Source organism: Tachypleus tridentatus, chromosome 9 (assembly GCF_004210375.1).
Source record: "Tachypleus tridentatus isolate NWPU-2018 chromosome 9, ASM421037v1, whole genome shotgun sequence".
Lineage (NCBI taxonomy): Eukaryota > Metazoa > Arthropoda > Merostomata > Xiphosura > Limulidae > Tachypleus > Tachypleus tridentatus.
In genome coordinates, this window is record NC_134833.1 from 83386435 (window position 1) to 83670068 (window position 283634).

Here is a 283634-nt window from a genome sequence, read left to right on the forward strand (position 1 = left end):
ACACACATTCGTAGGATATTTACTTTAAAAACACTAAGGTTTATTTAAAAGTTATGTTCTAGACGAATATGTTTTATTTGAAAAGAGTGCTTTTCTACTGCTAAAATGTTATATGCGCTTTGTGGATTTTATACCTTAGTCTAAGCATGAATTTGCCCAGTGCTGTGCATTACATATAGATAATTTAGAAAGTATAAAAGCTCAATATATTCTCAAACAAATCTTCATGACAATCTACAGCTTCAGTTTAATATTTTGCGTCTCGAACTAAAGCGATCAAGTAGTCAATAGTTACAGTAAATCATCATGAACTGTATCAGCTAATTATTAGCTATTGTTGTAATGATTTTTAAACGATACCCAAAATTAGAGTGCTTTCAAATAGTTCTCCATTATTCTTCGTGAGAATAAGCTATTGTTAGTATCATTACAATGTATAAAGTTAGCTATTATATCAAGCAAATTTTTTTACCAAAGTTGAGCATCAGAAAAAGTCAGCAAACCAGATAAATAAAAAACTTGAAATTTAAAAATATGCAAATAGGGATATTAAAAAAAATAAGAAAGCAACGCTGGGAATACTGTAGCCCTTATTTATTGAAATTGAAAAATCTGTAGTTTGACACCACCAAAAGTAATTCTAGGTAACAACACGGAGCCAAAAGAAAGATTTATAGTTTAAATAAATAATGTATACAGTATCTCCAGCCCTATTTTTAAATTTTTTTTTTACCATCCTTATTTTACATTCTTAAACTTCCAATTTTATAATTATCTTGTATGTACTGAGATATGTTTCTCTCTTTATTTTTCTATCCTATCTCCTAAATTTATCTCTCAATCACTCAACAGATAAAGTTCCATTTATCCGTCCAAAAAGAAACATTTTTGTTCCTAATAAGTTTGTTTTTCTTCAGATTGATCTTTCAACACATATAGTGTTAATGTCGATATAAAATTTTGGGAATTGCTTGAAATGAATAACTTTTCTGCAATGTACTGTTGAAAAGAAGCATTTTGATATGCGTAAATATATAAAGATTAATCGTTCAGGAGTTACAAAGTGCGACGGGCAGACATTTGGCTGCTATATAAGAGGATAGATATCACGTTGCAAATTTACAGAAAACCGTATTAGTCGAATTTATATGAACGGTGACATCAATTAAAAGCGTGTACTTTGTAGAAAGTGAGTTTCACCTTCTCGTGTAATTTATTATATATAATCTTAAGAAGTGGTAAACGTACTCGGTTCGAAATTAATCGTCACGTGTTGTTGATAGTCTTAACGTAAAAATAATAGTTCGTTTTCTCATTATACGTCGAATTGATTTAACAACACTAAATAATTTGTTTGTTTGTTTTGAATTTCGCGAAAGCTGCTCGAGGGCTGTCTGCGCCAGCCGTCCCTAATTTAGCAGTGTAAGGCTAGAGGGAAGGCAGCTAGTCGTCATCATCTACCACCAAATTTTTGGAAAGATAGTGGGATTGATCGTAACATTATAACACGCCCACCGCGAGCATGTTTGGTGTTACGGGGATTCGAACCCGCGAACCTCAGATTACGAGTCGAGCTTCTTAACCCACCTGGCCATGACGGGCCCCACACTAAATAAACATGAGTTTAAAATGTCCAGTAACTCTAACTCAAGTTACCTATGCAGAAAAAAATCTTAATCGATAGTACAATTTGTTTTTAATTTATAAAAAACATTAAATTTTAAAATCGATTCATCAACGTAAAAGTACTTTCTCTGATCTGGGATATACATCGTATCATATCGTCTTTAACTTTTTTTTTTTTTTTTATAATAATTTCAATACTCTTGAAAAGCTTTTTTTTTTTCTTGTTTTGTTGGACCGAGCGTGAACTAGAGACGTGACGTTGTAGAACAAGCTCTGGTATTTCATGTTGTAGGCCTGTTACAAAAAGTGACAGTCAATCCAATTATCCGGTTCGAAGAAATAGACAGTCTTCAATCCTATGGATCTCTGGTCTGGTTATTTAGGCCACGTACACACAAAGTACCATTCAGGTTGAAGTTTCCAATCCTATTGTTTTGTTAAACAATGCTTAGATGCTCATATATAACTTCATTTAGGCTTTGGCACAGATTTAAACTTCACAGCAGCTCGTTTAAACTTTAAAACGACATTATATGACAGCATAATAGTGGCGACAAAACTGAGTCGTTTTATGACTTGTGGGAAAACAAACCACATCGCTGTCTAACGTTTATGATATCAGGTAAATACAATACCTTTTTTTATATAAATAAATTTGGTATTCCTAATTCCAAAAGTAAAATCTGTAATGAACAAGGTATTATAGATTAGTTATGAAACGATTCTCACAGAGTTTATGATGTCACAGAGAAAGAAAAGAAGAAACCAACTAAATAAACGGTACCGGGTTACGGTAAGTTCATTTTGAACTTAATAAAATTGACTCGCACTAAATTTTTTTTGTTTAATTCTTACTCCCTCGTAAATATAAATTTACCAAATTATGATAAACTCGCATAGCAATTTTCTAATATATTTTCCTGCCGTCTTTCTATTAAACTTTAAAAATATGTTCAAAACTTATTTGCATTTAAATCTAAAAGTTGCACCCAGGAAGGTTAACAGTACGTCTGAGGACTTAAAACTCTAAAAATCGAGTTTCGATACTTGTGATGGTCAGAGCATGTATAATACATTGTGTAGTTTTGTGCTTATTAACAAACAAAGCACCTAGAAGTCTAAATGTTTTAAATCATAATTCAGCTTTCTATACCAAAGCGTTCCCTGGCGGGAGTCTACGATAAGTTTACAGACTTACACTATTAAAATTCGAAGTTTGATTATCCGCAGCAGACAGATTGCATACAGCCTACTGTGCACTAAAACAACAACAACAAACATATAAAACAATATAATATGTTCTTAGTGGTGAATGTCGTTTGTCATGGACTCCGATAAATTTATTACTTTTCGTCATCATGAGATATTTCGAATGAAGGATTTCTGTAGTGGTTGCCGACATTCGAAATACTGAAAAAAAAACAACAACAAAAGTTAATATTTACTCTAAATATATCGAAATCCACGTGATAATTTGCGACAGAACAAAATGATAAATTGGAATCAGTTTCAATGTAACAATAAAAATATTGCAATTCTATATTTTAAATTTTCTTTTTCATTCAAAACTCCCAAAAGTTGTTTGTTATTTTATTTTTTACATTTTCAACCGAATTGAGATTTACTTTTTATTACAGTTTAACTCGTAATTTTATTATACTAATTTAAACAACATTCCATTTAATCCAGTTGTTAAAGTAAAAACAAATTAATTTGAACAACGTTCCATTTAATCCAGTTGTTGAAGTAAAAACAAATTAATTTGAACAACGTTCCATTTAATCCAGTTGTTGAAGTAAAAACAAATTAATTTGAACAACGTTCCATTTAATCCAGTTGTTGAAGTAAAACAAATGAATTTGAACAACGTTCCATTTAATCCAGTTGTTGAAGTAAAACAAATTAATTTGAACAACGTTCCATTTAATCCAGTTGTTGAAGTAAAACAAATTAATTTGAACAACGTTCCATTTAATCCAGTTGTTGAAGTAAAACAAATTAATTTGAACAACGTTCCATTTAATCCAGTTGTTGAAGTAAAAACAAATTAATTTGAACAACGTTCCATTTAATCCAGTTGTTGAAGTAAAACAAATTAATTTGAACAACGTTCCATTTAATCCAGTTGTTGAAGTAAAACAAATTAATTTGAACAACGTTCCATTTAATCCAGTTGTTGAAGTAAAACAAATTAATTTAACAACGTTTCATTTAATCCAGTTGTTGAAGTAAAACAAATTAATTTGAACAACGTTCCATTTAATCCAGTTGTTGAAGTAAAAACAAATTAATTTGAACAACGTTCCATTTAATCCAGTTGTTGAAGTAAAAACAAATTAATTTGAACAACGTTCCATTTAATCCAGTTGTTGAAGTAAAAACAAATTAATTTGAACAACGTTCCATTTAATCCAGTTGTTGAAGTAAAAACAAATTAATTTGAACAACGTTCCATTTAATCCAGTTGTTGAAGTAAAAACAAATTAATTTGAACAACGTTCCATTTAATCCAGTTGTTGAAGTAAAACAAATTAATTTGAACAACGTTCCATTTAATCCAGTTGTTAAAGTAAAACAAATTAATTTGAACAACGTTCCATTTAATCCAGTTGTTGAAGTAAAACAAATTAATTTGAACAACGTTCCATTTAATCCAGTTGTTGAAGTAAAAACAAATTAATTTGAACAACGTTCCATTTAATCCAGTTGTTGAAGTAAAACAAATTAATTTGAACAACGTTCCATTTAATCCAGTTGTTGAAGTAAAAACAAATTAATTTGAACAACGTTCCATTTAATCCAGTTGTTGAAGTAAAAACAAATTAATTTGAACAACGTTCCATTTAATCCAGTTGTTGAAGTAAAAACAAATTAATTTGAACAACGTTCCATTTAATCCAGTTGTTGAAGTAAAACAAATTAATTTGAACAACGTTCCATTTAATCCAGTTGTTGAAGTAAAACAAATTAATTTGAACAACGTTCCATTTAATCCAGTTGTTGAAGTAAAACAAATTAATTTGAACAACGTTCCATTTAATCCAGTTGTTGAAGTAAAAACAAATGAATTTGAACAACGTTCCATTTAATCCAGTTGTTGAAGTAAAAACAAATTAATTTGAACAACGTTCCATTTAATCCAGTTGTTGAAGTAAAAACAAATTAATTTGAACAACGTTCCATTTAATCCAGTTGTTGAAGTCATAAAATAAATGGAGTGTAAATATGTTGTACTGACTCTTTTTCTGAGGTCGCTAATTCGGGCAAAATACATATAATTTCAAAATAATTTATTCAGTGGTTATCTTCTGAATATAATGTGGCCAAACAGTTGATTTAACATAATGATAAAGTTATTAACATTGTGAATATGTTTTGTTTCCTGTTTAACAATAAAGTTTTGTTATGCTAGAAAATATATACTTTATCGGTTTAGTGGATATATTTGTTGTTGTTTTACAGCTTTGCTCTTTTTGGATCATGCAGAAAACGTGAGAGTCATACCGTTTGAAGATAAGATCACATGATATGCCAGATGCTAATCTAACAAATATCGTAATTGGTTATTTTCTCTTTATATTACTTTAGTTCCCTGTTAGCGTTAATCTGATTGGTTAACTGGAAACCTTATTGAATATTCAACAGAGCACCGCCATATTTGGCAGAAGCTGATAAGACCGGCGCGGCTGTCAGTTGTAAGGGGTAGGCCTAGTTCGAAAAGTGTTAGTTGGCTTTTAGAGTGGAATGTGGAATGGAAGATTATGGACAGACGTTGGTGTTATCAAGTTCGCAGTTCGTTTTGTATGGCATGGGCGTAAGCGGACGATGATAATAAACTGGTGAAGTTTTATATGTACATGATCCCTGTAACAATGTTGAGACTATATTTGAAATGTATACTTGATGGAACTATGGCTCTTTTCCACAGAAAGCAACGAAGTACACGGTCGGAGACCCTCGTAAGAGGCGTAATCGTTGCTGCGCTTTCCGCTGTCATTCTCGGTAAGTTTGTCTTGCCTCGGCCTTCTACGTGAGAGGTATGAAGGCCAACGAGCCTGTTTTCTGAGTGTGAGAACACATCTGACAATTTAATGCATAAATATTATTTCAACTCGTGTTCACTTTAACTTTAATAAAAGATATAATTCAAAGCCAAAGTTATATAACTATTATTATCATAATAAGTTATTAAAACCTACTTTGTTATTAATTTAAAATTTTAAAAAGAACAACTGAGTTTAAAGAGTCTCAGAAGAATACACCCTTTAAAATTTGCAAACAATATCATGAATAAACTTAAACGGTATCACAAAAAAACCACCTTATTGCTTTTTGCTGTCGAAGGATTTTTTGCATTTATGAAACTCGATTCAAAAACTACAATATATTTTGTAGACAGTAGAAGGCTAATTGTGGCTCATTGATTTAAAGTCTAAACCAGTTTCAGTGTGAGAACCAGTTATGAAGCTTTGGGTTATAAAAGTTCAGATTAGCTATTCTATATATTTTAGGATAGGAAAGAACGTGGGCAGAAATATAACTGTATAAACATGATAAGAAAAGAACAACGTAAACCTTCAGTGTCTGTTGATTAACCAATGATTTAACCTTAGGCTCTGTAGTAAGTGTAAATTATTCGTGCTGTAAATTTTTGTCGAATAACGTATTATTGATTGTGTATGTATATATATATATATTGTATATTATTTTATATTAATAATGAAATACATTTATTATTTTTTAAATGAGGTGCACTTTTTAATGTCTTTTATGATTATAAAATATTGGAATAAACTCGTGCTGTCGAATTGTAGACAAAAATTGAAATATATTGCGAATACAATACAGATACGCGAGTGAACAGAAGTAACGTTCTTACAACTTTATCAGCCCCCTTATTCATGAGATCATGGAATATTAAGAAAGTAATTGAGTAACAAGAAAGTATTTGATTTCAGAGCCATTAAGGTGTCAAGATTGTACTTGACCTCATTATTAATAATGAAAAATAGAAGAGTTTATTTATTTTCTTCTGAAAGCTGTTGCGTGGTTATAAAACAGTTACGTTAGTGTGTTTTTTGCGACAGCGCTACTGTATTCGACGTTGCATTATTTTACGATTCAGTTGTTTTTCGAGTATTCCTTGAAAATATTAGTTAAAATTTTGGCCAATAAGGGTCATTGTAAATTTTTTGATTGAAGAGACCACTAGTATTTTCCCGAATTGTTCGCAATTATTCGAAAATTTGTAAAAAACAAATTGAGCAAGTACATTTTGTTGAGAAGCAGGTATTCATAAAGCCGAAAAGAAAAATAAAGTTTGAAATGAGGTTTTGATAAATTGATGCTATCTTAACACAACTTTTTGCAGAAGTGGTCATTGCTTCACGTGTATTATCTGCGATTTGCGGCAGAAAACGGTTTGGTGTTAGTTTTCGTAACTGTATTAGGTCTAGGATAGGATCAGGCTACTGTAAGAGATGTTTTTAAATGCTCGTAAAGGAGTTCGTGAAACATTACTGAAGCAATATGTTGGATCAAATTACGTTACTGACCTCGACTGCACATTGTTTGAAATAAATAACGTGTATTTGTTAAAACACGTGAACCATTTTATTTTTACACAAACATTTTTGAGAAAGTATCAAGAAATAAAATGATAGAATCAATAATGAACTGTATCATGGAATCACATAGAAACGTATATCTCAGGGATATCATGCGATCAGGAAATTAACTTGATCTTGAATCTTCGATACCACAGTGTATTTAATTTTGATCATATTAGGGTATTGGGAAGGTTTTTCATTTGAACGTTAAGAAGTTCCTGACTGCGAAAAAATTAGTTTTTAACTTTGAGAAATTTGACGAGAGTACCACGTGGGAGATTTGGAAGTACACTAGGTACAAAGAGCATTATAAACTTGAAGATCAAACAAGCTATATTTTTATCCTTTCATTAAAGCAGATATTGTATTATATGTATTAAACATATTTTTTAAATTATCTGAAATGTTTGTCTAAATACTTTCAAAAAGAATTATTTCTGTGATAGCGTATACAACTTTCACATTTATGTACAATCTGTACTTGTTTGTGTGCATATCTAAGGCTTTCCTGGTTTCTTTTTCATTTCTAAACTCGTTTTCATCTCCATCGTTTGTTATTCCTTACCTCGAACTTTGCTAGGCCTAGTTGAGTTCATTTGCTTCAAAAATGTTAATGACAGTGTGGACTTAATTACGTAGGTCCGGCATGGCCAGGTGGATTGCGTTTGACTCCTAATCTGAGGGTCGCTGGTTCGCATCTCCGTCGCACCAAACATTCTCGCTTTTCAGCCGTGGGAGCGTTATAATGTGAAAGTCAATCTCACTATTCGTTGGCAAAAGAGTAGCCCGAGAGTTGGCGGTGGGTGGTGATGACTAGTTGCCTTCCCTGTAGTCTTACATTGCTAAATTAGGGACGGCTGGCGCAGATAGCCTTCGTGTAGCTTTGCGCGAAATTGAGAAAAAACAAACTTTATCACGTAATGCAAGTTTAATGTGTCATATCACACTAATGGCTTAGTAAACATTGACAATGCCGTTTGAGGTTGGGCATCGGGTTTTAGGTCGCTGAGGACCTGGGAAGGTCAGATATATTTTTGACCTCTTTCTTCCTACTGAACTATTGACTTAATAACTGACAAATGCTACAGATGGTGCACTTTTGAAACTTTAGGTGTGTATTTTAAGTTAAAATTCAGAGACGAACGAGAAAATCGCCTCTGTATCGAATAGTTTATTATATATAAAGATTGGTGACAAATCTGAAAGTCCGACAATAAAGGGACGTAATGTATCCTTATTTAAGAATAATTAAACAACCTCTCTCAGTAACCTGTACGTTGTTACTTGTAATTTAGATCCTTGTATCCTTAATTAAGAATAATTAAACAACCTCTCAGTTACTTGTACGTTGTTACTTGTAATTTAGATCCTTGTATCCTTAATTAAGAATAATTAAACAACCTCTCAGTTACTTGTACGTTGTTATAATTAAACAACCTTTCTCAGTTACTTGTACGTTGTTACTTGTAATTTAGATCCTTGTATCCTTAATTAAGAATAATTAAACAACCTCTCAGTTACTTGTACGTTGTTACTTGTAATTTAGATCCTTGTATCCTTAATTAAGAATAATTAAACAACCTCTCAATTACTTGTACGTTGTTACTTGTAATTTAGATCCTTGTATCCTTAATTAAGGATAATTAAACAACCTTTCTCAGTTACTTGTACGTTGTTACTTGTAATTTAGATCCTTGTATCCTTAATTAAGAATAATTAAACAACCTCTCAGTTACTTGTACGTTGTTACTTGTAATTTAGATCCTTGTATCCTTAATTAAGAATAATTAAACAACCTTTCTCAGTTACTTGTACGTTGTTACTTGTAATTTAGATCCTTGTATCCTTAATTAAGAATAATTAAACAACCTCTCAGTTACTTGTACGTTGTTACTTGTAATTTAGATCCTTGTATCCTTAATTAAGAATAATTAAACAACCTTTCTCAGTTACTTGTACGTTGTTACTTGTAATTTAGATCCTTGTATCCTTAATTAAGAATAATTAAACAACCTCTCAGTTACTTGTACGTTGTTACTTGTAATTTAGATCCTTGTATCTCTAATTAAGAATAATTAAACAACCTTTCTCAGTTACTTATAATTTGGATCCTTGTGAAATGGAAGTATTGAGCGTAGAGAACGCGTGAAGGAATAATTTGTCACAAAAGATCACGTGAGCATTACACCCATGTAGATTATGTTGCCACAATTAGCGTTTTGTTTTCACACGGATGATAAGCAGTTGGTAATTAAAGAGATTAGGCGTTGCTTTGGTTCAACCATCTGAATCTACCTTTTTCTAAGATGGTAATGTTCATTAAATATATTTATCTGCTTATGAATTATTCGCAAAAATACCTCCATTAATCGGAAACGTGTATTTCCATCCCTGTGTTTTAACTTCCTTAAAAATATATGCAACAATAAGGTATCTTACGTTTAATCCGCCCACTGAGTTATCGTGATGGCACACGAGAAGGACGATGTATTATCGTTTTATTTTATTATTTTTAATACCCAAAGAACGTCTAATTACTTCTGTTTTCGTTTGTGGACGACACTTGAAATTTTCATTAACAGTGCAACGCTAAAATCAGGGGCTCGATTCCACTCGGTGGACTCAGCAGATAGTCCGATGTGGCTTTGCTATAACAAAACACAAACAAAAAACAAACTATTAACACTGTTATCATTTGTTGTGTTTTTTCACTAAGTTTCTTACACATATTGCGTTGTAAGGAAGGAATATTTATCGGGTGGTATATCTGAAAAATACGTAGGAGAATATTAATGGTCTAAACCTTGGGTTAGTATGTGGATGATGGAAATAAGGATTTGACTGGTAAAAATATTTAAGATACGTCTGTTTTCCATTCAGCTGGTTATGGTAAATGGCTGATTAAATGTTTGTCGTCCTGTTATAAAATTTATAAATTTTGAAGTAAGTTAAGCGAGTGTTTTATGTGTTATGTACATATTTCTACGTAAAGGTTAGAGAAAGGAATACACTTTTGCTTATAAAATGCCACATAATGGCCTATGTTGTGATATTTAGCGTGTACGTAGTTGAAAACGGTGGCATACAATCCGTTTGGTGGCAGCACTACTTTGCATGGTTAACATTACTTAAAGAGCATGTATGTGTATGTAGTAACTTGAAAATAACACTTGTTCCTAGATTTCTGGAACTTTCAACTTCTGTATTCCATTTTGTTGGAATGTATTTATTTCTGCGTTGTTTGCCGACTGTTGAATGGATATATATTTTATCCATATTGGTTTACGTTTATTATATATTTAAATTTGTTTTAACTTGAAAACACTGCGTTTGCTCGCATTACCAATTCTGCAGATCTGATTAACTAATCCAGTGTTACTACTTTAAACTTGATTAACGTGTTAATCGTGTGTTTACTGAAATACAACACTCGGGATTTTTTTTTTAACAAACAGCCTTTTCCTTGACATTTGCAGATGTGATAGTTGTTAGTAAATATTTACTTTTTTATTCTTTAACTGAAATAAATTATGAATGAAAGAAAAAAAACATTACTGGAGAAAATAATGTTAATCAGTGAAATTATTTTAAGAATTCGCAATGTTTGGAAAGTACGCTTCTTTCACCAGGATTGCCTAGAGGTTTTCATTCTCTTTGTTTTTACGACTAAAAAACATGGAGTAACTCAGTTTTTGAATGAGAGTAAGCTCTACCCACACATGCATTCATTATGATGTACCCACGCTGTGATACGGTTGTTTATTGACCCGAGCTGCTCTTGAGGGAATAGGCAGAGAGGATAACTGGTTGTTCTCCGAATTTCCTTATGGGCATGGTATTATTATAGGATTTGACGAACAACATCCATACTCACATTGAAGGGTCCTAGGCGCTATAGGGTTGAGTATAAACTTTATTTGGTGTGTATATAATATGCGACTATAAAGATGTATTACTATAAATCAGTTGACCATGAGAATTATTGTGGTCAGCGTAAACATGACCACCATGACGTAATAATGAAGTGTTTATCTACAAGACTTGTGTATTTGTTATATGACACAGAGGAAATATTTAATTTATATACTTATAAGAAATAATTGTATTTAAGAAGCAAGATGGTAAAAAACAACAACAGTTTTCTCTAATCGTTAAGCCATCGTTTTTATCAAATGTATGGAGGCAGTATTCTCATGTTTACAAAGTATTTGCCACTTTGATTTGGTTTGTTTGTTTTGAATTTCGTGCAAAGCTACACGAGGACTACCTGCGCTAGCCGTACCTAATTTAGCAACGTAAGACAAGAGGGAAGGCAGCTAGTCATCACCACCCACCGCCAACTTTTGGACTACTCTTTTACCAACAAATAGTGGGATTGACCGTAACGTTATAACGCCCCCAAGGCTGATAGGACGAACATGTTTGGTGTGACGAGGATGATTCGAACGTGCAACCCTCGGATTACAAGTCGAGTGTCTTATCCACCTGGCCATGCTGGACCTTGTCACTTTGAATAGCCTCTCAGTGGCACAGCGGTATGTCTGCGCACTCACACCGCTAAACACCGGGTTCCGATACCCGTGGTGGGTAGAGCAAAGATAGTCAGCTTATCGTGTAGCTTTGTGCTTATACAAACAAGCACTTTGAATAAACTTAATTAAACCTTTTAGCGTATTAATCGCATATCTGAAAATAATGATACATAATAATAATCATATATGAAAATAATGATCCATAATAATAATCATATCTGAAAATAATAATCTATAATAATAGTCATATCTGAAAATAATAATCTGGAATAAATTCTGGATAATAAATAAGTAGTTTTATTTGAATATGAAATTGCAATTTTGGCGTAGGCGATTTATTTTCTATTCGAGTTAAAAAATCCGTTACGCGTGTCCCCTAGTGATTGATCAGAACGATTCGTGTCTTGCATAGTTGGCTGCTTAGTTATCTTAACTCAAAGATCATGTGTGGGGTCCAACGATTTTTTAAGCATGTTTTTTCTAAACAGTTTGTATTCTAGGTTAATCGTGGGTCCAAAAAACTGGTGGTTACATGATTCTAATAACGTACGAGTCACGTGAAAAAGGTAAGGAAATATATCGTCGGTATATTTTATTAATTACACTAACCACAGCTAGAATATCTTGTGCATTTGACGTACAAAATGAGGTTTTTACCCATATTTATATGGTCATTTATCTACATTGAGTGTTGTAACGAACAAAAATCGAAAGTTCTTCGGGATGAAACAATATTTGGGCCGTTTTGGTTGTGAATGCTACAAAAACAAGTCGAAAGTTTGAAGTTTTAATTCAGTATTTCCTATTTACGTGTCTTAAAAACACCTGAATAAAAAGCAAATAATCCGAGAGAAGTCTCTGGGATTGAGGTGAGGATATGTAGAGAGAAAACCAACAATGTTTTTGTATTGAGTATATCCAAAAACACCATCAGTATTGGAGCATATTATGTTTATATGAGACTGATACGTCATGGACTTACAATAAATAGTGTACCTTCCCCCTTGTTATTTTTGCTATGTTTGTATTAAGGACTAGAGAGCTCGAAAACCTTTTCCGTGAGGACAAACGAAAACATTAGTGTCCGACAGGGTAGTTTTTAACTTAAAATTAAAAAAAAATGAACATTTCAAATCTATGTTGTTAAAGAAAACAACTCGAAGAAATCGAAACATGTTAAAATCATTAGGGTTAACATGTCGCGGTTTTTTGTAAATGTTTTGTTATTAGAAAAAAACACGTTCTTTGAGAGAACGCGCGTATTTTTTATGATGTCTCTATGTGTTGCCGTAGTACTAGTAAACCGACTACATCTGTCTTTTATTATTATTTTTCCCTATGTGGTTTATTTGCTTTTAGTTTTACACAAGCCGTATTGTGACACGACATCTTTAGTTTACAAATGAAGTTCGGTTCTTGTGAAAGTAAACCTTTTCGAGCTGCTGGTGGGAGGTATGGGAAAGAGGGGAAAAACATGCACTTGAGTAGGAGAAGGGAGTGATTCAGTCCGAGAAAACGTTCGTTGTTACCGCCTCTCCAGGCCTTTTTGTGGCTCGGTGAAATGAATGACCAGCTGACCAGATAAGTAAGGTCAAAATGGAACGGGGGGTGGGTTAGTTTAAGCATACTCGCGTGCTTTAGGGGCTGCTGGTGAGGCCAGGGGGAAGGATGTGCAAACTGTGTCGAGGGTACCACTATATAATCAGGGGAGGGACGGAGAAGAAATGTGAGAGATGTACAGAAATACAAGAGTTTCTCTGAAACTTGAACAAATTGGGGTAGTAATATACAGAGTGGCCCGTAAGTCCCTACCCATCCATATGTTATCATGTTATATTCAATTACGCATGTATTACAAATTTTTTTTTTTTTTTTCAGAGAAATATGGCCTATTTAAGCCCATTTACACTTGAAAATGTCCCACAGAACATGGCGTCGCATAATATTATGCAGCGAGAATGAGGAACAGCACACAGATACACTGGATACATAAGATATATCGATGGGTAAGGACTTACGGGCCACCCTGTAGATGTTAGAGAAACGGTAGTTTTTTGTTATGTCGTTTCTGTCGTTTCGCTCTTCTTCCGATATTTACAAAGGTACAACTGATGATGAGCAATGAGACGAAGTGTTTGTAATAATATAAAATTTGTGATAAGCTACTGGTAATTGAGGAAGCTTGAATAAATAGTGAAAATATTCAGCCGGCACCATATAAAATGACACACAAAGCCGTATTCTTAAACACAATACAAACACACCTGAGAATAAAGTAAATGGAAAAAAAAATTGGAGTGTTTGTTAACTGACCGTGAAAAGCAAGGAAACTTCAGCTTGTGTTGGAATCAATTTGAAAACTTTCCAAGTGATACACGTACCACTGAATAGTCAGAAAAAACATATCTATATATATATTGTTCATTCGACAATTGTCGAATCAAATATCGGTTAAACATTATTGGTTAAGCTGAGTCACGTGATTACCTGATCAAGCGCTGCTTGTCGATGTATAAGCTAATTCGCTGTGTTTGAGAATACAAGTGCTGTTATCATTAGCGCTTTCTGTGCATTTGATAGGTTTTAATGAAACACGGAAATTATCATAGATGTTTTCTTGATTCGAAAGTATTTCAAATATTTGAATGCAAAATTTCCTATTTCTATAAAACAGCATTCGAATATAAATATAAATACATGTGTATTCGATATGCGTTGTTTAACCTACATGTGATATTTCTGAAAGGAACAACACCGAAGACGACCACAGTAAAAAAAAAACACACACACACCAAAAACCACAAAATTTTGAGACGTCTGTGTTATATGTTTGTCAACATATCCACAACACTTGTGTCCATGGCTTTTTTAGAAATATTATTTAAATATAAGCCTTACAATTTATGTAGCATCGCTTTTGTGTGAGTATTAAAACCGTATTTTCTTGAACAACGCTTATAAAGTTATGACTTTGAAAGTTGAAACGAGTCTTCCTCATTTGCAACAGCAGGCACTTTAATGAAGGTTGCACGCGGCTGGTCCTTGTCTTTATTGTCATATGCTTAGCCAGCTGTACATATATCTTTACGCCTACAGCTGGTACAGCTGTAAGTCTACGGATTTACAACGCTAAAATCAGGGGTTCGATTCCCCTCGGTGGACTTAACAGATAGTTCGATGTGGCTTTGCTATAAGAAAACACACACGCACATATATCTTTAAAACACAAATCTTCCTATAACATATTCAGTGTAACCAACCGCTCGCCGAGAGTCGAACTACTTTTAGGTTGGTTGCAGTTTTCGTTTAGGGACTACTCGAGTGTTTAAAATCTTATTGGATTTAAATAAAGACGAATAGTGTCACAATTAACGGTTTTATAATGACGTCAGCTTATGTTCATACCATACAACATGTTTAAAATTAATTAAAACTGTCCTTGGCACTCGTCTGTCTAGAAGTGATACTATAAAGTACAGTCAGCCACGTCCTTGAACGACTGTTAAAAGAGAAGGTTCGTTTGATGAAACCTAAGCAGGTTTCATATTTCGATACTTTTCCTTTATTATTTATAAATCTTACTCAACCTTAGACTTACTAAACTACGTATATTATGTTATGTAAGAATACGACGCTCCTTTTAAACTAATTATTTCTTTGTGTTTAGTTCCCTAGTACTAAAATCTTCTTTGAATTCAAATGTGTGTATCGGACAGTTTTTTTCTTAATGGATGTGCGTGTATTTCAGGTTAATGAATAAGAAAAAAGTAAGATTAATCTCGTAATTACTTTTCTTTAAGCTACATCATGTCTTTTGTTGTTTTAGCATAAAAATAAACAAATGGTTATCTGCGCTATGCCCACTGCGGTAATCGAACCACGGATCTTAGCACTGTAAGTTCGTAAACTTATCTCTGACCCACCAGGGCTTCCTTGAGCTTTATGCAGCTACAATGTGTTACTTGTTCGAAATGCTGCGATGTCAGAAATCGTCAGTAAGTATACATAAGCCACTATAATGGACAAAAGTGGACAATAAATATATATGCGACGATATAATAGTCCGTAGAATATATGTTTTGTAACTGATTTAGTATTATACGTCTATATTAGTATCTACGGTTATTTTATTATAGTTTTCTTTTTTGCCTGTGACACATATTGTTGGCTCCGTATTGAGCAAATCTCGCCTGTTCTCGAAATTTGTAGAAGGTTCTTGAGTACAAGAATCAACAGTATTTGTTTTACAAAAACGCTGGTATGCTCGATTATTGTTGAAAATTATAGAAACTCGCGTGATTGCTGTATAAAACCAACGCGCCGGAAGAAGAAGAATACTATTGGTCAACTGCAGTCAGTGTGTTTAAGGCCTCGGAAGCTAAAATTGTGATTCACGCTTATTAATCGAAAAACTACAGAACTTAACCAGGAACTTTTGTATATTTCAGTTCGAACATTACGAACTGTTTAACTTTAGTGAATTACTTCAGAGGTTGGAATTTTTACGAAGATATTAAATATCATAATCGGTAAAAGTAAGCTGTGTGAGGCCAGTCAAGTTAGCTAGCTTAAACGAGTTGTTAAAATATCAACTCAAAATTAATATGCTCGTGGTGGACCTAAATCGTCGATAATATATTCAGTTTTAGACCGGATATAAGACTCAATAATGTCTGTAAGTTTATAAAATTATTATATATAAATCATCATTTGTAATAACTATTAGTAATAACCGTTATTGTATCATTTTTTTTGTTTGTATATTAAAATATATTTGTGTTAAAAGAGGAAACTGTGTGTATCAAACCAAACTTGTTGGCAGATACCATAAATATTGACTGATACATATTGACAGATAACTGACTTCTAAAATCAAATTCAAATTTCCGGTTATTTGAAATAGTAATACGTTTGGTTTGAATTTTCGCGCAAAGCTACTCGAGGGCTGTCTGCGCTAGCCGTCCCTAATTTAACAGTTTAAGACTAGAGGGAAAACAGCTAGTCATCACCACCCGCCGCCAACTCTTGGGCTACTCTTTTTACCAACAAATAGTGGGATTGACCGTACATTATAACGCCCCCACGGCTGAAAGGGCGAGCATGTTTGGTGTGAGGGGGATTCGAACACGTGATCCTCGAATTATGAGTCGAGTGCCTTAACCACCTAGCCATGCCGAGCTGGTAGGTAATACGTAAAATACGTAATATAATAAATCAGAGACTCGTTCAAAATAAATTATAATGCTTAATAGTTTTCTAAAGTATTTAGTAGACTTTATGATAAAAACAAGACAGCTTAATACAGTAATGTAGACTGCACAGGCTGTAAAAAGACAAGATAATGTATTAACGAAACTGTTTCGAAATTTCTGTATTCTAGAAATTCTGTACGCTATAGCGACGTTCTTACTACCCAATCATATTGAAGTAGTTTACTTGTTTGTTTGCGTTTCGTTTCACAGTATAATCGTGTATAGGGACAGCCACATATATAAAATTAAAAAGGTTATTTCGTGAGTTTTAGTGTAACTATGCAGCTTGAATGTGATTTTCGTTCGTTTGTTTAATTTTTGCGCAAAGCTACTCGAGAGGTATCTGCGGTAACCCTCCCTAATTTTGACGTCGTAGACTAGAGGGAAGGCAGCTAGTCAACACCACCTACCACTACTTCTTGGGCTACTTTTTAATCATGAAAAGTTAGATTTACCGTTACATTATAACGAACCAACGGCTGAAAGAGCTAGCATGTTTGGCGACAGGTTTTGATGCAACGACCCAGGTTATTGCATTGTGCTAATAGCAGGTAAATCATTTTCGTCATATTTGGTGTTAGTACTAGTCAATCATCCAATCAGTGATTAGTTTACTTTCTGCTACCGGTGTGGTCAAAATATTAAACAGTATCGAGTGACGTCATGTATATTACAGGTATTACAGCACTTATTTTATTTTTAAAAAATGACGAAAGAAAAAAAGAGAAAATTAAATTAATTTTTTTATGTAAACCTGTACGGGAAGTTTCAGAATTAATTAGCAAAATTAATTTGCAGTATTATTCATATTTTATTAGGAATTCTGTAAAATTAACAATATTATGAATTCACAAGCGATTCACAAGCATAAATCCTTTACAAATCCGATTTAGACCACGAGCTCGAACAGTAATTCCAGGGTTAACGTACTTAAGTTTTGTTATTTTCCAGTTAAACAGATTTACTGAATGTTCCACTATCACGAAAACAAGTTCCCAGTTTATCTACTACAGATAACAGTTGTAGATGTAACGAACACAATGTGGAACATTGTTTATCGAAATGACTCGTAGTTAAAAACAACGGAAGGCGTTCGACTCGTAATCTGAGGGTCGCGGGTTCGAATCCCCGTGGAAGGGTTATTATGTTACGGTCAATCTCACTATTCGTTGGTAAAAGAGTATCCCAATAGTTGGCGGTGGGTGGTGATGACTAGTTGCCTTTCCTCTAGTCTTAACACTGCTAAATTAGGGACGGCTAGCGCAGATAGCCCTCGAGTAGCTTTGCGCGAAAATTCAAACCAAACGTATTACTATTTCAAATAACCGGAAATTTGAATTTTATTTTAAAGTCAGTTATCTGTCAATATGTATCAAATTTATGGTATCTGCCAACAAGTTTCATACACAGATAGCCCTTGAGTAGCTTTGCACGAAATTCAAACCAAACAAACAAACAAAAACAACGGATCCCTGAAGTTCGAAACGGAGACTTTGCATTGTGTAATATGATTGATACTGTTGATGAATTAAGATATTCTAAGAGCAATAACATGGTTATTTAAAGCCAACAAGGAGAGAGGGTCACGTGTAATTAGTAATATTCCGCCACGTCTCTTCTGTTTCCTTATTGTATTACTAATTCTCATGCAGAATGCGATAATTATGTTGCTTTTCAAATTTATTTTTAACGAGTAATTAATACAATCTAATTAAAGCAAGAAAGTATGGAAGTTTCTTCTCAAAACTTACATTAGGTGGAATCAGAGACTTGCATATTCGTTTCATGTGCATTTTTATCTTTCAGATCTTCAGCGTGGCTGTGATTGTTTTGTAAATATCAGGATTCGCTTAAAAATATCTAATGTTCGTATCTCACTCTAATCTAACTGAACGAACGAAATTTTACACGAGTTTCGCACGCTATGCACCAGTGATAATAGAGTTATTTTTATAGCAACTCAAAAGATTTGTTTTGGTTTGTTTCGAATTTCGCGCAAAGCTACACGAAGTCTGTCTGCGCTATCAGTCCCTAATTTGCGGTGTAAGACGAGAGAGAAGGCAGCTAGCTAGTCATCACCACCCACCGCCAACGTTGGAGCTACTATTTTACCAACGAATAATGGGATTGACCTAACATTATAACGCCCCCACGGCTGGGAGGGCGAGCAGGTTTGGTGTGACGGGGATTCGAACCTGCGACCCTCGGATTACGAGTGGAGTGCCTTAATCACTTGGCCATGCCGGACCGCCGTTAAAGAAAGATCACAACTAGAGAACGAAGACACTGTTATAGAAATAATAAATATTAGATACATTTCTGGATAAGTATAATTTATTCGTATTTTACATCTCTCGAAAATGAAACCGTTTATTATTTATATCACTTACGAGTGAAATATCTCAACTTTCCTTTAAACGAGACCTGGAAATTATACCGTTTTACCCGTAATAATCATCATAATATAAAGATAAATTCTATTTGTGGCAATGAAAATGGAACTCGCTTTCGTCCTTCGCACATATCTGTATATTAATATCGGATTAATCAAGTTGCTCGAGTTTATAGAAGTCTACGATTGGATCCCTGGTGTTTAGATGTATCGTAACACTGTCGTTCAGCTGTGAGCTACAGCAGTAGTTTTAGTAAGCCTTACCAGCAAGGAAAGTAAAAATTGCTTCACGGGTGGTGGAATTCCGGTTTTCTAAAAATACCAAAACTTTATTTTCTGTATACTTGGTATAGGAAATCGAAGGCAAATAGAAAGAAAGTTACGAGAGCAGGCTACGTTTATGAAACAATTGAAGACCAGACAGGGGGAGGAAGAACAATGTGAGGAAAGATATTAAGAAGAGAGAATAAGAAAGAAAGAAAGAGAGAGAGAGAAAGAAAAATAAATTCTACAACTCAATCTATTTGAGGCATCTTTCTTGTTGGTTAAATGTCCTCAGATGGCTTTAGGCTGTACTAACCGTAAAGCCCTCTAAGTTATACGAACTTCCGTATCTTGAAACCAAGTTCTTGGAATTTCGCACTCAGAACATGCCATATATGAAGATTACATGCTGTATACACCATGTTTTCTAATTCTACAAAGTGGTCCTCAGCAATAAACAGGTCTTGGCATGGCCTTATGTTTAGAACAGTCTGTGGGTCGCGGGATACATTCCTATCATTGAATACACCCGCCATTACACCATTATTATAATGCAACGTTGTATTCCACTATTCGATCTGTGTATCAGGGGTTCGATTCCCCTCGGTGGGCTTACCAGATAGCCCGATGTGGCTTTGCTATAAGAAAAACACAAACACACTCGATCTGTGTAATCCAAAATGGTGTTGACAGTTTGCTTTTATTTTAGACTATTACTTCTTCATTAGGAACAGCTAGTGCAGGTAGCCCTTGAGTAGCTTTACTTTAAACAACAACAACAAAGAAACAGTTGATAGAAATATTTCTACAAACTGCTTCGTTAGAATTCCAAAAAACTAGTTTTTGTGATGACGTTTCAGAAATAAACTTGTTTTGTTGTGGAAAACTTGCATTTACAGAAAGTATGTCTTTAGATGGTTAAATTTAAAAGCATAAATGGGTTATGAATAATTAGTATTACTTCGATGATCCGAGACACAAAATCTGTATCTGTAAGCTGAAGTGTACACGTAAGAGTTGTGTGAGGCTTGTTATCTTAGCTATACGTATTTGAGTGAATTAGTTTCGCTGAAAATCGCGAAGCTGTTTTCTTAGTTAAATAGTACAGTCTGTAAACTTGTCCTCTGTTTTTGTTTCTCCGAGTGCATATGATACTTGTTTCTATATTTTTCCTTGTATAAAAGTGTTTGTTTCAAAGACAAAATCGTTGTATATGTCAGACAAACATGTTTTAATATTCGAAGTTTATTTTTTCTAACCAGTTTATTCATAGTGTCTTGGTATAAGCTTGAAAGTATCACGCTAGAATTCGGGTTTTGAGTCTTTTTTTTTTATGGACACAGTGCAATTGCTTTTTTTTTTTTGTTTAGCTCTTAGATGACTCGGTAATAATCCTGAGAGTTTAATTCTAAAAATCGGGTTTTGGTACTCGAGAAGGGCAGAACACAGATAGCCCATTATGTAACTTTGCACTTAGGAACAGAGTTTCACTGTGAAACAAATAATTAAGTTTTATTGTGATACACCTCTTTCATTAATTATTTCTAAAACTAATTATACTCTCATTAATAATAGTTTTTAAGATACCGTCGCTGTTAGCAATATCCACGTATGGAGTTCGTTCTCTACACAAAACACTGTGTATTGACTGGGTTATGAAATCAATGTTTTAGTGCCCCATAATCGTTTATCAAGACTTCAGTGATACATTACTGTTTTTGTTTTTTTTTTTTGAAACAGTAAAATTTGATTTTAAAACGATTTCGTTATTTTAAAAATAAATATGCAACGTATCAAAATATTCTGCTTTTGACTCACCCTGGTTCATCAAAAAAAACATTCGGTCAAAAAGACAGCAAAAATACACAAACAGTAAATGAAACATTTTTCAGTAAATTTTATCTGTTACATGCGATACTGTGTTCTTTATTATTATTTGCTTAATACTTTAGGATCGTGAATATATTACTAAGTTGATCCAATGTAGATATTAACAGCTTTAGAAATAGGCCTCTAGTGCCATATTCCTTCAAACTGTGAGTATGATAGAGAGCTATTACGAACTAAACCCCTATATTCAGAATAATTTTCAAAATGTTGGTACAAGTAACTATACTTAGTCAAGGTTGTAGTTGAACTTGTTTACCTAGCCTTTGTCTGCGTTGAGCACGGCTCTAGGGCCTTTCACATGAACTGTAACACCTAATTCAAGGACATGTCGTCTACTTGTGCACATTGTCTTTATGAGGTGTGATCTTTTAAGTTTTTCTGAGTGGGTTGCTGGTCTATTAGTCACTTTAGAATATGGATAGTGGGAATACATTCTAAAAGCTAATGGAGAGCGTAAGAGATTTTTAATGCAGTATCCAGCCAAGCCAGATGTTTCTCCTTTGACATGGTTCTCGTCCAGCGAACTCATCCACCTTGGGCTCTTACTTCTGCCATTACAAATAGCCGACTTTTCACGAGAAAGAATTATTTTATAACTTATATTTGTTGTACGATCACTTCCCGTGTTATTTCAGTATTTCATTTGCTCCACTAAGTGTTTTATTTTTGAAAACGTTATGCTGATTCTGTTTTGACAGTAGAGGAATCCTTAATAAGCCCTCATTTGAAAAATGCTCAAAAATTCTGTTGCTGTATTGAAATATCATAAGCTAACTTGTTTAGAGTAAACAGGATTTATGCAGCATGTGTTTGGCGTATTGGTTTGTTCCTTTGTACTGTTCTCAAGTTAGAATTTAGGTTTTTTAAAAGAAATTTAGGTGAAGGGTGAATTCTGTCACTAGCCGGAGCCAGCTAATCGTTGAGTGAAGCAGTTTTTGTAGTTAAGCACAAAGCTACACAATGGGCTTTCTGTGCTGTGCCCCCGCGGGTATCGAATCCATGATTTTAGCGTTGTAAATCCGTAGACTTACCGCTGTACCGGCGAGGTACACGTGAGAGCCAGAGGTCATCTGGAAGTTCCAAGTCCAGTGGAGATGACTTATAATGTGTTTCTTATTGCATCAGTTGCTGTCTCGATCACGTTATTTGTTTCTTTTCTGGGACACTTATTTACTTTGTTTTTTTAATTGACACATTTTAAATAAAAAGTCTGTTTAAAACATTTTCGGATCTTGTGTAATTGCTGTTTAGATATTATCTGAGAGTGTAAAAAAATGTATTGGCTATATATATTTTTTATATTGGTAAGCCGTTTAGTTATAATCAGTTACCGCAACATATTAATATATTGTCCTGAGTTACGTCTCCGCAGAGAGATATACTGTTTTTTATTGTTTATTTTTTCTTTTCTTTTTATTTCAAACACTTTTCTAATGACCTCCATTTTTTTCATGTTTCAGCGGATTGACTTGAAAATAGGTTGGATTATATCTTGGTCCAATAGGCCAAGATGCCTTTTTCCTACATTTTTGTTATAAATTTGTCCCTTTTAGAGATTTTATGGGGTTATATGTCAAACAATCCAAACGTATATTTTGGACACCCGTGATGTCGTATTAACAGCAGTCATAATGAAAATAAGCACAAATACAAATCTTCATGGTTCTAACATATTGACGCAAAATTTTGCCCACTTTGAGTATTTTTAGAGGGTTCATAGCTCAGAAAAACATAATTATAGATTTTTGTGGTCAATTAATTGGGCGTATTTTGACCATCTTATACGATATTTGTTACAAAGATGGTTTTTATATGTCCCACATATTGATAATCGCAAGTATTGGACTTGCCCATTTTTAGTAATATAAGGGATAATGGACTTGCCCATGTTTAGTAATTATAAGGGAATCAGAATTGGACTTGCCCATGTTTAGTAATTATAAGGGAATCAGAATGCCACATAAAACGCATTTTTATAGTTTCTTGACAGTTGCTTCACTGTCATATTTCTACCAATTTACATGAGTTTTGGTACAAATACCTTTTCATCTATCTGAAACAGAGACGTAGAAAATTTTGATATTTTTGTCTTCTGTTCAAGATTTCGGTGAGGAAAGCATAGTTTGGGGTTTTCGTGAACTATTCACGTGTATGTCAACCAACTTGCGTGGGATTTCGTAAAACATAGTCTTGCAGGTTACAAGCAGTTATATGCACAGTTTTCGATTTCTGTGTGTTTTTCACGATCATCATGGTTTTGACCATGTTGAGATTGCGTGGCGGAGACAGTTTACATGCGCTTGCGAATGTCGACCTATTTAATTAGAAATAATTTTTCCCTTTGTGGCATTATTATTATTCTCTTATCATAAAATACATTTCAGGGAATACTTCAATTTAAAAGACAACATATTTCAAGAGTGGCTCAATATGTTGGGTTCTAGATAAAAAGACAAAGAGATTATCGAATGACAGATAACTGATACTTAAAATCGCTAAATGTGTTTATGGAAGACGAATGAACGTGTGTCTGAAGGGAGGCATTTGTGACGTCAATAAAATAATTAATTAAACACCAAACTGCATGACTTCCACTGCAGTATTCTGTTATTCCTGTGGTTGGCGCCTATCGTTTAGTTGGTCCGTATGGTATAGAGGTCTTATTTCTTGTATTAGAAAAAAGGCTTAACTGTAGTATGCTAACTGTGTAAGCTTTGTTCTTCTAATTCGATAGTTATTCGGATATTCGTTCGATGATCGTAGTAAAACATTCGTTATTATTTCTCTTACTTCCTGAACATATTAATCATTTTGAACATTTAATTTTGTTATTACTCTGAAAACGTCGAACACATTTTAACAGGTAACTCTGTAGAATGTGTCAAAATACATGCAAGTAAGCTAAAGCTAGGCAGGAGAGACGGCAGGATTGCACGTGACAATTACGTCACAACTTAACAATTTGGAGCTTATGGTATAACATGTCAGTTCTTTCACAATGGTTATCTTTTCTTTATAAACTTTAGCCTGGACTTGTCACAACCAATTTTCTATACCATTGTTCATTTTGTTTCTTTGATTAGCCGTGTCTCCTGTTAATGTGTTCTGGGTTGTAGTTTTGTAGGAGAATCTGGGAAATGCCACTGTGCACGCGAGAACTGATAGACACTGACGGATGTCTGCTTTCATTAGTTTCTCTAAGTATATCCTCGCGAGTCGCGTTAGATTCCGTTTGAAATACTTTGTTTGTCAGTAAGATGCTCTTAGGTGTATGAAGATATCACTTGTACATATCAGAAACACCGCCTTCCTTGGTGTGATTCTACGAACTCAGTCAAGGAACTGTCGAAAATTTTTTTCAAAGTCAGACTCAAGAACCGATTTGTTGTGAACTACATTAATGTCGTGTGACAGCTTAGACAAAAATCGGTTTATTCTGCTGCTTGTGGATGTTTGCTTCACGTGCTGTTGAGTCCTTTATTTCAGCTGTACCGAACTTCTTGGAACAAATGATTTATTTATGTTTTACCAGGCAACGTTCCTTGGTCGATTAACATTAAATGTGCAGTGTTTTATTCATTTATAATTAATGTCGTCACACGTAATTTATTTATCTTTTAACTTTGAAGCCTTAAAAAGTTCAACACAGTTTTAAATCACAAATACCACTGGCAAACTGTTGATTTCGTTTGTTAAAATCGCTCGCTCATAGCGATCGTCGTTGCCATAGTGTTATACAACCGCTGCCTGCCTGCCACGGCTGTTGCATGACAGTTTATTTAAAGTTTACCCAGCATGCCACACGGTTTAACTTAGCTGCTGTCAAAATGATTTAATTCATTCTTCCACCGAGTTTCTGAAGTTGGTTATAATAAATATCCCAAACAATTGCACTGGAATTATTAACCCTCAGTATTTGTCTTAGCCAAATAAATATTGTTAGCAGGCGTCATTAACTTGAGAACTGCTAACAGACAATTTCAGTCACATTATTAAGCGATTTAATTGTTCGGTTGTCACTATAATGTTTTGATTAGATATTGTTATTCTGTCATGGCTTTCATTGCCTGGAATTTCACTTGATAAACCAAGATTTCCCGAGCGGTTGTTATTAACCTGATATTATTGGCTATTTATTACGCAGTCTGTATTGAAACCCGATAACATAGCGCTTTCCGAAACGAAACCCGTTTCTTATCCAGCATTTTACGGCTTCGGTGAAAAAGCAATTAACTTTTCAGTCTATAGAGGGCGATATTATATGTAATATTACTTGGGCTTTTCCGTCGTATTCAGTAAAAGTACCTTCAAATGTAATAGAAGGAACACACATTGATTTGATAGGCTTTGGTAATTCGCCTACGGCAAAGAACATGTATTATCAAAGGAGAAAAATAAACCCAGTAAATTTTGTCAATCCTTCATGTTCACTCTTTTCAATAAATTGTAGTCGCAGTTCGCCTATTATATTATCGTTTTTTTCATGTAAACAAGATACAACCGCCGGTTTTAAATTCTTTACGAAAGCACTCTTCGCTCCCAAAACAAAGTTCGCACTGAGAGGCCATGGATGTGATCGAAGAGTTCGTTTGTTTTTGAATTTTCGCGCGAAGCTACACGAGGGCTATCTGCGCTAGCCGTCCCTAATTTAGCAGTGTAAGACTAGAGAAAAGGTAGCTAGACATCACCACACACCGCCAACCCTTGGGCTACTCTTTTACCAACGAATAGTGGGATTGACCGCACATTATAACGCCCCAACGGCTGAAAGGGCGAGCATGTTTGGTGTGACGGGGATTCGAACCCGCGACCCTCAGATTACAATCTGGCCATGCCAGGCCGTGATCAAAGCGTGAGAATAAAATCCCACTATGCACTTAGCTAAGAATACCCCAAGCGTTGTCAGCCGGTACTGTTGATTATTAGTAACCTTCTCTCTATCAGTTCTAAACTATGAACGAGCATGCGCAGGTGCTTTTGAGTGATTTGAAGAGAAAATTTGACATAAACAAATAATTTAATGACTAAAGCCTGATCCACTCTCTTCCGAAGTGAGCTCAACAAGTCACATACACAAACACCCCCACACTTGTAATTAAGCAGTTTTATGGATATATGTCTATAACAATATTTATTTACTTTTTTAGTTTAACTCGTTTATACGTTAATAACTTTATTAAAAACTTATCTTATTACGAGTAGTCGTTGTTGCTCTACTGTTGAAGTCTTGAAACTTTTTAGAAAAAAAACTGTTGTGATAATAGTCTTACCCGCACTGATAGGCTTAACCAAGTGTGTATAAAGAGGGTTGACTCTAAGCGTCGTTCGGAAGGTGTTTTTTTTTGCTTTTTTTTACACACACTTTTTTCTCTCTCTTCAAAATTAATCCAAGTAAATGGCTAATAGTCTTTGAAAACTGCGGTACAGAGGCTTCGCTAGGCTCTTAAAAGACTCGGGCCCATATAAGGCGTGGGGATTTTCGGTATTTTAGTATGATATCTATCTATCATAGTTTTTCTATTCTGATTTTTCAAAACATGAACTAAGGATTCTGGGAATTGTCAAATACAATCGGGGCACGGGCCACGTGTGACAGCAAATATAAAACGTCTTTGGTGTGGAAGGTTTTTCATGTAATGCTTTATCAGGAGGTAATTTGATTTGCTTGTTTTGTTTGTTTTGGAATTTCGCACAAAGCTACTCGAGGGCTATCTGTGCTAGCCGTCCCTAATTTAGCAGTGTAAGACTAGAGGGAAGGCAGCTAGTCATCACCATCCACCGCCAACTCTTGAGCTACTCTTTTACCAACGAATAGTGGGATTGACCGTCACATTATAACGCCCCCACGGCTGGGAGGGCGAGAATGTTTGGCGCGACGGAGATGCGAACCAGCGACCCTCAGATTACGAGTCGCACATCTTAACACGCTTGGCCATGCCGGGCCAATTTGTTTTGCAACACGAAAGTAGCTCTTATGTATAGAGATGGAAAGATGACTAAAACCGGTGGCTATCGTGCCAGTCTGTGGTCCTAAGTTAGAGTAATTCACATCTAGTTAATAAAAATCGCACTCTGCATTTTGGGACTGTACGTACGTTATAAGAGTGACGGTCAAATCCAAGTGTTCGGTGTGGCAAGCGTTGCCCATGAACTTAAAAGTGAGTGACATTGACCGGCTGTGTTATCTGTATGCTGCTAGTTGAAATGTTAAGGACGGCTAGCGCAGATAGCCCTCGTGTAGTTTTTCGTAAAATCTAATAGACAGACAGTCAATAATTACTTGTAATATTTTATCCTCTATAGATATTGGCTTCAAAGAAGTTGTCGTTAAGTACTTAATGTAATAATAACAAAATATGTTTTTAAATATTATAATCCATATATTAATTCATAAACATTTACGAAAACTACAGCATTGGGCAAGTTTTGGAAACTCAGTAATTACTTAATTTTGTTTGGAAGTGTGTGGAACGTTTTTTGAAAACAATTCATGTTTGAGTCCTAGTTTTGTTTGGGGTTCTGCAAACAGACGACCTGTCGAGTTGGTAATGTGTAATAAAACTGAGTATTTGTGAACAAACAAATACTCACAAGCATCTCCGAAGAGAGAATAAGTTATAAAACAACCAGACTGAAGCTGTCCAAGCTTCGATTGGTTATTTCATATTTTCCCCAACCAATCATGTCGCCATGCTGCTCTTACCAAAACAAAAAAAGTGAACTCATCACAACACGTAAGAAACGGTAATGAGCATCATTTAGCTTTACTTTTCTAGCTGGAAAATGGTTTTCCAATAAAGCGTACCAGAAGGACTAACAACACACACACGTGAATATAAAACAAACAGAAATTATTCGCGTGTTGTGGGATATATACGTAGAAGTAGGATTCTTCATATATTTTCCAGAATAGGTACTTTGAGTGTTACCTATATACAGTTATATATGTTTTGTGTTAGACCCAAATCTATAGTCAAGCAACCTAGTAACGATTTTCTTTTGTACTGGTGTTTCTTCAGTGCTAGTAAAACGGCAGAAAAGTTAAGTTGAGGGAAGTTTCTTTGTGAGCCAATTAAAATTCAGATCATTCGTGAAATTGTGACGTATTCATGGGTCGTGCGGTGGGACAGCAGTAAGTCTTCGGACTTAAAATGGCTCGATTCCCCTTGGTGAATGCAGCTGATAGCCAGATGTACCTTTGCTATTAGAAAACAGGCGGGTACTCTTAGAATAATTATTGGTACAAATCAGTTAGATCAACAACTTATAACATATAGAAAAGCCAGTGCGTTTTGCTAACACTTTATTCAGACAATGGCTTTTGTATTATGTTGCTAAGCAACAAAAGTATAACCTAATTTTGTCGTTAGTTTTGTATTGAAAGTATAAAATGAAATCTGTAGACAACAAAACTTGGATAATATTTGTTAATTTCTTAACTTAGAGTTTCCGTTGATTGAAGAGGTTTTTTTCAATATTAAAAACGCATAACAGAAAATATCTTAATTCAGAAACGATTTAAGTTTAAACTTTTATCGATATTTTTACTTTCATGATGAATTTTATGCACATGACTCTAGGCTAGGTGATCCCACACTACGTGTTTATTTTAGGTTTATTATACTAACATTCACTACACTTATAAGGTTTCACGACATCCCAACTCCTCATGATATCCTTTCACCCTCATTACTAAAATTGTAATGGGGCGACAGAGATCGAACTATTCTATTTGGATAAATGGGTTTTGGCTTTCACGAGTCCTCCTATTTCAAGAAATCAAGCGTGACGTGGCACACACTGGCTTTTCAATATGTTAGATATCAATGTTTATAGTGTTCAAGATGTATTCACGAAAGTGAGGAAGAAAAGTGATTACCAAAAAATTGTGAAACCCATAAAAGGTAGCAAAAAAATGTGGTCGTTCATTTGGAAAACTTACGATATATATATCGACAAAACAAGCTGTTTTATATCAAAAGTTATAACACATACAAAGAGAAATAGTGTTAATGTCTATTGCAATTTGAATTATATTGATTATAAGATGTTTTATTTATTATAATTGTAAATCTATCCTTTTTCACTAGTTTATTTTCTACATAATTTATTCTAAATATATGATTACCACTTTTCACTGTTTTGACAAACGTGTTAGGATATTTGCGTTCTTTTGTGTGGTTAGCCAATTATAGTAAAGGCTGAAATGTAGTAAGTTCATTCGTGTAAAGGGGTCAAGAAAAGTTATTGGTTTTATCCTTAAGGGGGTTCAGCGGTAAGTTCATAGATTTAATACTGCTAAAATCCGGGGTTGTAGTCCTTGCAATGGACAGAGCGCAAGTCGCCCACTGTGTAGCTTTTCGCTTAAAAACAATAACTTTTATTCACTGTTCTTTTTTTAGAGTTTCGAAATTATTGTAGTGTTTGTACGGCATTATAGACTGTTAGCATTACCATTTAATTAATTGGAAATGGAAATAATATTATCCTGACAGCTACGACACTAACATTAAAATCTTGAAATAGGCAACGGTTAGGAAACCCACGTGGTAAAACTGGCAGTTGAAAATTTAAGGGACTGAATATTGATTGCACGCAAACGCACAAACATACATACTTTTGTGCGTGAATATAAGATACACACAAGCGGATTAAATACGTATTTACTTTGGACTAAAAGAGGTTCTAAAAGCGGCGTCTCGAATTTCTTTTTCACTTGTACAATCTTAGACTGGTTCGTAAGACTGGCTAAAGAACTTTAAAAAACTGGTTTAAACTTCGGGATGCACCAGACATTTCTATTGGTAGTTTTATTTGCTGTCACATTCGTTCGTGTATGTGTGGCTTTTGCGTGATAATTGCGTGCTTTCTTTTATTTACGTTGAAAAACATGGGCAACGTGTACTATCACAGAATAGCTTGTGGGCAACGTGTACTATCACAGAATAGCTTGTGGGCAACGTGTACTATCACAGAGTAGCTTGTGGGCAACGTGTACTATCACAGAGTAGCTTGTGGGCAACGTGTACTATCACAGAGTAGCTTGTGGGCAACGTGTACTATCACAGAATAGCTTGTGGGCAACGTGTACTATCACAGAGTAGCTTGTGGGCAACGTGTACTATCACAGAGTAGCTTATGGGCAACGTGTACTATCACAGAATAGCTTATGGGCAACGTGTACTATCACAGAATAGCTTATGACTGTGGATTTTATCTCGTTAGTTTAATTTTCTCGATACATTGATTTTGCTTAAAACTGAATAAAGTAATTCACCAAATTTAGAATTATATCAACAAGCATGCCATATGTTTTGAAGACTGTAGATTTCAGTTCTGTTATGTCTCTATTAGAAATGCTTTTATAAAGCACACGTCAAAACTCTGGATTATAAGCATGAGGGATATGAGTAGCAATGGTCTCAACCTCTTTCATCTGCGGGTCATTTTGGTAAAAGATTTCGTGGACCGACTACTTACTTGTTCTTTCTCACCCGCTTTCGCTTGCTAAATAACAAAGATAACTCCCAAAAATATGAGAATTATTAGAAACAATGTCGCTGTTTTTAAGGAGACAAGCCCAGTGACTACTCTTTAAGAATCACTATATATGAAGACTCCATCACGATATTTATCTTATATCTTGATCTTTGGCAGAAGGTCTAAAATGTAATGTAACGTTTCTGTTTGGTACCAGTATTGGACTTCATTAGTGACATTTTTGAACGCTAACTTAATGTGGTTTATACATTTGCCAACATTGATTCAGTGGCTTAAATGTCTTTCTCATCTTGTGAATTGTTAATGGAATCGTAATGGTTAAACATTGAGGTTTAATGGGAGACGTACGTTTTGATGCTTTTATTTTATTATTATCACCCTTTCCTTGTCTATCTCTTATCGCTGAAGCCTAACACTTGGAGATATTGTTATTGGTGAAGTATTTTAAGGTTACTTTGGAAAATGTTTGATTATATTTGATAAGCCTGTCATTCTTACCAGGACAAAGGGCCTAATAATTACCATGTCGAGTTGAGGATTGAAAAGTCCAAAGTCTGAAACGTCACACTGTTCAAAATCCTTCACACTTTCATTTATAGACACGTTTTAAAAATGGCAGTTGGTCCCGTTATTCGGTTCAGAGAGCTGGATAGCACCGTGGCGGTAAGGGATGTCATTCATTGTCTGGCTTCCCTTTCGAGCGATAAGTAACTCTGGCCAGTAGTTAACAATTAGTAGCGGTTATTTCTGGATTTAAGAGAGTTTCTAACCTCGTCGTTAAACCCAAATGTGCACAACATGAGGTTAATGTTAAATATTCCACTCTCTCTTTCTGACCAGCTTCAAAATTTTGGCGAAACGTAAATCCGTACAAGAATAAAATATTCAAAAAGTACAATGCAAAAACAAAACGGTTTTTATTAAAATATATTACCGCTATTACCTTCAACAAACATATCGAACAATGGGTTGTTGAATTAGATATTAGGATAATGGCTCCTAGTCTTATACGTGACGTTATCAGCTACGAAGATAATTGCTTTCAAATTTCTGTTATCATGTGTTAGCTTAAAACGTTTGTTGAAGCTATGTGGGGTAACCATAAAGAGAGGTTTTGATTTGTTTGTTTGTTTTGGAATTTCGTACAAAGCTACTCGAGGGCGATCTGTGCTAGCCGTCCCTAATTTAGCAGTGTAAGACGAGAGGGAAAACAGCTAGTCATCACCACCCACCGCCAACTCTTGGGCTACTCTTTTACCAACGAATAGTGGGATTGATCGTCACATTATAACGCCTCCACGGCTGAAAGAGAGAGAATGTTTAGCGCGACGGGGATGCGAACCCGCGACCCTCAGATTACGAGTCGCACGCCTTAACACGCTTGGCCATGCCGGGCGCTAATTTGGATAAGTATACATGATTTACAGTTTATAATACAAGTGACTTAAATTCTAGCATTTAATAATAAATGCTCTAGTAGTTTAAAATAATTCAGTATAATTTTATGCTCGGTGACAAATAATGATATGTGATCAAAAATGTAAGTTACACGTTAGATTCTCTTGTCTCATAGTAATATCGTTTTCTTTTTTAACTCTAGGAAGGATAATGATATTTATCTGTGTTTCTTTGGTCGCTTCTTTTTATTTAAGCACAAAGTTACACAAGAACTGTATGCACTGTTCCAATTTCAGGAATCATATCCTGATTTTAGCGTATAAACCTCCAAGATTTGCCGCTGAACCATCGGTAGTCATTCTTAATGATAAACAGTTTCATTTCAGTGTTCATTCTGGACTTTCGTGAGGGTTAATAATTTGATTACATGCGTGAAAAGAAACTCAGTTTCTCGAAAATTATTATATATACAATTGTTTGGTTTTTTTGTTAATCCTATGGCTTCAACCTCGTAGACTTACCGCTGAGCTACTGGTGGCAGGGTATATACAGTTAAAACATCTTTAAGTGTACTGGATTTCTTCATTGTTCAGTTTTCTAAAAAAATAGAAAAAGTTTAAGAAACTTAAACCACGTGATAGAAATGACTTCCACAATTAGTTCGGTAACACACTGTATGAAGTCTTATGTCTTTGTATTGATGGTTAGCGTGCCGAACTGTAGATCAGAAGATCCATGGTTCGAGTCGCGATGCTGTTGAAGGCGCTCCATATTTCCAGTGGTTAGTAGTTCAAAATGAGGGCGGATATATTGTGAGAATTATAATACAGTTTATTGTTTTATTTGTTAAATATGTTTGTTATTATTAAAGATGAACCCAGATGACTACAAATCGTTTACAGTCACGCGTTTTTGTTGTTGTTTGTTTTGTTTTTTTGAATCGATAGCTGTAATCGAATATTGGTTTGTTGCAGTAGTGGGCACGAGAGTACAGACTTCTCAGTCACACACGTATCATGATTTTTTTTGTTATTAAATTATCAATGATCTAAACTTTCCACAGTTTATCTTATTTCTAATAAGATAATATAATTTGTAAGAAGGAAGAGTGCAGATTTATCCTCTGAGGTTGACAGTATAGCCGTAATGTTTTAAGTATAATATAATTTATCTGATTAATTTATGTACTACACCAAAACTCTTACAGTAAAAGCCAACATACGTCGCATTTTGCGTTTTAAAGTGGATTTTCTACACAACCTAGCTCTTGCTCGCTTTAAACGCGAGTAAATCCGTTTAGTTTAACTTTTTCGTGTGTTTTTTCTTTCTATCTTGTCACGCAAAGAATTATTCTATTTAAAACTTATTTTCATTGTTTTAAACAATATTTTTTTCTCTTTTTACTGATTATTGACAAACGTATGGCGTTTTTAAGAGTTGCCAAACTTCTACAGAAATATCGAATTTAATAAGATTAATGAGATGGAGCTGGAAAACTCTAGTAGTCGCGTGTTATTGGAGATACTCTTTTCTGATGCGTTTTTCACGCGTTAGCTGCGTTACAGCTACAAGATTACCAAAGATATTACACTTTTTTTTTTTTTTTTTTTGCTGTTAGTAGCTCCGTTCTGCTTTTATATCGAAACTTACCAGACCATTGACTTTACTTAGAAATGCTGCTTTTTGTCCTCTTGATTGATTGACCGCAGAACCTATGAGAAGGGTGCTTGAACGTTGCCATGGTGACCTGGTAGAATTCCCCTTAAGGATTCTTCTTTGATATCGGTGTGCGAGAGAGGAGTGTTTACTTACTTATTTCAAACACCTGACAAACCTGAAAGATTGAAAACTGACAGACGAACAAAACAAGCAACAATAGACTGGTCTTAACGACGTTTAGTGAAGGTTAGTAAAGGCTTTTTTTTTTTTTTTTACGACGCGTATCTAAGGTTGGTTTTTAACAGCATTCGTTACATAAACGTGTATTAGTTTTCACTTATTATTTTTCCGTTGAACCATCAGGATGTTGGGGTATAAACTCACGGTATAAAACATTATTTGATGTTAGAAGTGGGGAGGGAAAGCTTTTATTTTTAAATGTTTTTTGCTAGTTACGTTAGAAAGTCCATTAAACAAAATGAAACCTCCACCTGGTTGTCCGGTTTGTAATCTGGCGAATCTCCATTTTTCGATGGGTGATTAGTCTTAATAGTTGACAGCGTAGAATACAAATAAAACAAGAAGTATATATCCTTAAGTATTTATTATGTTTGAAAAAAAAAAGAGAAAATTACCCCACATCATACATTTTTTTGTGTGTAATCACCTCCCGTCTCCCGCCGCAGTAGGTATACTTTTGAAACAAAGGTGCCTAGCCAATGTGTCTGGAGCCTTTCACCGTCCATCAATACACTCAAATAGGCATGTGTTCCAGGACTTGGCTAATACAGTAATTAAACGAATATTACATAAACGAACATAACAACATGGAACACTACGGTCACTGGTTCAGTAAAAATGATTCAGTGAGTTCCTTTGGTGGTGAAACTGCAGAATATATCTGTTCAGAATATATCTGTTCGACACCATAATTTGATATCGAAAACTTTTTACATAAAGAGGAAGAAATATTATAGGTGACCACTAATAAGTTGGTTCCCGCTGTATAATATCGCTACTCGTATCTCAACGTTGTAGTCGAGCAAGTTTGTATGAAGTTAAGCACAAAGCTACATAATGGACAATTTGTGCTTTGCCCACCACGGGTGTTGAAGCCAGATTTTGAATATTATCGTGATAGCATCACAGGAGTATGCTGTCTTACAGAAGCTAACCTGCTAGGAACTAATGTGTAGACAAAGACAATCATGTACACAGACAAATGTTATGAAATTATTTAAGCTGTAGTTGGAAGTATATAGTAATAGATATTTTCTAAATTAAATAAAAAAAATTTCAGTTTATAGTGGTTGAATTTAAATAAAAGAATAAATTTCTAGTGAAGTCATCACATTGTTTACAAACCACGGTTTCTTTGCTTCTTGTAGTGCAATTTTGTATATAAACAACTATTGTACCTCAGGACCGCTGGTATGGATATTAACACTTTTAGTTCAAGTGGGTTTCTCGTCATCACGAATCATGGATAAACAACCATTATTCTAGTATTCTGTTGTCTTATAGCATCTATATTCGGTTAGTTTATATGGGTAATATAACTGTTGAACTAAGTAAAACAATCTTACATATGAATCACATCATGCGATTATTCATACAAAATTAATTAATAATAGGAAAATATCGATCTAGGAGCAAACGTTTTGAACAGTACTGTGAACATGTAAATATTTTAATTAATATCACGAAAATACAGATATAGCGGTAAGAATTTCAATCAAACAACATTACGAAAGTGATCATCGAACTGTAAGTAAATGTAAAAAACTGTTAATTAAGGATCTTTTTTTGGGAAAGGAAAATTGCAACTACATATTTTCTGTTACTTTCAGAATATTTTAATTAAAATGTTCTGATACAAATGAGAAAGATGTGCCAATAATCAATAAAAAAATTAAATTAATCTTAGACGGATATGGTCTATTTAAGTTTGATGTATTGATTTACTGAATAGTATACGTGGCTAGAGGGATATGAGAAAACAAAACACAGTAGCCGGGAGTGATCTAATGGATAATTTATCGGACTGTGAACCAGAAGGTTCACGATTTGTGTCTCATTGTCGGAAATGAGTTCCGCACTTGGGGTCATGAGTGTACTGTAAGAGTGACGACAGAAAAACAAACCATTATTCGTTCTGACAGTTATTGATTAATACTGTTGACTAGTTAGCTGTAATCTCTATAGTCTACCAGTTCAAAAGTAGGGACTTCTATGCTCAGGTGTAGCTTTGCGCGAAAATATGGAAAAAAACAACAACAACGGAAAACAAAAGTAAAAATGACGATTGTTGTTAGTCCAAATGAAATTTTAAAATTAAAGTCATAAACATGCGCCTTTCGTTTATCAACACAGTAAGTCATTACGATCCTTTTTGTGCCATTTAACGTACGTGTTTCCCATTAAGTAAAACATTTCTGGTGGCTTCGATCTTTTTTATGGTACCGAGTTACCCCGAGGAATCCCGAGTAACTCATCAGCTGCAATCTCAGACAGCTTGACGTTTTCGGTGGGACTTCCCAGTCTGATAAGCACATCAACGTTTGGAAGAAAGCCAAGGTACCGCAAGATTTGTCTTTTTATCAAAAGGTGGCCGTCGTCGGTGGCTTTGAAGTAATTAGTGCTTGATTTACAGTAGTTGTTAAGTAACAAAAGTGATATTTAATAATAAAAAAAAAACGTTCACGTATTTAACCAAGAAGGCCTGGCAGATTCGAGAGTCTGCTATCAACATGTCTAAGCCGTTTTTGTTTTTCGTGTATGTGAGTAATAAAAGTGAGGGGAGAAGTGTCATTAAAAATAATCATAATTTATTAATTTATTCAGAAGTTGTATATAACACTGGTAATGTTTTGTTTTTGACTTGTAAAATTGTCAAACTTTTTTTTGTTTAATATTTCGTTCGTTTTACTATATGATTTGGCATGTACAACGAACACATTGAAGATCTAAAACAGTGAAAATAATAAAACTCATCAAACCCGTTTATTACATGTATTTTAACAGTTGTCTCTTGTATTTGCAAAAACCACTTGTTTGCATATTAAAATTTTGCAAACCTGAGGATGTTTCAGCTCATTCTAAACAGCAAGAGGCCTGGCATGGCCAAGCGCGTAATGCGTGCGACTCGTAATCCGAGGGTCGCGGGTTCGCGCCCGCGTCGCGGTAAACATGCTCGCCCTCCCAGCCGTGGGGGCGTATAATGTGACGGTCAATCCCACTATTCGTTGGTAAAAGAGTAGCCCAAGAGTTGGCGGTGGGTGGTGATGACTAGCTGCCTTCCCTCTAGTCTTACACTGCTAAATTAGGGACGGCTAGCACAGATAGCCCTCGAGTAGCTTTGTGCGAAATTCCAAAACAAAAAAACAAAACTAAACAGCAAGTATCAATGTTGTTACTCTCTTCGCAGTACTAACATTGTATATTCACAACGTGGCGCAAATAAAGTAGGTTAATGTATATAGTCCAAGAACTAATAACTATTAAGATTACATGACAAAGTTTGTTAAAAATATTCGTAGTAGCTAATAAATGGTGATAAAAAGTATTGGCCTGGCGTGGCCAGGTGGTTAGGCGCTCGACTCGTAATCTGAGAAGCGCGGGTATGAATCGCCGTCTCACCCTACATGCTCGCTCTTTCAGCCGTGGGGTGCTATAAAGTGACGGTCAATCCCACTACTTGTTGGTAAAAGAGTAGCGAAAGAGTTGGCAGTGGGTGGTGATATTAGCTGATTTCCCTCTTGTCTTACGCTGCTAAATTAAGGACTGCTAGCGCTGATAGCCCTCGTGTAGCAGCTTTTCGCGATATTCAAAACAAACACAAATCTATATTGTCCATGTAGTTCCATTGCTCTTTTCGATTTCGCAAAAATCATATAAACATTGTTATACCTTTTAGTTAGAAAATAACCAGTTGTATATGGTCTGTGCATGTTGATATTACACAGCTCGTTTGTATCCTGTCTGCGTTGAATTATATGTGAGACATAAACGTCTTAGACTTTAAACAACGTATGGTTTTGCACGTGTTTGCTATATTATTGCTCATAAGTTAAGATATGCCCTCACCCCAGCTGTCGCAAGCAGATCGCAGAACATTAAAAAAACAAAAAAAAAAAACGATAAGCATTTTCTTTCTAATTTTCTTAGACGTTCATTGGTTTATTTATTAAATCTTTTTGCAGCTTTTTGCAGTGCACTTTAAGTGGAGGCTTTGTTTGCGTAAACCACACAGAAATGAGTGTCTGTTGAAACATTTGCTCCAATAAAAAAGAAAAAAAGGTCTTGAGAGATCATGCATATGGTAAAAGTCACATTACAGAAGTCAGTCATTATTGCTTTGTTTACAAGCTGTTTCATAAACAGTCATTCTGATTTCAAGTTGGTTTCACCCTTTAACAACATCCGTTTGGAATACTAGTTATGTATCCAGATTCATGTGTTGGTGTACAAGCAAAAAAGAAACACATTTATAAACCAGTGTGTATGGAATACGAAAATAGCGTGGTGAATGATTGCATTAACTCTGTTTTTCTTTATGCTATCCACTGTCGGTAAATATCAACACACAGAAAAGAAAAATCTGTAACATAATTGTATCACTTGTTTTTTTTGCAAAGAAATCTGCCAACCGCCTTTCGTCAGATCTTCAGCTCTACCTAGAACCATGGCGAAGGACAGTTACTTGATTTGATCTGCTTGTTTTAGATGTTCTTGAAATTCTACACAGCAGTCAAAGGGACCAGCGTTAAATGTCCCTAACATTCACTAATTGGTTCAGAGGGAAGACAAGTCAACAATACCACCGTCGTCACTTAGGATGCTCTAATCGACTGTTACTCTTATAACGCGTCTATAGCCCCGAAGTGCAGAGCAAAATTCCTTGTGAATCCGTAGCGCTTCACGTTAATCACTAGGCCACACAATTTACCGACGTTATAACAAAAACAAAAACTGTACGATTAACTGCTTTTATTACGTAATTTTTGCTTGTGTGTGTTTCTGTGGCATTTTTTTTTGGTAAGTATTCTGATTCAGTTTTACTAGTGTGTGTTCTGTGAAAAGTATACTTGTCAGTATGTGTTTCAGGTGAGCGATGCACCAGAAACATTTATTATAAACTAAGTAAACAAGGAATTAAAGAAAGTTGACATTTACATGAACATGTGGTCACCTCCAACTGTGTCCAAAATGAAAATAAATAGAATAAACTACAATAAGAAACTAGAGAGAAAAATAAATTATCGGTTTGAAGCAATAATGCGTTAGAATGTAACACGCGTAATGACGTATGTTGTTATGGTAAGTACTGACCAGTTAAGTAAAGGGTAACTGAGGACAAAATTAATAAAAAATAACATAGGAACGAACATACAACTTTGATAATGTTTTAAATGTTTTATCTTCATATTGTACCTGTACTGATATAAGTATCAGTGTTAATATAGAAATAGACCGTTATTTTGATACTGTAACTGTACTGATATAAGCATCAGTGTTAATATAGAAATAGACCTTTATTTTGATGCTGTAACTGTACTGATAAATGTTTCAAAGTGTTAATATAGAAATAGACCGTTATTTTGATACTGTAACCGTACTGGTATACGTTTTAAAGTGTTAATATAGAAATAGACCGTTATCTTGATATTGTACCTGTACTGATATAAGTATCAGTGTTAATATAGAAATAGACCGTTATCTTCATATTGTACCTGTACTGATATAAGTATCAGTGTTAATATAGAAATAGACCGTTATCTTCATATTGTACCTGTACTGATATAAGTATCAGTGTTAATATAGAAATAGACTGTTATCTTGATATTGTACCTGTACTGATATAAGTATCAGTGTTAATACAGAAATAGACTGTTATCTTCATATTGTACCTGTACTGATATAAGTATCAGTGTTAATATAGAAATAGACTGTTATCTTCATATTGTACCTGTACTGATATAAGTATCAGTGTTAATATAGAAATAGACCGTTATCTTGATATTGTACCTGTACTGATATAAGTATCAGTGTTAATATAGAAATAGACTGTTATCTTGATATTGTACCTGTACTGATATAAGTATCAGTGTTAATATAGAAATAGACTGTTATCTTGATATTGTACCTGTACTGATATAAGTATCAGTGTTAATATAGAAATAGACTGTTATCTTGATATTGTACCTGTACTGATATAAGTATCAGTGTTAATATAGAAATAGACTGTTATCTTCATATTGTACCGTATCAAACGTTTTGACTTTTCTTTGCTTATCTTTAAAATTGTTGAACAAATTAAATATATCGTATTTCTGATATTTTCCCTTTCTAGTTGATCTAGAAGTAATAAAACAAAGTAATGTAGAGTTTTTTTAGCAAGAGAACTTGTTTGCTTTGTGTTTTTACCAGATAAATCCAAGCCACACTGGGTGTTTGTTTTTTTATTTCTTTGCTTTACATGTTATTTTATGTGAATCTTTATTTATGTATACGTTCGAACCCAGTGAAAGAAGTTTGTAAGGTGACACTGCCTACGATAAAATCTTACATCCGAGGTAAGGAGAGTGGGTGGTAACGTAAAAGGAAAAAAAAAAGAAAATATTCCTCGTTTAAATTACACCTGATGTGCACGTGTTCAGGAGATCGGCAGGCCTTAGACTCTGTTTTACTGGCTTGTCAGCAGCTGCAGGGGTTGGGAAATGACACGTAACGAAAGATGTTGTACGCCCTCTGGTTTAGAAGCTTCTCTCTAATATACTGCTGAGGTCAAAATCTGTGTGTGAGCTTTTAGGACCCTTGATAATTTAGAAGAGGGCGCAACGTCTGTGAAAACACGGTGTCTTTTTCCCTTATACTGCTCTTAAAACATTCGAAAAGGTAAAATTCTAATTATAAACCTGTCTGTTTCTGTATGGTTGGTGAAATAAAATATTTTGTTTCTGCATTATATTATGTTTATAATGTTTCAGTCTTTAAAAAATAAACAAACACAAACAAAGGGAATATTTATTTATATACGAAAATGAATTTTATATGGTTACATTATTGCGGTGTTCGGTGTACAAAAAAAAAAAAAAATTCAGTAAAAGTATGGATGTTTTTTGCCAGGAAACACGAGCCATGTTTGTCACTACCTTCCACTTTCATCTGCCGTAATGAGTTTCCTGCTCTATCTTTGGAAGTTTTTCTGTCGTGGTCTTCTTTTGGTCTTTCTCCTTGTAAATCATCAGTGTTATCTTATGTTGGAAGCTTTAGCTAAAAGGAAGTTGTGGAGATTATGCCTTATTTTCACGTTGGGGTTTCGGTTTACTGCATAAGGTTATTTCCTCTGATCAGTTAGACAGTGGAACGTATTTTTCTTTCAAGTGTCAAGATACGAATAATTAAAGAAAATTATAACTTATGCCAAAAAGTACCATGTCTCTCTCTCTATATATATATACACACATATAATATAGATAATTCGGTCCTCAGTGCTCACATTATGTTTAAGCTCTGCGTACGGAAGATATACCTCAAATAAAATATTCATGTGGTCGATTACTATTTAATACTCCTGCGGATTCGGTTTGGCTAATTTGGCGGATTCGTGGTTAAGGCACTTGACTCCTAACCTGAGGGTCGTGGGCGGGCTCAAATTCCCGTCACACCAAACATACTCGCCCTTTCAATCGTGGGGGCGTTATAGTGTGACAGTCAATCCCACTATTTGTTGGTAAAAGAGTAGCCCAAGAGTTGGCGGTGGCTGGTGATGACTGGCTGCCTTTCCTGTAGTTGTACGCTGCTCAATTATGAACGGCTAGCGCAGATAACCCTCGTATAGCTTTGCGCGAAATTCAAAACAAATAAACAAAACCCGGATTTTAGCACTGTACGCCGAAAACGCGCTTTTATTGTGAAAATTTGCATTTACAATTACACCAATTTGTTTTTTAAGTTACTGCTTGGGAAGAAAATGTTTTGCAGTTTGTTAGACATTCTAAAGTCACAACTAAAAAGCCTGTTCAAAACCAGTAAATTTTGATTAGATTTTAATCACTGGTTTTGTGTTTTGTTTTTGCACCTGGATTTGGATTTATGGCAAAGCTACTGAAGTTATATGTCTACGTTTCGAACTTTGAACTAATGGCTGGAGAGAAGGAAAGTAGTCTACCATAAGGAATTGACAACAATTCTTATAACGCATCCACAGCTTTAAGTGCGGGGAATAATTTTGTAAAACTTAGATTTTTCTGTGTTCAATGGCATGTGTTTTTGAAATCTATGTAAAATACAGCTGGAACCACGAGACATGTTGCCAGTGGATAATAAAATTGAAACAAAAGTCACGCAGTTAGCATTGCGAACTGAAAAAACGATTGTGAAATAACCAATCGCCCAGGCGGAATTTCGACTTGTTTTGGTGTTTTGCTGCAGAAGAAAACGGTCTAGTTTATTCAACATATCACCAGCTCATGAGCAATTAAACCGAACTTTAAAAACGCAACGAAAACAGTTATCGATCTCTCAACACGAACAGCACAGAATGTTTGAGGTCTTGTGCAAGGTATTACCAGGAGTACATATTTTAATTAATTTAAATGGATCTTGTTGTGATTTTATATCACGAACCAGCGAAGACAATGTTTAATTTTATAAAATTTTTATAATTTTATTAACGTTTAATATGCTTAAACATATTAAGAATGAGTAATATGTCTGTGTCCTATTTTATAATGTTTTATTGCTATTGTAGCTATTAAAAACATATTAATAAAGACTTACAAGGAAACTTTATTGAAGTTAAAAAAGAAGACGTGTGATTTAAAATCTGAACCACTGGTTCTTTCCAAAATGCTCGCCAATGGCAGAACAATGTGTTTGAGGAATTATAACGCTAGAAACTTGCTTTCGATACTCGTGATGAGCAGAGTACCTATATCCCATTGTGTAGCTGTGTGTTTAACTTCACACACATACACACACACACACACGTCAAACTTTTCAAAGCGACCTCGCACAGTTTAACACGAAACTTCGAATCAGAATCTCGCTACTTATAAACCGTAATAAACTGCGTTGAACCTGCGATGGCGAGAGGAAACCCACTTGAAGTAAAAATGTATCTCAAGACGGCTGGTATGGGTATTAGAACGTTAATTATAATAAAGTAGAAAACAACGTGTCGACCTTTTTAGGTCATCTTCAGGTCAACAAAGAGAGTTTGCAACTGACTTTTGTAGACTTCTTAGGGATGAGAGTATAAACAAGTACTGGATTGTAGGGGGCGTTGCAGTTAGATGTTAGGTTATTAATCAGTATAGGTATAAAGGTGTTCCTTTATATTGGCTTAATTTTTGTTTCAGTTCTTGTATAAGTAGGATTTCTTTGATTTTGCGTTTATTTATGTTTGTTTATCTACTTAGCATCTGGGTGTTTTCTATGGTTATGTTGTGTTTATTAAAAGCTTGTAGCAAAACACAACATTTCAGTAAACGCCAAATTTATTCAAAAACCAGGTACAAAACTGAAGTCCATACTATGTAAAAACTACACTAACAAACACAACACCAACATTATATATAAAATACAATGCAACAACTGCTACGGCTTCTATATTGGAGAAACAAGCAGAAAAATGGAAACCAGATTCAAATAACAAAAAAAAAAAAAACACCTTCACACGTTTTTTGAATACTGCAAGTCCAATAAACAGAACATAACCATAGAAAACACCCAGATACTAAGTAGGAAAACAAATATAAACAAACGTCTTGAGAAAACGTGTTGAACTTCTCAGTGAAACGTTAGTACAAACCAGTATATAATTTTTACAAGTATTACGTATTGATCATTGAACATTCTAGTGTTACAGATCTTTTCACTGCCTTTGTGACGTAACCTCTTGATTTTAATATTACACATTTTTTTTTCTGAAGAATCTGACTTTTTTTACACGATTTTATCTGTTATAACGTGTTTTGTCACTTACTCTCGGTGTACATTCTGCTAGGCACGTAAGTGTGTGTAGGATGGAAGATCTTGTTAACATATTGCTAGCTAAATTGGATGTGTAGTGGGTGTTTTCTGGGTGGTTGTTTCAGACAAACCAGACAGCTCCGCTTGGTGATGCCGCAGTAAACTCTGTCATGTTTGTTGGGATTGACCAACGATTCGAGCCACCCCCCCCCTTCTCTCTTTTTTTTCACGGATGTTGCTTTTGGGGGCGGGGCGTGTCTGAGTCTGGTGACACACGAGGAGATGTCGTTTTTTAAAGTATATGTGTTTGAAAGTTTTGAAGTTCAAAAATTTATAATGATGAATGTGTAGTTGGGATGAAGAGCGGGAATATATCAAAACATAGAAAGTTAACGAATAAGTAAAGCAATAAATGAATTTAAGTGAAAACCTTGTTTGTCCATAGGAAAGTGTGAAGAAGTGAAGGCAAAGTTTTACCTAACTCAAACAATGAATTTAAGTGAAAACCTTGTTTGTCCATAGGAAAGTGTGAAGAAGCGAAGGCAAAGTTTTACCTAACTCAAACAATGAGTTTAAATGAAAACCTTGTTTGTCCATAGGAAACTGTGAAGAAGCGAAGGCAAAGTTTTACCTAACCCAAACAATGAACTTAAGTGAAAACCTTGTTTGTCCATAGGAAACTGTGAAGAAGCGAAGGCAAAGTTTTACCTAACCCAAAAAATGAACTTAATTGAAAACCTTGTTTATCCATAGGAAACTGTGAAGAAGCGAAGGTTAAGTTTTACCTAACCCAAACAATGAACTTAAGTGAAAACCTTGTTTGTCCATAGGAAACTGTGAAGAAGCGAAGGCAAAGTTTTACCTAACCCAAACAATGAACTTAAGTGAAAACCTTGTTTGTCCATAGGAAAGTGTGAAGAAGCGAAGGTAAAGTTTTACCTAACCCAAACAATGAACTTAAGTGAAAACCTTGTTTGTCCATAGGAAACTGTGAAGAAGCGAAGGCAAAGTTTTACCTAACCCAAACAATGAACTTAAGTGAAAACCTTGTTTGTCCATAGGAAAGTGTGAAGAAGCGAAGGTAAAGTTTTCCCTAACTCAAACAATGAATTTAAATGAAAACCTTGTTTGTCCATAGGAAACTGTGAAGAAGCGAAGGTAAAGTTTTACCTAACCCAAACAATGAACTTAAGTGAAAACCTTGTTTGTCCATAGGAAAGTGTGAAGAAGCAAAGGCAAAGTTTTACCTAACCCAAACAATGAATTTAATTGAAAACTTTGTTTGTCCATAGGAAAGTGTGAAGAAGCAAAGGCAAAGTTTTACCTAACTCAAACAATGAATTTAAATGAAAACCTTGTTTGTCCACAGGAAACTGTGAAGAAGCGAAGGCAAAGTTTTACCTAACCCAAACAATGAACTTAAGTGAAAACCTTGTTTGTCCATAGGAAACTGTGAAGAAGCGAAGGTAAAGTTTTACCTAACTCAAACAAAAAGAAGTGTTTAAAAGAGTATTTTTGAAAGTAGAAAAAAAAAAAAGAATTGTTATTGAAACACTACAGACCCAACTAAACTTATTTTTCCGGGTGAACGAATCTGTTTCAAGTGTTTGCATAAATCATCAAAATATTCCCGTAAGATGTATGTTTGTGATACTATTTCCATTTTTTTTTATCAATAGACTTTGAAGGTGCAAACGAAACACAACAAGAAATAGGTGAAAATAAAGTTTCGTTAAGAAACGTTGTCCACATAGGTATTAAAAACTTAATTTTGTGACAAACATTTATTCATGTAAAGAGTAAGTTTTCTTTAATCGACTTATTTTTTTATTTAAGGTGATTTATAAACATGAATAACTATTATAGGTTTATAATCGGTAAACTTCATTACCAAGAATAGGCAACAGTAACGATTCCTCTAACACTCCTCTGTGGTAACATCTTACTTTAAGTACAATCTATCACAATAAGGATTCCTCAAACACACTCCCCTGTGGTAACATCTTACTGTAAGTACAATTTATCACAATAAGGATTCCTCAAACACACTCCCCTGTGGTAACATCTTACTGTAAGTACAATCTATCACAATAAGGATTCCTCAAACACACTCCCCTGTGGTAACATCTTACTGTAAGTACAATCTATCACAATAAGGATTCCTCAAACACACTCCCCTGTGGTAACATCTTACTGTAAGTACAATCTATCACAATAAGGATTCCTCAAACACACTCCCCTGTGATAACATCTTACTGTAAGTCTAATCTATCACAATAAGGATTCCTCAAACACACTCCCTGTGGTAACATCTTACTGTAAGTACAATTTATCACAATAAGGATTCCTCAAACACACTCCCCTGTGGTAACATCTTACTGTAAGTACAATCTATCACAATAAGGATTCCTCAAACACACTCCCCTGTGGTAACATCTTACTGTAAGTACAATCTATCACAATAAGGATTCCTCAAACACACTCCCCTGTGATAACATCTTACTGTAAGTTTAATCTATCACAATAAGGATTCCTCAAACACACTCCTCTGTGGTAACATCTTACTGTAAGTCTAATCTATCACAATAAGGATTCCTCAAACACACTCCTCTGTGGTAACATCTTACCGTAAGTCTAATCTATCACAATAAGGATTCCTCAAACACACTCACCTGTGGTAACATCTTACTGTAAGTACAATCTATCACAATAAGGATTCCTCAAACACACTCACCTGTGGTAACATCTTACTGTAAGTACAATCTATCACAACAAGGATTCCTCAAACAGATTTCCCTATGGTAACATATTACTATAATGTAATCCATCACAGTAAGGATTTCTCTAACAGACTGCACTGTGGTAACATTTGACTATAATGTAATCCACCACAGTAAGGATTCCTCTAACAGACTGCACTGTGGTAACATTTGACTATAATGTAATCCACCACAGTAAGGATTCCTCTAACAGACTGCACTGTGGTAACATTTGACTATAATGTAATCCACCACAGTAAGGATTTCTCTAACAGACTGCACTGTGGTAACATTTGACTATAATGTAATCCACCACAGTAAGGATTCCTCTAACAGACTACACTGTGGTAACATTTGACTATAATGTAATCCACCAAGGTAAGGATTCCTCTAACAGACTGCACTGTGGTAACATCTGACTGTAAGTCTAATACGAGCACACTTGTATTATGGAGTAATTGATACCGGTCATCAATCATTCTGTTTTAAAGTACTGTTAATGGAGTAATTATGGGTCTAACCTCTTAAATCCTAGTTTCTCTGAAAGGAAGCCAACGCCGCATAGAGTTTTCACCTGTTACATCTTCTTGAACCACTATACAGTAGCTTGTTGTCTGTCAGTCAGTCAACAGACACTAAAATGACGATTTATAAGGGGCGCTTAATGCTGCATTTGTGCTGTGATGACGTTAGCAGAACATGCGCATGCCATGGTACTGAGAAGAATCATACATTCTGTAGGTTGCAACACGACATGGCATAAAAACTTCAAAAGTAAGAAATAAAAAATATTTGTTACTTTTAATTTTGGTTTCGTTTACTCTTGAAAGAGAACATTTCTGGGGTTCCTACTTAAGTACATCTAGTCATAAGTTCAATAATAGAAACCTAATGTCTACAGTTGAATAGCGTGTTTACGCTCTGTAATTTATGTAGTCTAATATAATTAGTGCTTCATATATTCTTTGATTTAAAATGAAAATTATGTTCTGAACATATAATCTTTAATCTGATGGGTGACACCACTCATCTGACAAATTTTAGCAGGACTCCGACATTATAAACTTTAACACTACACTGAAAATTAACCAAATTTTGTTTTGTCGAGTTTGAAAATAATCAAATGTAAGTTTTCCAGTTTGTAGTTAGTCCGTGTTGCGTAATGATATAAAGACTTTGAGGGAATTTTCCCCTTGTTTATCTACTCTTGACTACACACACACACACACACACACACACACACATATATATATATATATATTGTATGCGGATAGATACAATCCGTCTGTGTGGTTGCGTGGCCAGGTGGTTAGGGCGCTTGACTCGTAATGAGAGAGTCCCGGGTTTGAATACCCGTCACATCAAACATGTTCGCTCTTTCAGTCGGAGGAGGAGCGATATAATGTGATGGTCAATCCCACTATTCGTTGCTAAAAGAGTAGCCCAAGATTCGGTGGCGGGTGGTGATGACTAGCTGTTTTCTCTCTGGTCTTACACTGCTATATTAGGGACGGCTAACGGAGATAGTTCTCGTGTAGCTTTGCGCGAAATTAAAAACAAACAAATCCTCGTCTGTCGCGTTGACTGTGTGAGCTGTACAACTGTACTGCTCTATCGCTTAATCAATATGATCTTCAGATAGAGCTGTGTAGCGAAGTTTAAAAGTGAGTATTTTCTTGGTTTTTATTTGGCCCGACAACTAACATTTCTATCGGCTGTCCTGGTTTCATTTCACCGATTGTCAAGAGGTGTTACGAACTTTTTTTCACCCATTGGATTACGGATTCTAATCCGTTGCACCACCATGTTGAATGATAAATTACTACGTCACTACTTCGTATCGTTAGCAAGTACGTACTCAAGTAGCGGAGGGAAAGAAGAAGAAAAAAAAACGTTATTGCTTGAGGACGTCAGCTATCAGCTGCAAGTATTCATCAAGCGGCAGCTAACCTCTGAACTTCCAGAAAGTGGACTGTTAACAATCATTCCTTAAAAGTGGGCGCTTTTTGTACATGGTATTTAACTACTGCAATACCGTTGACCACCATGTGTGGTACTTTAGTGTTAGTGTACTGCTATACGAATATAATGAACCTAAGTGTGCGCATGCGTCTAGATTTATTTAGGTAATGCATTATATTCTCACAGTTGCCTTAGCACGAGAGTCGGCGCCCGAATTTCCAGACTTCGTCTCACACAAACTTGACTTTTCAGCACCAACAGAAACAGCCTGCGTACTTTTATTATTAGTATTATGTTTTGTACTATTGTAAAAATAGTAATATTAGTAACATTTTGGCAGGCGTGATTTATGCACAGGTAATTGTTTAATTTCTGAATACAAGAAGCCGATAATACAGATGTGTGTTTTTTTATAGCAAAACCACATCGGACAATCTGCTGAGTCCACCGAGGGGAATCGAACCCCTGATTTTAGTGTCGTAACACAGATGAAAATCATGCCAAAATTAATTTGTCAAAATCTTCACAAGTTTGTGATTTTCACTTAAAAAATTTTGTCGTTTGTATCGAAACTGACGTTGATTTTTGTTTTCTGCGAGAAATAACATAAAAAAAATACCTACACGTAAACCAATCTGTATACCTTTTCTGAATGTACATTATTTGTATCACTCAGCTGTCATTGTTGACCTGGAAGTAAATATTGCTAACGGTTGAAACAAAATCTGTAAATATGATTAGAGTGTTTTTTTTTAAATAACTGTGGAATGACAAAAATTTGGGAGGCCTAGTATGGTAGCGTAGCTAGAATGCTCATAATTTGAGGGTCGCGGGTTCGCATCCCCATCACACCAAACATGCTCGCCTTTTCAGCCGTGGGGTCATTATAATGTGACGGTCAATCCCACTATTCGTTAGCGGTGGGTGGTGATGACTAGTTGCCTTCCCTGTAGTCTTACACTGCTAAATTATGGACGGCTAGCGCAGATAGCCCTCATGTAGCTTTGCGCGAAATTCTAGAACAAAGAAACAAAAGTTTTGGGAAAGCTGTGTTGTGTGTATATATGTATGTGACTTATATGTATGAGCTGCAAATTTAATGGACGTAATGGATGTTTTTTTTTATAAATATTTAATGAAAATATTTCACTTTGATTATATGTCAGCATGAAGACATTGGACGAAGGTTCACTGGCATTTCAGTGTTTGTTTTAAAACGAAGCCACATTTGGCTATTCGTTATATCCACCGTGGGGAATTGAACCCAGGTTATTGCATTATAACTGTGTAAACTTACCGTTGACCATCTGGGGAACCGAATTTTAGAGGGTAGGATAGGATGGAATAATGATTTTTCTGAAAGTGTGTTATGAATTTGGCATAAATTTGAAGTCAACAATTTTTTTTATCTCACTCTATACTCCTGTCTACCTGTCTAGATAGTACAATTCAAATAGTCGTTTGTGAAATTTGTGAGCGTATAAAAATGAATTTCGAAGCACAGCAGATGGGAAATGGGAAATAAACAGTACGTTTTACGTGTTGTAAAAAGACTATAGTTATAAACAAAAAGCTAAAAAGAAACAACAGAGGAAATAATATGTTTATTTAAAAAAAGGTTACTTATCTTTGTTTAATATCCTAATAATATGTCGTACTCTAAACGTTAGATTTTGAGTACAGATACGGTGAAATAATAGGATCTTAATAGAACATTAGTACAAGTCATTCGGATTTATCAGAACGTGCTACACAACATTTGCAACCATCTGATCAACCATCGCGTTACCAATATGAGCCACACTTTTATTATTGAAAATTGGAACTGATCGTCACAGTATAACATCTCCAGGGCTGAAAAGGCAATCATATTCGGAGACGGTGTTCGAACCTGGAACTCTCAGATTATGAGTTGAGTGCCCTGAACACAGGCCATGACATTAAACAGAAGAGAAAATACACAGCTACGTACAAACAACTTTTTGAATATGACGGGCTAACTAACATTTGTTTTTATGTAGCACGATAGAAAAAAAATAACATTCGAGAAATATGTAATAAATACACTCTAAAAAATTAAAATACCGTAATCCATTTTTTTCTCTCTCTCTCTTTTATTTAAATCAAGTTTACGTTATTTTTTCTCATTTTAAGACCACCATCACGAGTTTGAGCGTGTAACAGATGAGCAGCTAATATAATCTGGCCTGGGCTGAGTAATTTTCCCTGTACTTCAGATAGATTTTTTTCATGGAAATGATTATAACGTGAAACTTACGAAGATTATTATATTTTTCTTTAAAGAAACGCTATCTTTTCCATCTGCTACTGTCACACAGTTGCATGTCCGCGCACATAATGTTGGCAGATGTTAAAAGTTGCTGTTAAAGACAAAAATGCACAGATTGTTATTTTTATTTTATTTCATTTTTCTGTCAACTTAAGGATGTTCCGGAAAACTACACATGTAACACCTACTATATTTTGAAAATCGGAGACGGCTTAAATAATTAATAAATAAAGGCTTCTCGGCTTCCGTACTTTTCATACAAATTCCTTTTCTTCCTAGGACCGAGCGCAGCCCAATATTTAGGATGTCGGACTGATGAATTGAGATTCTACGGTTCGCGTCCTATTGCCTCAAACATAAGAAAATAAAGAAATCGCGCTTCGCATTTTGGGACGTCTCCGGTGACACAGCGATATGGGTTTAGGTATTTATGGTGAGCAGAGCTTTTTACTGAATTACAAATAAACGTTTTATGGCCGTTAGTACATTATAAAAGTGATGGTTAAATTTTCTTACTACTACTAACACTCGGTCTAGCAACATTAGCCCATACGTTGGCGGGGAGTGGTGTTGACTAATTTTCTGTAGTTTATCAAATCAAAATTTGGGACAGCTAACGCAAATAACTGTTTTATAGCTTTGCGCGAAATTTAAATAGGCAAACCTGTTTTTGTATGCATTTCATTACGTTTTTCATATACAAATATGGGAAAAAATGAATACCTGACTCTTACACTTTTAGCCTCAGCCTCGCTAGAAAAAATCTGGCCGTTATCTGTTTTTGCAATCCTCCTGGCTAGGTGGGTTATGGCGTGCGGCTCGTAATCTGAGGGTCGCGGGCTCGCATTCCCGTCGCACCAAACATGCTCGCCCTTTCAGCCGTGGGGACGTTACAATGGGACAGTCAATCCCACTATTCGTTGGTAAAAGAGTAGCCTAAGAGTTGGCAGTGGGTGGTGATGATTTACTGCTTTCCCTCTAGTCTTACAATGCTAAATTAGGGATGGCTAGCGCAGATAGTCCTCGAGTAATTTTGCACGAAATTCAAAAACAAACAAATAAACAAGCAAGCAATCCCCCTGACGAGATTTCTCTTTGTTTCATTGTGCTTATATATGGCTAATTCTGTTAGTGTCATGTCAGTGATACATAAATAACTTGTAAATAGAGGTCATCTGTGCTGGTGAAGACCCTTCCCCGTGGGTCAGCAATGGTTGTAAGGGCTTATAATACTAAATTTCAATGGCAAGGCACAGAATGCCCGTTCTGTGGCTTTGTGTGTGAACTTTAAATAACACAGGTCTCTCTGATATTTAATTCATACCAGTTTTTGATCGGTTGTACATAGAAAACGTTTTGTTTATATTTTTTTCAAAATGTTTCACTAGGGTTAAATGACACCAAGCGAGATACAAGGACCATGAAGAAAGTAAAAGAAATAAAAAGAAATCGTTCGTTCAACCAATAAAACTAATTAAATTTTAAATAACCGTTCTAATATCTAATTCTTATACAAGTTTTAAGTTTCACCATTTCGCATACACAAAATTAGAATAGTTTATGAAGTTATCTATATCAATTATTGGGTTATTTTTTAGTTCTGGTTAACACTAGTAGTTTGATGTGATCAGAAATTGATTGTTAATCACATTCTATCGTATTTCATTAGGACCAGCTGCTTTTCCTCGTTAATTAATCGGCTAAAAAAGTTCAGTTGGATGGGTGCCCGCAGAAATTTGTCCAGGGAGGGGCAAAGTTTTCCATGGGGAGGGGGCAAAGTTGTGTGAAATTGTGAATTGAATTTAAAAAAAAATCATAAACATATGCTGAATGAATAGAAAAAGACTTGTGTTTCTTATTTTCCAAAGGGCTAAGTTTTCTCTTGCTACCTTCTCCTGCAGACGCCCATAGCTTGTTGTGAGCTGGAGTGTTCACATCTGCTCCAAAATTTAAATGAAATTCCTGACTGGGTTCCACACGCACCACTCATGAATAGTTGGTAAATCTAATACAGGGAGTATTCCCACCGCTTTGTCCATCGTACTACGTCTGTTACACATGTGCGACGTTAGGCTCATTTTTTTTATTTGTGTTTTTTAAGTCCGTTGGTTGAACGATATATTTATGGGTCAAGTAATTTCTCGTCTCCCTGCTTAAAAGCGACCCTGTGTCAACTTTACATCCCACGATGGTGCGTTGTTATAGGAGACACACACGCGCGCGAAAATTCTTAAGACATTTCCTACTCGTTTTATCTTCGCGTGTAATGATAAAGGAATTTTGGCGAAATCGTAACTAGAAACCTATGTTTATGAGAAGTTATGTAGTAGAGCAAATGAACCCGAACAAAGTCTGTTAACAAATAGTCCTTACGCACTTTGCTTTCAAGTTAAAGAAACGATTGTTTGTTTTTGAACTTCGCGCAAAGCTACTCGAGAGCTATCTGCACTAGCCGTCTCTAATTTAGCAGTGTAAAACTAAAGGGAAGTCAGCTAGTCATCACCACATACCGCCAATTTTTGGGCTACTCTTTTACCAACGAATAGTGGGATTGAACGCCACATTATAACGCCCCCATGGCTGAAAGGGCGAGCATGTTTGATGTGACGGGGATTCGAACCCGCGACCCTTAGATTACGAGTTGAGTGCCTTAACCACCTGGCCATGCCGGGCCATTCCAACTTCTGATCACCGTAGAATTCTAAGGGGCTCTTCAATATGTTCTAAAGGTATTCTAAAGCCCCTTGCCTTATGTTTTTCTTTTCACAAGGTACCTCTAACGCAAAGCACGTTAACATAATTCTAAACATTTTACAGTTAGTATTGAAGTATTACTACAATTTAAGTAAAAGATAAGTGAGTTCGTAACCGTCTCCTGCTGGTACGGTGGTAAAGTCTAAAGTCAGGGGCTTGGTTCCTCTCCGTGGACTCAGCAGATAGTCCGAGGCTTTGCTCTTAGAAAACACGCACATACACGAGGTCGTTGTCAAATAATAAAATAAAAATTATTTAGCACATTATTCTAGGGCTTTGCGTGGCCAAGTTACTAGCGTGGCAGATTACTAATCTACAATATTTCCGATCGTTTGCGCATCACTAAAGTAACTATCATTTTTCACTATTTGAGAAGAAAGTAGTCTAGAATTTCGTGGAGGTTCTTCGACAAGCTTCCTTCTCTGTGAGACGTCTGGCGCAAGCGTACTTTGTTTTTTAACTTTGTGTGAATTTTCTAAATGAAAGAAGGCGTTAAAGTATATTCACATTATAATTTAAGGTTGCATTGCGAAATAAAAGATTGGATTTCATCTATTTTCTCGCTCATTAGTTGTGAAATTAAATTTGAGTTCGAAGAAACAAAACCTCCGGGAACAAATTTGTGTAAATAGTTGATGGATTTTTCGCAAAGCTACATGAAGGCTTTTGGCGCTAGTCTTCTCTGATTTTGAAGTAATAGATCAGATTGAAAAGTTGTCTTATTTGGTTGCACTTTTACCTGCGAATAGTTTGATTGTACCGTCATTTTTGTAAGGCATCTACACACGAGGACCCAGCATGTCAGAGTACTTGACTCGCAATCTGAGTGTGGCGGGTTTAAATCCTTGTCCCACCAACCATGCTCGTTTCTTTCAGCCGTAGGGGCGTTATAATGTGACGGTTAATCACAATATTCATTGGTAAAAGAGTACTCCAATAGTCGGCGATGGATGGTGTTGACCACCTGATATCTCTCTAGTTTTTCACTGCTAAATTAGGGAAGGCTGGCGCAGATAGCTTTGCGCGAAATTCAGAACAAACAAACAGTGCATGCACGAAACTGTAGCGCGTTATTTACTGTTTGTAGTTATAGGAATCGAACCAGGGAGCTTCAGCTCCGTGCACAGACCGACACGTTAATCACTGGCCTAGATCTCAGGATATTATTGGCCTTATGTATTTGTTTATCATTCAGGTCATGCTATGTTTGAGTCATGACGTAAAAATATGACGGTGTCTATCCATCTTAATTATTTTATATCAAGAATGGCCCAACGCTTGGGCTTGATATTGGCTGGTTGTTAGTCGTGAGCGTTATTATGTTTCGATAAATCTCATTATTCGTTCATAAAAGAGTGGCCCAGGAGTTGATGGCGGATAGTATTGACTAACTGCCTTCTTTCTAGTCTATCACTGCTTGATTAGATAAGGCTAGCGCAAGTAGCCCTCGTGTAGCTTTTCGCAAATTTCGAAACAAAACCAAATAGCGCTACTTACGAATACCAATCGTTCATTTTATTTTTTCAACCAAGACATTACAAATATAGTGATTTAGAAAATACAGTTAACCCAAAACTGTAACCTCGAGCATGATGAAAAAGTTTAAAAGAAGAATACTAAGGGAGTCATATTGCTATTTTAAAACTATTTTACATTTTGTTTTAGATGTATTGGAGCAGATATAATCTGAATATCATAGACAACCTGGTATACTTGGTCCCGTGAAAACTGTTGGTGTAACAATATTGTTTAAAAATCATTTTACCACCAAGATGTACAGTAATTTGCTCAAAGTTTGGGCAGTATTGTGTCAAATCGTCTTACACCTATTTGTTTAGTGAACAAATCTGTGCAGTTCGCCCGTTTTTGTGTGATAACGGATTTATCACTGATACCCTCACGGGTGTGATGATTTTGGGTGAATTAAGCTGGGCATGCAAGGTGAACTCACTGTAGACCAAAATATGGGTCTGTTTTTTCTGTGGGTTTGCTTGTGGAATATTTTCGAATTTTAAATGTATGTCCCTGATGGGTCAGCGATAACTTTATGTATTTAAACGCTAAAATTCGAGGCTCAATCCCCTGCTATGGACAGAGTGTAGATAGCCAGGTGTGTGGTTTTACATCAAGAACAGCAATACACACTGGTGGGTAAACTGTAAGTTTATGGACTTAAAATGCTAAAATCAGGGGTATTAGTCCCAACTGTGGACGTAATGCATATAACTCACTGTGTATTTTTGCGCTTAAATAGTTACTTTAAAAGTATGCGTTTGTATACCTAGATATATACAGATGCTTACTTTTAAAAACAAAACAGATATACTGTTATCATATTTTGACTTAATAGATAAGTTTACACAACTTACAGTTCATTTGAAATCAAGCACAAAGCTACACTGGGTCATCTGTGCTCTGCCCACCACGAGTATCGAAACTCGCTTTGTAGCGTCATAAATCCGCAGACGTATCGCTTTGCCACTGAGGAGCACACAATTTACAGGTATATATAATGTTTGTAAAATTGTAATTTGAAATAGTTCGAAGTTTAAAGTAATAAGCGTTGGTGAAAACTCCAAACATGTTAAATTGTGTTAAAACAAATCACGTTTATTGCGATGTTTCGAATAAGCGAATTTCGCTCGTAAAGAATCAGGCTTCAAATTTATTTCAAAATAAAATCGTACGGAGAAAGATTGTCGTTCCCTTTGTGTTTATTTTATTTGTTTCTTTAAAGTTTGTGACATTTCAGTTAATGTGTGTGTTTTCTTATAGCAAAGCCACATTGCACTATCTACTGAGTCCAGCGAGGGGATCGAACCCCCTGGTTTTAGCGTTATAAATCCGTAGTAAATTCAGTTAATAAATTTGTATAAAATTTGACTTAAAATCAAAGAAATACTTTAACTTTTACTGGTTCTCATTTAATTTTTTCCACTTATATTTGGTATTAATCTTGATTGTGCATTTAGAAACTACACAAATATGCCCTCATTTAAAAGTTTTGAACAGGTATTCGAATATTATTCGCATTCCGGGTTCGGTCCGTTACATGTCTTTTTAGTAAAGATTATTTATTGTTGTGGACAGTAAGTTTCACATGACTATAAATCAATAGACCGTTTCTCTAATCTTGTTCTGATAATGTAACAGATGTGTAACATTGCTCACGTCACAAGAAGTAAAATTTCTTTTTCATGTTTTATTTAAGCTAATATATTTTTAATTATATATATTTCCTGCATCGAGAAACAGACTGGTGGTAGTTTCCCGGTGCATGGGTTTAACGAGTACAACCACGCTGCACCTGGAGACAGCCTTGGTACAACTCTGTCAGTTGAACCTTCGATAAATATCGACCCCTTCACGGCGCTTTACCCGCATAACAGTGTCGTTCGAAACGAAAGCTTTAATTCCTAGGTTTTTAGAATTTTCGCGCAAAGATGCACAATGTTTGAATAGGGCATAACTATCTCAACTTTTGAGCTGTTAGACTAGTATTTAGGCTTTCACACTGTGTTCCGTGGAACTCCAAGGTTCCGCAAAGAGTCATCAGGAGTTATTCCACCACAAAGATAACAAGTGATGTTTTTTTTGTTGGTGATGACTAGCTGCCTTCATTTTAGTTTTTCACTGCGAAATTCGGATCAGCTAACGCAGGTAGCCCTCGTGCAGCTTTGTGCGAAATTCAAAATCAAACCATATGGAGAACTGTAAATTGTATTTAGGAAAGGTTACACATGGTGTATGAAAGGTGATTCATAATCTGTCGTAGAAGGTGTTCATTATAATCTGCTGTTTCACATCAGTTGCTCCAAACAGTGATCGGTGAGCGAGTTAAGAGAAGTAAAAGAGATGTTAGCTTGCATGAGAAACTATTTGAGTATGTAGTGTAATACGATTTGGAAATGCCCTGTAGATACCAGTCCTCAATATTCTTAACAAGCACAAAACATTTGCAGTGAAATTAGTATCTTTATTGCGGCAGTATTTCTTCAACTAGAGGATTTCTATGATAGTATAAAACAATCGCAGACCCTGACATCTGTAAGCCCACTTGTCTTAAGCCTAACACCAATTAAGCCTTTATTTAGTTGGGGCTGTATTCGGTAGAGAAATAAATTTATACAATACATTGTGTATGTTTTCTGCTTTAGTTTAGTTAGGGCTAAACTTTACCGTACTTAATACTAGGACCTGGCATGGCCAGGTGGGTTAAGGCGTTCGACTCGTAATCTGAGGGTCGCGGGTTCGAATCTTGGCTGCACCAAACATGCTCGCCCTTTCAGCCGTTGGGGTGTTATAATGTGACGGCCAATCCCACTATTCGTTGGTAAAAGAGTAGCTCAAAAGTTGGCGGTGGGTGGTGATGACTAGCTGCATTCTCTCTAGTCTTACACTGCCAAATTAGGGACGGCTGGCACAGATAGCCCTTGAGTAGCTTTGCCCCAAATTTAAAATGCAAAACACAAATACTTAATACTATTAATAAATAAACATATAATGGTATTCTACGACCTAAGGTTAAGCCTTTTTAAACACTTTGAAAGGCTTTTAATATGTTGTAAAGTTTTACTAAAATATATATAACATCCGTTGAAATAAAGTGTGTGCATGCGCATTTATATAGTAAGGTGCGCGCGCATTTTCAGGGCAGACGAAAACTGAGCATTGTTATAACAGATACATCGTATAATTTAATATATGTTGTGCATATTAGTTGAATAAAGACATTATGATACAAGAAATAAACTGTTACGGTTTGTGTTTTAGTGAAACTCCTAAATAAGCTGCTGAACATAATGTTAATTGTTTATTTAAAGAAAAATAAATTTTGGTGTTATAAGGTCGTTTATTACTTGTATTATATAACAGATAAAACTCCTTGATTATCGGTGTGACTCTAATTAATTTTGAATTTTTATTCCCTTAGGGCAAGTAGTTTAAGATAATAGCTTTGAATAGATTTTAAGTATTTTGTATTTCTAATGTTAGAATACCTTGTACGTGTGTGCAATTTCTCTGAGAAAATGAAATATTACAATAAATTTAGACTGATTTTAAGAACGAAACTTTCTCGCTGTTCCCAATAAGAATGGTACTACTGAAAAATAAATCGTCTCGTAAAGTTTTGACAGATGATATTGGATGTCATTTCCTGATAATCCCAAAGGCATCAGAGATTTCACTTGTCTGGAGAAGACGAGAGGGCCTGAGTCGAAACGATGCAGCAAAGTCGTTGAAGAGGACCATGAATGAAAAATTAAAGTCAAATAATGTGATTATACTTTACTATAGAATTTGGTAAAATTGAGGTTGTATTCATTTGCACAATTCATGTTGTTCCGTTATATTTAGTTAATTAATATTATAAGGTTTATTTATAGTGGTATGAGAACATTTAACTTTTATAGTAAAGTTGTTACAGTTATCTCTCACTGTCCCTAATATTTAACTACCGATAAGAGAAAAGACAGCCAGTCAGCAGCTCTCTATCACTCACCATCCAGTTGTTGTCCCCCAGTTCTATTTTATTGACCCTAAATATTTGAAAGTTTTTCATAGATTTTTTTGTTGTTCCCCCTTTTTTTGTCTTTGTAGGGAAGGCAGAAAGACAAGTAATTACAAAACCATTGTTTATTTGTTTTGAATTTCGCGCAAAGTTGCACGAGGGCTATCTGCACTAGCCGCCCTTAATTTAGCAATGTAGGACTAGAGCTCAGGCAGCTAGTCTTCACTACCCACCGCCAACTCTTGGGCTGCTCTTTTATCAACGAATAATGGGATTGACCTTCATATTATGACGCCTCCACGGCTGAAAGGATAAGCGTGTGTGGTTGAACGGGAATTCGAACCCGCGACTTTCAAATTACGAGTCGAGTGCATTAACCACCTGGCCATGCTGGGCTCATGTAATTACAGAACCATTGTGACAATAAAAAAATTCAAAATCAGTAATCCCTCAGTGGGTCAGCAGTAAGTTTATGGATGATTGTACAGGGTTTGGTCCTCGTGGTGGACAGAACGCATAAAGTTCGTTGTATAGCTTAGCGTAGAGCCACAAAATTTGACAAATCCTTATTTGTTTATATATATATTTGGTTATATATGTGACAAAAATGCATTTACCAGACTTTGTTATTTAATTCTTTGGCTTTTTCATACCTTTTTTGTAATTTCAAAATAGATGTCATTATTCAAATGTGGCCTTTTAATATAGACGTTTTATTCAGATTACGAAGGTAATTGAATCTACACATGGTTGTGATATAATATCCGAAGAGAAAGAAAGCATGTCTGCGTGTGAGAGTATGGTTAATCAACCACCAGGTGTAGTAGTTCTCATAAAAAATAACTTCTTTCTCTTTTTTTCATTTTAATTTTATGAGAGTAGTTTCAAAGTCAGGACGATTTTAAGTACAATTATTGGACTTGAATCCTTTATATTTTAACTACAGAATGATTGATTGAGAAAATTTGCTTTCTTGTTTCTTTGAAGTGTGGCCCGGCGTGACCAGGTGGTTAAGGCGCTCGACTCGTAATCTGAGAGTCACGGGTTCAAATCCCTGTCACACCAAACATGCTCGCTCTTTCAGCCTTGGGGACGTTATAATGCTGGCGCGATGAATCCCATTAGTAGTTGGTGAAAAAGTAGCCCCAGAGTTGGCGGTAGGTGGTGATGACTAGCTGCCTTCTCTTCAGTCTTACATTGCTGAATTAGGGACGGCTAATGCAGATAGCCTTCGTGTAGCTTTGCGCGAAACTAAAAACAAACAAACATTAGTTGTTAAATTGTGAGATAAATTGTTTAAGGTCCACTTCCAGTTACACATTTAAAAAAAAAACGCGAAAATTTTTGTTTTTCGTATTCATGTTGCCCGATAGAGTATCAGCTGTAGGTCGTGTATGTTTGTATGAAGATAATACACCCGTATGGAACATTAAACTCACTGAAGTAACTTATGCATCATTGCATCCTCCATCGCGAGAACGTGCTGTTCTGGGGATGAAGCAGCTGGTCAACGGGTCTGTTATTAGTCAGACAAAGACCGACAAAGATCAGCTGTCTGTGCTGAATAATCGATGACAATTGGAACCCCGCTGGCAGTAGGATGAATCACCAGATTTTGAAGTAATTCTTTCAACGGCCTTACAGAACCTGATCCTTTTGTGTGAAATGCAAGGATTAAAACTGTCTCGAAGGCTTGTATGTGACTACAGTGTCATGCTGCGTTTATAAGATGCGGTTTTTTTCTCTGACAATTAAAGTGATTACCATTAAAAAAAATTTTTTTTGAATATCGCGCAAAGCTACTCGAGGGCTATCTGTGCTAGCCGTCCCTAATTTAGCAATGTAAGACTAGAGGGAAGGCAGCCAGTCATCACCACCCACCGCCAACTTTTGGGCTACTCTTTTACCAACGAATAGTTGGATTGACCGTCACATTATAACGCCCCCACGGCTGAAATGGCAAGCATGTTTAGTGCGACCGGGATTCGAACCCGCGATCTTCAGATTACGAGTCGAACGCCTTAATCCAGACTCTTTCGAAAATTCTGATTATAACTGTATACATGTGTATAGTGATGTGTTCTGAACAATTACAAATTAACGTGAATCTTAGGTAGGTGTATATTTTTCATTTAATCCTAAGCTTGCCAGTGAGATCCCTGTCGATCCCAACGGGTTTCTAAGCACATTGTTCCAAACTCTTTATTTATAAAACTGTTTGAACCTTCTGGTTACTGAGTCACTAATAACGTACGTATGAAACTAACACGTGGGAGTGCTCGTACGCAGGCATGCGTAAACAACTCTCCAAAGTTATCACCAGTATTATATAATTTATTTCGCTGTTTATTTATTGGATCTGTTATGCATTTTACTTCTTTATTTTAGTCAGTCTGTACTGAGTCTTGCAACAAATGAAAATATAACATTACCCAATGTTGTGCAATTTCCGGAACATGCCACAAGCAAACGGTATGAAAAAAACAGGTCTCATACAAGAAACTATAGTAAATGCGGAGTAAAAACAAAAGTTAGTTACTCACTAGACTATAAAACTAACAAACCAACAATTGCTTAGAATGTTCGTTTACAAGAACTCACAAACTTCGTTTCATGTGTAACACTATGTAACACAAATGTTGTTCCTGGATAGTATGTGTTATTTCTTAATTCTTTATGTTCTGAAAGTACAGAAAATGGCCATTATTCCTGTCAAACTTTGCTTTTGTGACCTGGATAATGAAATTTAGAAACCTATTTTCTATGTAAAAACGGGCAAATTGTCACATTTTCATTTACATAAGGTCTGAATAAAACAACATATGAATCAAGATTTACATTATTAACACTAAAGTTATACAAAAATGAAGAAAAATGTTCAGAAGTGAGTAGTTTTTCGAGATTTGCGACTGTAATGTAAATCACTTTTAGGGATCAGCCTCCAAATATTCTCCCATTATGTTTTCGTTATGCGTTCCTTGGTAGCGGAGCTCAAAGTCCAGTATATCTTGATGGAAGCACTCGCCTTGCTCCTCTGAGTATGCTCCCATATTCTCCTTGAATTTATCAAGATGAGCGTTAAGTATATGGACTTTCAGGGACATCCTGCAGCCCATTTTACCGTAGTTCTTCACCAGAGCCTCAACCAGTTCCACATAATTTTCGGCCTTGTGATTTCCCAAGAAACCTCGAACCACTGCGACAAAACTGCCCCAAGCTTTTTTTTCCTTCTTACTGAGCTTTTTGAGAAGTTCTGTGCACTCCAGGATCTTCTTTATTTGTGGTCCAACGAAGACACCAGCTTTGATCTTTGCCCCAGACAACTTAGGGAAGAAGTCTCGAAGGTACTTGAAGGCTACAGACTCCTTATCAACAGCTGTGACAAATATTTTCATCAGACCCAATTTTATGTGCAATTGTGGGAACAACACCTTCTGGAGGTCCACTAGTGGCTCACACTTGACATTGTGCCTCCCCACAGAGAACTCAATTCATTGTCGCTAGTGCATCCTGTTGTAGTGCACTGCGGTGTCCCTACTGTCCCAAAGGCAAAGATAATAGGAAACTTGGTAAAGCCTCCTTGGAGACCCATCAGGAATGCCACCATTTTGAAATCTCCAATAACCTCCCAGCCATACTCATCATGCTTCAAGGCTTCTAGTTAGGTCTTGATGCTGTTGTATTCCTCTTTGAGGTGCACTGAAAGATATCTAAATTTTAAAAGGTCTAAAATTTGTATAATATAAAATCTTACTATTCAAGCAAGCAAAAATTGTGTCTTACCTTCTAGACTTTTTTTTTTTTTTTTTACAGTTCTCGCAGGTAAAATCAGTTGCCCAGAGTTTTCTTTGTCTTGATCCCCGACAGGCATGCCGAAATATGTCTTGTAGGCTTCACACATTTTAGCAGATGTTGTTACAGAGTTCTTTTTCGCTCTTCTCTTGATAAATTGGCCACATATATAGCAGAATGCGTCTGAAGAATGCTTGCAGCTTCTTGATGCTATCTCTGATGAAATCAGATAGGTCTATGTGTTCACTTACGCAGCTAGAACTAAACTGAAGTGGTGATCCCTGTATATATGTTACTATGGAAAGTTTTAGAAAATTCTTGTAAATTCGAGAACATTCTCTATCAGCTACTCAGTTCTGAATCTACCTGGAATGTTCTGAAAAATGGGTAATTTTGAAAATTTCATTACCCGGATCACAAAAGCAAAGTTTGAAGAGAAAAAGAGGTCTTTTCCATTTACTTTAGGCATAATCAATTGGGAAATAACACTTTCTGCCCAGGAACAAGAAAAATTAAAAATGTTGTTACATAGTGTAATTGTTGAAACTAGACGTGTACAAACTCATATAAAAAGACTCGTTATGATTAGAACATACTGATTCGCCAGTTAGAAACTCTTATCTTATATTCTAATGTATTTTTCTTTTTAAGATTACCAACACTTAGTAGCTTATCTATATTTTTAAATTTCTTTTAGACAACTTGTTTTTGAATATATTTTAAGCAGGCGTTATTCAGGCAACTAGGTTGCGTATAGTGTTTAAGTGCGGGACTATTGAAAATTCACCATAATTATATTTGATATATAAAAAAATGTAGGTGGTGCTTTTCACTAAATTTTTATTTTTTAGTTATAGTTAAATGATTCATAGAAAAACTATCTACATAAAGTTAAAAATAAAAATTAGTTTAGTAATCAATACAGCTGAATTAATATAATGTTTTTACTAGATTTATATAAAATCATAAAACAAATAATTTTAACGATTATAATGCACTAATTCATCAGTTGTGTACTTTCACTGTTAACTATGTTTTTGGCTTCAATTCCAGTAATCTCTCGAGGTTTGGCAGCGTAGGAGATTTGGGTCAATCCATAATCCGTATGTTTGGCTAATTGTTAGGGTAGTATCACCAGGTTCGAAATTCATTGTTTGTTTGTCTTTCTAAACACGTTTTTTTTTTTTTGTACAGAGCTATTATGTTTGTAAAGTCGATACCACAATGTATTAATGCGTTTTTTACCAACGTTAGCTGGTGTTGTTTGGCAAAGGAACGTATCTGGTTACAAATACATGAAATAGTTGTAACAGGTTCCTAGACGAAAGCATACAGTGTAGACAAACGTGTTTGAACGTTTAAAAACCAACTGTGGTTAGGATTTTTTTTTTTCACAAATCATGTACGTGTAAATCAAAATTGTTTATATTTTTCTCTTTTTTTTTTGAACTTGTAACTCTGTTATTTCGAGTCTTGAAATTTAATCTCGATAGAGGTATCTGTATCACGCATTTTAGTAACGTAACAAAAATAAATTTTATGTTAAGTCACTCATCTCAGTTTTTTTTTTATTTAAGTAAAGATTTAAAAAATTCCTTCAACTAAGAAAGTAATGAAATCCAGGGGGTTTGTGGCAGTATAAGATTAATATGAGTATAATATAGTTTTCAGGTAATACTAAAAGTTCTAGTACGTTAGGATGTAACTACTTCGCTTTATCAGCGTTTCATGTCCGTCCCTTTCTCTAAGACCAGCATGCCCAGGTGTTTAAAGCGCTCGGCTCTCAATCTGAGGATCGCGGGTTCGAATCCCCGTCGCACCAAACATACTCGCCTTTTCAGTCGTGGATGCATTCTAATGTAAGGGTCAGTCCCACTGTTCGTCGGTAAAATAGTAGCTCAAGAGTTGGCGGTAGGTAGTTATGATTAGCTGCCTTTCCTCTAGTCTTACACAGTCTAAATTAGGGACGGCCAGTGAAGATAGCCCTCGTGTAGCTTTCGTGAAATTCCTAACAAACCAAACTTTTTCTTTAACTGTTATCCATCTTAACAGCCGGTTTCCCACGGAGTAAGCTAGTGCTGTTTTCCCCTGCTTCTGTAGGCTACGTTAATACCTGGGGCAAATCTCGAGGGCTTCACACGACTTCAGCATCATTCATCATTCAAAGAATTCCCCTGACAATTTTAGGTTTTACTGCCACAAAGTAAAAGCTATGTTTCAAGCAACCTAATGTACGTCTTTCTACAATGTACTGTTTTGTCAAGTTTATCTATTGTTTTGTTTTCTTCTCCTCTCTTCCTTTTCTCCTCTCATCTTTCATAATAGGACGAACCTATTTCCGGTTCGAAACAAAAGAAGACATCTCAACTGTGACGAAGTATCATGTTCTGTTTCAGTGTGAATGTTTTCTTTCTTTACAGAGAACGGAAAGGAATAGCATTTATTTTTAAGAATAGTGATGAACTCTTTAAAAGAAAATAACCTTATAATAAGTATTTTATAAAAAAATTACTGATTTCTTAGCTTACGCAGACAAAAACATGAATTATAATGAATGTTTGAACGTGGATAAGTGATCGAAGAATTACACTATTCGTGTTATAATGTCACTCGTTTACATTGTGTATACTTTCTTATGTCGTGTTATATTAACGCTTTTTTATTATCCAAGAGAATATTAAATGTCTATATTTCTTCAACTGACTATTTATACAGTCAAATCACGGTGTTCACTTCTGTATACGGAGTTCTAATTGAAAAATATATGTCCTTTCATATACTATATGTATAACTGTTTCTCAGACATTATTACAAAATGCAAACTGTCCTGACGCTGTGGCCCGGCATGGCCAAGCGTGTTAAGGCGTGCGACTCGTAATCTGAGAGTCGCGGGTTCACATCCCCGTCGCGTCAAACATGCTCGCCCTCCCAGCCGTGGGGGCGTTATAATGTGACGGTCAATCCCACTATTCGTTGGTAAAAGAGTAGCCAAAGAGTTGGCGGTGGGTGGTGATGACTAGCTGCCTTCCCTCTAGTCTTACACTGCTAAATTAGGGACGGTTAGCACAGATAGCCCTCGTGTAGCTTTGTATGAAATTCAAAAACAACAACAACAACCTGACGCTGTATTTAGTGTAAGCTTAATTTAAAAATTACTTTGAATTTGAAAGGACAAACGTTTTATTTTCTAACATACTAAATGTATTGCTGAGGTTCTCCTGAGATTAATTTTGCATATTTGAGGTTAGAAATTAGTTTTTTTTTGGTGTGTGTTTTTATTCAGCTATGGAACATTATGGTTTTTTTTTTTGTCTGATTCGGTGTAAAACATGCTTGTATAATAACCGGCAGTGTTAGAGATGCTCTTTTGGATGCATGTTTGTCAGCTTGGGGTAAACAGGCTAGAGAATTAGGTTTATGAATTTAGTGAGCCACAGGTTACCTTCTGTATGTGGTCACAGTGATGTTATTGGCTTGAATTGGATCGTATACATAGCAAAGCCACATTGGGCTATGTCCACCGTAGAAATCAAACCCCGGATTTTAGCGTTTACATGTGTAAACCTAGCGATGTCCCTTCGAGAGACCTTAATAAAGGTGGCTCATGTTTAATAATGTCATGTATCTATTTATTTCTTTGCCCCTTAGTAGTACAGCAGTATGTTTGCGGATTTATACTACTAGAAACCGGGTTTCGATAGCCGTGATGGCAAAGAACAGATAGTCCTTTGTATAGCTGTGTGCTTAATAATAAATACCATTTATTTTATTTATTAATGTAACCCATGCAACTCAGAACTAATTTCTTTGTATATATATTTTTTTAAATCTGTTTGATTATGCTGTATCTGGGTGGAGTTAAAAAACAACTAAAAATCCGTGGATGAGATCTTGTAGAAACCACTGTCCAGGAACCATTAACAATAAAAAAAATGCATGCATTTGGTTGATATTGCTCTCGTTTTGGATTTTGGTCACCTGAAGACGGAAGTTGGCTGCGAGATGTAGCTGGAGGATTCTGATCTTTTGGTCTTGCAAGTCTTTATCAGCTTCCAGTCCTTACTTCTTAACTTGTTAATAGTACCGAGAAACATGCCTAGTTTTATCTCAATGTCTTCTTACATTGAAGAGTCACCTAATCTTGGCCTTTAGTTTCATCGTAATGTCTTCTCACATTGAAGAGTTATCTAATCTTGGCCTTTAGTTTCTTCGCAATGGCTTTTCACGTAGAAAAGTTACCTAATCCTGGCCTTCAGTTTGTATGCGAGGATTTTGTTTTGGAATATCGTTAGGAAGTAGTTCTTATCCTGTTGATATAGGAAACGCTGTGCTATATGAGTTTCTGTGTTACCACAGATAAGATTAAACACTGTGGATTTTATGGATATAAAGTTTGGTTGTATGGATATTTTTCTTTGGAAAGTTTTATATATATTAGTCTACCCGTAAATACTTAATGGTTAAAAATCATTTGAATGAAATTTGTCACCCCTGTTCGGTATCTAACATCCACGTCGAAATGTAATTGTATTAATACATATACAAATAGTTCATATATTGTACGATTAACCATCTATAAAGACATGTCTCCAATAGTGGTGTGTGTGTGTGTCTTTTTCATTTAGCAGAATCATCTCGTATATCTGGTGAGTCCACCGATGGGAATCGAACCCCTCATTTTCGTCTCCAAGAGTTAAAAAACGTTTGTGACATCATCTGTTGCAAAATATTTTATTAAAATTATAACTTACGAAATAAGAAAGTCATATGATAGAATACCTGACAAAATGTTGGCATAACAAAAATATTTTTTCTTCAATTATAAAAGAATTCGTTTGAATTCAAAGAGTGCAGTTAATTTATTATTTATGCGCAAAAAATAAATGCCATGTTTTGTCCCGCGAGGCTATTTTCACACTTCTTTTCTCTCTCTCTTTTTACGCTCTCGGTTGGCTCAGCAGATGGCTCGATGTGGCTTTGCTATAAAAAACACAAACACACAAACTCTCTTTTTATGTAATAGTCATTTTAACTTCTCAAACAGTGAATCACATAATCAATAGTAATTTGTTTTAAGTATACTGTTAACTGGGTTTAGACAAGTTTCTTCTGGGGCTGTTAAAGGACCATTCAAAATAATGAGGAAATAATAATCTTAATAAGTAGGAACACATTTGTAATACCTCTGTATTTACAATAAAAATAAAAACATAAAAAGAGATAAAATAAATACTCCTAGATATGCAAGTAGCAAGTTTGTAGTCTCCAAGGTTCATCTACTAACTTTCTTGTAATGTCTGATAAACAGAATGTTGTCCATAGGTAAATTACAACAGCAACATCATGAAGAAGGAAGGACGGTAGTTTCAATGTAGGAACCAACACACGTTTGTAGATAAACTTTAGGAATCGAAGTTTGAACCTACAAGGAAGAGGACGAATTGTACAAAACAATTCAAATAATCTTGAAATGAGAACATTATTTAGCCTAATTTTGGGCCTGAAGGACTTTCACTCAACAGAACTGAACTATACAAAGACTAGGACAAAATACAAAGATTTAAATAAAACAGAGAACATCAGTTTTTCAACTTTAACCAATCAAAGTGTAACAAAATGGTCACTCTCTTCTTCCTTACGAAAATCGAGCTAACAACATGTGGAAGTCGAATGTGCAGTCAAATGAATAATTTTGTATCCGCTAGAGAAACGTTTCAGTTTCAAGGTACAAATTTAGTGGTCAAGAATGACTGCTAGAGACAGTTGAATTAATATTAATTGAATATTACAAATATAAAGTTGTAGGTATGACAACTGGAACTGTCACAGAGATATATGTAAGGCCTGGTATAATGTAGTGATTAGGTTAGGACAATCGATTTGTAATTTGCGGATCATGATTTCGAAATCTAACTCTGAACATGTTTGCCATTTCAACCATGGCAGTTGAATTTATAATGTGCAGTTGATCCAACTTTTCGTTAGTAAAAAGGATTTCAACAATTGACGGTGAGTGGTATTGACTGACTGCCTTTCCTTTATCATTTCTAAATTAGGAACGGCTATCACAGTTTCACGCAGCTTTGCGTGAAATTCAAGAAGCAACCAAACATATTGTGTTTTCACGAGGTGAACTGAAAATATTTACTTTGTTAAGCAACATTTCACGCTTTGTAATTAATGTTTTTTTCAATTATACTTAGGCCTCGCATGGCCAAGTGGTTAAGGCTCTCGACTCGTAATCTGAGGGTTTTGGATTCGAATCTCTGTCACACCAAACACGCTCGCCATTTCAGCCGTGGGGGTGTTATAATTTACAGTCAATCCCACTGTTCGTTGGTTAAAAAAGTAGCCCAAAAGTTGGCGGTGGGCGGTGATGACTAGCTGCCTTCCCTCCAGCCTTACACTGCTAAATTATGGACGGCTAGCGCTAATAGTGTTCGTGTTGCTTTGCGCGAATTTCAAAAGACAAAACAAACAAAACAATTATACTTGGTGTTTACGTTTAATGTTGCACTTCCAGGTGTTAATCTGCTTGGTGTTTACGTTTAATGTTGCACTTCCAGGTGTTAATCTGCTTGGTATTTACGTTTAATGTTGCACTTCCAGGTGTTAATCTGCTTGGTGTTTAACACAGATCCTTTACACCTTGTTTCAGTATAGCCTTTATTATGAAAAATATGGCGTCCAAAACGTGCAACAATTCGTTTTAATGAAAGTTGTATGAAACCAGAGCTCTCCCTCCCCCCATCGGAAAAGGTTAGTGGATGTTTTACTCCCATAAGTATTTGCTGAATCTAATAAAGCACAGACTTTCACGCCATGAGTCATAGAATGTATTGTTCTGGAAGCTGCCAAGTGTTTTAATGCGGTACTGATGACGTCGCTATGATGAAACGAAAATGAATTTCGTACTGAGGGCTTTCCTTCCTCCACATATCTTTACGTCATTCCTTGTTTTTCTTTTCATAGAAAGAATTCTATGTTGGTAACAATGAAAATATTTAACTGTCAGGTAGTCCAGCGTTAACTAATTAAAATATACGTAATTATACAGCTGCTTGCGCTTTATTTTTTTTCACTTACGTTTCAATTGCTTCTTTCAATTAGTCCTTTTGCTAAGGTTTGGTTTGTCTTTATTTTGTGCAAAGCTACATGAGGGTCATCTGCTCTAGCCGTCTTTAATTTACCAGTATAAAACTATAGGGAAGACGTTTAGTCATCACCACCCACCACCAACTCTTGGGCTACTCTTTTACCAACATATAGTGGGATTGACCGTCACATTATAACGCCTCCACGGCTAAAAGAGCGAGAATTTTTAGTGGAACAGGGATTCAAACTCACGACCCTCAAATTTCGATTGGAGTGTCCTAATCTCCTGGAGATGTCGATCCTCTCTCCTTTTTTGGATCAACGTCAAGCCATCTTAATATAATTTCTTTCAAATGCAAGACCATTAATTTGTATCCAGTTTCAGGATAAAATGCTATTAAACAATGCTTTAAGTTTGGTGAAAAGTTCATTGTGAAGGTGCACACCTAAAACACTAGGTGATCGTTCTAACGTTTTATTAATTACATTTGGTTTCTCTGTTACAGAACCGAATGACGTTAAGAGAAGTCAAAGCGTATCAACGTCTATGTATAATACAAAACGGAGAGATTTGTGAAGTAATTTTTTTATTATAAAACTACTATGGTGAGTGTGCATAAAGCACATACAAATATATAATTTTCAAGTGTATTCTATCAAATATTCAATAAAATATAAATAAGAAATTTAGATTGTAAATATTACATATAAAACAGTGAAGTAAAAAAAAACGCTTTAGTTTCAAACACGAGGTGATGAAACGTGTATATGTAATATATTTCACAATTATTTGTATTACGTCGAAGGCTTACAGGCGTTTTCTGAGTCAATTGTGAAACGATGCAACTATTTCCTTTTGTACTGGTGTTCGTGTCAACGAATAAATAATCGTGCCTGTATGAACGGTATGATTTTAAAGCGCAAAATATCTGCGTCTATAATACCCAAGACCATTGGGGATGATCCATCCATAAGATATCAAAACAATAAAAACTAAAAAATATGTAGATTCAATAAAGGGTTAGGATTTAGTTGCTGTAATCTACAATGCCCAAAGATTACACTACCATTCACCATCTCTAGCCAGTTATGGGTATAATAGTTAACCCTAAATATTTTAAAATAAAAATCTTAGTACTGTCGACCACTCTCGTTTTCTATCGAAGATTATATCGTCCAACTTGTAATAGTATAAGGAGTATATATACAGGTAGACATAAATTGTGTGTAGGGCATACATTGCATGTAAATCTCTCAATCTTGAACCGCAGTAATGGTAAATAATAGGAATCACCAATTTGTTCGTCTTTATTATTATTTGATATTGTTCCGCAAGACTACCTGCAAAAATGGCTGTGGGTTTGAATAAAGTCTAGTACATATTACTAAAGGCATCATTGTGCAATGTGTAGGATAATTTTAAAGCTTATTTGACAACCTAGCAAACAACAGTGGCTGTATAAACATTGACACTCAGTCGTTTTAGTGTAGTTTATGGTTTATGTGTAGCCTCATAATATACTACATGGTTACGTATATAGCTGCATGCAGAATGTAAATGTATTTTAATGTTTATGTGGTAGGCATGTCTCACGTATCATAGGGATTATTAACTTATAGTTTCAACTGTATTGATGTCGCGTATCATTTGTTTACGTATAAGGTTCCTACCGTTTCGGACACGACGTTGCTGACAGGATCGCATTTTTACGACAGCATGATCGATTTCGGTCAGGTTAAACAAACGTCTAAAGCTTTATTCAAACTTCTAGACTGTCTCCCACGACAGAAGTATTTAAGTCGTAGTTTAAAAGACAGCATCAAGCTCAGTTTCGATTATTGGATCAGCATTCACGGTGATGGCAAGTTTCAAGTTATGGCCAATACTGCGTGATTGCGTATGTTACAGATACCGTAGATAAAGTATCCATCCTTGAAGCTCACTGATTATAAGGCAAAACTCATGTCGACAGATGGCGAAAATGATGGTGATTCTATGAGAAAGTTAGGCAACAATTTTGTAGTTATATATTTTATTTATAATATATTTAGTTTAAGATAACGTATGCAGCAATGATGGCCCACCAGAATTTAGGGTCCTCACAGTGGAAGAGGGTCGTGACACTGTTACGACCCAAAGTCCATCAGGAATAGGGGGAAAGGAAAAGGCACTTAATTAATTAATATTTGTTAATTAAGACGTTTTCGACCTTGTAAAGTATGTAGAATGTTACTCTAACATGATATCTGGTCAGTTGTGGCAAAACCCTGACCGGCCTTACTATGGTCATCGGAGAGGGAAAAGGAATGGGAGACATAGAACACCTATTATAAAAATGTTTATCTGTATACATATATTATTATATTATGAAACATTGTCTTACATTTGCACTGAATATACATAGGTCCATCAATACGACTTGAAAAATTCACACGTCTCCCTATCTATATAAATCTTTACAACTTAAGAAAAACTACAAAGTCTGCATGTGTATATATACTACCCAACATACACTACATGCGAATGTGTGCATAAACTTATGCAGTTACAAAGTCCAGTCCATGCGACATTCCAGTATAGTTCATATGTCTCTCCAGTCCAGTGTTTACAGACTCCCCGTATAGCTACAGGGTGTAAATATACCAGCTATATATATTTTAAAAACTCAGGCACAATATGTGGTATGTTGATCACCATGCACCACAGTGATCATACATAAAGTATCACCATCAATGATAACACTGTGGCAATGACATCAGGAGCAATAGCCATCCAATCTACATGAAACCAATCCAACGATTGTCATGGTTTCCCGAGGGAACATCATATATCAAATATGTATTTGATTAATCTAAACTGTTTCAAATAGAACAGTATTGCTGTTCTGTAGAATTATGTCCATACTAGACATAACAACTAAAGAAACGAAATTATAAAAAAAAATGTTAATTTAAAAAGGGCGAATAGGGATCTTCAAAACATTACAGAACCAATTGAGACAACTTAACGTGAAAATGTAACTACAAAAATAAAGTAAAAAATCAGACTTAAGATATGAGATACAGTGTTGTCATTATTTCGTCAAACAATAAATCCTTTTTATGATTCCATATCTAAAACTGAAATATTAAAGAAAATCAAAACAGGTATTTGTAGTTTGAGGAAATAATGTTTAAAACTATGTCTCAAATCTTAGGCTTGTTTGTTTACTTTTTTGTGATTGCATTTTTATTTTAAGCTATCTATCTTGTATTTTTGGATGACCCCCTTTTAAATGAACAACTTTTAATAATTTTGTACGTTGGAAAATGATTAACTTATTTCTAATGTCTCGGTTTCGGAAATTCCTAAAATATGTTCCAGTTTAAATTACTAAGTTCCAAAATTGTTTTAAACGTATGAGAGCTGGAGAGAAAATCACATTCTCTCATTGTTAGCATATTTTTTACTGATCCAAACCATAATGCAACTCTACCAAAAATATTATTTGTAAAGAAAATGATTAGTCGTCAACAAATTAATTCGAACGTTACAGGTGGTTAGGGCGCTTGTCTCGTAATGTGAGGATCAAGGGTTTGAACCCTTGTTACACCAAAGATGCTCTCCCATTCAGCCATGAGGGCTTTATAATGTTACGCTCAATCACACTATTCAATGATAAAAGAAAAGCCCAAGAGATGGCGGTTGGTGGTGATGACTAGCTGCTTTCCTTCTAGTCTTAAACTGATAAGTTAAGAATGGTTAGCGGAGACAGCCCTCGTGTAGCTTTACGCGAAAATAAAAAAAACAACAAAAACGAACGCATTACTTAGAACAAATTCTAAGTCTGTATAGATTACCAGTGTAGTAACTGAATCCGGACTGTCATATCCAGCACTCCCCATCCGAATGTCTTATAACCGGGCAAATAAAAAAGAAAAAGGAAAACAGTGATTAAAACGTGGATACGTAATTAATTTAATCTGAAAGACTCTGGTAGGACATCTATTACAGTTAGCAGTTCGGATTTATTAAAAATAAAGAGCGTATAGATTTTGTGTACAAAAACGTGTTAAGCGCGCACAACTCAATTATCTCGATTTTACGGAGTCTCGAATTTCTAGCTCGAACGAACAGCACGTGAGAAATATTTTCTGTTTAGGCACAAGAACGTTTTCTGTAAAAAAAATAAGAGAAAAGGAATTGATGTTTTTTCTTCGATGCCATTAACTGTATAGTAGTCCTAATAATTTTATTTTCTCTTGTTCTAAGGACCAATTGTATGTATTCTAATTACTGTGAGTGCTCTAAGAGTCGAACTTGGAATAACATTACTGTCATGTTATTTCACGATCTCACCCTGACAGTGCTATGCTTTTACTACAGTTACCAATAATACAGTTTTTTTTTTGTTCGATGTCGAAAGTTTACCCGACTTCTTCTTGTTTTTATAACAGAAACGAGAACAAACGTAATCTTAAAATTAACTGAATAAAACAGTAGAAAAGACTCAGTTACACGAGGTTTTTGTCCTTAATTTAGTGTCTGTTTATCTAAGGACAACAGAACTGCACGTAAAGTTATTTCTTCATATATATATATATATATGTATTTTCTGTAACAAATAATACTGCGTTAGTATATTATGAAATATTGTTCAAGTCAAAATGGTACATTATTTTCAATTTCTTATTTTATGAGAGTAGAATTTGTTGGGTTTGTTTTTGAATTTCGCGCAAAGCTACACAAGGGCTATCTGCGCTAGCCGTCCCTAATTTAGCAGTGTAACATTAGAGGGAAGACAGTTAGTCATCACCACTCACCGCCAACTCTTTTACCAATGAATAGTGGGAGTGACCGTTACTTTATAACGCCCCCACGTTTGGTGGGATGGGGACTCGAACTCGCGCCACTAGGATTGCGAGTCGAGTGTTTTAACCACCTGGCCATGCCGGGCGAATTTAGTTAAAGTCAAACACAAAACTACAAAGTGAGCTAGCTGTGCTTTGCTCATGACGGGTATCGAAATCCGGTTTCTAGCATTGTAAGTCCGCGCTTATACCGCTGTGGTACTTTGGGGCTTGTGAGTGTAAGGAAGCGAACACTTAACTGAAGATGTGTATATTTTTAGCCATCATGTTGCTTGTTTGATTTCATGGAAACTAATCGAGGACTGTCTGCTTTAGCCGCTTCTAATTTAGAAGTGATAAACTAGAAGGAATGCAGCAAATTAGCGATATTCACCGCCAACTTTTAGGCAACTCTAATCCAATAGTAGGTTTGATCGTCACTTTATAACAGCCACACGATTGAAAGGGCGAGCGTGTTTGATGATCGGCTTTGAACTCCCGACTCACAGGTCATAATTCTGTGTTACTCCAGATATCACACCCATAATGAGCACAGCACAGATAGCCCGTTATGTAACTTTGTGGTTAATAACAGAGAAATATTAAATATTCTCCGTCATTGTTCTGCGCGTGATATGCAGAACAATTTCAGAGTTACTTTAACGGTATTTCTTTCAATAAACAACTAGTTGTTATTTCTATCTTGAGCATTTCGTTTTGTTTGCAATTTTGTTGATATATCCCCTGGGTCGCGAAGCAAATGCAAATACTCCCCCTTGCGTGTGTTTTATAAAATATTGCGTTACCCTTTTACTGCACGCACGTTGCAAATTAAGTTTAAAATGTGTGTGTGTGTGTATACTATTTTCAGTATATTGATTTTCGCAAACGAGAATATATTTTTTGGGTTGGGATATTACTTTTTTTAGACATTCAGTTTTAATTTCGTTTCACCTCTTGAGTAAAGCGAGGAAATGCGCGCTGTGATACATATATATGTATTTGTATATATATATGTATGTATTTGATATTCAGACAAACCTTGCTTTTTATTAGCTCGTCAATATGATGAACGATTTAGTTGCAGTGACAGTTTTAATTAAATTATCATACGTTAACGAATTGATATAAAGGGGAAAAAGGAGGATGAGGCCCCCTTTGAGCAGATTTGAGATTGAGCTGAAGTTTATTTTAGCACTTAAGTTAAAACGTATCAGAGAAGTTCACTATATTTTACAGATGTTCTGTTATAACTTCCAGACATTTAACAGCTTCGATACAAAAACACACGAGGGCCCGGCATGGCGAAGGGTGTTAAGACGTTCGACTCGTAATCCGAGGGTCGCGGGTTCGAATCTCGGTCGCACCAAACATGCTCGCCCTTTCAGCCGAGGGGACGTTATAATGTTACGGCCAATCCCACTATTCGTTGGTAGAAGAGTAGTCTACGAGTTGGGGGTGGTGAGTGATGACTAACTGCCTTCTCTCTAGTCTTACACTGCTAAATTAGGGACGGCTAGCGCAGTTAGCCCTGAAGTAGCTTTGCGCGAAATTCAAAACAAACACACGAAACACAAGATCCTATGTATACAATTTTCTCGTAGTATTTAACTGTATAAATAATCTTAACATGTAATCCTATCGCAGAACGACAAACTTAGTGAATGCGTGTGTTTTTCTTAAAACAAAACCACATAGGGCTATGTCCACCGAAGGGAACCAAACACCCTGAATTTAGCGTTGCAAATCCGTAGACTTACTGCCGCACCAGTGGAAGACTATTGAAAGCGATGGTTAGTGAAAATCTGTACCAGTTATTACAGGAATGTTATATTGTGTATTGCAGTACTTCGAACAAAAAAGGAAAAAAAATAATTAATTAAATTAATTACAATTAATATTTGTTCGAAAATTGTAAAGATTTCATATCTTTTTTCTCGTTACTTTCGGTTTAATATGTATGAACATACATTTCATTCGAGGTTTTATAACGTTCTTGCGATAGTCTTAGTACAGATTAAGAAAAGCTTGTGCAATTTGTGTACTTACCAGTGACCAATTATTATCAAATCACACAGACATTTTCTGGTCACATTGTTATTGAAATATTATGTCATTGATTCTACTTGACAGTAATAAACAGTGTTCAGTTCACAATATTTCTTTTATTTTTTCATATTCCATCTCATTTACTTTGTATAAGATTAAATGCCAGTGAATGTTATGACTGTCACAGTCTGATTCAAATTGCCTGACTACCATTCCTTCCTTCTCACAAACACGACCTGCTCTTGGGGCTAACCTTGGAATTATTCGCTTCTCTAACGTTTGAATTGCCCGTAGGTAGATCCAAACATGCTTCCCCCTTCAGTTGTGAGGGCGTTATTATGTAACAGTTACTCCCTCTATTCGTTGGTAAAAGAGTATCCCGAGAGTTGACGGTGAGTAGTGATGACCAGCTACCTTCTCTCTAGTCTTACACTGCTACATTAAGGACAGCTAGTCCAGATAGGCCTCGTGTAGCTTTGCTCGAAATTCAAAACAAACTAACGTAATGTTGTTGTTTTGGTTTTTTTTTAAAGAAGAACGTTTGACTTATTATTGCTGTTGTTTGAAATGCTAAAGGACAAAATTAAAAGGCTTAACCCCTTCCTCCCCTTCAGAATAAGCAAAGCCAGTGGAGATCGTCTATGTAGAAACACCTGGTTCGTCTGAGTAGCCTCAGCGAACTATGAAAGAATCAGTATGTGGTTTGTATGTGTGGTTTACAAGAGACGTCGTGAACTTTGTATACTTATTTACAGATCGTAAAAAAAAACATCTTCTTTGATTCGATTCTTGATTGGTCTTTTTCAAGCGTTGTCCAGTCAACACATATATCAACAAATAAATTCTGTGAAATATTCTTGAGTGACACGATGGAGGTTGGTCAAGTTAAGTTTCTTCTTCCCAACAAAGTAAGTAAACGTTCGTTGGATGTCTAGATTATTCATCGAATGGTAGGCCCGGCATGGCCAAGCGTGTTAAGGCGTACGACTCGTAATCTGAGGGTCGCAGGTTCAAATCCCCATCACACCAAACATAGCTCACCCTTTCAGCGATGGGGCGTTATAATGTGACGGTCAATTCCACTATTCGTTGGTAAAAGAGTAGCCCAAGAGTTGGCGGTGGGTGGTGATGACTAGCTGCCTTCCCTCTAGTCTTACACTGCTAAATTAGGGACGGCTAATACAGATAGCCCTCGAGTAGCTTTGTGCGAATTTCAAAAACAAACAAACAAACAAAACAAACCCATCGAATGGAGTCTGTTTATATTAAACGTTCTTTTAAACCAACGTTTCTACCAAGTATTTTTGTTACAGCTAATCGGAAGCTATGTCTGCAGTAATATTATAGCTGTAGATTGTTTGTTTCTTCTTAGTGCATTTTTTGTTCTGAGAGTTCAGAAAGCAATGAGGCTATATATAATTTAGTATAATTATCTTGTTAAATATTTAATGATGTGATATATTATCCAGTATATTTGTGTTGTGAAATATTTAATGATGTGATATATAATCCAGTATATCTGTGTTGTGAAATACGTGTTTTTCGTCTGAAAAATGGATTGACAGCTATATCTCTAAAGTATAAACAAAGTATAACTCACTCGTGGGAAAACAGTCGGACATGAGAGAAATGGCAAAAGTATATCTACTTCTTAAAGGAGACAAAATTGAGATTTATAGTACAAATATGTCCTTTTAAATACGAGATTGGATAAGTGAATAATGAACTTACAGCGATTTTTTTAAAACCTGAAAACGATAAAAAAATTATGTAGAGTAACACAAGTTGTTGACATTAGGAAAATCCAACGGTATATATTAAGAAAAAAACTTTGTAACAATTTTGTGGTACTTTTTGTTTCTTGAAAGCACTTTTATAATATGTGGAAACATTTTTTAAGCTCTGCTTTTGTAAATATAAATCTACAAATTATGATGTAAATTGATATAGTACACGTATTGTCCGGCAGGTAGCTCATTGGAGAGTTTTGCACAAAAAGAAACAATCAAAAATAAAGAATTGCGCATTATTTTTTTTTATAGTTGAAAACATGCAAATCGCAATAAGGGCAATTTTGTTTTGAGGTTTTATTTATAAAACAAATAAGAAATAATGAACATTCTATGGTGCTTTGAAAATCATCTGGTCGGACAGCGGTAACTCTTCAGATTTATAATGCTAAATCATGAAACACAGTAGAATACCCGATGTGCCTTTCCTATAAGTAAACACACGTGCACTGTTTAAGAGAGTTATTTGTTTTATTATTCACTGGATGAAAGTGTACACGTTTTGTATTCTGATCAAACATTATCTATCGATTCATTACGATTCCCCATACTTCCGTTTGAAGTGCATGAAAGCTACAAAAAACTGGGTGCTATATTTCAAATTTGAAAATATACGCTTATTAATTTTGTAGAGAGGCATGGTTATGCTAATACAATAGTAGATTGAAAAACAACGATTTATAAACATATTGAATTTTCGTTTTTGTGTAGAAGACGTACTTTCAACAGGACATTTGTCTGTGGATCCGACACGGTCAGGTGGTTAAGGCACTCGACTCGTAATCTGAGGGTCATGGATTCAAATTCTCGTCACACCAAACATGCTCTCCCTTTATGCCGTGAGGGCGTTATAATGTTACAGTCAATCCCACTCACTGTTCGTTGATAAAAGACTAGCCTAAGAGTTGGCAGTGGGTAGTGATGACTAGCTGCTTTCCCTCTGGTTTTACGCTACAAAATTAGGGACTGCTAGCGCAGATAGCCCTCGCGTAGCTTTACGTGAATTTCTAAACAAAACAAACAATTTCTCTGTACGTCTTCAGAACTGAAGAAGACAGACCAGTGTTCTGTTGAAACATGTGGCACACACACTCACAAATCATTGTGTTTATTAATCTTTGCTGATCAAAATACTACAATATATGCACAGAATTTCCCGTAAATCTATTTAGTGCTTGTGTTTTTAATCATGACTATTTTAAATGTTTTATTCCACACATAAGTGGAGGGATAAAATGTTGTTCATCTGTTTGTAGAGGATGGATACGTGCCACTTAACATTCTAAAAGACGCTTGAATGTGACGCAAAAAGGTATGACAGACTTTGTTTTGCCTATCCTAACTGCCTTGTCACGGCAATTTAAAACCAGCCTCGTCAACAAGTAGACTTTCCAGTGATGCTATTTGACTCAAAACTCTACAAACGGCTAACGGAATACAAACCATTTTAATTCAATAGGTTTACAAATTGTTGAAAAACTGCTAACTGAAGATGTTTTGGTTTCCCAATATTCACTGGTTTTCCAATATTTCGCCAAACTTTCAGCGTTTAGCTAATAACTCATAAGTATTGATGTTACATATCTCTGACTTTCAGGAATGAACTGTATGTTGTAACAGCTATAATGCGGATTGTTTGTTTCTTTAACTGTATGTTTATTTCCTTATAAAGTTTGAAGTATTTAAGGGTAACTTGCCCAAGAATCGCACTCTCCGTTCTAACTTTATTGACCAAATTTGGAGTTTGTGTTCGTAAGAAAATATATCATTAACAATTTGTTGGAATTATGTACTTTATTGTTAATATATATATATATATATATATGATGTGTACATGTACAACATGAACCAGTCTGTGGCCTCACATTATGAACCACACATCAATATGCGAGGAAAACAATGCTAGAGGAACATAGGTGGTGCTGTATGCAGCCATGTGTATGTTTTAGTTTGCACTCACTGTACGTTTCTTTTTTTTTTTCTTTATTGCACATGGACAGACCATGAGATCTATAATTAACGCCGGTTGTATGTAGCGTTATTGAATGTACCCCTGTTTGTGTGATGTAGCCGATTTAGAACAGGCGGACGCCATGTTGTAAGTAATATCTCTTCCTTGACTGGTTGAAGATCATTCACAACCGCCAATTAGTTACCTGAAAATATTTCAAAAACCAGAAGGCATGAGAGCATGCAACCAGTAGTTTCGTGTTGTATATAACCATTCCTCCTGTCCTTGACTTACCGACGAAAGGGAATTGACCTTGACCTTTTATATATAGTTTAGTCAAAAAAATTTGGCGCAGGTGTTTGTTTTCAGGGCATGTGCGTCAGTTTAATGGATTATCTCCAGCAGGATTCTACCTCCAGAGTCAAAACCTGTTTTCCTTCTAAACTGTTTTTTTCTCTCTCTCTCTGTTTTTTTTTTATCCGAAAATAACCATTTATCTCGATGGGTTTGTGTCAAACTCATTTCGGAGCTGTACAACCCCTTAAAACTTTATGGTGTCTTTGAAGAATATGATGTTCCATTTAGTATGCTCCTTTCCGGAGGGCACATTCTGATATTTACATTTAAATTGAAAGGAATATGCCGATAACTGTATCAGATAAACATCAAGTTTAAACTGAGTGCCCGGTGAAGGTTATGCTTTACTTCTGGTACTATGTGGAACGTGTATATAACAACGTATTAATACGGATTTAAAAACTATTAGTCATAGAGTAAATTATTTTCAGTGTTGAGTCATCCTGCACTTATCTTGATATGTATTTTGTATACAAAATTTATCGTAGTGATAGCACGGAAGACTTCTAATAGTTGTTTTCCTTATATATTTGTTTCCGCAGAGGGCATGGTGCGTTATATTAAAACCATTTGGGTGTCTCACCACGTCATTACGGTTTATGTCGTCGTGCACAGACGTAACACTGAGTGTACGTGTGGACATACAGACAATAACTTAGCAGCGTAGATCCCATTGGGAAGATTTCCATCGTAAGGTTGTCATGTTCAAAGTACATTACATAATCCATCTACTTAGCTCACCTGGACTTTTGTATCCACTCTCCCGTCCCCTTACTTGACCCGGGTGCAGTATACAGCGAGAAGCATGAATATGTTCGTAAATGTCTCACGAAATACAATGGAATTGCTCGAACCAATTGACCTGTGTGTTTGTGGATTCTCACCTGCTACAAGATGCTGCACTTTGCTTACACAGCTGGGACACGACTTCTTGCAATTTTCTTTCTGGATGGTTCTGGCACACTGAGCTGATCCATATTTCTTCTTTCTCTTTACGATGACACTAAGTACAAGGGATATTCCTGTCTTGGAAGCCCTAAATCTGTAATATGAACACATGTTTATGATCTGAGTGTTTGAATATTTTGTGTCAGAAAGGTTTGTTGCATACTTTTCCCAAAACTGATCAAATTTCGATGGCGTCTTACTACCTACTTAAAGTAAAGGTCAAAATGTACTTTTGATACATTCCGTTTTACCTCAAATTTGGTATCGTTTGTAGTTGTCACAGGACAACAGTTTTGAATATTTGCAAATCCGTTTTAATAAAACATGCTCGACCCCTGTAATTTTTTTTTTATTTGCCTACGGAGAGTGTTTTTTCTAAGGGTGTTGTGTGAATGGTGGCTTGACTGTTGACAATTATCAATCGTTATGGTGAAGAAACGTGTCTTCCTGACAAGATATATATATGAATAAAATTATTCTATAAATGCGTCCTAGCAATTGTTAAACAGTTGTTCCGCCGTATGATATCGAATAAAGAGATTCGAACGAAGTGTCATAACATTATTCACATTCCTAAGTTAGCCTAGGTGAAGTAAAACGAACTCAAAACGTCGTTAATGTTATTTGGTCTACCTGACCGTTGCTTCTGTTTCTTTCGTATATGGGTTGAATTGTAGTTTGTTTCTGTAATGGGAGTGTTTATTGCGGGAAAAGGTGAAATATGGGGTTAGGGGAAACATTCCCCTCCCAAACAAAGAAGAACAGAATCCCAAAGAATGAGATGAAAACCGTTTACAAGAAGTCGATTAAATTAGTCTTTTTTGTTTATACCGATTTTAACAGCTTTTGAATTTTTTAAATTTATTTTTAAGTGTTGCTGACTGTATTACATATTTGCGACGACTGAACGTGTTTGAAAATATGATCCTTCGTTCGTCAATTAGAGTTAGTATGAGGAGTAAACATTGACCCTTAGACGATTGTCCAAGATTTTATGTTAATTACACTACCGATTTTCACCAATAACTTTATTTTGTTTTGTTTTGTAGAATTGTTTGTTTTTTGTTTTTTTTTTTCGCACAAAGCTACTCGAGGGCTATCTGTGCTAGCCGTCCCTAATTTAGCAGTGTAAAACTAGAGGGAAGGCAGCTAGTCATCACCACCCACCGCTAACTCTTGGGCTACTCTTTTACCATTGACCGTCACATTATAACGCCCCCACGGCTGAAAGGGCGAGCATGTTTGGCGCGACAGGGATGCGAACCCGCGACCCTCAGATTACGAGTCGCACGCCTTAACACGCTGTTTTGTAGAATTTCGCGCAAAGTAGCGCGAGGGCTATCCTCTCCTAATTTGGACTTTTAATTCACATTCCAGCACTCTAACCACGAGGCAACGATTTTTCCTTGTGAACTAAAACAAATTAATAAATGACAAAATAATAAGAACTTTGTGAGAAATCCAACTATTTCATTTCTCCCAGTTTTTTAGGCTGATATAAAAGGTATGAATAGTGTAATAAGAACTGTATCGTCGTGTTTATTCTATATGAATAAACATACGTTATAAATACTATATTCATTTTATTTGATACGCTACTTACTAAAGAAACTCGATATTCAACGCCTGTATTAATCGTGTATCCAGTACACGTACAAAAGGTGTTGTGGTTTGTTTGTTTGTTTGTTTCTTTGTTTGAATTTCGCGCAAAGCTACTCGAGGGCTATCTGCTAACCGTCCATAGTTTAGCAGTGTAAGACTAAAGGGAAGGCAACTAGTCATCATCACCCACCGCCCCAACTCTTGGGCTACCCTTTTACCAGCCAATAGTGGGATTGACTGTCACATTATAATGCCTAATGGTGCCACAATTAACCTAATCTCTGTATTAAAAAACTTTTAACGTCAGTGCCTTTCTCAATCCAGTTTATCACATAAGTTGTCCTCTTAAGTTCGAGAAACCGTATATACAAATTACGATAATTAATTTTATATCAAATACAAGTGCGACGTAACATGATATAGAAAATTCTGATTACAGTTTGCAAGTTTTCAATTTTCTTCAGTCTCTTCTGTAGTGAAGGTTCATATAGAATGTTACAAATATTGTGATTCATTTTGTACTAATGATACGGTGCTTACTTGCATCTAGAATTCGTACAAGCAAATGTTTGGAAAAAAATGTACGGAAAACATTGAAAGTTCAAATGTATTATCAGGAAAGACTTAAATTTTCCAAAGTAGTTTTTAACTTAATGGTGACCTAAGTAGATCGAATCGTTGTAACTGAGCCCCCCGCTAGTACAGCGGTAAGTCTACGGATTTACAACGCTAAAATCAGGGGTTCGATTTCCCTCGGTGGGCTCAGCAGATAGCCCGATGTGGCTTTGCTGTAAGAAAACGTTGTAACTGTTCTATGTTTTAAATAAAAGGTTTTAATGCCCATATTAGTTATCTCTACCACGTATCCGCCTCAAGCAGGTTTCTCAACATTGTGAATGTTCAGAAAGCTTACAGAAAACGTGGTAATAAACGTTAAAATGGGAAGTGGAAACAGACATAAATGTTCGAGAAAGCTAAATAAACATGAAAATCAATTAACAGAAAACTGGTGTATAAGTTCAGGCAAAAAAATGTAGAAACGTAATTTGCAGTAAGAGTAAGGGGAAACGCGTAAATAAATAAAAACTGGAAAAGTTGTTTGTTTTGAATTTCGCGCAAAGCTACACGTGGACTATCTGTGTTAGCCGTTTCTAATTTAGCAGCGTATGACTAGAGATAAGGCAGCTAGTCATCACCATTCACCGCCAACTCTTGGGCTACTCTTTCACCAACGAAAAGTGGGATTGACCGAATATTGCAACGCCCCCACGGCTGATTGGGCGAGCATGTTTGGTGTCACGGGAATTTTGAACCCGTGATTCTCAGATTACGAGTCGAGTGCCTTAACCACGTGGACATGCAGGGCCGGAAAAATTAATATGACGTTCGTAATAAACAAATACATTTTTTTTCATCTTGGATTATTTTATTTTTATTTTTACAAACAGAATACATAAAATCTGTAATTTTTACATAAATCTATGAGGTTACATGCTGTTTTAGCATAAAGACTGTTTTTCCTTTTATATCCAAGCGAATGATACTCGTAACGCGAAAAAAATGACAATACTTGTACAAGAAGCAAAAAGATAATAATAAAGTCACTTGATCACACATCGCAGGCCTACATCTAAAATCGATTTCACATTTTTCAAAGAAATAAACAAGTTCAGAAATTTGGTATAAAATTGGCAGAAAATATATGTAACCTTTTAAGATTAGCTGATCCATTTATCAGATTCAAAAGAAAAATGTCCAAAGGGCAGTTTGCTCCATTAGATCCACAATGTTAGGCGTTATTATCGCCAGCTTCAACTTTTAAACAGATCCAAATTAGTGGCACCGTCGCGTGCTCTTCGAATGTATAAAAATAAAACAAAAAAAACAACATAAAAATAGACGCCATTTTGTTGCTGTTTTGAGGTACATCTTGAAAGGAATTTCCCGATAGCGTTAAAACGTTTTCACACATCGCAAAATAAATAAATAGACGATCTCTTTTAAGGTGAGGGAATTTCAAAAACCGAAATTACATAAACAACAATGACTGTGCCATTCATTGTTAGACACAGAATATAAGTCATGACGCATTGTCAAACAACCTCAAAGAATATCAAAGGCTAGCCGCTCTCATTACAATCGATTCAATCGAGTATATGACATTTTTAAAAAAATACTGAAATAATTTCAGAGATCAAAATGATATCTTATGAGCCGGAGAGGTTGGGGGGGGGATAAGATGAAAAATACAGTCTTCAGGAGAGCATAACTTTCAAAGACGGTTGAAAACAAAACCAAAAACTTCCTATGCCCAATGCGTTGAACCGGAACGAACTTAACTGGCAATTTATCAACGATTGTTTGCGACTAAGAAAACGAAGAAACGTGCTAACAGCACAAAGCAAAACAAATGCTATACAATTATACATATTAAATGAGAACAACAAGCACCATCGAAGCTATGTATTACAATTTGTTTTTCATTTACCTAGCTTTGATTTTTTTTGGAAAAAAATCTGTAATGAATAAACAGTAACTTATTTAATACAACGATATTTATTCAACAAATAATGTCACTAGTTAGATAACTGATCTGTTAGATATATATGTGTGTGTGTATGTTTTTATAGCAAAGGCACATCCGGCTATCTGCTGAGTCTACCGAGAGGAGTCGAACCCGTGATTGTACCATTGTAAATTCGTAGACTTACCGGTGTACTAGCGGGAGACATTTTGTATTTGATGACAACTATTTTGAATTTTTGTTTATATATGTTTGTTATCAACGAGATAAGAAAGGTTTTAAAATAAATGCTATGTTGTTTTTCTATAAAATAGTTTGTTTGAGGTTAAGCACAAAGGTACAGAACAAGATATCTGCACTCTCTCCGCCACGAATATCGAAACTCGGTTTCTAGTGTTGTAAGTCCGCAGAAGTGTCAATGCAACGCTGAGGGAGCATCATGAAATAAAGATAAGATGAAGATGGAGAAAAAACCTGATTCTTTTAGCTTACAAAAATGTAGATCTTTTGTCAAAATAAAGAACCTTAAATGTGATTATTGTAAGCGACGTAATTATAAACACGTAATATATATATATATATACTCAATCACACACCACAATATAGGCCAGCATGGGCAGGTGGATAAGGCGTTCGACTCATAATCGGAGAGTCGCGGGTTCAAATTCCCCGTCGTATAACACAGCAACCTTTCCACATTCATGTAACGTACCTACATCCTCAGAGGGGAGGAACATAATTTTGCAGCGAGGATAAATAACCTGTGGACCCTTGGATTTATAGTCTGGCACACTTATCTCTAGACCACGCCCTGTTGTCTTTTTCTAATTTCGCGCAAAGTTACACGAGGGTTATCTGCGCTAGTCGTCCCTAATTTAGTAGTGTAAGACTAAAAAGAAGGCAGCTGGTCATCACCACCCACCGCCAATTCTTGATATACTCTTTTACCAACGAATAATGGGGTTGACCGTCACATTATAACACACCCACTGCTGAAAAGGCAAACATGTTTGGTGTGATGGGGATTCGAATCTGAGACCCTTAGATTACGAGTGAAGCGCCTTATCCACCTGGCTATTCTGGGTACCCTACTGAGGGCACATCAACTTGTACAGTTATTTGGAGTATCTGTGTCAAGACTCATCTGTAGCACGTGAATTTAGAAATTTGGAGAATTCAGTTGTAGAATAATCGCAGATCTTTCTGTAAGTTGTTTTTTGTCGAATCAGTGTGAATGTTAGCAATACACCTTATTCGGATTTTACAACATAAACAATATTCGACAATGATATACAAAATAAAGCTTTTCTACTTAGAGGTGCCGTCGTGTGATACTGAAGTAAATCCAGTGACGCCAATTTCTCCTGATCCCCACGCAAAGATGACGTCAAAAAATAAGCACTCAGCCAAACCAATCTGGAAAATGCGACATTCGATATTTTAAGTTTTAAATAATTATTATTTTTTCCTTTATATTTTAGTGATTTCTTATCTTGTCCCTATTTTTATCTTACGTTTTAGGCGTTTCTTTTTTTGTTCCGAATTTGTTTTTATTTTCGTTCAAACGTTCTGTCAATCGCGCGGAATGGAACCCCTGATCTCAGCGTTGTAAGCCTATAGGCTTACCACTGAGTACAAATTAAAAGTATTTATGATGCCTCAATATAGTGGCCCGGCATGGCCACGCGTTGAGGCGTGCGACTCGTAATCTGAGGGTCGCGGGTTCGCATCCTCATCGTGCCAAACATGCTCGACCTTTCAGCCGTAGGGGCGTTACGGTCAATCTCACTATTCGTTGGTAAGATAGTAGCCCAAGAGTTGGCGGTGGGTGGTGATGACTAGCTGCCTTCCCTCTAGTCTTACACTGCTAAATTAGGGACGGCTAGCACAGATAGCCCTCGAGTAGCTTTGTGTGAAATTCAAAAAAAAACAAACAAACAAACAAACCTCAGTATATGTTATACTATACAATAACGGAGATACAACTTGAACGTTTTATCTGATACCAGATGAAATCGGTATTTTTTACTCTTTGAAAAATTTCATATATAATATAATATAATATAATATAATATATGTTTCGTTTGATAGCGCAATAAATATGTCAGATAAAAAATATTTTTCCCTCCCTCTTCTTCGGTAGTTCCGTGTAACAAAGCCGTCGACTTTCTACTTTCTTGGGCTGGGTGTGGCCAGAGTAGTGTTCTGGACTGTGGATCTACGGATCAATGGTTAGTGTCCCGAAGTTTGGGACTGTGGATGCATTATAAGAGTGGCTGTTAAATTCAGCTATTAGGTTAGAGAAGCCTAAGTGTTGGCGATTGGTGCTTTTAACTGGCGTCCTTTCATCTAGCCTTTTAGTACAAAATTAGCGATGGCTTGCGCAAATAGTCCTCGTGTAACTTTGCCGAATATCCGAAATAAACCAAATTCTTATTTCTACCTAAGAAAATCGTTTATTTTGAGCAAATCAAAAATATCTACAAACAGCAAAATGCTCGAAGTTATGTGTGAAAAATATGCTTTAGTAAGTAGTGATTTTGCTATTCACAAACAGACAGCCATTCAGCATTTAGAATTATGATAGCATTGGAGAACATTAAAAAATGAACAATAGCATTTGAGTGTATTTTACGAGAGTAATAATATCTCGCTGTGCGTACATATATGCACTACTTGCATTTATACTCCACGTGAGTTTTTAAATATCAAAATTTGTTTCTTTTGTGAATTTCGCGCAAAGCTACTCGAGGGCTGTTTGTGCTAGCCGTCCCTAATTTCCTAATTTAGCGGTATAAGACTAGAGTGAAGGCAACTTGTCATTACCACCCACCGCCAACTCTTGGGCTACTCCTTTACCAACGAATAGTAGGATTGATCGAACATTATAACGCCCCCATGGCTGAAAGGACGAGCATGTTTGGTGTGACGGGGATAAATTTTAAAGGTACAATATTATTCCGTACTATGTTTTGGTTATTGTTAAACACAGGTATCGAAACCCGTTTTGTAGCGTTATAATCCTTCAGACTTACCGCTGAAACATTTCAGTAGTGTAAAATGTATTGTTTTTTTTTTTGTGGTTTTAGATTGTTTGTGGGTTTTGGTAAACGTTGCTTTAATTTTGTCATGAAGTATGTGGAGTATAAATAATTGCACAGTTGGTTACTTTTGAAATTATTTCTTCCGGTTCTTTCTGGTATGCAATGTGCAATGATTTGCAATATAACATCCTTTATATATCCAAATTCACGTATATGATAGAGCCAGTATTCAGCCTAGTTTGTTTTCATTTTGAAGAACTGTGAGACGGTTTGGTACGAAATATAATACAACGTTATTTTAACCTGTCCATGGAGTCGCCGCTACATGTATTGCCAACTTTACACGTAGTGTATGTATGATATTCAAGTTTGAGCTAATTAGTGGTGTTGGGTAAAGCACGTCCTTGTATATAAACAAAGCTCTGGTATATACCACCGCTGCAGTGTTGAGATCCGGAAGTCGTTTGCGATCTATGAGAATCCTTTGCGGTCTTCAGACATTCCAACGCGCCCCTTTATCTTGGCCATTTATCAAAACTTGGCTTGACTGTAACGTTGTCTGTTGTAGGTACTTGAACGGAAGTGTATGCGAGGCCGAAAGCGAAGTTCCTGGGAGACGTGAACAAACATCACAGAAATGTCTGTATTCAGTTATAAAAGTTATATAAATTTTTAATATATTTTGTTACACATCGCGCGCGCGCATTTCTTCGTAATCTATAAAAGGACACTAGGATGCATCTGCTGCGCAGGAAAAGTTTATTGCTAGTAGGTTTTGTCGAAGCTCTTTCTCTGAAATTGGTGGCTTTACTTGATAATTATCAAGTCTTACTCATGAAAGGGGAGAGTTTGGTTGGTTTGTAGTAATTTATGATATAAGGGTCAGAAAGTCCACAGTATAATTACCGTTTCAATTTATTTTGCTTTCTAGACAGTACAGCACGTATTAGAGAAAGAAAGTTTGTGAATTATTGTTTTTGTTAAGGGAGAGAAATTGTATTTATACTTTTTGATCTTCATAAAAATAATTCAAAAGAAAACAAATAAATATGCTTGTTAAAAAAATACTGAGACAAGTAACCGTTCATACAAAACAAAGAACTGTTTTCCTTTCTTTTATTGAGATATATGTTGTGTTGTGGTATTTTGAAGAGAATACAGCTTTAGTTTATCCAAATTTTGGCATTTGTGTGTGTGTTTTTTTCTAATAGCGAAGCTATATCGAGCCATCTACTGAGTCGAATCTGTGATTTTAGCATTGTAAATCCGAAGACTTACCACTGTTCCAGCGGGGAGCTTTATGGTGTATCTGTTTGGTATTTGACCTAGGCTCTCGTTTAAAACAGCTTTTAAATCCAAATACGCGAAACAACAATTCTAAAAAAAACCAACAAACAAAAAGCAACTTCACAGACAACTCATTTTTTGGTTAAGGCTCTGTGTTCTGATTGCGATAGTAATCTAAATAAGAAATATTGATACTTTTGTGTAATATAAATCAACACATAACTGTAGTTGTTTCTCAGCTTTTGTTTTTGTGAAGTAGTTAAGATATATGATGCAGTGAAGGATCAATATTTGATCACATGTTTCTTAGTTCCATCCTCAGAAATTTATGGTACGAAAAGCTAGCAAAATTCTCAATCTTCCTCTGGGTTAAGTTTCATCCGTATTATCTGTCAGTTTGTAGGTTTGAAATTCATTATAGCCACTGCTTAAAGATGTATGCTTTAGTTATATTTCTGTATTTGAAAGCCCCATCATAGATGTTGGTAACATTTCTGGCAAATAAAAAATAAAAGAACTTGTGCTCTTCTGTGTAACATATTTTTTCATTCCTTGCCCTCGTTAGTGGACTGGTTTCGCCAATTCATAGCTCATCAACAAAGCTTGGGTCAGCAAAACAAAGAAATACTGTTAGACCTCTCTTATGTGAATATAAGATTTCTACGCCATATATTATTATATTTTCAGTTTTACTTTTGGTGAAAATAAAATAAACCTGTAACATCGTCATTGAACATTTGTTCCATTGTGTGTTACCCAATAACACATTTTGGAGTTAGATCACTACCTGGTGACTTATAAGGATTTTAAATAAGGTATAAATGTTATACACACACTACCATTATGAGAGACTTACCTGTATTTTTGTAGTTTGATAACTTAGGCTGTGCTGATGAGCCTTGTGTAGGCGAGTCTGCTGTCCACAGCAAAGTGTACAGCGAATCAAAGAACATATTAGGGTAATGTAATATCATCAGTAACTACATATATCTAATTATAATCAGGCTTAGGTATAATACATAGGTTGTTGTAACTTTTAAAGCTGAAAATACTATATTTCAGAGTAAAAGAAAGAGGTCTGAAAAGATATCACTTTTCGAAAGTGAATCTGTACTTCTTCGAGTATTTTGAAAGAGTCTAAACATTTTCATTTCAAGAATAATTACCTGAGTATAATGTCTCGACAGATGGATTTAGATTACAGTTTTACCACCATATATTTTTCTAGGCTTGTTATTTGATGGGGATTTCTCTGTATATGTTACCCGTGTAGTAGGCTTAATGTTAGCTAGTAATTTATCAGTAAAGATTTCGAACATTTTGGTAAGTCAGAAAATAAATTACTCTTCTGTTGCTTGAAGGAAAATTATTTCTCTTATTATATTCCTTTTTTTTGCAAATAATGTAATAACAGATACATATATTTAAATACAGTATGTGTGTGTGTGGTTTTATAGCAAAGCCACATCGGGCTATCTGCTGAGTCCACCGAGAGGAATCAAACCTCTGAGTTTAGCCTTGTAAATTTGTAGACTTACCGTTGTACCAGCGGAGAACAATAGAGTATCGAATGATACAAAATAAATTGAAGTAAAATAGTTCTGTGTGTGTGTGTGCAGTCGTTATCTGAATTATGTGTTGTTTTTGTATTATTGCAGTCTTTTTGGTTGTTTGTTTGTAGTTAAGCACACAGCTACACATAGGGCTATCTATGCTCTGCCCACCACGGATATCGAAACCCGGTTTCTGGCGGCGCAGTCTTAATGCACCCTTGTATGTACATACATATTATATATCGTTAACAGTGGAACACTGTTCTCGGAAACTGTCGTGTAGTAAAGGGAATTGAGATCAATTAGACTTTCATAATTACAGGGGGAGGGAGGGAACAAGACGTTAAATCATCACATATACTTGTTTTACAATATAATATAAATATGGCAGAGAGAGAGAGAAAACTCCTTTTATTTTTAGTCTCGGCGAAAAGTGGACGAGATAAGCCTCACACTGCGAAAACTATATATATATATATATACACTTCAGCACATAAAATGAAAAGGAAAAGAAATTACAAAGTAAACAGATATCTACTGTCTAATACTGATTCACGCCTTCCAGATGAAAACCATTGAGACCACGTTAGTTTACAGTTGAAGAAGGAATTTGAGCTTTATTAGAATATAGAATGACACTTGATTGCAAGGAGAACTATATATGTTCGTAAACAAATATTAAGACAGGATCGTACTACGGGGTGCTGGGGTACGCCGTACACCCACAAATTTCACGCTAGCCCACCCAAGGTCATCACTCTTCATAACGGTTTAAAAAAAATCTTATAATCACTTTTTTAAGTCGTATGACATTTTTTTATCGCTAAGAAGAGTCAACTGTATCTACACTCCCACCGCCAGGTAGAGTAGTTGTATCTTGACCAATTTCTTAGTGCTTGTGAGGTCTTTGTCACGGAAGGATCTCGTATAAAGTTCCTATGATAATGAAATAATGTTTAATTCTGTTCAGTTCCAAGCGAAGAATTGTTTTTACTCTAGTACTAAGGGTAATTCGTGCACATAAATAAATAAGACATTGAGAAATTATAGTTTTAGAGTTATTGTTGTTTTGAATTAAGCTATACAATGGGCTATTTGTGCTCTGCTCACCACGGGTATCAAAACCCAGTTCTGAGCGTTGTAAGTCTGCAGACATACCGCTATGTCTCTGGGGATTGATTTAGAGACAGTTATATAAATGAAAACAATATAAAATGCCTGTTCTTTTTCTTCCTCATTGTTACAAAGATATGTCTGCGTGATTTTACCTCTAAAAACCGGGTTTAGAAAGCCTTTTGTGTTTCTTTGTGCTCAACTACAAACAAAACCTTGATATTTTGTTTAAGAAAGACATTCATAGACCTCACTTTAACACCAACCCAAGCTATTAGAACTTCTTATTTCGTTGCGAAACCCCAGTAACAATTTAAACACATTTTCACTTCACGATTTGTATATTTAAAAATGTATAGGTGGATTAACTGGGGGAGCACGAAAATCAACATTAGTTGTATATTTCAAAGATTTGTTTGGATTAAATGGGTGAAATTTAAGAAGTGTTTCTATGGTCTAGACTATAAAAATCAGATTTGGTCTTCCATATCCAGAAAATTATAAAAATCAGATTTGGTCTTCCGTATCCAGAAAATTATAAATATCAGATTTGGTCTTCCGTATCCAGAAAATTATAAAAATCAGATTTGGTCTTCCGTATCCAGAAAATTATAAAAATCAGATTTGGTCTTCCATATCCAGAAAATTATAAAAATCAGATTTGGTCTTCCGTATCCAGAAAATTATAAAATCAGATTTGGTCTTTCGTATCCAGAAAATTATAAAAATCAGATTTGGTCTTCCATATCCAGAAAATTGCGTTCATTACATTTTATCACTTACCACGTGCCTTTATTTAGAACGTTACTTTATCTAAAAACGAAACAAGAAGTATGAAAACGTACCAATTTCTCGCTGTTTTCTAAACGGAATTCTGTCTTGCTGGTTTACAGTACTTAACTTCTCCCGGATTTCTCTGCATGAGAAATCCGGAAATTGTTTGGTTATTTTTTCCAAGACTAAAGGGGGAAACACTGTAATAAATTTTAAGACTGTCGTGTACGCTCAGCGGTATGTCTGAAGGCATATTACATTAGAAAGCGGGTTTCCATACCCGTGGTAGGCACAGCACAGACAGCCCATTGCTTTGCTGCTTAAAACCAAACAAACTAGCCTGATTCCAAATTGTAGCCTCAATAACGTATAAAATGTTATCTTCTGAAACTCAGACCCTCAGCAGTAATCCAATGTAATTATTTAGTTTTCTTATAGAAATTAAGCACTGCTCGTACATTACCTATAAGTAATTATATTTCTATAGTCAGCTCAAATGGAGTACTTATTTTTTATTGAGTCGTAGTAATTCGAATTACCTATTATATAGTCCGTGTTCAACTTGGCCCGCCTGTAAAACATATATCATTATATTTAACAAACTCGTAGACAAACGTGCTCGTTCTACTGTTTTAACGGTTTCTGTTGTGTTTTGTTTTTAGTAAAAAGAAAGACGCGCATTCCAGTCCACTTAATAACGAAAGCGACTTATTTCTCCAGTTACAAGTTCTTTTAAGTGCAAATTGTACAAGCTCCACATAATTGAACTAGGCTTAACCTTATAAATAAATAACGATCACTTACTTGCTAATTTTTTCACAAATACATTATTTCTCTTTATTTCAAGTATTTCGATGGAAAAACAAACTCAAAATTTACAGCGTTGAACTAACTTATTATTTAATTTAATAATTGGCCTACAGTCTTTGGTCAACTCTCATATTTATATTATTCAAATTATTTCCTACACTTTCAAGAAAGCCCCTCAGCAACTCATTTATAAGTCTTATAACACTAAATATCAGTTTTGATCCCTAAGGTGCTAGAGTATTATGAAACTCTGCAATTAGCAACAAAGTTTCAAAAAGTTCTAATTATTGTGTCCCACTCGTTCATCGCGTGACGTTGAAATCTCCCTCTAGCCAATAACAATAAATACGTCTAAGTTTTTAAAAACATCATGGCCAACAACAATAAATTTAAAAAAAAAACTAAAGTTTTATATAATGCTTAGAAAGAAAGTTCTGTGTGTCAGATGTTTTAAATTTTGTTTTATTGTTATAACACATCGCTACCTCGTGTTCAATCAAAACCTCAAACCGCTGGCCAACTCTAGGGAATGACTTTTGAATCCATTTCACGTGTTATTATTTACTAAATGGGCCCGACATGGCCAAGCGTGTTAAGGCGTGCGACTCGTAATCTGAGGGTCGCGGGTTCGCATCCCCGTCGCGCCAAACATGCTCGTCCTTTCAGCCGTGGGTGCGTTATAATGTGACGGTCAATCCCACTATTCGTTGGTAAAAGAGTAGTCCAAAAGTTGGCGGTGGGTGGTGATGACTAGCTGCCTTCCCTCTAGCCCTACAATGCTAAATTAGGGACGGCAAGCACAGATAGCCCTCGGGTAGCTTTGTGCGAAATTCAAAAACATTTACTAAATGACGCATTATTGGTAATAGACATAAACTAAACGTTTTGTCAGTTCTCTGTAACATAAGCCTTATGTTGCTCATGACCGAAACGTTTATCACTAGTTATACGAGTTTATCCTTTTTATCTGCAACGAGAATGGCGTTAATATAGTTTTAAAAGCTTTATGCAGTCGTATGTTGTAAATCTATGCATATTCAGAACAGCTCATGTCTGTATAAAATAATGACAAGACTTAGAAAAAACAGTTCTTTTATATATAATTACAGTTGTTCCGTCGTTTTAAGCCTTTTTTTAATTGGAAAGATAAGCGCTATCTGAATTAGAAATTTAAAATCTGTCGTTGTCGTCGGTTTTCTCTCACAGAAGTGTCTGGTTTCAGTGAAATGTATCTCGGTTCGTTTTTAACTTATTATATCGGAAGTGGAGATAGAATTTCGCGTTCGTTAACGTGTGACGCTAATTATATTTGACTTTGATATCATTTAGTCTTTGATTTTGTTTTTTAGAAGTACGTATATTGGTTAATGAAACGAAGAAATGTGGAACATGCATACAATTATCAAATTAGGACATTAAACAAGCGTTATTTGTATAGTTTGTATAAAGAGATGTTTCGTCTTCGCTCTCTACTACCGAACCGTAGAAAACTGTATCTGTAAAGTACCATTTGGAGCTGGGGTGTCTATATAATTTGTCAGACATCTGACAAGTCCCACGGCGGAACAGCAGTAAGTCTATGGACTTTTAACACTAACATCCGAGGTTTGATTCCTGGGATGGACGCAACCCAAAGTCCATTCTGGCCATGCTCTAAAACAAACACTGACGTTTGACCATGCTTCATAGAAGTTGTCGACAAATAGCGAAACGAACTTTTTCAAAGGTAATCTTCTTTGAATATAATGATATCTCAGTTACAAGAGACATTACTTAAAACTATTGTAATCATTTGTTCGCGTGACAAGGTTGACCCATCACGCTTTCCAAATGACAGAGTTTTATAGAATGTATAGTGACGGAATGAAATTATCTGACACAATAAAAGGCCTGGCATGGCCAGGTGGTTAAGGCGTTGGACTCGTAATCTGAGGGTTGTGGGTTCGAATTCCCGACGCACCAAATATGCTCGCCGTTTTAACCGTGGGAGCGTTATAATATGACGATCAATCCCACTATTCGTTAGTAAAAGAGTAGCCCAAAAGTTGGCAGTGGGTGGTGATAACTAGCTGCATTCCCTCTGGTCTTATACTGCTAAATTAGATATTGCTAGCGCAGATAACCCTCATGTAGCTTTGCACGAAATTAAAAAAAACAAAAAACTGACACTAGAAGATTCATCCTGGTAGCTGACGAAGACAAGGGTATTGTCATTATGTCTTATGCGTGTGTGTCCGTCTGTGCTTCCGCGCAGGAAACTAATAGCTTTATCTGTGTACATGAAAATTTTACAAACGATGGGAAATCAGCATTGGACAGTTCTCCCCGGATATTAGTCTGGGTTCAAATCCGAATTCGGATTCTGGATCACTTTGAAACTTTTTTTTTTTCTACAATGAGAAGATATGATTGCATTTTCGCGGTTTTGGATTGATAATTATGTAAAGTGTGATCGGATTAGTACCAAATTTCCTGGACACATTAAGGTTACGTTACCTCATTACACTATGGAAACCTACTTGGATTGCTGATCATTCTGTATCTGAAAAAATTTTCTGAGTTTTCGAGGGTGAATTTTGACGTTATACAATATAAACACGCGCAGTTTCTAAACGGAACAGCGAAAGGAGGATATACAATATCTCTGATTGTTCTTCTTATTATTCAGATTGTCTGTTGTACATAAATTTTCAAGGTTTGATACATGCCTTCCATGACGTTCCGAACATGCGTATAATTTAACGAGTTTATGATCACTGGATCAGTGCTGCATTAAGAAAGTTATTGAATGCTATATAATTATTCCTTTCCTTTCTTATGACTCTTTATGTACTTTCAGTAATTATTTTACGGAGGTGTATATTATACACACACCCGCGTGTTTGTGCGTATATATATATTGTCACGATTGCCATTACTACCGAGTGCGTCAACGTCATTGATACAAAATCTGTCATCCTAAAATCCGTGTTTTTACCAACATGGCTAACGACTGCTCCACCAAAATTGTAATTACTAATATTGGAAGAGTGTACTGTATCTATTTTTTATATACATAGTGGGAACTCTGGTGTCTATTTGAGCGTTCGTCTGTTTCTCGTTTACGGCGGTCGCTTCCCGCGCTGCATTTGAAAAACTGCGCACGCAGTAAAGTTCAACATTCACTGTTTAAATGGCGGGAAAACAGTCAGGAATAACGTTGATGCCAAATTTTATTTTAGCAAACCAGATATTCTACAGTACATTTTCAGGCATTAGTCACACTATCATTTACATTCCAAAATGTGACGTAATTTAAATAATAAAAGCGTAGATTTACCATATGTTGTTATTGAGTGGCTTTTAGCACGACTGAAATGTTCAACTGTTACCATTCAAGGTGGGTGGTACAAGTAGCTCTGAGCTTTGGATCTGTGTGAAACCAACAGTGCAACACAAGTAACCTTTCTAAAGTTCAGGAAATCACTTAAACTGATAAATTAACGTGAACATTTCCTCTCACTGGGGAGAGGTACTTTTGTTTTTATGTACAGAGAGCAGAGTTATTCATCTGTCTGTCTGTCTGTCTAGGATTACGAGTTGTTGTGAAGAACTGGCTGCATTTTCGATGAAATCTTTGGATGAATTCTCCAGAGGTTTAGTTCAAATTAGTAAGCAATTAATCAAACGGCTCAAGTTAAACAGCAGTTTCGATTTTATTGTCTTAATGTTGCAAATGAAGACTCATGTGAGTGAAGAAGTGATGATAAAATACGTTAAGCCAACGTCAACCCCAAGTGACGTTTTGTGCTGCACGTTTCTGTACTACTTCACAAAATAGTAAAAGGGGTGTGACCTATGCCTTGTTTATATTTATATTTTTACACCCGTACGCTTTGGTACCTATGATTTTGTATACAAAATCATAGGTATGTTATTAAAACACTTAACAACTACGAACACACATAGAATGTAAAGAGAAAACTTAAACTTTTTTTAAAATATGTATACAAGGAACCAGATGGTTAGGGGCGCTTGACTTGCAATCTGAGAGTCGCGGGTTCGAATCCTCATCACACCAAACGTGCTCTCCCTTTCTGCCATGAGGGCGTTATAATGTGACAGTCAATCCCACTCACTGTTCGTTGATAAAAGACTAGCCTAAGAGTTGGCAGTGGGTAGTGATGACTAGCTGCTTTCCCTCTGGTTTTACGCTACAAAATTAGGGACTGCTAGCGCAGATAGCCCTCGTGTAGCTTTACGTGAATTTCTAAACAAAACAAACCATTTCTCTGTTTGTCTTCAGAACTGAAGAAGACAGACCAGTGTTCTGTTGAAACATGTGGCACACACACTCACAAATCATTGTGTTTATTAATCTTTGCTGATCAAATTACTACAATATATGCACAAGATTTCCCGTAAATCTATTTAGTGCTTGTGTTTTTAATCATGACTATTTGAAATGTTTTATTCCACACATAAGTGGAGGGATAAAATGTTATCCATCTGTTTGTAGAGGATGGATACGTGCCACTTAACATTCTAAAAGACGCTTGAATGTGACGCAAAAAGGTATGACAGACTTTGTTCTGCCTATCCCAACTGCCTTGTCACGGCAATTTAAAACCAGCCTCGTCAACAAGTAGACTTTCCAGTGATGCTATTTGACTCAAAACTTTACAAACGGCTAACGGAATACAAACCATTTTAAATCAACAGGTTTACAAATTGTTGAAAAACTGCTAACTGAAGATGTTTTGGTTTCCCAATATTCTCTGTTTTCCAATATTTCTCCAAACTTTCAGCGTTTAGTTAGTAACTCATAAGTATTGATGTTACATATCTCTGACCTTCAGGAATGGACTATATATTGTAACAGCTATAATGCGGATTGTTTGTTTCTTTAACTGTATGTTTATTTCCTTATAAAGTTTGAAGTATTTAAGGGTAACTTGCCCAAGAATCGCACTCTCCGTCCTAACTTGATTGATCAAATATGGAGTTTGTGTTCGTAAGAAAATATGTCGTTAACAATTTGTTGGAATTATGTATTTTATTGTTAATATATATATATATATATGATGCGTGTACATGTACAACATGAACCAGTCTATGGCCTCGCAGCGCAGATAGCCATTGTTTATTTTTATGCGAAATTCATTACAATCAAACAAATAGTGTAATACAGGCAGATAGTGATTTTGTTTTTTTTTCAGTTCGGGAGAGATAACTATTTTATTGAACTTTATTTAACCATTGTTATTAACGCTAACACGTTAGATAATTATTTATGGATGAAATTGTTTTTGTTTACTACAGATATTATAAGAGTAAACTTCTGCCTTTAGAACAATCTGTAAGTGTTGATGTTGTATAAATTATTATGTCTTATTATTATTAAGATTATTATATTGAATTCGTTCTCCCTGCCATCCTTAAATCAGTGATAAGTTTACGGACATACAACGTTAAAAAGGCCCGGCATGGCCAAGTCGGTTAAGGCGCTGGACTCGTAGTCTGAGGGTTGTGGGTTCGAATCCCCATCACATCAAACATGCTCGCCATTTCAGCCGTGGGGGTGTTGTAATGTGACAGTCAATCCCACAATTCGTTGGTAAAAGAGAAGCCCAAGAGTTGGCGGTGGGTGGTAATGACTAGCTGCCTTCCCTCTAGTCTTACACTGCTAAATTTGGGACAGCTAGCGCATATTGCCCTCGTAAAACTTTGCTTGAAATGAACAAACAACACTAAAATCTAGGGTTCAATTTCCCTCTGTAGATAATGCGCAGATAATCCATAGTATAGCTTTGCGCTATAACAATAATGAATTATTTTGCAGTGTTGTCTTTCAGATTCAATCTGTTTTGTGTTTTCTTTCTTTAAAATTTATAGCTTAAAACAAGTGGATGATTTAGAAAGTGCACATTCTTCTCTTATATAACAGTGTTTTGTCACCAAAGAGGGTTTTATGATAATCAAAACAGTAATAGTAATAAATCATAGATGTCGCTTTATTTAAACAATTTGTTATTGTTGTTTTGAATTAAGGACAAAGCTACACAATGGGTTATCTGTGCTCTGTTCACCACGGGTATCGAAACCCGGTTTTTAGCGCTGTAAGTCCGCAGACATACCGCTGAGCTACTGGGGGACATTTAAAGAAGTACCATGTTGTTTCAGCTGCGTTGTTTGCAATGAAATATGTTATTGTTATTAGCGTTATCTTTGTTGAATAATATTCTTATATAAGTAGCTTCACCATTAATTATTACTGTAGTTACATAAGATAATATAATCAGTTCATATCGAAACGAGATCAAAGTTAGGAAGGAAACCGCGATGACATGAGTTAAAATAATAATATTATTGATGAAGAGCTAATTTGCCGTCTCCCAGTAGCACAGCAGTGTGTCTGTGTACTACCAACACGAGAAATCGAGCTTTGATACCCGTAGTGGGCAGAGTAGAAATAGCCAATTGTGTAACTTTGTGCTTAGTACCAATCAATCAGTTGTTTTGGTAAAGATATAGAGACTTAATCAAAAGGTAAGTAGTATAAATGTAATTGTGTTTGAAAAGGTCTGATGTGGCCAAGTAGATAGCCGGAAAGCAAATTGAGAGGCTTGGGACTTAAATCGCCAAATACTTCCGAGCACGTTTCGCATTTCCATCTGGGAGCACGTAATGAACGTGACACCTTTCTTGGTGTTGGATTAAAGGTAGCTGTGACGTCATTGTCCTTTTGGTAAGCAGTTAGGGTTGATTACACATCAGAAATAAGCTGATTAGAATAGCAAGTTAATAATTAATTATGTCATATGTAAAGTATTTTTTATTATATAAAATATTTCTAATTTTGACTCAATATTATGTTTTGCTGAATCGTGAATACCGCGTAAGTTCATTCGAAAGTAGAAAAATGAATTATTTACGAAACTGTGTAAAACAGATTAACGTAATATCAACATTTTGACTCGTAGGTGTTAAATATGGAGCTTTTTCGGGTTGTAATTTTCATTCAGTTGGAGTAATTTAGGTAAACCATACAATAAGAATATTTTTTGTTGATCATTTATTACTATGTGTGTGTTTTTAAGTTCTCCTGCAGCTTTTTAATGGTTGTCTAATGTTCAAAATTGTTTGTTTTCCTGTTTTACGCTAAGTTACACGAGGGCTATGTGCGCTAGCCATCCCTAATTTAACAGGAATGCGGGTTCGAATCCCCGTCACACCAGACATGCTCGTCCTTTCAGTCGTGAGGCGTTATATTGTTGTGATCAATCCCACTATTCGTTGGTAAAAGAGTAACCCAAGAGTTTGCGGTGGGTGGTGATGACTAGCTGCCTTCCCTCTAGTCTTACACTGCTAAATCCTGGGCGGTTAGCACAGTTAGCCCTCGTGCAGCTTTGCGCGAAATTCAAACCAAACCTTATATTTGGTGTGACGGGGATTCGAACCTGCGACCCTCATTTTGTGAGTCAAGCGCCCCTAACCACCAGGCCCGACGTCTTAAATGTACGCAGTGAAAGAAACGAAAAACAAAAAGCATTCTACTTTATAAAAGATATAAATGGCAAATAAAAAGGATCTACCTTTAAATGGTTATTTTGTTTTGTTTCTGTGAAATAATCATACTGTAATGTAATGTAATGCAGAAATGTGAGGATATAACAATTATTCGATGGTAGAAATAGTGTACAATTTATATTTTCGTAAATTCTAATTTCTCTGCTGTTGTGAAAAGTTTGTTCAATCCTCTTTCCCAGTCGAAACACGTTAGGCTTAACCACTAATGTTATTATTCAGTTTAAACATCAAACATAGTAACTATTTAATGGTGTAAAACAATACATGTTTCCTGATTTCAATACACGGTTTATTTTGTTTAGTTGGCAAGCCTAATTCCTCATACAATGGTAACCCAGTTTCAGGTCCTATTCGATGCCGTAAACTTTGTGATTTGGTGGAACAAGGCATGTATTTCGAAGATAGATATACGTACAAGTAAACGGGTACTGTGCGATAATCCTCACTATTGCGTCAGTTTTATTATGTATACTGTTTCCTTTCATTCTGTGAAACTCCTGTTGTCAGCAGCAATAAATCCTTTTCGAGAGGCTGAGTCACGTGATAATCCTCTGTCAAGTCCTGTCTTGGCGCATGCTCATACAACACGTAACTCTTTCCATTCCATCGAGTACTTTAGTAACGAAACAGAAGTGAATGACTCTCCATGCTTGGGATGTTCCGGGATTCGTTGATCAAGCTGTTAATGAGGGATCAGCAAATGCTCTTAATCCAAAATAAAGTAGCAGAAGTGTAATTGTGTTCGAAAGGGATCGAGTGTGACCAAATGGACAGCATGCCGGAACGCAGATTGAAAGGCTTGGAGCTCAAATCGCCATATATCTCCGAACATGTTCCGCATTTCCTTTTTATTGGGGGGAGAGTCATAAACGTGCCACCTATCTTGCTATTGGAATAAAGGTAGCTGTGACTTCTATGACTAGTTTGCCCATCTGGTAAACAGTTAGGACTGGTTATATCTGAATCTCAAGTTCTTTACTTTGGCCGTTCAGTCCGTATATATATTGCATAAAATGCTACCCAGGTTGATAATATGAGAACCGGATATAATCACAACTAAATTATGTACAAAGTATGGATTTTTTGTATTAACTGCTATCAATAAAATACAAAGAAAATCAATATCACGTGTCATCGATACATTTCTGTGACGTTTGTTAGCTCACTTTAAGCCAATAAATAGACGTTAAATGATTCCACGACAATGTGTTTGTAAGGATTCTTTCGTACTTCTAAAGAATAAGAACATTTATTTATTGTAATACTACTAAGGTCACCTCCATTGTCCATAATTTTGAATTATGGCTTGAGAGAAAATAGCCAATCAGAGACACACATATCATCCACTGTACACTTTAAGGGATTTACTATCGTTGTTAATATTATAATAAATCCACAGTTTAAAATGTGGGGAATATTTTGGGATATCGCACGGGTTTGAACCCGACTCCTCCAGCCTTGAAAACCAGAATTCTTCAATAGATCTAACCCCCATTCTTACGGACAAGGAGCACATTATGTTTAGTGTTTTTTTTGTTGTTTTTTATACCGCTTTTATACGTAGATAGGCTTAACGTTTTGTTAATTGTATTCTTGCGAATTTTGATGCATTTTACAGCTTATTAGCCGTTTCTGTAAGCATTATAAAGTGTGATAAAAAATGTGAACTATTTTACTTAACTTAATTTTAATACAGTCTCTTATTGTGACACATTTTTCGGCAAGCTAAGAAACATTAAATCATCGTATTTCCAGATTGCATTTCGAAGTCAGACGTTTCTGTACTACACGCTTGAAAAGCTCTTATTTCATGCGAGGTATTCTACTTTATTTCTTTTGAAAACTATGTAATGCGTTTGCAAGTGGTCGTTTAAACTTTATTAGCTGACATACCCGTTCAATGCACGGGGAAGACGCGTCTAAGACTCTCGCGAGTGAGGTAAGGAGCAAGATTCGAATGCCAACTTTCCATGTCTCTTTCGGTTGATGTATTTTCTACGTTTGATAAAAATCGAACCAGCGGTTCGTCAGTAACGTTGTTGTTGTTTTTGAATTAAGCACAAAGCTACACAATGGGCTATCTGTGCTCTGCCCACCACGGGTATCGAAACCCGGATTTTAGCGTTGTTAAGTCCTCAGACATACCGCTGAGCTACTGAGAGGGGGGGGGGCTCGTCAGTAACAAACAGACACAACACACAGGGAAGATATAGGGATCCCGGGGTGACATAGTGGGTATAGATTCGAACGTTTACCCCCTTATGTACTCCCTGAGAGTCATGCGGGCAGCTGCAAAGTTTGCTGACAATCCGTCTCGCGGTTCGCCAATTATAAGGATGTAAACCATTATTTGACACCTCTCCCCCCAGAGAAAAAATAATAACAACAACAACAAACAGTGATCTTTTAAGTGCAAACGCGTAGGTTACGAAATCATCCTCTGCTGTGGCTCAGCGGCAAATCTGAAAGCCTATAATACTAAAAGCAGGGTTTCGATACACGTGGTGCACATAGCACTGATAGTTAGCTCATTGTGTAGCTTTGCGCGTAACTACAAAATAAAGAAAAGAGTTACTTATTGTTCTACCACATTCTTGTATGCTTAAGAGTTAAAAATGTTTTAGCTTTGCTAAGCACTTGTTACAAAACAAAAGTAAACTGAAGTAAAAACTTTGATTTTTTCACGCTTGTTTCTACTGGCGCTTTAGTGAATCAAGAACGGTAGTGATTGAAGAAACATAAAACCATCTGATCCACCGAACAGAACAGTTAAGGTTCCGAAAGAATTGAACAGCAAATTACAAATGTATACATGTACGAAAATTTGTAACTATTGGCAGAAATTATTTATGCTGTTGTTATAAATTTTTATTTATTTATGGCGAATCACAACATTGCTTTGATAGCAGACTTTATAGTAAATTTTTATTTTCTCAGTTCCACTACTCATAGTTAGACTGTTAATACAATCTAGCGGTTTGTCTTAATAATAATAAGGATGAGTTTATATTGCTTTTCAATCATGGCAGTGCGAGAGAAATGGTAAAGCGAAGTGTTAAGTTTTCGAACGTAATTTCACAGAATGTACTGAAATGTAATATTTATGAGAACAGCTTTCACGAAGGGTTTTCCCGCGGGCCGTGTGGTACTTACGTTCCTGTGTACACTGCAGCCTGAGATCGGTGATGTCGTCACGGTGGATGAGTCATCGCCTTTCTTTCTTGTCTCAAACCAACTGCAGATTTGTGGCCGATAGATGGAATCAGGGTATCACTGGATCTCGGGGGAAGGAGACAAAAGAGAGAAAACATCACTGGAGTTAGATAGAAAGTTGAACTGTTTAGAAAGACATTAAAATCAGAAACTTTTTTGACATTGACATCTTGAAAATTATACTCGTACTTAATTGGTCGTATTAAACAACTTGTGATAGGTGTTAAATCTTCTACTGTAAACATATTTTGTAGTATTTCGCCCCTTTCAAGAGTTATTCACTCCTGTTGTACACACAATGTCTTCTAACCTGCCGTATACCTAACGTATGTCTATGTCTGCCTTACCATTTCCTTGACCCGTCCTCAGTGGCACAGTGGTAAGCCTGCGGACTTACATAACTAGAAATCGGGTTTCGATGCCTGTGGTGGGCAGAACATATACAGCGCATTGTGTAGCTTTGTGCATAATTACAAACAAATCATTTTCTTATTTTCTTCAAGAGTAATTCGTCCTCCAGTGACACAACAGTAAGTCTGTGGACTTGAAAACTGGGTTTCGATACCCTTGGTGGGCCACTTTATAGCTTTGCGTGTGACTACAAACAAACCAAGAGTAATGTAATCCTCTCGTATACGTAATGCATGTATTTGCTGTACCATTGTGATAGTACCTCAAAGAGTAAATCACCCTTGTCATATATGCAATGTGTGTCTGTAGTAAATAGCCGTAATGGTTAATCATGGCCCACATCTGTCAAAAACGTGTGTGGGCATGATAGGTGAGTTACAACTTGTGCCCTGAAATATTGTATTTATTGTTACATATATTTTTCTGTATTTATTTAGTGCTGTCTTTATAAATTGATTTTAACCAATTATATTAATTAAATAATAAAAAGGTGGGGGATGTATTATCCAATTGATCTGTTATTTTCATTAATTATAACCTTTCAAATCGTTCTTTGTGTTTTAAACATATTTATCTACAGTAATCAATCTTATTCATTAAAATGTCAGAATATTGAAATTTCAGTCATTTGTTATAAAAAGATGCCTGTGTCGAACACGTGCAAGTTTTATCGTGTGTTTGTTTTTGAATTTCGCACAAAGCTACTCGAGGGCTATCTGCGCTAGCCGTCCCTAATTTAGCAGTGTAAGACTAGAGGGAAGGCAGCTAGTCATCATCACCCACCGCCAACTCTTGGGCTACTCTTTTACCAACGAATAGTGGGATTGACCGTCACTTTATAACGCCCCCACGGCTGGGAGGGCGAGCATGTTTGGTGCTAGGGATTCGAACTCGCGACCTTCGGATTACGAGTCGAGTGCCTTAACCACCTGGCCATGCCTGGCCATTCTTTAAACATTAGGCCCGGCATGGCCTAGCGCGTAAGGCGTGCGACTCGTAATCCCAGGGTCGCGGGTTCGCGCCCGCGTCGCGCTAAACATTCGCCCTCCCAGCCGTGGGGTGTATAATGTGACGGTCAATCCCACTATGACTAGCTGCCTTCCCTCTTCTCGAGTAGCTTTGTGCGAAATTTCCAAACAAACCAAAAACCTTTAAACATTATTTCATTCGATTTTTTCAGTAAGCCTATAATCTCTTCTGATTGATTACACATAAATATAACAGTAAAGCGAGAAATCCATTAGTATAGGAGCTTATTTTAAATATCTTGTTTTTCTTTTCTCTTGGCTTTATTTATTCCAATTTCATTTCAAATGACGGTTAATGTTAAGGCAATTCTGTGCAAGTTCACAGTAAACTCATTATATGAATGTTCTAAATAGGGTACGCGCTCTATCACACGTTGTTTGTGTATTTCAAACAAATTTACCGTTTTCGTGACTTAATAATCGAGGAATGAAAACAGAAGAAGAAACTATTTTAAATAGCCTAAAATAATTAGGTTTCAAGTATCAATAATATAAAATATTTAAGATAATACGCTATCTTTCTGTTGGCAATTCCCGGTTATCCGAGTCCCATTTAATAATGCTACAAAATTACCGATAATACGACTGCACATATACTAACCAACGAGCTATTCATTACCGTCACCATTCGTTCACGAGACAGAGAACCACTCAAATTTATTTCGTTACCCTGTACCAGGAATGCACACTAAAAACACATTGAATCTTTCTAGAAAAATTTTTCTAGAATCTTTCTAGAACCCGCGACCCTCAGATTACGAGTCGCACGTCTTAACACGCTTGGCCATGCCGAGCCCTTGTGTGAGAGAGACTTACGTTAAAAATGTTAAATATTTAACTTTTCTGTGTTTTAAAGTAATAGGATATTTATCAGTCTAGACACCATAGACTCGTGGTTTTCAAACCTCATGCAGCCATAGAGTTCTCTTATTTCATGTTTCATTCATTTCGTCTTGAAACCCTAACCCTAAAAGCCGAGCCTAAATGTAAGTGATCCAGTTTGTAACACTATTGTTTATTTAAAATGTTAAATAAATATACAAAAATACTCATGTTGAATATCATTATCCTTTGAAAATATATTTAGTCTCTGACGGTTTAAAATTAAATAATTGAGAAAAAAACAAACAACTAAAAATATCATTGTCTGTTATCTCTGTGATATATAAATTTACAGACGTAAATATGACACATGTGCCTTATCCAGTTGTGAATCTATTAATGCTTCTCGGCATAGAAAATGGAACAAAGAAGGTGATGGTGAAAGGGTCAATGGAGACACGAGCCCTCAACATTTGACTCACTGAAATGTCTGAATATAGAATAGAGACGTGTGTATTATTATTAGAACAAGTTGCTGTTTCATCATTGCAAGTAAGATGCTCCAGTTGTCGGTGCCCCATTCTCTCCCTTGATTCAAGATTTTTTTCACCGTAGGAGTAAAATAATTATCACGCCGCTTTCTTCCAATGCCAGCTGGTTAGGGCATTTGACTCGCAATCTGAGGGTCACAAGTTCAAATCCCTGTCGCATGAAACATGCTCACTCTTTCAGCTGTGGAGGCGTTTTATCGTGATGGTCAATCCCATTATTCGTTGATTTGTTTGTTTTGAATTTCGCGCAAAGCTACTCGAGTGCTATCTGCGTTGGCCGTCCCTAATTTAGCAAGAAAGGCAGTTACTCATCACCACCAACTCTTGGGCTACTTTTTACCAACAAATAGTGGGATTGGCCGTAACATTATAACGCCCGACAGCTGAAAGGGCGAACATATTTGGTGCGACGGGTATTCGAACCCACGACCCTCAGATTACGAGTCGAGCGCCTTAACGACCTGACTATGCTTGCTTCGTGTAGCTTTGCATCAAATTCAAAACAAAATAAGGTTTCTTTAATTTTTATTATTACAAAAACAAAAAAGGATAAACTTAAAAAGAAAGTTCCGCTATTCCATCAATTTTTTTTATACTTTTAAATAAAATACTGACTGCTGCACATATTTAAACATTGGATTGACCTCTGTAAGAGTTTACCTCTGGTTACAAGTAGTTCTTCTGTGCTTCAGGTGAAGCTGGTTATGAAAATATTCAAACCGGAGTTTCTTCGGTCTCACAGGAAAAGGTTTTTTTAAAGCATGTTTCATTTCGCTATCTTCTGAAAACGCATTTCAATAAAAGAAATCCACAACAGTCTTTAAAGGGTATAACTATGATGGATAAATATAGTGTTTTTATTGGTGCAGGGCTATTCGAGTTGAATGAAAGGTAAGACACGACGTGTCGTCGTTTTTGTTTGTTTGTTTGTTTTGGAATTTCGCACAAAGCTACTCGAGGGCTATCTGTGCTAGCCGTCCCTAATTTAGCAGTGTAAGACTAGAGGGAAGGCAGCTAGTCATCACCACCCACCGCCAACTCTTGGGCTACTCTTTTACCAACGAATAGTGGGATTGACCGTCACATTATACACCCCCACGGCTGGGAGGGCGAGCATGTTTAGCGCGACGCGGGCGCGAACCCGCGACCCTCGGATTACGAGTCGCACGCCTTACGCGCTTGGCCATGCCAGGCCGCGTGTCGTCGTAAGAAGGGGACATTTCGCCTTTGTAGGTCTTGTACGGATGAGATACAGTTTATCCATTAAAACATTGCAAAACCTACCTCTAATAGCGTTAGCAGTTGTCACAGTTTAATATCTTCTTTTGTTTTTCTGTATAGTACTTTATGTTGTTTTTTGTCTATAAAAATGGTTGTTTTCATTAAAATTACAATTTTTCTTAAAAAATAAAGACAAAGGAAATCACCGCTACTGGTCTCACCTAGTGTCAGCACAAATATTTGTTTACTTAAACCGACACGCCTCCCGCTAGTACAACGGTAAGTCAACAGATTTACAACGCTAAAATCAGGTGCTCGATTCCTCTCGGTGGGCTCAGCATGTAGCCCAATGTGGCTTTGCTATAAAAAAACACAAACACATTAAACCGTCACGTTATGCTTTGTAGTAGTTAAGCCTCCAAATAAGTTCGTAGCTTAAATTTCGTGAGCAATGCAGTAAGGTTTTGAATTTTTAACATACATATATATATATAGAGAGAAATATATAATATGCTTTCTTTCTTTTGAATAATACCAGTGACTCTGAAGTGCGTAAGAAACATCGAACATTCTTGATGATGAGAAACCCACTTGAAATAAAAATATATCTTAGAACGGCTGGTATGGGTATTAACACCTTTATTGATAAGGGAGAACAACGTTTCGACTTCCTATTTAGGTCATCTTCAGTTTAAGAAAGAAATATTTTGCAAGTGACCGTTGCCGGACATATGTCTTAGGGGCGAGAGTATAAACGTGTACGGGATTATAGGGGGCGTAGCGGTTGGATGTTAGGTTATTGATAAATAGGTATAAAAGTGTTCCTTTATACTGGTATAATTTTGGTTTTAGTTGTTGTATAAGTAGAGCTTCTTTAATTTTACGTTTGTTTATATTTGTTTCCCTACTTAATATGTGGGTGTTTTCTATGGTTATGGTGTGTTTATTTGATTTGCAGTGTTCCAAAACGTGTGAAAGTGTTTTGTTTTTTTTTTGGCCCGGCATGGCCTAGCGCGTAAAGGCGTGCGCTTCGTAATCTGAGGGTCGCGGGTTCGCGCCCGAGTCGCGCCAAACATGCTCGCCCTCCCAGCCGTGGGGGCGTTATAATGTTACGGTCAATCCCACTATTCGTTGGTAAAAGAGTAGCCCAAGAGTTGGCGGTGGGTGGTGATGACTAGCTGCCTTCCCTCTAGTCTTACACTGCTAAATTAGGGACGGCCAGCACAGATAGCCCTCGAGTAGCTTTGTGCGAAATTCCAGAAAAAAACAAACAGGTTTTTTTTGTTCTTTGATTCTAGTTTCCATTTTTTCTATACCTATCTTTCACGCTTAATTAAAATACAATTTGACTTATTGAAGAGTTGGTTGTGTCAATTTTTTTGAGCTATAATTTTCAAAGAGAACACGAAAGATAAAAGTTTCATAGAATAGTGTGTACCTGTATTTCATAAAAATAATTCGGTTATAGAAAAGTGACTATCGTGTGTAAACAGATGAAAATAAATTATTTCTGTACTGAAAAGACTAAAAAAGTTTAATATTCCAACCGTATATCAGTTGACAAAAAAAAAAAAAAAAGATACGAAGGTCGGGGTACTCAGTCCGTGAGATCATTTTGTTAGAACCTCGGCAAGGAAGTGGTTTAAATTCAGTTTGATATCAGTTTCGTTCGCTTCGCCTAAACGTACGAAATTAACATTTAAACCTGTTAGCAGCACATTTGTTGTAACAGTTTCAAAGATACGAACATTTACTTTTTATATTGTTAATCAGTCTAAATAATATATCTGATGAAGGAAAGTGAACTTTCCGAAAGCGCTCGGGGTATTAGGTTTATTTTCTGACAACTAAACGAAGTTTAGACATTCATCTTGGAAACAATGCAGAAAAAATGTTATTGTGTTTATTAGTCTATAGGATAAATTAATTGCTTTTAGTGTAAGTTCTAGATAGTAATTAGTTTATGTTCTATATTGTGGTTGTTAATTTGATCCTATGTAAATTGTTTTCACTGAATAACACTGCCATAGGATACAGGAGCTTGGAAAACTTTCATTGATTAAAGGAAATATTTGCCCTTTGTATATGTGTGAGAAGAGGGACAGTAGTGCTCATAATATTACACATAAGCCAAAGTTTAGATTACCTTAATTACTTATATATCTAGGAGTGACTAAACAGAAAATACACCAGTCCATTGTTTCTGTGTTTTTTATATCACAACCTTACAGTTGTTGTTTATCTGTAACAGGTGTATACCTGTGTCCTACAAAGTCAGTTTTCAGTTGTTACAGTTCAAGAAAATATTTTGTTGTTGAGTAGGCTATGATACTAACTGAATGTTGTTTTAAAGAAAATTCTTTTAAGAGTAGATAGATAGGTTCTGACTCTACAGTTACATCCTTTAAACCTGTGTAATCCAATGCTTGTATAAAAGCAAGTACTTTAGAGAACATAATAAAAAAAATGTCTGGTAGTCAGAAAATTTAATATTTAGTGAACTACACTCTGTAGGAAAATGTGCTTTGCAGTAATTCGGACCTGTCTCAAAACTTCATTTTTTATGGTATGCTTTTAGGAGATGCAGTAGATTTCACAACTTTCCACTTTACTGGAGAGCCAACAGACTTGGTTGTTGTGAAAGGCAACCCTGCTCTGTTAAATTGTGATGTTGAAGGAAACCCTACCCCTAAAATTCAGTGGAAAAGGGAAGGAGCAGTGTTGAATTTCATTGGAGATGCAAGAAAGTGAGTGAATCCCTTAATAAGCTTTTCACTGTGTTCTGAATTTACTGTGCACTGTGTACATGGATTCTTTGGTTCTTTTGTTGCTTGTTTGTGTGCTTATTATTGCTTACAATTTTTAAATTTATACAAATGTGACAACATGAGTTTGTATATTATAAAAAATTAAATGTATCTTTTTCCTTTCATTGGAAAAGTCAGAATTTTGAATGTTGCTCATTATGCCTTAAACAGTGTTTTATCATCAGACAAATAATTCTCTGATCTATTGAAATAATTTTGTTTTATTCTTTAATCAATAGAAACATTTTGTATCATGATAAGAAATCTTTTTAAGAGTTTGAAAGTACTTCTTCTCCACCATCCAAGAGAATCATCTAACTGCAACGAAAGCTGATTTAAACATGTCCACTAAACCTACACCAATTAACAAGTTTGGTATTTTGTTTATCACAGTCATCAAAGACACCATTTAGAAAAGAAATGCAAACTCCTCTACAAGTATATAACAGAGAGGAAATGTTTTAAGACAGATCGTGCAGGGGATATATGTAAATTTATTGGCATAAATATTAAGTCATTTATTATTACCTTTATTTAAAACAAAAAAAAACTCTTCCTTCAGTAGCTTAGCAATATGCCTGAGGGCTTATAGTGCTAAAAATTGCATGTTTACAATACAAATATCACATTGTATAGTCTTACGTTTAATAAAAGAAAAGAACAAAAACAGAATTTTAAAAATTATTCATATAATATTAAATTTATTTTCATTGCAACAATGAAAGATTAAACCAAACAAAAAAAACATTATAAACTCACTGATACAAAATACCATTAATACGTACTAGGTTTCTAGTGGATTTACAAAACTTCTTTAATTTATTTAAAAAGTTAAACTTGTTTTCTCTCTCCTTTTTATTTTGTACATATTTTACAGAACATTGTGAAGAACCACAATATTACTTATTTTAATATTATTCTGCTAAAAGAAGTTTCTTGAAATTATTTAATTTCATTATCTTTATGGTATATTTATTTTGAAAATACATCAATTGTGTGTAAAGCTAGAAAACATCCTTTGGTGGTTTCAAGCTATGAGGCTGTTAACGGATTTTTAAAACTTTCAATTAATTTGTGTGCTGACTCATCCATATCTCTTATTAAATTTACAGATTATAAAAATCATTTTGAAGTTTCCCTTATTAACTGTATTATATTAAAAGTAGGACTTACTTATCTTGTTTATTTAGTTAATCATGTTAGATAAAACCTTTTCCTGTAAGTTCATATGGCAGAATATTGGTTATACAAGCCAGATGAGCAGGTGTTAAATTTTACAGATACTATAGAAATGTGATAAAAGTTAAGAATATTCTGTAAGGAATAAAAAAAAAAATCATCCATTGGTCTATCTACCAATGCTTAAGTTTTGTCAGATCCTTCAGAATCTAAGATATAGAACCTAATATGTTATTAAAAATAGAAATCTAAATGAGGAAAATAACTACTTTTAAGACTTCCTTGGTTGGACTACAAACTGATATCATGTAGATTAAGCACCTACATTAGTTTCATTCAGTCCCATCATAATTAGTGCACTTAATAATGTTTAAATTCTTATCTTTTAAAACTCAAAATCCCCCAGCCATCTCACACATGTTAACAGGGATTTGTTGTTGTTTTTTTTCAGATATTAGGCACTGTATCTACCTATTTATCAACAATATTTGATGTAATGACAACATTAATGAGATTTCATTATAATTTCCCCTTCCCTTCGAGAGTCAAATTTCAAAAATTTTGTCTGATGGGGTTGTAGTACTGGTTTCAAAGAGCTTTTTTGTAGGCCTAGTTCTCCCATGTCTTTTTTTTTGCAGGTATAATTATTTACTACTTTTCATATTAATTTGTCAATTCCTTTATCAACTGACTTGTAATGCCATTTTATGAGAAAAGTGGTTATCAGATTCTCATATCCATACAGAATTTTTTAATCATCTCAGATGAATGCTTATGGAATGTTGATATTAAGAAGACAATATAAAACCACTTTCATGCAATACACTGCATAAAATATTATTTGTGAAAGTGTGTGTATGATGTGGGAAAATATTTTTAAAAAGATTCCATGAAGAAAACCACTTGTAACCTACTTTTATGGAGATGATTTTTGTCTGGATGATAGGTCTTAGAGAAGTTGTGAAGCTTCACTATGGTATTGCATTAAGTTATATAAATACCTAACACATTCCAGTTATATATTATAATACTTCTGTGTGTCAAAATTAGATGTAAGATAATGTTTAAACTTCTTTTCAGGTGTTTAATCTTACTGTGTAATTGTAGTAACATGTAGTTGAGAAAGTTGCTAAGTTTATTTTGTTCCAGTTGCTTTGCTTATTTGTTCTCGATTCTACAGCAGGTTATGTCTATTCTGCCTGAGATAATATTGCAGTTCTTTATAGGATAGGTTGAGGTTGATTGAATATAACAGGTGAACAATGCTGTGGGAGAACAAATGCCACAAATGAGCACCTCACTAGTACAGCGGTATGCCTATGGATTTACAACGCTAAAATCATGGGTTCGATTTCCCTCGATGGGCTCAGCAGGTAGCTCGATGTGGCTTTGATATAAGAAAACACACACATACACACAAAGTGATGTTGTCAACTGATCAAAGAAGACAACTTAGCCTGTTGAAATTAAGAACACGCTTTGTAACCTCTTCTATTGGGAGCTTGTGAAGAGAAAATTATAATTGAAAACTGTTGCATTTAGCTCAACAGGAGCTGTTCTTGTGAGAAATAAAGCTGTAGAGCTAAGCACTTTCCAGTAGAATTAACTGTGACTCCATTTGTATTTTTTATTTATATGTGATGATGAGGACCTTGTTCATTTATTTACATTTGACTTGATCATTATCTTACAGTTAAGTAAACTTAGTCAAGTTATAAACTAAGAACACTTCTCTTATTTGTTTTAATAAATTTGCTATTATTTGTGGGTTTGCCAGAAAATAACACAATTAGTCTAATTTGTGCATTTGTGGATGGTAAAGCATAGAAAAGTGTACACAGTGAATGCTATTATATTAAACAGAAGTACAAGTAAAGTATTTAGCATATACCCTTTAACCCTAGAATTTGTGATAGAAGTGTAAATAAATACCATTAATTTTTTTAAACACTTTTTTTTCCTGAAGTGTTTATTCAAATAATTTATTGTGCATCTTTTACTTTGTTGACTACAGAGCTCTTAATAATATATGGACCATGGAAACTCAAAAGTATGTACATAAATATCTTCAATATTACAATTAAATCTACTTCATTGCTGGAGATTCCCTAGATATTTAAATGTAAAATTGGTGATTTTACCTAGTTCTTTGCACTGTGTTGTAAAAAGCAGAAACATGAAATAATATAATATATAGATAGGTAGAAGGATTGTGATTTGAGATTTAAGACATTCTGTGTCATTACATAGGATAAATTGTTTCTACTGTTTCTAATCAGTCATCTTGAAATGTCCTAAACAATAAATTAAAAAATGATTCTCTGTTAATGTGTTTACCCCTTTCTATCAAAAATAAATGTTTGTAACAATGTTTAGTGGCTTATTGCTCCACCAATATTATTAGAATGTTAAAATGTCCTTTACTTCAAAGATTTGTTATTAAAATTATTATTATTATGTCATAACTTTTACATGATTTTGATAACTTACTGTAGAAGAATCATTATTGTTTAGAGCATTTTCCACATTTTTGTTTTTAGCATATAAACTTGAGGTCAGAAGTACAAAAAGAAAAAAGATCTAATTATAGATTTATTCAGTTTTAGCTAACTAGTCAATATTTCTTTAAAGCATTATAGTGACAGAAAAAAAAATTGACATTCCATGTGTCATTATAAATTATATAAAATGGATTTTGAAAACTTGAAATATAAATTTTCATAAGAAGCAGACAGGTAATAGCTTTTATTAAGTTATTTATACATATAGGTATGTTTTAATAATCTCTTTCCAATATTAGTAACTTTAAATGAATTAATTTATTAAAATATGCAACTTTATTCAAGTAATTAAGCAATTAAGGACTTTTTACATACACGCAAAATCACTTTTTTTAGCACTTAATACTTTCCAGCATTAGTCATTCAAAAAAAATCAAGGGAGCATCTTGAAACATTTTTTATGAAGTTATAGTTTCCTCAGCACTGCACCAGTTCCTTTAATTACATATTTTTCTTTCTTTCTTTCATGTTATTTACTTTTTTAGGATTTTATATATAATTTTTTTTCCATTTTGAATCTTTGCTTGTATAATTTAGGTAAAATATTAAAATATATTTTGAAAATTTGACTTGTGCTGTAATAGTAATTAGAGGAGCATAACAAAAAAAATTACAGTAATGTTTGATGCAATAATTTTTCAACAAGCATCAAATTAATTTGTAATTTTTGTAAAATACAGTTATAAGCTAATAATTCTATTCAGTTTGACTATTGCTTTTTTTAGGGAGACTAAGAAACTGGAATACAGAGTTAGAACATAAATTTATTTTAAGTATGTTACGTTTTCTAACTAAGTTAAAATAAATTAAATAGAAGCTTATGTAAATAATAGTTTTCTTTCTTCTCTTCCAGGTCAGTTTTACAAAATGGTTCCCTTTACTTCAGTAGTGTTCATCATACTCGAACAGAGCGGCCAGATGAAGGTGTGTATCAATGTGTGGCAACGATCGAGCATCTAGGAACGATTGTTAGTCGGTCTGCAAAACTGCAGGTGGCATGTAAGTATAGACACATCCAAACTTGTAATACCAATTGATGTTTTCCACCTGACTGTGTAATATGCATCTGATGATAAGAAATTTGATATAGGAACTTAATAATGAGAATTGATACATTTTGTTGTGCAGGTTCTCAGTCACACTTAAGGAAACAATTGTGCTGTATTTAAAATGTTATAATTGTATATAACAGGTTGTAAATGAGTAAAGGATAAGGGTCAGTCATTAATTGTTTTAACACTTGTGTGACGTCTTAAAGTAAATGTTAACACTTATTTTAAAAGGTGTCAAACTATGTCCATCTCAAAAGCTTCAAAGAACAAGACACAGTGAAAGATAAACATATTTATAAAATAATGATTCTAAATTGTTTTCAAACAAACCAAAAACAACACAAAATGTAAACACACTATTACTGACATATATTATAACAGTAATCTGCTCTCCAGTTGAGTATGAGCCTTAGAAAATTGTCTGGTCCCTTGTGTAGATTCAAACATAGTTCTCAAGCACCTCTACACTGCTTCAAAAAGTGATTTAGGCCTCAAGAATTTTGTTTGTAGTTAATATGGCTGTTTCAAATAAATTTATAGGAGGGTGAGTAATTCATGTATTCTGTATAAAGATAAAAGGAATAATATTTGTATACTATCTGTTATGCTGAGTTCAACTATGGTTATGTCTGTACATAAAAGTTATTATGTTACAAGAAAAATATGAGAAAACATAAGCATTTGAACTAAGTTGTAGTAAATTAAATTTCCTTTGTGAAGTGAGACTTAAACTATAAAAGTTATTTGAAATAAAAAAAAATGTTCAACCAAGTTTTTGAAATGAGACTTAACTCTCTTCACACAAATCATTGGTCAAAAGCAGGGGTGTAGATTTTTACACTTGATGGGGGGGATGATTTTGCAACCACAAATGTGGACTGTTCAATTTGCAAATTAGTAATCTCTGATTACGTGAACCTGAAAGCTGTAGACATGCAGTCACAGAATAATCTTGTTGCCACGATACTTGCATGTATACTTAGGTCTACTGACTGATACTTACAAACTATTGCTTAGATTGAAAAGCTTAGAAGGATGCCTATATTAAAGGTGTACATTTCAGCTACTGAAAAAGCCTACATTTAGGCCTAATTATGTAATTCGATTGGTAAGAACATGAGAATCACAAGAACAAACACACAGTTTGTTGGCCTGTGATGCAATAAAACAATTCAACAGACCAAACTGTAGGGGGGGATGATTGTATGCACCATACCCCTCACCTAAAATGAAGGGGGTATTATACCCCCCAGGATCTATGCCCCTGGTCAAAAGTCATGTCATTGTGTTTATTGATTGCATTCAAAATGTTACTGAACTACTATTTTATGAATTTATGTTAGTAAGTTTGTTATCAAAATGTAGATTATAATTCAACTTTCAGTATTATACATTATTAAAACAAACAGTGATGCTGGAATTCTGTTTGGGTATGAAACAGAATTCCTATTGTAACTTAGAAGAGTTGAAATTTTGGTGAAAACTTTAAGTTTTGTAACCTAGATGTATTGTTATAGAGTAAAACATTTTCTACATGAATTAATATTTCTGGTGAAAAGCTGTAAATGGTCAATATTAGTACTTTCAAAAGCATAAAAAAAAAGGCTAATTTAATTTTAATGCAATATTAGTAATTTAGTATATCATTGATGGGTTTGTTGTACTGAGTGAACTTTGTTTTTCATGCTTAGTTTGAATGTTCTTGTTATTTAAGATTTGAAAATATTGTTTCTATCCACATGTATGCATGCTGTAATAGTTATGTATCTATTTATAAATGAGTGAACATGGATCTAATTCAAAATAATACTTTCATATGAATATATTATGTAGTTACAATATTTTTAAAGCAATTACTAAAATGTTTTAAAATGGTTAACTCTTTTTGATAACTGCATTGAACTTTCATATCGGTTATAGGCCCGGCATGGCCAGGTTGGCTAAGGCGTTTGACTTGTAATCTGAGGGTTGTGGGTTTGAATCTCTGTCTCACCAAACCTGCTCACCATTTCAGTCATGGGGGCATATAATGTGATGGTCAATCCCACTATTTGTTGGTAAAAGAGTAGCCCAAGAGTTGATGGTGGATGGTGATGACTAGCTGCCTTCCCTTTAGCCTTACACTGCTAAATTAGGGACGGCTAGTGCAGATAGCCTTCGTGTAGCTTTGCGTGAAATTCCAAAACAAACAAAACATCTGTTGTATTCCTTGGTGTGTACTCATAAGTTTTTTTTTAAAGTTATTACATTTGTTATATAAGAAAACTTATAGTTTTTAAATCAAATGAGACTTGTATTTAAAATATTTGTACCATAATCTAATTTTAGAATTTCTTTTTGTAGTTAACTGAAAAGTTACACAGTATTTTGTCTGTGTTCTGCCCATCAAGGTTATTGAAACCTAACTTTAAGTGTTATTAGCCTTCAGACTTACTGCTGTGCCACCAGGAGGCTTGTTGTTTTTAAACATCCTCAGTTGTTAGTATTTGTTTTATCTGAATCAGTCTGTTTACATTGCTATGAGATGAACTGTGCATTGTAATTTTATTTTCTGTAATATTTATCCATTTTTGAAACATTAATTACTAGACTTTAACTTTTCTTCCCAATGAACAGTTTTTTGCATTTGTGATGAAAGCTTAAATTGGTCCTTTTTTATCATCAGTGGATTTAATTTTTACACAGTCTTTGAAAGTTTCATATTCCTCATAATACACAGTTTAGTATGTTAAAATTCATGTATTTTCAGCTTTGCTCAGGTTTGAAGAGGAACCCAGAGACGTGGTTGTTTTTCCAGGCCAAACAGCATACTTTCCTTGTACTATACAGGGAATTCCACCACCTGACATCACCTGGCTCAAAGATGAACAACCATTAGTGTTAGATCTTGCACGGATGGTAATCCTCCCCAGTGGAGCTTTGGAGATCGACCTTGTACAAATTTCAGATGCTGGTACTTACAAGTGTAATGCCTCCAATATTAATAGGTTCCGAGTCAGTTCAGGAGGAATATTAACATTAAGCTTAGATTATGGTGAGTTGTAACAACTTTTTATGATTTTAATCAAGAAGTATTTTGGCTGAAGCTAATGTAATTAGAATTCAACTGTTGTATTGAACTAAAGAGTGGTTTGAATTTGTTACTATGCAGCAACTGTGAATATTACTTGTTGTTTTCATATGGTGGCTAATCACACCACTCATTGACTTAACACCAATGTTTAGAGTTAATTTTAGTAAGGATTTATTTAGTTACAGGTAACTAGATTTCTACAGTTATCTTTCAGTAGGTAACAGTTCAACCATTTGTAAATTAACAAAGTCTATAATTATAATTTCCTACTCAATGTGGACATATATAGCTCACTTAGGTAACTTGTTCGATCACTGAGCTAACTGGGCTGAATAGAGGTGGCATGTTGAGTTTACTGTACTCTTTTGATCTAAAACATATAGTATAAGCAATCATAGTTCACATCACAACTGTAAATATGAGGTAACAGTTTCTGTTGAGATTTCCTAATTAAGCTACTGCATACATTTAAATAAATTTCAGTGATTCACTTACTTACATGCAAAACCTAATGGATATATTAGAATTAGCTTAGTGTATGTTAAACTGATTGATCGGTTATTTTGCTAACATTAGGATAAGAAAAAATTATCCTTGTGTAGAAAAGAATAAAAAGTAGCTAGGCTTAAAAAGTGTTCAAATAAACAAGAGTATTTTTACAAATATTTTATGTTTTTATGTGTTCTTTTTGAGAAATTGTACTTCAATTCAGTTGAAGGATTACCAGTATAAAAGTTCTGTTCTCTAAGTAAATCACTACTTATCATACATACCTGAACAGGGAAGCATTAAGAGATAGGGTGTATTAGATAATAAAATTTCAAACTAGAATAATAACTTACCATATCGCTTTTTGAGAGTGACAGCACTCATATCTTCATTTGTTGTAATTAAAATGTACTATATAAATTATGTATGTAATACTATGGATTATCTCTGTAAATTGTGTGTGCTTTAGAGAAAATTTCTTCTTATTTTTACTCATTGCAGACCAAATAAATAATTTTTCTGTTTAATGATCGTTAACTTTATTAAGTTTTGTGTGTAGTGACCTTTAACTAAATTATGTTTTTTCTCTAAAACCAGTATAACATTTTATTATCATGTTAGGGGAAGCCAACAAAATAGCATCTCCTAAGTTTATTGCCACTCCAAAAAGTGTCATAACCACAGAAAGCAGTAATGTGACATTAGATTGTGCAGCTAATGGAAACCCTCGCCCTCAGTTAACTTGGTTGAAAGATGGTGTTACTATTGACCTTGCGTAAGCCTCACATTTTTAGATTAAGTTTTCTGAAATGTTTCCATTATTGTCTTTTTCTGTATATTATTAAATATTTCAGCAGTTGTTTAATCCAAAATATGAAACCTCTGATGATAATCATAAGAAGATATATCTGTATATTGGAAGGATCTTCAATTAAAATGAGAGGAAGATTACCTTTATCACTGCTGTAAAATACATCTGTGTAATCATTGTTCTAATATAATACATTGCCAGATGTCAGTTCAGATATTCAAAATATAAATTGCACATGATATATAATTGTGGTGAAATAAGCTCTGTTTATTGTGTAAGCTGTTTCCACACATTGGGTTATATTTGTATTTTATGATGGTGCTTGAGCGTACGTGTGTAATTTTTTAATTGAATCTGTGTTGCCAAGTTTGGCTTGGAATATTATATTTGAAATTATTGCTTTGTCTTCTAAATGCTAAAGCAGAAAATACCTGTTTTAGGCAATTAGGTTGAGATTACCTGTTTTGACCAAATACATATATGTATTACAGTTTGGAAACTGAGTATTTGTATGTATCTTTACTTAAAGGCTCCTGGACAGCCGTTTTAGAACAGTTGGTGTTGGGAGTCTTCAGATTGAGAACATTTGTGAAGAAGACACGGGAACATATATGTGCCGTGCTGAGAACCATGCTGATTCAGAGGATGCAAGTGCAACTGTAGAAGTACAAGGTACAATTTTTAGGTTATATGTGAAAGAGTATGTAACCAGTGTTTCTGTCGCCACAACTTTATTTAATCTGGAGCCAGTTTAAGAACTATTTTTATTCTCACTGTTATTTTTCATATTATAATGAATATTACTGTGCATCTGAATTCCTTGATTGCATACCACATGATACATTAAATTCTATCTGCACATTTTTTTCAGAACTAAGTTATGATAATGATGAACTAATAGTGTTCCTCCTAATGACTTAACACTACATGCAAAACAGTATTACAGAGACTGCATAAAATATTAAAATTTATAAGCAGTGTAGCAAAAAATTTCTACTTTACTTACCAAGTATTTTGAGTGTGTTGGAAATGAACTAAAGAGTTGAGTGAAAAGTGTTGTGTTTTTAACCTGAGGTTATGAATCACTTTAATCAAGCATTTTATTGAGACAAATTTTTAAATTAAACTTTCAGTGCAGCTATGTTGATTTAGCATACAGTAATAAATAGATAGAGAATGATTTATAGGTAAGCATAAGTAGGAGTTTTATTAATGGTGGGAACATACAACATGTTTTAACAAAACATTGTGTCTTCAAGTATGTTCTGTACAAAGTAATACAGGATTTACTTATAGTTACATAGATCAGTGACAGGATTAAATGTGATGGAAATGATATTAGCAGGTGAGAGGATATCAAGTCTGTTCAAGTGTATGACCTTGCCAAATATGGCTGATGTTGCTAGGGTCGTAATCATAGTTTAGTAAGAGATCATTTATATTGCTGATTTCTATAGTTTTTAAACAGTCTCTTTCTGTTTTTTAGTGTTAGGTTAATACAGGAGAAATATTTCATTCCAAAATATTTTGTGACGAACTTTTACATAATAGTCTATAGAACAAAAATGCATATATTCTTTAATATATATATATATTTTTGTTTGTTTTTTTCATACCATTTGATAATGACTTAAGAAGAAAATTTTAAGGAGCTTTTAAGATGTATTACACAGTCCATAGTATATATATGGGATAGTTATGCAAAATATGTTAAAACTATCAAACCTGAATTTCTGTTTTTTCACTTACTAATTGATGTCTCAAATAGTGCCCTATGGTGAACTTTGAAAGACTGTAGTTATTCCTGTAAACATTATTGTAAAAATATGAAAACTTGTTTGATAAACATCATCTTTTGGAATTTTATAGAAAAGTATTCTTATTGGTAGTATTAAAAAAAAATTCTAAAGTCAAACAAATCCAATTCTAGCAACATAAATATCTTTACTGTTTTGTTTAAAATAAAATAGCAAAACATAGAAAATGCTAGGGATTTTCAGTCATGTCACACAGTTTTTGTGGATGTGTTAAACATTTTTTTTTCATTGGCAGTGGTAAATAAAGAATCTTAAAAAATAGTAAATTATTACTAAAGAAAACTTAGATTGTTTTCCTACTTCATCTGTTCTACACCTGTCTTTGACATATTAAGATTACAGTCATATAATGACAGGGTACAGTAAAGTGTTTATATGTGTATTGAAGGCTAATAGATTTGTATGAATAAATAATATTTAGGCATGTAAGCAAACTAATGACATAATTATCATACCTATATTCATACTCGTTTGTAATTTCACATTTTTATTATCAGTGCCACCTCGCTTTGTGAAACATCCAAGTAACAAATATGCTTACGAGAAGGAAGATATTGAGTTTGAATGTGAAATCTATGGAAAACCAGAGCCCACTGTTCATTGGATTAAAAACGGTGATGCCATTATTCAGAGTGAATACTTTCAAATTGTTAATGGGTACAACCTGCGTATTCTGGGGCTTGTGAGATCTGACATGGGACTGTATCAATGCATTGGTACAAATCCTGCTGGAAATGTCCAGGCATCTGCTCAGTTAATCATTTTAAAGCCAGGTAAAGCCTTTTAACTTTTTGTTGATTTATATTAGTGAAATGTTTGTTTTTAAACCAGTGAAGAAAGCAGCTAATAGCCTGCAATTGATTTTTTTTTTATACACTTAGCATGTAAAATTATTATTTTGTGCTGCTGTTAAGTAAATATAATTAAGATGTTATACAGAGAAATATGAAAGCATAAAATCTTTAGTAATGGTACAGTTAATTAATTAAGATTGAAAGCTGATCATAAGTAATTTTTGTAGTGTAACAAATCCATTGGAATGATGTGCAAGTTATAGGTTTAAAACCTACATCAGACTTGCACAACCATAATGACTTAACAGATTAGTTGATTGCAATAACATAAAAGTGTCACATAAACTATTCTATTTTTCTACCAATTGATCAGTCAAAATTACTATCAAATTAACTGTTACAAAAATAATCAATGAATTGTAATTAGTGTTTCTGGTTGATTAATTACAATTCTAATGGTATCGATTTTCATGAAAATAAAAAATCTTTTAACATTTGGTTTCATTCTTTCAAGTGTTATAACATTTAATGACTGACTCTTATCCTTTAATCATGTATAACCTGTTATATACAGTTATAACATTTTGAATGTAATCATTTACTTGTGCTATTGCTGAACATATCAAATGCCACACTGATTTCCCAAGTTTAGTTCAGATAATGAAAACAAGAGGTTAAACATGACACATTATCATGGGATCAGAGGCTAGGTTGGGTGCGTGCATAAGGTGGCACTAATTGTCTAGAAAAGTAAGATGTCAATGTGTAGGTTATGAGAATTTTTTATTGCATTTATTTATAATTATTTGTTGATTTCACTTTATAACGTTCAAAATAGGGTAGAATAAAGTCTGACTTAGAATTTAATAGCTTATTGTTTGTTACAAATATCTGCTTAGACATATTAGAAAATACAAAAGTGCATGTAATAATTATGCATGTTTATATGGTGTAACTCATAGTTTGTTTTTTTTTTCTTTTCTTTTTCTTCCTTGTAATCTGCTTCCTTGTGTGTGTGTGTGTGTGCTATAATGTTTACTAACTCAACTGTTTTGATTTGATATCTCTGTTTTGTGCATTTAATATTTAAAACTATGGCTCTTCTGTAAATGTTTGCACATAAATTTACTAATTTTTTTTCTTTGTATATATATAACTTTTTTCTATTTGATTGCAAAAATATTAATCTCATGAAAAATATTTCATGATGTACATGAATCTAATCTTTTACTCTTTGTTGGATTTTGTAAATTCTGATACAAATAACACTACTATAATGCTACTTTATCAAATTGTTTCTGTATTGTTCATTAACAAAACTAACATGTAGAATCTCCTCGCCCCACAACCCATCCATCTATTACTGTCTCTCATTCAAACAACAAATTAGGAGATCTCCCAAAAAGCAAAGATGTGCCCTCTGCACCACGTCAGTTGTCAGCAGTTATTGTATCCACCCGTTTCATCACCCTTTCTTGGCAGGAGCCAGTTAGGACGAATGGAATCATCTTTGCATACTCTGTATATTATCGAGAGGATTCATCCACAAGGTGAGTTAAAGTTATAAATTGAGCATAATATCAATTTACAGAAAGAACAATGTTTTTCTCATCCTACTTTTGGTAGTGATTGCAATTAAAGTACTATAATTATAATATCATTTGTTTCTTTAAATATAGTGTTAGTGTAAGGTAACAAAATGCAAGATTAACATTTAACAAGCTTAAATATTACAAATATGTTGTTCTGGCCATGATAGCTTGACATACACTTCTCTAGTTTCCTTCAGACGTATGCTGTTGTCTGTTGTCAATATTATGAAGGCATCGTTAAAAGTTTGAAGACAAGTGTTGCTCTTAAACTTATAATTTGTTTAAAAGATAGATAAATTTTAAGAGTTTGTGTTGTTTAAGTTGTAATTGTACAGTATCTGCAGATATGTTTTTAATACTAAAATGTACGTGTTTGTGAAAAGAGTTTGTTTAACGTTTTAGACATAACTGAAAATTTCATTGACATCCTTCACAATTGGAAAGATTTTGGGTCAATATGCATGAGGTTCTGAATTATTAGATGGGCTAGACCAGTGTCTCACAACTATAAAAAAAAGTAGTTTTAAATTAGACTAATAACTTTAACAGAAACTAGAAAGCTTGTTACAGATTAAAATGGTGTTGGAAATTTTTCCATGGGATATATTTTTTGAGTGATTAGTTCTAAATATTTTCAGAATTTTAGTTTTTTTTCCAAATTATCAGTTTAAAAAGTTTATAATATGTATTTTACAAAACTGTTTTGAAAGCTGCATGTTTTATTTGACTTAATAAGGTGGACAGCAAAAACTATAATTTGATGAACATGTATTGCTCAAATAATTGATCGTTTACTACATTTCATAATTTGCTAAATAGTTTTTACTAGGTTTATCCAGTTTAAATAGTATTACAAGTTAGTTAAATAGTTTAATATACTGTACTAGTTACAACCACAATAGGAATCCAAGGTAAGTTATTTATAGTTCAAAAAACAACATAACCTTAGCACTTTGCTTAAAAGATAAACCTTCCTTTTTCAAGGGTGAATTGTAAATAAACCAGCTATAAGGCTTAATGTTTATGAATTCCTTTGAAGAAGAAGACTATAATATACTTTTAACTTGCACAATTGCAAAGGGAAAAGAGGTAAAGTAAAAGAGCTAATTTTACTTTCTTTAGTGAAAGAATGGATTTACACTGACAAGAGACATCCATGTTTAAGACGAGCCAATGGGTTCATAATAACTTGATTCAGTGTCTAATCATAATATAATGACTCAGCATGTTGGATCAATTTGTGATGGCCCTTTATATCTCCAGCCAACAGTACCATGACATATAACCCAATTCAACATATAGCCAATCTTGTACAACATGTTGAATCACTGTATTATGGCACTGCTGGCTACTGGTATGCATAACCACAATACACTAATTCATTGCATAGTTTAAATTTAGACTTAAGTCATATGATTGAAAACTATATTATGATTTGTTTATTAGACTGCTCATTGGGTCAGTGTATTATGCACTTCGTATCAAATATTTTTGGAGCATCATTACAAGTTTGGAGACAGATGCTGTTCTTGAAGTATAAATAATTTGTAAAATGCATTGAAAATAATAAAAGTGAAATATTGCTTAGAAAATTAAAGAAAAATTGTTGCTTTCAAACATTTTGTCATCTGAGGTTGATTAAAAATTCAGTGAAATGTCATATATTAGTACAATCTGGTTTTTATTACACATAAACCCTTAGTAATTATTAAAATAGGCTTAAAGGTACTGAATGGGAAGTATAGTACTAAACTTTGTGTAAATTAAATCTATTAATTCTTTTTTTTTTCTTGATGGAGCTCAGTTGTGACTCCACAACATTGCTTTCATATAAAAAAACAAAGAAAAATTAGGAGAAATACTTTTGTTCATATTATTTTTACCTAACTTATCACTTTACTGCTAGGGAGAGAGTTCTGAATACTACACGACCAAGACTAGAGGATGTGAGTGTGCAAGGCCTTCGTCCTTCAACACGTTACATTATACGTGTTGTGGCCTACAATCAACATGGTCCTGGTGAAAGTTCAGAAGAAATAACAGTACAGACTCACCCAGAAGGTAATATATATTTGCATAACACAGGAACTTTTATTTCTCATGTAATCAAACGAAGTGTTATTTAAACAGTTTTTCATTTACTGGTATTTACTATTCTGTTAATTAGTTAACATTTTCTGATGTCAAATTCAGAAGCTATAACTTCCAAATGTATTTGGAAAAAAGGAAAAAAAAAGAAAGAAAATATTTATTTATTAAAAGAGTATACATGTTGTCTAAGCTGCAATTGTTACTGTATCTCTAGCCATGTTGTTTTCAAGACTAAAGTTGATGTGTGTATGTGAGAGAAAGAGAGAGAAATATGGTGTGCTTGAACATTTAGAACACAGAACAATTTTTCAATGTAAATGGACACCATTGCTTAAAAATACACATACTGAAGTAGCATTCTGAACATGAATTACTTTAGTTTTCAATGAAAACAAAAGTTTGTTTGTGAATTATTATGTTGTTTTGCTTTGAAAGTGTACTTAAGTAAGTGGAAAGGAGTTTAAGCACACAGTCACACACACAGATTAATAAATGTCACAGATGTGTTTCCATAAAATATTTTACAATTAACTTAAATGAACAAATATAATAAAATTGCATAATTCCTTACATGAGAAGGTGTTGTTTGTTTTTGTTCAGCTACTGCAAATGCCAATACAGTTTTTTTTTGATACAAATGTAAACAAAGTTTCACTAATTATAAAATAATAAACTGAGTTATTTTTAATAGTTCTTTCTCTATCTTCCCCTAGTGTCTTTAGTAACAAGTATGAATGCTTATAATGCTAAAACCTAGATTTTTCCCATGTTGGGCACAACATAGATAACCCTTCTGTTAGCATTGTGCTTAATGATAAACAATTTCTATCTGTGTCTTTGTGCACATGCTATCACTTATGGTGAGAACCATGGCTTATTTTGATTCCTTTTTTTATAAATGTAAAAAAATGGTTGGTTTGAGAGCCTTATTAAATTTAAATTAGGTAGCAGATAAACCACCTGAGTAGTCTTTCTCAGTGATAATACCATTGTCTATTGCATTCATTTTATTGGTGTGAAATGATAGGTAAGGCATTGAAATTAAACATAATTGAAGATTATTGATGTAATGCACTTGTAGTTTATATTTCTGAAACAATACTACTACTAGCACAGAGCTATCTCAACACTGATTTGCTCTCTAAGCAATGCTAAAATTTCCAACAGCATGCCAGTCTTTTATACCTCTTCATTTTTGTCACATTGCAGCAACATGTTCTTATCATGTGGCTATCTTCCATCAATCATACTTTGCCACCTGTAATAGTTCAGATAGCTCCCTCTACCATTCCATCACAATCCTTGTTTTCTCAGTTGGTACTGCAGTGTATAGATGCATGTTTACTTTGTTCTTCACGTTCTGCCATATTGTTTTTGGTTACTTACCAGTTTCAATTTAACTTTTGGAATATAGAGTTTGTTCTGATGTTTCATTTCCCTTTGTTTTCAACAGTTTCTTTATTTTAAGGTCATTTTTGATTTATGACTTTGATAGATAAAGATATTCCTGGGAATACTAAAGACAGTAATGTTACTAGTCCCCAACACAGCAGGTTGATAATGTCTGCTAAGGAAGTTCAAGCTGTTATTTTGCCTGGAGTTGGATGCTTTTACTAGATCTTTGCTTCTTTCTCCTTTTCCCCATAAACATGCTTTTGAGGAAGACTTTCATCAAGATGAAGATATTTTAGACTCTATTTTTTGAGTCACTCCCCCTTTTTGTTTTTTGATGAGAATGTAATGCTGTCAGTCTGGAGAGTTTACCAACCTTGCCTTTCCTCCAGCTTCTTGACCAGTTATGTCAAATGTTACATGTTTCACCTTTAGCCCTTAATTTCTTGTTTTCTTTGTTAGGTGAAGAACTTTGCTTTGATTATTGTGTTTTTCCTCCTTTACCTGACATTTTTGTTCATACTCAATGTTTTGCTGCTAGGTGTGGGTATTCTCTGTCTCCCTTGGCTGTTGAACTGGTATTCTTTTGCTTATCAATATTCCTTGAATCCCTGTTTGGATTCTGAACATCGGGATCTTCTCATTATCTTATCGGGCTTGAATTTTAAAGCCTTCATCCATTTTAATCAGTTCAAATTTTACAACCAGTCACCTGATAAATTTTCTTCTGAGCTCAAGACCCTGTGGTTTATCATGGCCTGTTTGTTGGCTTTGGCACTTTGTCACCACACCTGATTATTATTTTGTTGGGATTTTCTGGGAGAGGAATGCATTACATGTGGGGTTGCATCTTTTCCTTTCTTTGGAGAATATTTGTCATGCCCATTTCTTCATGACACAGTTTTGTGTTGTTTTATAATCATCCTTAATCTGGAGTCCAGGATCAATGTTGCAAGGCTACATTCCTCTGTCTCATCTCTGTCCTCTCATTTGCCTCACCATGCTGTTACTGTGTGACCTTTGTCTGTCTGGATCCTCTGTGCCTCATTTCTATCCCTATTATTTACCATACTCCAAGTTTTCCAATCTTAATCTTCATTCTTCCAATTCCTATTCTTACACAGATCAGCATTATGGGTGACAAGATGTCATTTCAAGGGCTGGCAGGAGCCAGGTTGCAACAGTTTTCAACCATTTTGAGATCCCTCATGACAAGTCTGTGGGTTTTATGGGCTTTATTGGAGAATCTTTGCTTTCAGTTACAGTTCTCCTCTCCCTCTGTCTTCTTTCCATGTTTTCTTTCTTCCTCCTTGGGATTGTGCTTAATCCAGTCATCTTGCAGAGTAGATTTAGATCTTCTTCACAAAGGACCTATCAAATGGGTGGTGCCCATTCCTCTGGGATTTTAATCCCATTTGTTTGTTGTCCCCATAAAGATAAGAGATAGGAGATCTATTGTTGATCTGTTCTAGCTGAACACCTTTCTGAAAACACCCAGCTTCATGATGGAGTACTGCCATTTTTTTTTGGCATTTTTTTCCCTGGGACTTTGGAGGAACAAATTTGATGTAACAGAAGCTTATTTTCATATTCCCATCATTGGTATCACATTGTCATCTTTGGTTCATCCATGGGGATTGTGTTTTTCAATTCCTGTCACTACTGTTTGGTCTTATTTCAGAGCCTTTTGTGTTCTCTCAATTAGTCTGTTTTATAACTCATCGTCCTTACTCTTTGGGTCTTCAGACTCATCATTACATGGATGATTGGCTACTACCTGCCTCTTTCTATGTCCAATCTTTCACTAACATCCACTTACATTTTCAGGAGTCTGCATGTGTGGGATTTCTTATTGAGTTGGAGAAGTCTATTTCACCTCCCCCCCCTAATACCTTATTCTTTTGGATGTTCTTTTTAATTACCATCTCAGTTTCCCCTAACCTTTTCCACTTTGGCTCAGGGATATGGAGTGGGTAGTTTTAAAGGCACTATTTTTCCTTTTCTTACTGCTCAGGAGGTTCTGTGTCTTTCAGGGATGTGGGCTTCCTTAAAAGCTCTAATTCCCTTGGGTTGAAAATCTATACATTTCCTTCAGTCGATGATTTTCAACCAGTGGAATTTCTCCTCCAATGATCCCTTGGGTTATCCTATCACCCTTCTCCAAGGATTGGGGTACTTGACTCTCAGGAAATTTGGGGTAAATAGCCCATAGTCAGTCAAGGATGCTGCTTTCCATATAAACCTTCTGAAACTTTTAGTGCTATATTGGGTTCTGAATCATTTCCTGCTTTTCCTGTGAGGTGGATTGTTATTGTTCATTTTGAAATTTTCACTATCATCAGCTGTATCACCAGATGAGAGGGGTACCAATTCCAGGTCTCTGTATTTTCAGACACTGGGCCTCCCATGTTGGGTCAAGAACTACAACATAACAATTTTAGTGTGTCATGTCCCTGGGATTATAAATCTGGTGGCAGACCATTTATCCCATCCCAACCAAGTTCTTTAGGTGTTTCATTTGGTGTATTCTCACCTTAATAACACCACATATAGATGCATTTGTCACTCACTTGAATGCCAAACTTCCTTTCATGTGGTCTCTTGTACCATACCCCTCAGCATTCAATCAAGATTGGAGGGGCTATCATCTATGTACTTACCATCCAATCAAACTCATCTCCAGTGTCATCTCCCTCATCCAAATTACTCTTTGTCATGTTCTGATGATAACCCTACATTGGCCAGCTCAGATTTGGTTCCTTCTGCACTGGCTTTTATTGAAGCAACAGCTTCTGCTCTTACCTCTGTCCCAGTTGCTCCTCTAAATCAGATGTGTTTTATCCTGATGTTACTAACTTCCATCTTTGCACATGCAATTTGTCTGATCCATTGCCTGATCTCAGGATTTCACCCCTCGTGTAGCAGCATTAGTTAAATGTACCAGTCGGTCTTCCTCTTTTCCTATGCACCAGGAAAGATGGTCTATCTTCATACAGTTGTCCATTTGCTGTTACTTCCATTTTTCCCATCCTTCTGTTCCTCACCTGTCCCAGTTATTTATATGCTTATTTGTTCAGGGTTTGTCTGTGTTCACTGTTTTTAGTTATTTGGATGTCCTGTTCATTGCTTTCCATTTTTTTCCATTATTGTAAATTCTTCTTCTCTCAGTTATTTCCCTCCTTTTCCATTTCTTTCATCTAGTTCAGAAGCACAAAATGATGGCCAGCAGATGTCTTGAGAAGGAAGGCAATATCTGGATAAAGGAGAACACAAGAAGGTTGCTTAGCTTTTTCTCATATTTCTTACCTTCTATTTCTTATATACACTCTCATTCAGATCCATATTTTTCTCTGTCTCTCTCATACCCTGTATAACATTTTATGTATGTCTCATACTGAATCCTTTCATGTTTCCTCTTCTTGCATTTTTATTCCATGGAAACTCTCTGTTTCTTGTGATCTGTATCCTATTATACTTATTGGCTGTGTTCTTCAACTCATATGACTATTTTAATTTGACTTGTCTATGAAAAATTGTTGAACATCACACCAAATATGTCATTTAACTCTGTCTTTAGCTGCTCATATCTGCTCTCCTATAAAAGAGATTATTCACATAGGTACTGGACAACTCCAAATGCATTTGTCACTGATCATCTGCACAATGTAGCTGTGTCTTCCTCGGTCAGGTACCTTCTTCCTCCTGTGGCATTTCCCCACATGTCTGTTACCCTTTCACTGGGGTAAGTTGATATAGTATTATTCTTTTTTATCACTGGTCACTTATCTGGTGGTGTGCTGTTATATATATATTTTTACTATTGTATACATATCGTGGACTTCACGTGTGCTAGTATAGGTGAGGTTTAATGATTGGTGGAAGATAATCACATTATCAGCACATGTTGCTGCAATGACCCAAAAAATAAGGGGAATAAATTCTGGTTCAATGTTGAGAGGGCAAATCAAGGTAGAGACAGCTTTGGGTGAGAGGGGTAAGAACTTCTTAAAAATACATTTTCAGTGTTATAAAATATTAATTTTTTCATGTAGTTCATGTTCCAAGTCCAGCACGAAACCTTCAAGCTTTTCCAGAGTCGCCAACATCTATTTTCGTTCAGTGGGATCAACCAAAACAATACAACGGCCCAGTTCAGAAATACAAGTTATATTACATGAAAGTAGGTACTTCAGAAGAACATGAAATTACCACAAGTGAAACAAGCTATCTGTTAAAATCACTTGAAAAATTTACAGAGTACAGTTTTTGGGTTGTGGCATTCAATCAAAATGGGCCAGGAATGAGCACGGAGGAAGTAACAGCAAGGACTTATTCAGATAGTAAGTATATTTTTTCCATTTAAGAAGTTAGTAGGAAATGATATTCAAATTTGTATTATTAATATATATAGCAAGTGTTTCTGTTTTCACCAAGTAAGTTGTATTATATTATCATTACTTTTACTAACAGTGTTGGTTATGCTAATTAGTATACTGAATATCATTATTTTTCATTTTGATATATCTAAAAAGAAAATGAAAAATAATGACATTCAGTATACTAATTAGCATACCAGCACTGTTAGTAAAAGCAATGATAAATAGATAATATAGTACACCTTACTTAGTGAACACAGAAACACTTGCTCTTAAAGAATTAATTTGGTTTGAAAACATAACATCAGTATAAGATGCCTGATTTTTTTCAGTTCTCTCTAACACGTCTTAAGAATAATGAAAATTCCACAGTGTAACTTTAGAGGAAACTAGCATCTATGAGTGTGACTATTTGTCATGATGACACAAGATACTATTTAAACAGTGTTCAGTAAGTAGAAGTAAATGGTGTGAGAGTTTTAAACACATTTGATCGTGTTCAGACTTTCCTAGATAAAAAATTTGTGCTTCTTAATATGCATCTGGTGAGATTTTGTTCTCTGTGAAAAATTATTTTTAAGTTATAATAATCTTAAGTGTGGGTTTTCATTTATTAAATATGTGAATATCTCCATATTTAAGGATCTACCCTTTAATGTTTGTGAAAAATGGAATGATGTATTATGCAAATATAAGTGTTCGTACATGACATATGGATATTCAGTTTTGGCAGGATCATGACAGCAGCTACAGTAGTATCTATATACTTGAAACTGAGGTTCAAACTTCAGTATATCATTTACCACTTTATTAACATCAATCTGTTCAAGAAAATTATCATATATGTATGATCATGAACCCATATTACTTTATTCATAAGTTGTCATTGTTTGAACCAGCTAAAGTGTAGTGGATATACATAAACATTGAATATATCTATCAACTCTTATTTGTCTACGTGTTTTAAATTTAAATCTTTATCTTTTCACTTTCCTGGCTTTTGTGATTTTGTTTGTTCACTATATAAAGAGTATGAAAATTATTGGGTTAATCCATTAATTATAGTTACCATTTATTTATCACTGATAAATAAAATTTCTTAATTTAGACTTTCAACTTAGTTTAGTTAAGTATAGACATATCACATAACTGATCATGTTATATGAACTCTGTGGTAACATGTTTTTATAGATGTTCTAAAAACATGTTGGCCCAAGAAGTCTTGATAAAAATAAAATAGAAACCCTTTAACCTGAGTGCTTTCTATAGATCCACCTTTCGATGAAGTAGTATTATTAAAAAAAAGGTAAAAACACATTCAAATACTTAATTGTTTTCATAAAATTACTTGACTAATCAAGTATTGGTGTAACAGAAACTACAGAATTTATACCAAAGGCATAACTACTCTTTAAGTGTGTAACCAGCTTTCTCAAATTTTTTGTATCATTTCTTTCACTCTTATATGTTTACATTAAGAATGATTGTGAACACTTTCACCTGATATTTTCATGAACTACTTTTTACTTTGTCTATTAAAAGACGTGTATACATACAGGTTCTTATTCTGTACTGCAATATCTATTGAGGTATAGTTGAGAAATTATAATATACTTTATTTGTTACTATATGTTTAGTTTTATTGCATGTATGAAATTAAATTCTGAAATGGACAAATTAATAGAAATGTTGAATACCAATTTGTATGATTTTAATATAAATGTTAGGCCTATTACAGTAAGTCCGAATTTGGTCAAAACATCTGTTCCAAAAACATTTTTTCAATGTAGCTCCAGATGATACACCACAAAATGTCACCGTTGAAGCTGCAAGCTCAACAGTGAGTATTGTTTTTTGCATGTGAGAATTTTTATGCTTAAATATATTTGGTTATAACACAAAACTATATAACTTAGAAAAAACGTGTAACATGTGAAACTTATCACATTTTCAGCCACATATAAGATGTTTATTTGTTAAGTTACAAAATGACAGTTCTCAGACTTAATAAATTTTGCTTCAACTTTGAATAAAAAACAAAATAGTTATTATTGCTTAGTTATGTTAACTAGATAGATAAAGTTTTTTGGTAATACTGAAATTGAGTCTTACATTTACTCTTTGTGACTGAAGTTATGGTGGTAAAGAAATGGTTTTAACCCTCCTGCATTTGTGTTTTTTACTAGTGTTAATTTGAAGAATTTTGTTTCTGAAATACAGTTGTACTGTTTTATTTAATACTTTTGATTTTAAAAATTTACTGTTATGATAAGCATCAGAAATATTGTATGGTAATTTTATGAGAGTGGTTACTGAAAGCTTGAAAAATGGGAATGAAACCATATAGTTTTGATAAACTGTTCACAAGTTTTAAATTCTGAATAATAGCTGGTGTTTGAACAATTGAATATTTCTTTCAATTCTAAACAGAGTATTATTGTTCGATGGCAACCTCCTCCTAAAGAATCTCAGAATGGCATTATTACTGGTTACAAAATACGTTACAAGTTGAAGGGTAGCCGGAGAGGAGACACAGTCACCACTGATGGTAACAGACGACTGTATGCTTTAACAAGTAAGTTTTATTGATCTCTTGATAAGTAAACTTTATGTTTGCCCACCAAACCATGAAAATGTTACAAAAGGTGCAGATATACAGTACTGTGCAAAACTATTAAGACAATGTCAAAAAATTAGATTTCAAAGAACAGTGGAAAGTAAATCACAAGTGAAACGTTAAAGTTTTATTAATCTTCATATTTAGTACAACAGAAACTCAGTGGAAGTGTTTAAGTTCAGTAAACAGTTAATATTTTATGTCCCACTTTTGGTTTAATAACTTCAAATAGTCTTTCAGGCATTGTTGTAACATATTTAATTAAAGTATCCTCTGGGATTTTACTCTAAATATCCCTGATACACTCCCATAACATTTCTTTGGAAGTTGCTGTTTGTTTGTTAAGATTTTGATCTATGAAATCCCAGATCTGTTCACCTGGGTTGAGATTGGGTCATTGCATCATTTGAATGACTCAAGCAACTTCTTTCTTAGCCAAGTAATTTCTACATAGGTTGTATGAGGTTTCAGGGTCATTATCTTCTTGGTAGTAGAATCTTTACCAATAATATGCAAACCAATAGGTGTATGATGATGGATCAGTATCTGACGATACTTGCTCTGGTCCATTATTCCATCTCTTTCCTCAAACATCTCCTGTTGCCTCAGCAGCTAAACACTCCCAAACCATCATGTTGCCTCCACCATGCTGCGTGGTAGGTGCCATGTTATGCGTTGACATTAGTATCTTTCACCTTTCTTCCACCACACATACAACCAACGCTTTGCACCAAATATTTCAAACATGGACTCATCCATCCATGACACCCTTTGCTAATTATCAACAGTCCAGGTTTTGTACTTCTGAGCAAAGCTTAATCTCTTGACAACATTTGGGAGGTCAAAGTAAAGGTTTTGTAACTGCTACAAAACCAACTCTTCCATTCTTTAAGTCTTCTTGATACTGTAGATCTGGACATTTTTCTGTCATTTGATAGTTGGTGCTTTATCTCATTCTTAAGATCAGTAGATGTCTTCCTTCTGTTCCAAAGGCTGAATAAATGAAGATACACTTTATATATTTATATATATACAATCAGTGTGATTGAGCCTAGGTGTTCTACCTTTTCCTTTCCTATTTTTAAATTTACCTTTCTTGGTCTGATGATCTAGGGTGTAATTGACAGTGTTTAGGGAGTATTTCGAGTCTGCAGCAATTTGTAGAAGAATCCACCCAGCATCACATAAAGCTTTATGGCAACTCTTTGCTCCAGTGACAATTCTCTATGCTTTTTGGGCCATGACATGACAACATGACATATCGTGTTAAACACAGTTTTTATCAAGGTTTATTTGTGGAGTGCTATTAAATTGATATTTTATAACATATAGTGGTAACATGTGCTAGCTTTTTTCATGATAGGTAAGACACTGCATGAGGTACCATGACAGTTATTTCAGACCCTAAATTTAAAAGTATGTTCATTCAAGCAGAACACTTTTGTCACACCCTTGGTACAAGTATATGGGAATTCTAAAGAATGATAAGTATTCTCAACTGACTCATTCAGTTGTCAACAAAGATCAGTGAAGCATTACTATAATGTTGAAATTTACATTCTGTAATGGCAGGGAAGAATTAGCCTCATAGAATGGACAGAATGACAAAATATTCTCTTGTCCTAACACTTTTGCACACTGCTGTATGTTTATTCAAATGTTTACATAAATAAAACGTTTGGTATTAAAGTAGTTCATTAATTGTGTATGTTAACAAGACATGAACTCAAATGTGTGTTTAGTACATGTATGTATTATAATCATAATGGAATTGTTTACAGGTTTTTGAGTATTATTAATTTTGAATGTTGTTAAATCCATGCATTTTACAGGTATTTGATATATTTTAATCCTAATAGCATCCTGTGCAACACAGACCAAATGGTCAGGTCAGAGACCTCTATAGAGTTTAAACATAGCCATATGTAATTTAGAATTAAAAATAAATGAGTTAATTTAGCTTAAAACAGTTGAAAATGATTCTTATATTTTATGGTTTTATTAATTTGTTTTTAACTTTCCTTTTCTGAAAAAACAGGAACAGGTTTTTAGAACGTTGGAATGTTTTGTTTTACTTCATGCTCATTGTGGTTCAAAATCTTCATTTATAGTTTTATTATTAATTTTTAGGCTTGGAGCGAGGAGCACAGTACAGCATTAGGATAGCAGCTCTTTCCATAAATGGTAGTGGTCCAAGTACAGATTGGCTTTCAACAGAAACATTTGAAAATGATTTGAATGGTACATATGGAAACACATTGTTGATATTTTTAATATTATTGCTTATGGTTAGTTCTAGAGTGAAAATTAAGCTGTGTTTTAGCCATTCAGTGTATGATACAATTAATATATCAAACATAGCTCTCACAAAAGTTTTACAATCATTATACAACTATTACATAACATAGTTGAATGGTAGTTAGATGTGAATTATATTTGTATAAAATAGATGCACTTTGGAGGCTTGGAACTTCTGCAGTAAATTGTATGACCTAATTGGAGAATAAGATACATCATTTGTGGTTTTATATCTGGTATTATCTCAATATAAATATATTTACCCATGCAGTTTTTAAATACTTAGTCTTGTGAAATAGAAATTTCTTTGGGCTTTAGATGTAAATCTTATATAAACTAGTTAATGAAAATAGAAGAATAGATACAACAGACCTGCTTCACAGTATAAAATATCTGCTAAAAATATTCTTAGCAAAACTTAGCAAAAGGTTTTTCATCACTACTTAAATTTTAATGAAATCACATTACAGGTACTGATAGTAATTGGAATATAAAATATTAGTAAACAGTAGGTATAAGGAATCATTAAACTGTAATTGTGTGCTTTGCAAAAACTTTTCAAACATATGGAGAAAATTATTCCATATGTACACAATTTCAGCAGATCACACTATGTAGTTTACCATATTATAATAGCATGTTTCACAATATGTACGTTGTATGCACTGCATTGATAGATATTCTACATCAGACACACTGTTGATGTGAACATGTTTTGAATTTAATATAAAGAAAAACCTATGCAATTTATACATTTTCCTTGTATTGAATATAAAGCATGTTCACACCAATGTTGTTTTTTATAATTTTCACTATTATATAGGCTCAGCTTATCACTCTTTGGTTAACTTATGTTCAGGGTTACTGATGAAGAGTGGTATTATTCCAAACTAGTATAATCCAATAACACATGTTGATTAAACTGGACCTCTCTTGAAGTTAGACCTTGAAATTAAACACTTTTGGAATGCCAAATTTATTTTTTAAATGTTCAATATACAATACCTGAAGAACCAAAAAATGTAAAATTCCAAAACAGTAATGATTACTTTTGAATTGTATAAGTTTATTGTCTTAAATGAAGAATTTTTGGTGTTTTTTTTTTAATGATTTCACATCTGTTAAGTAACCAGTATACTGTTATTTGTGATTTTCAGTGATAAAAAGTTTTGATTAATTATTTATGGTAGCTGTGACAGTACAAGAATTTGGAAAAATTGAATAATCAAAATGAAAATATTGTCTTGTTCTTTGGTTACAGTAGAAAATGGCAGGTCCATATTCATAGTGGCAAGTCTGTATTAGCTATTGTCTTGAAAGTATTACAGGCTGTGCATGTTATTAAAATGTTCTTGTTTATGTGTACTTTTGTTAAGAATTGGTAGTTCCTGATCGCCCAAAAAGCGTTCGTGAACGGCCAACAGCAAACTCTATCTTTGTGAGCTGGACTCCACCAAGAAATCAAAATATTATGATAAGAGGTTATACCATTGGTTGGGGAGTTGGTTTTCCAGATGTATATACTAAAGTTCTTGATGGCAAACAAAGATACTACACCATTGAAGATCTTCGTAAGTCACATTTTGTTACAGAAATTGAAATGCTGGACCACAGATGAGCATTTATTCATAAATTAAAGACATATAAATCTTTCTTCTTGAAAAATGTTCAAGTGTGGTGTACTGGTAGTATGCAAAATTAAATATTTTTTTCAATACAATAAATTTTCAAAACTGATATTACCTTTTAACAGATACTTATGTTTTAATACTAGTTAAAATCTGTGGTCAAAAAGTGTATACTGAAAAAAGTGTTTGTGTAAAAATATGCAAGTAATAATTATTTGGAATATCATTTGCATGGAGAACATAGGAACTTGTTGCTTTCTGATAAATATCACACTTAACTATGATTGAACTTAGCTGATATGATTTTGATTCATACCTCTTGTTTTTAGAACCCTCATCAGAGTATGTAATAAGTTTAAGAGCATTCAATCAAGTTGGAGATGGGCGGCCAATATATGAAACAGTACGAACTTTAATAGAAAGTGGTAAGTGTATCTGTTGATTTCTTTAGTGGAGTTCATTTTTACATTCCTGTTTTAATGCAACATTATATATGAAATATATGAAACAGTACGAACTTTAATAGAAAGTGGTAAGTGTATCTGTTGATTTCTTTAGTGGAGTTTATTGTTACACTCCTGTTTTAATGCAACATTATATATGAAATATATGAAACAGTACGAACTTTAATAGAAAGTGGTAAGTTTATCTGTTGATTTCTTTAGTGGAGTTTATTTTTACATTCCTGTTTTAATGCAACATTATATATGAAATATATGAAACAGTACGAACTTTAATAGAAAGTGGTAAGTTTATCTGTTGATTTCTTTAGTGGAGTTTATTTTTACATGTTTTAATGCAACATTTGTGTAAGTTTAAAATTATTTTACTAGGTTTTTATAACTGTGTCATATATCATGTAACATGTTAGGTAAAAATGTATGAACATGAACAAAACCAAACATCTGAACAAAAGATGGATTGAAAGTACTACAAATATGTTTTACGTTTTTATTGAATTTTCATGCTCAATTTTATTATTGGACTTTTTTTTTTAAATGTTTTATATATATTTGATCCATTACATCATATCCTGGGATACCAATACATCTTGAGATATTCTGTAAACTATATAATATACATTAAGGAATGTCATAGTTTTTCTGAGGCAACCAGACTAAGACACTGAAGGAATAATAATCATCAAAATTTGTAACACCCAAAAAAAAAACCTTGATAATTAAAAAAAAAAATGACTTGAAAACATCTGACTACTCAAGTCATAATGTAACACATTATTTATAAAGGATAAATCATAAAATTCAAAACACAAATTAAATATGATTTATAAGCAAAGAAAAGTAAATATCCATGATGCTAAAAAATGTTCAACTTTGTCAAGCGTTTTAAATATTTATATACTTCTGGAGGAAATGCATCTTGTATATATTTTTTTCCTTATTGTTTTGTAGTTCCTGAACCATTGACTCCAATGCTTCCTCCTGTTGGATTGAAAGCTATAGTTCTGTCATCTTCAACTGTTGTTCTTTATTGGACTGATAGTACTCTTCCTCGAAATCAACTGATTACAGACAACAGGTTCTATACTGTGCGCTATGCACCCTATGTATACTCTGGTAATTTGAGATACAGACATTATAATTCTACAGATCTGAACTGTATGATTGACAACTTGAGACCTAACACCCAATACGAGTTTTCCGTGAAAGTGGTTCTTGGCCGACAAGAGAGTACATGGAGTATGAGTGTCCTTAACACAACCCAGGAAGCTGGTAAGTGAAAATATTTTACACATAATTAGAAAGAAACATATATTGAATGATCAGTAGTTTTTATGAAGGATAGAGTTAGACAAATGAAACTAAAAGAAATAATAATTTTTCATTTGAAAAATTCCTAATTACAAGTTTAATAATTGTAATTTTGACTTGCACATGTATTGAAGTTTGAAATTGCAACATTCTCTTCTTCTTTTGTTTTTTGTAAAATTTGTAATTTGATGCACTTTAAGTAGCTGACAGTTTTTATTACAGCTCCGGCATCCCCTTCCCGAGACTTGACTGTAGTTCCTCTGGATAGTGATTCTTCAGTCATTAATCTTCACTGGCAACCACCGAAGCAACCAAATGGAGTTATTACAGGTATGTGCACTCAGTTATCTACAACAGTATTGAGATAAAGTTAGTAGATCACTGATAGCAGTCTTTCAAAAACAATTTAAGTATTAGATAAATTTCAATGCCTTTAAGCCATTTTATATAACAACAGTTGTTATGGTGTTTACATGTTTCACAAGCCACACAAATAGAGTTCTGCTCACTATTGCGTTGTATCCGAGCCAGTTCTAAGAACTCTGGATTGAGTGAAATGTGTCATTGGCAGTGAATGTGTTACAATGTGTTAATAGTCAGTTGGAATACAATTAGCATATACTCTTCTAATTCTTGAAAACCTTTAAGTGTCACCTCTGAGCTACCATAGGTAGTTAAAACTATTAATAATAGTTATTTTTCAGTTTTGTAGAAATATTACTGTGGATATGAATTATATATATTATATTATATATAATTATATATACATTCTAAAAGTTCTCTATTTTGGCAGGTTATGTGATTTTCTACACCACAGACAACACTCAGAAGGATATAGACTGGGTGGTAGAAGGAGTAGTGGGAGATAAAATGACCACTACTCTTAAGGGGCTAACCAGTGACACAACATATTACTTTAAGATACAAGCTCGAAACAACAAAGGTTATGGCCCATTGTCATCAGAAGTGGTTTTTATTACTGGATCAAGTAAGTTCATAAAATAAACTCTCTCTCTCTGTTTTGTCAACAATTTAAAATAATTTCCTGAGTATGAGAAAACCAACAAGTTAAATAGAAAAAGAAAAACTACCTTGTTATAAATTATTAATCTTTATTATTAATAGGCTTATGAAATATTATTAATAATTTAATGTTTTTTATTATATATTTAATAGAAGTTTCTAACTTTTAAAAATCTAAGTTTTCTTATTTTAGACTTGTTAAAATAATCCGATAAAAAAAAAAAAAGGTTAAAATTTTTCTCGCAAAATGTTTGTTCCTTAATTTCTTTTTACCATACATTACTGAAACCAAGTCTGAGTCTACAAGAAAAAAGACAAACATGAGAGAATGAGAACAACTGTTGACAAAACATTAACAGCACCTCTCATGTTAACTGTTTTACTCCATCTTATACATACATATTTTGTGATAATTAGAATAAAAACTACATAAACACGGGGTGGTCACAAATCCTAAAAGTTGGAAAATTTAAAGAAAAAAAAATGTCAAAGTTAGGAAAATTGTCCCTTTCAATATCTTGGAGTTGGCATGCTTATGCAAATCTTGATGTTTAGTTTATTGGTTTATTTTGACATAATCTTAAACAGTCACTCTGTGTTGTTTAGTTGGTAATAATTATCTAATTCATGATATTTAATAATCTGTAAGATCTAGTATTGTTTTATAAATGAAAATTCAACATATAATCTACCATCAAGTTGCAATGCCCCTGTTTGAAGATTCTTTTCTTTATTACTGTAGCCTTAAGTTTTGTTACCATTCATCACTAAATTGCAAAATAAAGTGATGTTAGTTATGTAGAATTATGAGTAAAAGAAGAAATATCAGTGTATGTGTGTTGCACATACACACATGTACTGGTCTTGAAAATTTGGAGTTCTGTCTGTAAATTCAGAAAAAGTTTAGAAGACTTTTGCCATCTTGAAATGTACAATGATTAAATTTCATATCAGCTATTGAGCAGTGTGAAATCTTTCGTTTATCAACACTGGAGTTTTCATAGAATTAATTTCATGAATGACTAGTGAAGTGCTAACATCATCCAAAGACTTTAGAAGGTCCAACATGGTTAAAATTGTAAAAAAAAAGAAAATAATTTAAAATGAAGAAATCAAAATTGAAAACAAGGTATTTCTTATACATTAAAACAAATGATCAAAGTATATTACTTAAAAACTTAGTGTTTCAATAAATGTCCAAAAATATTAGAATGTTCTTGTACAGATGAAAGTTAAAATACAAATGAGAGGAAAGGGCATCAAAGAAAAACATCCTGAAGAGAAGTAACTTATCCATATACAGTGTGAAAGATTGTAGAATAAAACTATTGTTTGGTGGTCCCAGACACTGGTGACATCCATTCTTGAGAACTTTTCTTTTTGAGGAGGACCTGCTAAATAATTATAATTCAGTTTGTTATGAGGACATAGGTTGGCCCTGTAGTAGTACTCTGGCTTTCAAAACTGGCAAGTTGGGTTCAAATTTGAGTAGTAATGTAAAACATTCCCCACACTTCAAGCTGTAGATGCATCATAAATGCTACAGTCAATCGTTTAGTATTAGTGGTAGGATATTGCTGAATTGTTGTCTTTTCTGTGTTCAATAGCTCAAAATTGTGGATTGCAGCAGATAGTCTTTGCTGTAAATAACAAAATACAAATACAGTTTGTTACGTTTTAAAATGAATATGTTTTGCCTAACATTATGTTACCAAGTGTACATAAAACATTCAAATTAAAACAAGTTTTATTTTGTTACTTTACATTAATATCTTAAACTCGGACTATTTGAAAGTCATTTCAAGTATTGGCTCTGGTCACTATAAGTTACCCTTTGTAATATAACTTCAAATTTTTCTATATCTTTCATTTTCTGTTGTATACAATTTAATTATGATTTATGTTTTTCTACATTCAGAATTTCAGTTATTATTTTGTGTTAATTTCAGTTTAATCTTATTTTGATATTATTTCTTTGGTTTAATTTTACTCTGTCTCTCAATTGCATTATTTACTTAACATGATTGTTTTTAGTTAGATTTTTTTAATCATCTTCATTTTGTTATGGAAACAGGTTTTACTAGGGCAGCTGGAGCAACTTTCCAGGGTAAGAATATAATATCTGAAATATTACTGGCTTTATCTGCTTCTTAAATGCCACTGCTTTACATATATTTCCAGGCTGAAGCCTGTTTTCTCAAAATGTGTCTTTTTTATATTTAATAGATTTCCTACTAAAGGCATAATTAAAAATTGAATTCTCAATGTTTTTCAAATTGCCCATCATAAATAATTTTTTTATTTTGGTGTTACAATTGGATTACTCTTTATTTCTGGTGTTACAATTGGATTACTCTTTATTTCTGGTGTTACAATTGGATTACTCTTTATTTCTGCCTCTAAAATAATTATTTGCATTGATGCTTTGCTATTAAAACTTGTTTTTCAAGGAGACACACAAGGACTAAAATCCTGATAAGAGATTTCTTTCTTTTCCTAGCCTGTGGGAATCTTTCTTTTTTATTTTTTTCACTGCACTTGCACATCTCTTCTGCCTTAATGATGAATGATGCACATATAATAAAACAGCTCATGTAGGCCTACTTGCACAATGCAGTTGGTAAATGGGCTTATGCATTCAGGGCTGTAATGATTTCTCTTCATTGTAGTGTACGCTAATATTATATGTTTTGTCATTCAGTTGAAATTAATGTTAACTTTTCATCAGAGTGAACTACCTATTTAACTAAAAAAATAAAAATGAGTAGAACCACTGAGATATATTTTTGTTCTTATGTCCTGATTGTTAACCTGAAGATGACCTAAGAAGGTCAAAATGTTGTTCTCTCCTTTATTTTAATTAGAGTTTTAATATCTTTAGAATACTTATTTCTTACTTACTGTTTTGTCAGTTAAGTGTTGTTGATATTGACAATATTTTTAGCTGTAAACCTAGTGGTATCTCTCAAAGTTCAGCCAGCTTAGGAGATCTAAGTTAGTCCTAACTTTAGGTACTGCACTCACAATGCAAAATAATCTGTACAATAACAGAATAAAAATGAAAGATCATAAAACTAAATATTGTAAATGAATTAGAAATCAAATTAAAGAAAGAAGAGAATATATCTTAATTATAGAACACGTAAACACTAATTGTTAGCTTCAAATACATGTATAAATTTAAACTTATTTGTGTTAAGCATGTTCCTGTAAAAATGCAGAACACCATAAGAAGTAATTTCTTGCATTTACATATAATCTTGTTAAAACTGAATTATCAGTTAGATTGTAATAGTTTGACTCATTAGAAAGTGCCTTACTATCATGGTATTCTCAGTTTCACTGATTTCATATCAGATAATTGTGTAAGAATTGCAGAATAACATAAGGCTTGTCAGAAAATGTATTGAAATCAAGTATCTGAATTCTCTGAACTTGGACTGAACCTGACATGAGGAAAGAATCTACAGGGATAGAAGTTTAAAGCATTGAAACAATTGTTATTTCCAACCCACACACACACAAAGAAATAAAAAAACAAGTTTATTGTGGTGCCTTCACTGAAAAGAAATCTGTATATATCTCTGTAGTCTATTATGTACCTTAAAATCTTATCTTAAATTGTTTCAGACTAAGAAAATGTGATGTTATTTACTTATAACAATAATGGAGGTGCTACCCCATGACTAATAGCTATTCTTATTTCAAAACAAGGGATGTGTTGTTTTTGGAGCATCACCTGACTTGCCAGTGGAAAAATTGCTGTCAGTTTTTATATAGCAGTACATTACAGAAATCCTTTCCATGAGAAAGCACATGTGATTCCATAGTAGAATGACTTAGTATCATGAGTAACTAGGTTGAAAGGAATTTAGTGACTCACTTGACAAACTTTGTATATTAAGGATGTATGCTTATTATTTACACAAAATTTTAAATGTATATAGAGTAGTGCTCAATAATGTTAGGACAAAGTCAACAATTCAATTTCAGGTTATGTTCAAAGAAGAGTGGAAGGTAAATCACAGTTAAAATATCAAAATTTTATTAATTTTTATATTCATTGAAACAGCAACTCAATAGAAGTGCTTGAGTTTGGCAAACATTTAATACTTTGCATTTCTCCCTTTTGCTTTAATAACTTTAAACAGTTTTCAGGCATTGCTGCAACATATTTAATCAAAGTATCCTTTGGGATATTACTTTCAATGTCTCTACTCAATTCCAATACATTTTCTTTGGAAGTAACTTTTCATTTATCAAGTTTTTGATTACTCTCAAATCCCAGAACTACTTAATTGTGTTGAGATCAGGGCTCTGTGGGGGTCGTTGCATCATTTGAACGACTTCAGCAGCTTCTTTCTTAGCTAAGTAATTTCTGCTTAGGTTGTATGAGATTTTGGAGTCATCATCATCTTGATGGAAGAATATTTACCAATAATATGCAAAATAATGGGTGTATGAGAATGGTCAGTACATGATGGTACTTGCTCTAGTCTATTATTCCATCTATTTTGCTCGAGTGACAAGTATTTATGATTTTTGGGCCATGGCATGATAATAAATCTTAAAATATAGTGTTAAACACTATTTTCATCAAGGGTTATTTGTAGAGTGCTATCTTCCCGTATATACCAGTACCATATGCTAACTTCTTGCTAGCTTCTTCAAATATAGTTAAGATACTGCATGCAATACCATGACAGTCATTTCAAACCCTAAATTTATCAATATATTCATCTAAGCAGAACTCTTGCAACATGCCCTTGGTATAAGTATATAGGAGATCCAAGGAGTAATAAGTATTCTCACCCTGGCTCATTCATTTGTCAGCAGGGACCAGTGAAGCATTACCATAATGTTGAAATTTACATTCTATAATGGCATAGAAGAATTGACCCCATAAAATGGAAAGAATGACAAAATATTCTCTTGTCCACACTTTTACACAGTACTGTATGAACAAAGGTAATATGAAAATATGGTACGCTTCTATACCGTGCTAGCAGTTGCTAGTAGGTTAACTTTTAACTTGGTTGATGGAGCATTCACATGCATGGTTCAATTCTGTATGCATTATGAGAAATAAGAATTAGTTTCATGAGAAGAACTTATATTCATTCAGGATCTGAACCCAGGACCACTTGTATGCCAGGCAAGTGTTCTACCAACTGAGTTAGAAGGTTACCTCACTTGTAACCACTAGTGTGGTATGCAACCATACTACTTTCTTCCTAACCCCTTTGTTAATATACAAATTCAGAAAGTTTCTTTAAACTTTCTACCAACTGAGCTGGAGAGTTAGTCCACAGGTAATTGCTGCTAAGACACTTTTCAACAATACTAACAACCACAAGATTACAATCATTGTACTCTTAGTTAAAGGTTAACATGTATTAGTTTGTTGTGTTAGGATGTATGCAACTTGACCTAAAGTTAAATAGTATTTTTTTCACCCTATCAATTTTTTTTGTATGTTATTAAAAAAAGACAGTAAGGGAAAGATGTACAGTTTACCATACATATATTGTTGTAGACTTTTTTTCTTTATGCACAACCAAAATACAAAATAATTACAAGTTGTTTTGTGTATTACTTATATTATTATCAATATAGTGCCAGGAAGGATATATGAATCAAAATGTGGTACTACACAAAAGTATAATTCAATTGTTTATACGTATTTTATTTTTTATTATTATTTACATATTTAATTGGTGATAAGTTATGATTTTTTTGCATAAGAAAGTTTTTTTTTAAGTTTTAATTTTCATAAATTATCTATCAAAATTGATGAAATTTTGGAGACATAGAGTGTTAAGAAATGTGCTAGTTTTGTTGGAAAAAAGATCTTTGAATAATGATTTTTGTCCAACATATTTATAACTATAAATAAAAAGAATCATTGTAAAATATCTAAATATGAATTATTAAAAGGTTTTTTTTCTAATTGTTAAGTTTATTTATATGATGTAATGAGGAAGTGTTTTTTTTTGTTTCTGTATCGTGTATATAATTTGTTTTGTCTCGATACACTAGATGGAAGTGGACTTACAAACAGCATGCTGTACATAATTATTGCTTGTGTATCAAGCATTACTTTGCTTGTGATAATCGTAGTAAGTGTCTTTGTTTGTCGACGACGCCATGGATACATTGGACCAGGACGAACTAAAAGGTAGGAGTCATCAGTAAGCACTTTTGTCTTTCTTTACATATTTTTGATCTTTTATTAGACATTCTTTTTTCTGCATTTGTTTAAAGACCTGTTGAATTACAGGCTGAGAAAACAGCATTATATACATGAAACAATAATTCTATTCTTCTGAGGATGCATGTACTGCCCCCTTCATTGTTACTTATTTCTTTTGAAAAATAAGGGTAGTTTAACCTGTAGGTGTCACATGTCCAACTAGTAGAAGTGGTTACTGCACACTTTTGAATACTATTCAAATTTACATAAATCTTCCCCATGAAAAAGACATATAATACTTAAGTGAATGACCTAGAACAGTACATAACTAGGGTTAAAGGAACTTGGCAACTTTTTTGACCAACATTTTATGTTTAAACTACCTGCACTGTGTACATAAATTGTATATTAAATAAAAGGTGTATAAGATGCATACTGTGACTTCCATAGTACAGTAGCCAGAGGGTTAAGTTGGTAGAACCTTTTGCTTGATAAAATATTCTGTAACACTCAATGTCATAAAGCATACATTACCATCACTGAGTTTTGATATTATAACCAATTACTTTATACAACAATTGTTTTCAGAATTCATTATTGTAGAAAGCATCTCAGTAGTGCATCACTTTCATTGGCAGTTGATATTTATCTGGTATGTCTGCCTTTCGATAGTAAACAGAATTTACTTGGTTACTGCATTACTCATTCAGTGTGTATTTGGGTTTACGTATTATACAAAGAACCTTGATCAGGTATTTTAGGTTTGTTGGCATTAGTGGACTCGCACACACTTCCGAGAATGTTCTTGCATGTGCTTAAACTCATTTATCAGCAGCATGCAAAGTGTATATATCGTTCCTAAGAGTATACAAGTTTATTAAATCAATAATCAAGTGAACATTATATAATACTCATTTATTTCATGAAATTTAAGAAATATATTTTATTTATGCTTTCACCTTTAAAATTATGTATCTCATTTGTACAGTAACGTATATAAAAATGCTAATACTTTTCACAAGTTAAGGGGTAAATATTAAAAGTGAATTATAGTATTTTTTATTTTACTTATTCTTTATGTTTAATATGTACCATGTGTCAAACAGTATTCAAAATCATTAGTGTTACTTTTTTACAGAGTCATTCACAATGTGTAGTGATAACTTTCTTATCCAAGACACAAACTTGTATTATTTTGAAAAAGGGATGTGTGTGGATTGAACTATATTAGTAAAGCATGATTTAAGCATGGGAAAGAAACAGGCTACTTCATGATCAGCTCTCAGCTATTCCCTGGTGGTAGGGAAGGAAGTTAAATATTTTGTGACTGGAAATAACACAGTGACACATTACAACCAAAGTGAGAACGTCCCTTAAAACTGTAAGATAATTTACACTGAGTTAGGCCTACAAAATTATCAATAATCAAGTTCTATAGTTCCTTCCAAAGTTAAATGACCAAATTTGAATACTGTACAAGTGGCGCTTGGCAAGTGGCAAAAGGAAAAATGTTCTCATGTTGGATGAAACATGTCTGGTTAAGCATCTGCAGCAAAGTCCAGCACATTATTGATAGCCTGTTGGTGATACAACATTTCAAATAGCATGTTTGGAAAGTTTTTCCAAGGAATTTATGGTGGTTTTATGTTACAGCTATAATGGAAAGTTAAAAGAACAAGTTTTTCCTACTCCAGTGACTAAGTGGTAAGTTTGCAGGCTAATAAAGTTAAACATTGGGTGTGATACCTGTAGTAGATACAGCACAGATATATTATGTATCTTTGTGCTTTAAAACGAAGTAGACATTTGGATAATTGAGATAAATGCTAAGATGAACTCTTCAAAGTAGGATCTGTTACCTATAATACTGCAATGAAATATTGTCTTTGAACAGACTGTATGCAGTAAGATTTGGCTCCTTCAAGACAAAACATCTAGCAAAATATCTAAACTGGCATGCTATTATCCTTTTGGAAAGTCTAACAAGGTTACCCACAAAGAACCTCTGAAATTGTCATCATATTTTGAATAAATAATACTTTGGGGAATAAATGAAAATATTCACAGTTGATGGACTTTACAAACATGCAAAGAGGAGATACACAATTTGAATCTTATTGGAAATTGCATTGCAGAGTAATAATATATAACCCTGACCATCATGCAGAACACTATCAGTAGTGAAAGAATAGAGCTATAAGGCTTACACACTTGTATTGTTATAATGGGTTATGACAAACACTATTGTTATCATTTTGAGAGGAGTACTCAGATTTATTGTAGTTTAAAAGATATTAATAATAGTTTTATAAGCATAAAAGTGTGATTGAGCTTCATATTTTTTTATTTATTACATAAAATAATTTAAATAACAAGCATGTAAAAATATTGTTTTAAATATATCTTTTATGTGACATAAATTACTCACTGCCTTAGTTGTTTTGTTTAGTTCTGTAACATGAAGCTTTTAGTATTGTGTATAATTAACTTTACAGACAGACTTTGACTATCGCTAGTAAAGTCTTATTGGTCAATTCTGTTATTGAACAAAAAATGTCACATAGGCAGTAACTCAACCAGTGGAGAGACATCATCTCTAAAATTAATGAAGTATCATATACTTGACTTGTGTGAATAGACATTAATATATGAGGATTTATTAATATGCAGATTTGAAATTTAAATAAGTATTTACATTTTTAGTGTTAGGTGTGCTCTTTTTTTTTACAAATAAATACTCTTCTCTTATGTTTTATGTTTTTAATTCATATTTTTAGACCATCTACAGAGATACCAACCATTACGATTTGAGCATAATCATTACGATTTTGGTGGATACATTACGACTGTACGCTCATACAGACAAATTTTACGACTTGTTGCAACTCCCAAATTACTATATATTATATAAGCCTATACAATAAAGTGATAAATTGTTTCCCCAGGGCTTGAAAGGGGTAAAAAGAAAATTTCTAGTGAGATACTAATAAATTTTGATAATAAATAAAAGACATAGTCCAAATGGCTACTTGCGATAATCATGTTTGTGCTTGAAATAATAAAAATATTTGTATCTCCAACGTCTACCAATAGTTTGAGTGCGGTGCTTCTCCAACTGGGTACGTGAGGGAATCCATAGTTACGTCATCAGTGCTTGTCAACCAATCAGCGCTCTCATAGATGGGCATTTCTTGTTTTCTAAGCGGCACAGAAACACCAATGCGATCGTTCACAAGATGGAAAAAGAGGCCTCGTTCACCAGATTGTCTTGTTTCTGACAAATCTAAAAGGACTAAAACTGTGAAAGGGCTTTGTCTACAATCATTATGCTCAGTTATTTGAAATAGTTGGCATCTCTGCATCTAGTGATGTATATAAAATGTTCTTTTTTTGCAGTACCAAAACAGCTGCTAAAGGTTTGGGAGCAAATAAAGACCTTAAACCACCAGACTTGTGGATTCACCATGATCAAATGGAATTGAAATCATTAGACAAGGGACATAGCACTGAAACAACCATGACTGTTACACCCATTCCACGTAATTCACAAGAGCTGAGCTGTGAACCAATTATCAGCACTCTGGAAAGAAAGAAAGGACCTTTATATACAGGTATTGAAAATGTGCCAAGGTTGAAAATTACAACAAAAATCATGGACAGAATTGTTTTTTTTTTTCCCATTACAGACTGTATACTAACTACAAGATATTGAATAAGGATAAAATATGAATAGATTAAAGTTACTATTATCATTTATTGTGGTGATATCTGTTTGGTGCTTGACCACAATAGAATAGCTGATCCTCATAAAACACGAGGTATACACAGAGGAAAAAAACTTAAAGAAAATTAACTTGCAAAAACTGTGCAAGAATTAGACTCCTCAGTGTATTATACAGAAATTTGAAATTAAACAATAGTAAGCTTCTTTTTATAGAGAATATATATATAAATTTAGCTCATTTTCCAAGAGAGCACTAATAAGAATATGTGTGTATGTATGTGTGTGTGTTTGTGTGCAGTTTCTACTGATAGATTCAATATCTGGTATTTAGACAAAATTGATAAGTAGTTAGTTGTTTTTTTTTACATTATTCTTTATTTAAAATTATTTAGTGGAAGTTTTCTTTTTCTTTTTTCTTTTTCTGTTGCCATCTCAAACTCCCAGACCCTTCACTTGAGGATGACAATAAAACCAATGACAAATCCTCTCTGCCCCGGAGGGCTGTAAGAGCCAAACCCATAATGATTCCTGTTGATTCACAAAAGCCACCCCAAGAGAGCGTGAGTATACAGAATAGTATCTTGGAGGAATTTCCTAGGATCACTTTTATCTAGTGCTTTAAGAACCAAGAGTCATTAAAAAAACAGTTTTAGTTTAGCAGCAATTGTTGTTAATCAGCCTTTGCACCAGTAATAGTTCATCAGTAATGTCCTTTTATGTGAACGTAACTGGTGTATTAAAGGTTATTAACCTTAAAACAATCCAAACAGCAGCATAAATATATAGACTGCTTAGTAGAAGGATATAATCTCTACCTGTTCTTTTCACTAAACACATTCTTGAAGCTCATTTTTATTTCTGCTCTTTCAACTAAAGAGTCAATTAATGCTCATTTTATTTATTTATTTGCCAAAGTAAAAATTAGAACCCATTTAGGAGAATAAAAATATAAACTGTGATGGGAGGAAATCACTTTTTTTTTTAGTCTGCTGTTTCTTTTATCAATATACCTCCTCCATATTGGACTATGTTGTGAATATGCTATATTAATAAAGTATATCTTACAAGCTGGTATATTTGTATCTATATATGTGTTTGTATGTTCATTGTTATTGCCCATATTTTAGTGTGTTTTTTTTTTTTTTTTTTAAAGATTTAGTCACAATCAAGCTTTGTACCTTGCAAACATTATTGTGATAAATCTTGTTTAGCTGTGATTTTTAACAACCGTATGGAATTTGCTGACACACTGTTCACGTGCTAAATAAGAACTGTTTTCATTGAAAACTAAATGTGCTTGATTAAAATTTCATTAAATATTTCTCTACCAAACACACACTGTTGTTGGTTTGTGTTCTGATATGTGTTGCTTCTTTCATTTTCCTTGTTTTCCAGTTTCCTCTATTAGTCACTGCATTTTTATAATTTGTGGTCTGTCTTGTGTTCTGCTAGTGTTTATTTTCAGTTGTCTGTTAGTGCCTTCATGTTCTTTCAAACACTGCCCCACTTTGACTGTCTTTCTCCTCTGTTGAGTTTCTCTATGGGTATATGGTATTAAATTTACAACTTTGGTCATTAATTTATGTGTTGGTTGTTTGACATTTGTTATTATGCTGGCAAGGATGATCCTGATTGGCTTGAATTTTCTGTTATTTAGAGATCTGTAACCAAGTTTCGGTATGAATGGGAGATTGATGCTGTAGTGTTATTTCATTGACAGTCTCTTGTGTTTCATGTTACTTGTTTGATAAAGGATAAACATTTGCACTTGACTCTCAACCAATATAAAATCCAAAAGTTGTAAGTTGTAATTAGTTTTAAAAGCTAACTTTATATAAGCTCGATGATGTTTAATACAAATAAGTCACAATGGATTGGCAGTGTGCTGCTCAAGATATCACACTGATATTTAAGTTGTGGCTGGAAAGTCAGGTGGTGTTCAGTAAATAGTAGATTAATATTAAAAGCTAATGATTATTTGGCAAGACTTTTAAGATCTTTGTTCGTTTTTCATATGAAATGGGGAAAAAGAAAAGCTAGTGTAATGTTAGAAGTTTTCTTCTCATGTTAAAAAGTAGGAATTGCTATTAAAATATTGGTCACTACAGAATATAGGTCATTGTTGATCTTGCGTTATACTAATATAAAAAAGTACTGTGACATAAAAAGAGCAAGAAATATAAAAAAGAAATGGCTTAAACCTTAGTTTACAGATTGGATCTCCAAATATGATTGATAGACTGCACTAAAACCTAACCTTGCCAAAGAAAAACAGATCATTAAGTTATGTTGTCAATAGAAAGAATTTTTTTAGTTGTTCATATGGGATACAGAGATAGTCCAAAATTTGCAAATGTCAGAAACTTCTAGTGCATTGGATGTATTTTGTTCTTTACTTATGTTTCTTGATTTTGACATATGGATTTATTGGATCAATCTAAGTATGTTAAGTGTAAGTAATGACCTCGGTCTCTTCCAAAATCATTCCAAGATATGAAACACTAAGTCCAGAAAGCCACAATCTGCTGTCTTTCAGTTCACAAAATACAAAACCTTTAATCACATTTTCTTTTCTTAATGTGTTTCATTCTCTCTTTTAGTATTAAATAAGATACTTCCTATGTCTCTCAAACTCACTTTTTTTTGTGGGTTTCTAACCACCACACAGAATGTTTTTCATGTAATGTTAAGTTTAGATTTTTGAAATATGAAAACAAAAATTATCAAATTGACATAACATTTCACACATTATCAATGGCTGTTCATAAGAAAATTTAAGCATAATTTTTTCTTTCTTTATCTTCTTTCCTATAATATCAGCTATTGCCACTGCTACCAGTATTCCTAATGGAAATATTAATCAGCATTGTGATTCTGGGACATCAAGCTTGACACGGCCTGTTTACCCACGTACCCAGTACAACATTCCCCGAGCCCATGTTGTTGTTGACCCAGTTCATCCAGGTGAGAGATTGAACATGGTGTGTCACTAAAACTTATACAAATATAGGACTTTACAGGCTAATGTTATAGCACATCATTATATATTATTTTAAATATTGACATAAGTATTGAACAGTACAGTGCTGCAATAAGCTAACTGATTTATTAAGAATAATGGTGCAAATATTTGGACTCTGTATTAAAGTTTTTTAAAATAAGGTTCAGTTGAAATGTCTTGAAGTAGATAATTACACAGAAACAAACATAGATGCTGCCTCTGAACCAAGTACAGCATGATTTAATTTGTTTCTTAGTTACTATAAAGCTGTTAATTAATATGGTAGTAGGATCGAATCACAAAATTAAGTGTTTGATTGCAAGTTATAAGTTTGAAACTATTTTTTTAAGTGGCTCAGGCAAGTAAAGGCAGAAGGAATTTCAATATTTTAAACTTGAAAAACAACCATAACTCGTAAATTGCTTAATTTTAAATGCTTTGATTAATATGAAAATGTCTCTAAAACTTACATAAGTACAGGGCTTTACAAATTAATCTTATAATACATCATTATATACTGTTTTATATATTGGCATTACATGTATTGTTCACTGTTCTTTGTCGGTATTGTCAATTCTGATAATCGGCTTGAGATAGTTATACTTATTGCATGACAAGTGTATTAAATTATCTCACAAGAGGAAGAAATATGAGCAAATGTGTAACAGTATGTTTCATTCAAACATGGAAAAATAGACAAGGACTTTTAAGTGGTGTTATATCCTTTAGAGATTCATAGAATATATTAATATAAACTAGTTATAATATCTTGTATCAAATATTTAAAAAACCTAAAAGTAATAATAATAATATTTGTATAACAATTCAGTAAGAGCTGAAAACATTAATTGTTCAGTGCTTAAAACTCCTAAAGAAAAGGGAAAGTGACAATCATGTTCTTCCTGCAACTTCCACAAAGCACAAGTGGCAGTAATTTTTTTATTCAAAATTCTAAAACCAAAGATTATGTTAAAATTATATTTACAATATTATGATTTAGTTGTTTGCTGGAGTGAGCTGCTAATCATGATTACAATATCAGTTTTAGAAATTAAAAGAATTAGGCCAAGGATCTAGAAACTTGGCTTACTTGGTAGAAGAGAGAGTTCAATGTAAATACAAGAATCATTGTTCAATGAGAGATTGATTGAGATGATGAATTTGTGCTTCTGTCTGCTAATCAGTAAATAGGTTTATCATTAATTTGGAGTTTCTCTTGATAAAGTTAGAATGAATGGCAAAACAATTTGTTTTTGTTACATGGAATATACTTTTCATTTGTGTTTTCCAAACATTCCAAAAGAATTGATAAAATAATGTTACAACAATATTTTGTATTATTTAAGCTGTAATACTTGTTCCTTTCAGTAATAACTCTTATGAAACTTTAATAGTTAAGTTTTTCCACGTTTTTGTTCAGTTGTGGTGTAGAATTTTATCTTCTGAACTAAAATCTGGTAATAATAATAATAATGCAGTGACACACAATTTGCTTTCTCCACTTTCAGGCTCAGCTGACATGACATCACCCATTGCACAACAGTCATCAGTCACTTACGAACAAGTTCCTTCTTCCCCACCAATAACAGTGGCTGTGGGTACTGGGCAACACCCAACATATACCAGCCCTCATCATCCTGGTACAGGTGGAGATGGCACTTTGGGGAAACGACCAGTGGGACACCCACTCAAGAGCTTTAGTGTACCTGCCCCTCCACCACAGAGTGCACCGTCAACCCCACAACCAAAGCATATAGGTTGTTGTTTACTGTTGCAATCTATTTCATCTCATACCTTGTATAAAAGAGTTGAAAGCCAGCTAAAAACTTGTTACCGAGAATGTAGACTGTATGTAGAAGTAAACAGATTATTTGAAAAGCTTAATAGTTTCAAATGGCCACAGTAAACACATTAAATATCCAGTTCTGATGAGACTGTATGTTGTCTGAAACTAATCGATTTTATCAGTGAAGTTTTATGAAATACATACTTACTCATTAGGTAAAAAAATATTTTTTTTTATATCAAAAATTATAACTACTGTAGTGAGTGTACATTACATTATGTAAGCTTTTTTATAAGCAACTTACTTTACATACTGTTATGCTTTGTATATCTTACAATGATTTAAAAAGATATAGCTGAGTAATAGGTGGTTTAAGAGAAAGAGGTTTAATAGTTATAAAGGGGTATGGTGAAGGTATATAGTATCTCAGAATGGCTGGTATGAGTATTAACACTTTTATTGATAAGGAGAGAACAACGTTTCAACCTTCCTAGGTCATCTTGAGGTTAAGAAAAAGAGAGTTTGCAAGTGACCGTTGCCAGACACATGTCTTAGGGAGAGAGTATAAACGGGTACAGGATTTTAGGGGGCGTTGCAGTTGGATGTTAGGTTATTAATTAGTTTAGGTATAAAGGTGTTTCTTTATTCTGATTTAATTTTGGTTTTAGTTGCTATATAAGTATGGCTTCTTTGATTTTGCATTTCTGAGATACCTTTTTATTTCAAGTGGGTTTCTTGTCATCAAGAAGGCAGATAGTGTTCATAACTTCAGTTTTCAACAGCATAAGTGTACACTTTGATCATAAAACATTATATAAATAAAGGAAAATAATCTTAAAATCTGTATTTCATAGTTTTAAAAACAGTTTCATAATATCATAAGCCAGAAAATATTGATTAACCCAAGATGTTTGTGTAACCAATTATATTCATATGCTATGTGTTTTCCATTTAACTAGTGTCAGTAAATTCATTAGTTTAACTGAACCATAGACAATCACATCTGACTTACCTACTAGCAGTTCAGTGAGATGAATTACACTAGTATTTTTATGTAACATAACATATTTTTGCTGTATTCTATTCATTAGAAGGGTGAAACAAACTGATGGTTTCTGTTTAAGAGTTTTGCACACAGAATCACACTATAATGGTTTTCAAATGAGATCCAAAACACATTTGAAAAACATGTCAAAGTGATAGTTTGGTGGAAATAACACTTTAGATTAATATCTTATAGTATAATATAACTATTTATGTATTTCTTACAATTATTGTTTTTATAAAGTTAAGTAACTTAAAACCTCTTTTACCTTGTGCATCTCTATATCTAATTCTTTCATTGTCAGCTCTTGACCCACAAGTAGTTTCCAGTCCCCACAAAAAGGCAGTATACAGTGGAAACACACCTGCATCCAACTTGATTGGCAGCTCCTCTTTACACCCATCAGCTAGTGTTACCCAACCTAGTACAGCCATTGTCACACCAAATGTACCAGACCTCCCCTCAAAGTGTGAGAAAGATGATGAAATAGCAGTAAGTACAAAGCTATACAAAATGTTTTACTAGAAAACTTAATCCTTTTGCTACAATAGTTTCTTCCTTTTACACATACTATCTTCTAAAAGTAAGCCAGTAATACACCTAAAGGACTCAGCTTTCAATGATAAAAGTTGTTTCTAGAAATTAATAATAATTTCAGTAAGTCATTTTAATTTTAGATTCTTTATCTTATGCATTAATTTAACAGATAGAAATGTCTTTGGCATGACACAAATCAAATTTCTCATTTAGTAAGAGCAATTTGAGGACATACTAATATATTTGAAATAACTGTTGATTTGGTGTTTTTTTTTATCACTGACACTTCCCATAATGATATTTAATTGTTTGGCTCTCAAGAAGAAAGGTACACCTTTTGAAAATGCTCGGGTTATAGTTTTTATTTCAATCTCTATCAATTTTGAACCTGCATGTTTTTCCAACATCATGCATTTAGATGAACATTTCATTTTTAATTTAAAGATGTTGAAAGCTGTTGCTATTAAATTGAAGCCACTTTGAAATTAAACTTTCTTTTTCTTCTGACTACTTCCTATGTCTCTTGATAAATAGTTTTGATGTTGTAATCATTTCTCAAGTTACAACATTTTGTTGCTATTAATACAAAAACAAAACACTTGAACGTGGGTTTATGAAAGTAATCAACTGATTAAAAATCAGGTACGTCAAAATATTTACTTAATAAAAGATTTTACGTTGCAGCAAATACTCCTTTTATAATATATGTTAAAACTTTGTCACTATTCTTCCTCTGTAGTCTTCCTGTAGCACGGAGGAACTCAATCAAGAAATGGCTAACTTGGAAGGCCTGATGAAGGACCTAAATGCCATAACTGCCTCAGAATTTGAATGCTGAAGATGAATAATTGTAAGAAAAACTTGTGTGCTTTTCTTGGTTGATTGTGTTTTCAGAAATATCAGACAAATGTGCCTGTGTTCTGAAGCCTTGGTATGAGAAGATCACAAGATCCAAGAAGAATGAAACTTTCCATATGCCATTCATTTTGTTGTATTATTTCATAAAAGACGTATATAATATAAGTCTCTTTTTTTGTTTTTCAACTGACAGACTGTGAACTAAAGGCACAATAATATGTTGGTGAAGCAATTTCAGTATAGAAATAAGAGCTGTGTATGTGACAAACACAATCAGCAGAACTATATGCATCATGAGCACAATGAATTAGGTTTTTATGAAAATATACTGTATAATCTGTGGGAAATTCTCATAGTACCAAAGCTCATAAACTTTATAAACTACAACTCCATATGAGGAATTTTAAGTCTCATAGTCATGTTGCATCAAGTGTTTCATGAGAAGACACAATTCATAGTGTGGGATATTGAAATGAGGTCACAAAATTTATAAACCCACAGTTTTGCCAGCAGAATTAAAGATGTGATGATTGAAAACTTATGTGCCATGTCCTGCTCATTACTGTTTTTTTTTTTTTGTACCACAAATGAAAACGAAAAAAATCCCTATAAACTTCTTGATGTGAATCTCTGTAGTTCTTTGTGAAACATTTTGTAAACAATTTGAAAATGCTCATGTTGTGAAGATTCTTGTAAAGTGACCTCCAAATATGTATATTTATGCATGTGTTACAACGAGGAGTGTGATAAACCTTAAATTTATGCTGTACTATTGTTACTAAAAGTTATCACTCGACTAAGACTCGGATAAGTAAGCTTTTCTTAAACACCAAAGACAGTTATTAGTAATTGGAACTAAGTTATTTTATAAACCACTTAGTAGATGTGTGTGTGTAGATACATACGTATATATATTAACGATGCAATGAAAATAGTTCTTTTCCATTCACCTGAAACAGAAAACAAAATGCATGCTTTTAGTAATGCAAATCAAAGACAACAGTTGTCAGAAAAAGTCAGTAATTAAATGGTTGTTAATGTATTATATTTTTTACGATTGCCAGATATTCAAAGATCCCAGTATCACTGTAATTGTTGTATGTTTTGTCTATATTTACAACATAAGTTACTATACAGTTCTGAATAATAATAATATAGGGTCCTGAATAACAGTAAAGGGTGGACAAATTGCAAACTTCTAATAATATTACAGGGTAAAAAAATTGTTTTCTTCCCTCTCTACTTGTAAGGGAGTAAAGAAAAGGTAGACACTTTTTTAAATTGAATATTTGTTGATGATAAAATAAATGAACTGTAAGGTTAAGTGTATCAATGATCTAAACAAACTGTTCAGTTATAGACTGTTAACCTGCCAATGTCCCTTACATTCATTTGAAATGCATCTATTTTGAACTTTGAATAGACCAAAGCCTATGTGTTGCTTTACAACACAGCTCTCATTAGGATACAGAATGCTATAATTAGATGGCCTAGCCAGCACTTGCTTGACTCACATGAGCAATACTCACTTCCAGATTCACTGGGATGGCAAGGTGGCCAAGATTTCTCTCAAGTTTAAACATACTGGCAGATTTACCTGCCACGTCAACCAAAATGTAATATTCCTACAGGATGGAATGATGCCTGAAAATAAATATTTGTACATGTATGATTATTCAGAACTCTATAGTAATTGTCTAGCTTGCTTCTGAGATACTAGTAAACATTTGCATTCAGGATAATATATCTACTATTGATGGATATTTTCTGTTCATTTTGTGTAAATTATATTTCTTTATACCATCTATCAAGTGCCATTTATGTGTATATACTCTATACAAGCACAAATGAAATCAGTCATAAGTATTATATAGTTGTGAGAGTTTTAACGTACAAGTAAGATTCTATACACACAATATTTCTTTCAGACACTGCAAGGAAGAAGAATGGTGGAAAATAGTTTTTCATTACAATGAACAAATTATTTGGTATTGTTGCCATTACCTTAAATTATTATTTTTTGATTATGACGTGTTTGCTGTGCCAATCATATTGTAAACAAATTATGATCTTCAACAATCGTTTTGAGATATAATAGTTCTATTTTGGTTTCCTGAAACTGATACTTTGAACAGTGATGGCTATTTAGTTACTATAGCTCCCAGTTTAAAATCTGAGTATGGTTTTAAATAAGTACTACTTCAGAGCTGTTTTTATTTATCTACTTAAACTTTAATTTAGTTGTTTTAAAATTGTGTATCAAAAAAATAAATAAATGTAATAATTGTCATTTCGTGTAAAACAAAACAACAACAATGGTATAAGTATCATTCTTTCCACTGAAATATTTCAAATTTTATCACAAAATGTCACAACAACATTTCAAGAATACATACATAATTGATTAAGTATGTAAATATTTTTGTATTTCACCTTGGCCCAAAACACTGTACATGTTCTTACTTTTATGTACCTTATTCAACTATGAAAATAAGTGTTAAACTGTATAGTCACAAATATTGTTAATTTGTAATGTTTAAATGTAAGTTTTATAGGGGTATTATTATTATTAACTGATCAAATATTTGGATTTTAATAACTACAAACATTGATTATTAATTTAACACTTAGTTACAGTTAACCAAATATAATGATACTACAATAAACACAGTACACAAAACATTCAGTGTGTATGAAACAGTATGCAAGACAAGCTGCACTTTGTATTCTTAATAAAACTTGTAAATTTTCTTGCATTTAGATGATAAGAATAATACAAATTTGTATCTCAGAATGGCTGGTATGGGTATTAACACTTTTACTAAAATAAAGCAGAGAACAACATTTCAAACTTCTTAGGACATCTACAGGTTTGAAATTAAGCATAAACTTACACAATCAACTATCTGTTAACCTGAAGCAGATCGACAAAGGTTGAAACATTCTTTGCTTATCAATAAAAGTGTTAATACCCATACCAGTTGTTCCGAGATACATTTTTATTTCAAGTGGGTTTCTCCTTATCAAGAAAAATACAGATTGTCATATATTTTTCTATAAAAAAAAAAACTTTACAAAGTCTGTCATGAAATATTACATTATTTTGCCAAAACAATTCCAGATAGTGTTTAATGCTGCACATACTTAGCATTCAGATATAAGTAATTCAAAATCTGTATACCAAAAGTTACACCATATGAAAGACACAAAATATTGTATTCTGCTAAACTTTGGATCCCCACCAATTTGCAGAAATAAGGTTAACCAAGTGGTAATAAACTTTGCATTGTGTTCATGTTTTTCAAATTATTTAATTGAAAAGTTATAAAACTACTAAAAGATTTTCAACTATTCTCACCAATAGATTCTTTGCCAAGATGGTGTGTGGAACCACGTTAGCTAAAATATGTACTTTGGTAGTCAGGAGTAAGTGACCAGATTACAAATAACACATTAAATTAGTCCTCTGCTGTGAAAACAAATTTTGCTACTAACCATTTTTTTGTCCTGTAGCAATAACATTCTGAGGGTAATAAATGGGAGAATCGTATACAGACATAAGCTGCAGAAGTGAAATATCTGAAGATGAGGTTGTGTGTATGTGGTAACTAACAGTTAAACTTAACCTAACATTGCTATATTCCAAGGGTTAGGCTTAACATAAGTGAAAATGTTTCAATGGAGTTATGACAAGCTGTATTCCAAATATAAGATAAACTTCTATGGATGAGTTTAGTCTTCATGCTATAATTTGTTTTTCTCTCTCTCTTATATTTTTAATTAGATAAATTTGTCTGCCTTGCTTGGGACTAGGAAGTTGTCTTCCCACCCATTACTCTACTACATCAAATGACCTAGACATGGCTTTGTTAGCAGTACAATTTCCTGTTTATTTTTAACAATTAATACTATGGTTTAACAGTAATATCTACTCCATGTTTATTTAAAAATGTAACATTTAAAAAAAACTGTCATGTGAATAACAAATAAAATTTTTGAGTAGTTTATGGGAGCTATAAAATATGTTTTGCTAGTTCATTGCTAATTGTCTTAGTTTGATGAACAATTAAACACAAGTAACTTATACAAAAGTTGAATGTGAATTATATGTAAATAAGACTAGTAATTTTAACTCTGAAACGTTCATCTCTGCAAAGATTTTGGCTTTTATGGAAGGGATAAAAAAAAAAATGTGTCTTCCTCATACTTAAAAACCACTTGTTAAATACATGTAGTGAATTTAATTTAACATAAGGTACAGGAAAATGAACTAACTGGTGGTTTGTTTCAAGCCTTCAGGCCACTTTTGCATACAGTATTATGGTTTTGATGCTGTGTGCATTATAAGTAATGTTGCCAGTCAGCTAATTTCTCCAAGCCTGTTCCCTTTGCTATGGTTTTGCTAGATAGTAGATAGGAATAGTGGGAATCTTGTTAATCCATTCCTATGCATCACTAATTAGATGACGAGGCATTTGGCTATCTTAAGAGAGTCATAATTACTTGGCCACTTCTGCATACAGTGTCATAGTTCAGTTGCTGTTTGCATCATAAGTAATGTTGTCAGTCCTTATATAAAAAAAAAATTGTTTATAGTGTAATACAGCATAGTATATTATTACTCACCTATAAAGATTCCAGTGGATGAACAGAAGCAACTTATTAAGTTCATGCATAAAAATTTACAAAATGTGCAAAAAAGATAACTATTAGGTTATGGCACAATAAATATAATTTTTCATTTTTGAGGTCATTTTGAAATCCATTAATGTTGGTGCAATTCTCAGACTTTTCTATAAACAGAGGAGGTATATAGATTAATCAAAAAACCTTGGCTAATAAAGAGGATTTAATGTACATTTCAGGTTACTTTAACAGACAATTGACACACTTGATTTTGTCTCCTTATACAGATACTCAATATTTTTGTTTTAATTTTGAGGTAGTTTTTCGATCATCTTGTTTTTCTTTCTTCTATCTTTTACTGAAAATTTAAACCTATTTTATTGTGATGGCATAAGTGTATGTAAGAAAATGAAGCTCAGTGTAATCTCCAGTCATTCTGTCTACTAATGACAAGATGGTTAAACTTCCAAGCCTTAAATAAAGAGCTAAGTTGTTCATTTAGTATTCTTAATAAGTTGCAGCCAAAGCAACCAGAAGAGCAAAAATATTAGACAAAAAATTAAAAGACCAATTGGTCTTTTAAAAGTGCTGTTTACAGTATTTTAAACTTGTTAAATATTTGAAGTTTTCCTATGGAGTGGAGTTTACAGGAAATGAACAGCGTACTTCCAACAGTGTATTGATTAGTGTCATTGATGAAGGTGATAATGTCCACATCTGTTATGTTTTTAAATTTTTAAGGACCATTGGTGTTTTAAAACTCAAATTAAGATTTTAATCTGAAAACTGGACTATGTTCTATTTTAGCATGGTTCCTTTTTACATATTTTACTTTTTACTGGCTGTTTGACACAGATAGCCCAGTTGCTTTGTGCCAATAAACACTACACAACCAACCAACCCAACAATGAAAACAGGTAGTAAATAATATACTTATAGTACCATATTTCAAGCACTGAATTAGCAAGCATAATTTTACAGGTGTAATTAGCATTTTGGAAAGGAAAAAAAATCTTAGAAATTATTTTAACGCACATCTTTACCTTTTTATTTCATATATAATTCTGTAGCCATAAACAATTGATCAATAATTTGACTTAATGGGTAAAACTGAGTCATTTTAAATTTTTGCATATTATACAAACTGTTTTGAAAAATACAGGTTTTTATATGTTGTGATAAATATTAACTTTCCACAATGTTTCATTAAAAGTATGAAACAAGTGTTGAAAACAAAAACTTACAAATCATTCTTAGTAATGGCTACAGCATGTCAAACCTTTTTTAAAAATGGTTATCCAATGAAAAATTTCGATACAGTAGCTTCCTAACCAATTACAAAACATCTTAATCTTACAAAACTGAAAAACAAAATCTTGGATTTTTTTTAGTCCACATTTTATTATAGCTGGCCAATTAACTCAATTACCTGTGAGTTTTGATTCGTGCCACATAAAAAAAATAATCAAAACTATAATTAAATCAATTAATGTCATGAAAGCAATCAATTAATGAAATTACCATTTCCAATTTTCACAACTATCTAAGTGAGTGAAATATTGCCATTAGGTTTATTATTTTTAATTAATTGAAGGTTGTTTAAATCTTAATTATTTTCATGATCCATGAAATTAGTGTTTCCAATAATTATTATTTTAACTATCCAAGTCTTATGAGAGTAAATTATTAATTGAATGCACTTCATTAATGAACCCAACAATCACCGAATTCCACTAACTGCCTAGCTCTACATTTCATAAACTACATCATTTAATGGCCAATAAAGAATCTCTTGGTCCATCTGGTCATTCTACCTATTAACCTGAACTTTATAACACTCATTTAAATACTTATCAAGCCTTCCCTTTAAATTATCTGCAGCCACCACATCTGAAAACAATCCATTCTAAAGGCCTACCACCATGTTAGAAAAATAAAGTTGTCTTACCAGCTAAAGTTTATATTTTTGTCCCATAAACCTACAATTCTCACACTTAAATATCAATAAAAAGATGACGCATTAACAAAATTCTTAAACATCTCAATCAGGTCCCCTCTAACTCTTCCTTTCAAACTATTTAATATCTTTCCTAATGTGAAGTTCCCAAGACTGAACATGAAACTCCAAATGCAGCTAGCCTAAGTAATACCTATACAATGAAGTTATAACCTCTTTAAGTGATATTCAATATTTTTGTTTACAACACCTAATACCTCAATTACCCTTCTATTAATAACAATACATTACTTGAACATTTTACTAAAGAAAGATTTTGGTTATAAATAAATAATCAAATGCAATAAATATATATAGCATTTTCTGGAAACATTTCAAGTGTGCACTCTTATAAAATGTTGCAATGCAATGAAGATTTTATTCATTTTACCAAATATATATACTTTTGTATAGTTTTACTGGAACAGTATCAGGATTAAATGATATATTTAAAAAACAACAACAATACTTTTCATTGGCAGTGATGTCTTAAAAACCTGTACAACTTCAAAAGCTATATGCTACATTAATCTTTAGATTTACATAGAAATCAATAAAATTAGAATGTTATTGCCAGGTACTAAAAAGTGGTATATTTCCTATGCACACAAAAATTGTTATTCTGAAGAGAATAAAATGTAGGAATGAATGAATTTTTCTGAAAAAAATGTATACATAACTGATTAAATTGCAATTATTAGTAAAATTCTGGTATGTGCCTTATCGTCATTTTGTTTTGATATAATAATTAACTGTATATTTCTAAATAACCTTAACACAATTTAAGTATTCCTCAAATTCTACTTAAAATTTTTATATTTTGATTTAAAAAAAGTTTTTAAGGACAATATGACCAGTTACACTTATTGTGAAATGAAAATATAATTTTTTCATCATAAATCAGAATAGAGAAAAATTTATTTATATATGATGTTGAAACATCCATCAATACAAACACCCAGCAGCTTCATTTTCAAACTAGGACTTCAAAGTAGTAATTTCTTTGAGGGATAAATTATCATAACGTTCCAAAATGTTAGAATACTGAGATATCAAGCTTTCTAAACTTGTTAAAATATGATGTTTCCCAACATTGTGGACTTTTCTGCTCTTTGAAAGTTGTGGATTTAGTTTCATCAAACTTGTCTCGTATTGTTGTAACAAACTTTCAGGAGATTCGGCTGCTAGTGCTGGCGAAAGATGACCTTTACCTTGAACTGGACAGCCGTGTAATATGTGATTACTGTACTCCACCACCACGGGATGATAATGACGCTGGAGGAACTTCAATTCCCAAAGTGCTGTGGAACTAGCATTACAATGTTCAGGTTCTTCTAAAGTTGGAAGATACACTCCACTACCACCAGAACTTTCATGATCCAACAAGATATCAGCCCGTTTGTGGGACTGCATCATGGTACGCACAACAGCCAATATTCCCAATGTTCCCTCATGACTTGTCTGAAGTGAAACTGTGCACAGTCGTTTCAAGAAAGCTAAGACTCTGTGATGAGTTAGCTGTTTCTTCCTTTTCAAAAGCATTACATCCAAACATTTAAACAAAATTGGCATATAAGCAGCTGTCTTTCCCGCATTAACTGACAAGAGAATCCTGTATAAATACGAGTAAAATCTTTGTGGATCAATGTTTAATGCTACACCTTGACCTGAAAGAACAGTAAACACAGTGTGCATACAGAGCAACATTTCATTACCATCAAGTTCACCTTTTTCAACAAGCTCACCAAAACAGGAAACTAAATCATCAAAGAATTCTATATTAATCAGATGTGCAAACTTTGAAATTCCTTCTAATACAGGAGTCAGGATTGGAGATTTAGATTTATTCTTAAGGATTTTGAAGTATAAGAAGAATATCTGGTTTAAAATATCAGTCTGAAATCTTGCTTTTGTCACTTTGTTCTCATCTGCTTCAGTTTCTAATAATTCTTTTTCAAGATTCATCATCCTTTTCTTCCTCTTTCTTTCTCTGCGAGACAAAATTTGTTGGTTCTTATTGGACGTTTTCTTTTCATTTGTTTTTTCTTGTGATTTTAAGTCACATTCACGCACGTTCAATGACAAGAGAGTTTGCATCACTTTGGGAGGAACTTCATAGTTTCTTCCCTTCATCATTTTGCTCATCTGCTTTAAAATCAGTAAAGAAGTTTCACCTAGTTTATCATTTCTGAAAACTTTCTGTACTGTTTCACAACACATTTCTGAAACAGTGCTATTTCTGTTGGCCATAAGAGGAATAAGCAGGTATATAATGTTTTCTCGAAAGTTAAACTCTGGGTGAGTGACAAGTAAGTCACAAAAGCACTTAACGCTTATGAGTGCAAGTTGATGTTGTGCTTTCTCTTTAGCACAGGGAATGTTTTCATTTTGTGCTTTCCTTTTTCTTTTACGTGTTAAGGGCAACAACATCACTTCTAATCTTTCTAGATAATGTTTATACAGCTTCAATAATCTTTCCTCAAAATCTCTTAATTTTTTAATATCCTTTTTAACTCGTTGTACTTTCTCTTTTTCTGTAGGAACTCGTATCTTGTAACTTGGAAGAATGTCACAGAAAATTTCCAGAAGTGAAAGAGCAGCTAGTTTTCGTGAAGACAGGAATATTTCTGGATCCTTTTCTCCCATTAATAAGACTAGCTCTTTCAGGTTTCGGAGATTTTCTTCTGGATTTTCAACAACAGAACTTGCAAGCAGTCCAATTTTTTGTCTTCTTTCAGTAAGTTTTTTTTTACGTTCTGCATATAATTCTACAAGACTCAATTGTCTCTTAACTTCAACTTGCTTATGTTCTCCACTTACCTCATTTTTACCTGCAATTTCCTTCGTTACACATGAAGATTGTTCTTTGTCGACTTCCTTATTTATAACCACTGCCGTCTTTGGAATAATACCATATTTATCTTTTATAGGCAAAAGGTGCTTGATTTTCGTTTCGCCTTCAAAACTCTTTCGTGGTTTCTTTTCGTATTCTTCCTCCTCTTCACTGCTTATATTTAAAACAGAACTCCAGTCATTTTGTTCTTCTTTCGGCTGTCTAGGAGTAGAGAGTATATCTGATGTAAAACTTAATGGATTTCTTGTTTTACCTTGCCTTTTGATGTATTCCAAATCATCTTTATCAATCATTTCAATTACATCTTCCAAGCCATCACTTTGACAGTCATTCAAATTTTCTGCATCTCCTTTATCTTCTGCTTCAATTTCATTTTGAGTAGACCCACTCCCTATTCTTTTTCGTTTCAATGTAGGCCTAGTAGTAGAAAGTTTAATATTCCGAGGCTTTATTTTGCCTCTTTTCATAAGTTTTGTCTGCTTTTTATTAATTAGTTTCACGTTGATTTTCCTCACATTAGAAACTGTTTTACCTCTCACTTGGTGCGATTTTCCCATTTCACTTATATTACAAAATAGACAATAATAGTAACAATAAACACGTGAAATAAAACGTTTCGGTTCTAAGATTAACCCTAAGACGTGTGTTTGGACACAGCCTGTCGGAAAAGATACGCTTCAATTAATTTCATTATCAATATTGCAAGAACTCACAATATAATAATAATAATAAATCTCTTCTATTTTTACAGAAAGAAAAAGAACTGATATTCAGTTAAATATATCCCCTACAATACTTCACTTACAGGAATGGTTATTATATAGCAAAATAAAAAAAAGCAAAGGAAAATAATTTATTTGTTACGGATTAATCATTATATTTATTTTAACATCGATGTTTCTGTAAGTTAAATTTTTATTTAGAAATGCATATAAGTTATAATGTTAAACATGCATTGTGAAATTCTCGCATATTCATCAAATTTGTAGAAGATTCTCCGATGTAAATACTAGTGATAGCGAGTATGGTTGTTTTAGCTGATATTTTTAGAATCTCACCTAACGCGGAGAGACAGAAAATATTTTTGGTTTGCTGCAGTTGGTATACAATATACCTCGGAAGCTATAATTGTGATTAACATTCATTAATGAAGAACTTCAGATATTGACCAGAAACGTTTATAAATTTCGAGCATTACAAAACACTTAAAAATTCAGATGATTAGCATCAGAAATAGTTTTACGAAGACATTATATGACTTCACTGGTGAAAAACTTACGTGTAATCAGCGAATAGTTAGGTCCATATCAAGTCAATTGTGCTTATATCAGCTCGAAATGAATTCGCTCATCGTGAACCTTCAATAGAATATCAAGGAAGCTATGGATCAGATAGAAGATTCAATGTTGTTTGTAAGTGTGTGAAGCTTTTATTTATAAATCATTATTTGTAGTAGCCATTATAATAAATTGTATTATCGCTTTTATATGAAAATATATTTCTCTTAAGTAAAACAACTGTATATGTTAATCTTGTTGGCTAATTTGATACATCTCGACATTTAATTAATGTCTAAGTCCAAATTACAATCTAACTCAATTTCAAGCTATTTTAAGTCATAATACTTAACATAATAAATTGGAGGTTCGTCCGAGATAAATTATAATACTTAACATATTTTAAAGGGATATATCAGGTCATCACATAAGTAATGTCCGAAAATTTAATACAGAAAATACATTATCATTTCTGTCTCTGTAGAAAGCTTTAATGACTAAAATATGTAGTGGGACAAATATGTACAAACAAATAAAAGAAACTTATCTAACTCTGTGCTGTAACAGTTGAAGAACTAGCACACAAGCTCAATTCAACCCATTCAATAGTTCATCGCCATCTGCAACAGCTTGGAAAGGTGTCAAAACTTGGAAAATGATTTGACCGAAGCCAACCATAGAGCGAAAATAGATATTTGCACTTCTCTGTACTCTACTATGAACATAACTCACCTTTTTTGGACAGATTAGAGACTGGAGATGAAAAATGGATATTTATAAAAATGATAAGCGCCGCAGACAATAGCTAAAGCACAGCTTAAAATGAATCTCCACCCGAGGGAAGTCTTGTTAAATGTTTGGTGGGATATTGTTGGTGTAATCCACTTTGAGTTGCCGCCACTCAATGTAACGATTACATCAGACTTCTATTGTTAACAGTTAGAGCGCTTAAATGTTGCACTGAAAGAAAAGATGCCTGCTTTTTTCGATCGTAAAGGTATTGTTATTGTGTTACACCATGATAATGCATGATCTCATACAGCAAAGATCACATCTGCAAAGATTGAAGGCTAGACTGGGAAAACTTCCACATCCTCCTTATTCTCCAGACCTTGTCCCATCTGATTATCATCTATTCCAAAGTTTGCAGAACTATCTTGATGGAAAAGATCTTGGAACACATGAAAATGTCAAAACTGTCCAATCTACGTTCTTCTCCAAATTCCAATAATTTTATATAAGTGGCATTCAGAAGCTTGTGAATCGTTAGCAGAAAGTGAGTAATAATAATGGAATATATATTATTGATTAACTAACATTAAAAGCGTTTAAAATCCTTTCTCTTTTTCTGAACCTAAAATTTAACATTACTTGGGCAGGGGTTCTCAAACTTTTTAAAACCTGCAGAGTTTCATATCAGAAAAACAAACAAACATTCCAGAGCCTTAATAAAAAAAATACACTAAAAATAGGAACAATCGGTTACTAGCACCAGATGAAGTTTACTTCAAGCTTGTATAATATAAATTTATTTAAAATGTCAGTATTAAAGAAAAAAATGTTTTACTTCCACTTACTTGTTCAAAAATTTCTGCTTGCAAAATTTATATCAGTAAAAGTACAGTGGCTCGGATGGGCCTGCTTTTGTTCACAAAGTAGTTCAATATTTGGGTCTATGATTGTTACCTGTGAGCGCAAATCATCTTCAATATTTAGCCTATTTCCAAATTTGGTCTTTGTAGCTGTATGTTTTGTCACAAAGATATGCTGTTGTAAAACGCATAAAAAATGTCAAAGCTCTATTATTTATTTCAGAATATTCCATGGCCATTTGAATACAAAATGGTATAATTTTCTTCCTGCTGTGACACAGCACGGCCAGGTGGGTTAAGGCGTTTGACTCATAATCTGAGGGTCGCGGGTTCGAATCCCCGTCGCACTGAACATTCTCGCTCTTTCAGCCGTGAGGGCGTTATAAAGTAAAGATCAATCCCACTATTCGTTAGTGAAAGAGTAGCCCACAAGTTGGCGGTGGGTGGTGATGACTAGCTTTACACTGCTTTAGTCTTACACTGCTAAATTAGGGACGGCTAGCACAGATAGCCCTCGTGTAGCTTTGCGCGAAATTAAAAAACAAACAAACAGTAGCGGCTACTTATTTACAGTCCTCATCAAATAACATCTCTGAATCCTGTTCTAAAAACGAATGAAGAATAATATACTAAAATTACAAATCTTGTTACTGGTAAAACTAAAGAATCTAATAAAAATGAACCACAAACTAAATCTAATGGAATATTTCTCGAAACAACTACATCAGCCTATGACATAAATTTAATTTGGAAAAAACATAAATGAAATTTCAAACAAAATTTGGCAAAGAATAAATCGAATTGGAAGTCTGTTAGGAAATAATATAAGAACATCACCAACTAACATTAAAAATAAACGAACAAAACATACAACTAATAATAGACTACGCTTGTCTAGCTTGGATCAATGTGGCTCCCAAGAAAATTACAATTAAGCTACAAAATAACAAAATACACTACTTACTAGCGATTATAAAGTATTCTCGCTCAACAAATTCGAAATCCCTACATAAACACGCAAACATACAACCAACAGTCTTCTACGCAGATCATTCACATACGTTACAAAAATTCCACATAAAAATGAAACGCTACGCGCACTAGATCACTATATCATACATGATGAAAATGAGCCTTAGTATCTCTCGCCCCTAAATATGTACCATAAGTTTAGTAATATGTTACCTATTGCTAGACCTACATAACTCATCACTTTGTTGTTTATTGTATAGTGTGTTCAAAAGGGTATTTATGTAAATACATTTAGAATGAGCCCACGACGTGAAAAACGTCGGAATACATGGACTATTTTATGTTGCGAGTATGTCCAAGTGTAAACAATAAACGTTTAAAAAACATGACCTCGTGGGGAATTGAATGCTCATTAATTAAAGTTTGTGAAAGCTTTCAACATTTAACAGTTGTCCATAACATAAAATTATCAATAACACCATGATTGTACCTGACCCTCCCAGGTCACCCGAAGGACCTAAATACCGATAATTAGAAATAGGGACAATAACCTTCAGTGTCTACTCTAACTGGATCAACAATAAGTCCTGATATTTATAATGCTTAAAACTAGTTTTTGGTATCTCTCGTGGGCAGCTTGGCACTTAGCAAGAACTATTTTCACACCAAACAAATGAATCAAAATAATTTCTGATGTACTATAGCAGCTTGAGATTTTCCTTCAGAAACAGATATTACTGATTTACACCAATAGATGGAACTAATGCATAACTGTGTCGTACTGCAATCAGTCAGATAATCCACTTTAAAAGCGGGGCCTATGTATGTACAGTACTAATCCTAATAACTCCCCCCTCACCCGAGTCTTAATTTATGTTAGTCTCTCACAGTCCCCGACTCTGTTTTTTTTACAATACGCCCTTTCTCTCCACAAACACTCCATAATCCTTGGTGACTTAAATTCTAAGCATAAAGAATTCTTCTGTCGTACCAAAATCGTAAGTGACTTATTATTCGTAACTTTTTACATTCGAACAATCTAACATATATCAGTAACGATCATCCAACACATACACATGTTAATGGTTCCCAAGATATCCTGGATCTGGCTATAGTAACTCCTAATCTTCTGCCTCATACTTCTGACTTTCAAGTCAATGATCACATTGGAGGTGATCACCTTCCTGTTTTCCTTCGTCTTTTTGATAATTCTACTAGATTTTCCCCTATCACACCACCTACCCTTAACTTATCAATTCCAACTGGGATGCTTTCAGCTCTATTCTATCTAACATACCCTTCTATGTACCTCCCTCAATCTCTGACCCCCAAGTCCTTGACGATCTTTTTACTAAATCTATTACTGATGCTTTCCATTCTGTCATCCCTACTTAGGCCCGCACCCCGCTGTTACATCACTGGATCTCATCTCCGGAAATCCATAGTCATATTACTCAAAGTCGTCGTCTACGTAGACTTTTTGTCTCCACACGTAATGAACACCTCAAAACATTAATCAATCAATCAAATAATACCATTAAAGGACTAATAAAACAACAACAAACAATTAGATGGGAAAACTTCTGCACCTCAATAGACAATTCCCGCAACCATCCTAAATAATTCTAGAAGAAAGTTAAATTAGTTGATGGTAAGTCATCACTTAACCTTAACTCCCATAAATTAGTACATAACAACCAAACAGCTTCTATTGACACAGTTAAATGCACCATTTTCGCCGAAGTTTTCAAGAAATCCTTCATTACACCTAACCTTCCCACTTTCTACAACACTCACATCTTTATTATAAATAATTTCATATCCTAACATCACGAAATTTTAACTTTCAACTTCAGTTTAGACCTTCCCATCTATAACTCTTATATCACCAAACCGTTCACGTAAGCCGAGCTCAAACTTGCCACCAAACGAATCAAAAGCAACAGTGCCCCCGGAGAAGATTGCAAAAATAAACAAGCCATCAAACATCTACCCCTAAACTTTCTAAATCATGTACTTTCTATATACAATTATTCCTTTTTGCATGTCTACTACCCTAATTACTGGAAAACAGCCACTATCACTGTCATCTCCAATTCCTCATCTAACCTGTCTGATCCTTCAAACTACAGACCTATTAGCCTCTTCAACATCCTTGGTAAACTATTAGAGAAATATTCACTATTAGTTTCTCCGCTGAAACTAATAACCTCTTATCAAATATTCAGAATGCTTCCCGGCGAAAACGTCAAACTGCTGACCACCTCATTTGACTTACCGAATCCCTATTCCAAACCTTTAACCGGAACCAGTTGCCGTGGGCGTATTCCTCGATGTCAGACAAGCCTTCGATTCTGTGTGGCATAACTCTCTCCTTTATAAGCGGCCTGGCATGGCCAAGCGTGTTAAGGCATGCGACTCGTAATCTAAGGGTCGTGGGTTCGCATCCCCGTCGCGCCAAACATGCTCGCCCTTTCAGCTGTGGCTCGTTATAATGTTACGGTCAATCCCACTATTCGTTGGTAAAAGAGTAGCCCAAGAGTTGGCGGTGGGTGGTGATGACTAGCTACCCTCCCTCTAGTCTTACACTGCTTTGTGCGAAATTCAGAAAACAAACAAACAAACAATCCTTTATAAGCTGTTCTACATAAACATTCCGAATACCTTTATCCGTTGGATAGCTAGCTTTTTAAATAAACGCTTCGCCAGAGTTAAAGTTAATAACGAACTTTCTCACTCGTTCCCTTTACTAGCTGGAGTTCCCCAAGACTGCATGCTCAGCCCTTTATCACACATTCTCTTCGTAGATGACATTCCTTTCACCGCCATTATTCATATTCATATTTATCAATACGCCGGCGACACAGCAATTTGGAGTACGTCCACTAACCCTGTTACAGCCGCTTACCGTGTACAGACTACTATCAACGCCATCACACACTGGTGTGACAAATGGCGGGCAGCACTGAATCCCCACAAATCACAAAAGATCTTATTCTATAGATGTTTTAAAAAGAAAAAGAAAAGAACGTCCAAGGTGCAAATCAATATTCACGATACTGTGACCCCTTTCTCCATATCTGTTAAATTTCTAGTAATTCATTTTAAGTTTAAACTCACCTGGTCAACCCACATTAACACAATTTTATCACGTATTAGTCTCCGTATTTCCTTCCTTCGAAGGATTAGCGGTATGACTACCCCTTACACCATTATGTACATATACAAAGTATACATTAGAGACCCCTGGTCGACTATGGTACCCCTTACACCATTATGTACATATACAAAGTATACATTAGAGACCCCTGGTCGACTATGGTACCCCTTACACCATTATGTACATATACAAAGTATACATTAGAGACCCCTGGTCGAGTATGGTACCCTTACACCATTATGTACATATACAAAGTATACATTAGAGACCCTGGTCGAGTATGGTACCCTTACACCATTATGTACATATACAAAGTATACATTAGAGACCCTGGTCGACTATGGTACCCTTACACCATTATGTACATATACAAAGTATACATTAGAGACCCCTGGTCGACTATGGTACCCCTTACACCATTATGTACATATACAAAGTATACGTTAGAGACCCCTGGTCGACTATGGTAACATGCCCGACTCTTTAAATAAGAAAATACAAGCATTACAGTTTACTATGCTACACTCCTCACTGTTACCTTGATAAAATACACGACAAACCAGCTGTTTAAACACGCGTACTTCAACTAGCCACTAAATTTTATTAAAAAATCAGTAAACCGTAACCCGCTTACAGTCCAATTCACCGATATATCAGCAACCCCCTCCTCTTGGAAAATGCATATTTCACCCTTTAATACACTTAACCCAATTTACTAACGTATTCTACCTCATTTATTAATGTTTATCTTGTCTAATTATCTTTATTTTTTCAGCTCATTCATTAACCAGATATATCATTCGGCATCTGGTTAGTAAAAGTGGGTTTTTTCGGTGTACTCCCGTTTTCCTCCCACATCTAAATTGCCGGGTATTAGGATTTACAGATCCCTACCCTCTTGTTTGGAATTTTTGGGGGTCAAGATTTAACCTCTCACAGACCATCAACGGACCTTTGTTACCAGCCTACAGCACAACCTCAACGATTGATCAAGCTAATATTTAGGAATGTATACAAGCCAATTATAAAATCCACGAAAACATAAAGCTAGTAACAATAAAAGCAGATTGCCGTTAATAAACAACATAGTGAGAGTGCTAATCCTCAAGTTTATTAGTGATCTATAGAGAATTGTCCACTTATATTTTGTGTTATTGGTTTTATAACATTATGATATATATTATCTGAAGTATAAGTTCAAGTTTTATAGATTTTGTATTGTGTATTGGTCTTTATGACAGATATGCTTTATATGGAAATTAAATATTATATCTTAAAGCTAAACTTATAGTATTGACTCTGAATTCTTAATACAAATTGTCTTAGATGAGTATACTATAAATAAATGAAGTAAAACTAAAAACTCGATTTATTTTCTGATGCTTGTTCCAGTGTGTGTGTGTGTGTGTTTTTCTTATAGCAAAACCACCTCGCGCCATCTGCTGAGCCCACCGAGGGGAATCGAACGCCTGATTTTAGCGTTCTAAATCCGTAGAGTTACCGCTGTACTAGCGAGGGGCACTGTTTCAGCGATATGGGAGTTTATACAACTTCACTAGCACAGAAAATACTGTCCAGACACTTTGAATATAATAAACATGGATTTCGAGACGGACCTAATAATATAAATTCAAAACGCTTAAGTGGGGAAAGTTAGCCTAAAATTCATTGTGCATGAAAGACATTGCCTAGTAAGCAATTATCAACAGAGTTTGTTACCTTGTAGAAAACGAAGCCTACGTTCACAATTCCTGAGCTGCAATCATACATGCCACTTTATAAACTTAAGTGTTCTCGTGTACTAAAAATTACCATTTTTTACATTGCATATATACTTACGAATGTAAAAATGCCAACTTTGTGTGCATAGTGAGATCACAGTGATTGGTGATATTAGTTTCATTTCACATATTACAGGTGGCTCGGCATGGCCAGGTGGGTTAAAGCGTTCGACTTGTAATCTGAGGGTCGCGAGTTCGAATCCCCGTCGCATTAAACATGCTCGCCCTTTCAGCCGTGGGGGCGTTATAATGTGTGGTCAATCCCACTATTCCTTGATAAAAGAGTAGCCCAAGAGTTGGCGGTGGGTGGTGATGACTTGTTGCCTTCCCTCTAGTCTTACACTGCTAAATTAGGGACGGCTAGCACAGATAGCCCTCGAGTAGCTTTGTGCGAAATTTCCAAACAAAACAAAACAAAAACGTATGAAGATAAATCTGCAAGAGATATATAAAACTACAGTTCTTGAGAATTAATAAAACTTACAAACAACACATAAATAAGTAATAAGTTGTTTTATAAAACCACTTTCTAGTTTTCTGTAAGAATTTCTATAGTGACTACGTTCGAGAGATATCTTCAAGATGTATGAACTGAAAGTAAATAATATGAAACTATTTGTGTAAATAAAAAAAAATACATTTATAAATCATTATATGTAGCAAAAAACAAACTACAGACAATACAAAATACACAACTCACGACGACAAATAAAGTACCCAGATCTATCTCATCAAAGTTCATGCACAATTCAAACATACCAATAATGGACTATTACATAGTACAATAAATTACTTTGATAATAACTGGAGGGAAAACGAACCGGTGGGCGAACTTGACAGGTACTGTTTACATGATGAAGATAGTCCTAAACACCTTTTTCCTATTAACTCATACATTAGGTTAAAAAGAATAAATAAATAAATGATTTTGAAAAAAAAAAGGCCACCTAGAAATAAAACATCACATTAGTCATTAATGAACATTGAAAGGGTAATTTATGTAAATGTTTCTTAGTAAGTTCCTTCTAGTGAAAATGCGACTTATTATGGAACTTTAGAGAGAAATAATATATTTGCACCAAATGTATTGGTGAATGATACATGGACATTGCCCTGACAGGGGCCTGAGTTATTCCTGCCCTCATGTGATATCTGTCCATACATTGTGACAAATAAAGTAAAGAAGAGAGAAAGAGGTCAACGCACACCTGACCCTCCCATACACATACTCAAACGACAAGAGAGAGAACATGACTGCCATAGCTATAGGGGTCGTGTGTCCCTACGCTTACAGCCAAAGTTCCGCTCCAGGAGACACTGAACAATTACAAATACTTGTTATTTGAAATATGTAGGTGGTAAATAAGCAAGTTTCTAGGAAAAGCCCAGCTGACGTCACTGAACTAGTTAAGTTCAAACTGATCAAAAGCTGCAATTAGTTGTAATCATTTTTAATATAAATATTATTTGTAATAATACAACGAAATAACTGCAGGGTATTGAAAGTATTTATAAACTATTTTCTTAATGCACCTTTAATATTTTTATATTAATTAAAACTAACGTAAATCCAAACTGTTTGAGAGGTTGAACTATGTAACTTTGTAAAAAATATTAGAATAAACAACATAGCCACGTGGTTTGTGATGTCATATTGTAAACTGTGATAAAGTGAAAAGGCAAATGTTTTAAAGTTTTTATTTACACTAAAAATGCTTGCATTTGAAAATAATAACAAACATTTGTAACGTAAAGACTGATTAATAGTATAAATGTATTAAAATACAACTTGTTTGAAGACACGCACAATAATAAAGAGAAATCACAAGGCTGGTGATGCCTTTATGTCTCAAACAAAACACGATATATACATCAAAAAGTAGGTTCAAATAAACCTTATAGAAGGTTGTCTATATTTCATTTTGTTCTTTTTTTACTTTCATCTTTTTTTTTTACCTCAATAACATAGTTTAGTTCTCGTAAAACCGTGTTTTTTGTCATTCTTGGATCTATTATTTCTGGCAATAGTGCATGAAAATAAAACCGATCCAGTTTAGGGAGCATTTTTCATTTTAAAGAATGCTATCTCGATGGATTCGTTCGATACTTATGTCGAGAGGTATATAAATAATGTTATACTAGTTACATGAAGCTGACCCTCTACTTGGTAATAATATGTATGGGTTTCAAAGTATTATCGAGTAAAGTACAACAGAAGTCTTTAATTGACAGTGTAACCTGTGAAGGAGTCATGTCCTTAGGTTTTAGTGGGAACTTGACTTCAATAATACCATGAAACCCTACAATGACATCTAGGGAAACTGCTAAATATCCCTTCTCAAACAGGTCACACTCCTGTACTTGGTTTCCAGTTTTAGTAGAGCAATCAATATGGCGTTTCTTTCGTTGTTTTTACCATACTCGTGTAGACACAGAAGGACTGTATGAAGTTATATTCACTTTGGAGCTTCATGATGTAGTATCCCTCATTTTGCAAATTTCTCCAATGTGGGAAACTGTAAGTTGTTGTTTCTTTTCTGTTCTTCATGACTAGTTCTTGTACCAAACTTGTGTTTGTTTTTCTATTTCAGTTTGTTGTTCTTTTGAACTTGTAGTTTTCTAACAAATTATTTTTCAGTTCTGTGAGCTCTGAATTTGGAAGATCAGACTTTTCTGACTGAGGTCCATGACCCCTTTTTTCATTGTTCTCCACAACTATAAGTTTCTCGGATATCCAGCGTTTCTTCTTTGCCTCAGGAACTAAAAGTCTTTTGCAAGCCATCATCCTTCGAGTCTGAGTTTTAGCTGTATAATTTTTTTAAGAGCGTAGATAAACTTTTTGTGGATGCTTCTATTTCCAGACCAGACTATGCCATACTTGACCAAGTTGAAATGCTAAAACCTGCAGCATTTGCTCTTCTATACTCGTTTTGATCTACAGATCTGTTTGCCACTTTTCAAAGTGAAGCCTGATGTTTGTAGGTTGTCAGGTTTATCTACAAATGAAAGTCCGTCTGCTGCATCTGACAGATCGCTTTCTTCTGTAACACTCTCATAAAGGTGTTGTAGCTCGTCTACCTTTGCTTTTTTTAATTACACCTACCATTATTTCATTTTTATTTAGTTATGTTTCCAATACGTGTGCAAACTAAAAGCTAACGCGATGAAATGTCTTTTTACCTGCGGGCAATGTACACAGTTGGGGATAAGTGGCCTCTGTGTTGCCTGGGTTACTGTTTCATTAACCAATACCAAGCATTGTCTACCTCCCTAACCAACACTAAATGTTACATTAATGACCTTCACAAGCAGTACAACAAAAATAAATGAGATAAAATATCAATGAGCTGTCTCTAAAAATAAAGCTCTAAGTAGCAATTCTTATATTTTATTGATGCAAAAATCATAATATGATCACGGAATATTTTAAAACAAAGAGTAGTTAGCTCAACTTTTACTTAAATAGCCGTCTTTAGAACACAAACAACCATGGTGTAGGTAAATAGCCACAAGGTAAAGGGATAGCCAATGGTCAGAAAACAGGAAAAGTGTAGTACAATAGCATAAGTACAGTTGAAAAGATAGTCTCAACAAAGAGACAGGAGAAAATGGTTATATAAAAAATAAATAATATAAAAGAAAATATGGAAGTTGACAAAAACCTGCTGTCTGTCATATTCTGAACCACTTTTTACAAACTGAGATTTGACTAACCCTCACATTGAAAAATTTCGTGAAGAGTTTTAACAATGAAATAATTAGCATTTTTTACACCTTTGTGCTATAAAGTTTGATAGTTTTACTCCATAGGTATTCTATCAATCAGCCATTATAAAAATCTGTAAAATCATTATGTATTTTACATAAGTTTTACAGAAACACGAACTTTTATGTTTATGCCTATATGAAAGTTTATAAAGCGATATATGACAAATATTTAGGAAAATCTGATTTCAAATTATTCATTTTTTATGCTTGCATATGTGTGTATATACGTGTATATATATATTGACAAAACTATGACTCTTGTTATGAATATGTGTATACATATATATATGTGTAATAATGAACGCATACAAAATTATAACAGAAGATTTTGAAAGGTGGACATTTTTCTGCTGTTTCAAGCTGAAAATAAGTTATTTGTCCCTGTAATGATAACAAGTAGAAGTACAGAACTCTTCGTAAGTGAAAAGATCAGACCTGATCAATGCAACCTACGACAAACTAAAAATTTCGAGCTTAGTACCATCTATGGGATTTTATGTGAACTAAGTCTGAATGTGTTTTCTAATGGAATTTTTCAATTCATCTCTCTTACGAAAAACCTAGCATGGCCAGGTGGGTTTAGACGTTCGACTCGTAATCTGAGGGTTGCGGGTTCAAATACCTGTCGCAACAAACATGCTCGCCCTTTCAACCGTGTGGGCGTTATAATGTTACGATCAATCCCACTATTCGTTGGTAAAAGAGTAGCCCAAGATTTGGCGATGGGTGGTGATAACTAGCTGCCTTCTCTCTAGTCTTACACTGCTAAATTAGGGACGGCTAGCAAAGATAGTGCTCGTGTAGCTTTGCGCGTAATTCAAAAAACAGTCTCTTATAAAAATTGTGTTAATTAAAGAGATTTATGATTTTAAAGGTAAATCATAAACATAATTGAAGTGGTTAATCTTGTAGATGTAAGTCTATTTACGATTAATTTTATTTTACGAGATCTTAGAATTACCATAACATTGCATGTTTAAACGTGCTTTTTTTTTTCTCTCTCTTACGTGTATACGTTTTCTTATAGCAAAGTCCCATTGGGCTACCTGCTGAGTCCACCGAGGGGAATGAAACCCCTCATTTTAGCACTGTAAATCCGTAGACTTACCATCGCACAATCGAGGAACGCATACTTAACTAAAGAAAAACGTTTAAAAATATTACATTGTAAAACCAAAATTAAAAAACATTTACCACTCATATATGATGGCGAGTAACAATGTAAAAAATTAGACACTTTAACCACATAGCTTTTATGCAGTAACTGAATATCATATTGAAAAAATAACTTTTTAAAAACTATTCCACAAGTGGCCTATTTTCAACCTGTAATCAAATCTTTAATGTCTGACTTTTCCAAAAAATTGTTATTTTTAGATAATGTTTATTTACCAAGCTCGAAAAACACACACGGAACATCCATTTAAACCTGTACATGGGTGAAGGAAAAACTTAATTTTAGAAGTATATGCAAAAAATGTTGACCACAACGTAATTTCAAAAATCTAATAATTCACTTTACCACAGCACGTATTTCGTAACTACAAAACTTGAAAATTGTTTTAAGACCTGATTCGAAACACGAAATCCGGTCGAGGTCAAGTGCTAAATTTTGCTTCAGGTGTTACTTTCTGTGGCATGGTTCGATCATGCAAGCTACCTGGGGACTGTTCTGTGGCTGTCACATGAAGAGATGCTTCCGGATTCTTGTAATCTTCTTTATGATTGGTCAGTTATAGACAGAATGTTAATTGCAAAAGCAGTTTTAGTGTTTTTAGTAACATCAGCTTCTATTATGAAAGGATCAAGGCTTAAAGTGACGTTTTTTTCGTGTAGGCCCATTATTCTATGTGCTGATTATACTTTAATTTGTTTTTTTTTAAAGTTTTATCTTAACTTTGTTCTTCAACGTAGAAGGCATGTAGAGTAAAGTAAATAACGCTTACTTTTTGTCTTCGTCAAACTTGTTTTTTTTTTCTTTTTTTCATGTTGACATTAAATCCAAACAGATATTTGAATATCTTGTCATGAAGTTATTTCACCTATATAGACCCCCGCTAGTACAGCGGTAAGTTCACGGGTTTAAAACGGTAAAATCAGGGGTTCGATTCCCCCTCAGTGGGCTGAGCAGATAGTCCAATAAGACTTTGCTATAACAAAACACACAATTTCACCTATATTTATTTCTTTAAATCAGGAATATCATAGTACAATAATAAGACACACGTAGTAAAAATCGTTCTTAAAAATCTAAATACTATTAGATTATGCATTTAATTATGATACGTTAAATAAGCAACGAAGAGTCACTGACATCACACACGCAAATTCTGAAACGTAATGTATTTCTGTCCGTTTTTAATAATGTGTTATTAACAGATAAAAGTATAAGCAACAGGTAAGTTAATAGAACTACAAGTCTTCTGAAGTGTTTGCAGGGTGTTGTTCAATCAAGTTCGACCGAAAGAAATAGAGACTTGATATAGAATACTCCACTTTGAAAGAACAAAAGCATTTTATTTCAACTTATAAAAATGTGACTTTATGATACTGATATGACTATTACACATTTGTTGTGAGTAGCTCTAAGTCTTTGGCTAGTTTTCTAGTAAACAACTGACGGAGCAAACAGCATTTCAAACTTATAAATTGAAACCAAAAGTTAAGACGATTGTATACAATGTACAGAGCTCTATTACAATTTCCAGAGCGTTACATCACAAGAGACAGAGATCAAGAGAAATCAGTCTGACCTCTTTCTATTCACTCAAACATCAATCTTATCAGACAAATGAGATAGCGTAACTATTGTGGAAACCTGGTGTGTGGATACGACTTTGGTTACTGGCGCCCTTTTGTGTTAAGCAATACTTAACGGATTAGCGCATTTCATATTGAACTATTCCTGATTATATAGAACACTACTAAGTATAATAACATTGCAAAATATTTAAGGACAACAGGAGATTTATTTGTCCATCTCGACTGTCCCATTCACTAAATCAAACTATTAAAAAAAGCTTGAGCTGAAATTTTAAAAACTTGTATTGAACATATATTTTATGTACGTTATGAAAGGGATAGAGCTATGGGTATTAAACTTTGAAAGGGATATGAAAGGTTATGAAAGGGATAGAGCTATGGGTATTAAACTTTGAAAGGGATATGAAAGGTTATGAAAGGGATAGAGCTATGGGTATTAAACTTTGAAAGGGATATGAAAGGTTATGAAAGGGATAGAGTTATGGGTATTAAACTTTGAAAGGGATATGAAAGGTTATGAAAGGGATAGAGCTATGGGAATTAAACTTTGGACTTGCTTCCACTATTGCTGACGTTAACTCATTTTGTAAAACGATCAACCTGTCAGAAAAATAAAACTACCTTAATTGGAGTTTATTCAGCATTTTTCAAGTCTTAAGCTTCTGACTGATTATTGATTATTTGGAATTAAGCACAAAAATTACTCACTGGACTATCTGTGCTCTGCCTACCACAGGTATCGAAACCCGGTTTTTTAGCTGCGTAAGACCGTGGACATACCGTTGTGCCACTAGGGGGCATTAAGCTTGTGTTCTCTTATTTTCAAAATATAGCACAAAGAAGCTATTGGCCTTCATCCTATTGATTCCCTATATAATTTGTAAACTTCAACTTACCCTCAGTTTCTCAAGAGAAGATAACCCTTCTACTATGTGAATAATTATCCTAGTAAAATTTCTCTGATCCCTTTCCAATAAATCAATACCATTTCTTCGATAATGAAACGAAAATAACCGTTTTTGATTTGTAATCAAATATATGTGCCAACTTTCCAACTGTTCAAAGCCATTCTTCAAAATTTCAAAACATTCAGTAGACCAGAAATACCCAAGTATCATGTCATAAGCAAACGTTACTAATTATGTCTCCATCAATATATATATATGTATATATACCCCCCAATGGCACAGCGGTATATCTGCGGACTCACACCACTAGAAACCGGGTTTCAATATCCATGGTAGGCAGAGCACAGACAACCCATTGTGTAGTTTTGCGTTCAATTGTAAACAAACAAACCAACTACATATATATAATGTAAAAAATGATTTGAATTTCGCGCAAAGCTACACGAGAGCTATCTGCGCTAGCCATCCCTAATTTAGCAGTGTAAGAAGGCAACTAGTCATCAGCACCTACCGCCAACTATTGAGCTACTCTTTTACCAACGAATAGTGGGATTGACAGTAACATTATAACGCCCCAACGGCTGAAAGGGCAAGCATGTTTAGTGCGACGGAGATTCAAACCCACAACCTTCCGATTACGAGTCGAGTGCCTTAACCACCTGGCCATGCCGGGCCGATGTAAATAAGAAAAAAACAACAACAAAGACCCGAACACTGACTTCTCAGGCACTGCATTAGTAGCAAAGAACAACTTTGATTGGACTCCACTGATAGCAACGTTTTGCTCTCTTGGTCAAACACTCTACAATTAAACCAACTAGTTTTTGTGTAACATATTATCAAAATAATTTAAAAAAAATCTCTGGCCATGCATCATCCAGGAAACAAGTAACACCTACAAAAAAACAACAACAAAGACAACAGATTACTAAGGCAAAATTTTTCTTGCCGAATTCATGTTGGCTTTTATTTGTATTATGATATTATATTTCATTAAATGTTTCTGAAAAGCTTCTTTTATAAAGCTCTCTAGAATTTCTTCCACTATAAAAATGAAACTATGTGGCTTAAAATTTTTAGAACAACTTTTATCACTTTTTTATCTCCTCTGTATTCTTAAGCACTTCTCCACTATTTAATTTGAAGAGGTCCATCATATTTGGTCTTTGAACTCCATTAAAACCTTGGGGGAAATCCTTTGCCTCACCTGTGATATCTCTCACAAGGAATTAATAATAATATATTCACGATCAAGCCAATTCTAGTTATTTGCCATACAGGTTCTGAATGAGGTTTCACCACCACCTTGCGGTCTGAAATGAAAATGATTAGAGACGTCACACAGGTGTATGGTATTGGTGTTATGAGTTAAGGTTCTAGTTTATTACTTTTCGTTTTTCATGTGATGGTAGTTTTGGTTAAACATGACAACAGAAGATAAGTTCCGTGCTGCTGTTAAAGTTGTTCGGGGATTACCAAAAACCGGTAATATATTTTGTGTTTATTGTTATTACGTATGTCTTGGTAAGTCACGTCTATTTGGTTTTTATAACAATTTACTTAACTGTAGCGTATTTTGTAACTTGTAGAACTTCAACTGTATTTGTTTGTAAGTGAAACCTGAACTCTGTGAGTGTATCTGTTAAAATGCCTTACGTCAATGCTGATAATTTATACTTATATTGTTGTTAGTTAGATAGTATTATTGTAAGTACAAGTATTAGTATGTTCGGGATAATACTACTAATTAAATTCATTTTATCTTTATGTCTAATCTATGATTGTGAGTGATTAAATTTAAACGTACGAATTAAAACCCAGAGTTTTCATAGTAGTAGTAATGACTAAAGAAGCTGTAAATTGTAATGCTATTAAATTATAGTATATATAAAACGAAAATTATGATTTAAAAGGACAAAAAGTTTTAGATTATTGTACAAGTTCGCTACCATAATTTCATATTCAGTAATTCCTTGGGCTAGGCTTTCAAGAGTTATTCTTAGTTATGTCTTTAGTGAAATATGGAACTTACATATTTCATATAGGTCTAGGTTGTTTTGAGTTCATTATGATTGCTAGGCTTAGACTTTCCAATTCTTTTTAAAGCTGAAAGATTGAGAATGAACATTGGTTTTATCAAAATCAGTGTATAATTCAATATGAAGTCTTGACATAATAGTTTATATTTCAAAGCACAAGTAGGAGTTTATTGTATTGAATAATATAACGTTAGGAAAGAGAGATAAGTTTACCCCTTCCATATTTGGAGGTTGATGTTACCTACACAAAATGAGCAATCAGAGGAGTAGGTTTGAATTTTGATAAAATTAATTAAAGTACTATTAGTGTTAGAAGAATATGGAGTGAAGAAGTTTGATACAAATAATGAAATACATGTGCAGAAGACAGTCTGTAAAGACTCATTATAATTATCTTTCTGTAGGTCTATAGAAGAAAGACACAAGATTTTAATATATATATATATATATATACACACACATACACACAGTCTTTGAAGTTGACCTTGGGACTGTTTATGAACTTTGTAATAAAACGCACATGTATAACATCTTAGTGTCAGGAAAATACATGCAAAATATTTCGGTATTCACTGCACACTTAATACTGCATTACTTATATAACCAATCTTTTCAGCATTTTAAATTAACTTACTATATACAATTAGCATAATTAAATTATAAGTTACTTTTTAATTCTGATTGGTAGAGCAAGCTTGCTTTTAACCACAGTTATTGTTGAACTGCTATAATTGGTTATAAGCTGTTTATTTAGCTGTAGTTATCTGTATCTCATAATGATTGGTCCTGAATACTGAAAACAAGTATGGAAGTATAGAAAGTTGTTTTTAATGTGAGAAGACTGTTGGAGTTGTGAAACATTGAAGGAATTAAATTGGATTGTTGATAAAATTTTCTGCTGAGTGTTCAGTTGTTGGTATAAAACAAGTAATTTTAATTTAACTTGGATAGTGTAAACTGTTTAAAACTATGATACCCCTCTTGGACTACTACTAATAGTAAATACAAGAATACTTACCAGCATATTGAAAAGTATTGCAGTGGAGTATTTGAATTATAGCTGGTGTGAGTATTTTAAGTCATAAGGAAATGGTTTGAATGTAAATATTTAGATGAAAAATCTCGGATGTATTTTTAATTGTGACTTTGTGTATGTGATAAGACCTGAAGACAACTTGCATGTCTTTAATCATTTCTCTTTGGAATTTTTTTTTTTTTTCATTTATAAACAAAATTGGTAGTTTCATGGATATTTCACTATCTGTACAAAAGTTGTTAACCTTAATAGTAATGAAGTATTGAAAACTGTGACCAAACAAAATTATTAATTATGAATTATAAGTTTTTGGAATTCCAGGGGCCTTCACTTTTTTGACATATTGAGGTTGACCTGTCTCCCAGCTTTCCTCAGTGAACAAGAAATTAATCAATAAATCTGGGCTTGATCCTTCAAATAAATATCCATTCTTCTGTTAAATTATTTTAAAAGTTGCAGATGTTAATTTGACCCACAAGTATACTACCTTACTAAAGAATTAAATCAGTCTAAACTGAAGATACCTGACCTTTTGAAGTTTTTAATTTTATAATCCTTTCATCCTGTATAAAAAAACAATATTGTGCATCATTCTTATTAATTCCTTTAATAATTATGGGCCCTTTAAATTAGATACCATTTGATCCTTTTCTTTTTTAAGAGAGAACAAGTTAAGAATATTAACTTATACTATGACTGTGGCTTATCCATCTTAGCAGCTGTCCTTTAAATCCTTTCCAACAACTCTGTGGTCTTTCTAAGATAGAAGAACCAGAACTGGATACAATACATTAAATGACATATAACTAGTAAGGGTGGGAGATTCCACTAGGCTTATGATATGACGTATTGTGATATACAGGCCATGATATGATGCATATTGCAATGCCTGCAATCTCTTTCACATCTTTGTTTAATATACTTAAAAGTAATTGTTTTAGTTTTAAATCAACCAAACCATTTCAGTAAAACAACATTTATTTCTCAATACAGAATGTGCTGTTTACTTCTATTTAAAGTAGTTACAGCTCTCTTAAATCCCAAAAAACATCAGTTTACTGTAGAATTTCTCCAAATTAACCTTTGCATGATACTGAAGTACAAGCATTGATATGTTCATTATATTCCATCTTCTGTGTATTTAATGTTTATTTTGTATAGCTGGCAATCTTGCATGTCTCCCACTGGGTCATCAGCAAGTCTATGGATTTACAACACTAAAATCAGGGATTTGATTCTTCTCTGTGGACACAGCAGATAGCCAAATATGGCTTTGCTATAAAAAAACAACAAGACAAACAGATGCATTAACACACAGTTTTTGTGACAGAAAACCCAAAATATTTGCATGTGGCTGATCCACAAAATATCAATAGGGCTCTGGATTTCAGGCTTATGATTTTCACTTTGACTTAACTGTTTTTCACTGTTTACCATGGCATGCTATACAGAAGTAGAATATACTAAATGCAGTTTACATACAACTACTAAATCTTGGAGCTAAACCTTTTTTGACAGTTTTTAGATAAATAACTACAGCAGATTCAGAATTAAAACATAGTTTTGCATTATATATTGGTATTATGATACATGAGCTTCAAGTCGTACATCATTATGTCCCTAATAATAAATAAAGTCATGTTTAAAAACAGTAACATTTATTTTTTTAGTTTCATAGCTAATATTCTTTTATGTATAATCAAAATCCTGTTAACTTTATCACTCGTACTAGAATGCTATCCTAAAAATTTAAGATGTAAATGAACTCTTGAACCCCTTTTACTTAATTACCAACTTTAATTTAATTTGGTCATAAAATCTGGAAGGAAAAAGAAACCTGATAAATAAGTCAGTTCTTGAGCTCATTTAGCCAACTGCTCTAAATTTAGATAACTTAAGCAGCATAAGTATTTAATGATCAAATATTTATGCTGCTCAACTCTATCTGGCATCGAGCACAGATAGCCCTCAAGTAGCTTTGTGCGAAATTCCAAAACAAACTAACTATCTGGCATCTATGACAATCAGTCTGGGTAATTGATTTTCCAATTTTGTGTGTAAGAAAATAGAGATAATAGTACATTTTAATATGTGTTATGCATATTAATAATTAAGATTAACTTTTGATCAGAGCAGGTTGTGTAACAAGAAACTGAAAATTAACTTGGGAATCAACATAGCTAATTACATATAGTATTCTTATGTTCCTACTTATAAAGATTATAATGCATTGTTTCATCAGTCAGATATTTTTGATGTTAATGATGTTTTTAGTCATAGTCTTAATAATATCTCAGGCTAACAGTGCAAATCAATCTTTGTAATTAAAGTACTACAATGAAAAAATAATTGAAAAGTAACATTTCATATATTTAAGTCTAACCAGTATTGTTAATGAAAGTAACAATAAGTATATGTGATATGGTTCTATATTTTATTATTTGATTATATTTTTAATGAAGTTTAGTGTAATAGCTTAGTAGTTCACTTAATTTTATAGACTAAGGTCATTCACTGTGCTAAGAAATGTTTTCTTTTGTAAACAATTATTGCTGGCAGTAAAATACACTGACAGTTGTTTCATGTGGCAGTAATAGTTGTAGCAGTCATATATTAACAGTAAAATGTTGTGATACCATATAGTATGCTTTAGTTAGGGAACACAGGAAAAGCTAGCTGTTGTAAAAATATTTTTCTTTCAAGAATGTAACATTCTCTGCTTGATTTGGTTATTTTCTCTAACATGTCTTTTAACAAATAAAAATTAGTTCAGCCACTCTGCTATGTAATGTTAGAGGAATGAACAACATGAAAACTGATTAAATTTGTTAGTGGTGCCAGATATTAATATTATTGAAGAAAAAATAATGTAATTGTTATTATCAGTGCTTTGACTTATCGTATTTTAAAAAGGAAATGCAATGTTAGTGATGTTCATGGTTTTCTTTGGACATCTGTATACAAAGGCATGACATTAGTTGTTTTATTGTGTGTTTATTATTGAGTGTAGACGTGCATGTTAAATAAATTGTACAATGTACATAGCAAATTTTGTGTACTACTGAAGTTCTTAAAAACTTTTGTTGCTAGTGAGCTGTAAATGGTTACAGAAATCTGCTATGTATTTGCAAAACTTTGCATAATGCTTAAAAATGAAGGATGCTGAACAATTATACAAATGTAATAAAAATTAAAAATTGTAGCTTGTCATATGCATAAGATTTACCATAAACTGCTGTGTTTGTGTTGATACATGTGGCTGTTATCTAAATGATTTCTCAACTTCTCTTCCTTGTGAAAATTGCTTTATATATATATTTATTTCTGATTTAAAAAAAAAAAAAGTCTAGCATTATCAGAGTTGTGTTAAATCAAGTATTTCTTTATGTCAACCAGTTTATGAAATGTTATTTGGGTTTGTGAGAGTAAATTTTCTGTACCAGGAGTTGTTTTAGTAAAAGCAGAGTCTGTTTAATTCTTGAAAACAGACAATTTCCTTTTTAAATAGTATACACAATATTTGTTTTTTGTTTGATTACTTAGATGTATAATGATGTCCTTGTTGTATTGCAACTACTTTAAACTGTTATAGTTTGCTTGTAGTTTAAAAACATTAATACACAATTTTATTTTCAGTGAATGAAACTAACCAGAGTCATTTTAGCACAGTTTTTACAGTGTTACAAGTTGGAACAAGAGAAATATTCATTAATAAGGAAAATTTTGTACTTTTGGCATGAGTGCTCAGAGTAAACCAGTTGATGTGAAGGTTAACTTCCTGTATAAAAGCAAAACAAAAACAATGTACAGTGGTAAACATACTTGTTGAGGAACTGTTATTGTATATGTAGCTTGCAGGTAAATTGATAATATGAGATAAAATGGAAACTGGATAATATGATATGTACTGAAAAGTATCATATTTATGAATGTATTGTTACTTCTATTTATTTATTTTTAAAAAAACACAAAGTTGCACTTTTTTGTATGATGTGATTTATAGAAACATTAAATATTAATTGGTCTTTTGATTACTTGTAAAACCTGTACTGAAATCTGAATATCACAGTACAGGGTGGCCCATAAGTCCTTACCCATCTGTATATCTTATGTATCCAGTGCATCTGTGTGCTGTCCCTCATTATCGCTGCATAATATTATGCGACGCCACGTTCTGTGAGACATTTTCCTCAACATAGCAGGGGTTAATGTTCCAAATGCTGCAGTAACAGCTGCCTTCAACTCATCATTAGTATTATAACGTTGTTTACACAATGTCCTTTATGTATTCCCAAAGAGAGTTATCACATGTTGTCAAGTCTGGACTTCTTGTGGGCCATTTCATTGGTGCAGGGGATGTTACAGAACCATGACCTATCCATTTGTCTGGAAACAAATTTATAATACATGCATAATTGAATATAACATAATAACATATGGATGGGTAAGGACTTAAGGCCACCCTATAGGTATCAAAATCAGAAATGTGGAGATAGTGTTTTTCTGTATTTTGCACACATTGTGTGTAATTTATGATATATGAAACAAGCTACTCATATATTTTTCTTCGTCTTATTATTATTATTATGATATATTGTATTTTTACTTTTCAATTAATTTTTTTTTTTTACCTTGGAGAGCAGTCACCTTCCCACAACTGTTTGCAGGCAGTGAAAGGTAATAAAGATGTGGGATGTTGTGGGCTCGAGCACCTGCATCTTGCTGTCCTAACTTATATTTCTGTATCTTTAATTTCTATTGCTGTTCTTTTATGTTATTTTATTTTTTACGTGAGACTGGCAAATGGAGGTTAAGACTGATAGACAGTGTATCCCCACTGCACTGTGGGTTCTACATCCACAGTCACCTCCGAAACCTAGAGTGCATTTTATATTCCATATTATAGCTTGTACCCTGAGATCCTTTAAATTAGTGCAGTGTTTTTATTTTTATTTGTTTCAGCTTGTTTTTGGTTATAACAAACTAATATACCATTTATACATTTTAGCTTTTGAATTGCTGTGAATGTTTTGAATTATTTGGGTATTTGATTGTATAGAAAGCCAAATTTAATGTGTGTTTTGCAACATTTTTCCAGGACCTTTTCAACCTTCAAATGAATTAAAGCTTAAATTCTACTCGTACTTTAAACAAGCAACAGAAGGACCATGCTCTCAACCCAGGCCTGCTTTTTGGGATGTTATCAACAAAACTAAATGGTATATGATCTATGATTCTCACTGTAGTTGTGAGAACAGTTTATACTAGTTGTTTTATAGCACATATTTATAAAGTATATAATACTTTATTTTTAATATTCCTTGTTGTTACATATTATAATTTATCTTGGACAATCCTCCTATTTATTATATTATGTATTATGATTTCAAATAGCTTGGAATTTTAATTTTAATTTAGAAGTTAATTAAATGTTAATGTGTATCAAGTTTATAATATTTGCCAAGAAGCTTCATATACAGTTTTCTTTCTTAACACAAATATACGAACAATAATTTATAATAACAATTATTACAAATAATGATTTATATACAAAAGTTTTACGAATTTGCATGCAATATTGAGTCTTCTATCTGGTCTGTAACTGAATATTTCAGCAGTTCAATATTAGTGAATTAGTTTTGAGTTTATATCAGTATGGTTCACATAATTGGTAGCTGGCTAGCTAGCTGTATTCTTGATTGGTTTTGTGCTGTTTAAAAGGTAATTTTTCACCAATGAAGGTTTGTAATGTCTTCATACAAATGATAACATTTGAAGTTAATTCTTTGAAGTTAAATGGTTTCTAATACTCAAAATTTATAAATGTCCCTTGTCAAATATCTAGTTTTCTGGTTGATAAGATTTTATCACAGTTATAGCTTCTAAGGTTTATAGTTTACTAACTATAGCAAACTAGTAATATAAAACTGTCTCTTGGCACATCAGTCTATAAATTGAAAGTTCAGTTGGCAACACTCCTGGCATTCTAGTATTTACATACACACACAGTACAGTGTTGATTCTTGTGCTCATGAATTTTTTACAACTTTAGTGAATAGGTGGGAATTTTGCAATGCAGGCTTGAACAATATAGATTACATGCATTTCTAAATATACATATAACTGAAACAAACATTTATATTAAACTAAATATATAATAGTAAATCTGTCACTTGTATACATTCTTGTATTTAGAAAAGTGATATTAACTTTTTCATGGCTTATTTCAAAACATTGGTTTATGTGTTTTTCTGTTGTATTATTTCTAAACTTTTTCTTTGGCTGCTTGAGTGAAAAGAATTTTTTCAATGAAAATTTTTGAAAAGTTTAATAGTAATGTAAATTAGCTGAATCATTTGGACTTTATTTTCCTTTAACAGGGATGCTTGGCATGCTTTGGGAGAAATGCCCAGAGAAGAGGCAATGGAGAATTATGTGGGAGAGTTGAAAAAGGTGGAGTCCATATTTTGTGGTCTGTATAATAAAACTGTTAAAATACAAATAGTTTTGTGTTCTTTTCAGTAATATTGATTGTTTATGATATGTCTTATGATGATTGTCCTTATAACTTGTATGTTCATAAGACATTAAACATTTGAAGAAAGCTCCTCTCAAACTTAGAATAACAAAGTATTTTATTACAATGCAATTTTAACTTAGTGTTTAATGGACCCAGATTGATGACACGTGCATGTGTTTCCAATATGTATTTGTCTATTTTGCTGACTGCTTGTTACTTGTTATGTATTTAAATATTTTCTTCCTTTAATTAGATTATAGAGACAATGTCATACTCGGACAGTGTTGCAGAGTTTATGGATGTTCTGGGTCCCATGTATGAAAGTGTTCCACTGGAGAAATCAAACTCCCTCCCTCATCTAAATGGTGAAAAAGATTCAGAAAATGACCAGGAATTCAGCAGTTCTTCAGGTATTTCTGTTTGTTTATTATTATATTAGACAGTCAACACTAAATGTTCAAGGGATTCAGGTTTTTCAAAATTTATGAGCAGTGTTTGGTTATCTTTAATTGCTGTATTTACTTTCTCTAAGGTGTCAGTTTAATTATGAGCAGATTTCAAATATACTGACTTGTATAAAGGATTGTCAAAAGACATTAATTGCTTTAATAAAAGAATTGAAGTAAACTTAGCATGCCACATAATCAGTTGTTTGTGCATTACAAACTTTTGTTTGAATTTCTTTTTGTCTTCTTCTGGAGTTTAAGCTTTTCATTTTACCAATGAAAAATAAGGTAATCTGTGAGTTAAAAATCAGGTAATATTATGTGGGAGCAGAATATGGTAAAATGGTTATGCTATACCATGGTTCCACTGTTTATGCACCAGAAGAGAAATGTTGGTGCCATGGGTGCATCATGAGAGTGATGGTAAACTTCTCTGATTCGGATAGAGTAGTAGTGGTCAGTAGAGTTGACTGGATACCTTCCTTCTAGTCTATCACATCAAGAGTAGGAATGGCTAGTGCACCTAGCTGTGAAGTAGTTAATTTGTGTGAATGTTCTGTGTGCAAAAATTGAATCAATGTGTTTGCTATCATTGTAATAATGTTTACCTTCAACAGTACTCTTTTAAATTGAAAATAATACTAGCAAAGATCTGTACCAAATGTTCAGTTTTAATATGAGATAAGAACTCTATAGTGTAAACAACATTCATGGTTTACATGGTATTGTATAAAGTTCAATATTAGCTGAAGCCATGCTCTGCTTTAAATCAGTAAATTAATTTTTGTCAGTGGACAGTTGCATGTAACTTCGATTTCTTAATACTCTGGAGAAGGTTTATTTCATTTCACTTGTCACAAATATATTTGTAACTATAATAAATAAAACAAACAAAGAACTTTATATTTGAAAAAGTCTTAAGCAGATTGAATACAGCAATATGTCAGTTAAACTACATTTTCAAGTTATTTAAGCATTTGTCTATCTATATAGATTTTTGATAAAATAATGAAAGATTTGTTTGTTTCTTCATGAGTTCTCTCTTGTAAAGTTTAAACTAAATTTCACTGTTCCAAGGTCAACTGGACACTATTAAGTAAGGTTAACTGTACAAAGTTTTAGGAATTAATGTAGATATGGTAGACTCTTGATTTTTAGAATGTTAAAAAAACAAATTAGGCCAAAAATGCTGTGTGCCTATAAACATGTTCACTATTTTTTGTGACTGAACAAAATTCTTATTTTATGTGAAAACTAGCAAGTCCTATAAGAAATACTGCCAATTTATTGAAGCAAATACAAGAAAGAAAGATATCGAATCATGATAATGGTGAATTACCTGAGAGTTCCCTTTTTGGTGAGTTATTATTAAGATAAGCAATCTAACTATAATAAAAGTTAATTGTTTGCTACAATATCAAACAAGTTAAATAAGTAATATTCACTTCATAAAGGTCTCTTAACTAAGGATTTTAACATGCACTCATCTACTGCAGCATAGTTCTAATGATATATTTATTCTGAAAAGCCACCATGTTTTATTCAGATATAATGAAGTGTTATAAGACATTTTAAATTCAAATTTTCAAAAAGTGCACCATTGTACTTTGTTAAACCCAACTTTGAAACTTAATCTATTTTTGTAATCAATTATTTAGGTGAAATGTAAGTTTTTTTACTTTGTTAATGTTTTGTTTTCATAATTTTTTATTTAAGTTGTACTTTATGCTGTTTCAATGTATATACAATGTATTGGAGATCATTCTAGAAACAGTGAATAAAATACAAATAATATGAGACAGCCCCTTCTGTGTGAAAATTAACTGCACCAGAATACATTTGTGTTTATAGTCCATACTCTGATGGTCTGTCATTCAAGTAACAAGATAGTATCACACTAACATAAAGTACAAGCAGTCATACTATTCCTAGAAGTAGTGTGGTGAATGGAATAATGGCTTTCAGAACAGAAATGCTATTTGACATTTGTGTATAAATCAAATGTTTGACTGTTGAAGGTTACTTCATGAGATAGATTGAGGCACCATGTTCCATGAAAGTAGTAACTACAGTGTTTCAGTAAGCTGAGAAATGTGGTTCTTTTTGGATACCAACCATCTCTTCAACTTTATCTCTGAAACATTTACATTTTTAGCAGACTTGTATTATGATTGGGCTCAGTCAGTACTTACTGACAAAATTTAACTATGGCAGGATTTTTGTTCTAACACTTAAGTACCAGAGCAGTGGTTCCCAAACATTTTGTGCTCATGGCAGACTAAGAAAATAATGTTAACTTTGTGGCACACTCGTCTGGCCCTGGACCCAAAAAGAGAACAGTTTTTTCTGATTGAAAACATGAAATACACTTGTTTGTGGCTATTCTGAATAAATAAAATTTTTCTCAGTTCAATATATTTAAATTTAATAAAATAATTAAACATATATTTGAACACAATTAATCTGCACAAAAGAAATGTTTTTTATTTACCTTGTTATCTGGATGAAACTACTTTAATGTAATACATAAGTTTGATGTATTTCAGTGATTTCCTATATATTAAAACACATTTGAATGGCTTGTGACACAAGGAACCACTTTACCAGAGAAACTGTGTGTGTGCATACTTTATCAAAATTACAGACAATTATTTATCATGTCATGTGAAATATAAAACAATATATCTTTCTAAAATCATTCATGAAGAAGTAATTAGTTTTATTTATTAAAAAACAAACGAACAAGATACCTGATTTGAAACTTTTGAAAGCTGTAATAACTGAATAATATTTTGCCTTGTGTAAAGTAATATTTAAAGTAATGTAATTGACCAGTGCAAATTATGATAAATATAGCCTAAGTAGGTCCCATTTTACATTTTCATTATTAAATATCAACATATTTCTTTATATTTTTACTGTATGGTAAATAGTAAACACCTTTGTATAACAATCTTTCATATTTTGTCATCACATATACTTTGGCTTCTGAATATTACATGAGATATTAAATATCCTTGTGCTGAATTGATATTGTAAAGTTATACTAAATTATGTGTTATTAGCCATGTATTGGTATCTTAGTTCTAAAATTTATGTACAAGGTCAGTGAGATTAGGGCCTCAAGCTTTTGAAATTGTTGAATTATACTGAGAAATGATTCAAACTTTGTTGTTTTTTTTAATTTCTTGAATTGGAGTGTTGTTCACAGAATACATCGGTGCACAGTTTTTGCTCTATGTTGAACACAGATTTCTGTTTTTGCATAAATGAAACAAAAGTAAATGATTTATTTACTTCATTGACATTCTAATTATCTTATTATTACTCAATACCAAATATAGCAGAAAGTATGGAAGTTTAATTTAATACCTAACAGTAATACAAGTAACAGTTTTTTGTTTTTCTCATTAGGTGTGGTAGATGTTTAAAGACTTATGCCAAAACAAAATTGTTTAATCAGAAGAATTTTTATGACAGATAGCACAGTTACTTTTCCTTATACCAAACATTTGATTGTGTGTTTGAGGTACAGATTTAGAGCTAGCCATGGATAAACCTGACATTTAAACTTGCTGCATAACCTATTTCAACTTACAAGAAAAATGATTTTGTGAGCTATCATAACCTTTCCAACAGCTATTGTTATATTTTCTCATATCAAACCAGCTTCTTTCACACTGCAGTACTCCCATATCATTCTTTATTTCACTCCAGTCTGTAAGTAATAATCTTTGGTTCTATATTTTGGAAACTTTCAACTTTAATTGCATTAAGCATTTATGATGTGTTTTTTTAATTACTCTGCATCTAGAACATGACATTGATGGACCTACTAATGTTAATGGATCGAGTGAGAGCAGTGGCTCAGACAGTGAAGTAGATGAATTCTCTGACACTTATGATCAAATTCAAGAGGTGATTTTTGTGTGTGATTTTAATGGATGCTACATGCACGTATGACTTAATGATTCTTTTTTCCAGTGCACTCCAGGATGTTGTGATTACAATTTTAAATGTCTCTTATGTGATGTAAAAAAACATCATGTAATTTGATGCCTTAAAAGTGAATGTTTGTTTTTGTGGGATTATGTTTCAGAACATTTTTTTTAACGTGTGAAAAAAAATTAAAAAAATGAAACTCTAGATTTCAGTTAAAATCAGTGGAAACTAATACCCTGTGCTAAAGTTGGGCTATTGTTATAAACAAATTGTATTTGGTTTTCACCCTAAGATCTTAACTGTGTAATAACTTGTATTTCATTGTGCAGGAATTGTCTATTGTATTGATATTTCCAGAACAATTAATGATTGATCTGCATCTACAGAAGATGTGCTCTTACCAAAGTGGATATCATAACCAAGGAACAGTTTTATGTTTCTGGTCACTGAAGAAGCTGGTAAAGAATAGGACATGAAATCAGCTCTATTCATTACTATATTAATCCATAATTCTGATTTATGTGAACAAATTGCTTTAATCAGAAGTTAATAATAATAATAATAGTTGTTTATATGACCTATAATTTTTGCTGTGAGAGAATAAAGCGTGATGTTTTACTTGCTAGATTTAAAATGCATTTTTAATTATAATAGAAATTTATTTCTAAACATCTATTGTTTTTGTCTCAAGCTAGTATTTTTTTTCCTACTGCTACTTTTTGTTTTTAGGCCATCTATTGTATATAATGTGATTTGGGAGGGTGGAATTATTATGTTACTGTTATTTTTGTTGAATTGTAGGTATTTTTTTGTGCTGAAAACAGATAATATAGTTGAATCTTTTGTTCGTTACATAATTTATTAATTAATGATATCTTTGAATAAAAAGAGTTTTATGCCAATTGGTTTAATAAGGATTTTAGTACAGTTTGCTATAAGCTCAAGGCTTTAAAGAGTTTTCGATACCTGAAATTTTATCAACATATAGATGTTTAAATTTTTTATTGTAGTGATTTTACCAATACAGACATTTACAATCTGCTCTTTGGATGTCTCTGGTTGTAGGATGAAGATGAGCTGCAAATGCTTGCCAATAAGCATGTTAGTGGGGATAGTGGTGTTGATATCCAGAGTGAGTCAATAGTTGTGGTGGATAATAACAGTCAGACCTGGTCATTATATCCTGAGAAGACCACAGCTAAGAATACAGGTCTTCAGAAAAGTTGTGATGGTGGTGAACTTCAACTACAAGATGTAGCAGTCCTTGAGGCATCTAAAATAAATGGCCAGAGTGAAGACTTGATAGCTAAAACACGAGGTGGGGGCGACCTCGCATCTGGGAAAAGAATACCCAATCCTTTACAGGTTAATCCTTCTGGCCAAGTGTCAAGTCGTCGACATGCGAGAGGTGAATGTATGACTTGAAGTTCAATAGTCTCTCTTTTTTTTTTTGTAATCATAACCAAGTTGTCAATAGCCAAAGATCATTCGAGCTTTCTAAATATAATGAAAGTACATAATGTAATTACTGTCTATACTTGTACATTCTTACAGTTAAATTTGATGAAAGGTTAGAAGAAAGTTTGATGGCTAAAATTGAAGACAGTATAGCAGAACTGCTACAGAGACCAATTTGTCTTAGTGAAATGAGAAAATAATTTGGGGAGGGTAAGCTTGAAAGAGAAACGTAGATGGGTAGTAAGGAATGTATAACAATGGCAATCATTGTCATAAACCATGACTGAACTCTGCATTACCTATGGTAAAGTTTTGTATTAAATAATATATCATGATATATGTATGAAACTAGTTTTGTTAGAAATTACAATGGATTTATAGTATTAGTCGATTGTTGGGTCAAGCAGATGTTTTGTGATATGATTGTCAGCCCCTATTATATGCACTTCTATTCTATGGCTTAGCATAAAAAATTTAACTTAAAAATGCTTTTAAAATTAAGTTCAGTCAGTTACTTCCTTCTGTAATACAGGATATATGCAGTTAGCATGTAATAAGTTTACTTGGGATTTAGTAACAAAACAATGGAGGGGAACTGTATCTAGTGTTGTCTTTTATACAGTTTTCACTTCGTTAATAAGTACTCTTAGCTATGTAAAGAAAAAGTATTTTATTAATACAAGGCTGTTTCAATTTCTTTGGAATTACATCAGATCAGTTATAACACAAAATGTAACGTAATAGCATAGTTAATACATATAACAAAGAAAGTCTGAAACAAATACTATTACTTGAAGTGTTGTATATTTCTGTGTTGCATACTATTCTGTTTAATTGTTTCCACTCTATGTATGACAATGGTAAATTGGTGATTAAAAGGTATTGTTTTATTCTGGGCTTTCAGTTATGGTTAGTTATGGTATCATATCATACAATTAGCAACGTTTTATTTGTCACAGTATATAAATATTCTTGATCTTATTATGAAGCTATTATATTGGTAATCCAGTGATGCTTAAGTAACTTCTTGTCTTTACTATCAACAGAAGCAGCAGTTGGTACTCGTGGCTGTCAATATTTGCATATGAGTGGTGCATCTGGGAGTGGTGGGCAAGATGGAGCTGGCAGATCTCGACCAAGAGAAATGACTTCAGATACTACAGAGCAGCTTGCCTTTGCTATTTTACGGCTGCAACAAAAGTTGGATGAGGTCATCAGTAGGCTTGATACAATGGAAACTTTACTGAACCAACAAGAAAAGCACAAGGTTAGTTACTTTCTTTTCAAAAAATAAAATTGACATAGTGTGATATCAGACAGATTTTGTTTTTCCTCAGGGGATTAGGCTATTTAGAATAAAACTTACTGTAACAGGTTTTAGGTAAACACGAGTTCTAAGTAGTCGTAAAGTTAAGGTGTACAATGTACAAGAAGAATTTTCCTTGATCCAGCAGTCATCTAGTTTAACTTAAGTAAAGAACTGTCCTTAAAACCTGAAATGTGGAAGCAAAATCAAATTGGCAAGTAAAAATTGTACTGTCATTGTTCTCAAAGGAAAAAAAGTGTTTTGCTAATGGTGACTCGTAACAATTATTGGTTTTTGTAATTCAGTTTTCTAATCCATTTCATTAAAACAACTAACTTGAACTTGTGAGCTCTGATGAGTATTATGTTTGTTTTTCTTTTAAGATTTATTATATATTTCCAAAAGGGGTTTGTCTTTCTCTCTTCCCCCCCTACTTCCCCTCCCATAACAGTGCTTTAAAAACAACTTGTGTAATAGATGGACAAAATTTGAAGGATCTTGAAATTTTGGAATAGTAACATCCATTTAATATCTGTTTTTCTTATCTCCATCAAATGATGGACACATCCCCTCCTTGTTACTTATCAGCATTTCCCCATTCCACAACTCCCATTGTGTCTCACACTGTTGTGACAATCTTTTGTATACTGTCACAACCATGCTCTTCTACCTTTAATCTTTTTCACTACACTTAAAGGTTATCTTTTCTATGGTTTGTAAAGAGTCTGACTCCCTGACTTACTGCTTCTCTTGTACTCCTCATCACTTGGTGTATTTATATCAATTTATCAATTTTGTATCTTCAGTCATACACTCCCGTTTGATCTTTGGTCAGTTTGTAGTTTATTAAGGTCTGCCCTTTACGTTGTTTTTATTTTCATTATGATCATTTTAGCCCTTGGTACCCAGCACTCAAAGATAACAATTATGTTTTGTATGTTTTTCTCTTTCTCACCATGATCCTTGCTAGCCTCATGCATAGAGGTTTTCTCTTAGGGCCTACTTTTGTCAAGGTGTCTGTTCATTTGATAAACTAAACCTTGTGTAGTGAAGCTGGGTTTAACTCTAAAACAAGTATAAATGAAAGAGACTCATTGAATTATCACTTTGAATACTATTTATCTCTTTAATAGTCATCAGCTACTACCATTCTTCATATTTTATCAGTACATGGTGACACGCAAATTTATATATTTTAGTGTAATAGTTTTGCACAAATATCAACATTGTATAATTTAAACTTTTTATCTGTTCTTTGCCATGTGACCTGGTAGGCATGGAACATTTTTTTATATATGTATTTGTCAGGTTAACTAATTGTTATTCTGAAAAATTAAAAATAAGTATAATAATAGATAGTATCAGTTTTCCTTTTCTTCAGATTACTTTATAACATATTTTTTTGTAAAAGATTCCTATAAAAAAAAAAAGGCAGATATTGTCTATAACACATTCCAGTTATGAGGTAAAATTATGTTGACAAACTTTATAAAGCATCAATTGTAATTTGCTCTTCTTTTACCCAAGTAAAGTTACAAGTGTAATCAACTAAAGATAAGTAGGATTTTAGTAGTTTGACTTTGTGATCATTTTCTGTTTCAGTTTCTCGGAGTTTGAGTTCATTAAGGCATAAAAGCCAAGTTGATTTTTTTCAGGTTAATTCACTTTAAAGTTTACAAGAAGTGAAATTGTTAGGAACTTTCTAGTTCTGTAAAATTTTTATCTCAGAACTATTTCTTTGTTGGTTCCTCAAACATAGTTTACCTTTTTTATTGTAGAAAAACACAGAGATGTTCACCTGGTGGCCTTTTGGAAACCTCCCAGTGCACACAATTTTAATCATAGCTTTGTGGCCTTTGTTGACTCAATGGCTTCTAACTGTTATTCAGAGGAGACGTCATAAGTAAATTCACAAAACTAGTTGAATAAGAAACCTTGGATTTAAGTACTGGTCCTGCTTATATATACATGTATGAATATATCAGGATGGCAACTGCAATAGTAAATAAAAGTTACAATATCAGGATCTGTATATTGCATCATGCATAAGGGTTCATTAAAAAAATTTGTTTCTTATTTTTTTAATTGTTCAAATTCAGTAAAATTTATTACAGAGTAATTAATTTACTTTAAGACAATAGTCTGAATATTCAGTGATGTAGTAATAGCTACATTTATCAGTGTAAAGTTGTTCTTTCCAACTTACGTGTAAAAGTGTGACTACAAGCTGTATAAAATATTAGTGTATACAGAAGTTACTCTGACTGGTTAAAGAACTGTTTTGTTATATAATATTTACATCTTGTTTTATCTATTTTAGAAGTTGTATCTGTTTGAAGAAATGATTGTATTCATTAATGGAAATGCTTAAACATTTTTAGTGGAATGATTTTGTTTCTTTCTTGGTTGATGTGTATGGTTGCGAAAATTATTTAATGCATTACAACAGTACAAAAAATTACCAGTTTAAATTTCAAATTAATCAATGTTTAAACTTAGTGATTCCATTGATACGGTTTTTTTCTGGTATAAGGCTAAGGAATGTAAAGAACAAATCGCTGTTTTGACTTGCATTTCTCAAGGGATGATACGAGTATTGGCTAATCCGAAGTTTTTAATTTTTACTCAATTTATAGTAGCATAATAAACAAGAGGCCTGTATTTGAAGATTAGATGTAACTACTAATGATTGGTGGTTAAACCAGAAGTCTTTAAGGCCATGCTACTGGTGGCTTAGCTGAAAGTCTTTAATAGTTCAATACTAATGATCTAACCAGTGGTGGTTCTTGTTGTTGTGTCCATTTTTCCCTTTCTGGTTTCCATCCAATTTTGCACACATCTGATTGCATGTTCACAAGACTACAGCAATGTCTTATGCTGTACATACAACTTGTGGTTGGGAGTGAAAATGCAGATGTTGTATTGTCTGCTTGTCACTGCAATTGCAGGCAGCTTCACTGGAGTACCTCCATTTCATTATGTTAGCCCTGGACCTGTTGATCTGAGAACATAGGTGAATGAGGATTTTCCATGTGCTTCAGTTATTTTCTGTTCCTCTGGGGGGATTCTAATATAGTTTGATGCTTACACTTCTGTGTGAAAGTTCTTGGAGGTGGAATATGCATAGTTTCTCATACATGGTCTTTGATGTAGTATCCAGTAGTTCATTTGAAGTACAGAAACTATTTTGTAATATCAGGCACTGCTTTACTTCCACATAGCCATAGTGAGGGCGTATGTTGAGTCTGCTTTGTTCTGCTGGTAACTTCTCTCCTGTTGTTTGGTGGGGCAGTTCCAACTAGCATATACGATCTGTGTTGATTGGCTGTGAGCAGTCTGTGAACATTTTTGGCAGCTGCCTTTGCAATTGGAGTTGAGATTTTAAACCAGGGGTCTTTCTCTAATACTCTTACTGGCTAAACCAGTAGTCTTTAGTTAGTACTAGCTGTGGATAAACAAGGGAAATTTAGTTGGTACTCTTTGTGGCTAAATCAGTGGTCTTTATTTGATACCTCTTGTGGCTAAAACAGGGTTCTTTAGGTGGTACAGTTAGTGACAACAGTTTTTCAGTTTATACAGCTTGTGGCTAAACCTGTCATTTTTAGTTTATAGTACTAGTGACTGAACTAGGAGTATTTAGGTGAACCTGCTTGCAGCTAAACCATGTTATGTTTGGTCAGTAATGCTAGTTGCTAAACCAAAGGTCTTTAATTGTTACTACTAGTGATTAAGTCGGTAGTTTTTGTTGATTGTTTCTACTAGTGATAAGCCAGTGGTCTTTAGTTGATACTGCTAGTGACTAAATCAAGGGTCTTTAGTTGACTGCTTGTGGGCAAATCAAGAATCAGTAGTTGATACTGCTAGTAGTTAAACTAAAGGCCATTAGTTGATTGCTAATGGTTAAAAATGTTATCTTTAGTTGATACATTTAGTTTAGGCATTATTAGTATAGTTGATGATGGTACTAGTAACTAAACCATAAAATCTTATAATAACATGGTGAGCTTTTTTATTATTTAAACCAAGGACTTTTAATCAACACTACTGGTACTAAAGTTTTCTGAAGGCCTGCAATTAACATCCAAACTAGATCTGCAATTGATATGGTTGGATTTATCTTTAACCTTTGATTATTATAAATGTTATTGATGTAATCTGAATTTTAGGGCTAACATAGTGATGTTGTCATTGACTCAACTAAGAATATGTAGTTAATGTATTTGGCTTAATGTTAGTTAGCATCTCGGTGGAATAGTTTCATTTGTAACTGAATGCAGCATCGATTATTTTAACCCCTCACCTAGCCATAGGAATTCAAGTGTTATTTGGTGTGAATTTACAAATCAGACCAAGTAAAGATTTACTGTATTGATATTTTAGCTATATAGGTATACATAATATTGACTTAGACCTAAGATATTTTAAAAGTTGAGAAATGTTTAATATTTTAAGGTAAGGAGGACTGGACTTCAGACAACCAACTTTTAGCAATTCAAAGTTAATGTTTAACAATTAATACATGTAAATGTGCAATGAGTATATCTAGAGTATCTTTTATTTCAATGAACAATCTGTAAAGTATTGTTTTGCATGGGAAATTGCTTCAGTACCATTATTTTTTAAATGTTAATGATATGATTGTTGTTTTTGAGAGATTTAATTAATATCTATTTCTTTGAGTTGAATTTTACAGTGGTTCTATCCTGTATCAGAGTGTGTCACGAGAAGAAAAAGTAACAAATAAGCCAGTATAATTAAATAACCTCATTGGGTTTGCATGGGTAAATATAGTTTGTATTGATTTAGGTTTATTACCACTCATTGCTACTCCTGGTTAAAAGCTATTCTTGAACAAAAAAAAGTTGGCTGGTGGCAAATACATGTTTAAAAAAAGCATGCTTGTACTACACATAGAGTTGGAATGACAATATAAACATGTAAGTATGAATACTTTTACAGAAATAAAAAATGAAGGTATGTGTTTTCTAAAAGTAGTTCAAGAACTGGGCTTTTCCTTTCAATGTAGGCATTTTAATGAATTGAAACAGAAACTTTGAAAATAATGAACTAATGATAGGACAGTTAGTGATAAATGTTTTATATTTAGAAGATATAAGTTTCCTATTTTAACAAGCCAACCTATATACTAACAGAACATACATGGTTACTGCTCTTACTCTATTAAACAAGTTGCAGTAACATAAGACCTAAGCACAGATAGCCTTCATGCAGCTTGATGTGAAATCAAAAACAAACCAAATCAAAGATTAGAAAAAAAATATTGTTATAGATCAGATATGAAAACTATTAAATCGTATTACATAACAAAAATCACTGTTTTTAACTCTCATGTCTTCATAATCCTCAGAAGTCAATTACAAAAAAATATCTTTAGTGGAATATTAATGATTACAGAAAAGCAAGTTGGTTCAAGAAGCCGTAATATAAAACAGTACACCCCCTATAATCAAAGCACTTCTCGAAAATTGGCTAATCTTCTTCAGGTGTGAACTGAATAGTGGAATACTTTTTAAAAAAAGTAACACCAACCTATTATGTGTAACACTAACCTAATATGTGTAACACCAACCTATTATGTGTAACACTAACCTAATATGTGTAACACTAACCTATTATGTGTAACACTAATTTAATATGTTTCATAAGAGTGCCTGTAAAACTGAGATCTTAAGATGAGAGCACAAAATAGCCCATTATGCACAACTTTGTTTGTGCTACAAACAAACAATATTAAGATGAGATAGCTGGTAAACTAGGCATGTTCAAGAGCTTTTCCAGCACAATAGTATACTTGTAAAATGATGTATCAAGAAAGAGTACAATTAATATTGCTGAAACAGTTCTTTCATGTTTAATACAATAAAGATGTTTCTGGAAATAAAATAACTGCAGTTATTGTTACTCAATATTGTTAATGGTGTTAGTTGGTGTGTAGTGTGTTACTGAGCTTGTTACACCTTTTACACCTTGTTGAGTAACAGACTACGTTTGATATAGCACTCTGAGTGGGTGCTTTACTAACAGGGTAACACTGACTGGGAGAGGAGTCTGTATCCAACCTTTCTTAGTGGTAACGTTACCATATGTTTGTGTTGTAAACAATAGTTATGATGAAATCCAGTTTTTTTTTTTGTTTCCTTTTTACAGAAATAGAAAAGTAAATGAAAATATCCTCAATCAAAGTTGTTTTTCTGAAAAGGTATTTAACAAATTTCAAATTAAAGTACTCGTATTTCCTGGGTTCGTTGATGAAATATGTTTATATAAGTGGGGTTACTAAGATTTATAAATATAAATACACTGTGCTTTATTTTTCTGAAGTGGATAAAGCAAGGGTGAAATTTTGTCAGATAGTGGTGTTTAAAACGAAAAAACATGTAATTGAAGATTCTGAAAACAAAATTAAAATATTGTATGAGATCAAAATAATTTTAATCGTATTTATTTTAATATGCCAGTTATTCAGGTGGATTAATTCATTATGTTAAAAAATGCAGGCTCAAAAAAACCAATTATAGACAACATTATGAAACTTTGTAACCACTCATGGGTTTGAATTCCCGTCACACCAAATGTGCTTGCTCTTTTAGCCGTGAAGGCATTATAATGTTACAATCAATCCGACTATTCGTTGATAAAAGTTAGCAGTGGGCAGTGATGACCAGTTGCTTTCCCTTTGGTCTTACAATGCAAAATTAGGAACGGCTAGCGCAGATAGCCCTCGTGTAGCTTTGCGCGAAATTCAAAAAGACAAACAAACCCTGTAACTCAAGTGTTTTGAAGACGTTGACCTTTCTTCATCGGGGGCAAATTGGAAATGTCCCAGTTATGTGTGAGAAAGGTGTAGTGACATTATGGAAGAGTACTATGACAACAAGGAAATGTTTTGATAAGCTATCAGTGTAATGTTACAGGTATGTGTCGGTCTCCTATGTGGACATTTTGCACTTTGAATGGAATAAGTTACAGAGGTACTTTGAAAATGACGTGTTTATGCGCATGCCATGAACATTTTCTTTCATTTTTAATGAATACTCTTCTGTCTGTGATTTTACGATATAACTCCCGGTGGAAGAGCGATAAGTTAGTAGGCCTTTTATCTATAGGCTCGATTCCCCGTTTTGGACACGGTATATATGTGGCTTTGTTCTAAAAAAATGAAAGAAAAACTGTTTAATGGATTGTAATTTCTTATTTTAAAACTATCAATATTAATTCTGTTTTTGATTATAAGAAATTCGTTCTTTAAATGAAACATTCTGTACTCATCTTTTGCATAATGTTTTTATCTCAAATAATCAGTAGCGTAGCTGGGGGAGGGCAAGGGGGGACATCTGTCCCCTGGCGCAGCATCGGGGGTTGGGGCGCCAAATTGATATTACATAATTAGGAAAATTGTGTAACGATGGGGCGCGAAAACTGACTTTGTCCCCGGGCTCTGAAAACCCTAGCTACGCCTCTGCAAATAATGTACTTTAGAAAGTGAAAACAAAACAAAAACGTTTTTAACTTAGTTGATATTGTAATGTAGAATTAGTTAACGCTACCATAGTTTTTGTTGGACCAATACATTTGGAATTGTTACTTGAGAACATGGAAATACATTATAAGGTTTATACAAAACAAACAAACAAACTCTTTACATTCCTGAGCATAAAAGCATTTGGATGTTATAGTGTGCAGTGTGTAAGGTGTACTTGTTAACGGTCAATATGTGAAGTTTATAAATTTGTTTATTCATTTAAGAATTTGTAAATGTATTGGATCTTCTGGGCATCGTTAATAAAATGCAAAAAAACTCGTCTGAGATTTGTCTCAATTTCGACTCACTTCTACCTGAAACATTAAAGTGCAGTTGCAGCCACTACATTGGAGATATGTTAGATAAACTAAGTAAGAAAGTGCTGTCAGCATCAGGAAGCAAGTGTTTTAAACTCCTGAGCACCTGGTGATCATACAATGTGTATTTTTCAGTTTGAGAACTTTTATGAACTGCAACTGCCTGTTGAGTGAAAGAGGACAACATTTCGGCTTCTATACTGAGGCCTTAGACCTGACAAAGGCCTAATTATAGAACCCAAAACGTTATCATCTTTTCATGTAAAAGGCAGTTTCAGTCCTGTAAAATTCTAAAACTTAGTGTATCTATTCTGCCTAAGGTTCCGTTGAAACAGCAAATGCATAAAGCATTCTGTTGGTGAGAACAAAAAATTTTTTTGAGAATTTAAGAATAAGACATAACAGAAAGTATTACATGAACATAATTCATATGTTATTTGACATATTTTAATAGAAAAATCTACAAACAGATACCATAGAAGTCTAACAGAAGTCGCAATAGTAGTTGTTAGTATTCATAGTGTAATTCATGGTTTCTAAAGACTTGTAATCTTCTCGAGCATGCAGTCAAACGAGTCACTGAGGAGTTTGGTTATCTTTTACATTCTTTCACTCAATCATTAAACGCAGTATTAGTTAGCAATTTTCATTTGACGTTTTGAAGTTAAAATGGAATAATTCTAGGCTGATAAACTTTTGGCTATAGTTGTAGGTACTAGGATATTAGTACTCATGATAACGACTCGCATCTGTAAAACGTTTTGAATCATGTTATCAACGATATTGCAAGAGGCCCAGTAAGGCCAAGTGGTTAGGGCGATCGACTTGTAATCTGAGGGTGACCGGTTCGAATCCCTGTCATATCAAACATGCTCTCCTTTTCAGCCGTGGGGGAGGTATAATTTGACGGTCAATCCCACTATTCGTTGGTAAAAGAGTAGCCCAAGAGTTGGCGGTGGGCGGTAATGACTAGCTACCTTCCCTCTAGTCTTACACTGCTAAATTAAGAACGGTTAGCGCAGATAGCCCTCGAGTAGTTTTGCGTGAAATTAAAAACAAACAAACAAATAGTTTACTTATACAAGTATGGTAGATATTCCTCAAGAACATGGATGGTGAACCCTTCAAACATCCTATTTGATGTCTGTTTAAAATTTTATTTCTTTTCACAGTTATTATAATTACTAGAGTTATGAGAACGGTACTTATCTCTGAGCTTTATTTTATCTACCACGTTACTTGTAGTCAGCCGTCCTGTGGATCATGAAACAATAATTACTCAGTAATCATAATTATGTATGTAATCTGGGAAACAGGACTACGAAGGTGTGGTATGTAGGCATACCATACATTTTACATGCTTTGTTTTGAGACAGGAACTTAAATCATTTATTCAGGTGTGTGAACAGTTCTTATGTAACACGATTGTCGAGGTTGTTGGGTTGCTGGCTCTTTAGCTTATATTTTTATGTCATTTACCCGAGATACTTTATGTTTTTCCATTGGAAATTTGGCTGTACGTAGTATGTGATGTTAGACAGTCGCTTCATCCATCGAGAGCCATTTGATATTTTGAGTTTATGACTTTCTTAATGTTTTAGGAGAAATAATAAGTCACGTGAGCAGCAAAAGTTGTCCTGGGCAAGTTTTATGTTACAGACTTAATTAAATAAGGTTGCCATTCAGTTTAGTACAAGATCTCAGTTGAGGAAATAGGAGGAAACCTGTATATATGTACGTTAGTTGGAGTACCCTTCCCCTCGATGGAAGTTATGTAAATTCATGATTAATGAAAGATTATCATTTAAGATACGTAAAATTGTTACCCTTATATGTACCGCATGGACCCAATGAGCATTCATACCAAACTTAGTGCCGATCCATTCTACATGGAGCAAAATAGTAGTAAAAGTGCAAAATCAACCATAAAACCGCAGAATGCAAAACTGAAAATTTGTATGTGCCCCATATGGGCCTAATGAACCTCTATACCACATTTTTATGGAAATCCATATACATCCTGCGAAGTAGTTGCATGGACATACAACGAACAGTACTATTATATATATTTACAGCCTTTTGATTTACCTTTCTAATAAAGGCAGCTGTCCGACGTGGAAGGTAAATGAACATACATATTGTTGGTGAAATTAATAAAGATTGTCTAGTTTGATTATACACTTGTGTCCAGTCTCGGACATTTATTAGTCACAGAATAAATATTACATCGTAATAAATAGCATGAAAAACCTTTTATTCTACAGATCTATCCCATCACCCTTCGAGCCATTCTGTTTGAACTAAGAACGCCAGAAACGACGAGCCTGGAAAGTGGGGTCAGTCAAGTCCAGTCCAGTGCTAGTTGTGATTCATGTCAGTCTTTGTATGAAGTTTAAGAGTGCTTTTAACACTATTGTGCGTATAGTGTTACTAGTGTCACACACAATGATGTGGACAAAATAACTACTATAAGTTTCTTACCAAATTAATTAAACTTCAATATTTAATAATAACACCGATTCTTAAAGGAGGTAACTTTTCTTTGCATTAAAGTATAGTGGGGTGGAACGTCTTATTGTCCAATGAAACTAGAAGGTGGGAAACTTTCTGTGCAAGCTATATTTTAAATTCCCAACCCTTAAGAAATTATGACCACACTCTAAATAACTACTGTTATCCAGTATCAACAAATTACATAGAAAAATGCAGAGAATATAATAAAATCGAAATGGAATCCCAAGTTTGTACATTCACTTAGTGAAGGTATTCGTCTGGACAGAAGAAGGGTAAATTATCTTTGTTTTATTTATTTCCTTCTACTGAACCTAATCTCAATGATATGTGTAGAATTTTGTTCTACTTTAAATGGTCATTTTTCTGTGGTGCCTGTAGTATTTTTAGTCACGTGTTTGTAACGAGTAATCACAATCTTAAATGTTTACTTCAACAACTCACCACAGTTGTGTAGAGATTTGTTTCTATACGTTTAACAGTACGTTAATAATGTCAAAATAAACTCTGTGCGAGTTTTTTAATGAAGTGTTATTAGATATCTAATGTCTATGAATAACATGGATCATATTTTGCTGTTTAAAATTGGAATGGGACGAATAATTCATCTGTGGTTCGAATGCTTATTTTATTTATTTATAATTTAGCATAAAGCTACCTAAAGGGATATTTCTGCTTTGCCCATCAGGGTATCGAAATACAGTTTATAGCGTTATAAGTCCACAGACGTTCTGCTATGCCTCTGGGGGGGGGGATTAAATGCATGAGTCATATATTTTGTTATATATAGTAGAGCGAAATCAAGCTATTAACCAACAAATTAATTCAAAGTTGAGCGAGAAAGAGAAAAAATCGTGATGTACATTTGTAACTAAAAGTTAAAGTAATATATATATATATATATACTGTTTAACAATTTAATAAAAAATATGTCGTGTCTTATAAGATGGGATATATATATATATAATATTCATAGGAAATTCAGAACGTTAATGTTTGTAATTATTATTATTTTGCATGTTGTAATTGACATAGTATGTCAAGACAGATGACTAATGTTATTTAAAAAAGATGAAACTTTAACATATCAATTACACGTCTTTGGCAGGGAAATAATTACTGACAGTATATTAGGAAAATAAATAAAATAGTCGAAAGTTTACCCAAAAGCACAATGTATTGTTTTTCTTTTTTTGTATAAATCCCATGATCCCTGCAAAATAAGATGCAAAAGAAGCCTGAAGATAGTAAAATATTTAAAATTATTAATAGTTCAGTTTATTTGAGACTAAACTTCGAACCTGGGATTTTATTTTAGCAAATGCATAAACTTATCACTATTTCACCCATGGAAAGTAGTTTGACTTCACTGTTCATCCAGCTACTTTTAGTTATGAATTTTCTGTTTGTTATGAAAAATAAATCCATAAAATACAAAATTCAGTTACTGGAGGCGTGGTGGTGGTGCAGTGCACTGATGTAAATTATTATCATACTTAGGGATGTTTATCTTCTTGAAATCGATATTTGTAGCTTAAGAGTCAGATGAAACATTATTGCAGACGTTTAATCTGTAATAATAAAATGGCGTGTGTGTGAGTGTGCATACACTTGTGCGTGTCTCTGTGTTTGTAACCGTCATAGCTCCAAGAGGAAAGAATTTAAAAACCTGAAATTTTGCACTTATACCAAGTGGACCCTGAGGATATGCACCCAAGTATTATTACATATCTTAGCAACGTGCGCGGATGCGAGTTCTCATTTTTAGTAAACAGGCAATTTAGCGAAAAACCACACAGAAAGTAAGTGGTTTACCATATAACAACATCTAATACATAGAAAATTCAGTGCCTTTTGGTAATACTGCATCCCAACAATAGCGTTTATATCATGTTGCTTCGCAATAAAAGTATAACCTAATATTGTTGTTAAGAGAGTATGTGCTGAAAGTGTGAAATTAAATGTACAAATTACGAAATGGAAAATATATATGTATTTGTTGTTTTCGAATTTAGACACTCCGTTAAGTAGGGTGGCAAAGGAGCAACTAAAGTATATAGGTTATACTATAATGCTAAAATGGGCTCAGAATATAAATTTCTCGACATCACTGATAAAAACACTAACATTCTTATTACTCAAGCAAAGCCTCATACATTCATATATGTAAACACACAAATGAATGTTGTTTTTGAACATCATATAATCTACCTTGGTTTCGGAAATTAAGCTGAAAATAATGGACCATATTTAAAATCAAAATTCAAAGATTTTATACAACTTCCCCTGTTTTTGTTATAGTTTGTGTAATCACATAATTAATTAATGGTGGTTTGTAGCTGAGCCTCTAACAAATTGTAGCTTCCCCTCAAAAAAAATAATTTTAGCACTGTGAGTTAATCTAGGATAAAATGGTACAGGACCGAGCTAGAATGTAAATAACATATTGCCATTAATTATCGTCCTATCTCCCCTAGTGTTAGAAAACAGCAATCAAACCTTGCAACTGACAAATGTCACGTAGACAACGATTTTTCCAACTTCTGTCGCAGTTGCAGTAAATTTAAAAATCGTTTTCACGATGTCGATCTAAAGAGGTTACCCGAAGTACGGAAGGACTGCTTTATAGGATATTTTTAGACTTTCAAACAATTATTATCATATTTACTGGGATAATGAGCACTGAATTTAGAACAAACTAAAACCGAGAATATCTGTTTTCTTAAAGAGCATTGATTATGGTAATTTTAACTTGGTTTATCGAAAAGATTTACCTCGAAGGAAGAGAAGTTGTTGATCCAATCACCGATACGATAGTTAGGCGATTGTATTGTGCCTACTTAAGTACGAATATTTACACTGTTTTCTTTCTTTTGTTTTAGAATTTTCATTTCAACATCTTAGAAAATTTAATATAAAGGCATTACTACTTACAGCAACCTAGTGACACAGCGGTCTGTCTTTAGACTTACAATGCTTGGAACCGTATTTCGATACCTGTGATGGGCAGAGAACAGATAGTCCATTGTGTATTTTTGCACTTAATTAGAAACAAACAAACACTACTTTAAAAAGTCTTGGGTTTTGGGTTTTCTCAGAAATAATTGCCTCTTTTAACTTTGGTTTGAATTTCGAGTAAAGTTAATTGAGGACTAGTTGTCCTTAATTTAACGGTATTAGATTAGAGAGATGGCACACACAGTCAACTTTTGGGCTCCATTTTTGTTAATAAATAAAGGGATTGACTATCACATTATAATTCTCTTATGATTGAAAAAGCAAATATGTTTGGTGACCGAATTTTAGTCTGTGACCCACAAATTGTGATTCGAGCGAGCCATCACCAGGCCACACTAGACCGCTTTTTATTAATCTTAAATCAATACGTCATCACACAGAAGAAAGTGAGAGAGAGGACAACATTTTTGCTTGTTTATTTGAAGTTAATCACAAAGTTACACAATGGGATATCTGTGCTTTGCCCACTACGAGTATCGAAAACTCGGTTTCCAGCTTTTTAAGTCCGTAGACATATCACTGTACCACTAGGAGACTGATTTCTGCACGCTATAAATTATGCAATATATTTACAATATGTAACGAAAAAAATGAGATAATTAGTAAAGTAAAACACCACGTACAAAAATCTGGATTTAAACGTATATAGCCCTTCAGTGGGTAAGCGGTATGTGCATAGACTTATAATGTTTAAGTTCGGCGTTCAATTTCCGCAGTGGACTGAATGCAAGAAGGCCCTTGTGTAGTTTTGCTCTAAAAACATATTACTACTATATGCAGATAATTACGTTTTGTCATATGCTTTCAGGTTTAATGGCTCAATGCATCTGAAGTTATACCAAATTCGATTTAAATAAATGTTGAGATGGGGAAAACAGAAGGTAATCAGCATGGAAAGAGTTAAATTTTATTGATAATGTGAGACATTAGAATTACTACCTTGAGAAATTCCCATTTACTGTGTAAAGAAAGCATCGATTAAAAATGGACACGAAAAAGACACATTTGCTGAATATATTCTTTCTAAAAAGTAAACCAAATGCCAGGCAATCCCAGAAAAATACCGGCCTCTTAAGGTAAGATTCTGCAGAATGGTATAGTATTTATCACTCTCTACCCCAAGGACTTGGCATGGCCAGGTGGGTTAAGGTGTTCGACTCGTAATCTGAAGGTCGTGGGTTCGAATCCCCGTCGCACCAAACATGTTCGCCCTTTCAGCCATGGAGGCGTTATAATGTGACGGTCAGTCCCATTATTCGTTGGTAAAAGAGTAGTCGAGGAGTTGGCGGTGGGTGCTAATGACTAGCTGTCTTTCCTCTGGTCTTACACTGCTAAATTAGGGACGGCTAGCGCAGATATCCCTTGTATAGCTTTGTGCGAAATTCAAAACAAACCAAACCGTACCCCAAGAAAAAAAAACTTCACTGTTAAACGTGTCAATAGCTTCCAGAACTTCTCTGGTAATTCTTTGTCTGCAAAAGCTAAATTGGATATTGAAGAGAGGGTGATTTAATTTGGGGCATAAAACAAAGCAACCATTAAACGTACTGTTCAACGCCTTCCGAAAGTGTATACAGAAAAGGCAATTGGTCAAAGGTTAAAGGGATTAGTGCAATCAGGAGGTAAATTGGTCTTGGATGTCGTCCAGTCTCTTGAGGATTAAAGCCATCAGCGTTCCAGGTCTTCTGATTGCAATGTTAAAATGGATCACGAAAGGGAATTCCATCAATTTTAAAACCTTGATTTAACCACTTAATTACATCCTTTGGGAACCTTAGGAATTAAATGAAAATAGTCTAATAATATTGTAAGTTATAATACAGGGAGGGTATTTTCCTGCAGTTAAGAAGCAGGAAACAAAAGCAAGACATGAAAGATGTGATTCAGGGCCTCATTTTGAGTAGCAGATGATTTGATGGACGTATTACCAGATCGGTGTAATGCTAATTAGAGTTCTACCACTTTACTAGTCTGTTATAGCTACTAGGAAACAGACTGAAAACTTAGAGAAGTGTTCTGTTCCTACTTTTGGTAGTTTCAAGGCTAACCAACAATTGCAATTCTTTTTTTTTTTTTCAAAACTATAATTGCGTTCCATCCTCATATCAATTAAACTTGTCAGTTTATCCTGGAAGAAGAAAGGTCCATATTTCGAAAGCGCTCGGGTTATAGAGTATCTTTGTGTTGAAATTGTCAGATTTAAGATTAACATCACAATCGGAGATTAACAAATGTTTTCTGTTGGATCATTGGTAAGAATGAACGCTTTTAACGTTTACATTAGGAGTTAGGTTCCTGTTGGTCAAAGTATAGACCACTGTGCAGTTTTGCGCTTAACAAAGAACAAGTGACGTCATACACGTATTTTCTTGGTTCGCTACCATGTATTTCATTTTTTTCTAATAAACGTCATTCTGTGGTATATTTTACTTAGTCTTTTAAACATACGTCAAGAATAAGAAAATATGTGAGCGACAAATAAACGATTACATATGGAAATCATGTCTTCAAATACAAAATAACTAAAAACTGGTTGGAAATCATGTCTTCAACTACAAAATAACAAACAACTGGTTTAAATATTTATCTAACGTATACTTCTAGAGATATACTCTGTTTAACTTCATTACAGATATCGGATGTTAGGGTAATAAAACGGCCACTGGCTTCTCTAGATTTTGAAATGTAGAAACTAAATTTAGAAACTCCAAAACTTTTTTTCAACAACATCACTAGAATGTGTCTCTAAACACAAACTTTACTGTCGCTAATTCTTCAAGTGTGTGTGTGTGTATATATATATTTTACTCATAGCAAAGTCACGTGGGTTATCTGCTGTGCCCACCGAGGGGAATCGAACCTCTGATTTTAGCGTTGTTAATCCAAAGACTTACCGTTGACTCAGCGGGAGATACTTCTTCAAGAAACAAGTTACAGAGGGTTATAAACTCGCAATTCTGTAATTATAACCAATAATCATTGAAAATGTTAATCAAAGATAAATGTTAGAAAAATGTGCATACAATTTGGGAAGTGTTATCTAGTTTGTGGTAACATTCTTTTACGTTCATGCTGTTTGGTGACTTAAAATGGCATCTAAAATAATTATGAAACGTATCCATATTATTCTGTAAACTTGACATTCTCGTAGGTACTTTCCAGCTAATGTAAAAAACAATAAAAAATGTAATTTTCAAAGTAATGTCTACAGTAAATTGGTTTAAAAGCGGTTCCACATTCCTTCAGTCGCCGTTTTTATAATGAACTTAAAAGACAAACAATACAGAGACAAGTCGAATTCTCAGAAGTTCTGAGAATTTATATGCCTTCTGATGCATCGGAATTTGTTCTCCTGGGGTCCAGTAATAAGCTAGCAGACTCAGAATGATAAAAAGTTCGATTCCCCGCAGTGGAAAAAGAGCATATAGCCGACTGTGTAGCTTTATGTTAAAAACTACCACCAAGAACCAATCAACGAACAGCTTTAGAATTTGAAACATGTATTGTAGTATTTCTTAAATATGTATAAATTGTAACACGTGTAACGCATTTTTTTGCACTCAAATAATACCACACCAAACTTTTCTGATGAAGTGTGGCATCATATTCTTGAAGATTCTAATATCATTAAAAGTAATCTTGTTTTTACGTTGAAACCAAACCATATTTTTGTTATTTCTTTACGGAATTCGTTTGTTATCAAATTAAATTCGTATGCACGTTTCATAATACTGCTTCAAATACAGACGAAATATATTCGGATTGACGCAGGAGCAAGGGTTAGCAAAACTTAGTCATGAATATTTAATATCCAGTTTCATGTAGGTTGAATTACTTATGTTATTTTTAACTCACCAGAGTTCCTACTAGGCTTATTTAACGAGTATTGGTTTACTTTTATACACAACCCATGCTGACTGTTTTTTGTTTGTAACGTTTCACAATCTAAGGATATTAGTAGTAAAGCATATTCTTTTAGTAGGCAGGTGCTTTTACTCACACACACACATACACATGTATACGTAATATATTTAGCAATAGAGCATGCAAAATTTGTGAACAGACCTTGCTATGGAATGACAAGAAATCCAACTTAATCAAAGGGGATTTGCTGTGAGATTTAATATAAAATTCTAACTTTAAATAAGGGATTATTTACAACACTTCGTTTTATGACATTTTGAGAACCAATGAAAACCAAGTGCGTAATGAGATATCTTCTGTCTTGGCCATTTATGGAAATCGGCAGTGTTTTAAACTATATAAATACCGGTCTCTGAGAAGTGTAGTGGAGAGAGCTGAAATACAGTTAAAGAAGGAGGAAGACGTATTTCCAGTCATATATCGTACGTAAGTCAACACGGTGTAACTAATTATTTATAAATAAAGTAATATTGGGTTCTTGTTTGCATATGTAGATTTCATTAAGAAACGTTATAGGCAGAATTAAACAAATTTTTTATAAACTTTCAATACAGAATATAATATTCAGGGTTTACATATGTATCTTAAAGCATATGATGGACAGCCTGGACAATCTTTAATTTTAGCAGGTATAAAACCAGTTATACAAAGACTTAGAGATACGCAAGTAATGTATCCTTATGCTGAATATCCAAAAATGTAACAACTGTTATGTAGTGTAGCTTGGAAAAGATTAGGAATTTCGTTGCCAGTGTAGACAAATTATATTTCTATGATTTATTTGATACGTGCTAAAAGAAAGTTCTTACCGATTGGAAAAAAAAAGGAGGTTATTTCTTGATCTATTTTTTACTTCTCGTGAATATATTACATTTGCAATAGAACGTCTTGTTTAGAAGTGTACAAAAGTGTGCACTGGAGATCAAGAAATTCAAAATGGAAGAAAAAAGACCTGGTTTAAAATATACTTACTGATATAGAAGATAAATATGAAAACAGCATCATACTGAAAATGAGTTAGATCTCAATGAAAACATATTGAGAAAAAATAAGTTTTATTCAAAAAACCTTGGACATGATATGATATAGGATGCTTCAAAAATAGTTATTTAATATATTGAATATCTCGTAAATGTTATTTTCAATTAGCATATGAAACTTACATTGCTGAAAGAAAGATACAGAAAATAAATAAAAACAATTATGAACCTAGAATTGCTTTTGTTTGATTGTGAAACATAACGTTCAAGCTTTCCTGGATAAAACTTACAGTTCTCAGTGTGTTTTTGTTGAAGTTTTATCCCCCTTTAAAAAAATCAATTTTTAAGATAATCATTTTCAACACGAGATTTTCTCTTTCAGGCCCGGCATGGCCAGATGGTTAAGAAAAATCTTACCTTAGTAATCTGTTGTCTTTGTTGTTGTTTTTTGTAGGTGTCACTTGTATTCTGGATGATGAAAATGCATGGCCTGAGACTGTTTTTAAATTATTTTGATAATGTGTTACACAGAATGCTAGTTGGTTTAATTGTTGAGTGTTTGACCGAGAGAGCAAAACGTTGCTATCAGTGGAGTCCAATCAAAGTTGTTCTTTGCTACTAATGCCGTGCCTGAGAAGTCAGTGTTTGAGTCTTTGTTGTTGTTTTTTTCTTATTTACATCGGCCCGGCATGGCCAGGTGGTTAAGGCACTCGACTCGTAATCGCAGGGTCGCGGGTTTGAATCTCCGTCACACCAAACATGCTCACCCTTTCAGCCGTGACGGCGTTATAATGTGACGGTCAATCTCACTATTCATTGGTAAAAGAGTAGCCCAAGAGTTGGCGGTGGGTGGTGATGACTAACTGCCTTCCCTATAGTCTTACACTGCTAAGTTAGAGACGGCTAGTGCAGATAACCCTGGTGTCGCTTTGCGCGAAATTAAAAACAAACGAACAAAAAAACGCTCTTACTTCGAATAAATAAGTTTAATCTCTTTCTCTTTCACTGCTTTATCGTTTTGAAAATACTTGAGTGTCAGGCAGCCAGTGAATTAATGAGAGTAACTTGAAATCTTCTTTTTTATTTTACGTAAGATCAGAACTAGTCTGACAGGGTTTGCTAATTAGGATGCTCGATTTATAATCTGGGCCCGCAGAGTTGAAGCTCTGTCACACCGTGTTTCAGCCGTGGGGACGTTATAATGCGATGGTCAATCTCATTATTCATTGGTTGTGATGTTTAGCTGCCTCCCTCTTGTCTATCACTGTTGAAGTAGGGATGGCTAGCACAGATAGCCCTCGAGTAGCTTTGTGCGAAATTCAAAATTCAATAAAAAACAATCAGAACTTCAGCTATCGAATAACTGTAATACATAATTCATGTGTTTTATTTCAAATGAAAATATTATATACAACTTTAACCATAAAATAAAATTGCTAGAACATTTTTTAATCGTATTTTGACATTTTTCTATAGTGTACAAAGATGATGACTCCATTCTTTTTACTTCTGGCAACCATTGAATTCATGTCGTGTGACACTTTCACTGATGAATTTCTTTCCAACACTGGTGACAACAGAGGATATAATCAAGATACATATGATAACTCAGTTTACAAAGACATCGTTGGAGCAGTCCACAGCATCTATCCTATTCCATTACATTACAGAAATGTCAAAGTACAGGAACATGCCAAAGGAGGACTTGTAGAGAAACGTGGTTTTGGCGAGAAAAGGGGATTTGGAGAAAAACGAGGATTTGGTGACAAACGAGGATTTGGTGACAAACGAGGCTTCTGGGAAAAACGTGACAACCATTCTTTATTCCCAGAGTCGACCATAAAGGCTCTTGCCTTAGGAGGTGTAAATAATTCACATCTTGAAAAGATCCAAACGCTAGTTGGGACCAAACAACATTATTTTCCTGTCAGGGAAATGTTACCTCGTTTTCTGACTTATTATTTTGATGATGATTACCTGAGTGAAAATTCCAAAAAGCGGGGGTTCGGAGAAAAAAAGTGAGAATGGAAATATTGAATGTGATCTTGATAATTCCTAACTTTAGGCTTAGTGATAAAATTCAAAATAAATAATGTATTACGCTGAGAATTAGTGGATTTGCACGATAGCACTGTATCCCAAGAATAATAAATAGAAATAACAAGAACAAACTGTTGTTTTATGTTTTCATTGTGTTTAACAAGTTTGGTTAATTATGTATATCCTTTATTTTTCTCAAAACGTAAAAAAGTAAATAAATTGAAAGAATAAAAAAATGTAGAACTCTGGTTCCACAGAATAACCGATCAACATAATTTGGACTTACAACGTTAAAATTTAAAATTCGATTCCCTTTGATGGAGAGAGTACAGATAGCCCATCATGTAGCTGTGCACGCTCCTCGCTAGTACAGCGATAAGTCTACGGACTTACAACGCTAAAATCAGGGGTTTGATTCCCTTCGGTGGGCTCAGCAGGTAGCCTAATGTTGCTTTGCTATAAGAAAACACACACACACACACGTAGCTTAACGACAACAACAAAAAACAAGCAGTAACAAGTACAAGCTACTGTGTAGAATTTTTTAGTTTCTATGTGTAGATAATCATTTTAAAACAGACTAAATACATTTGGTAAACTATTTAAAATGCTGCTAGAAGTTCCAGTGAATGATATTCTTCAACCATAAACACATGCAAAGGAGCATTAATAAAATGTAAATAACTGTTTATATTTAGGTTCAGATTATAATGGTCATACACTATAGTGAGTTTAACAAAATAGATAAGACCTAGCTTACACTAAAAAAAAACAAAAAAACAGACAAATTAATCTTTTCCCGGAAAGAGACCAATAAAATTCTAAAACTATTTAATATTTTTTTCTATTAATAAATATCCGCCTTGTCAGATGTTTTTAATTGTTTGTTGTGATTAAAATAATCCGACAATATCTAAGTCGGTGGAGGATAGTAGGGTTATAGTCATCCGTAAGTCGATGGTTCAAATACGTCTCGTTGAAAGTTCTTTTTAAAATTAAGTTCTTAAGTCGCGCGAAATCTATGCTGAAAGCGAATGCTGTCATTCACAGTTTAAATTAACTGGTAAGTTGTTGTTTAGCCATAACTTCTCCAGTAAGACATTCATCATTTTAATTCTGTTACTCCAGGAACTCGTTGTTTCATTACAGCCTTGAACTCTTCCGCGTAATACGGATTTACCAGCCGTCTTTCAAGTCCTGTCTAGCCAGCAGCATTCCCGCCAAGGACGCTCTGCTTCCAGCCTCCCTCAGCTCTCTTCTCCCTATACTCACGGTCTTCTCTCCAACTTTGACATTAATTCTAATGAAGTTTTAGTGGTTCTAACCCCATGAATGAATGCTCACCATGAGTCTGCACTTTGAACCAAACCTTATTTCCGCATGCGGGGCTGAAGAGAAACAAAAGTTTCTGGGCGCCCCTTGTTGTCTCGCAAACCCCTTCAGAGGTCGTGAGATTCAAAACCTAAACGACTGCCAAGTAATATTGGATTGAATATCACTTGAAGTTTACGTAGCGACTAGTAATTTGAAGGTCGTGGGCTCGAGCCCCCCTCACACCAAACATGCTCACCCTTTCAGCCGTGGGGGCGTTATAATGTGACGGTCAGTCCCACTATTTGTTGGTAAAAGAGTAGCCCAAAAGTTGGCGTGGGTGGTGATGACTAGCTGTCTTCCCTCTAGTCTTACACTGCTAAATCAGGAACGGCTAACGTAGATAAACCTCGTGTAGATTTGTGCGAAATTCTAAATAAACGAAATAAGCGCGAGTTTGAACTAGAGGTATGTACGTTTGTTTGTGCTTTCAATATGTGGCAGACCTTTAGTTGATTATTTTAACATCCAGAAAACACAATCAGTACAGTTGTAATATTGACTGAGCTTCAAGGTTTTTTCTGAGTTTGAACGCACCCTATTAAAACATGAAATATAATGGTTGATTTAGACAGTTTGCTTAATTAAAATATTTTTTTAGTATTGTTTTGAAACTATACAGGACTCTACGTGTGAATATTCCCAGCTAACAGCAAGGTACTGATGTTTTTTTTTTTTTTTGGAATTTCGCACAAAGCTACTCGAGGGCTATCTGTGCTAGCCGTCCCTAATTTAGCAGTGTAAGACTAGAGGGAAGGCAGCTAGTCATCACCACCCACCGCCAACTCTTGGGCTACTCTTTTACCAACGAATAGTGGGATTGACCGTCACATTATACACCCCCACGGCTGGGAGGGCGAGCATGTTTAGCGCCACGCGGGCGCGAACCCGCGACCCTCGGATTACGAGTCGCATGCCTTACGCGCTAGGCCATGCCGGGCCTGCAAGGTACTGAAGCGCTGTAATCGATTTTAATGTTTGCAACTTTTACAAATATCCTCCAAATAGTTTTTTACCAGGGATATTTTCAGGTTGTCTCACTCCTCGACAGATAACGTAATTTCAGACTTACTGTTTGTCTATTTTTGGACTGTAATGATCTAAAGTGTTTGTTTGAAGGTAAATGCTCTTTTGGTAACGAGTCAATCAAAGAATATTTATCTAACCGCTGCGCAAACAGCAGTGGCGATGTACGTGTAATTCTCTAAGCATAATTATAGCATTTCGATATAAACATTTTAAGGTCAAACTATTGTAAGCCAGTTTCCCACAACAGGATTAACTCCTGAAAACTTGGCGATCAATTTTTTTTTTCTGACTGTAATTACAGTTCAGTTTTTTGGCATAGCAATGGTTGGCTTTTAGAGGTCACGAGGTAAACAAAGGAAATCTAATCCAACTGCTCAAAAATAATGAGGACAGAAGATATTCTGTGTTTGGTTGACACACAATGAGAACTACACCTAACCTAGAATCACAATCAGGACTATATCTATTCTAAAATTAAACATGAAATACTGAGATTTTATTGGCGGGCAACCCCAAAGAAAATCAGTTATATGACATTATTGAAATGTTTACTGATGTCTGATGGAACACAAGATATATTTGGCACTGAACAAGAGTCAACCTGCCCCTTCTATGTGGATGCCATATGAAAAATTTATAGGTTCTCTGTGAAACTTCTTCGACAACAGGTGAAAGGATATCCCAGGTTGTCAATGATGTCTTACTGCGCTTCAATATAGTGTTTTGTTTGTTTGTTTGTTTTGGAATTTCGTACAAAGCTACTCGAGGGCTATCTGTGCTAGCCGTCCCTAATTTAGCAGTGTAAGACTAGAGGGAAGGCAGCTAGTCATCACTACCCACCGCCAACTCTTGGGCTACTCTTTTACCAACGAATAGTGGGATTGACCGTCACATTATAACGCCCCCACGGCTGAAAGGGCGAGCATGTTTGGCGCGACTCGGGCGCGAACCCGCGACCCTCAGATTACGAAGCGCACGCCTTAACACGCTAGGCCATGCCAGGCCCATATAGTGTTTTATAGTCAATAAGACAAACATAACAGTAATCCAGTCTCAATCCTGCTGTTAAAAAACAAACATTTTGACTCGATAACATTTTCAACTAAAGTTTAGACTGTGTAGATTATCAAATTAATAATTTGTTTATTTGGTTTTCTTCGAGTTACTCTAAGAATTGCCGGTGTAAGTGTTATCACTCTTTTATAATTTGTATTAACATATACTGAGCACATAAGTGTAATTTGGCAAACTGGTTCTGTTGAAAGTATGAAATTAGATATTTAAAAGTTTTAAAATACTAAATCTCAATAGAACTGCTTTTCAAAACGTTTTGTGTCAATGTAAGATAAAACTCGAAAAATAATAGAGTAGAAAGGAACCATTTCATTATTTTTTTTTCAGAGAATGCACTCAATTATACCCGATTTCACAGAATGTTTCCCGCCCCCGCACTGTAGAAACAAAATTTTTGCCTATGGTTCTAACCAAAGCGATCCAAGTTCCAAAGCCAGGGTCGTCAGGTTCGGAGAAAAGCACACAATTTTGAAGGCCAGTCTTCAACTTTATCCATTTGTTGCTCCTTTTAACGTCGTGTGATCACAATCTAGCAATTTTTAAACGGTAAGTGCTTCGGAGAAACTAGGTCCCGTTTCCCTACTGATTGCCAGGTAAGGTGGTTACTGTAAACATACGCGTATACCGTGTGATTTATTCAGACGAGAAACACCTCCCACATCCTTATTTTGTGACGATTTTAGCTGTGAGAACAAATCAAGTGGTGAAAATGTTTCTTAAATCTTCTCAGAATGAACTCATTATAAATTTCGATAGAAAAGGTTTACGTATTTCAAGCATCAAACGACATTTGACAAAATACGAAGTAACTGAAAGTGTAAGCCGTAATCAACCATGCTGCAGTCTGAAAATATGGGAGAGGTAGAACAAGGTAGAACACACAGTAAAGATTAGGTCTGCACTTGAACGTATGGCGTTAGGTTTAAGTACAATACGAAAAGCAAGGAAAGCCCAGACGTGCACCTTGGTAATTTTTTTTATTTCTATTTTAAGTTATTTAGAGATAAAAAAACAAGTACAATAATTGTTTAATAATATTCATGCGAATTAAAAAGAGAGACAACGTTGATCATTTCTTGTGTTTCGTTTAAAAAGTATCTAATTAAAATTTGCCTTAAAATTAGATAGACGTTACATTTTAAGAGTATGATATAACCTAATGGTTAACGTGTTGGGTTGCGAATCGATAAGCTTGGAGTTCTATATGTGGTTTCGCTTAAGGCATTCCGCACTTTTAGTCACAGGAATATTAGAAACCTAATAGTCAACTCTGTCATTCGATTCAAAACGACGGAAGCCCGGCATGTCCAGTTGATTAAGGCGTTGGAATCCCTGTTACACCAAACATGCTCGCTCTTTCAGGCGTTGGAGCATTATAATGTTACGGTCAATCCCGCTATTCATTGGTAAAAGAGTAGCCCAAGAGTTAGAGGTGGGTGGTGATGACTAGCTGCCTACCCTCTTGTCTTACACTGCTAAATTAGGGACAGCTATCAAAGATAACTCTGGTGTAGCTTTGCGCGAAATTCAAAAACAAACAAACAAATTTACCATCCAACAAACTCAACAGTGACATCTAGGAAAACATTAATCTTAAATTAATTCGAAATCAAAATAAATCTATTTCTTACAGAATATTAGGAAGAAAGGTTTAGGAAGTCTGTATCTATGTTTCACATATCTTTGGTTCTATATTTAATTATAAAGTGGTGACAAATTTCCAGCTTTTTGACCTTTGATCACCATGACCTTTAAGGGTTCTTCGACATATTTTAGAGGAATCCTAAAATCACGTACTCTATTCATTTTTACGAGTTTAAGGGCCATTTAAATTATCTCTTCTCGACCCTTGTAACTGCCTTAGTGCCAACAAACAAACACATTCATCCCATTCACGTGAAGCTAAAGAAATAAATGCCGCGTCTGGCGAGAGTTCCTTCGTTGGTACACCTAATGTTGTTTCCATTCTTTTAGCTAGAAAAATTTTCTTTTATGACAGCTATAATTAATGTAAAGTATTACAAAGAAATCTAAAATCATTATTCTGTTGGTTTTTAACAGTGAAGGTCATAAAAACTATGTCACATCTTATATATGTAAAAACGGCTGGTTTGGGTTGACAAAAATTTTATGTAGAGGAGCGAACAACGTTTCGACCTTCTTGTTCGCTCCTCTATATAATTTTTTTTTTCAACCCAAACCAGCCATTTTTACACATATATTTTTCTCTACAAGTGAGTTTTCTCGTCATCACTGATTAATATGTCACGTCTCGTGTCGCCATTGACCCTTATTCTTTCTTGTCGATGGCGATTCTTCTGATGATTTTGATTGCACACTGCTACATGACACGATTTTTTTCTATTTTAACAAGCTTGTGCAAACTGAAACTTAAAATCATACATTTTAACAACTCTCTACAAACTCTCCACTGTACGTGGATATCAGCACTCAAAACCCACATCTAAGCAGATCGAGTGACGTAGCAGGTTCACGATAAATGAGATTGCTATAATTCCAATTTCTTCTGCCACCCTTCTCGTGAAAATAGTCATTGATCTGAGTTGTGGCCTGGAACTTGCGAGTATTAACACTTTTCAAATCCTTATTTGTTATCATTCTAGCAATGTGAGAAGATATGCCTAGCTTATTACCCGGTTAGAAGGATACTTTCCTAACCAGTACCTAAACTTCGTAGACTTCGGGTGCTATATATTTGGATTGGCTTGCAATTATGGTTCTTCAAACACTTCTATGTTTCGGTTCTACATCGTTTAACTCGATATAGAGTGCCGATTACCAGAAAGTCCTATGACCTATTATTCAGCTATAAACACATTCTGAAAGCATTGTCCTTTTTTGCAGTAGCGTAGTCAGGTTTTCCACCCAGGTGGTAAATGGATAAGAATTTAATGGGAGCTAATAACTGAAAAAAACTGAAATTTATATTTTACGTTTTTTTATAAAATGGTCATTGAAACAAATAAATTCAAATGTAATGGTGTTTATAGCAGTTTTACTTTGTTTTTTATGAAATAATACAAAACGAGTTTATTATTTATAAGGATGAAAAATAACACGTGATCAACATGACGACATTTTTTCAGGGGGCCGGGCTTCCTTAAACTCCACCCTGGCTACGCCTCTGTTCATTTGAATAGTCAGAAATCTAATGTGAACCAAATATGTATATAGGTGTTAAACAGGACCGGCTAGGCCAGGTGTTTATACCGATTGACCTGCAATCTCAAGGTCACTGGTTCGCATTCTCATTCCATCAAACACGTTTACCCTTTCAGCTGTGGGGGGCGTTATTATATTTCAACCAATCCCATCATTTGTTGCTAAAAGAGCAGCCCAAGAGTTGGCGGTGGATAGTGACGACTAGCTGCCTTCCCTCGAGTCTTTCACTGTTAGAATCATATCTGGATACATCCAGTATCTAATTGCTTTGCCACTTAGAAAATGGATCGCACAAAGAAACTACAGATTAAGATAAATATGTTTATAACTTTAAGTTCTTTGCAAGTGAATATTCATATCTAATATTTATCATTAGACAGGAAAATAAGCCAATAAAGAAATACAAACACCCTGATCAATTTAACACAGTTTACAGCTGGAGATATATATATATATATATGTATCTTCAACCCACTTTTCTATATTTGTTTTATAATCATTTTCTTTTTGAATGTACGCTCATGATTTATGTTCACACACCGTGTTTCCGGTCTTCACTGATTATAAAGTTAATGCTTTCCGAAACGTTTTATGTCATGGAGAAAAGATTTTTAGTCTTAGCCACCATATTCCTTTTTAATACCACTTTACACGTTCGCGCGTAAAGTGAACTGAGGAAATTTTATTAGTGCTTGTTAATAAAACGAAGGTCCTCGTAGATTACCTAAGGTATTTAAAAAAACTGTTACAAGATCGTACAATTGTATGGAGAGTAAAAAAATCAGAAAAAACATACATCTAGTGATCAGTTGATGTTACTTCTTCGAGGTACAGCCAGTCACTTTGTTTTGTTTTTCCGAGAAAGATCTTTCAGACGCACGTAAGTCTCTAATTAACTGGTAAGTCACTGTATTAAAAAAACAAAACAAAAAAACGTTTTAATGGAGTTGTTCCACCTCGAAAACATTTTATTGAATACAAGCTGTTTTGAAAACTGTGGTCTGAAAAACCCATCTCTGTACCTGTATGCAGTTCAGTGGCTCAGCGGTATGTTTGAGGGCTTATAACGCTAAAATTATGGTTCGATACCTGTGGTAAACACAGCACAAATAGCCCATTGTAGCTTTGTCCTTAACGACAATAAGATTAAGAAATATGTAACTTTTACGGGTTTGCACTGTTAGTGGTCACTCTGATATAAACACAACAGGAAAACTAGTATAAATGACACTAGGATGGTTTCTGCATACAGGAAATGCAGTTATAACACTTACAACTGATTGGTTTTAGAGTGTATATTTAGGATGTATCTATTCTTGAATACAACTTGTTTTAAAGAGCTGCTGTCTAAAGGCATACAAATAAACACGTATGTATGTGTGTAATTGTAAATAACCCACTTTAAAACCGACACGAGTTAGAATAATTGAACTGTCGTTGTTTCTTATGTGGTAAATGTAGTTTATTTCTAAACTTTAACTTGGAGCTAAACCGTGAGATATAAGTATGTCCGCCGCTAGTACAGCGGTAAGTCTACGGATTTATAATGCTAAAATTAGAGGTTCGATTCCCCTCGGTGGGCTGAACAGATAGACCGATGTGGCTTTGCTATAAGAAAAACACACAAACAATATAAGTACGATATATCTGTTATTATTATATTGGGACAAAAAATGAGTATGTGTTTGTTTTATTTCGTAAGTGTTCAGGCGTATGAAATTTATGAAACAGTCCACTGTCGTATTTAGTTACATAGTATCGTTATCAAAGGTTATTCATTACGAAGTACAGATATAGAGCCGTACACACCGAAGTAAGGAGACTGACTTTCTTTTTTATAAGAAATTAAAATAGCTAATGTTTTGACTTCTAGGAACAAACGCCGTCTAAAACTAAATAGATTAATTCACTCGGTCTATGTTGTCATGCGCATAGTCGTAAGGGGTATATTTAAGCCACGATGGTTGTTTGTTTGTGTATATTTAAACACAAAGCTACACCATAGGCTATCTGTGCTCTGCCCATCTCATGTATCTAATTCCAATTTTTAACGTCATAAGCTTTTGGATTTAACTGTGAGCCACCGTCGAAGAAGATGAAAACAAGTCATATGATCTCTTTAGTGCAAGGTTACACAATGTTTGTTTTTTTTCACTAATCTTAGATTTTTGTGTCGTAAATCCATAGCCTTAGTACTGTGTATTTAAAATAGAGTAAGATAGTTTTGAAAGACTAAACTGTAATAAAGCTATGTATATATTTGGTCGTTTTTGAAAAAGACGAAGTGATGAAATATAGTTACCTGTTGCTGATGTTCGTTTTTAATTGTTTGTTGGACTGGAGTTATTGTTATGTGGTGTTTGTCGTGGTATATGTGTACTACTTTATTCTAACAGCTGAGAAAGAGTTATTATGTGTTTCTGTTTTTCTTATATTAAAGCCACATTGGGCTATCTGCTGAGCCCACCGAGGGGAATCGAACCCCTGATTTTAGGGTTGTAAATCCGTAGACATACTGCTGTATTAGCGGGGGACGAAACAGTTATTAATAAAATAAAATCTTTAGATATCTATTATTACCTGACGTGTATTAGAAAAAAATCAAATCTCCGGATAATCGAGATTGACTAGAAAGCATCACTGTGAAAGTGGACATATGGATTCAATTACTCCATTCGATGTAACAAAAACATAAGAGAATCTCAATACCAATGCACTTGAAATTCCTTTAGGCAGAAAAAGAATAAAATGATCTATGTTTGTTTGTTTATAGTTAAACATAAAGCTACACAAGGGGTTATCTGTGCTCTGCCCACCAATGGTATCGAAACTCTATTTCTAGCGTTGTAAGTCCGCAGGCATACCGATATGCCACCATTAATCTATGGGACTTTTTTTTTTCCTTCTTATTAGCTATATTTTTGTGAGCCAACAGTACCGAGCGTGGGGCGCGAGTACGCCCGATGAGATTTTATTACTCATCAGGATCTCTACCTCAAATTGAATTTTGTTTTTAGACAGGGTTAGAGTAAATTAATCTATGAGACTTCAAGGGCGAACAAATGCGTCAGCAGAAAAGGCTTGACCTCCTGAGTTAAAAATTACAATTATATCTTAAATCGGCTAAGAGATGATCTTAATTTAAGCTTTGTGCTGTAGTAACACGATGTAGGTAGTTCTTTAAACCTGCGTCATTGGAGCTCCTACTGTATACTTTGTTTTGAATTTCGCACACACGAGGGCTATCTTTGTATAGACTAGAGGGAATGCAAACAGTCATTACCACCCACTGCAAACCCCTTTGGCTACTCTTTTAACAACAAATAGTAGGATTGACCGTAACATTACAGCACCCCACGGTTGAAAGAGCAAACGTGCGACGGGGATTCGAACCCGCGACGCTCAGATTACGAGTCGAGCACCTAACCACCTGACCATGCTGAGTCACGAGTAGGTGCATGTTTATGAAAATGTGTTTTGTGTAGCTTTCTAATAAATGTAACTGTAAACAAAAATACCTCAGATAAAAACCAGTTATTAACTCCTATAAGTTCAATAATAACTTTGAGTAAGAAATGAATCACAATAAATATTTTTCTTACAGAATATTCAGGTAAAATTTATGTGTATGTGAGAAAGACTGTGTACAAACAATCTGTTTGTGTACAGATCTTTGGCACAACACAGCTGGAGACGATCTGTTGATCTGCTTTTATCGCTAAATTTATTAACAAAATCAGATCCCACTTCTGGCAGATATTTCAAACTCAAGTAATATTTGAATCTTTGTATTGTTTTTCTTCCTCTAATGCATTTAAAGTCACAAGTTCTGACTGATAAAACTTAGGTAGGTTTTCCGTTTGCTTTTAACTTTTCTATAAACTTTTCCCTTAAAGTTGCTTCTTTTTCTTTTCATACTTCTTGCCTTGTCTGGGACTCTTGGTCATTTCCATTTTACTGTTCATCACAGATACCACGTGCATATCACATGCTATTTCTTTCTTTTTATACTTCTTGCCTTGTCTGGGACTCTTGGTCATTTCCATTTTACTGTTCATCACAGATACCACGTGCATATCACATGCTATTTCTTTCTTTTTATACTTCTTGCCTTGTCTGGGACTCTTGGTCATTTCCATTTTACTGTTCATCACAGATACCACGTGTATATCACATGCTATTTCTTCCTTTTTATAATTCTTGCCTTGTCTGGGACTCTTGGTCATTTCCATTTTACCGTTCATCACAGATACCAGTGTATATCACATGCTATTTCTTCCTTTTTATAATTCTTGCCTTGTCTGGGACTCTTGGTCATTTCCATTTCACTGCTCATCACAGATACCAGTGTATATCACATACTATTTCTTCCTTTTTATAATTCTTGCCTTGTCTGGGACTCTTGGTCATTTCCATTTTACTGTTCATCACAGATACCACGTGCATATCACATGCTATTTCTTTCTTTTTATACTTCTTGCCTTGTCTGGGACTCTTGGTCATTTCCATTTTACTGTTCATCACAGATACCACGTGTATATCACATGCTATTTCTTCCTTTTTATAATTCTTGCCTTGTCTGGGACTCTTGGTCATTTCCATTTCACTGCTCATCACAGATACCAGTGTATATCACATACTATTTCTTCCTTTTATAATTCTTGCCTTGTCTGGGACTCTTGGTCATTTCCATTTTACTGTTCATCACAGATACCACGTGCATATCACATGCTATTTCTTTCTTTTTTATACTTCTTGCCTTGTCTGGGACTCTTGGTCATTTCCATTTTACTGTTCATCACAGATACCACGTGTATATCACATGCTATTTCTTCCTTTTATAATTCTTGCCTTGTCTGGGACTCTTGGTCATTTCCATTTTACCGTTCATCACAGATACCAGTGTATATCACATGCTATTTCTTCCTTTTTATAATTCTTGCCTTGTCTGGGACTCTTGGTCATTTCCATTTCACTGCTCATCACAGATACCAGTGTATATCACATACTATTTCTTCCTTTTTATAATTCTTGCCTTGTCTGGGACTCTTGGTCATTTCCATTTTACTGTTCATCACAGATACCACGTGCATATCACATGCTATTTCTTTCTTTTTATACTTCTTGCCTTGTCTGGGACTCTTGGTCATTTCCATTTTACTGTTCATCACAGATACCACGTGTATATCACATGCTATTTCTTCCTTTTTATAATTCTTGCCTTGTCTGGGACTCTTGGTCATTTCCATTTTACCGTTCATCACAGATACCAGTGTATATCACATGCTATTTCTTCCTTTTTATAATTCTTGCCTTGTCTGGGACTCTTGGTCATTTCCATTTCACTGCTCATCACAGATACCAGTGTATATCACATACTATTTCTTCCTTTTTATAATTCTTGCCTTGTCTGGGACTCTTGGTCATTTCCATTTTACTGTTCATCACAGATACCACGTGTATATCACATGCTACTTCTTTCTTTTCATAATTCTTGCCTTGTCTGGGACTTTCGGTCATTTCCGTTTCATTGCGCATCTCAGATACCACGTGTATATCACATGTTATTTCTTTCTTTTCATAATTCTTGCCTTGTCTAGGACTCTTGGTCATTTCCATTTTACCGTTCATCACAGATACTACGTGTATATTAGATGCTATTTCTTTCTTTTCATAATTCTTGCCTTGTCTGGGACTCTTGGTCATTTCCATTTCACTGCTCATCACAGATACCACGTGTATATCACTTGGTATTTCTTTCTTTTTCACGTTTTTTGCTTTCTTTGAGACACTTAGTCATTTCCATTTATATACGACCTTTGAACGTAAAAAGGAAGATAAAATGTCTTTATTTCTAAAAACGCTGCTGATACAAAGAGACGATTTGATGACAATTCGGAGTTTAATCTAGGGGGTATAGAAGAACCTGAGTAGTTTGTTGAGTTGGGTTTAACTCAGGGTCTTGTACCCGTAGTTCAAACTCGGAATTGTCTCCAAATCGCCACTTTGTACTAGTGGCTTTTTTTAGAAACAAAAAATTTTATCTTCATTTTTACGTTCAAAGGTCGTATGTAAATACACATGTAAATATATATTTACAAATACGCGCCTTGAAACACATGGAAGTTTCTTTGAGAAGGAACTTTAATTTCAAGATCTCATGTTATATCACGGTATTCTGTCTTCCCACTTTTCTCTAAGTCTCTGCTCAATTATACTATTGTGAAGAAATTGCACTGAATCTTTAGTAACATCAGGCTTGTTCTAAATTCTGATAATTTTTTCACTTTACCAGAATATATTGTACTGTTTACTTTATATAAATATCCATACTTTTCCTTATATTGACATTTGTAATGAATGAAACGTTAGTTTATAGTGTAAGGCTTAACTATGGAAATTCAAGAACGTTTTAAAGATGAAATGTAATGTATAGTTAAGGCTTAATTATGGAAATTAAAGTATTTTTTAGGTATAAAAGGAAATGCATAGTTTAAGGCTTAACAACAAAAATTCAAAAATGTTTTAGGAATGAAATGTAATGTATAGTTTAAGGTTCAATTATGGAAATTCAATAATGTTTTAGAGATGAAACGTAACCTATAGTTTAAGGCTTAATTATGGAAATTCAAGTGTTTTTTTAGGTATAAAAGGAAATGCATAGTTTAAGGCTTAACAACAAAAATTCAAAAATGTTTTAGGAATGAAACGTAATGTATAGTTTCAGGTTCAATTATGGAAATTCAATAATGTTTTAGAGATGAAACGTAACCTATAGTTTAAGGCTTAATTATGGAAATTCAAGTGTTTTTTTAGGTATGAAAGGTAATGCATAGTTTAAGGCTAAACTGTGAAAATTCAATAATGTTTTAGGGATAAAACGTAATGTATAGTTTAAGGTTCAATTATGGAAATTCAATAATGTTCTGTGGATAAAACGTAATGTATAGTTTAAGTCTTAACTATGAAAACTCAGGAATGTTGTGGGAAATGTTTACAATTTAATGTTTTCTTGAACATTCTTTAACTTCATCTGATTTCGACAATAGACCAGTGTCGGTTATTTTGAAAATTGTTCATATTCTTCATTGTAAGACTATTCTTGTTTATGTAAGACGGTTATTAAATAATCATCCCATTTCACGCGCTGAGCTCGTTATTATGCCCCGGATGTATACAATATCCTGATAAGCCATATAAAATCACACAGTAAGAACAGTTTCATCGTCCTAACTGTTTCTCGTTTTCTCAGTTGTTTTACAGGTATATAAGTACAGTTTTTGAAAAAGTGACTGAAATAACAAATATTTTAATTTACTTAATTGTCAAAGTACAGAAGTTTCTGATTTATGACAGCTACTTTGTGTCGTAGATACCCATTTAAACATATACTAACAACTTATATAAAACTTTCATAAAAATATGATATATTTATTTGTAAGTCGTGGGGTAACAGCTGAAACACGTGGCTTGGTTACTTTAATGCAAAATCCGAATAACTATAGAAGCAGCAATGTGATAGGTATATTTATAATATTTGAATATTAATAGCCGAACTGAGTTGTTGAACACTAGCCAGTCTGGTAGCTGTAAATAAAGATCGAAATTTGCTGCTTTTTATCCTGACCATTTGATGTTATTTCTAGTAGATAAACCCAGGCGTCATAGTTAACAACTTCGTGCGCGTATGTAAGTGTGAAGAAGGAAACGGACGTTCAAATTAGAGTTTGTTTTGAATTTCACGCAAAGCTACTCGAGGGCTATCTGCGCTAACCGTTCCTAATTTTGCAGTGTAAGACTAGAGGGAAGGCAGCTAGTCATCACCACCCATCGCCAACTCTTGAGCTACTCTTTTACCAACGAATAGTGGGATTGACCGTAACATTATAACGCCCCAACGGCTGAAAGAGCGAGCATGTTTGCTGTGACGGGGATTCGAACCCGCGACCCTCGGATTACGAGTCGAGTACCTTAACCACCTGGCCATGCCGGACCGACGGACATCCAAATAAGAGTTGAAATGCTACCGAAATCCACCTAAAGTCACCAACAAAATAATTTATTGTCGATTAAGTCCATTACTAAAGTGTATTTAAAATACTACCGTATGACTATAGCCGTATTATGGTGTGTATAACGGTTTATTATTAAACACACAACTATACAATGAGCTACATGTGCTGCGCCCGCCGCGGGAGACGAAATCTGGTATTTAGCATTATAAGCCCTCGCTTATTCCTCGGTAGGATAGTGATAAATTTGCGGACTTAAAATGTTAAATCCATCGATTCCATTCGATGGACACACTAGATATCCCGATATAGCTTTGCTTTAAAAGAAACAAAATAAGCCTTCTCATTTACTGCTGAGCCACTAGGTGGCAATAAGCTTTAGCTGCCAGTTCTGGAACAAACACTGTTATATTAATATATATATATATGCGTATAACACCAATTAAAAAACAAACACTCTATATGATTCGTTGCTACCACGTTACTAATCACATTACGATGCTAAGACTAACAATCTTTATGTATTTGAACATAGAAATAAATATTATGCAGTACTGTCAAGGTATAGATTTAACTTGGTATGAATGAAGAAGTAATTTCTATAGTGTTTTTTAACACGACTTTACTATCTGCTAAATATGACGGTTATTTTTCATGAAACTCGAGAGAGGTGTAATGCAAGGTTTGATCCTTGAAATGTTATTCCTGCCTGCCCTTAAAAACATCATATTGTGATATGACACCTAGTGGTTAGAGAACAGAATAAACACTTTTGTATGAATAAAATCCCATGCCTTAGGCCATGTTTGATTTGTCTGTTTCGTTCCGGTTTAGACAAGCATAATAATAATAATTATTTTTTTTACAAATGGAACTATTATGCATTGGTTTTCTCAAGATGATGAATGGACTAGACAAATAAGGTATTCAAGTCTTTTTAAGCCATTATCTAATGGTAGAAATTGGCAGAGTTTGAAACATGTAGAAACTCTCGTTCATTATACCAATATTTTAAAATAATTTAAATTGACTTTAAGATTCAAATGAAACAGCTCTAATATTTAAACATGACGTCTTACAGCTGTTTTTTGTTAATGAAAATTAACGTTCAGCTTATAGAAACGCAAAGTAGGTGTGTCAAGCTACGTCTAGACTCATTTATTATTCGCAAGTTAAGTTATAGCTTTGTATAGCAACTGAATAGTATTTATAAGGAAATGATAGGTTGTTGCAGGTCATATTAGTCCATTTCTAACTATTGCTATTAAGGTGTACGTGACTTCTTCTACTAAAGAAGTGGTGTAATAATTTTACGGTTTCGTCATTATATAGATATACAAGTTATGCTTCTTTGGATGAATTCTGACTTTAATAACGAATTTTTCTAGATTTCTGGGAGAAACCTTTCACTAATAAATGATTGGATTGAGAGATGAATCGTTGATTCTATAAAGAATTTGTGCTAGTCGGTTTTCTTCTTGCAAGAAGTAAAATCGCACGAAAAAGGAAGAAACGTAAAATATAATTAACAACACCAGTCAAGATTTGCGAGAGGTGGACATTTCTCTTATTACATGAATATTATGAGATTTTTAAATCGATGTGACAGTGGCGACAGTACGTATAAACTTATAACCAAAAAACATAAGTTGGTAGAAAGTGGGCTCAGTTGGGCATTGCAAGAAGGTTTCTTTGTTTGCTCGAAGTTAAGCACAAAGCTGCACGATGGGCTATCTGTGCTTTGCTCACCACGGGTATCGGAACCAGGATTTTTAGCGGTGTCAGTTTGGAGTATTACCGCTGTACCACAGAGGGGTGCAATAAATAGTATCATCTTCCATTGTCTTAACGTCTCGTCTGTGTTCAGGCGCCGACGAAATTGCACCCCTGTGGCACAGGGGAATGTCTCTGGATGGACAACGCTAAAAACAGGATTTCGATACCTGTGGTGTCCATAGCATCAATAGCCCGTTGTGTAGCTTTGTGCTTAATTTCAAACAAACAGATCTCTACATTGTCACTTCTTATTCAGGTACATATAAAATAGATGGAAGATAAAGAATAAAAAACGAATAAAAACAAACTATTATGGTAAATGTTACTATATACATCACACACAAAACAAACTGTTATGGTAAATGTAACTGTATACACCACACACAAAACAAACTATGATGGTAAATGTAACTGTATACACCACACACAAAACAAACTATGATGGTAAATGTAACTGTATACACCACACACAAAATGAACTATAATGGTAAATGTTACTATATACATCACACACAAAAACAAACTATTATGGTAAATGTAACTGTATACACCACACTAAAAAATATATTATGGTAAATGTAACTGTGTACATTACACACAAAAACAATTATGGTAAATGTAACATACACCACACACAAAAACAATTATAGTAAATCTGTATACACCACACACAAAAACAATTATAGTAAATCTGTATACACCACACACAAAACAAACTATTATGGTAAATGTAACTATATACACCACACACAAAAACAATTATAGTAAATCTGTATACACCACACACAAAACAAACTATTATGGTAAATGTGACTATATACACCACACACAAAACGGACTGTTATGGTGGAGTGTGACTGTATGCACCACACACAAAACAAGGCTATTATGGTAAATGTGACTGTATACATCACACAAAAAAAACAAACTATTATGGTAAATGTGACTGTATGCACCACACACAAAACAAACTATTATGGTAAATGTAACTGTATGCACCACACACAAAAAACAAGGCTATTATGGTGGAATGTGACTGTATACACCACACTAAAAAAACCATTATGGTAAATGTGACTGGATACACCACACACAAAACAAACTATTATGGTAAATGTGACTGTATACACCACACACAAAAACAAACTTTAATGGTAAATGTAACTGTATACACCACACACAAAATGAACTATAATGGTAAATGTTACTATATACATCACACACACAAACAAACTATTATGGTAAATGTAACTGTATACACCACATTCAAAAACAAACTCTTATGGTAAATGTAACTGTGTAGATCACATACAAAAACAACTATGGTAAATGTAACTGTATACACCACACACAAAACAAACTATTATGGTAAATATAACTGTGTACATCACACACAAAAACAAATATGGTAAATGTAACTGTATACACCACACACAAAATGAACTATAATGGTAAATGTTACTATATACATCACACATAAAAACAAACTATAATGGTAAATGTAACTGTATACACCACACACAAAAACAAACTATTATGGTAAATGCAACTGTATACAACACACACAAAACAAACTATTATGGTAAATGTAACTGTATACACCACACACAAAAACAAACTATAATGGTAAATGTAACTGTATGCACCACACACAAAAACAATTATGGTAAATGTAACACTATACACCACACACAAAAACAAACTATTATGTTAAATGTAACTGTGTACACCACACACTAAAAAACTGTTATGGTAAATTTAATTGTATACACCACAGTTTTCTACCCCTAAGTATCAAATACATTAATTGTTTTTTTCTAGAACGTTTTGGAATATTTTATCGTGTATAAAACATATCCTGTAAGTCTTGGCTATTTCATCATTTGTAAGCTTTTCTTTTCTTTTTTACAGAATAAATAAAATTGTTAAATTGTCATTAGTCCTAGTTTAACGTGCACAATATAATATATATACTTAAACAACCAATTGTGATGGCTGACAGGACGAAATAAATACAGAATTTCTTTGCTTTTAAATTTTATATTATACCGAATGATAACAATGTATCATTAGATAAACATATCACGAAGTTTATTATTATTGTGTTGATAACTGTTTTGAAAGACATTTCTGACATCGACAGGACTTTATGTGGGTGAAAGATTAACCGCATTCCTGACTTTTGGGACCCATGAACTTATACTGAGGACCAACCCGCCAGCCATAAAGTATAAAACGTGGCATATATTTCAAGGGTTTTCCCCCAGTTGGTATTCCCCATATTTTTTTTATTTCTTTCATGCGTACGTTTTCTATGGATACGCGTTTTGAACAAAAATATAATACATTATCATGGCTACGTGAAAATGTTAATCAAATAAAAAGTATGCTATCAACCTTGTCCAAAGGGTTGTTTATTTTAGAACAAAACTTTCTTAGTTATCTACTGTGTTCACTGCGGGTAGGCCTAGCATGGTCAGGTGGTTAGGGCACCCAATTGCTAATTTGCGGTTCGAATTCCCTTCACATCAAACATGCTTGTTCTTGAAGCCGTGGGTGCGTTATAATATGACGGTCAATCACACTATTCGTTGGTAAAAGTGTAGCCTAAGAACTTGCGGTGATTGGTAATGAGTAGCTGCCTTCTTTCTAGTCTTACACCGTTAAATTAGAGACGGCTAGTGCAGATATCCCTCGTGTAGCTTTGCTCGAAATTAAAAAACCAAACCACTGCGGTGAATCAAAATCCGGATTTTAGCTTCTTAAGCCCGCTGGTTTGTCGCTGTATTACCGACAGGACTGTAACCGAGTTAAGCTAACGTTTCAACAGCTTCATTGCTAATTTTTTCTTTTACTTATTCTAGAACATGATGATTCAGTTGGCCACCTCCTGGCCGCATCCGGTACGATGTTTTAAATTTATTCAGCTTGCACGTTAATTTATTAATCAACACATGTTAAATTTCAGTTTTAAACACTGAACAATTTACTCATAAGTAAATTATAATAGGATTTTTTTTTTATTTCAGTTAAGTCGAATAAATAAGAAAGTATGGCGCCCTATAACTTTCCAACCTCTATAGTTCAGCCTCTATACGTAAAAGTAAGTATGCTTCACTATAATGTACGCAATATGCGGATCACAGGTTCGAAACACTCTTCCACTAATATTTTTATCTTTTAGGTCGTGGGGCGTTATTCTGTGACGTTGAATCCGATATTCGCTGGTAAAAGTATAGCCCAAAAGTTGGCGGTGGGTGGTGATGGCCATCTGCTTCCCATCTAGTCCTTCACTGCTCAATTAAGATTGGCTAGCGTAGGAAGCCTCGTATAGTTTTGCACGAATTTCAATTTCAAGTTCTGATATTTTAAGACTGTTATTGTTTGTTTAAGATATCAAACCTTAATCGGTTTAACCAATATCAAGGAGTGGTTGGCTGCATTCATTGTGCAAAGCGTTATTTCCTGAGAGTTATCATCAAATAATATTTTAACATAAACTTGTTTTCAGGTTTGAAAATATGCTGTTATAGTGTTGATAATTTGAGCTACACTAATACTAACACTCAGAAACCACAGCATTTGTTTTTACGTCTTAACAATGATATACATCACTATTAATGTACTTGTAGTTTCTGTTACTTAAGGACATTAGTTTGTTTGAAATTTCTCACAAAGCTACACGAGGGCTATCTGCGCTAGCCGCCCCTAATTCAGCAGTGAAAGGCTAGAGGGAAGGGAGCTAGTCGTGACCACCCACCGTCAAATCTGGGACTACTTTTTACCAACAAAATGGAAGATTGATCGAACATTATAACGCCCACCAATAAAATAACGAACATAATTGATGGGACGGGCTTAAGTAGTTTATAACCTTATTATTTAAAAAATGGAACAAACATTCATGAACAATGTGAATCTTTCTTTTTTTATATACAATCTTATTTTTTCACGAGGAAACTTTTCTTTTATCATATGAAATTACAAGTTGTTTAATCATCTTTATGTAATTCAGAGGCTGGTATTTTAAAGAGCTGCTGTTTTATTACATCTCATGTGATGTAGATTCCACAACTTTGAAATATATATTTTCCACAGTCTTATATAAATGGCATAAGTTGATGTGATTTTTAAAGATTCGTTGAACACCCGGCGTCAATCCCCTACTGAACAAGTATATGGTATGCTGTTGGTTAGTTTGAGAGTTCCAAGTTCTGGTTAGTTAGGATACGTTGAGAGTTCCAATTTTTAGTTCGTTGATTCTTTATGTGTGTGTGTTCTCATATAGCAAAGCCACATCTGCCTATCTGTTGAGTCTACCGAGGGGAATCGAACCCCTTATTTTAGCGTTGTAAATCCGTATACTTATGCAGTCACAGCGGAGGACTTGATTCTTTATACAAAATTCTTTAATTTCACTCACAGGTTCTTGGAATAAACACATATTCATTCAAGTAAAGAAAGCAAACAAAAACTAAAGCGTCTGAAGCTGTAAAGTAGTTATTATTCTTGAGAATTCATGAAGTGCTTGAGGACACTGCCCTTGTAGTACGCGTCAGATAGAGAGGGTAGGGAAATAAGCGTGGAAGGCATCATGTGGGGTTTCCCCTAAAAACTCTCCCGCCACGTCTGTATCGTTTGTTATTCAGCGCAAATCTACACAGCGGGCTATCTGTGCTCTGCCCAACACGGATATTGAAACTCGATTTTTAGTGCGAAATGTCATTAGTCTTATCAGTGAGGTACCAGGGGGAAGTCTACACCTAAGTTTGTTCGAGAAGCTATTCAGAGTTTCTGTCACTCTGTGTTTCTTTTTGTCATGTGTAAAGGATTGGATTAACACTGTAAATATCTCGAACACTACGAAAAAAAAAGCCCAACAAAAACGTTTAGGCTGATAATGTTCAGAAAAGCAAATAATAGGCTTAATGAAATCAGGGTTCATGTGGGAAACATGCCAAAGTCGGACGAAATCAATTATCGTCATGAAGATAAATCCCATAATATTTCTAACTATTACGCTACTTGTGATAAGAATGTACAGATAACTTCACAACTAATAACACTCAACTGAGAAGCTGGAAAAATATAGAACTTCTAATGTCATTTCTAACGGACCATTATAGCTGACGAAATAAGACGCGTGGTGGATTGTTACTAGGGTAAGTATAGTATGACAGCGAACATTTTAATGAATATATTTCGAAGGGAAATAAACGCCTTGAAATTCTAAAATAACTATATTTTTATGCTTTCTTTTTTATAGCGTATAACGTAAACCATAAAAGACTATTTTTCATGAATCATTTTTAATGATCTTTTTGGCGCCACTTTAAGTAGATAGATGGCAGAAGTAACTAGTGTAAAAGTTAGTGAGAAGTTGTTATTTTGAATTTAGCACAAAGCTACACAATGGGCTATCTGTGCTCTGCCCACCACGGGTATCGAAACCCGGATTTTTGCGTGTAAGTCCGCAGACATACCGCTGAGGCACTGGGGTGCAGTTAGTGAGAAGTGTGAAACAGTGGAAATTGTTACTAAGGCTTATTACAGAAAAGACAATAAAGTAGGTAAGAGGTATGAAACTATAGTATAAATAAACTGCATTTCTATAATAATAATTATAATTATAATGATATTTTAATTTATAAAGGAAGATATATTGGATAAACTTTGACTGATTTTATTTATTTTTGAACATTTTGGTACGCAATTTATTTATACATGCAGTGTTTGTTTTTGAATTTCGCACAAAGCTACGCGAGGGCTATCTGTGTTGGCCGTCCCTAATTTAGCAATGTAAGAGGGAAGGCGCTTAGTCATCGCCACCCACCGCCAACTCTTGGGCTACTCTTTTACCAAAGAATAGTGGGATTAACCGTCACATTATAATGCTCATACGACTGAAAGGGCGAGTATGTTTGGTGTGACGGGGATGCGAACCCGCAACCTTCAGATTACGAGTCGCACGCCTTAACACGCTTGGCCATGCCGGGCCTACATGCAGTGTATTGTATGTTTGTACATTTCGAAAAAATATATTTTCAAACTTAATAAATTTAATCAGCGGTAGAATATATAATAATCGTTTAAAAGAGCACCATAGTTTTATTTTCTCCTAAATTAAATAAAATATTTCAATTTCGATGGTAAACAAAATTTTTAATATGTAGAAGAGTAATATTCTATTTATATTCTATTGTTCAGTAAAAATAGTGATAATCTTTCGAATATAGAAGCTGAAGTCCAAATAGAGAAAAATAGGTGACGACTTTATTAAGATACAAACTATTATCGACCTGATGGTGATATAATATTTACCTAAAAACTAGTTTAGCTAAGCCTTAGTGATTCATAGTTATATTGAAAACAATTTTTAGTGCAGAGTTACTTTTAATAACATGAGGACAACTGGAGCTTACTTGGTCAATGTGAGCTTTAATTTATTATTCGAAATTATCATAGAAGAAATTAGAACAAAGGTACTGCATAAATATAAATCTTTCGTACAAAAGTTCTTACCACTTTAATATCAACCACCACCGGTTGAATATTGCTTTTATGAAATAAGCGATAACATTAACTTTATTTTTTCAAGGATTTGGAAACGAACAACTAGGCTTAACATTTTTTCTATGTTGACCATATTTATCCGAGTATAATTCAGTAAGGTTCAAGGCTTTATGTAAGTTGCATTTATTTGTGTTTATAATTAGACTGCAATAATAAGTTTTGTGTGTACTTCATCTGATGTGGAATATAACGTTCTGAGCCTTTGCTTTTTTAGGCAAACAGAGTTAATTAGTGCGAAAGTAGGCCCCGGGTGTGGCCCAGCGACCAGCTGTCCGATTATGTTTAATTCGAGAATTTACGGTTTGCGTCCCGTTACCACAAAAAGGTTTGGTTTGTATTTCGCGCAAAGCTACACGAGGGCCATCTGCGCTAGCCGTCCTTAATTTAGCAGTGTAATGACTAGAGGGAAGGCAGCTAGTCATCACCACCCACCGCCAACTCTTGGGCTACTCTTTTACCAACGAATAGTGGGATTGATCGTAACATTATAACCTTAATTACGTGACCATGCCGGACCTTTATTCAAGTGAAGAAAAAAGTGTTAAAAAAGGAAATAAATGTAGGGTGACTAAGACTAATCCTTCAAAAATAATACAAACAAATGGTAGAAATGGCATTTCCATCACCCCTACATAACAGCACAGGCAAGAATTAGTATATAGCAACATACATAACTATTCAATCATAAGTGAGTTTAATTTATCCTATTTTGTCAGTTAACATTCTACTACACTTTGTGCCTTTTTCTTCAAAGGTTTTCTGTACTTGTTTTTTAATGCACTGTTTCAATAGACATTGGAAGGTTATATTTATAACCAAGTTCTAAATACAATGAGGTTTCAACTGTAATAGTAATTGTTTATCAAGTATTGGCTGGTAATTGCTGTTTCACTCTATATTTAAGATTTTTAAAGGAACTGAAAATATTTGTAAAAAAGCTAACTTAACTGGTATAATGATAACATCATTCACACTACGATTAGGGCCTGGCATGGCCTAGCGCGTTAAGGCGTGCGCTTCGTAATCTGCGGGTTCGCGCCCGAGTCGCGCCAAACATGCTCGCCCTCCCAGCCGTGGGGGCGTTATAATGTGACGGTCATTCCCACTATTTGTTGGTAAAAGAGTAGCCCAAGAGTTGGCGGTGGGTGGTGATGACTAGCTGCCTTCCCTCTAGTCTTACACTGCAAAATTAGGGACGGCTAGCATAGATAGCCCTCGAGTAGCTTTGTGCGAAATTCAAAACAAACACTAAGATTATAATTTAAAAAAAATTTCTACTTTTACTAATAATACTTATAATAGCGGATACTACATTTGAATCTATGTCATGTTAGTGAAACTGAGTGTCATCATTATTTTGGTTTTTGAATTACCGTGTAATAAAAAGGAAGCGACTGAAAGAACAATAAGAAATTCAAACGTTTTGTTATGATACTTACAGACATTCTCCGAACTTGAAACTCAGTCATTACGCGGATTTTATTATAAAATAAAATACTGTCTAGTATCGTAAAGTTCTAATGATCTATTGAGGAAATATTTAAAATATCATTTCCATGAGCAATCCTAGCCATTCTTACACAAACATGCCATCATGTACATGAATTAAAACTGAACTGAACATGCTCTGTTAAACAGACTTATAAGAATTACTAAATATCGACTACTTTTCTACATAAATTTCGATAATGCCATTGAAAGTCAATGATATAATGACGACTGAGAAGTCTTTGAGTGTTATGCGTTCAGTCGATCTTTAAAATGACCAGTAATGGAACGTACATGCGGTATATTACCTTTAGTATTGAACTGCCTTCTCTCATTCTAGTTTGATTTTTACTAGTAGCGCACTAATAACAATCCTACTATAATTAAGGTTGAGTGAAGGGCAAATTATACAGCGGGAACGCTTGGGGATGCCGATGGTGAGAATATAAGGAAATAATTAAAGCCTTGTAGTCACGAGAAACAACTTCATCAAAGTCCGTATCGCAATACCTATACTGTAGTTTATTATTTACAAGTAATAAAAGTTTTGAGAAAAAAACACCCAACAACAAACATCCAGAGCTCCCACAAAGAAGTGGTTTCAGTAGAACAGAACTGTGGTTGAAATGTTATAGTTTATCAGCATGCTTTTAATAAGATCAGAAATGTGGTTGAATTGTCATAGTTTATCAATATACTCTCAGTGGTTGAAATCTAATAGTTTATCACTGTATTCTTAGTGAGATTAGAACTGTGGTTGCAACCTAATAGTTTATCAGTATACTCTTAGTGAGATCAGAACTGTGGTTGAAATCTAATAATTTATCAGTATATTCTTAGTGAGATTAGAACTGTGGTTGAAACCTAATAGTTTATCAATACACTTTTAGTGAGATCAGAACTGTGGTTGAAATCTAATAGTTTATCAATATACTCTTAGTGAGATCAGAACTGTGGTTGAAATCTAATAGTTTATCAGTATATTCTTAGTGAGATTAGAACTGTGGTTGAAATCTAATAGTTTATCAATATACTCTTAGTGAGATCAGAACTGTGGTTGAAATCTAATAGTTTATCAGTATATTCTTAGTGAGATTAGAACTGTGGTTGAAACCTGATAGTTTATCGATATACTCTTAGTGAGATCAGAACTGTGGTTGAAATCTAATAGTTTATCAGTATATTCTTAGTGAGATCAGAACTGTGGTTGAAATCTAATAGTTTATCAGTATGCTTTTGGTAAGAGCGGAAATGTAGTGTTGTTGAAATGTCATAATGTGTCAGTGTACTGTAAGTAAAGCTAAACGAATAAAATATTTTTTACTTGGACAAAAGGAGTTACTAAAAACGTGCTTTGTTCGTTTCGCTTAGGATCATTGTTAAATACAAAGAACTAAATTATAATACAACTAAACTAAAAAAAACACAATATTCGTACTCAAAGTATTAACACTATCTTTTGCGTGTAGCGCAAACCTCGGTTGTTCAACAGTTAGTTTTAAGGCTTTTAACGCTAAAATCCAAGGTTCGTTCCCAGTGACGTAGACACCGTTGTGCAGCTTTTCACTTAAAATAAGCGAATAAACTTTCGCGTTTGAAGTGAAGCGAAACGAAAACACAACACATGACTACACAATTCGTCGTAACAGTAGATTTTTACAGAAAGAAAAATTGTGCAGTGTTTTGATACAATAACTCAAGTAACAATGTAAGACTCGTATTTTACAGATGAGTTAAGTGAGTATTCTGTTACGTTTACTCTCGTACAGTTGTCTCTAATCCTCAAATTACTTGCTTGTTTTCATTCCTACTACTAGTGGTAAGGTTCACATATTAGATAATTTTATGTATTTTATTTGTTACAGCACCCCCTATGAAGAACTACTGAAAGGAATAATTGAGTACATTCATTCAATTTGTATGTAATAACTGTGGTTAATTGTAATATTCATTACATTCATTACGTTTCGTAAGAATCAACTGTTATTAGTGACCATCGTACGTAAAGATATTAGAAAACGTTCTTAAGAAGCCTTTAGATTTCAGACATATTACATTTCAAGTTATGTCGTTGTGATTAACTTCTTTTGCTTTGTTTTTGAATTTCTCGCAAAGCTACTCGAGAGCTATCTGCACTAGCCGTCTCTAATTTAGCAGTGTAAAACTAAAAGGAAGTCAGCTAGTCATCACCACATACTGCCAATTTTTGAGCTACTCTTTTACCAACGAATAGTGGGATTGAACGCCACATTATAACGCCCTCACGACCGAAAGAGCGAGCCTGTTTGGTGTGACGGCTATTCGAATTCGCGACCATTAGATTACGAGTCGAGTGCCTTAACCACCTGGCCATGCCGGGCCGATTAACTTCTTATTGGATAAAAAGGGAGATATACATATACGTCACATCAAACATTAGTGTTGTGCATTTAATGTATTTGAAATATTATATTTCTTTACGTGGTTCTGATAGGAAACTAAATAAAGAATATCTAATAATTTCATTGCAAATTTCTCACCCTAATTCTAAAGCTTAGGTTGGTTCATCATACAGTACTGGGAGTTTTATAACATACATACGATATTTGGAAGTGAAGCGGCAAACATATCAAAACAAGTCAGGCACGCTAAAATTTGTATATGTTGAAGGTTTTGTTCGCGTGAGTCAGCTATATATCTTGATTGATTCCTTTACATATAATAGGTATCCACACTGTATTTCTCACGGTAATTATCCTGCCATGTCAACCATTTTTTAAGAGTATTTTTACTAAGTCGGGTCAGAGAAGAAAAGATAACTGGTTAATTTCATTTTTATTTTTATAATTTCTGAGTGTAAGGTAGATATACTTTGTTATTATTTCCTGTTGAAAATAATTAGTACTATTAATAGATCATTTGTTAAAGGTGAAGTTTATACACTCACGGTTTTAATCCATGTCAGTTTTAATGGGAAATTTCACTTTATTAAGCCATATAATTAAATTATGGCCATAAAATATTTTCATCCTTCACAGTCTGGCCTTCGAAAGATTTCACCATTTTGTATCACACTTTCAACGAGCATATGTCGCATATCTCATTCTCTCATAGTGCATACTAAATGCTCCTTCGTGTGTCTCAGTGTTAAGGCATTGGGCTTATATAGCCAAAAATAAGGTTTAGATACCTCCCAGTGGGCAGAGAGAGCACTGCTTCCCCATTGTGCAGTTTTATTCTTTGCAAAATAAAAATTAACGCACTAAATTAAACTTTTAAATATTTGCAAATTACGACTTGGAACATGTTAAATACGAATGAGGTCGCGTACAAAATTCAGCCTGAGATATGATGTACTTTACCTTGTGTAAGAGGATTGTTTCATAAGATACTTTTATCATATCATACTACCTGGGGCACCCATGCCTTTGAGGAAGTTATGTAAATTCATGATTAATGAAAGGTTATTTTAGGACATTAACAATTATTTCCTTTATACGTAATTAAAACAATAGCAACAATCAAAACGCCCATAAAAACAGCAAAACATAAAATATGAAACCGTAAATTTGCATGTATCTCTTAATGGGCCCAACAAACCTTTATGCCAAATTTGGTGAATATCCATCACAAGGGGCGAAGTAGTGGGGAAAAGAAACACACGCAAAAACTCGTGTATTTGTACACTGTGAAGTATTTACATGAATATACAACGCACAGTACTATTATATATATATATATATCGATGGCGCTTGTGTACTAGATTCGCGTGATACGTATTATTGACGTCATACCTACACCCTGACAATGGAGAAAAATAAAGTTCTCTGTGACGGGAAACGGAGGCGAAACGGGAAAATTGTAATCCTTATTGCAACTCGACATTTACACAGAATAAAAATTTTGCGAAGTTGGAGGTTGCTCATTGCGTAATAAAAAGCTTTTTCCAGTATCATGTAAGCAAGAGTTCCGTTATAGTATGATACATCACATTATGTACAGAGGGCTATTTCATAGGTTACTTTTATTATATCATATCATATATTTCACCTTGGTTCATGCAATATTTTTATCATATCATATACTTTACTTTATGTATAGACGATTGTTTTATGACTGCAACTCTTGTGGTCTAACTCACTATCGGTAACTACGGAGAATGTGTATTATGAGAGACGTTTTTAGTGCTTTCAGAGATATCAGTTTCTTTAGTCAGTAACCTATAGAAACTAAAAGAAATATAGTTACCGTAACATGCAGTACTAAACATGAATAACAAAATGGATAATTTTAAATCGCATAAAGATTACATTTTGTTGAAAGAGAAATAAGTTTCTTTACTAGTGAGATTTCTTTTATCAAAAATTCAATTTCATATTTTAAAGTAGCAAAAATCCTTTTCTTACCGACTTAAAAACGACACAAATCGATTTTCTTGATTTATATTTAATTCTGTATATCTGTTGTAATTACATTTGTTTCCGTTTCTGTATAGTACCGATGGTGAAATTCTTGTTATTTCGAAACGTTCCATAAACAAATATGCCTTGTATCCTGACGTTCGTGCTGTTTTGTGATAAAGCTACGTTTTCCGGAATAATCAATAGGTGGCCGCGTGGTTTCTGTTTTGAAATAATTAAGACCTGGAGTGTTATTTGTTTGTTTGAAATTAAGCACAAAGTTACACAATGGACTGTCTGTGCTCTGCACTCCACGGATGTAGAGACATACCGCTGTGCCACTGGATGGCGGACCTTCAGTAAATAACGTGTAGGTTGCCGACCGTATGTTGCCTTATCTAAATTTCAGTTTTCGAGTTTGTTTTACTTTAATTTTACTTAGATATTGTTTTTAAATCTGGGAAGCAATTGTTCAATGTAAAATGTTTATTTGTTTCGAATTTTGCGACGAGCTATTTAAAGGCTATCTGCGCTCTCCGTCCCCAGTTTTGAAGTGATAGATTAGAGGAAGGCAGCTACTGAACGCCCTATACTGGCAATCCTTAGGATACTCTTTTACCAAAGAATAGTGGGATTTATCGAACATTATAACATTCTCCACGCGGCTAAATGGCATGACATGTTTGGTGACCGGAACTCATGACCTGCAGATTGCGCGTGCTCTGATCGCCAGGCCGGAATACAAAATAAATAGCACTTTGTTGTGTTCATCAAACATTTTTTGATTATCAAATAGCTGTATGAAAGCAGACAATTACACGAGTTAGTTATAAAATGTATTTTACGTTGAAGTGAGTACGAAATCAAATATCACAATAGTTTTATCAAGTGATTGCAATGTTCGTCTTGGCGCAATATGTTAGGTGTTTGGTATTTCCAACCTGAACGGGCCCGGCATGGCCAGGTGATTAAGGCGCTCGACTCGTAATCCGAGGGTTGCAGGTTCGAATCCATGTCACACCAAACATGCTCGTTCTTTCAGCCGTGGAGCGTTATAGGGTGACGGTCAATCCTACTATTCGTTAGTGAAAGAGTAGACCAAGAGTTGGTGGTGGATGATGATGACTATCTTCCTTCCCTCTAGTCTTACACTGCTAAATTATGGACGGCTAGCGCAGATAGCTCTCGAATATCTTTGCGCGAAATTCAAAACAAACCAAATCAACCTGAACGAGGTCCGACCGTAACCTAGTAATCAGTGTGCGAGCGAATTTTTGTAAATTCGGGGGCTAATGGTTAACAATCCGTTGCAAGTTCAAAAACCTTATCCCATATTTAGGGCCATGGGTAAAAAAGTCACATTAAAACCTACTATTCAATCAGTGAAGAGTAGCCTAAGAGTTGGCGGTTGTTGCTGTTTACTGTCTGTCCTCTCCAAAGTCTATCAGTTCAAATTAGGAACTGTTATTCATAGAAAGTTCTAAGTAACTTTCAAATTCTAAAACAAACAAACAACCTTGACGGCATCTTATTCAACAAGTGGATTAAAAATCTAGTGAAGGACCTCAAAGATCAAGCATAGCTGTCTCTTTAAAACTGATGGCCAGAGGAACTTACTCAGTTTTTAGAAGTCACCACCTGTAGGATTTAGCACAAGAAGTACTGAAGTGAAACACTGAAATCGTCAGTCATACCAACGATATAATTATTAATTACGTTTTATCTACATTACATTGGATTTTTTGTAGTTTACAGAATGCACTCGAAGGGTGCTAATGCTTTTGAATATGCCAAAGGAAGTTATTTAAAACTACTTAGTACTAACATCAGTGGTGTTTAGGGCCTGAAGCGCCGCTCCATTATTCATTGTACTTAAGCAAAGATAATACACAAATAATATTTTCATGATGTGGAAATGCTACATAAAATATATATTATATATCATCGGCATCCTTACGACCCAAATATGTCCGTAACCTTCACTGATAATTGGCTGATAATTGTAAAAGAAATTAGATGCCTGAAATGCAGCCTGCGTGTGAATATGTAATTTAAGGTCGTAAATGTATTGGGATTTAGTTGGCTTTCAGGCCCAGTATATTTTATCACTACACTACTCATTTACATAGTCGTACACCTAACCAAACCGAGAGATAAGAAAAAAATCAACAAATGGAATATTAATGAATTTAATGTCAATTGTTCAAGTATCAGGCGCGCTCACGACTGTATAGTCTGAATAGGAAACCAGCTTACAGTTTTAAGCTACGACAATAACAAAGTGCGTAAACGCTTTTTGTACCCTTTTCCAGTTAATATAACCAATTTTATTGTGAGACAAGCGACAAGTAACAAGGAGAAAGAAGACAAAACATTTCAGAATGATATAGAGTTATTTTTTGTTAGAAGTTTTGTTGTTTTTTGGTCAACAATAATAAGAACAACCTCTCAACAACAAGGGAAAACTTCGCCTTGTTGCTTTTATAAGTTTGTAAAAACTTCATTATTCATTGGTTCTCAGTCAAAGGACGTTTTATTTTAAATCTCTTCATCAGTCTATATGTAATATTAAAGACTGTTGCTTACTATATATGTGTTATGTATTTCTAAACAGGACAATTCTGTAATAGTATAAAGTTTTCAATTTATCAACTTACCGGTTCTTATTTTGTAACACAAGTTTACTTCGTGTAAATCAACACATTTCCGAGAAAGAGGTAAGGCTTATACAACGACTTCAATCCATGCAACTTATATCCAAACTTCAGATAAGGGTATTCTTTGAAATCAAATACTACCCAAGTCTACGGATTTGCAACTCTAAAATCAGGCGTTCGATTCCCATCGGTGGACCCAACAGATAGCCCTATGGGACTTTGATATAAAGAAAACACAAATATAATTACTATTAATTTGATATATACAGAGACAGAAGTGCACATATTTTTACTGTAACATTTTTAATGGTCAGTAGACGTATTTGGAAACTCAAAATTAAAGCAAAATGAAGCCAGTTTATGTATATTTCTTAATATCCTGAGCTGGGCGTGACCCAGTAGTTAGCATGCCCGTTGTAATGAAAACGTGCTCTTTGGGAGAAGAGAAATTTCAGAATTGACAGCGAGTACCTGTAACTAGTTGTCTCTCCTTTATTCCATCAGTTCAAAGTTTACAGACGTTGTGTGCATAGAAATCTTTGTATATGCTTTGACGCGAAATTCTGGAAAACAACAACAGGAATATAACCACAGTTCAGCTGGCACTCCAGAAACTTTTCATGAACAGTAGAACAACATGATTCTGTTTTCTATTGAAATAAATTAATTCAGTTGGGAATAATTCTATCGAGTGCAGTTGACAAACTTATTGGTCCTAAGTTCCAATAGAAAGCATAAGTAACGAAACAAAAGTACCTAAAAAAAAGGTATTTATCATTTGCATTGATGTTGTTTTTGGGGTCGTTTTTCTCATCGAAAAGTTACACAATGGGCTTTCTGCTCACCAGAAGAATTGAACCCCATATGTTAACGTTGTAAGTTCATAAGCTTACTGCTGACCTACTGAAGAACGGTGAGATGAAAGTTTTGGAGTTGCCTTAGAAATCGACTGATCGCTCAAACTTTTGTGAACAGCAGTATTTTAGTTTTGACTATGGAATTGTGACAAATTAGCAGATTCATGACCTGTTGCACGTTTAGGGTCACAATGTAACGAATTGACACATTAATGACGTGTTATACGATTAGGATCACAAGAGTTCTTGTATCATCGTTCCCAGGACGACTTCACATTCTGCTAAGAACAACATTAAAATGTAACCTGGTATTCCAATAGGAATGAAATGTTAATATTTTTAAGAAGTCAGTAGAAGTAGAAAACTCCACCAAGTTTAGGTGCCTCGTATTATAAATAAGTTACATGAAGAAACTGAACCATGAGGGCTATCTGTGTTAGCCATCCTATAATTTTGAACAGAAAGAGTAGACAGAAAACTCTAGAGAATTAATTGTTTACCTATAAATAGTTCACATTAATTACTTTTGGTGGAAAAAAAGGACTTTAATGTGTTATAATAAAACTCAGTTTTTGTCCATCCTGAAAACGCGCATATACCTTACCTTCTAAATGTGCGTGAAAAGAATAGGCGGACGTAAATACACTTTAGTACATATTCTGTACAAGAACATATTGAGAGCTTATCAAAGTTTTTAAGAAGGCCTAACATTATAAGTTTATTTATCGGTAGGATCAAGTACGATAAAGTTTAGCCCTAACTAAAAAAAAGTAGCAAACAGACACAAGTTGCAGTGTTAATTTATCTCTTTACCAAATATTGGTCGTACTTATTAATTAAAAAGGCTTAACTAATGTTAGGCCTAAGACAAGTGGACTTAAAGATTTCGGTGTTGTTATTAGAATTATTTTGTATTATTCTAGAAATAGTGTATTTAAAGAATTTTAACAACAACACCGAAATCTTTAAGTCCACTTGTCTTAGGCCTAACATTAGTTAGTTAATAAAAAAGGCTTAAGTAATGTTAGGCCTAAGACAAGTGGACTTAAAGATTTCGGTGTTGTTGTTAAAATTCTTTTGTATTATTCTAGAAATGTGTATTTAAAGAATTATTGCAATAAAGATACTACTTTGACAACAGACGTTTTACGGGTGTCTGATAGTTGTAGTAATACGCGTAATAAAATAAGCTTTTTTCCTCTTAAATGCTTGGTTATTAGAAGATGTGAGATACATGTACTTGGTATTCGCAGGAAAAATCTAGTTGAAATACGAGGGCTGTTCAAAAAATACGCGGACTGACGTCATAAAACAAAATGTACTTTATTTAGAAGTTACAGGTCTGGGATCCCTTCAAAGTACTCTCCTCCCTAACGCACACACTTATCCCAACGGTGTTTCCACTTGTTGAAACAGTCCTGGTACGCTTCTTTTGTAATGTCCTCCAGCTCCTTCGTCGCAGTTGCCTTAATCTCGGGAATCGTTTCATATCTTCTTCCTTTCAAGGGTCTTTTGAGTTTGGGGAACAAGAAAAAAATCGCAAGGAGCAAGCTTCAGGTGAGTAGGGGGTGGGGAAGAACAGTGATCGAGTGTTTGGCCAAAAACTCACGAGTTCTGAGGCACAAATTTCGCAGCAACGCGGTGAATCTTCAATTTTTCGGTCAAAATCTCGTAGCAAGATCCAACTGATATCCCACACTCTTCAGCAAGCTCCCTGACAGTCAGACGTCGATTTGCTCGCACCAGGGTGTTGATTTTGTCGACGTGTGGGTCGTCAGTTGACGTGGAAGGACGTCCAGGACGCTCATCATCTTCAATGGACTGTCGACCATCCTTAAAATGTTCATTCCACTTGAAACATGCCGTACGATTCATAGCAACATCACCGTAAGCCGTGTTAAGCATAGCAAAAGTTTCAGTCTCAGATTTTTTAAGTTTAACACAAAATTTCACAGCAAGTCGTTGCTCCTTCAGGTCATTCATTCTGAAATCCGCCAAACGAAAAAATCGCACTTCACTTAAAACCGCGTAGCTAATACACAAATAAAGATATCTGCAATCAGGAAATGGCGTCGTAATCAGCTGATCTGTGCGAACCTAGCGACACCAAGCGGATTCCCCTGGAACCAACTGGAGCCGCGCAATTCAAACAGTCCGCGTATTTTTTGAACAGACCTCGTATGTATGTACGTTGGCTTTGTTTTTGTATCACCAGTTTTATGTTTGTTTGTTGAATTTCGTACAAATCGCGAGAACTACCAGCGTCAACCTCTTCTAATTTTGAACTTAAAGACTACACGAGAAGGTATCTGTATATTCGACACGACTCACCACTAGATGGTGAAAGACCGAATAGAGCGATTTGACCGTAACTTTTATTAACGCACCTACCGAACCAAAATTCGGAGCCCGGCATGGCTGGTTGGTTAGGGCGCTCGACTGGTAATCTGAGGGTCGCGCATTCCAATTCTCATCTTATCAAACATGTTCACCCTCTCTTCCGTGGGAACGTTATAAAGCTGTGGCTAATCCTACTATTCTTCCGTAAAAGAGTGGCTCAAGAGTTGGTGGTGGATGGTGATGACAAGTTGTCTACCCTCTATTTTTACACTGATAAATTAGGCACAGCTAGCAAAGAGAGCTCTCGCGTAGCTTTGCGCGAAATTCGAAATAAACACAAAATACGGAGCATGTTTTTCTTTTCTTTTTATGGCGTTGACGGAACACAGAACCTCAGTTCCACAGTACATTCTCCACTCCCCTAAGTGAATGATTACATAACCCTTGGGTTACAGTTGGGATCCGTTATACAAAATTCCATTTTAGAAAAAAAAAAACAGTTATGAAAATAATTAACAAATATTTTATCTAAATTTTTGGCCTGGCATGGTTAAGACGTTCGACTCGTAATCTGAGGGTCGCGGGTTCGAATCCCCGTCACACCAAACATGCTCGCCCTTTCAGCCGTCGTGAGGGCGTTATAATGTGGTGGTCAATTCTACTATTCGTTGGTAAAAGAGTAGCCCAAGAGTTGACGGTGGATGGTGATGACTAGCTGCCTTCCCTCTAGTCTTACACTGCTAAATTAGGGACGGCTAGCGCAGATAGCCCTCAAGTAGCTTTGCGCGAAATTCAAAACAAACCAAAATCTAAATTTTAATTTCGTAATTTATATGAACAATAATAATATTGAAAACAAAATATTTGAAATTCATAAACCATTTTTTTTTCTTGTATACAGCCATGCACCCATTACAGAGAATTTTCTAAGAACGCATGGGCCTAACTCTGTGCATACTCTGTTTAATGTAGATAGTAAATGTCCCCCGCTGGGACGGCTATAAGTAAGGGGTTTGATTCCCCTTAGTAGACGCAACAGATAGTCCGATGTGGCTTTGCTAGAAGGAAAACACACAAACACACACACACACACAGATAGTAGATATTTCACGCACCGATTTTATTTTCATTTAATAATTTAGGACTTTTATAATGTGGTCTGGATACATGGCGAAATAATTCTTTTCAACAAAGATTTAATTAGTTATTCCTTGCAACCATATTAAAACTATAAAACTATTAATTAATCGGTCAGAATTTGAGAGGTCTACTTTTAGTTCGTTTGTTTGTTTTTTAATTTCGCGCAAAGCTACTCGAGGGCTATCTGCGTTAACCATCCCTAGTTTAGCAGTGTAACGCTAGAGGGAAGTCAACTAGTTATCACTACCCACCGCTATCTCTTGGGCTACTCTTTTACAAACGAATAGTGGGATTGACCGTAACATTATAACGCTTCCACGACTGAAAGGGCGAGCATGATTGTTATGAGGGGGATTCGAACGTGTGAGTAAATTGCCTTAACCATCTGGCCATGCCGGACTCTACTTTTAGTGCTTTATCTTAAGTATGTTAAGTACAGAGCAAACATTATGGAGGCTTCATCTACCTGCTCTAGGCAGCTGTCATCTTATATTTAAATTCTGTATAATTAATTCAAAATGAGGGTTATTTATCGTACTTTGATATTAGACTTGTCTATTACATATGTATGTATAACTGTTAGCACTTATTTAAATATCGCATTTACGACTCAACACGATTGCCTTTATTGCTTTTAAACAAGTACTAAGGTTCTGGAAAAAGTTCAAACCCTTGTTCTTGTTTCTTATTTTTATAAAAGCTTATTTCTTTATTTATCTCCCGTTTTCTTTACTATCCAGTTCCGTGCGTAGCTTGAATATTCATTTCATATATCTCTGTATTCTAATAATCTTACAGCAGAATCATGTTTTGTTGTGTTACGTGGTTATAACTAGAATTTTGAAAGTATTTTAAATTCCATACTGCATGCAGGATCAATATAAACCGAAGAAAATCATTTGATGCAGCTTGTCGGTTTTAATTTTTTTTTAAAATTAAACTCAAAGTTACACAATGGGCTACGAATACTGTGCCCACGGTGGGTACCAAAATCCGAATTTAAACACTTTATGCCCTTTGACTTGCATCTAAGCCACCAGGTTGCTATAAATTTATTTGTTTTGGAGCAAAGTCACATTAGGCTATCTTCTGTGTCTGTTACAGGAATATAACTCTGAATTACAGCGTCGTAATTCCTTAAACTTACCGCTGCCCCATCGAGGGCTATAGGTTTCATAGCTCGTAATGATAAGCACCTAATAATCCCAAAATTTTCGGAAGGTTGAACTTTTTCTTTCGGGGTTGTAACAAGTTTGAAATGCAAATATTCTCCATAATGTTACACGTGCTTTTCTGTCATATTTTTCCATATTTATCATTTTACCTCGAAGAGAAAACATAGACAAAACGTGCACTAAACCTTAACAGTAATTAATGTTTCATGTGATAAACAACCACACTAGAATATGTAGCAAGCATTTTATAGTAAATGTAAAGAAACGGAGCCATAGTTATTGGGTTAAAAAACAACAGGCATGGATTTTTCTCTGGAAGAAGATAATATAGAGTCAAGTGTAAAATAATCAAGTAAAAGCAGCATTGAAAACTTCACATGGTGATAACAAAAAACGTCGGTTACTCATCTTGTAAAGGGAATAGTGAACTGTGAAGGAAAGTGTCATAAAGAGGGTGCTTGAGTTACTGGCCACGTTAGAAATTAATGTTGCTAATTACAGATATTTTAAAGCCAGCTCACGAACAGGCAATATATGTCAAGCGTACATACATACAGACTAATTACATAGTATCCCACCGATTTCCATTAAGCTCGAGGAGTACAGTAAATCACAAAGAATAGTTCATTATTTAAAAAAAAAGAAAAATCGTGTTGAGGTTCATCTTCTTCAGATTCGTGCCGACAATTATAATTCTTTGTTCGTGTTTATTTTGTTGTTTGTGGCTATCTTTTATTTGCAGCAGTGTGCGTGTCGATTAACATACACGGACTCTATTTAAATTTGTTTTATCCATAACTGTATAATATTGTTGTTAAACTTGATGGTAGTTTTGAATATCTATACCCTTATTTTGTTGTTCGTGGATGGCTAAATCTGTAATTCATACCACAGGCGCAAATCCTCGCAATTTTATCTACTCAACTTATGAAATCATGCTGTCAGCCGTTACCTGTAGAGACTACAGCAATATAATAAATCAATTTACGTTTCTTGAATTTTAAAGTGTCCGAAGCTCGAGGTCAAACTGACAATCTTTTGTTTCAAAAAATAGAGCTCCATCAGAATATTTATCCAAATGTTTGTCTGTTTGTGACTGTATTAAATTTTGTTATATGCACTCGCTTTGCAGAAGATAAAGAGTTGTCTGTTTTATCGCGTTCGTTACTACTGCTCAGTTTGTCGAACCCAGTCGTGACGCAGTGAGCCATTATATGCATACGTGCAACTCAACCCAATAGTTAATCTTTTCCATAGTTCAGAGAAAGAACTTAGGCCCTTATTTATCAAGCATGACTTCTTCACACCCCATGACGCAACAATACATTATAGAAGTGATATACTGGTCTTCTGAATATGCAAATTGTTTTACTTATTCCCTTACGATAAGTAGTATTAATTCATTAGACAATCACAACCTGACAGTGATAAGAATAAATTGAAATTTGAACATGATATTATCAAGAAATATTTAGGCCTAACATGAGATATCAAGAAAGATTTAGGCCTAATGCGCAACCACTTGTGCATACAAATGATTAAGAAATTCGTTTTATATTAAAAATTTCCTTTCAGTAAATACACTCATTTGAATATTAGGTAATGCAATATTCCATGATCCCAATCGTTTGAACTATATTTGGCACTAGATGGAGTGTTTTCTTAAGAACGTTATTTGTATACCATCGTTATTTTTTGTTTTGGAAATTCGCAGAAAGCTACTCGAGGGCTATCTGTGCTAGCCGTCCCTAATTTAGCAGTGTAATACTAGAGGGAAGGCAGCTAGTCATCACCACCCACCGCCAACTCTTGGGCTACTCTTTTACCAACGAATAGTGGGATTGACCGTCACATTATACACCCCCACGGCTGGGAGGGCGAGCATGTTTAGCGCGACGCGGGCGCGAACCCGCGACCCTCGGATTACGAGTCGCACGCCTTACGCGCTTGGCCATGCCAGGCCTCGTTATTTTCTAAATCACTAACTGTCATAAGATTTGGTGTTCTTAATAAATTCATTTTTATTTTATTAATTACAAAACTAAAATTTGATCAAAGAAATGATTGTATCGTGACATATTGACATATCAGATTACTTCTATTTGACATTCTGTTTCATTTCCCTATAATAATGCTTGAATAACTTTTTGAATCATGTTCATCAACTATCCAGGGAATACTGGCTTATTTTTTATACTTAAGAATCGTTATAAGAAATATAGGATTCTCTTATATTTAGAATTTTAGGGTGTATTTGTGGACATATTGATTACAAGTCAAGGGAAATAAATATTTCTCTATAGAAATTACTTGTTAGGTCTCACTCGGAATATCGTGTTTATTTGTGGTCTATTTATTTAGGAAGAGATATTGACTTGTTGAAAGGGGTTCATAGTAGCTTTATTAGGTTTATTCCGGGTTTGGTTTGTTTTGAATTTCGCGTAAAATTACACGAGGGCCATCTGCACTAGCCTTCCCTAATTCAGCAATGTAAGACTGGAGGGAAGGCAGCTAGTCATCACCACCCACTGCCAACTCTTGGACTACTGTTTTATCAACGAATAGTGGGATTGACCGTCACATTATAATGCCCACATGTCGAGCATGTTTGGTGTGATGGAGATTCGAACCCGCGACCCTCGGATAAAGAGTTGAGTGCCTTAATCTCCTGGCCATGCCGGAGCTCCACAGATGGAAGAATTATCATAAAAATATAGGTTAAAGTCTCTTAATTTAGCTTCTCTTGAATAAAGGAAAATGAGAGTCGATTTTATTTAAATTTACCAGACTATTTGGGAGATCGATAATTTAATGATGTCCTCTGATTTCTTTGTGTTATTCCGAAAGTAATAGAACGAGAAAATACAACTTTAAGATTTACAGAAGACATACTAGGCTCCAGTTACGATATGTTTTGATCTTTCTAACAGAATCTGGCCCGGCATGGCCTAGCGCGTAAGGCGTGCGACTCGTAATCCGAGGGTCGCGGGTTCGCGCCCGCGTCGCGCTAAACATGCTCGCCCTCCCAGCCGTGGGGGTGTATAATGTGACGGTCAATCCCACTATTCGTTGGTAAAAGAGTAGCCCAAGAGTTGGCGGTGGGTGGTGATGACTAGCTGCCTTCCTCTAGTCTTACACTACTAAATTAGGGACGGCTAGCACAGATAGCCCTCGAGCAGCTTTGTGCGAAATTCCCAAACAAACAAACAAACAAAATCTAACAGAATAATGGATTTATGGATTGAATTGGCGTTGGCGGTAGTACAGTTTACAGGAGTTTACGTTTGTTTGTTTATGTAAAGTCAAGCACAAAGCTACACAATCAGTTATCTGCTCACCACAGGTATCGAAACCCGGTTTGTAGCGTTCCAAGTCTGCAGACACATCGCTGTTCCACTTGGAGGGGGTGCAGAAATTTAAGAGGAGAATTTGTTTTTATCAAAGGTCAGAATGTGTAATAATATTTGAATGTAACGAAAGTCTCAGTAAAGAAAAATGTTTAAATCTGAACAGGTGTCCGTTAACATATAATTGAAATGATAAACCAGTACAGCAGAAGTTAAACGTAACACGTCTGTATACTTTCAGGTTAAAAACTCGAAAGATGATAAAAATGAGACGTATGATCGCCGTGAACTCGAAAATAAACTAAACACACAAACAAATATGAGTATTGTTCTCCCACCAGGTGCTCGTCTTGTAATCCCCGTCACACTACATATTCTCACTATTTCAACCGTGGGGGTGTTATAATGTAACAGTCAATCCCACTAAATTAGGGACGGCTAACGCAATGATACATCGTGTAGTTTGCCCGAAATTCAAACAAAAACAAAGTTTTTTTTCATCAAAATTTGCTTCGCAGTTATTACTTTTAACGTGAAATTAAGCCAATCAGGGCACCATGTTACGACAATGAATTTACTTCATTGGACACTGCAACCTGCTAAATATTACTGCCTATAAGAACTATTTCTTGTATTTTGTTCAACCAAAGTAGATAGAACAGTTTAAAATCCCATTGGTCAAAGAGAAAATATATTGAATTTAGGTTCAGTGTTAATTACTTATTGAATATATTGTTTAAAATCAAGGTAAAAAATGTATCTATATGTATCCGTAAAATGAAGCATGTATGTCACAGAGAGAACCATCCTGTATTAAAGCCGTAGCAATAAAGCTGGGCATATCTCCTGGTACTGTAAACTATGTCATTAACAAATTGTGAATGTAACGAAGGGTAACATAGCAAATGCTCAAAAGGTTACAGTTATATTTAAATACCAACGACTGTTTTCATGAAAAAAATATGCTCACAGAAACTATTAACAGATGAAACAATGTATTATAATAATTATAAATTACTCAGTATAAGTAAGACTGTTTTAACATTACATTTAGTTAGCTACACTGGGAGTAAGTCTGAAAGCTTATGATGCTAAAAACTGGCCTTCGGTTTCCGTGGTTGGAATAGCACTAAAACCCCATAGCCTTGTGTTTAGCAACAAATAAACAAGCATTACTGGGCATATAAGCTATGTTCTGATCTAACAAGATAGTTTAATTTGATTATTTGTTTGTTTGTAATTGAGTACAAATCTACACAATTGGCCATCAGCCCAGCATTGGTATCGAAACCGGAATTCTGGCGTTGTTAGTTCGCAAACGTACTGCTGTGCCACTTGGGGCGCTTAATTTGATCAGAAGTTAATATTAATAAAGAATCGAATCGAACTCGAACTTAATTGATTGAGAATCTTTATTATGTAATATTCATAAAAACATTTAGTTCATTCAGTATTTTTTTCATGAAAAGTTTTATGCAGTTCTAATAAAGAGAAAAGGCTGAGATTATATATATATTTCCAGCAATATGTAGGAAATTCTTATGGGTGAGATTGATTAGGAATAATTGAATACCATTTTAGCAAAAAAATAAGACGTTTCATCTAATGTTTTCTGTGTATTTCCCGCTGATAAGCAATCAGAACATCCCGAAACAGATTCCAGACACAGTAGGATATATTTAAATTTAATTAGTTCTTGTTTGTTATGAGAAAGTACTGCTATAATTAATTAACACTTAACGCTGTATAACAAAGACAGAGGAAGAAAAAAAAAAGTTTTGTCTGCATTTAACGTGTTATTTGTATTAAGAGTTTATAAACTTCCTGTTATAAACAGCTTCCAAAACCAAAAACAATGCTTAAATATGTGTAATTTCGAATGTTTTATTTTTCTTTCTGACGTAGAAGTTCGATCAATATTCAACAGAAAGAAAAAAGACAGAACATGATATGATTAAATTTAATTTTTAAAAGACATTTTAAAATCTCTGTTTTTGCAAAGAAACGGAAAATATCGCTTACGTATTGAAGCTCGCGCATATTATAAAGTTTACCAGTTACATAGCTGCTGTGCGGTTTACATCGGTTACTCGTTCGGTTAAGTGCTAATGTACCACCAGCAGGAGGGACCCGTAGGTTAAGTATGGTCTGCCTTCTAGGCCGTTCAGTGAGAAATGTAAATATTTGCTCAGCACTCGCCTCTTTTGCGCACGGCTCTGATATGTCGTCGCCAGACGCATTCTTCTCTTCTCGGAAATCAATGAAATGCTCTGATACAGACAAACGTATCTGTTATGGAAACTGAGATATAAATATTGAATAGAGTACAAGAGATTCGATAAATTCTTTTTACTATTATAAGTTTACCAGTTATTTTTGCACATAATTCGGTTCAGCGTAAAAATGTAATTAAAGATACAAGTTTCACTATCATATTCTCTTCTGTATGTCACACATTCGTAGTATTGAGGATGATACACACACATATATATATATCTTCTGTCATAATTATAGCGAATATTAATTATCGATTTCTCTTTTGTTAAGACTAGTTTAACCGGCTGCTCTGTTTAACTTTTTTTTTTTTTAATTTCGCGCAAAGCTACTCGAGGGCTATCTGCGCTAGCCGTCCTTAATTTAGCAGTGCAAGACTGAGATGGAAGGCAGCTTTTCATCACCACTCACCGCCAACTATAGGGCTACTCTTTTACCAACGAATAGGGGGTTTGACCGTTACATTATAACGCCCTTACGGCTGAAAGGACGGGCATGTTTGGTGCGACCGGGATTCGAACCCGCGACCCTCGGATTACGAGTCGAACGCCTTAACACGCTTGGCCATGCCGGGCCGGAACGTTTTTGTATCTCACAGAATTGGTAAAATATTCTGCACACATACGCAAAGTAACTACTTAATTCATGGCAACATTTCAATGAGATTAATTTTTAACAAAAGAAGGAATTGTGTTCCAAGTAAATAACAAATAATACCAGTTTTGTTAAAGAACAGTTCATTTTATTCTAACTAAAGCGAATATTTTGAACCCGCACAATGTTTATTTAATGTTACTGTTATTTATCTTAATACAAATAACCACAATAATACTGCGCTATTTGTTATTACTTTAGCGTTAAAAAATATGAGCAGACTGATAAATGTGTCTTTTACGTTTGTAAAATCATACGTAATTAATGAAAACCGTTCGGTGTACTAATTTGATTAGGCCCGGCATGGCCGGGTGGTTAAGGCGTTCGACTCGTCATCTGAGGGTCGCGGGTTCGAATCCCCGTCACACCAAACATGTTCGCCCTTTCAGCCGTAGGGGCGTTATAATGGTACGATTAGTCCCACTATTCGTTGGTAAAAGAGTAGCCCAAGCGTTGACGGTGGGTGGTGTTGATGACTAACTGCCTTCCTTCTAGTCTGAGATTGCTAAATTAGGGACGACTAGCGCAAATAGCCATCGCGTAGTTTTACGCAAAATTCAAAACAAACAAACACAAGTTTCCGTTGCTATGTGCTAGGCTACAAATATGTAAAATAAGACTATAGCTAAAAACGTCAACACGCGCAGCGCACATCTAACTGGCTCAAATCATAAGAGCTGCGTTTAATCCCAAGTGTGGAAGGCAAAATTTTGCATTTCGACTCAAACCTTTAAAAACTTACCCGTTGCCGAGCAACAAGTCCGAGGGCTTATGACGCAACAAATCGGGTTTCGATACATGTGGCGGGCACACCTTAGACAGCCCATTTGATAGCTTTGTGGTTATAAGTAAAATAAAAAAAAATATTTTAGAAACAAAAATGTGTGTGTGTGTGTGTTTTTATTATAGCAAAACCACATCAGGCTATCTACTAAACCCATCGAGGGGAATAGAACCGCTGATTTTAGCGTTAAAATCCATAGACTTACCGCTGTACTAGCGGGGAGCTAAATGTAGATTTGAAGATGACAAAAGGGACTATTGAGTAAAATTAGAGATTAAAGGGAAAAGAAAAATACTAAAATTTGTTTAGTTGATGAAAAAAAACACCTCATTCTCTCTTCTTTGAAATGTATTAAGTTTATGTTTGTAATCGTGATTAAATAACATCTGTATAATTAGATCCAATTTTAATTTGAAACTTTAATTTCTGGAAAAGCTTATCGAGTTTTTTGGTAGGAATAATTGGTTAAGTGTAGCGATCACATAACAAACAGCGACTCCGTATGTTACACAACTTGTTTGTATAACACGTATACTAGGTGGATTACTCGTACCCCGGAAGGAGTTTATGTAAATTCATGATTAACGAAAGGCTATCTTTGGTAACGAAAAGCTGCTTTCCTTATGCGTAATTGTACAAAACGCAAAAACACCCATAAAAATTACAAGACATAAAATGTGAAACTGTAACTATTCATGTTTCCCTGCATGTTCTCGAAAAATGTCCATGCTACATTTAGTGAATATTCACGAACATGGGGCAAAGTGGTGATAAAATTACCCATAAAACCTCAAAATAAAAAATTGAAAATTTGTATATATATTCTCCGCATGATCATAACGAACCTCCATATCAGAAGATCCGTTCACATACAATAGAAACAGTGGTTGGTGGTTGGATGCTATACTAGTTTATTTAGATAACTGGATGGGACACTTCATACCAGTATGATTCGTTTACTGAGATACCAAGTAATGCTTTTCTACCACAACGGGGGCTGGAATGCTAACTTGAAGAGGTAGGTTTTAACTTACTCGCTCCCAAAAGGTAGATACCTTATTTTTATTTTCCAATTAATTTTTTCTTCTTTAGTTTGGAGGCAGTCACTTTCTCATAACTGTCCGCAGGCAGTGAAGAGTTATATAGATGTGGGACTTTGTGGGCTTGAGCAACCACATATCGCTATTTTAATTTCTATTTCTATATCTATTGCTACTCCTTTATTTTATTTCTTTATGTGAGAGTGGCGAATGGTGGTTAAGACTAACAGATGGTGTATCCCTACTGCAATGTGGGTCCTATTTCCACAGTGACCTCCAACACTAGGGTACATTTTATATCCAACATTATAGCTTGCACCCTGTGATTTTTTAAATTAGTGCAGCGCTTTTTTTTATTAGTTTTTTCGTCTTGTTTCTCGGTTATAACTAACTAACATAATTAATTAGTCAAAGATTTGGATTTGCTGTTTTTTACATAGTTCTTCCTTTCGATTTTGTTTACTTAACTCTATCAGTATTAATTTTCTCTAAAATATATGTATATATATACATATGTATACAAACATATATTTAAATACATCAGTTTTAGCTGTCAGTTAAGGTTAAGGGTAGTTAAGGGTATTAATACATTTTTTTAGTAAAATGAATAAACAAGTTTTTAGTCTTCGCAGTAACTGGTTAAGTATAAACGTCACATAGCGAGTAGTGACTAGTTGCTTAAAAGTGTAAATATAGTATATATTCCTCCTATGCTACAAATTTTGGCTGTTAACGTTAATCAAAGTAATTTTCGTGGCAAGACGGGGAAATACGATTTTAATTTTAGATTCTTTTCTGTTAAAATACGTCAACGATATGTGGATCTGTAGACCAGTTTATTGTTTTGAGGAACAAATTAGTTCTAAAACACTCTATTCAAATGTATATATAGATTGAAAGAACATAAAAATCCTTCAATTTTAAGGCTTGTTTGAAAGAAAGATGAGTATTCATTGATATTCAAGCCTGAGTCGGAATGTGACTTCTGTATTTTTAATTATATGTAGAACATAATTTGTTGGAGATACAAGGAACGAACACACCTTCATTATTTTGTTTAGCCACGCTCTAAACTGTCAAATAAAACTGAGAAACAAACAATTATTTTAAAACAATGTAAATCTAAAAATATTTCCGATTGTTAAGACTATTATTAGTCGCTCAATCTTTGATATCTCTTTCTTTTCCAGACTAGGGGATGCAAACTTTTGTTTTAACATTGAAGAATTTGGCTTTAAAATAGAAGTTTAATGTTGAAGGGAAATAAACATATTTTGCTCACCATGTTGGTGAGAATAAATATGTCTTGTCCGCCATGTTGGTAAGAACTAAACATATTTTGTCCGCCATATTGATAAGAACGAAATATATTTTGCCCGCCATTTTAGTAATGTTAACCCCAATGAAAATCAAACTCACCTTTAGCCACCTACAAAAATTTCTTTCACCGTTTTTTATAAAATTCGATTTTCCATTATATCAACTACTTCTTTCCTTATCATCTTGTTTAAACATTCTCTTCTTAAAACTCATTTCATCAACAGATAACAGAAATTCCAGATATCATTTGAGACACGTAAAAGACATGAGTTACTAAAGTAACATGATACATCAAAGTAACAGTTCAACCCAGTTTTTTTAATCACTTGAAATGTTTATCACATTAAGTACAAAAATTAACTAATTAACCTGTTTTACTCTAAGGTTCCTAAACCGAGTTTCTACTTGTCATAACAGACAAAGAGATACATCGTAAAGTAAAAGTCTGGATATTTTACGTTTTCTTAACATACATCATTATTAGTAAGCTTTGATTTCTCAAACTTATTTTTTTCGATATTATCTAGTTTTATTTCTCTTATATTAATTATTATCGTAATTCTTCTGTGGCCTGGTGGTTAAGGCACTCGATTCATAATCTGAGGGTCGCGGGTTCAAATTCCCCAGCGCACCAAACATGCTCGCCCTTTCAGCCGTGGGTCGTTATGATTGACAACCAATCCCCACTAGTTGTTGGTAAAAGAGTAGCCCAAGAGTCGGCAGATGGTGGTGATGACTAGCTGCCTTCCCTCCAGTCTTACACCGCTAAATTAGGAACGGCTAGCGCAGATAGCTCTCCAGTAGCTTCTGTATTGTCTTCTTCTTAATTTTTAGGTACTGTCATCATATTTCTCTTAATTATCGGAAACTTAAGTGGTTCAGTGATATATTTGAAATGCTATAACTCTAAAAATTGAGTTTCGATACTCGTGGTGGACACAGCAAAGATAACCCTTTTTGTAGCTTTATGTGTAACTACAAACAACGAAACTAAACGTAGATATTGGATAATAGGTCGACATGTTTCTAGCCCGTACTTAACAGCTTCTTGTCACCTATAAACTCATTTTTTTACCTTTTCCCATTAAACTTATAAATTTGATTTTACCTTGTCTAAACATTCCATTCTTGTTACCTATTTTTGATTTCACCTTCTTTAAACATTCCATTTTTGTGACCATTCCTTGATTTCACCTTGTTCAAACATCCATTCTTGTTACCATTCTTTGATTTCACCTTGTTTAACCATTCCATTTTTGTTACCATTAATTGATTTCACCTTGTTTAAACATTCCATTTTTTTCCCTTGTCTTGAATTCATCTTGTTTAAACATTCTGTTCTTGTTACCATTCTTTGATTTCATCTTGTTTAAACATTTCATTCTTGTTACCATTATTTGTTTAAACATTTCATTCTTGTAACCTTTCCTTGATTTCACCTTGTCTAAATGTTCAATTCTTTTTACCATTTTTTGATTTCACCTTTTTTAAACATTCCATTCTTGTAACCATTCTTTGATTTCACCTTGTTTAAACATTCCATTCTTCTAACAATTCTTTGATTTCACCTTGTCTTAACATTACATTTTTTAACCTTTTTTTGAATTCACTTAGTTTAAACATTCCATTCTTGTAACCTTTCTTTGATTTCACCTTGTCTAAACATTCCATTCTTGCTACCATTCCTTGAATTCACTTTGTTTAAAGATTACATTCTTGTAATCTTTCTTTGATTTCACCTTGTTTAAACATTCCATTCTTTTTACCTTTCTTTGATTTCAACTTGTTTAAACATTTCATTCTTGTTACCATTCTTTGATTTCACCTTTTTTAAAGATTTCATTTTTGTTACCATTCTTTGATATCACCTTGTTTAAACATTCCATTTTTGTTACCATTCTTTCATTTCATCTTGTTTAAAGATTCAATTCTTGTAATCTTTCTTTGATTTCACCTTGTTTAAAAATTCCATTCTTGTAATCTTTCTTTGATTTCACCTTGTTTAAACATTCCATTCTTGTTACCATTCTTTGATTTCACCTTGTTTAAACATTCCATTTTTGTTACCATTCTTTCATTTCATCTTGTTTAAAGATTCAATTCTTGTAATCTTTCTTTGATTTCACCTTGTTTAAACATTCCATTTTTGTTACCATTCTTTCATTTCATCTTGTTTAAACATTCCATTCTTGTAACCATTCTTTGATTTCACCTTGTTTAAACATTCCACCTTTCTTTGATTTCAACTTGTTTAAACATTTCATTCTTGTTACCATTTTTGTTACCATTCTTTCATTCTTTCATTTCATCTTGTTTAAAGATTCAATTCTTGTAATCTTTCTTTGATTTCACCTTGTTTAAACATTCCATTTTTGTTACCATTCTTTCATTTCATCTTGTTTGAAGATTCAATTCTTGTAATCTTTCTTTGATTTCACCTTGTTTAAAAATTCCATTCTTGTAATCTTTCTTTGATTTCACCTTGTTTAAAGATTCCATTCTTGTTACCATTCTTTGATTTCACCTTGTTTAAAGATTCCATTCTTGTTACCCTTCTTTGATTTCACCTTGTTTAAACATTCCATTCTTGTTACCCTTCTTTATTTTCACCTTGTTTAAACATTCCATTCTTGTAACCATTCTTTGATTTCACCTTGTTTAAACATTCTATTCTTGTCACCATTTTTCTCTAATCTGAAAGCTCACTTCATGAACAGACAATATAAAAATCCATTCTTGGTCTGTAGTTATTATCTGGCAAAAATAAATTTTTACCAATATTTTCGAACTGTTGGTGTAATTTGAATTTCCTACAAAGCTATAAGCGGTTTACGTGCGCTAGCCGCCCTTAATGTAGCAATGGTAGAACAGAGGGAAGGCAGGTAGTCAATACAAAGAAACGTCAGCTCTTTTTGTCGACGAAAAGGTGCTGAAAGGGCGAACATGTGCAGTGAGATGTGTTGGAATCCGTGGACCTGTGAGTTTAACCAACATGTTAGGTCGTAGAAATCAATATAAAGATTTTCTAACATTTTGTTTCTATCCTTCTCACGACATTTCTGAGTATAAACTTATTAATACTAGTGAATGGCTCTGAATATGTTGTCGATAAATCGAACATTGCATGTGTGATTCATAGGTTCGCAAACGTAACTGATGATACGTCAAACAATGATTTTATCTTGCATACAGTATATTACATTAATAACTGCTTAACGTATTCCATCTAAACCTCTAAACCATTTAAAACTAACCCTTTGATCACCAATAAAAGACGAACATGTACCCAATGGTTTCGTAATAGGTCATATTTTTCACTAACATAGATACATTTTGGTTCACTGCCTAATAATAACCAATAGTTTATCTTTCCAAATTTAAAAACAGCAAAGAGACCAACACATAAATCTTGTTTGTCCGGTTTAGCCCACCGCTAGTACAGCGGTAAGTCTATGGATTTACAACGCTACAATCAGGGGTTCGATTCCCCTCGGTGAGCTCAGCAGATAGCCCTGGCTCGACATGTAGTGCGACTCGTAATCTGAGGGTCGCGGGTTCGCATCCCTGTCGCGCCAAACATGCTCGCTCTTTCAGCCGTGAGGGCGTTATAATGTGACGGTCAATCCCACTATTCGTTGGTAAAAGAGTAGTCTACGAGTTGGCGGTGGTGGTGATGACTAGCTGCCTTCCCTCTAGTCTTAGACTGCTAAATTAGGGACGGCTAGCACAGATAGCCCTCGAGTAGCTTTGCGCGAAATTCAAAACAAACAAACAATTGTCCGTTTTATTTTCTTATTAATAGAAAGGATAATTAATTAGAAAGAAAACATTTTAAACAATGAGTTAAAACGTATTACCCTACTGATAAAGTGGACGGTAATATTATACTATGCAGAATTACGTATGTATCGTAAAAATAATCTTAATTATAGAAGTATGCTGGGTTATATCTGTGTAATAATTTTATTGGTTGATAATATGTTAGTTTATTAATCCCGTCTATATAGATAAAGTAAGTACAAATGGAGAATTAATCCCCAAATTTTAAAGAATGTTTTGAAACTTCGTTTCATCTAGTCAGGAACTTTAGCTGTAATGACATATTTTAAGGTATTCGCCGCTATGCTAATCAGTAGGAAGCCTTTAAAATATTACGATTTCACTAAATATTTGACTTCAAGCTGCGAATGGTAAGATTGCTCTGTTGTACAAATAATTAACACAAAACATCTTGTTACAGTTTCGGACTATCTGAAGAGCCGTTGTCCCTACGGATTATCCCTTGTAACATTACGTAATTTATGAATCTGATTCAGAAGTAACATTTTTGTACATATTTCTTTTTCGGATTGACTACAATAACAAACACTAATAACAGGGACACAATACGTATTTAATCCTCGCAATACTTTAAACGCACTCTTACTACCATGTAGCAACAAACACTAATAACAGGGACACAATATGTATTTAATCCTCGCACTACTTTAAACGCACTCTTACTACCATGTAGCAACAAACACTAATAACAGGGACACAATACGTATTTAATCCTCGCAATACTTTAAACGCACTCTTACTACCATGTAGCAACAAACACTAATAACAGGGACACAATATGTATTTAATCCCCACAATGCTTTAAACGCACTTTTACTACCATGTAGGAACAAACACTAATAACGGGGGTATCATAATGTTGTATTTAATATCCCCACTATTGTAATTAAAGTGTAATCCTTGAAGCTGTTAGCAGCCTCTCTTGAAAAACTCTATACGTATTTTGACGATGTTTTTTACTTTTGTATCCTAAGGTGACGTGATAACGTCGAAACGTGTAATGTGTTTTTTGAAGGATTTCGTTTACGGCTTCGATGAACGTGTTTTAATTTTGTACACACGAAAACCTGTATTTTAATTAATTGTTTGAGTTTAGTTTTTACACAAGTACCATGTTTAGTTATTCCTCAGAGGGAGGGCGACCAGTTAGTAGAATCACTTGTTTATTGTGCGGATACTCTCCACACTGAGTAACAGAACTGATTGTCACGTGGATACTCTTCACACTGAGTAACAGAACTGATTGTCACGTGGATACTCTTCACACTGAGTAACAGAACTGATTGTCACGCGGATACTCTTCACACTGAGTAACAGAACTGATTGTCACGCGGGTACTCTTCACACTGAGTAACAGAACTGATTGTCACGCGGGTACTCTTCACACTGAGTAACAGAACTGATTGTCACAGTTATAAATTCTCCACAACTGAAAGTGGGAGCGTGTTCAGCGACAAATCGACACTTTAACCTTGGATCGTTTCTGTTCGCAGATCGATATGGCAACCACTAAGCCATGCCCAACTTATATTGAGAGAGAATTTACATATAATTCAGAAATCTTTAATCGGTACCTTAACTTAAATTCATCTTTATCAAAAGCACTTCTCACCACCCCCCGGCTAGTACAGCGGTATGTTTCCGGATGTACAACGCTAAAATCAGGGGTTCGATTCCCCTCGGTGGGCTGAGCAGATAGCCCTTTGTGGCTTTGCTATAAAAGAAATACACACACACGCACTTCTCACCCAACGAAATTTGTTCTCTAGTATCTTATTTTACCATTATCTTATACAAATTACAGTTTATTATAGCCAAGATACCTTCAGCTCTTTTCCTGAAGTTTGTGTAACAGCTTGAACTCTTTTGAATGATAATTTAAACCACAAACAAAAATACAAGGACATTTAAACACTGTTGGAACTGAAGTAAAATTCCTAGAGGAATACAGGAATTCAACGTATTTTGCCAGAAGCGCTGTTAAAGCTCACTGTTTTCGAAACATATTGAACAATAAATGTTACACACGTCTTAAGTAATTACCATCTCCCTAGTCAAACTTTCATTATAATACACTATATATCATCTAATAGTCAAACTTTCATTATAATACAGTACATGTCATCTAATAGTCAAACTTTCATTATAATACAGTACATGTTATCTAATAGTCAAACTTTCATTATAATACAGTACATGTCATCTAATAGTCAAACTTTCATTAAAATACAGTACATGTCATCTAATAGTTAAACTTTCATTATAATACAGTACATGTCATCTAATAGTCAAACTTTCATTATAATACAGTACATGTCATCTAATAGTCAAACTTTCATTATAATACAGTACATGTCATCTAATAGTCAAACTTTCATTATAATACAGTACATGTCATCTAATAGTCAAACTTTCATTATAATACAGTACATGTCATCTAATAGTCAAACTTTCATTAAAATACAGTCAAACTTTCATTAAAATACATGTCATCTAATAGTCAAACTTTCATTATAATACAGTACATGTCATCTAATAGTCAAACTTTCATTAAAATACAGTACATGTCATCTAATAGTCAAACTTTCATTAAAATACAGTACATGTCATCTAATAGTCAAACTTTCATTATAATACAGTACATGTCATCTAATAGTCAAACTTTCATTAAAATACAGTACATGTCATCTAATAGTCAAACTTTCATTAAAATACAGTACATGTCATCTAATAGTCAAACTTTCATTAAAATACAGTACATGTCATCTAATAGTCAAACTTTCATTATAATACAGTACATGTCATCTAATAGTCAAACTTTCATTAAAATACAGTACATGTCATCTAATAGTCAAACTTTCATTAAAATACAGTACATGTCATCTAATAGTCAAACTTTCATTATAATACAGTACATGTCATCTAATAGTCAAACCTTCATTATAATACAGTACATGTCATCTAATTATCAGGTGAAAGCAACAAAATGTAAACTAATACTCATTGTAAAGTTTTCTTTCTTACAGTTTGTCTTTGAATTAGGTAGTAAAATTGTTTTAGTGTTCAGTTATTTATTAAATCTAGATTTATTAACACTTAACAGTCACTTTCCTCAAAACTGTTCCCGACTCTTTCGCTGATGTGTTAAGCACATTAAACAAAATGGGGTTAATAAATATTAGCACCGAGACGTTAGAATACAATAAACACTTTTGTTAAGCCAAAGGATTTGAGGAAAGAAAACAAATTAGTCTTTTATCACATTGTTAAATTATTGTGGTTTGCTCGTTCCGGATACTCGTGCAAGTGTGCATGTAGGCTATATTTGTTACCTCTTCATAAGTTTGATCTGATTTACTGTACCAAAGGGAAGACATTTAGTGTGTTTGTTTGTAGAATTTCGCTCATAACTACTCGACGGCTGTAGTCTTTGATAGTCCTTAACTTAATAGCGTTGGACTATAGGGAAGGCAGCTAGTCAACACCACTCACTGCCATCACTTGGATTACTCTAACTGAATAGTGGAACTGACCATCACATTACAACGTCTCCACGACTAAAAGGTCATTCATGTTCAGTGATGATAAACATCTGGTCGACATCACCCATCGCCAGTTCTTTGACTACTCTAGCTGAATAGTGGAACTGACCATCACATTACAACGTCTCCACGACTAAAAGGTAATTCATGTTTAGTGATGATAAACATCTGGTCGACATCACCCATCGCCAGTTCTTTGACTACTCTAACTGAATAGTGGAACTGACCATCACATTACAACGTCTCCACGACTAAAAGGTAATTCATGTTCAGTGATGATAAACATCTGATCAACATCACCCATCGCCAGTTCTTGGACTACTCTAATTGAATAGTGGAACTGACCATCACATCACAACGTCTCCACGACTAAAAGGTCATTCATGTTCAGTGATGATAAACATCTGATCAACTAACAGCACCCATCGGATAGGCGGGTTTGACGTCTTTGAGAATTGTGGACCTCCGGATACACAATGCAGCATGATAGCTGTTAGGCCACGACAAGCCTAGTTCATTTGTTTGGTTCTTCGCCAGGCACAAAGAATGTCCAGTACCGATACATTCGTCCATTTAGATACATTTTTTAACATAACCTCTGCCTTCTACAGTTTCTTCTTTCTTTACTCTTTCTAGTTACGACCAGACTTTCAATTTTCTATTTCCTCATAGGGTGTCCCAAAAACTCCCAACTGTCTCTTTCTGGCATTTTTTTTACGTCAGTAAACATTTCTTTTATGCATTAAAATAGTTTATTTTTAAACCAGTAGATGACAGTATGGCGAATCAGTAATCTCGCATCACTTTGCTGCTTCTTTCTTCACCAACCATTCTATTATTGTATTTTTCATAATGATGTTTTTATAATACATTTATTTTTATTGTGGTTCAACAGAGCCCTAAGCTGTAACGAAATCGTTATTTGGTTGTTATTAAGTATCAATTATTTCATGAAACACTACGAGATTGTAAAAGGTTTGTTTTGGATTTCGCGCAAAGCTACACGAGGGCTATCTGCGCTAGCTCTCCGTAATTTAGCAGTGTACGACTAGAGGGAAAGCAGCTAGTCATCACCACTCACCGCCAACTCTTAGGCTGCTCTTTTACTAACGAATAGTAGGATTGACCGTTACATTATAACGCCCCCACAGTTGAAAGGGCGAGCACGTTTACTGAGACAGGGAGTCGAGTGCCTTAACCACCTGGCCATGCCGACCTTGACTGTAATAGATCTTGACGTCTCTTTCTTTGCTTCCAACTTTACAATTCACTTATTCTGTTACTGTGAGCGTACAGTTAGGTTTTTGTAACAAAATATTTTATACAGAGATAAAAATGATTGCCGGGAGTGACGATTATTTCTTTGACTGATTAAATGTAATTCTGTTTGAACACTCAGTGCTCGTTCCTTTTTTGACAGAATAACAGTTCTCAAACAGATAACACGTGAGGGTAAATCTTTTACACGAGACTGTCAAACTTTCTAGATTACCTGGGAGCTCTGGAACGACTTATCTTCCTACCTTACAAATAGCAGTTCTCTCAGCAAATATGCGAATCCACTTGAAGACAAATGCGGCTTACGTGTCACAATAGGTAAATACGCGATAACCAACTCGTATCAGTTGAGTTATAGTTACAATGTAAGATAAGTAGTTTAATATTTAATAACGTTATCAGGGTGTAACAGAGAGACAGATTAAATTCAAGCTATTCTGTTGGTGCATTGTTTTACAGCTGCGGCCATTGTTTGTCATCATGCAAAGTGTAGGTTGTCTCTTTCAGGTCACCACAGTTTAAAACATGCTGTCACTAATGCATATCACGAGGGTTAGCTCTCTGAAAGTATGTAATATAAACCTGGTTGTTCCTGACAAACATGTTAATACACTGTTGAATGAAACTTAATTTAATACTGACGCCTTTATGTAAGTATATTAAACTACTATCAATTAAGCTGTAATTAAATATTCCATAATCAGTTACGTTTCTCATGCATTTTCCTCTTCCAGGATTTCTACCTTCCAGGTAACCTACAGTGGAAGAATGTTTCAAACATTTTAAAATAAAATGATAAAATAAAACGACATGGCGCTGATCTCTGACGCCTCAGGCGGTTGTGTCAGTAGCAGGATCCAACTAAACACTTACAAAGGTAAGTTGAACACTTTGAAAACATTTAATGTTTTTTTTTCAATACTTTCGTGTCACTTCACACAAACTTTCTCTTATCATGTCTTAAAATAATAAATTCGAAAAATACGACGTACTTTTGCAAGCTTACATTTTTCGAATGCAATAAACCATCGTTACGGCAAATAAAAATAATTGTCTTTGTCAAGGAAATTCATCATGAACAGTGTGGATATACCAACTGTCATGTCTCTTATTGAAAACATTTGTGTTAACCTGATCTCGTGTTCATAAGCTATTCATACGACAAGTAAAAAGAAGTGTTTGTTTGTTTTTGAATTTCACGGATAGCTACAGTCGGGCTATCTGCGCTAGCCATCCCTAATTTAGCAGTGTAAGACTAGATGGAAGGCAGATAGTTATCACCACCCACGGCTGAAAGGACAAGCGTGTTTGGTTGAACGGGATTCGAACCTGCGACTCTCGAATTACGAGTCGAGCAGCCTAATCACCTGGCTATGCCGGGCCTGAAAGAAGTGTACCTGTCAAGAGAGCTCATCATGAACAGTGTGAATACACCAACTGTCATGGAGCTGCTCTCTTTATGGAGACACTCGATTACATCAGTTTGTCCAGTCTTCTTTCTAGCAAAAATTCTTCAAAATGTTCGAAATTTTTCCAGTTCATAGAAAGAACGAGACGTAATAACATCTGTACATATTTTGTTTATGAGTGGAAACGCATCGTTCCATCAAAATTACGGTGGTTCATGAAGACACTGTGCAATCTAATTGAATTCAACTATATCAGCACTTTTTTAATGCAACTCTGAAGTACATATGGAAAATTACCGTACTGTAACCCATTGTAGTGACATGCTGAAACAGGCAAGAAACTAATTATGACTGTTTCAGATAAAAAGAAAATAAAACTTTGATATCGGAAACTAGTGTAACTCCCATTATTGGTAAATGAAGCATGGTATTTGTCTTTTATTTAATCTGTCAAACATGTAGCTATAGTTAGGGTGTTTCGCTATCCTGTTGGAAAAAAAAAGGTAATTACATCTAAAAATTGTTTCTATGACTATTAATTTGTTTACTTAGAGCTTTGTTTTGTTGGTTTCAGAATAAACTTACGAAGTCCAGCTGTTGATTCATTCTTGTCTGACGGAAAAGTTTGAGATGCCTCTCATATGGCACAACCACGGTCCCAAATGTGCGAAGTGCATTTTTACGGCAACTGCTCACGAACCTCCGACCCTAAATTTGATGCATGTTCAATTTTATCTATCGCATTAAAACCATAATTTTACTTGCGCTTGTATCAGGTAGTGCCTCCTGGTGGTTAAGTAATATTTAATAAAGTAACTTTAATTAACTATGAAAATATTTTTATCATATTTCAGTAGCTTTTTCAAAAGTGTTGTAGACATATCCAAACTAAGTTATTGCATGAGCCTTCGAGTGGGAAAGAGCTATCACAAATTGTTTTGTTTTTTTTTTATTTCGCGCAAAGCTACTCGAGGGCTATCTGCGCTAGCCGTCCCTAATTTTGCAGTGTAAGACTAGAGGGATGACAGCTATTCATCACCACCTACCGCCAACTCTTGAGCTACTCTTTTACCAACGAATAGTTGGAATGACCGACACATTATAACGCCCCCGCGGCTGAAAGGGCGAACATGTTTGGTGCGATAGTGATGCTACCACAAATAAAGTAGAAGTAAAAATAATTTAATTAATGATCTCATATTGGATCAATAGGTGTCGTATGTATCAGAGTTACGCAGATTTATCGTATTTTTACAGAGTAAGCTGTGTTAGTAAAAGCTCGTTTTGCTGGTGCATCTGTAATTAAGACAGTAATGTTATAACATTTGGCGAAACTTTCAGCAGTATTCTAGGCAGCAAAAATATGTGTCAATGAAAACTGTATGAGACATTTGGCTATTTGTAACAGATTAGTGAACACAAACCGGTTTTAGACATTAATGTTTATTCTTGGTCCCTTAAAAGGCGGAGCACATTTTGTTGATACGGTTTGGTTTGGTTTCAATTTTGCGTTAGGCTACACGAGGATTATCAGCGTTAGCCGTCTCTTATTTAGCAATAAATAAGTACAAGGAAGACAGCTAGTTATCATCAGCTGTCGCCAACTCTTCAACTACTCTTTTATTAACGCATAATGAGACTGACCACGCTTTATAACGCCTTTTCGGCTCAAAGGGCAAGTGTGTTTGGTGGGAGGGGAATTCGAGTTCGCGACCCTCAGATTACGAATCGAGTGTTCTAACAATCTGGCCATTTTGTTGCTACAGATTTGGTTCATTAATTATATATGAAGCAGAAAAACTTGTAGTGCCTGCAAGCCAACACTTGGAGATTAGATTCACCCTGTGATGTACTGGTGATAATGTTGTGGTTGTTTGTTCACAGGGGCCCGGCATGGCCAGGTGGTGAAGGAGCTCGATTCGTAATCCGACGGTCGCAGTTTCGAATCCCCGTCACACCAAATATGTTCGCCTTTTCAACCACGAGGACGTTATAATTTGACGGCCAATCCCGCTATTCGTTGGTAAAAGAGTAGTCCAAGAGTTGGCGGTGGGCAGTTATGACTAGCTGCGTTCCCTCTAGGGTTACACTGCTAAATTAGGAACGGTTAGTCTAAGTGTAGCTTTGCGCGAAATTCAAAACAAACCAAACCAAAGCAAATCGTCAGGCCCCAAAGACCGTGTTAGAGTGGAATTAGACCTAGAAAAAAATCGTTGAAAGGCAAAAAATGTAAGGCTGTAATTACACATTTTTAACAAAAATACTGATAAAAGCACTGTTAAACTTATTGTGTATCTATGATTGGGAAGAATATTGCAAAAAAATGTGAACAAATAAAATTGGATTTAATTACTAGAAATGAAAGACCCTACAACACCAAATTGTCGTTTATTTTTAATTGGTCACTCAACGTTTCGCTTTACAGCTTTTTCAGAAGCGTACCACTGAAACACGAATCGTACGTACAGAAAGGTTTGGACTACTCTTTTTATCAACAGATAATGGGATTGACCGTCACATTATAACACTTGCCAGGCTGAAAGGGTAAGCATGTTTGGTGTAACGGGGATTCGAACCCGCGACCCTCAGATTAAGAGTCGAGTGAATTAACAACCTCTCCATTCCTGGGCTCTTATGTTTATGGAGTCAGAACGTGGTGGACACAGCAGATAGCCCAATGTGGCTTTGCTCTTAAACGAACAACACAAACACAGGAAAAAGCTAAACAAAATTAGATCAGCTCTGATGCAAAAGGAAATAAAAAAAGAGAAGTTTTGAAGACAATACTCAATAGATTCGAAGGAGGATAAATATTCGTGATACTTTGTCCTCAAGCACATTCTATATATAAATACATGTGTGTATTCATTTTGCTAAAAATGTAACAATCAATCTAAAATTATGTTTAGTGAGAAAATATAAAATGTACATTAATTCAGTCACTTTTTCTAATTATATTTTTGAATTGAAAACAAAAACAGAAAATAAAATATGTTATTATTATTATTAAACATTCATATTCAACCCCAAAACCCAACAAGTTTCTGACGGTGAGTGATTAAAAAAAATCACATTCATCTTGGAAGTTAAACAAGAGATGCCTAAAACAACTGAATATCATCTTTACGTTTCTGTAAAGATTTATCTTGGTTTGAATTTCTGGCTTTGTGTGTGTGTGTTTTTCGTATAGCAAAGCTACAAAGGGCTATCTGCTTAGTCCACCGAGGGGGATTGAACCCCTGATTTTAGCGTTGTAAATCTGGAGACATAACGCTATACTAGCGGGGGTCTTCTGGCGTTGAGAATAACAGCAAACAGTTAAGTTAAACACATACTGTTTTTTGAGTTTAAAACTTCGAATAAAACCTGTTTTATCCATTCGAACCACAAAACGTTTGGTGTTGTCTGTCTGTCAGTCAGTAAATACTAAAATGACGTCACATAAGGAACGCTTAATGTAGCATTTTGTACCATTGTGACGTCAGTAAAACGTGTGTGTAATGAATCATGAGAAGAATTATTCATTTTGAAGGCTAAAACATAGCATGACGTACGAGCTTGAAAAGTAAGAAATAATAATATTTGTTACTCTTGTTATTTTTAATCGCTCCCCAGTGGCTCAGCGGTATGTCTGAGGACTTACAACGCTAAAAACGGTTTTGATACCCGTGATAGCCCATTGTGTAGCTTTATGTTTAATTCGAAACCACAATAAAATATTTTTAATTTATTTATTTTTGAAACAGAACACTTTCGGGGACCCTGAAGAAATACAGCTAGTATAATGCTATTTAATTAAGTTTTTTTTTTTTTTTCCACAATATAATAAATGTCCTTTAACTTCTTCATAGAAACCTGTTAATTTGATCACTCAAACATTTGTTTGTTTCTGTTACAAACTGAATATGTGTTATATTAAATCAGAGAGACTACTTAACCCTAAAGTTGATTACCTCTAGTTGTTAATCAAAGTAATTGTTGGGAGCTTGAAATTAAGGAAAAATATATTTCAGTTTCTCTAGTAATTTCATTTTACATTTGTAATGTTTGATGAACATCGCGTTAAAAACAATAAACATTACTATTA

The 283634-nt window shown here is 34.2% G+C and overlaps 3 protein-coding genes and 1 long non-coding RNA gene across 11 annotated transcripts; 3 read left to right on the forward strand and 1 right to left on the reverse strand.

Annotated features, from left to right (window-relative positions):
• Nucleotides 1-5298: 5298 nt before the first annotated feature.
• Nucleotides 5299-162541, forward strand: LOC143225639 (neogenin-like). 4 transcript variants are annotated; one of them, XR_013013969.1, is made up of 26 exons: nucleotides 5299-5628; nucleotides 112291-112459; nucleotides 117113-117258; nucleotides 120061-120345; nucleotides 121495-121648; nucleotides 122214-122356; nucleotides 123999-124274; nucleotides 125626-125845; nucleotides 127794-127948; nucleotides 133423-133710; nucleotides 135537-135586; nucleotides 136177-136321; nucleotides 138494-138604; nucleotides 140038-140232; nucleotides 140619-140714; nucleotides 141702-142022; nucleotides 142284-142391; nucleotides 142855-143049; nucleotides 145159-145191; nucleotides 149124-149262; nucleotides 152674-152888; nucleotides 153446-153561; nucleotides 155822-155965; nucleotides 157511-157759; nucleotides 159138-159325; nucleotides 160110-162541. XR_013013969.1 is itself a non-coding variant. In XM_076455424.1 (25 exons), exons 1-25 carry the CDS (start codon nucleotides 5478-5480, stop codon nucleotides 160206-160208), a joined length of 4275 nt encoding a protein of 1424 aa, XP_076311539.1. In that variant the 5' UTR covers nucleotides 5299-5477; the 3' UTR covers nucleotides 160209-162541. The 4 variants fall into 4 exon arrangements, 3 of the variants coding, with proteins under 3 accessions (XP_076311539.1, XP_076311541.1, XP_076311540.1); XM_076455424.1 differs by lacking the exon at nucleotides 153446-153561; XM_076455426.1 differs by lacking the exon at nucleotides 153446-153561 and having other exon boundaries at nucleotides 125686-125845.
• A 4663-nt stretch (nucleotides 162542-167204) lies between these two features.
• Noc3 (Nucleolar complex protein 3) lies at nucleotides 167205-170392 on the reverse strand. Its single transcript, XM_076455427.1, has one exon. The coding sequence runs from the start codon at nucleotides 170259-170261 to the stop codon at nucleotides 167829-167831; it is 2433 nt and encodes an 810-aa protein (XP_076311542.1). The 5' UTR covers nucleotides 170262-170392; the 3' UTR covers nucleotides 167205-167828.
• Nucleotides 170393-187207: 16815 nt separating this feature from the next.
• Nucleotides 187208-223113, forward strand: LOC143225642 (acyl-CoA-binding domain-containing protein 5-like). 4 transcript variants are annotated; one of them, XM_076455428.1, is made up of 10 exons: nucleotides 187212-187410; nucleotides 194099-194219; nucleotides 195381-195453; nucleotides 195774-195930; nucleotides 197225-197323; nucleotides 199781-199884; nucleotides 200974-201316; nucleotides 202413-202633; nucleotides 212797-212868; nucleotides 222442-223109. In XM_076455428.1, the coding sequence occupies exons 1-10, from the start codon at nucleotides 187350-187352 to the stop codon at nucleotides 222985-222987; spliced, it is 1797 nt and encodes a 598-aa protein (XP_076311543.1). In that variant the 5' UTR covers nucleotides 187212-187349; the 3' UTR covers nucleotides 222988-223109. The 4 variants fall into 4 exon arrangements, with proteins under 4 accessions (XP_076311544.1, XP_076311543.1, XP_076311546.1 ...); XM_076455429.1 differs by lacking the exon at nucleotides 197225-197323 and having other exon boundaries at nucleotides 187208-187410; nucleotides 222442-223111; XM_076455431.1 differs by lacking the exons at nucleotides 212797-212868; nucleotides 222442-223109 and adding an exon at nucleotides 204451-210497 and having other exon boundaries at nucleotides 187229-187410.
• A 21390-nt stretch (nucleotides 223114-244503) lies between these two features.
• Nucleotides 244504-282011, forward strand: LOC143227167 (uncharacterized). Of its 2 annotated transcripts, none has more exons than XR_013014913.1 (4): nucleotides 244504-244612; nucleotides 244849-245020; nucleotides 278873-279015; nucleotides 280122-282011. It is a non-coding gene; the product is annotated as an uncharacterized LOC143227167 (long non-coding RNA). The 2 variants fall into 2 exon arrangements; XR_013014914.1 differs by having other exon boundaries at nucleotides 244849-245016.
• Nucleotides 282012-283634: the final 1623 nt, after the last annotated feature.

What these genes read in the sequence shown, in the direction of transcription:
- LOC143225639 (XM_076455424.1), top strand. Translation starts at nt 5,478, where the DNA reads ATGTACATGATCCCTGTAACAATGTTGAGACTATATTTGAAATGTATA. An exon ending in AACATTAAGCTTAGATTATG is followed by an intron (nt 120,346 to 121,494) that starts GTGAGTTGTAAC and finishes TTATCATGTTAG; the next exon opens with GGGAAGCCAACAAAATAGCA. An exon ending in TAACACAACCCAGGAAGCTG is followed by an intron (nt 142,023 to 142,283) that starts GTAAGTGAAAAT and finishes TTTTTATTACAG; the next exon opens with CTCCGGCATCCCCTTCCCGA.
- Noc3 (XM_076455427.1), bottom strand. Translation starts at nt 170,261, where the DNA reads ATGGGAAAATCGCACCAAGTGAGAGGTAAAACAGTTTCTAATGTGAGG.
- LOC143225642 (XM_076455428.1), top strand. Translation starts at nt 187,350, where the DNA reads ATGACAACAGAAGATAAGTTCCGTGCTGCTGTTAAAGTTGTTCGGGGA. An exon ending in ATGTGGGAGAGTTGAAAAAG is followed by an intron (nt 195,454 to 195,773) that starts GTGGAGTCCATA and finishes TCCTTTAATTAG; the next exon opens with ATTATAGAGACAATGTCATA. An exon ending in ACCTGAGAGTTCCCTTTTTG is followed by an intron (nt 197,324 to 199,780) that starts GTGAGTTATTAT and finishes CTCTGCATCTAG; the next exon opens with AACATGACATTGATGGACCT.